Source organism: Tachypleus tridentatus, chromosome 1 (assembly GCF_004210375.1).
Source record: "Tachypleus tridentatus isolate NWPU-2018 chromosome 1, ASM421037v1, whole genome shotgun sequence".
Taxonomy (NCBI): domain Eukaryota; kingdom Metazoa; phylum Arthropoda; class Merostomata; order Xiphosura; family Limulidae; genus Tachypleus; species Tachypleus tridentatus.
Window position 1 is genome coordinate 39,297,709 of NC_134825.1, and position 288,358 is coordinate 39,586,066.

Sequence of the window (288,358 nt, forward strand, 5' to 3'; positions counted from 1 at the left end):
AGCGGGATGTCTACAGATTTGCACTGCTAAAAACCTGGTTTAGATACCCGTGGTGTGCAGAGCATAGATAGTCCATTGTGTAGTTCCCCCCAGTGGCACAGCGGTATGTCTGCAGACTTACAACGCTAAAATCCAGGTTTCGACACCCGTGGTGGGCAGAGCACAGATAGCCCATTGTGTAGCTTTTTACCTAATTCAAAACAACAACAACAACCATTGTGCAGCTTTGTGCTTAACTTCAAACAAACAACCAACCAATGACAAATCACTACACTACTTCTAATGCGCCCTTCTCCGTGATCCACCGGTGGGACAGTACTAAATGTACGGACTTACAACGCTAAAATTAAGAGTTCCTTTTTTCTCGGTTGACAGAGCAGACAGCTCAATATGGTTTTGCTCTAAAAGAAAAAAAACTTTTACTTGTAATTACTGTGGTGATCAGTTAGTTGGCCCCTCCAGTAGCACAGTGGCATGTCTGCAGACTTATACTGCTAAATACCGGGTTTCAACACCCCTGTGAGGCAGAGCACAGACGGCACTTTGTGTAACTTTGTGCTTTATTACGAACATCAATTACGATTAATTCGATTATTCGATTAACGAGCTTGATTGGTTCCTTAAAAAAGCTCGTTTAGTAAAAAAATTCGTTAAATCAATATAGGATTTCCATTATAACTTGTCTACTCTTTAGTCTCCAAAATCCCCGTAGGTGTAACTAAAAATACAAAAAAAATGCAGATATTGTAAACTAATTTGATAAATACAATATGCGAGTAATATTGAGACAAAATTATAAATACAAACATCTAACAATAAAGGCAAGGCGTATTCATACTCCTTACACTTAGTCTATTGACTTAACAAGCATCGTATCCTTTTAAGACGGTCATCGGTTAGCCAATCAATACGATTTAAAGCCAGTTTTATGTATTATATGTGTTGTGTGTGTGTTTAACTTATAGCAAACCTATATCGGGCTATTTGCTGAGCCCATCTAGAGGAATCGAGCCCCTGATCTTAGCGTTGTAAATTCGTAGACGTACCGTTGTATTAGCGGGAAGCGTATATGTGGTGTTACTTTTCTCTTTATCGGTAATGCATGGAAATACAGTATACACCAGGGCCACAGAAAAGGGTTTATGGAAAAATATTCTCAGGCCACTGTGACAGGCTAAGAGGAAAGTGATGAAATTTCCATATGGTCGAGTAAGCGAGTATGAAAATTTTCACGATACAAATAAATTTAAGTGAAAATGTGACATTGTACGGCGCTTATTAAAAGGAATTTTTGTCCTTAAATGAATTGAAAAATCTCGCGGAGAATAAAACTTTAAACGCATTTTTGTTATTGGAAGCGCTTGTTAAACGAGAGACCAGTGTATCTGTCTCTGTTTTTCCGAGTTTTGAAATATTGTTATTGGTGGAACGTTTTTTTAAATACAAACATGGAAACCAGTCAACATATGTTCATATTAGAAATTCAGCACAAACAAATTTATATTTAGTAATCATGGTGTTACTGCACAATAATGGAACTGGTTTTCCAATATTCGTTGAAGAGTTGCAACAGGTATGTTGTTACGTGATATTAGATGTAACACATAAAAAAAGATTTAATTGTATTCTTAAGACGGCTGGTATGGATATTAAAACTTTAATTAAAATAAAGTACAGAACAACGTTTCGACTTTCTTAGGTTATCTTCAGGTTTATCTTTTGTTATGCACTTTATTTTAATTAAAGTTTTAATATACATAGCACTCGTTTAGAGAATACATTTTTACTTCAAGTGGGTTTCTCGTCATCACAAAATGGTTTATTTACACTTTACAACTTGTTAAAAGTATTTGATATACATATAGCAAGTTTTCGGTTTTATTCTTAAGATCGTCAATAGGCTAACTGTTTATTATTAGTAGTATTAATGTTGAAAGAACTTTCATATAAGTCATTTATTCTTATGTAACAGACAACGTATTTCATAAATCCGCGAATACTAACTCGATCGTACAGTTTATCTTGAGTATTATAATCTTAAAATGACGTATTACTCAAGTGTTTGCCATCAACTTTCAGAACAGCCTAAATTTGATCTGAGAAAAATTCCTTATACGTAAGCTAATACAGATATTAAGTGTCAGAAATATTTTCGAAATGTTCGTGCATTCCAACTGCTTCACATCCACCACTGACTTAAAAATTCTCGATATGCACGCATAGACTTAGACCTACTTCCTGTCAAAGTGGCCTCGTCTGAACTTTTTCCGGGTTATAGGCTAAGATGGCTTCCAGGAGGAAAGTTCAAGAAGACAAAAATGTTCAAACGCTTAGAGAATTAGCAAAATTACCAGCAAATAGAGAATGTTTTGATTGTCATCAACGAGGACCTACATATGTAAATGTAACAATAGGGTCTTTTGTTTGTACATCATGCAGCGGAATATTGTGAGTAGCCTTCCAAAACTTAAAAGGCATTGTATCTTTTAAAAAGTTAATACGTCATTCCCTCATCGTCAATAACATCAACACTGGATCTTAAAATCGTACTAGAATAAATATTTTGTTAGTAACAACCAATTTCAGATAGAAAACTTGTTTAATTTTGTTTTCGTCGGTAATAGTAATATTTTAAATGACATTATAGAATAAAACTATGATATTTACCAAGAAACTAGCGATTGTATTGAAATTTGAATCGGGATATTTTATATGCCTTTTACTAACCATAGTCGACAACATTTTCGTCTACTTGGTATGTATTAGTGCTGTTTGTTAATATAGTATGATTATGATGTTATGGAAATAAGAACCTGGAGCTATGTGAAATAATGCAAGTTACTAATATCTAAATTATAATGCACATATGTAATAATTACTTAGTATTTATACAGACAATTTTATAATAAATTTACTAACAAAAATTATATATTTTATAAAGAAATACTTTTTGATTATATAGCTAGTTATTTAGTAAAGGTAAATGTCAAATTTGGTTTCTGTATGATAACCAAGTTGATGTATTATCTATTACCTCATTATTGAGCTTAAAATAAATTATGTTAAGAAATGTCCATTTATCTTGCAGTTAATGTACAAATGACAGTAGTGAAAGTATATTTAAGGCAAGATAAGGTAGGGTGATAAGTCTATTACTTTCCATAAAGTCTTCCTCCTCTTCCAAAGAAAAATTAACAAATCTTTTAAACCATCTTAAATATAGCTCTTTGCATCCATTTACCTTTCCCATTAAATATTAAAATACTCCCAAATAATACAAACTATGCCATTAGATTAAGTATTATGTAAGTAGGTTGAAAAATTTAATGGGTTGTAACTGTTTGTTAAAAGAAAAAGAAACCATGTTTCAGCTTCTGTACCAAGGCCTCTTCATTTTCTTTTAACAGACAGTTGCAATTTAATACAATTCTGAAATCAACTATATTTACTCTGTCTAAAGTTTCACTGAAATAACTATTTTATAAGTTTATAAACAAATTATCTAAAAATTTTGTCAAATGAGAAGTCTGCATATAAATCTTAAGCCTAATATTCAGATTTGTACTTCAACCCATTTTATAGTGACCTCTTTAGTGATCTGTCAATTTTAAACAAGTAAATTAACTCTCCTCTTGTTTTTATGTATTTAGAAAAGGTAAATGCAAGCTTCTTAGCCTCTCCTCTTAATTTAAGTTTAAACAAGGACTCAATTACAAAAGTATGTCCCTACATTTTGAACATTTTATTTGTTCTTTATGGGACAGTACTTTTTATGTTTACTGTTTCATCAGAGAGGTAAAGAGAAAATATTAATTTCTTGTTTCATGATGATATAGTTATGAAAGATCTTTAAAAAGTTTAATTTCAGATTTATTTTCTGAATACAACAATATGAAAAGTTTTAGTTTTAATAAAATGTACAATTTTATTCTTTGGTTAGTTGTTTGGTAAATTTTAGTTATTAAAGGTTGTTGGGTTTTTACTGTTGTCTAGACGAGGATTAAACCCACCACATCGAGTAAAATCTATCACAATGACCACATTTACATCAGAAGAAATTGATTTCATCAAACAAAGAGGAAATGAGGTAATTTTCAGCATATAGTTATTAAGAGAGCCTAAACTTTTCCATAAATTTTTTTTGTGCAAGCAACAGCTAAAGAGTTTTTAACTTTTGTTTTTAATAAAAATATTCCATTTTTGTGTTTTCTATAAGTTATTACGAGCCTTTCAGTTAAATAAAAAAAGAGCTTCTGTTACCAGTGTTGGAGCTATGTGGACAATTCCAAATGATAGATGTTTGTAATATGTCTTTTTGGTCTCATTTTACAAATTATAGATAGTGTACTAATAATATTTTTCCTTTCCAGCTTACTAGTGTCAGCAAACATGTTATTAGCCAACTTTATATATTTAGATTTTATTAGAACTTAAAGCAAATGTTGAAATCTTGTTTTTTTACACTACATCACTTAGAAAGTAATTGTGCTGGTTATAACTTGTTGATGCTGTTATTTCAGACATGCAAAAGTTTTGTAAATTTGTTAATGTTACAAAAAAGTCTTGCTGGAGTGTTAAAGAATGAAGTTGGGGAATTTGGTGGGTTCTTTATTTTTTGTAATTGAACACAAAAAAAATAAGTAAAAATAAGCTGAAAATTCTCAAGATAGCTGGTATGGGTATTAACACTTTTACCAAAATAAAGCAGAAAACAACATTAACCTGAAGATAACCTAACAAGGTTGAAATGTTGTTCTCTGTTTTATTTTGGTAAAAGTGTAAATACCCATACCAGCCATCCCGAGATACATTTTTACTTCAAGTGGGTTTCTCATCGTCATGAATGATCTATGCCTGCTTCTCCATTATTTGATTCATTATAAACCATACCTGTCATTTCCCAATTTAAGAATTCTTGGAATAACCAAAGTTAGTATAAAATATATTTATTTATTTTACGACTAAACAGACTCACTACATGCATAAAATTTTGTGTAAAAGGTTGTATAAAATTTTGATAATGAGATTTTAATTTTTTTTTCGTGGATTCTATATGTATAGTACTGCAAATATGTGTGGCTTGGAACTCATGATCACAGAACAAATATGGAATCTGATGTTAGGGATGAACAGTGTAGTAGAGACTTGATGATTCAAAAATATGAACGAAAAAGATGGTATGTTGATCCTGAAACAGCAATGAAAAAGATGCAGCAGGATCAAGAACATCAGTCACATTCTTTACAGATGCAACAACAGAGACCACAACAGTCTTCTCAACAATCATTTGTGGTTTTAGAGAATAACACTTCTGAAACAAAATCTCTGTCCACAATAACAGGAGAATCTTCTACTTCTCTAGTTCTCCAAAATAACAAGGTAACTACATCTTTTATGGAAGCTTTTGTTTTTGAAAGCAGACCTTTGAACAACATAATGATTCTTTCTGTTTGAAGTATTCATATAGTTTTCCAATTACTAAAATATCTAAATTTTATTTTGTATGTAAACTGAGGTTATTAACTTATTTTACTGACAAATCTACTTTGATTACAAATTATATTCAGCTACTGTATGATGTAACATACTAACTGCAAATAATCATTTCATCCTTAAAGGTTATCCTGGCATCCACCTACACTTAAGAAATGTAAAAATTTAAACTAGCCCTTTATTTTTTTATGAAAAAATTGATTCCCTCTTAAATATCTAAAATGCTGTCCTCCATTATTATGAGTAGCAACCAATTCCATGTGTTAATCATTCTGATAGAATAAAAAACTTAAGTGGATCATAAAGTGTCATTTTCCAATTCTTATCACAGCTTACCAGTGACTCAGTGGTAAGTTTGAATACTTCTAATGCTAAAAACTGGATTTTGGTATTGTGGTGGACACAGATAGTTCATTGTGTAGCTTTGCACTTACCAACAAACAAACATACAATCTTAGGAATAATCTTATAAATTTACAAAGATTACTAGTTTACCTTCTTTGTCAAGAGAAAATAAATTAGGGGTTTTTAATTTATCTGTATTGGATAATCCTACCATCCTTGAAATTATCCTAGTATCATTCCTCTCAACTTTTCCCAATAAATAAGTATCTTTTTTATAAGGAAACCAAAAACTTACTTAGTTTTTTTAAGAAAAACATAGCTGGGATTTCTAGAGATATAATTATTTGTTTTGGCTTGTAATTAGTATGTCTGTAAATTTACCTTAAAAATGTATTAACTAAGACAAATAGAATTATTATAAAAATATGTAGCTGTTCAATGTGTGCATATTCAGTGTACTATTTTATGTTAAAAATTGTTTGTGTTCATCATTATGTATTTATTCCAATAAAATGTATTTAACAATACAGGTAATGGGTATTTATCATTTTAGCAACAGAACAATTCCTCCTGGCACTCCATTGAAAATACCACCTCATCACAAAATCAAGAGAAAACTTCAGTAGATTTTTTTAATGATTTTGGAAATGATCCATTTGGAGGACGAAGAACAACTTCACCAAGTGGTACTTATAACATAGAACTTTGCTTTTAGAATTATGAAAAACCCATTCATAAACACTGTATGATATGTTTTTAGTCTCTGTTATTTTTAGATGTACATTGATAAAATGATAAAAAAATAATTCTTAAGTGCTTGTTGATTTTAAAAGTGAAATATTTGAACCTATTTTTTACTAAATTATTTTCTGAGTTGCAATTGGGGATCGTATTGTTTGAGTATGTATATATGTGAAATTATTGTTTCAAGAAGTGATCATATGTGATATTTTTATTTTTACTAAGTCATGCACAAAAACTTTTTACACACAAATCTAGTTTGTTAATAAATATTCTGTTGTTTCAAAATTCACTCTAGCAGCATGTATTTTGTGGTTTGAAATTGTTTCATTTTTTTGTGAATAATGCCAGTACTTGTAATGTATCTTTGTAAATACACTAACAGCAGCAACCTTATTTACAGTTTAAAAATAGAGCTTCTAATAATCTGACAGAAAGCAATAGATTTTTAGAATAACTTTTATTATCATTATTTGAAAATAATTATTTTTTAAATATTCTAAATGTATATAACAAAATACTGAGATATTTTTATCACAATCTAGTGCCTAGTAAAATTCCAGAAGCACCCAAATCCAAAACTGGTAGGTCAGTCTGTAAACTTTGCTAATCCCTGAAATTTCATGTTTGAATTTCAAAAACAAAAATGTTTTGGCAATTCAAAAGCCCAAAATGTCAAAGTGTGCATGATTTTAATATCAAAGGGTGATTTTGGTCTTTTCATATAATATTGCTATTATTTCATGTTAGTATTTCTCTGACTTTTCAATTATTGAGTTGCTGTTTCTGATTTTAAAATTTGTTTTTGATATGTTAGTATGTTGTAAATTCTTTGGCTAATTTATCAAAAATCTGCCTCAATTAGTCAAACCCATATCTAGGATTAACATTTAAATCTTCAAGCATATATTATTATTGCAGTGGGCTACATTATTGTATCATCTTTAATGTTAATAACCTCAAAACTTCTACTTGAGCATTACTACTGTTTGAAAAGTTATATTTGTAAGGATGATTTTTTTTTTCTGGAGCTTCAGTATAGTAACTTGGGTCAACTTCTCAGAAGACTCTCATGCAAAGCAGTGTATCTAGAAATAGGAAAGCAAAGCAAACTATTTTTCTGTGTGTGAGCTCCACCATTTCAGAGATGCCAACCATTACAATTTGAGCATAATCATTATGATTTTGTTGTATACATTACGACTATATGCTCATACAGACAAATATTATGACTTGTTGCAACTCCCAAATTATAATATATTATACAGGCCCATACAATAAAGTGATAAATTGTTCCCCCAAGGTTTGATAGGGGTGAAAAGAAAATTTCTAGTGAGATACAAATAAATGTTGATAATAAATAAAAGACTTAGTCCAAATGGCTACTTGTGATAATCATGTTTGTGCTTAAAATAATAAAAAATATTTGTGTCTCCAATATCTACCAATAGTTTGAGTGTGGTACTTCTCCATACTGGCTACGTGGGGGAATCTACAGTTACGTCATCAGTGCTTGTCAGCCAATCAACGCTCACATAGATGGGTATTTCTAGTTTTCTAAGCGGCATAGAAACACCAATGTGATCATTCACAAGTTGGAAAAAAAAGAGGCCTCATTCACCAGATTGTCTTGTTTCTGGCAAATTTAAAAGGACTAAAACTGTGAATAAAAAATTTAGGAAAGATTATAGTGCAAAATATCCGGTCATTGCATCAAAAGTCAGTGACAGTCATGTGTTTTGTGCAGTTTGTCACATCGATTCTTCTGTGGTTCGTGGTGGGATAAACAGTTGTTCCAGACATACAAAATTGGCATCTCACCAAAAAAAGGCTGAGGTGAAGACAAAAACGATGCAGATAACAACATTTATGAGTAAGAATTCAGAACATGAAAAATAATTTTTTAAAATTTATTTATTAAATTCACAAAACACAGTCAAAAATGAGCAATCAGTAGCAGTAATAAATAATAATAGTTATAATAATAACATAATAATAAACAGCTTAGAGACATTGGTCAGGCCGAGTAGCCGCAAATGATAAAGGGCTCTGTCTACAATCATTATGCTCAGTCCTTTGAAATAGTTGGCATCTCTTCCATTTGTTTTCCTCAACCAATTTTTCTGTTAATTTTTCAGTGCAATGAAGTATACTGTGTGACAGTTGACACAATCCTCAAATCCAATCATTAACTTGTTTTTCATGCATTCAAGCAAAATGTACCAAATTTCAAAGGTTAGTTGTAATACCACAATCACATCTTGAGTATGCAAGGCAGGTCAAGTAGAGTGTGACTTTGCAATTGCAAGGAACCATAAATAGGTCTAGGAAAATAATCTTGTAGTGATTCAGACGTGAGTTGGTCAATTTAGAAAGTCGTAAATCATCCAGAGAGTCAAAAAAATAGTAATTAACATTTTGAAAATTTTCACCAAAATTTCGGTTGAGACCATGACGTAAAAATGGCACAACAGTTTTCTTGTTTGACAGGTAAGTCAATCACAGTGGCTGATAGCTAAATGCATTAATTTCACAGACAATGGTAGTGTTGGTTAGTTTGAATACTAGAACTTAAACTCCTTGCATACTATGCAGACAATAATTACTTCTTACATGCATTCAGATTTGAAATTAGTTAAGTCTGTATGAAAATAAGGATAGTGAAGACAACCATTAGAATTTCTTTCAAAGTTGCACATATTTCAGAAGAAAGGTGTAAAATGCATCATATTCAAAGGTTATTTTGAAGTTTAAGGTAGCAAAATGATCAACATGTTACTAGAGCAGTAAATGTGGATGCAATCATGATAGCATATCATTTGCAGAAAAAGCAAGTCATCTTAGAGGTCAAAGAAAATTTTCCATTGGTGATAATAAAAAATCCTAGATGTTTGCACTTTTGGCTGAGTTCAGGCTTATTCTATAAATAACTAGCTTTCTCTAAGTAAGCAATATTGCAATAGCTATTCTCTCAAAGCAAACTTCTCAACATAAGTTTTTGTAACTTCTTTGTATGAGAGGATTGAATACTGATACCCTACAAATCTTATACAATGGAGAATTTGTTATGAAGCAGTGTATCAGGAGAAATTTATTGCAAGGAGACAAAACATAACCAATTTTCCTTGAACAGAAACTGTCAGGTTTGTTGTACACAAAAAAATTAAGTTTTTTAATGAAGTTTTTAAATTAAAGATTTCTCTGACTTATGAACACTTCACTAAGTTAGAGTGAAAAGTAATTTTCATGCTGAGAATAAAAATTCTCTGTTTCTTACAATTTTCTTATTTTGTTTACATAATCTCTGAATTATTTCAATTCTGTTTTCATTCCCAGCTTATACTTGACCTCCTATTTTCTCTGCTGTAGTACTAACAGCAGTGAAATTATCTGTAGAGAAAGTTGAAAATATAAAATAAAAAAGTACTTTTTCTTTTCTTGAATTGCTGTAAATTGTAACAGCCTCTGAGTTCTGGTTTCATTTAATTTTGTTCTTTTATTGCTTTTTGAAACATGTCTAATTGGCATGAAAAGGAATAACTCACCAGGCAAGAGCTTAAAATAAACAGACTAACAAATTAGATTCACTTATACAACAATATTCTATGGATATTACTTGAGGAGAACTTTTTTTACGTAATTCTTTTTTTATTATTTAATCACCTTATCTTAATGAGTTTCTAATTTTTATATTTTACTTTTGTTTGGAAAGTACAATAATGAATAAAAATTACAAAAACAAAAATTGAGAACTTGTTTTAATCTGCTATCTGGTGTGTAGTGTAATAAACATTTCTTTCTTGTTATGTTTGTTGTCCAAAAGCAATTCGTGAAGTTTTTAAATATGCATTTTAGAGTACAAAAAAGTATATTAGATATCAGAATAGAATGTTCCAAAACTACTATAATTTGTCTGGCTTTCTAACTAATAAGTAGACAAAATTGCTGGCTTTTACTGCTGATACAAAGCAGATAGTTGTCTGATTTATGTAGTTTATAATATTTCTGTCCATTACAAACACCTCTAACAGCAATGTCAAAATTATAGGCTTTCATCATTGATGGAGGACATAAGTATTTTGGTCTGACTCCTGACTACCCTGTGTAACACCCAGGGCCCTGATGTGTTCTCGGTGTCACTTTCCTGGGGACACTTTGTCTGCTTATCTGTGTTTCATTCCTTCAGTTTTTGACAAATCTCAAACTTTCTTCGTACCCTTTGGGTATTCTGGCGAGTAACATGATGGGTTGGTGCTCAAATATGACACCTCTAGTGGGGGACTTTCTTAGGAATTCCTTATACTATTCTATTTATCTGTAACCAACTTCAAAGACACCCTTAAAAAGTGACTTATAAGGTTGTCATCTTAAGCTCTTTGTTGTCACTACCTGGGGCCCAAACATCTCAGGCTCAAAAAAAAAAAAAAATGCACAGCTGACTTCATAGTTTAGGGTTCATATTCAGCTAAAATTGAGAATTGCTTTTAATGTGAAAAACAAACAAACTAGGCTTAGATCTTTGTATTTACATTTTAAATGGGGTATTGGCTGAAAGAGAAACTTGGTAAACTATTGTATTGAATTTAAGAACAATTGCAAAAGTGAGTTTCTTATATTTCTCTTTTTAATAACTTTTCATTTTTAATTAGTCGTGTAAAAAGCCAGTACAGTAACAATAACATTAACATTGTATAATGACAATGTGTGTATGTATTTCATTTACAATTTTTATTACATTATTTGATTTACTTGTAATTAGAAGTTTTGAATAATTGTAACTTTTGTCTTGGTAGGAGAGGGCTCAAGAATAATTTTTAATTACTGGCTCATCTATTATTTGTAACACTATAATGTACAATTTTTGATTTAATTAAAATTCATTTTTCTTTAGAGAATGCTTCTGCAAATGGAAACTTTGCTAATTTTGAGAGTGCTTTCACTGAAAATCAAGGTAATTGTTCTTTTTCAATTCATATATACAGTTTACCATAAATTGTTTTTCAAATGCTTGAATTGGTTAATATTTTAGGCTAATCAATGTACATATTAAAGTGATTTTATTTTCTCATCTATTTTTTATAACTAATTTTCATGCACTGTACTACCAAATTGGAAATGTTCAAGATTAATGTAATATCAGTTTTCACTCTGTTGGTAAAATACTGTAAACATATTAGAGTTAAATATTTGTAGTGAAATGAAGCCACCATTTTTTCATGTTAGAATACTTTATTTGTTATAGGCTGTTAGTGTAATTGATATCATTTGACTGGATAAACAGTAGCTATGAAATGTAACTACTTTGTTTATTTTTGGTTATGCTAACTAGAAACTTAAAAATGTGATAAAATTTTATTTGTTAAAAATTCTATATTGATACTTACTGTATAACTTCACCAGGAGCCCACAGATTTGGATTTTAAAATTGTAAGTTCATATTGCAATTAAGTGAAGAATTGCTACTACTATAAAATTTAAATAATAAAGCCACCTTTCAGTGAAACAAATAAAAAAATTGTTTAGGTTTTTGTTTTGATTTATTGACAGAAATTACGTTAGGTAAATGCCCTTTAGTAATGTGTGAAGAATGTTCCAAATGTATTATAGTTGAATAATAGTGAGAAAATGTAATACATTTTTGTGCTCATAATGTTTTAGATGTATGTCATGCATATCTTATTTTCTGAAGTGGTTCAGTGGCATTCACCTTCATTATGTGTGTTTAATAAGATATGAAATGTTATAGAAACTGATATACATGTAAGTTTTGAGTCTTTTTCACTTATCCTTTTTTTAAATCTAAACTATTCAATAACATGACCAGTTGGGCAATATATCTGAATGACTTAAACCAAAAAATGCTCATTTATCTGTACTAAACAAATAGTTACATAATGCATGCTATACTTTTCTAGTTGTGACCTATTTGCATGAGTAATTAATTTTTGAGATGGATATTACTGTATGAATTACTATTCAGTATTGCCTGTATAATTTTAAACAATTCTAATTTGTTTAAAAATAGTTAATGTTTTCAAAATTTGTGCACAAGCTATGTAGATTTGAGCTTTTCTTTATAGAATATTTATAAAAATACAGTTATTTACACTGATCTACACATTGAAAACAGTGATAAAAATGAAACCTCAACTATTATCATTTTATATGAACAGAGCTTTAAGGAGTTGTTTCTTTTTGAAAGCATAATCATATAATAGCTATAATTTTTACAAATTGTTCTTGCTCTACAGATATCTATATATTTGTAATCACTGATTATGAAACAAACTTACCATAAATAAACTTGGTACATAAATTACTACAAAACATTTAGCATTACTAACTTAAACGTTAGGAATAAATAAAAAATTGAGCTTTGTCAGTGATTTAAAATAGTTCTATTGACTCATCTGAATGATATTTTAAAAAATTTTGATAAAGTAAAATTTTAATGTTATTGTAGTTGTAGAAATAATAGTTGTATATTTTAACTTAATTTTTAATGCATATAAGGTACTTCTTACAATGCACTGTGTTTAATGATATTATTTACTGTTGCAGTACAGTCATTTTTATGTAAGTTACATATAAGTAAACACCATGCATTTTTTTAATCAAGAAATACCCATATCATAACTATGTTATAGATATCAGAACTTGTCCTATCATTTGTTGGCCAGTTGCCAAATAACCAGAGTTTTGTGTCTTATTTTTCAGCTGAATTTAGCTGACTGAGATGTGTAAGCACTTACCTTCCTAGGAAGTTTGTGTGGTTTTTATAAATGTATGTGCCAGATTAATTTATTTGAAAAACAAAGTTTCTTTTTTTTCTTCATTAAATATCTGCATAAAGTTTATACATGGATGACAAAAAAAATCAAAGATTCACATATTTGATTTCTAATTCAAGTTCTTTTTTATGCTCCTTTAGTTTTGTATGTATTTAGCATATAACTTGATTGTCATATTGTCTATTACAAAAGCACTCTAGTGGCTCAGTGGTAAGTCTTTAGGCTTATAATGCTTAAAATTGGGTTTCAAAACCTGTGGAGGGTAGAGCACAGAGAACCCATTATGTGACTTTTTTCTTAACAATAAAACAAGTTATAAGAGATGAAAAGTACATGCAGATACAAATAATTATACTTCTGAAACTTGACTGTAAAAATAAAGATTTACTTAAGAGAATGTTAAAATGTTTTAGAATGACACTTCTTGCTTAATTACAGATTAATTAGAATCAACTATCTTGAGACATAGATCCATTAGATAGTAAGAACATATTTTTATGATTAACTCTTTGTATTTGACTTTTTAAATAATTACTTCTTGATGCATGCTTATATCTATAATTCCCAGAATTCAGTTGGAATATTAATTTTATTTATTCTTACTGGATCCCAGTGGCTTAGGGGTAAGTATGAGGTTTTATAATGCAAAAATTGGTTTGCAAAACTTGTGGTGAGCATACTACACTCATTATTGTTTTAATAACAGATATGTTTTTATTAGTCTTTAAGTTAATATTTCTTATGTTTACAAAATTTTTGAATAGAAAATATATTGTTGACTTGCATAGGATAGGGTTCACATGAAAATTTATATCAATACTTTTATGAATTATGAAGAATTCTGAAACATCTCTTTAACAGTGGACATTTGGTTGTGAATATGTTTGTCTACACATGAAATGTGTGTTGTAACTTCTGTATAATCTCTTGCAAATCAGTTATTCCTAAAACTAACAAATGGAAACCTTTTCTCCATTTTTAGTTGACATCAATGTTACTTTTCTTTTGGGTGCATGATTTTGTGAAAATCTGCTAATGTTTGGAATGTTTCATAAAATTATACAAAGGTATAATGGTGGGAATAGCTGATATATTTGTATATTTTTTCAAAAAATATTTTCAATTAGTATTTGTGCTTACTTAGATATATTTTGTTGTATTCAAAAAATTGCATTTCAACTAGTTCTAAAGCATTAATAATATATGCATTGTATTGCTGCTGAGAGCATCAAAGTATTTTTTTTCATTTTTAGAGAAAAATATGCATATATATGTATGTATAGTGCTTGATTCCCACTCTTGCCTGATTACATGTCTGGGTGTAGTCTCTTTTTTGTTTGCTTTCCTCTGCAGTGTTGAATTCTTTTTCAATTTCTTTTTGGCTGCTTTTCCCTCAACTTACTATATAAATGCCTTTCCACCCTCCACCTTCTATGTCTCCTCAGCTTTGGTTTATATTGGCCATACCTCTAGCACATTCTTCTCTAGAGCTGTGTAAAGTCTGGACATCTCCACCGGGTTGGACTTCATTTGATGAAGATGTGGACCAGGAATATCCGTCCTTCAGCTGGCCAGTAGCTCAATCTGCTTCCCCTGCCTTTTCCCAAAGGAATCTTTCTTCACTGACTCAAAGCAGCAATACATTCCTATCCAATCCAATCTGTTCCCAAATTTCCTCCCCAAATCCTTTTTCCATTTCACCTAAACCATCTGAAAACAGTCCTCTGGGCTCCTGTTTTCCAGCAGTTAGTGTTGGCCAAGGCTCTACAACGTTATCACCACCAGCTATTCAAGGGTCTGGAAAGTTTGCAGTCCAAGGTTTTACGTCTCCCACAAGCTCAACACCAGGTGGCTCATTTGTCAGTCAGAATTCAACTATCTCTCAAAGTCCATCCCAGCAGATGTATCCACCTTCTGCTGACAGGTATGCTGCACTTGCTGACCTAGATAGTCTCTTCCATTATACTACCCAGCCAACTACAACAGCTGCACCCATCTGGTCAAGCACTGGAATTGGGATTTCCACTGTTTTTGATTCACCGACTGTTCCTAACTCAGCTTATGGTACAGGTACAAACATTTTGTCATTTTGTGAAGTGAAAGTTAAAAAGATATTAATATAAGAAAATTTATATGTACTCTTTATGTGTGTGTGTGTGTGTATATATATATTTTTAAACATGAAATTTATAAAATATAAAATTTAAGTACAACAAAGGAGCTGTTGGAACTTACAGGCTGTCCCATCAACTAACCTTTGAGAAACAAAAAGAAAACTCTGAGTTAGTCATTACCAATCAAATATTTATCAAGATTTCTCTTGAACTCTTCCAAAGTTACTGCATCTACCATATCTGAAAACAATCCATTTCAAATGCCAGCTACCCTGTCAGAAATACAAAACTGTCTTAACTGTAAGTGACTTCTGCCCTTCCAAAAGTGATATTTGTATCCCCTAGTTCTAAATTTCTTACCATAAAGCACAAAAAAAATGTGATACATTGACACTATTAGTTACTTTAATAATCTTAAAACACTTTAATCAAATCCCATCCAACTCTTCTTTTGTCAAGATAACAGATTCAGAGATTTTAAATAGTCCTTGTATAACAACCTTTCAATCCAAGATGTCATCCCTATTATTGTTACTCTGAACTCATTCCAACAATTCAGTGGCTTTCTTAAGGAAAGGAACCCAAGACTGAACACAAAAATACTTTACATGTGGGCTAACAAATGCCTGTACAATGAAATTATAGCCTGTTTAGACTTTCAAACAACATTTCTTTAGATAAGATCCTTTTTTTTTCGTCTACCACTAGCAATGAAACACTGCTAGCAGTTAAAGTGACTGATACATCAAAACACTAAGACCCTTTCATAACACTTTAAAAGTTATTCCAATCAAAACTGTATTTGTAATTCAAATTACAACAACCGACGTGTACTACGCTTCATTTAAAATAGCTAAAAGCCATCTGCTTTTTATTCTAACACATCAAATAATTATTTTGTAAAGCAACACCCAAGACTTTGATCCCATGTTCAAAAGTCAGTCAGCCAATTAGATGTAACCCATATTGGAGAGTTAATGTATAACATGATTCTGAATTTAGTTGGTTTATCTTCATGAAGTGTGACAATCATTTAATAAGTAAACATTCCAAGTATATTATACATAAAAAAATAAGAATTTTCAGTAAAGTATTTCTTCTGCATATTTATCTCTGAATTTCCATTAACCAGTAGGAGTTAGAATCTGTTTAATAATTAGTGTGCAAGATATGTTAAAAATAATTTTTTATCTTAGTTTTCAAGCTTAATTTGCATAATCTGTGTAACTTTCTAAATGAATATATTTTTTTTCAGTAACAATTTATATTTTATCTGCTATATTCTTTATCCTAACACTATTTGACCTAGAGTTTAAGAGAAAATTACAATTATTTATCTAGACAGTTTTAAGCTCCTAATAACTTGTTTTTATTTAATTTTAGTGTTTTACTACTAGTTGAATCATGTCTAACTAATGCGAGTAGCAATAAAATTAACCAATGGGAGTGTGAAGAGTTTAGAATGAGCAAAATTTTAGGTTACATTATGTGAATTCTAAGTATTTTCCTCTTATGTTACTGAGGGCAAAATAACTTATCTTTTTAACATATTATTTACCTTATTTAATACATTTTTAATTTGTACAGTTTATTTACTTTTGTTAAAAACGTATCGATGAACTAAAAATACATAAAGAAATAAGAAAGTTTGAATTTCAAGATTGAGGCCTTTTGCTTTCAGAAGCTGGTATTCATTACAGTATTTGTTGTCCAAAAAATAATTTTTGGAGCATTAAAACACAATAATGCAAACATTAAAAAAAAGTTCTAAAACTACTGTAAATTATTTGGCTTTCTATGTGACCTATAAAAAACATTCAAGGTTTTTCTTATCAAAGAGCTGATTTCTGTTTTTCCTTCATAATATTTGATTGTGAAATTGTGCCTTTTACCAAAATAAGTTAACATAATTATGTTATCATGTAGTTTACAAAAAATGGCCTTTGTGAACATGTATTATTGGCAAGCAGGCCTGAGTAAGTAAGTGATTTCAGAAATTTGAGTTGGGTGTGGCTTCTTTGGTGGGTATAAATAATTTATTGATGTTGGAGATTTTTACTTTAAATTCTATCTTGCCATATCTGTAGTTTGGTTTCTGGCTGCACCACATTGTTTTAATCTTATTCAGACTTAAGTTAGAATTTTTATGCTTAATATATTTGTCAGCTTACTGTGTTCTGTTGTGTAACTTGCACAAAATTCAAAACAAATCAAAGTTCATATGAGTTTTGCTATAACACAAGAATTAGACGTCATAAGTCCTAATGACATTTTGTGTGTTCATTCCAGTTTTGCAGGCTTTTTTTTCTTTGGAAAGTTTTTTTCTACTATTTTCCAAATTGAGAAAAATAGTTTCTCCTGCTTGCTGTATTTATGAACTTATGGAAAATTTATGTTCCTGCTTTTATAAAGACAAATATATACTTAATTTTGTATGATTTTTTTTTTAGTATAGTCCTTGAAAATTATCAGATGTGAAATCTACATTTTACTTAAAACTGAATATAGGTTGTAACTTACATGAAGGAAAACATATATCAAACCATCTCATGTATGTTCCATTTGTTGCCCTAAGAGTGATTTGAAGTAAATATGCATCATGTAATCTGGTGCACATATAGCTACATATGTAATCATAGTGGTAGAAATGAAGTATAACATGGTGCATTATCTTTTTAAGATAAAAGCTTCATGAGATTATTTTAAAAAATCACAAACATTCTTAGAAAGATTTAATTCCAGAGTTAGTTAAAATATATTATTTAGTTAAAACTATATGGTACATTTTTTACAGTAACAATTGTGCTTTTAAACTTTTTTCAGCTGCATCTAATCCCTTCAGCACTAACACTGCTCCAACTTGGACCCAACCAGCAACTGTGAGCACTCAGCAGCAAAACTACTTTTTAGGTGCCAATCCATTTCAGGTTGCACCACAGCCTGCTGGATTTGGTGTCCAACCCCCAGCACAGAACATCTCTGGATTTGGTCAGTTTGGAACTCAAGGATCTGTTGCTACCAGCGAAATTGGTTTTGGTGCTTTTGGAGGAGGGGTAACATCCAGTGCAAGCTTTGGGTCTTATACACCTGCTAGTCTTGGGGTAGGGAACCTACCAAATGGTATGCCAACGAACCAGTTTGGGGTACAAAATGGTGGCTTTGGTTTGGCTTCATCAACAGCTGGATGGCCTGTTACTAACATGGTTCCTGCAGGAGGTCATTCGGTTGGTACAACTTGGAACTTTGGAAATGGTCAACAAGCACAGGTGAATGTTTTTCCTGGTAATAAGCTTGGCACCTGGCCACAACAACAGCCTTTTCAGCCATCGGCCAATCCATTCTCAGTAAGTTTCTTAAGCATTGCTAATCTGTAATTATTACAGCAACTGCTAAGTGTGTTATCTGGATTTCTTACATACTCATTAGACTCATAAATATAAATATTGTTTCTTGCATTAAGTATGAAATGTTCATTATAGTTAATATTTTCTCCCCAAATCTTTTGACAACTGGCTTATATGCGAGTGCTTTTATGTTTTAGATCAGGGGTTCCCAACCTTTTGGCACTCACAATATGAAAATGTAATTGATGAAATAAAATTAATGTTATCCCAAGCTACTTCTAACAAGGCTACGCAACCCCCTTGGGGTCGCGACCCACCTGTTGGGAACCCCTGTTTTAGATTTTGTTTTGCTATGCTCATGACTTATATTCAGAAAATGGTTGTTTCTGTGATAGAGAAAGTTGTTACCTTTAAGAGCACTAGTTGTATGGTATTGAATGTATTTCTAGAAACTACATACACAAATATTACCAAGAAGACTACCTTTACTTAGGGTTGTTACATTTTGACCTTTTGTATTGTAAGAATGGACTGAAACATGTTCATTACATCTAGGACATACTGCATATTTAGTAGAAATGATATGTTCTTCAGCTGTTTATTATGGCTTTTGTTTCTTGAGATCTGATCAGTTATATTTAAGTCTGTCAGCTATTGAATAATATAAAGCAATGAAAGTGGTTGTAACATGAAGAACAAAGTATGTGTAACAAAGCCATAAGTGTAAATCAAAGAAAATGTAAACACTAACTAGTGAATTCTAGGTGGAATTAGCACCAGAAGCAAACATTGTGATAACGTATATCCAGCAAAGCTAAAATCCAATTCAGAAATCAAAATAAATGGTAGTGTGTCACATGGCCAAAACAACCTGTGTGACACACTGTGTGGTATTATTAACAGCAGTGGTAGTTTAGCAATATTTCATTTTCTGTGATTCAAACTGTTGCAATCCAAACTATCACCTAATTTCAGTGAATGTACTCCACTGAACCCTTACTTCATACAGAAATTTCAAGACAATCCATTTAAGAAATACACAAGATATAAAATCTGTAATTTTGTTTGAAATTTTACTTTTTTGTTTTTTCTTTGCACTGAAAGTATGAACAGTATATCTGATAGAAAAACATAATATTTTAGGATTTTTATTAAATTTGGTACACTGAAAAATCTGTACAACCTACAATTATGTGTCAAATTTCATCTAAATGTTAGCCACATGTACAAAGTTATTCAACAAAATCTAATTTTTTTACCAAAAGTTTTGCATATGCTTTCAGAAAAGGTTACAGGAGCTATTAGTCTAAAAGATTTTATTATAGCTTCACCTTAGAGTATAACTGGACCATTTTCAGTTTTGTTGTCCTTTTAATTAAAGATGGTTGATTTAGAGCAGCAAAACTATAGGCTGAAAGCATGTGCAGATCCCTAAATATTGGTTAGGCCAAGAAAACTAGATTAGTAGTTTCTAGCTCAGGTGTTTAAAATGATATTTATACATTATTTATTGCCAATTTTTAAGGATAAATTTGCTAAATTTTAAGAAATTATCTTAATTAAAGAACATTTAGCATCACATCATATTAGCTTAAGCAGTTAACTTAAATAATGATCAATACAGCTGTATAAGTTCATGTGGGTGATAACAAGAAACTGTTAATCTAGTTTCCATAATGATATTACAAAGGAAGTTGTTACCACTGTTAAAGTTAGAGAGATAAAACTACCACCATAGACTTTAAAGAATGGTTGATTCCATAAAATTTAGGTCTATTCTGAAAATATGGTTGCAGTTGTAAAGTTAGTGTTGGTTATTGCTAAGTGTTACTTTTTTACTTGCTGTGATTTGTTGGTATGTATTGACAAAAGGTTGTGATATTTAATCGAGACCACCTTAGGTTGAGAAAAAAATTAGAGTGCAAAAGAGGATTGAGTGTTTGTTAGTTAGCTGGGCTGTATTTTTTATTCAATTTTAGGGATGATTGTGGATAAAACAAAATATGTATTCAAGCTAAGTAATGAATGATATTTGCTGCAGAGTTCTCGTCAATACTATAAATGTAGCTACCAGCTTGGCTTCAATTTTGATTTCATTCCTTTAAGTTGCACACTCGGAACTTTTTTGACCACACCTTTTTGCATCTAAAGTGTTTTTTTATTAAATATGATATACATGTATAATCAACTGTTCAAATACTTTCCTACCCAACATGAAGTTTAGATTATACAATGACCATAGATACTTACTGCTATCACATATTAAAAATTAGTTTTATGACATTATAAAGACCCATTTTATAATACTGTACTTAAAAAGTTATTTCAAAAAGTGTGTGGGTAATTTCAATTTTTCGAATAATTTTAAAGATAGTTTTAAACTTGCTTATAATACTTGTTGATGGTATATCATATTAAATATTGATAACCTTTTCATTTTAGTGCCAAAAAAGGAAAATGAAGAATTTATTCTTATTTACTTGAAGAAAAAAAATCTGATATAGAACAAAATGCACATTTTATTGTTGATTATTTTTGCTTGAGTTATTTAAAATATTTTAATGTAAATGGAGAACTGCGTGAATGTCAAGCTGTGTTTATGTCTCGTGTGTCATATTACAAATTAAAATAGCCAGAAACTAAGGTAAATGATAATTTATAGTTAGTAGTAAAATAAATGTCATTATGTATCTGATTTATGATACTAGCAAGAACATTTGATATACACAGTTTTTGCTATTAATACTTGTATATTTTAATATACAAAAAATTAACACAATTTACAGTAACGGTTATTACAAATAATGATCTGCGTAAAAACGTTTTCAACTTCCAATGTGAATCTTTTGAAGTTGAACAGATTGTAATGTTTGAAATCTATAAATGTTCCTGTTCAGATATCTGAAGTTCTTGATTAATAAGCATTAATCACAGTTTTAGCTTTGGTGGTTTATGGCAAACCAATAATATATACTGTCTTTTGGCCTCTCACATTGGTTATATTTACAGGTGTAAGGAGAGCTTCTAGAAACTTCAGCTTATACAACAGTGTAGACGATGCACTAGTATTTACACACACACACACATTGTTGATTCTTACGCTTGAGAATCTTCTCCAGTTTTAGTGTTCCTCAGTGTGGATTCATGTAGGTGGTGAGTAAACCTCCCAGGGAAGGTTCTGTTCTTTCAGTTTACCTCCTCTGAGATCTAAACGTCAACCCATATGTTTTCTGTGTGTAATGACTCCTGAAGGGGAGGAGAGGATCCTGGTGGTTGAGAGGCCCAACCCTAACACATCACTTTGGCCTTGAATTCCTGTAGATGAGCAGCCTTGGGGTGATCGCCCCTAGCGTCATTAGTCTGGTCTACTTGGGCTAGGGTCAACCAAATACCAGTGTTGGATGTTCTCAGCAGATGTTGTGGACATTGTATCTGATGCTGATGTTTGGGTATAGTGCTCACAAAACCCTGACATTGCTGCAGTGTCTTCATTTGGCATTGTAGTGCATCCCCTCATAGGGCTTTATGGTGGGTGGGGTTAGTGGGCACTGAAATATTTTTTTTTATTATGGATTCTCCAAATAAAAACTTAAATAAAGTAGTGAAAAACAATCCAAATGTAAATGACCATGTCTTGAAGATTCTCAGCAACAATCTTCAACATCTGTAACACCTGTACCTCATTTTCTTATACTACCTTGTCTTTCAGACAAATTTTTAGAGCAAATGTCTCCCTTTTTCATTCAGAAGGGACTTGCTGGTTCTCCAAAGTTAAAGAAGCTTTGCTTTGGTGACATATTGGTGGAAATATCCACATCTCAACTCAGTTGAACTCCTCTTGCATTCAAAGGCAATTGGGGATTTACCTTTTAAGGTCTTGCTTGGTTCCTTGAATCAAACAACCTCCTCTCACCCACCCAGTGTGGGTTCCAATGACAGTGCTCCATCATGGGCCACCTGATTCAACTTGAAACATCAATCAGAGAAGCCTTTCTTAAATGACAACATCTTGTATCAGTATTCTTTGAGAAGGCTTATGATACAACATGGAGATATGGCATTTTGCGAGACCACCATGTATATATGAGTTACATGGCCATTTGCCCATTTTTATTAAGAATTTTTAATGGACAGGTAATTCCAAGTTTGTGTGGGTTTGATGCTTTCCCGTTCTTTTCTACTGAAACTTAGAGTCCCTCAAGGCTGTGTTTTGAGTGTTGCACTTTTCAGTATAAAGATTAATGCCATAACTGAACAACTTCCTCTAACTGTTGCAAATAGGCTCTGTGTAGATGATTTTCACATTTCATGTCAGTCTTTGAACATGAGATATATTGAACAGCAGCTACAGACTGTCCTCAATCATTTACTGAACTGGACCACAGCAAATGATTTTAACTTCTCTCTCTCTAAAACTGTTTGCATGCACTTCTACTGCCAATGGGGTATTCACCCTGGTCTTGAACTATGTATCAGTGAAGTTGTGCTACCTGTGGTCCCTGAGACAAAGGCATTGGGGCTTATCTTTGACCATAAGCTGACCTTTATACCACGCATCAAGGAGCTACAAGTCAAATGTACAAGAGCACTGAACATCCTCCATGTCTTCTCTTCCACCACTTGGGGAGCAGATTGATGTTCTATGCTAAAGATATATCATGCTCTTATTCAACCAAAACTGGACCATGGATCACTGGTCTACAGCTCCACCAGGACCTTGCCCTTAAAGATACTGGACCTCATTCGTCATCAGAAACTTTGGCTCTGCACCAGAGCTTTCCGTACTGTCCCAGTTCAGAGCTTATACATAGAGTCCCATGAGCCTCCTTTGCACCTCTGCCATTTGCAACTGTCTTTATTGTATGCTTTAAAACTTTATTCCTTACCAAAGCATCCCACCTGGAGTTGTGTTTTCCTTCCTTGGTGGGCCATGCTTTTTCAGAACAGATGATCTACCGTTGCTGCTTTTAGCCTTCGTATCCAGGAGCAGTTGGGTGAATTGGGTCTGTCCTTGGATAACATTGCTGTATCCAAATGTGACCTGTCTTTAAGTCATCTGAGAAAAGCAGACACTTCTGACTAGAAATACTGTCTGTTATTTGCTGAACACCTTTCAAACCATCCTTCCATTCCTATTTATGCAGATGGTTCAAAATCAAGTGACTCTGAGAGCTCTGCCATGGTTTGTTGTGATTTGGTGGTTGCACACATAATCCTCTCTACAGCTTCCGTGTTCACTGCTGAACTGTATGCCATTTCTCTTGTCCTGGATAATATAGAAGCTAAGCAGTACTCAAATTTCACTATTTATACTGACTGGCTTAGTTCTGTACTGGCCTGGAATTGTTTCATGTTAGTTTTCACCTGTTCTTGCCAATATTCAAAACCAACTGGCCCATTTCTCTTTAACATCTACTTCTATCCAGTTTTTCTGAATACCAGGCCATGTTGGTATTTGCAGCAACGGGTTTTCTGACACTGCAGCTAAATCTTTCTGCTCTGGCACTATCACTGCTGTGCCTGTTCTGTACATGGAATTTGGTCCTTTATTCAAGGCTCAGCTCTGTGCTAGTTAGCAGATGACTTGAAGTGAGCAACATGAAAACAAGCTTTTCCAAATAAAACCTTGTATTGGACTTTGGCTGTCTTGCTTCTGTAAGGATTGGAAAGAGAAAGTTATTCTAACTAGACTATGTATTTGTCACAGTTTAACTCATTGTTTTATTTTATCTGGGTCTGATGTACCAGTGTGTTGTCTGTGTAACACTCAGGTCACAATAAGCCACATTTTACTGTCTTGCTGTCATTATGACTCTCAACGACGGCACCATTTTAAATGTTTTGTCCAAAGGTTTATCCATAACATAAGACAGTCTTATTGGTGATAGTAACACTGTCCACTTTGGAAATGTTTTTGGTTTTTTAAAGTACATTAATCTTGTTAATGCTATTTAATTTTTTTAATTTATACCTCAGACCTTTTTTAATGTGATTCCCTTTTAAAAAATCAAACTACATCTAGTTTGATTTGACATTAGAAAATGGCTGTAATGTCAAATAACTGGAAACCAGGACTGGAAATATCAACTTAGGTGACTAATGGTGGTTTTTGAACTTGCATGTTAGTCTTCCTAGTAGGTTATTATAATTAATATTATGCTACAGAAAGTCCTTTACAACTTGTATTACTGTAGTTTTTCTTTTACTGCTGTAGACTAGATGTAAAAATTGGATTTAATGCTATTTATGTTTTTAATCAAAAATTAAACTTTGCCTTGTTTTACCTTAATTTCCTTTCATAAATTTTTTACTTTATTTTTAACTTTTTACTGGATGTTTGGTGCACATAGCATAGTTGCTTTGCACCATGAAACACCAAACCAACCAACCAATTTTAGTGAATAGGCAAAACTTTTGAAATACAGACTTCACAGTATAACTTATGTGCATTTGTAAATATAAATTTAACTTAAACATTAATATTAAGATAGATATATAATAGTAACTCTGTCACAGTTGTTGTAGATGTAAAATGTTGTACAATGTGTGTATGTGTGTAATACAGATGTGAAATGCATGTAAAATGTGGGTGTGTTGTTACAGATGTGTAAAATTGGGTATGTGTTGTTATAAAGTGTTATGTGTGTGTTTTAAAATGTTGTGTTATTTGTTATTGATGTAAAATACATGTAAAAGTTTCCTTCTAGCTCTGTGTGTAAAAGCTTTATAATATTCATACTGCTACAGTTGCATCTTTCTATTTAAATTTAGTTTTCTTATATAGTTTGTTTCTAAACATTTGTTTGTCATCATATTGTGATTTATACTAACTGAGAATATTTTATTACTTATTACAGAAATGTTTGTTATGTATTCTTGGTCTAATTTATTCAGTTCTGAGTAAAATTATGACATACACTTAAGAAAGAAAATTTCTAGAAAGACTGACAAAAGGTTTAGGCAGACAAACCAAAAATAGTTTTTTTGTTGTTTTACGGGTTATTGAATCATAAATAATAAGATAACATTGAGCATTGAGATAGAAATATTAGATAAGAGTCATTCTGCTTCTACAGAAATAAAGTACACATTCCTAATGTGTTTTGGATCCTTTTTTTAACATTTCATTTTATATTAAGTTATAAATATATCCTATTGTTTTTAACAAAACTATTATGTCAAAAAATTAATTTGTTCTACCAAAAAAAAAAGTTGATTTAAAGCTGTATGTATTTTAGGTGGCTAGTGGACCAAGTCAACCTGTGAAGCCTAATCCAGGAAACCCATTTCTCTGACATTCTGTATCAAAGAAAACTCTTCTGTCAGAGCTATTCTTTGTGAAGTTTGATAAGGTTGGCTTTCTGTGCAGATGTAACCTCATTTAAATCCAGTCAGTCAGATACAACCATCATATATTAATGAAACTTTTACCATGAGAATGGGAAATGGTCATAATCAATTATAGATATCATAGCTTCATTGCTTAGGTGAAGAAGTTTAACAGTCATACCTGATTAGGCTAACTTGTCATTTTGTGACAGTCATACTTAACAGTGTGTTGCATGTGATTCTTGCCAGAAAGATATCAGAAAAGTGAATAAAACCCTTGTTAAGTAAAAGTTGTTGGTTTAGAAACAGAGATTTAAATATTATTTATGATGTAAAGAATCAGTTACTGTGCAGGGTAATAACCTGTTAAATGCCATATAGCACTCTAGTCTTCAGGTCTTAAACCTCTTTTGATAAAATTGCCTTAGCATTATGTAAATTATATTTGCTCTTCAGTTAGTTTTAAAGAACTGGTGATTCTGTTTATCACTTAAATTAAAATCCAAAATATTTGCTTTAGTTTTGTTTTTTTCTGGCAAATTTGAGAAAGCTTTTTTCTTTTCTTTTACATTTTTAAGCCACAAGATATGAATACAGAGTACAAAAAAGGTCAGTTCAGGCATGTTATTACAAAAGTATCTGAACATGATAATTATAGTTTTAAGTAATTTTGCTCAAAAAAGATAAACTTGTAAGTTTCTTTCTTCTTAATTTAAAAAAGCTATATAATTATAGCATGAAACGTATTCTTTGTCTGGAACATTTCTACGTGTACTTTCCATATTGATGGTGTTGTTTATGGTAGGTTCTGGCAAATAAAAGATGGACAAATACCATAACCTGAAGATACATTCAAACATTAGTTTGTCATGCTTAAAATATTTGCAGTGTATTAAGTGTTATTTATCCTAGGATTTATTAAATGGAAGTAGAACTTTAAAAAAAATTAAAAAGTATATCTAGGAGAAAATGTATGAGAAAATATTAATAATACAAAAAATCATTATTATTTTAATTAATAAAACATGCAGAAATTTGAAAAAAAGTAACTTACTGTTTATACTGCTAATTTGGTGATAAAGTGATTTTGCTGTTGTAACTACATGTTCAAGTGTAAAAGGAAATAATGAGGCATTTTAGTGAGATAGTTGTGTACTGTTAAGAGTTAATAATGAAAGTGTATAGTATTTTTCTTAAAAGTTCTCATGTCTTCAGAGAAGTTTTGTTTTGTGTACTCTAGGAAAATTTTATGTGAAATAAACCAGAAATTAGATTTGTTGAATACCAAACTTGAACCCAGTAATAATTTTAAAAGCTTAATTTTGTCACATGCCAACAAATTCGGCATTAATTATTCCTCATTCAAGTACTGAAATGTAAAAATTAAGGAGTAACTAAATTTGAATAAAAATTGTAAATCTGCTATCATCTTTTCCCTTCACACAAGTTAGGTTTCTTTGTTGTTTGCATTAAAGATAATTGTCTCAATGGTGTAGAAATCCTGAGGGATGTACAAAACCTCAGTAAGGGACAAACTTATGTATGTATACTTGTATATGCTATTATATCCTTAAAAGTGATCCGTGCATTAAGCTAATACTAAATTAAAATTAATCGTAATAGAAGAAAAATATACTAATAGTTTTTTTTTTTACTTTCAGTCATGTAAAGCAAACATATGTTTACTCTTCTTCAAATTCTGGGAACTTCTACTACTTTTAGAGATGACTCTTTTTACTGTGATTAAAACATTGAAGTAATTTAGTTTTGTATCAGTGAAATTTATGTTCTAAAGCTAAATTAATGTGAGAAAGTAAAGCATTTAAGTGTATATTTATATAAATATAAATTGTCAGGTATTCACTGTCTTTGATGAATATCATCATTTGTCGAATCAGCTCCACCATCTGTAATGGTGTGAAAATCTATCGTAAACCAAAACTTGTAGTTTAGTTGCATTTATGAAAGTAAATATTGTATCATTTGGAAAACCTTGCACTTCTTTGGCTTAGGTTTGGTAAATTGAACAAACATTTGAATCATGTGAAGGTTTGGGACAACAGTGAAATAAAATGTTTTAACATTTCATATTTTTTCTGTGCTTCTTGAAGTTGAAATATGTATTATAGGTTTAGTTATGGTAGGGTTGTAATTTTGGCATAATCAATAATTAAATAAAGTTTTTGCAGTTATCTTAGGTTATTTTAAAAATCACACTTCATGTTTTTGTGTTTTTAAATAATGCAGTTTGTTAGATAAAACATTAATATGTTATTATCTTTTCTAGAAAGTTATTTAATGTTTGTATAATCTAAAAAAAATTAATGCAGTCTTTCCTTCATACTTCAGTTTAACTGACTGTTAAATAGTTTAAATATGTAGTTGATTCAAGTTATAAACAGGATGAAAAAAAATCAACTTCAGAAGATGTACTATTAAACGTATTAATAAAAATATAACCTGTGTTATTTTGTTTTTAATTTTGAATGCTTGAAGTAGGTTTTACTTTTACATTATTGCAGTATTTCTTTAGTAGGTTAGTATTCAAAATACATTATACTTAATTTGATCTCATGAAGTGCATTTAGATGTATCAAGTGACAAGCACTTATAAATAATTTAAGAATGCAGCTTTGGATATGTTTAAATTTTCTTTTCTCATTTTAGTTCCATTAATTAAAAACAAAATTATCTGAAGTCATCAAGAAAACTAGAACTAGCTTAAGAATCCTTTTTTGTGTTTGTATTGAAGTACTTGTGAAGTTATTAAACAATAAAAATATGAGTTTTCTGTTGAAAAAACTGATATGATTTTTTTATAACATGAGTCACCAGTGTTGGTATAAAGTTTCTTCAAGAAATTGCAAGTGAAATGTATTTTCTCCATGTACTGAGTGAGATAAATATGGTTGCACGTGTTACTATTGCAGTTTGATAAGTATATATATATGTATATATATACATACATACAGCTCCAGAAGTTCAACAAAACTTCAAGCCTGAATAGCCACCTACATTTATGTTGCATGAAAGAATGTGACCTTTTAGAACACACATACAAGTTATTAGTAAGTGACACACACATTACGAATGATAACAAGACAAGCATATAATACTGATAATTTTTCTATTCGTATTACGTTACCAGCAAAAACCCTTAGATATCATGAGATCATGGAAGATATTTTGTATTTGTAATTAAGTGTTTCCATAGATTTAGTGTGTATGTGTGTCGTCATTTAATTTTTCAAATTTTTGTTTTAAACTATGTTTAATTGGGAAATAGTACTTTAAACTGAAAAATGCAATTTTTGGAAAAACCTTTCAACAGAGAAACTGTTTAACAAAGTAAATATATCTACAAATGGAAGAGTTAATTGTACTAACAGAGTGATTGAATCACAAAAATTAACATTTCATTCATATTACTGGGGTTTTAGTTCGGTATTGTGCACATTTCATGCATTTGATCTTAGCTCTGCACAAGGTATTTTTTTGTCATTTGTTGAATGTTATTAATACACTACTATGTATGTTTTCAGGGCAGAAGTACATACAAATATGCTCTATGGCAAGTATACAATGCCTTGCAAAGTGTTCACACCTATCAATAATGTTGCATTTTGATAAAATGTAAATAAATTTTTAATAGACTACTCTCTGTTCAAAACTCTCATCAAACGTAACACTGTTATGGGTAAAGGAGATTGAATGCCAGCAAAACCTGGAAAGAAAATATATAAATTGAAATTTGCATAAATATGCAACCTATTAAGTTAGTACTTGGTGGAAACACCTTCAGCAGTAATAACTGCTATGAATTTGTTTGGATAGATCTCTGTCAGCTTTTCACTGTGGGATAGTGTAACCTTTTGCTCACTCTTCCTGTCAAAAAAAGTGCTCCAATTCTAACTTGTTTGTTGGGAATTGTTGATGGACTTTATTTTAATCTTTTAAGTTTTGCCATAAATTTTCCATTACATTCAAGTCAGGATTTTGACAGGGCTACTCCAAGACATTCACTTTCTTCTTTTGAAACCTCTCCAGTGTGGCTTTGGGTCATTGTTCTGCTGAAATATGACTTAAACAGGTTTTCCTCTAGGATTTACTTGTACTTTGCACCATTCATCATCCTCACAATCTTGACAAGCTTCCCAGTCCCTGCTGATATGATGGATCCTCATAACTTGATGCTGGCACCATCATGCTTGACAGTTGGGATGGTATTGATCAGGTGATATGGTGTTTTGGACTTGCACCAAATGCAACTCTTTGAATTTAGACCAAGAAGCCCAATTTTTGTTTCATCTGACCACAAAACCTTTTGCTACATGCTTTGTCACAAACTCCATATAAGATTTATGATTTCTTTTTCAGTAATGGCTTCTTTCTTACCACTTGCCCATACAGGCCGTCTTTGTGTAGGGACTAGAATATTGTTGATGTATGAACGAACATTAACTCCCATTGCAAGTCTTCCAAAATCACTGTTGGCTCTGCACTAGCATCTCTAACCAGTTTCCTGCTTGCTGGCTACTTAGTGTTGAAGGGCAGCCTGATCTGGTTAGTGACTGGGGTGATATGAAATACATTCTGCTTCATAATGATGAACTTTGTCATACTGAAAGGAATGATCAACAACTTTTAAATTTTCTTGAAACCTTCTCCTGATCTGTGTTTTTCATCCATTTTATCCTTAACTTGTATCTAAAACTCTGGTCTTCATGGTTGATTTGTCATATCACTATGTGAGTTGTGGCCTGAACAAATTTACTCTAAAGTCAAGTTAAACAACTTTGATTGCACACAGATGGAGACCATTACACAAACTTTGGTACCTTTCAAACTAAACTTTTGTGCCTGAACTGGAAGAGGTTTGCCACAGCAAAAGAGTTGAATACTTTTACAATTGAGGATATTCTAATTTTCTTTGAAATCTAACATACATAAATAATATCAGCATTTTCTTTAGCTTTCACAACTTGAAGTAGGCTGTGTAAATTCTTGGTATAAATTCCCATTTGCAAGTTTCATAATTGCAAACTCAGACAGCAATGAAATGTAGAAACTTTATAGGAGGTTGAATATCTTTGCAAGGCACTCTTTGTATACATGTTGTATTGTTATATTCATTAATACAGTTTGTATACCTTACAACAGAAACTTTCTGTTTGGATAATAAATAATTTATCAGTAGTAACATTTTGGAAGGGACTTATCATGGCCTCTTGGTATTTATGTATACATTAGTATTCTAAATGGGAAATTAATCATGGCACACAGAGAAGAACTATTCAATTATAGCAAAGTATCACTGAAATTTATTTGTTTGAAAATAAATTTGTTTGTTGGTAAATGTTACAAGTCAATTGAACTAAAGATATTGAACACTAAACATTTTATTTTCAGTAAAGTTAATCACCTGAAAACTGCTGATTTAAAAAAAAATATTTTTTAAATATCTACAGTAAGTCTTTTGTTGATGAAAATCATTTGATCTATTTGGCATGCTTATCTAGTTGTGCAAAAGATCAGTTTCTGTGGACATTTAGGTATTTTTAGAGTCTACAGTGAGAAAAATGTAATGCCACAAAATTTATTTGACTCGTTTATTATAATTAAATATAACTGATTTTGGCTAGATAGTCATTATAAAATATGTTACATTTTAGTGATATGGTAGTATTGAAAAGTTTAAACCTGGTAAAATAGTTGAATTTTAAAATAAACTATGTTTGTATACTTGAATTTCTTATGCTCTCAAATAAGCTAGAAGTATATTATTATCTCTATATGATAGCTGCTTAGTAGGTACTTGTGGCCAAAAATTTATTTTATTTTTGTGTGTAAAGACAAAAAAAAAAAGAACTTGAGTAAACTCTAAACTTTCTTCATACATTTGAAGTTTTATTTGTGAAGAAAAATAATTTTCTAGGCACATTTAACTTTGAAACAAATGTCATATGTCTGACAGTGAAAAATTACTATACTCTGGGTTACCTGTCCTGGACAGAAAATGACAGGATACTTGTTCATATTTTCACTTTCATAACTACTAGTTTAGTTTTTTTTACATGACAAGAAAATATTAACAGTAAGTGCACTATAACATGAAGGAATTAGTTTCAGTAATCATAGGTATATATATATGTATTCAGATTGCCTTAGAGGCCAGTAGTACAAATTAATGTTACAGTAAATTTTGTACTGAAAAGTTGATAAATCCCCATCTCACATTAGTTAAATTTAATTTGTTGTTTGTTTTTTTCTCTAGTAAGGCATGGAAGATCTTTAAAAAAAAATGGTATCTATTTCAGTTTGGTTTTATGTGTACATAATTTATTTGCTTGCATAAGTTTTGTGCCAAATAGCAGAGTTTTTATACCCTTTTTCATATTATTTGATGGTTGTAGAGCCTCGCTAATAAATGAAAAGCATGATAATGTTACTCTATTACTTTTCAGCTTAATGTTTAGAACTTGTATTGGATATAAATGCTTATTAATCCCAATTAGCACAATTAGAAATTGGTATATCATAAACTAATGAGTGTTTGTAGTTGATGTTTGTTGGGATTTTTTGCAAGTCAACCTAGCTAGTAAACTATGACCTTGTGATTTTTTAATCAAGGCAAGCTACCAACATAGATCATACATAAAAATTAAACCAGTAAGGCATATATCTATACTAATATTCTATTCTGAAGCTAATATTAAATAAGTTTTGAAGTCTTAGAAATCTCAAAATTAAACATATAGCTAATGGTTAACCTTGACTCAAGATTAGGTTGTTTCATTTTGATGATAGGCTTGCTCCAACTTCACAGAAGGTGAGAGATCTTCCACAGCATATTGGCATCCAAGATGTAGATATAACTAGTAGGGTTTAAAAGGGGAAATCCTTCTAATTCATAAGATGAAGGTTATCATCAACTGTTTTGAATTAACTGAATATCTCTGATGAAGAAAGTATCTGCATGTCTTTAATGAGCAAAGAAGAAAGTTGATCGATCAATGCTAATGAGAAATAACACACAAAAACATTCATGCAGCCTCTTAATTGTAAATGATTTTGCTCTCATTTCTTGTGTTCTTAATATCCATGTACTATATAACATATTTCAGATAATATCTTTATTGGTTTTCAAGAATAAATATGATCAGTTGTTACTTGCTATAAATTATTTTAGAGATGATTTACATTGAAAAATGAAATTGTAAGTAGATTTCTTTGAGCCACCATTGACATTAACCTTGTGTAACAATGATGTAATCACATAAAATATTTTTTCCTTAGGTATCACCAAAATATGAGTAATTTTTCTCTTTGAGAACTTTTATTGGGTTATATTTTGTAGACTATCTTAAGCATTCCTAGTATTTGTTGTTTTTGTTAATGTATGAAACACAAAACTATATATATATGTATAAATATCTATTGCTTCTGTCCAATAATATTTGAATATGATGTGTTGTTTCCCAGGATAATTCTAATGTTGATGTAAAAACTTGAAATGATGTGATTTTGCAATGAGACAGTGCTTCGTGTAAAAACTTTTGATGCCAAATAAAGTTATTGTACCAAAATTATAGTTTGGTTTTGTCTTCTAAATATTTGGCAATTACCTGATTACCACAATTTTGATTGCACAGGAATTAGACAGAAAAACCAACCAAATTGGAAATGCCTGAAAGTTTCAAAAGGCACCCAAAATAGAAGCATGCATGTTGAACATGCAAATCTTGTGGAATCCCATTACTAGATAACCAGAACACACATATATATAGTTGATATAAATCCTTTTTATTATTCAGTCCCAGACAACTTTTTTCTTCCAGGAGATATGTTAGAGATTTTGAAAAAGGGAAGATGGTAGCTCTAAAAGAAAAGTAACCACTGTTTCCATAAGTATGGACCCTATTGTTTTAACTCCTAGAGTAATAAATTCCCTAACATTTCAAATGATTTAATTTTACATTTGAACTGTAGGCCTTTCTTCACTGCATACTTTTTCATGTTGTCAATGAATGTGTAACTCAAAATTTTTGAATATCCTTTATGCAAGGTGGAGCATGCATCACTTACCAATAATTTTCTACTTTCATGTCTTCCAGATGGTTATTTGGACATGCATAATGAGCTCTAATTTTAGGTTTGTTTGATTTTTGAGGTCATGGCATTAACTTCGCTACATTAATTCTGATGCAAGTTTTTCCAAAAATATTGTGGTTTCTTATTTTGAATCATTAGTTTTATACCCTGCATTCTGATTTATCTTGTTTTGAAGATTTAATCTTGTGCACAGTTATTTGCTATTAGATATTCTCATCTCTCTGATTCTTTTATTCAGGATCAAACATCTACTTTGCAGTTTTCATTAACTGTGAATCTTGCAGATATTTGTCTAAAACCACGTGGTTCTTTTGCCTCCTTAACACTTAAACCCACTGTGTTGCAAGATATTCATCCTCATTGTTTGAGCTGACCTTAAATTAATTCTGTAATGCTCATCATCCTGTTCCACTTTCATTGATAACTTCTCAGTCAACACACTCTACAAATATTTAAAATTTATTGAGTGTTTTAATATCAAAATAGGTGAGTGGGATGTTTTCATCTAGCTCAATGACTTTTGTCAGAGGGGATGACTCCCCCAACCAGAATTTAGGGGGAAATTAACCCAGATAATTTTTTCATTTGTGAGACCATTGGTTTTGATCCTTGGGTTTTACAGATTCTTTATTTTTAATTCTCTATCCAGTTTCTTCCTCTTTCTTCATTTTCAACTCTCATACTTTTTCCTCCTATTCTTTTTTATCCAATTGATATTAAGATCATGAAGTTTTTACAGAAAAGGGCTTTTAAAACATAACTTCATGTTCCTCCAGGAATTTGGTCATCTTTCCATAGTCCTAAATAACTAAGGAGATTGAAGACAGGTAATAAATCTTTCTCTTTCTGTTGCTCATTTAAAACTGGAAACTATGAAATTCTTAAGAAAAGTCCTTCATGGTGTTTTGGAGGATGAATTTGGGTATAAAACACAAATATTTCTATGTTCCGATTTATCTAACCTCGCAACATTTTCTCTGCTTTTCCCATTGGGGATTGCTTTATTAGTTCATGGCTCTCTTTCACTTCAACATTATGTCTTCACATGCGTAGTGAAAGCGTTTTTGTTGATAACCTAAACGTTTTCATTATCTATTTCCATAATTATATGGACAGTTGGCTTATTCTTGCTCAGTCATCACTTCATGAGTTATTACAAACAACTGATTAACATTCCCTCTGGAACGAATGATCCACCAGTCTAAATCTCAGCTTGTACTTACTCGATATCAGGTGTATATAATTTTGAAGAATTTTTTCAAGTAGCTCTTCACCCATAGTTCACAGTTCTACTTTGGTGGCATGTGACAACAATCATGGTGGAACTCAATTTCACAATGTTTTTGCTGTGGTCTTTATACTTCTTTGGTTATATTTATATACATGTTTTTGAGCTTGTAAAGTACCAGATGTTACAAACACTTGTGAATGCCGTTTCGAAAAAACAACAGCTTGTTCCAGCTAAATATACATTCAGTATTTAAGAGGTTGTGCCATTGGCTAAGACATTCTGTGATCAATACATTCACTATACAGTCGGTCATTTTCCACTTAAATGGACCCCTGTTCCAGATTTTGCTTCTTTAGCTGTGGGTGCTTTAAGACAGTCTTGGGGAAACATTTCTTTAGGCCTACCATCCTCTTTATTTTCTTCTTTGATTATTAATCAAAATCAGTTTGTCAAATTTTCAAGTTTCCCTTATTTTTCAATATTGGCATTCAAAACCGTGATTTTCACTACCATATATGCTCTAATTTGTTACTTATTTCACATAATCTATACAAGCCTTATATATCCATCTCTCACAATGGCTTGTCACCTACAGTCTCACGAGAGATGTTATGCCGTCCTGTATTAGAAAAACCAGTTTCTCTTGTGTATATTCATCTTGGATGTATACTAATGTTTTTGAATATCTTCAGAAGTTAGTAACTTCAAAATTGTTTTTATTGTCTTTTTCCAACTCCCCAACGGATTACCTCATTTTTCACATACTTGTTTCACGGTGTTGGAATGTAAGCTTATTCTATTTCAGACTAAAGTGCTACTCTCTCTGTGGTTTTTAGATTTAACAAAGATGTCTCCCTATCTTGATCCATTCTTTGAGGGTCATTTTCAAGCTTGTCTATTTTGTCCAACATAACCTAGATGATATCCTCAGGGAAACTCAAGTCTTGTCTTTTTTCTTCTCATTTTGAAGTCACGTAGTGACTTGTTTACTCAGCTGTCTTTCCCTGAAGACATTTTATTATGTTACATCACATATATTGGAGATATTTAGACAGTTATGCCATTCATACTTATACGTGTTTCTTCTAGTAATGATCTGTTTATATTCTGATAGAGCCTTCTTACCGAAAATTTGAGCTACAAGAGAGTGTAACTACTTTCTTTCTTTCAATTGTTTTACCTCTCTTGACTGACCCAGATAGTTGTTCAAAAGAATATGTTCTTTCGGAGCTGTTTAATGATCCATTACATACACAGAATCTCTTGGAGGGACTAACAATGGATGTTTATACCTTATGACAAATATTATTATTTTTACATTGACAAATTAGCTAATTCATCTTGTCTATTGATATATAACTAAATACTTTAAGAGTGGATATTTGGTTGCATCAATTATTTTTTTCCGTTTCTTAACTTCTATGGCTTCTTGGTCTCAATATCTTTTAGACGACATCTTAAAGGCTGGCAAGTGAACTAACCCACATACTGTTCTACAATTTTATCTTCATCACTTTGTTTCAAGATATTTTGTAGCTTCTGCTCTATTACGTACTTATTTAATACTTGGGACTGAATGTGTATAGTACCTAAATATTGTGAAATATTTTTAAAATATAAGCTTTTTTCTTTGGTGATTTTAAATTTATATGAATTCATCTATCAAGAACTGTTGCTTGTTCATAAACTTTTGCATTTGTCCTAAACACAATGACACTTGCTGGTGCTGTATAAGAGGGCATTGCCCTGAGGACGTTACAAAAAGTGACATCTGATGGCTGATGATGCCTCAATAAGTACCTTTCTTACTTTTTCATTGATATTTTTGTGTGTTATTAGATATCTGAGACAGGATGGGTTTTTTTCTTGATAGAAGTTTCAGCTCCAACTAGGTTAAAGATAATCTGAATGTTTTATTACTGTTTTCCATTTTCCCATTGCACTATTCTTGGGACAGCTTGGTGTTTATTCGGTTTTCATTAAGCGCCCACAATTGGCTAGTTTCATGACTCACTGGTCTTCATAGATATAGATGAAGAACGGATACAACCACTGAAAAATATCCACTCATAATATTTAACCAGGCTGCTCCCCCAAGAACCACCATAGGAGCGAGACCCACCTACTTTTGGCTTCGCAACTACAAGAAAACGACCAAATTAATTAACACTTATTTTTTGCATAAACTATAGGGTTTCAAGATATAAGGGTTACCCTGCTGAGAATAATGCATTATAGATGAGTGTACTCATTGCCCACTCATCTCCTTTGAAGTCAATTCTTCAAGACACTCTAATTTTAGATCCTAATTTAACTCTGTTCAACTACATCTTTATTGTAGTTTAAATTATTATATTTCTACTCCTGTAACTCATAGGTTTATAACTATTTTTGGATCGTTTTCACACTTACTTATCCCCAAGGTTTTCAATGTGGGTATTGTAGACTATAGTATTTCAGCGTTAATACTGCGTGATTTGAATTATACATGTTTAGAACTAAAAGGAATTTCAAAATAGTATTTATCTGTGAAATACATATCTGTCCACCTTCCCAAGATATGTTTTTCATCACGAATACAAATTTAAAAACATCTGAATTAACAAGTATCACATGATATCTCCTGATACATTTGCCATCATTCACGTGCAAGGCGGGAGAGTGGAAATTAATAGACATTATGTATGCTTTGCATTGTCTAAAATGAAAGGACAACCACAATACTGAGCCATACGTTTCTCAACAGCATGAAAATAAGTTCAACAAGAGAAATCCAAGAAATGGTGACGAGTGATCCACGCTTTCCTATCAGAGTATGTGGTAGATAGCCCGAGTTACTTTGCTAGAAAACAAAATTTAACTAAAGCATTTAGATAATTCACAAGAAACTCGACTTCTGATTAAAGTTAACAAATAAGGTGAACCATAAATGATAAGATGGTACGAAGAAACTTTGTTATATAAGAAATTATATACTTGAAAGAAATACAAGACAAGGATAGAGAATACATTAATATGAAAATAAAATTATTATTATTTCTTAACTTCAACAAATTTTAGGGAGATTTAAGATGCTAAATTTTCATAATTCCTAATATTTTGCTTTGGTTTGGCATCTGAATAAAGGAGCCTTTCATTAATCACTGTGCAACTAAATATATTTTAATGTGGTAAACAGTTTATTTTGCTACATCTTTTATAGTTTTGTTTTTTCTCTGATGCTTATTATTACTGATCACAATAAAGTAGAGACTGCGTGGTTTGTTTTGACTTTTTACTTCATTTTACTGCATATTAATTTTAATAATTAACAATGTGTTTATCCAATGATGCACCGTTGTTGCTGTTTGTTATTAAGCACAAAGTTATACAAAGAGGTCTACCCGCCACAAGTAGCAAACCTCAGTTTCCAGTGGAGTGGTATAAGTCAGTAGATATAACACTGTGCTACTATAGAGTAGGACGCATCGTTCCATAACTGATTTGTATACATTCCGTGCATCGATTATTAATTACATGTTAAACTTGATGAATTCACGCTTTAAACAGTTTGACTCGCAAATACATTGTAATAATAAATCCAATTCCAACTAGTTATATAACAATAACCCTTTAATGTTTATACTCTAAGAGTTCTCTTTGTTCGACCTTCTTACGTCATCTTCAAGTTAACTTTTTTTGTTGTTGTTAACCTGAAGATGACCTAAAAAGATCGAAATGTTGTTCTCTACTTTATTTTAATAAAAATTTTAATACCCATACCAGCCTTTTGAGATACATTTTTATTTCAAGTGGGTTTCTCGTTATCATGAATCCGACCTCTGATTAAAATTATCAAACAAGGTGAACCAAAAATAGCTACATGATATCCAAGGTTTTATTACATAATATTTAATAAGAAATTAAATAGTTGAGATAAATACAAATCGAGGATACAGAATAGATTAATTCAGACACGGTTCAGGTAGTAGTTTGACCTGGAGTTTAAAAAAAAAAATCCCGTTTCACTTCAACTCTAACTATCAACCATTTTGGCTGCTATTCCGAAATATCCAAACGGTTATTTCATTCTCTTAAGTTTTGAACAAAATAAAATACCGGTTAATACTTGCTCCGTTTTTCTGGTGCTGTATTGGTGTCTATATGTCTTTTCTTGGATAACACAACACAACGCATGAAATACCGTAAATTCAATATAACTTACCAATTCGTGAGAACACGGTAAGACGTTATTCGCTGCATATATAAATGTATTTACTTTCTGTGTACAGAGAAAAATATGCTTATTTTACGTTCTTAAACAAGCGTTATAGTAGTATACTTCGCTTTCCTTTTACCCTAGTTCTGTTTTTTATTAAAATAATAAAACTTCCAAAATTTTGACTGAAAATATTGTGAAGAAAATAAATTCTTTCAAAGAAATTAAGTGTAAATAATCTTTATCATCCCTGTAAAGGCACTCAAATGTGTTGTGTTCATAAAGCATACTTTCCTGTAGATGTATTTGGATATAACAAAGAAAATGAAATATATAACTTATTTATCGACGTCGATAAACATTTTGATTAGCTAAATTTTGAGAAAAAAAGATAAACATAAGAATAAGGTCACAGCACTTCCACCAATCTTACCAAGATGTTTCATGGATTGTTTAGTGACTTACGGTTTATAAATCATCTTACCCACTTCTCGTCGTTTTTTGTGAGCTATATGCTTATCAATATCTACCTTTGAAATTGCGTACCTAATATTGCCACCAGAATATTTGTATTATTATCTGCAATAACGTTATTCTAAGTCTGAGGAGTTAAAAAGAGTACCGGTATTACAGCACCATATGTACAGTGACCTGTTCTTGTTTATTTATTTGTTATTTAATACTAAGTAACATATATTTCAATCTATGTCGTATAGAGGGACTTGAGTAACTGTCTACTATCGAAACACTTCCTCTAGGCTTAGGTTTAGGACCTATGAGCAACGTCACCTTCTGCCTGGAGGACGCAGGGTAAATTTCTGACTTATTTTTGGAAGAAATAGCGTCTTTGACGCCAGTAAATACGGTCCGATTCAGATTCTTAAATCAAAATCGTACATCTCAAGTCAATAATCACTATTTGCTCGCGTTACAGTTTATATGCAAAAGATGCAAATAAAAAATAAATACAGACAGTTGTTGCATTAGCTCTAAGTTTACACTATCAAGACTGTTCGATCCACTTCACCATTAACTTCCAGCCATCAATTAACAGAAGAAAAACATAGATCAAGTTACAATAAACAGAGTATCAACGTTCATAACGCACGAACAAATCACGTGCATACCTCGCAGTTAATGTTTTCATTTAAGATTTTTTTACATATATAATCCAAAAAGTTTTCCATTTTTATACTTTAGTTACTTTTGTTTATATATATATGCCAGATAGAGGGGCAACAGTCTTAACAATAACATTAAGCAGGCATCGAAGTTTTCCCTAATAGTCTATAGTAGATTATACATACGAAACAGTTGTAAAGTGGTTAGAATGGCCAGTACGAAGAATTTTGAAAAGGTGGTGCGACTTTCTCGGTGAAAAAAACAAAACAAAATTGTATACCCTGAAGATGGAGCTCTATAATTTCTATATAAAAATAAAAAGTTGAGCATTAAAGTAATTAAAAATTTATACATACATACAGAAAAAATGTTGCTCAAAGAAATAAGAATGTATTGGTACTCAAAATAGGTCACCAGAATAATTTTTAAGTGGCGTGACGCAAATCGAAAACTAGTTCGGGAAAAAAAGACTATCTATCAAAATATATCTGTTGGTGTAAATTAAAAATAATTAACATATGTAACTAAATGCTACCCAAAGATATTTTCCAGGGCGAGTTTTTTCGAGATGTAACAGGACAAATCCGATGATTATTTTGTCCAAGGTACACTGAACAAATATTTTCCAAACGTATTATCATAATCGCCACAGTCGTCCATAGCGAAATTCATTTATAAGAAGTCAGTGTTAAATTTCACAGTACATTTTAGACTCTGACGGTCGCAGGTTCGAATCTCCGTTACATCAAACATGCTCGCTCTTTCAGCCATGGGGGCGTTATAATGTGATGGTGAATCCCACTTTTAGTTGGTAAAAAAGCAGTTCAAGAGTTGGAGGTGGTTGATGATAACTAGCTGCCTTACACCGCTCAATTAGGGACGGCTAGCGCAGATAGCCCTCAAGTAGCTTTGCGCGAAATTCAAACCAAACTAACATTTTAGACATACACACTCTACAAACCAATCACGCCAACGGAATTTCGCGAGTATTATGCGAATAAATAATCTGTTAATCAATAGTTTAACGGAAGAGTAGCATAAACTTTGAGCAGAAAAAAAAATCCTCCATAACGTACATACCAATACGTTGAAGATCTACTTCCAAAATCGTATAGACAACAAACAAATCGTATGGTATAATTTGTTGAATAGCACTCCTTAACTCGGTGGATGGTGGGTTACAGCTCTAGTTGAATAACCACAATTTTCTATTTCCGTAATTTATGCATTTTGCCTGTGTATTTGAAATACAGCCAGTCTGAAGCTATGAGAACGTACATTATTCATGAACAAGATACAGCCATTCTGAAGCTATGAGAACGTACATTATACATGAACAAGATACAGCCAGTCTGAAGCTATGAGAACATACATTATACAAGAATGCTGAATCAATATCAAATAACTTGAAATAAAAAAGTTAACTAGAGCTTCAAGTTAGCTTCCGATTTTTTCTTATAAATTTTCGTTGATAAAACTTAATTGAAATTACGTGACTTGTGTTGAAATAGTTTTGTTTAATAAACCTATATATTAACAATTTATTATTAAGCTCATCATTTTTGTTTGTTTGTTTGTTTGGGAATTTCGGATTCTTCAACAGCAATTTTAAGTGATTAGATTGTTAGCCCACTGCACCCAGCCGTCCCTAATTTAGTAGTGTAAGACAAGAGGGAAGGCAGTTAGTCATCACCACCCACCGCCAACTCTTGGACTACTCTTTTACCAACGAATAGTGGGATTGACCGTCACATTATAACGCCCCCACGGCTGGGAGGGCGAGCACGTTTGGCGCGACGCGGGCGCGAACCCGCGACCCTCGGATTACGAGTCGCACGCCTTAACGCGTTTGGCCATGCCGGGCCTATTAAGCTTATAATGTATATAAATGATTTTTTCCCTTTGTAATATCGTTCTGGCCGACTGCTTGAAACATTTAGAGAATCGTTCATATGCGTCAAGTCGTAGTCATTAGTTAGAAGAAATGATTTCACTCAAATAAAACGTATATTCAGGTATATAACTGTACTGCGTGATGAATTTACTGTTATATAGTTATTTTAATAACGATATTTGTTTAAATTAAATGTATATTCAGAAATGCATGTAACTTGTGTTGTTAAATGAGTATTACAAAATATCCACCTATTCAGTGAAAATGTAGAAGATTCTTGAGTGTAAGAATCAACAATATATGTTGTGCGAAAGCAGCAGCGTATCACTAGTATTTTTGTGCAAGCTGAAATTTCTAGAAATACATTTATAAAAGGTAACCAATGCAATGCGCCAAGAGACAGTATATATTACTAGTTTGCTACAGTTGATATACTATAAACATCGGAATCTACAAATGATTAACGCTTATTGATCGGAAACTTCAGATATTTAACCAGGAATGTTTATAGATCTCGAACATTACAAACAGTTCAACTTCAGCTCATTAACATCGGACGTTAGTAATTTTACGAAGACGTTATATAAGTTCAGCTCTGTAAAAACTTAGATATGATCAGCAAAGAGCTAGCTAGCTCCATGTTAAGTAAATTACACCGATATCAACTCAAAATTCATTCACTCATCGTGAACCCTCGATAGGATGTCAAGGAAGTTTCGTATCAGACAGAAGACCTAATATTGTTTTTAAGTTTGTAAAACTTTTGTATGTAAGTCATTATTTTTAATAATCGTTGTTATAAATTGTATTATTCTTTGTATATCAAAATACTTTTGTATTGAGAAAGAAAACTGTGTGTATCAATCTTGTTGGCAAACGTCATAAATTTCATACATATTAACATTTAATTAACTTCTAAATTTAAATTATTATTTAGCTCAGTTTTAGGCTATTTGAACTCTTAATACATAAGAACTGTTAACATATTTTCAATATTTAATAAGTTATAAAATTTGGTACTATGATAAATAATTATATAAATAACTATAAATTTTATAATTTTGCTTGTTTTCAACACGATGTTAAGTATTATGTTTTTCAATATATCAATTAAAAAAAAACTATAAATTAATAAATCCTCTTATATATCTCTCTAAATGCATCATACACATCTAGGGCTTTCTTCTGAAGTGATTGGTTGATGCCAGGCAGTGCACATAAAGACCTTGGTACACAAACTTGAATACCATTATGAATCGAAAAGTTGTGATGTTGTTGCATAGAGGTGTGGCTTTGCTGTGAGAACTGGTATTTTATGAGCTATAAAATAACACAAACCTGTGAACCGAAACTTCGTAAAAGTTGTTTTAGTCTTAATAACGCATTTTTCATAACTCAGTTTCGCAGGTTTTGAAAGTAATATTCTTTTTTTTCTGTCACAAAAGGATTTTTTTAAAAAACCCAATAAAACACTCTTACTTAGATCAACATATTATTACATTTACTACAACGAAGGAAAATTAACAACAACAACAAAAAACTGAAGAAAAGCGAAGAACACTGATGCCAAACGAGTAGGCATTCTCATTCATCCTTATTTTGTGTGTGTGAAACCTATATATTTTACGTTCAGATTATAATGCATAACACATATTACAACTGAACTCTCTTTAAATTTAACGAACACGTCATTAATATTTTTCTAATATTGGCTCTTGTTACTTCCTAAAAAAATTCAGTAACATCTTTAAAGGCAATTCATGTTATTTTTTATATTTCCTCATTGTTCTTGCGAGATCAATTTTCTAATATAAGGCCTAACAAAAATTTACCAATTTACTATAAATTGGTTTTATAGCCCTCAAGAAAACTATCTTATCTTTTAGAAATAATGGCAAATTTACTTTACCCTTCTACTATTAAGTGGAATCAAGATCACCACCACTATGTAACCAACGTTACGATTTCTTATGGATAACTGGGTCACCAAGGAAATGAAAAACAAACAAAACATTCAAAAGTGGAAGCCTGTTGATGAAAAAAGATTTACTACTTTCTCATTAAATCCAGTTTTTTAAAAAAATTATATTGATACGTTTTCTTAAAATAAAGCTGGAAAGTTCTGGATGGCCCTCTTTCTTTATATCAGAGATAAAAGAGAATTAAATTATGTTTGCTGGAAATGAAGGAATACAACTGACTGCATGAAACAGCCTTTAATTAATCTAAGGTCATTTGCAAAACTCTCAACTGATTAGGGATGTTTCGGTATATTCGAAGACAAATCACAACTAACCTATGTAACATCTGTCAAAAAGTATAATTTTAATGAATGGTAATACTAAGGTAATAACAAATATTGCTTTAATTAATGATGAAGTAACTGCTTTTCATTGGAAACAAAAATATAAGGCCCGGTATGGCCAGGTGAGTTAAGGCACTCGACTCGTAATCCAAGGGTCGTGGGTTCGAATCCTCGTCACACCAAACATGCTCGCCCTTTCAACCGTGAGGGAGTTATAATGTGACATTCAATTCCACTCTTCGCTGGTAAAAGAGTAGCCCAAGAGTTGGCTATGGGTAGTGATGACTAGCTGCCTTCCCTCTAATCTTATATTGCTAAATTAGGGACGGCTAGCGCAGATAGCCCTCGTGTAGCTTTGCGCGAAATTAAAAAACAAACAAAAATATAAATATTTACCTTAAAATTTTTAAAAAACAACAACATTTTTCTTGCAAATTGGACAACTTTTGATGCTCATCTGAAATTATATCATATATTTGAGAAGATAGGTTCATTTGCATTGTTTAAATTTTAGACAAATCTAATTAACCACCTGTAGGAGATTATCTGAGCGAATTTACAGACAAACTTAATGGTCATCATAGCACATCTTGGGTCGGCGGTGGTGCCCAAAACTATAGGTATCTACACAATGATAAGAAGTCCTGTTGTAAATTAGTGATCATACTGAATTTTATCAAAAGTGAGAAATTAAACTTCTCAATAATGAAAGCGATAAATAACAGACATTTAACCTTTTCCAGCGTTAAACAGCACGTGACAAATTCTAAGAAGAAATGTTAAAATTTAAAAACTGACGATAGGTTTCTCTCCTAAAGATAAAGCTACAGTGTACACACCAAATTAATCTAAAACTGACGTTTGACTGAATGTAATCTTATTTATCATGGTTGCGGCCATGATAGAACTAGAAGAATTTTTTTCTGAAGGATAGGCCATATGTAATTAGAGAACTAGCATTAAAATGTTTAATTACTGGATATATAGGTATATTTGTATTTAAAACAATCATGGTCGGGGTAAAAATATCTTTTAGCTGTAGATTGTCTGTAAGAATGGGTGTCACAGTATATTTAGCACATCCCATGGAAAACTGGAAATATCGACTATTCTCACCTGTAGAGTGTGGTTAGATTGTTGAGGAGGACTTTACATCAGTATATAAAAAAGGGAAAGGAAAAGCCATAAATTACGATGTCTGCTGAAAATTCCTTTTATAATCAGTTATTGTATTGATGTCCCAGGGTTAACAAACTTCCAGACTCTACTCAACTATTTGGAGTTCACATTAACGATCATTACCATTGAATGGTGAGCAATTTGATGTTATATCTAAATGGATGTGTAAATTCAGTTTACATACGTTATATTACAGTCTTTTCATTTATTTATTATGACTCTTAGGGTTAAACAACATTAAGCTTTGCTCCGTACATTACCTAGACCTACATAAATAAATTAAGAGAATAATTGCCGGATATAAGAACGAATATATCGTGAGTATTTGTGAATTCACTTTAAATGTTTTTAAAGAATAACGTTTTAATGACAAACATACAAGAGTAGAAGCTCAGATGATACAAATCATTATTGAGAGAGTTCACCTTGAAGAAGGGCTCACTTAACGAGAAAAGAAACTTACTAACATAGGAAGAATATCTGTTGTTACACATTGCACTAATACTTTCGTTGCTTAATAAATCTGGAGGGTGGGCTATAGGTAAAGCTGTTATAATTTTTGTTTAAATATGGAACACAAAACAAATGATTCTTGTTCCTGAAGAACTGACAAATTGAGTTTATTTCCTCAATGTTTATCAAAGACCAATACATAAAATGTTAAACCATAGATAATGATATTAATTTGCCATACAAAACTATATGCTATCCATATACAATAAAACAAAGACAGTAACCCATCTGTAACAACAGACCTTCCATATACAGGCCATAGAATCCGTTAAAATTAAAATGGAATCAACAAATCATGAAAATGTAGAGATCATGAAGGGCGTTCCTCAGAAAAAAAAAATTGATATATTAAACGTGAGCATCTCACGTGGAATTATCAAGGAGAACTTGTGAAAAATTCTTTCCGAACAGTAAGATAATTAACGACTTACAAAGAAAATGAAAATATTTTGACCCTATATATTGCTATTGTTGTTTTAAATTAAGCACGAAGTTACACAACAAACTATCTATGCTCTGCACACTATGGGTATCGAAACCCGGTGTTTAGCAGACATACTGCTGTGCCACTGGAAAAAGTGTGTGTGTTTTCTTTTAGCAAAGTCACGTCCACTGGAAAGCACCGGTCCAGGATGGCCAGGTGGTTAAGGCACTCGATTCGTATTCCGAGGGTTGCGGGCTCGAATCCCCGTTACACCAAACATGGTCGCCCTATCAGCAGTGATGGTCACTATTCGTTGGTAAAGAAGTAGCTCAAGAAGTGGTGGTGGGTGGTGATGACTAGCTGCCTTCCCTCTAGTCTTACACTGCAAATTAGGGTCGGCTAACAGAAATAGTCCTCGTGTAGCAAACAAACAAACAAGCCATTAGAAGGCAACCCTGTAGAACAGAAAGAATTTCGAGAACAGTTGTCAGATGTAAATATTTAAGAAGTTGTGGAAAACATAGCCAGATGGATTCATATGAAGCGTGATTGGTGTTAAAAGATTCAGACAATGAAGCAGTATTGTATTATTTATTAATTTGTCTCTTTAATGTCGTCATGGCCGTTTGTCAGGCTTTAGAAAAACGCTACGCTCTTTGCCTTTCTTTCTTCTGGAGATCCACTCTTTAACTTGGTTAAACAGAGAGGGAAATATTGAAATACGTTTTGGTAGCGCTTTACCCAACACTAAATGTTTTTACCTATACAGAATTGCAATCAGTTTTACAAACTGATCAAATTAAAAACACCATCACTGATATCTAAGAAGCAACGTTCACTACAGATTTATTCGGCACTAACATAAGATTTGTGTGTGTGTTTTCATATAGCAAAGCTACATCGGGCTATCTGCTGAGTTAACCGAGCACAAGATTTGTTATGTGAAAGAAGTTTGGGGGAATATTTGCTAGTGATCAACTACCTGACCATGCAGAAAAAAAAATAAGTTTAGACATCATGAATCTGAATCAGAGTTAAGCCTGGTAGCCATTTGATCTATACTTACGTTGGCCGTGATGAGAAATGAAAATAATTCCATCAAGATAAGAAAATTCATCAATAACTTTCGAACATGGACTTATAACAAAATGGATCCCACAAAGATTAATGTCTGTTAATGATTTTGTTGCAAGTTGTTTATACTTGTTTGTTTTTGAATTTCGCACAAAGCTACTCGAGGGCTATCTGTGCTAGCTGTCCCTACTTTAGCAGTGTAAGACTAGAGAGAAGACAGCTAGTCACCACCATCCACCGCCAACTGTTGGGCTACTCTTTTACCAACGAATAGTGGGACTGACCGTCTCATTATAACGCCCCCACGGCTGAAAAGGCGAAAATGTTTCGTGCAACCGGAATTCGAACGCGAGACCCTCAGATTAAGAGCCGAGTGTCTTAACCCACATGGCCATGCCGGGCCGAAATGTTTATGTAAATACACCCCCAATAGATATGACTTTTTTATACAAATCACATTGGAAAGCCTTTGAGAAAACAGTGTTAAAATGAAATAATTTGTCAAGAACTATTACTGTTACGCTAAACCAATAAAAAATACATATAATATTACCTGTAACTAAATATAGGTGCTTATGACAATGTTGAGATACATTAATCTACATCACCCTCTAATGATTCGCTCACAAATTATCTACGTACTCAACATACCAATGCGCCATCTGGTGCCTCCTCGTAGCCCTAGCAAAGCGCCCTCTAGTGCTATGACGTCATACCCCTCGATGTTTATTACATAAATTATGCAATCTTCAGGTACCTGCATCATTTATGTTACTCAATAGTTATGTAACTTCTAGCTGTTGGCATATTTATGATAGTTACGTAACTTTCAGGCAACAGCATTTGATCTCCTCTTACCTTTGCAACTCTCCCCCCCCCATTACACACATACTGACGCAGCATTCTTTTTACGCTATGGTCTACTCATCTATAGTTGCAACTATAAGGAAAAAGCTGCGATAAAAAATAGTTGGCGATTTATAAGTCTCCAGAGGAGTTCTTTATAACTTCTTATTATTAACTCCTAAGATCTGCCAATCCCAATATCATAAACGTCAATGTACATTAGAAGAAGAGATGGGTTATTGTTAAACGCAAAGCTATACAGTGGACTATCAGTGTTCTGCCAACCACGGGCATTAAAATCCGGTACGCTTCGAGGCTTATAACTAAAACTCAAACCTTGATACCCGTAATAGTTATAGCAAACACACAAGCTTGGTTTCGTTTGTTTTGAATTTCGCGCAAAGCTACTCGAGGGCTATCTGCGTTATTCGTCCATAACTAGGCAGTGTAAGACTAGAGGGAAGGCAGCTAGTCATCACTACCCACCGCCAACGCTTGAGCCATTCTTTTACTAACGAATAATGAGAATGACCGTCGCATTATAACGCTCTCACTGCTGATAGGGCGAGCATGTTTGGTGTGGCGAAGATTCGAACCCACGATTCTCGGATTACGAGTCAAGTGCCTTAACAACATGACTACGTACAGGCTTGGACTTAAACCACGCAAAGTATTCCACTAAAAAGTTTTGAGACGGTTCTCAAATTCCGGTATTATTTTACAGTTGTCACTTTTTTGTACCTCATTTGCTACATTGTTAGCATTATTCGACTAGGCCAGAACTTGTGTTCTGGATTTTTTAAGGAAAGAAGTGAGTAATGTTACACACCATAGAGAAGATTGCACTCCGTGACTTGATCAACATCAGAAGAGGGTGCTCCGGCATATTAAACAGTGAAAAAAGTGTGGTAAGTATAAACACAATGGACCATCATATAAAGATAATCCAAGATCAGATCAGTCCTCGACTACAGGGCTAGAAAGAAATTGTAGTTCAAGTTCATGAGTTGGTTATAGATATGTTTGCAATGGAGACATCCAAGTTTACCCACTCCAAAGAAGTTTAAGTCCCAGCCCTCTGCTAGGAAGGTCATGGCATCAATTGTTTGGGATGCCAAGGGCGTTTTACTCGTTGATTATTGGGAAAGATGTCTTGCTGTTACAGGAGATTACTGTGCATCCTTAGTCAACAAATGAAAGGAAAGAGAACTGATATATATATATATAAGTGCGTTCCTCATCAGGAAAATGCCCAGCTGACAAATCGCGTATTGCTTTTAACGCAATACATGACGTTGACTTCAAACTGATAAATTACTTCCCTTTCTCTCTGTATTTAGCTCCAAGTGATTCTCTTCCCTAATGTTAATTTTTTCTGAAAGGTCGAATATTTCAGAGTTATGATTTCGTGCATACCATCCAGTCACTGACTGAAGACCAGAAAGACGAGTTCTTTCAGGAGAGAATAAAGGCCCTAGAGCAATGTTGGTGTAAGTACACAAACTCAAAAGAAGATTGTGTTGGAAAATAGTTGAACCAGTGCCTGTTTTCTTAATAGGTCAGGCTATGAGTTTATGGGACACTCCTCCTATATTCTGGTCCTTTTGTGTGTGTGTATATATACACATATATTAAATAGATGTTTTATGACAAAACATCAAATTCCTATTTCGATCAGTTATTCTAATACAAGTATTTTAACAAACACAACCTCAGCAAACTTATACTGCAACTGCCAGCCTAATTACGAATAATATTTGTTGAATTTCCTGTAAATCTCCACGAAGATTGTTTGCGCCGACTTAAGACTTAATATAATCCAACAATGGGATTGATCATATATTATAACGCTTTTACAACTGAAAGGGCGAACATGTTCTTTGGTGGGATTCGAACTCTCAGATTACTAGTGCCCTAAGCACGAGATGACCTACGAATACCGAAAATAACACTAACTATTTGTTTTAACTATTTGTTTGTAGAGGGCAGCAGTTTACACAAATGACATTTTGAAGGTTCTCCGCTTTCTTGTGCTCCAGAAAGAAAGATATTCAAGTTGCTTAATAATACATTTAAATATTCATAATTAAAATGATGACACATAAAACTTGGAAATTAAATCTACTTTCCTTATTTTGCTTTTAAAGCCATAAACAAATTGCTTTGAAAAAAATGAATGTAGTATAACTTATGCAATTTTAAGCCATAATTATATTGCGATGTCAACTAAGTTGAAAACCAAAACCATTTCACCTAGTTCTATGGAATCCTTAGCTTCAAAAAATCAAAATCAAAAAAATAAAGTAGGAATTTATAAATACAATTTCTTTAAGCATTTAAGTTAATGAATCATAAACTGGATACGAAATACAAATACACTAGAGACTGTCAACATTTCTATATTGAAACTATTAATATATAAATCGATATAATGAAGTATAAACATGTCAATGGAAATACTATTGCATTACGTTAAACAGATCAATTTCATGACGCCTATTATGTGTGGGAAGGAAGTATTTGGAAATACAACAGCTTTTTAAGTACTACCGGACAGGGTAGTACAGATAATATTTGGTGGGGTCGCTACAGTCGTTTTCTTAATACACTTCCCGCAGCAAAGCACACACCTGAGTAGTTACGGTAGAGGTAAACTAGGAGTACGGACGAAAGTGTATTACTGCTACTAGCGATAAACTAACAAAATCGTACCTTTAATTTTCACGATTCATGGTAAATACCTAATTCGAAATTGTACTCTCGACCCTGGGTATCTTATATACTAATCCAGGAAGGCAGTTAAAACACAAAGATGTCCCAATCAAGGGATGTCATCGAGCAAAAAGGACCCAATCAAACCGTCTGCTACGATAGCGAAACGAATTTAGATGACCTCTTCAAGGCTGCAATGCTACCGAAAGACAGCCAAGTACAGTTAAGTGGACCTCCTATGAGACTTCGAAACCTTCCGCGATCGTTTTTTCAGCCGCCTGATGGGGGATCAAAATCAGCTTCACATAGTCGAGAATCAAGTTTTGAAGGAACATTTTCACCTCCCCCATTTTCTTCTGGTGGATCAAATTCGACAGTAACTTCGCCACAACAACATATAAATGTAGGTGGTTTAACAGTCAGCCATCGACACACACATTCATCGCCAGCTTCACTTCAACAGAGCTACAATCAAACCACTTCCCAGCATCAACATCCGAGACAACAGAGTGCTGATAGTATAGACAGTATTCCTCTTCCACCAGGGTGGGAGATGGCAAAAACACAGTCTGGAGAGAGATATTTTATAAAGTAAGTTCTACAACTGGAGCTTCAATCAGTTGATCGTTTTAGCCATTTAACATGATCTTTACCATCTGATGGTTCTGTAACTTAGTTCAATATTTGGTTTGAAAAAACAATAGAAATGATATAAATTAACAAAAAGTTCTAAATACAGAAATAAAATTTTAAATTAGTTTCTTCTAATATTTTATACTAAGAAAACAAAATAAAATCAAACATGAAATATGGCTCCAAAAATACAAATAGATTTAGTTTTATGTATGTATGATGTTTATAAAAACTACGTTAAGTGCTTATTTGTACAATTATACAAAATGAAGATTCACTGGAATTATTTTAGGTTTAAATATCTTCTTACTTGTTTATAAAACAAGTTATTGTATTCTTTTAGTTTTGGAAGACAGTTATTATAGTAATTGTTTAAATCTCTTTGTTTTCAAAACTAAAATAGTTGCATAAGTCAGTTTTTGTTTTAATTCATAGAAATCATTTCATGAAAACAAAATGACAGTGAACTTATTGTGAGGAATATTGTTTAGTTTCATAATAATTCACCATAAACAGAGTAATAGGTAGTTATTTCAGTTACGAGCACCACATAAAGAAAGCACTGACTGTAATGGGAAAATATATCTCACTTACATTTTAGATTAAACCAAGTACTGCAGGTAGTTTTGGGACAGTAGTGTTTTGGCTTACTGAAGCACCTGTAACTATTCATCATATTCGATTTTTTAATTAAGCAGCCAGTTCATTCTATTAAATGATACTTCCAATTTATGAAGGACACTATTAACTACTTGAGATATCATAACTACAGAAATTTCTTATTGAAAAATTTGCTTTAACCTGTTGAAATTGTGTAAACACTGTTTATTTTCTAATCAATTTTTTAGGGAAGAGCTTACAAAGACATCAATAAAAATGAACAAGTGGCACGTGTTAGTTAGAATCAGTATTTTCATTTTTACTCGTACAAAATTTGTTTTATATAAATATTCAAGTTGAGAGTGCATATAATAAGGCAGGGTATTTTTTCTCTCAGCATATTATTCAATCATTTTAACTTTGTTAAAATGTTATACTGAAGTCAGCAAAAGAGATATTCATACAGCATTTAAGTTCTAGTTCATTTCATGTACATGATCATTTGACATACATCATTGCCGAGTTTTAAACTAAAGTACTAGTTTTATATTTTTTGGCATAAATAAAACATAATTTAGTAATGAACAAATTCCCATAAGTCAATTTCTGTGTAATACAAATGCATTTTTACATAACTGACACAGCTAGAAAACATGCTGTTGAGTGACATTCTATATAAATAAGAGAAATTGCCTTTTATTAACTTCCTTTGATTTTATAACCCAACTAATCTTTCATCTACCTTTTTCATTTCTGTTCATGAGTTTCATAAAAGTACATTTTTATCAATTAAAATATCATGCAACATCTTTGAGACTTTCTGAAAGTTAAAATAAACTAATAGACTTTTCTAATTACTTACTGCCAAAGGTTTGTCATGTTATTTTACATTTGTGTATCATTTATTTAATTTTATATCAGTTTTTCTACAGTCATGTAAATTAAGTTACCAAAAAACAGGTAAGACCATGCAATTTAACTCTATTATTGTTTAACAGTATCTCTCAGAATTAATAAATTTTCATTGGTCTGCTGAATAAAAGTTGTTTAAATAGCCCTTAATGAACTGTTAGTGGTTCCAAAAACATTTTTATTTTCCAGCCTGTTTCATTTGTGCCATTATTGGGCAAAGAGCAAACAATCCTACAGTTACCTGTTCATGTTGATGTCTGTTTATATTTTGTAACAAAATTCTTGTTAGAGATACTCTGGTACATTTTGATGATAACAAAGTAAAAGAAATCCTTTCATTCCTGCCGATAAATTTTTCATTTTTTTCCACAACATTCTGAACTTGTAACACTTCAGTTTTTCTTTACAATACACCTTAGTATTTGGTTAACAGAATAGTAATTCAGTAGTTAAATTCTGTGATAAATACCAACTTATCCTTAACTGTTATGAACATTTTAACTAGCTCAAAAAGCAATTTTGTGTTGGTGGACAAAATAATTTTCATGGGTTTAAAAATGATAACAAATACTAAAATATATTACATAAATTGAAAATATCAGTGTTAAATGCAGCAAAGTAAATGTAAAGAGAACTATGTTATCTTTTTGTATATGTATGCATAAAAATGCATTTGTAAGCCCTTTATTTTTTCATGTGCAATTTACATCTAAAAGTAAAATAATCTGAACAAATTAGTTTGATAGTGAATTTGTTCTTATAGAAATGTCAATATGCTTATGTAGATACTTTTATGGAATCGAGTAAAATTAAATTTCCAAAAAACAAGTGAGACGGCACAAATTAATCCATAGTTGAATAAATTATTGTTCAACATTTTGAAGGTTAGATAATGTTACTTTTTACATTATTATTACAGTTGCCTAATAAACTACCTAACACTGTTCTTTTGTACAATCGCAGATAGCCTAGCTGCTTTGCGCCATAAAACACCATCTTCTGTACAAGTGTATATGCCACACATTATCATCATCATGACCTAAATAAATTTAGACAACTTCCATAGCATCTTCTAAAACAGAAGTGCTGCTTTTAGCGAATTGTTAGCAGTGTGTTTTGTGGTGTTTTAAATGTAGATAAAAGCGGTAAATGGGTCACTGGCTCTTCCCACGCTCTTAGCTTTGTTTCCCTGTCTATGCTAAGACTGCACACACTTTCACAAACAGCTGTGATTCTTTAACACAAACGAAACAAAGTTGTCAATGTTAAATGCACAGTTGTTTGCATTATTGTTCTTAATGCACAGCATGTTTTATCTACGTAGCCTAATAAACAACGAAACTGAACTTTAATAAAGCAAACGCCATGTGTTTTTCTTGTGATAAGAGATATGCCACTTGTTTTCATATTCCAGGTTTTCTTCTTTCTGATAGCGTTTTTTAAGCTACTGGTGTAACTATATTACTATTACTCAAGAACACTTACTATGATGGAGGCCACATGTGTTTGTATTATTATTATATAACAATATATTGGCTATATATGGTGTGTATGACTCAGTAACTTTTATAATGAAGTAATTCTTATTCCGAAAATATTTAATTTGTACGTTATTTAGAACTTTTGTAATGTTTCAAATTACACACAATGGTGTACAGATAGTATAACGAAAGTAATCCTGAGCACTCATCTCACAGGCACGGCATTTTCACTAAGAGGCAAGTTTCCAGCAGGAGCTTATAACCCCTGATTCAGCCTATGTCAAAAGCGAGCAAACAAGTGAAACCAACCAAGTCTCGGCTTACGCCAGTTACTTATTTTTGGCCCGTGGCTGGCAGCCTTCTCGACTCGCATGGGCGCCTGCAGGCGGGGTCTTCAAGATGTTTCGTTTCAACTGAAAATAGCGTAGGTTCCTCGTGTTCTTCCCTCCCTCACACTGTTCTTTAAAAGCTTTGTCAGTAAAGTGCGGGGGGAAGGGTACAAAATAGAGAAAGTCTGGAACTCCAGTTCATGTCTCACCGGCTGAATCATTGAATGTGTATAACATGAAGGAGACTCGTGTCAACAACTTAAGTATGACGTGTCGACTACGAGAAAGTTAGAAAACGTGGCATTTCATGCCAAAAAAGATTGGTAAAAATGTTTCAGAAGTTTTTCATGTCATTTTTTAATAGCTGAGAAATTAGTTTTCATGTAAACATTTCAAATCGTTAAGTCAATTTGTCATATAACAAACTCCATGAAAGGCAAAGTTCGTTTGATGAACTCAAAAGACGGGAGGGATACTGTCAGTAACTGATGTGCGCGCATACTCATAGCAACTGGACACAAAAAAAAGAAAGAAAAAAAAAGCGAACTTCATCGGCTTGTCTGGATAAAATCGTCTTGTTTCGTAATCGCTGTATAGAGTAAGATTTGAGTAAAAATAAATTTATGTTACACTGGTAGTTACGATTCCCTTACATATGCAAGATTTAGAAGATAATTTTTCGGATTAAGTAGTTAAATTACATACCCTATGGTGTGAATTCACGAGCATTATAACACACTCATCCTTCGAGACTTATAAACTGTTAACTACCTTAACTTAATAGAGGGAAGCATCTCTACCTCTCATGGTAGAGCTATTATATTAATATTTTCGTATTTAACCAGATGAAGAGTAGTTGCTTAAAAATTGTGTTAGATAAAAGGATTTTGTTTGCTAGGCGTGTTTTCAAATGAATATATAATTAGGTCTTTACATCCATTGATCTATATATTACTTATTGTGATTAATCCTGGAGGACTTTGCAGTTTGTAACATATTACGATTTCAAACAATATGAACAGAGTTAAATTGTAATTTTGATTTATAAATTACACATCGATAGGTATCATCTATATTTGCCAATAGGATTGATACACAGTTTTCTTTCTTAATGCAAATATTTTAATATTGCAGCTATACTACAACTTACAGTACCTAGAATTACAAATGGTTGTTACAAGTAATAATTTATAAACAGAAGTTTTGTGAACAATACTGCGTCTTCTATATGGTCTGGAACTGAATATTTTATCGACGTTTGACGATGAGCGAATTAATTTCGAGTTGATATCAGTACAGTTCACTTAACGAGTAACTAGATAATTCTATTCTTGGCTGTTCTCATCCTGTTTACAAGGTGATTTTTCACCGCTGAAATTATGTAATGTGTTCGTAAAAAGTATTGATGTCCGATGTGAATTCACTGAAGTTGAATGTTTAGTAACGTTTAAAATCGATAAACATTTCTGGTAATATATCTCTATAGTTTCCCAATTAATAAGCGTTTATCACTGTTATAGCTTCTGAGCTTTATAGTATACTGACTGTAGGAGACCAACAATATTATATATTATTGCCTCTCCCCGTATTGCAATGACTATGTTTTATAATCTTTAGGCGAGGTTCTCTAAACTTTAGTTGGCAGTAATACTAGTAATCACTAATGTTTCCGTAAACACATCGTACTTTGTTGATTTTCACACTTGAGAATCTTCTACAAATTTAGGGAGCAGACAGGACTTTCGCAGTATGCATTCAACAGTAAAATTTACATGCGTTTCTAAAAATATATCTAACGAAAACAAACATGAACATTAAAATAAATATATAATAGTAAATCTGCTAAAAATAATCGTATTCAAACAAGATATTATAGTTTTCTTCCCTCAATTTTTCATCATAATGATTTGTATTTTAAGCTTAAATCGTGACAATCAATTTAACCTGTAGTGGTAAGGGTAGCAGCCAGTGCAAAGTAGTCTTACTGACGACGTCTGTCAGCATTTATCTGTTTATTTATTCCTGTGTGAGAATTTAGATTCACGAGAACTAATGTAATTATATTTGAAACGTAATTTCATTCGCAAGCTTTCTTATGCTGTAACGAAAGTTCAGCTTGTCCATGCGATCTTACAGAAACCTGCTTTTTACATTTCCCAATCACTGTTAGATCATATCCGTCTATATATCCTTATACAGGCGTTATATTCTTATGAAAATATATTTATGTAGTTAGACAGCAAGTAAAGTTTAAATATTTTATGATTTCGTAGTCTGTTTACCTTTCAGTTATGTCGAAATTTCAGTTTCGTATTGAAACAATAATGTCAGGTATGGCCAATGATGAACTGTATCAAATCTATACACAGCTGTGCATTTTACTGAACATTTGGCGCTTGCTCGTGAGAACAAAATTCTAGAGAAAAGCTACAAGTTTCCGCCTCCTTTTCGCTCTTGGTGATCGTATCCGATGACCGTGCACTGAGACTTTTGACTGAGGACGCCCTGCCTTTAGGCTACTTGTTGCTAACGCTTTCATGATGATGAAAACACGCAGGTTCGAGAAGTTTTTATAGAAACGAAATAGAAACTCTATAATCTGAGCGCTTCTGAATGGTGAACCTTCCTTCCTCAGGGGCAAACTGAGCTAACGCTGATATACAGCGTAAGCACTTCATAGATCAGCTCACACATTTGTTTTTGTAAGCAAGATAAGTATTACTATAAACAACTTAAGAGTGAAAGCAAAGAAGTAATAAGTCTACGCCATGTTTATCCTAGAAAGTGCCGACGAGACCCCTCGTCTAATACTTGGGTTCGTCAGGTCGTGTTGAGTTTGACAAACATAACTGTCGTCTGTGCGCTCTATATGCCCCCGACTGCAAGAACTATTATGGTGTGAACTAGATAAATAATTTAAGTGTAATTATCATATGAAGTCATTTAAAAATCTGAATTTGGCTAACAATTAATAAAGCACATTTTTATTGCTTGTGATGCAAATACTTGTGTCCAAGTAAGGTACAATTTTCTTAAAATAGTCAATATTTGAAGACACAGTGTTATTACTCATTTTAGTCTGTGATGGGAAGGACCACCGCCAACTCTTTGGCTACTCTTTTACCAACAAATAGTGGGATTGACTGTCACATTATAACGCCCCCATGGCTGAAAAGGCGAGTATGTTTGGTGCAACGGGGGTGCGAACCCGCGACCCTCAGATTACGAGTCGCACTCCTTAACCCACCTGGCCATACCGGGCCTTGATTTTTGTCAAGAACTAGACTAGATGTATGCTTCTTGATTGGAAGCTATGAATCGAAATTCTTGAATATCCTATAACGAAAGAGTAATGTTATAGCAAAGCCAGATCGGGCTATCTGCTATAAGAAAACACATACACTTGTCTTTTTAAAACAGCAATGAAACTAAGATAAAGGTATTACAAATGGGAGCAAATTACACTTATTTTTTAATATTTGACTGAAAACTACATAATACTTAATATAATGTAAAGATAACGAGTCTGTAGTATTTGTATATCGGTCTTTTCGCATATAGCTGTTTATATGTTTCAAGTCTGTATCAGAATACACAATACGCTTGTGTATCTGCTTAACCCCAAGAATCTGCTCTACTCTAATATCCACTTAAAGAACAAACTGACCAAGTAAATACATCAGTTGGTTATTAGAGATCTGAGAATGAAATGACAGTAAAGTTGGTTTACAAACATTTCACACGAATTTTAGTTCCGGTTACAAGACATTAACTACGCGTGTTGTATGGGCTCGTTTACGCTTGATATACATGCATTACTTATCATTAGATTTCTCTCCCATGGGCCCGGCATGGCCAGGTGGTTAAGGTAATCGACTTGTAACCTGAGGGTCGCGGGTTCGAATCCCCGTCGCACCAAACATGCACACCTTTTCAGCTGTGGTGGCGTTATAATGTGACGTTCAATCCCATTATTCGTTGGTAAAAGAGTAGCCCAAGAGTTGGCAGTGGGTGGTGATGACTAGCTGCCTTCCCTCTAGTCTTACACTGTTAAATTAAGGACAGTTAGCGCAGATAGCCCTCGTGTAGCTTTGCGCGAAATTAAAACACAAAAATTCTCTCCGGCGATTGTATTAGCGGAATAAACAGTTGGTGATAATGTTGATCTTAAATTGTAGTATTAAGTGCTTGAATACTTTGTCAAAACAAAAAAACACATTATTGTTAGGAGATTACGTGTCGGTTACAAATGGTAGTCTTTGTGTATCTCATATTTTGTTACTGAATGGAGATTCCAGTCTATATTGGAGGAAAAGAGGGTAATCATATTGTAACATATTTTAAACCTATTTACGCACTGTATTGCTCGAAGGTTCATAACTTTATTGGTTATAGAAATCCTAGTAAAATAAATGTCACGAGAAAATAATACTGTCAGTATTTAATACCAAAGCTTGAGTTCTGTGTACTTTACATGGAAACAAAAATGGGCAATTTCGTGCAAGATGTTTGAAGAGTTTTCTACAGTGATTTGACTTCAAAATTCGTTATATGTTCGATGAATGATAGTGTTAATACAACGAACTTGAATTGCTAGAATTTTATTATCATTATTGAATGAGAATTTCATTTTGTGCTGAGGCTGTCAGTTTTTAGTTGTTGGTTGGTATGCTTTCACAGTAAGTGCCTATAAGTTATTGACGATGAAGTCGAACACTGAATGGACAGCACACAGTTTACTTGTTTTAAAATATATTCATAACAAGTTAAACGAATGTGCAAAAGTTCTTTACACTATAGCATGCCACAGTTGTATCTGAAACTAAATAATTTTCTTTTCTTGTCAAAAAATCACACAGACTGGTTCAGTTTGTGATGGATTTACTGTTATACATTTATTTTAATGTATACGTTTGTTTCAGTTTAATGCGTGTAACGTATATTGTTAAATGTATATTGCGCAAGTTCTACCTGTTTTCCAAATTTGTAGAAGATTCTCGAGAGTAAGTTTGTTTTCTTATAGCAAAACCACATCAGGCTATTTGCTGAGTCCACTGAGAGGAATTGAACCCCTGATTTTAGCACTGTAAATCCTTAGACTTGCCACTAAGACTTGAAAGTAAGAGTAAACAATGTATTTTACAAAAGCACTAGCGTATCTTCGAATATTATTCAGCGAAGTGAACTTTCTAGAACTTCGCCCAAAAATTATAAATCGACCCTCCAAGAGATAGTAATATAATATTGTTGGTCTGATACAGTCAGTATATTATAAGCCACAGAAGCTATACGTATTATTTGGAAAACTACAAATATTTGACGAGGAAAATGTATAGATTTCTCACATTATAAACCGTTTGACTTCAGTGAATTAACTTCGGACGTTGGTATTTCTACGAGCACGTTAAATATATTCGTCGGTAAAAAATCATCTTGTAAGCGTCGTGAGACCAGTCAAGCCAGCTAGCTTCAGCAGCAAAGTGTATCAATATCAGCTTAGAATTAATTGGCTCGTCATAGACATGGACCGTCGATAAAATATTCTGTTCTAGATCAGATAGAATACTCAATATAGTTTTGTATATAAATAACCATTATTATAAATTGTACTGTTGTTTGTATATTAAAATATATTTGTGTTAGGAAAGAAAATTGTGTGTGTCAATCTTGTTGACAAATATCATAAATTTGATACATATTAACATTACATTAACTTTTAAAATTTCCGTCTGTTTGAAATCATAATATGTTATGATACGTAAATAATAAATCAGAGACTCGTCTGAGATAAATTATAATACCTAACAAGTTTTCGTAGAACTGTGGACAAAAATTCTCTTTCCTCTTTTACCAGAATGTAGCAGTGATACATTCATTTACGTTATCAATATGAAACTCACTTTAAATGTCCCCTGCTGGTTCAGCCATAAGTCTACGAATTTACAAAGTTAAAATTAGGGGTTCGATTTCCCTCGGTGGCTGGCTCGACGCGGCTTTACTATAAGAAAACACTTTAAAAATTACGTGTTACGACTAAACTAACAATTTTTTTGATTTAACGCGTGTGAATCCCAACCGAGGCCTACAGTTCTATGCAAACTTCGAGACACCATGATGCAGCATTATTTAAGGCAACAAAACAAAAACAAAAACGGAAGGTTCGAGTAATGTGACATCAAATTACAACAACTGAACTACCCACACAACATAGATTGTTATCAAGTTACGTAACCAAATTTGTCGGAAGGTTCGAGTAATGTGACATCAAATTACAACAACTGAACTACCCACACAACATAGATTGTTATCAAGTTACGTAACCAAGTTTGTTATAACGATCACCTTTAAAATAATTATTTTAGCACTTTAACACTCTTGTTGTGAAGACTAAACGAACTAAATAACTAGCACTAAACAGTCTTGTATATACAGAGGCTTTAATGTTAAGGCCTCACTGCAGAGTCTAAACAGTACGAAAGAGTATAGGAATAAGATATCAGTTAATTAATATGAACCTTTTGTTCCTCGAGCTTGTGATTGAGCTTTGTTTTCTTGTAGAGGTCAGTAATTTCTTTCAAAATCTCAGTTTAGTCACAGATATTGTCTAATGGTCTGAAACATTGTTCTGAATTAGACAGCTTTATATATACTGATTAATCTCGACCAATTGAAGAGTTACCTAGTTTTATTTTTAAAGTTACGTTTTTTGGAATGATTTAATACATAGCTATCATAAGTTGCATGATTCATAATTGTACCTCTCCCATCCCTTAAAAAGGCGATGTCTCTTTGCAACTTGAAGAAAAAAGTATAAATTGTGGTGACTTGTTAACTATTTTGTTGATTGATATAGACTCGTGTTCAAACTTCTGACGTCTAAAACATAACACATGTGATAAAGTCGTGATAGTCGGGCGCCATCTGAAAACGATGTTAGACGCACTAGTTGCAATCGCTTTTGTGTGTGACGTCATGAAATATTAACGGCCGCCTACCTTGGCAATACTAGGATTACGTTTTATTTGGGTAGTTTTTTTTTTTTTTTACAGTGTAGGTTTTTGGCGTCTTTCTTTGGACTTGTGGTTATTTTAGTTGTAGTATTCCTGCGTTTTGATTCATTTAATGTGGTTGGAAGATAGTTAGAATGCTCGGGTAGTCAATGTATTATCATTTAGAGTGCGCTAAGACACTGTTGGTATTGTCGAAGTTTGTAACGTGAATGCTTGTTTGTTTGTTTTTTAATTTTGCGCAAAACTATACGATAGCTATCTGCGCTAGCCGTCCCTAAATTTGCAGTGTAAGACTAGAGGGTCGAGTCGAATCTGAGTGAGAATTTGGGTATTGATGTTAAATACCCAGGAGGGTCAGGTACATTAGACCTCTTCCTCCAAGACAAGAGGGTTTATTTGTTTTGTTTGTTTTTTGAATTTCGCGCAGAGCTACTCGAGGGCTATCTGCGCTAGCCGTCCCTAATTTTGCAGTAAGACTAGAGAGAAGGCAGCTAGTTATCACCACCCACCGCCAACTCTTGGGCTGCTATTTTACCAACGAATAGTGGGATTGACCGTAACATTATAACGCCTCCCCACGATTGAAATGAGCGAGGATGTTTGGTGTGACGGAGATTCGAACCCGCGACCCTCAAAAGACAAGCCAAATGCCTTAACCCAGCTGGCCATGCCGGGCCGTAACGTGAATGAGTTTTGTTCAAAAGTGGACATATAGTTGGTACATAGCTTAATTGTAATTTCGGGCATATTTTCGTATAAAATCGTGATTATGATACGAATGAAGCAGTTAAAAACGACTGCGTAGCCTGCTGTATATTGTAAACGTTTCAATTAAAGACTTCTCTATTTTTAAAAATTTTATGGCTAAGCGTAAACGTCATGGATTTTCAAATTTACCAGCGATATTCAGCAATTACGAGTATTCAAGGACTCAGAACATATCAAATATATTAGGAAAACTAACTGAAACCGACCAGTACGGTTATAATATATGGATCTATGCATGCACGGGAATTCGCAGAAGGAAACAAATAGATACAGAGCTTTACAATCCAGTTGGCATAGTTGGATACTTCCAAAATCTGTTAATAACTTAATAACCAGCGAGGTGAAAACTAAGTTTAAGGACCGGTTAAAGGAGTGCTTATGTTGACTCTTAGTGATTTGAAAAGCACCCTACAGTTTTCGATATACAATTTGGTAATCATTTCGTAGTTTCCGTACTGGTTCTCTCACAAGAGAAGTGTCAGTACAATTACCATATTGGGGGAGGGCATGGTACTTGTTAACTCATTTCTTAGTTTCCGTACTGGTTCTCTCACAAGAGAAGTGTCAGTACCAGTATCATATTGGGGGAGGGGATGGTACTTGTTAACTCATTTCTTAGTTTCCGACTGGTTCTCTCACAATAGAAGTGTCAGTACCAGTACCATATTGGGGGAGGGGATGGTACTTGTTAACTCATTTCTTAGTTTTCGTACTGGTTCTCTCACAAGAGAAGTGTCAGTACCAGTACCATATTGGGGGAGGGGATGGTACTTGTTAACTCATTTCTTAGTTTTCGTACTGGTTCTCTCACAAGAGAAGTGTCAGTACCAGTACCATATTGGGGGAGGAGATGGTACTTGTTAACTCATTTCTTAGTTTCCGTACTGGTTCTCTCACAAGAGAAGTGTCAGTACCAGTACCATATTGGGGAAGGGGATGGTACTTGTTAACTCATTTCTTAGTTTCCGTACTGGTTCTCTTACAATAGAAGTGTCAGTACCAGTACCATATTGGGGGAGGGAATGGTACTTGTTAACTCATTTCTTAGTTTCCCACTTAATCGTATCCGGTCGTTTCTCAAATAGAAGCCAAATTTCTTCTAGTATTAGAGTTCAGCTAGAGGTGATATTTACAATTTGTTGTCATTTATTTTAATATGTTCTCCTAAATCTAGTTGGTCACACATAATTTGCACTTGGAGGCTCCGATTTGAATTCCTCCACATTGTGCAATCCTGTATATCCTTATGATATAGCGAAATATTTAGCGTCTACGTAACTTTGTGTACCAAGATCTTAGGTGTCTGTCTTTGAAAGCTATTAATTCGTTGAGACATTTGCGTTGTCGATCAAGGCTATTGTTAAGAGATTTTGGATCGATACCTTATTGGATTTATTAACCAAAACGTACTTGTCACTAATAAGGAGTTCAGTGTAAAACACAAACGAAAACTACGTTCAGTGGTACATTTAAATATTTCTTTTCTTTATTTTTTTCGACTTACATGTTCTGTGAGTGTTGAAACTGTTCTGTAATGTTTAATACAGTAAGCGTCATCTTCGTAGCTGTTCTCGCTATAAACCTGTTATTAGCACATACTGGAGTTTTGGACAGACGCACTTTCTTTGTTGTTTGTCTCATAAATGTAACAGCCTTGACATTTACTATGCTGAATACAGCATAGGCTACACGCAAGTGAACGATTATTCTGTTCGTGCCTGTAAACAAATATTATCTTGCACATTTGAGAAAGTTTTATAGATAGTTTGTGCGAATAGAAAATTACCGTAATAATATAGTCATTTTTTTTTCATAAAATGTGTTGTAAACAATTACTATGATATCATGTAAACAATTACTATGATATCATGTAAACAATTACTATGATATCATGTAAACAATTATTATGATATCATGTAAACAATAATTAATTTTGTTTCCTACACATTTGATTTAAATAAGTTCAACGTTATTTCTTGTTTCACAACTTAGTGTTTAGTTATTGAAAACAATAATAATAATTTCAGTTGTATCAGTAAAATGTGTAATGATCCTACATTTCTCTTAATTATAAATCATTCCTTGATGCTAATAGTATAATAATTGTATTTATGCTCTATAAGAAAGAATTAAAAGAAACTAACTCACCAAACTAAATGTTAGTTTATTAAACTGTTGAAATAGTAATTGTATTTATGCTCTATCACAAAGAATTAAAATAAACTAACTCACCGAACTGAATATTAGGTTGCCTCAACCTAAACCGTTGAGTTTACCGTAGTTTGTTGAGAGGTAAGGTCACAGACTTGCAATTCTATAATCTGGAGTTTTTTTTATTATAATTAAACCTTTATGTCATCTTGTGTAAGAGAGTTTAACATTTAAGACATTTAGTAACCTTGTGGATTACAGGATCAAAAATATTTCCATTCCAATATTCATGTTCATACTTTATTAACCCAGTGTTTGTTAACTTGGGTCTTACACTTTCTTTCCGTTCTATTGTCTTTGTTCTTAATGATTTTCACACAGTTGCAAGTTGTTGATGAATAGAATAGTGGAACTCTAGTAGAAAAACGCGCTGTAATTGACCCTGTCCTAGTTGACAGGAGAACCGCCCTATGACCCGCTCTCATTTTATTAGCGACAAAGAATGAACAAAGTTTTATATAACTAACTGACCTATTTCGTGAGTTATTCTGTGTTACCCTGAAAATGTGTACCACCTGTCTTATCTAACGCGGATCTTGTTTAGATGGCAATTATTATATATTAGCGTCGTACGCAATAATGATAAGCCATGATTGATTAAAGTTACACAAATTGTAATTCAGATGATATAAACTGACTAAAACACTTGAACAAGCATTATGGTGCGAGTCAGATTAAGCAAATGAATCCTAACTATCATCTTTACATATAAGTCAATATTTAAAGTGAGAACTTAACATTATTTTATTATAGTACAATATTAAATACTGTCTGCAACCCGATAAACATTTGCGGTAATTTTTACGTCTTTTCATTTGAATCTCTATTATTTTATTATTTTATCGTACGCCATTTAAGCTACGCTTTCTTTCAGGTGTTGTGTGTTGGATTGGTAAATCTTAGTGTATTTGAAAAAAAATTACGCGGTCAAACTCACAGTTTGTGAGTTAAAGTAAACAGTAAAATATAATAATGATATTTATAATAGTGTACATAGAGTGTGAAACAGTTACGAGGGCTCAGTTTTAAGAGTGTAAACAAATAAAGAAAAAAAACCAACGCGTACTAAACAAAGTAGCTAAAAGATGTTTATAGCCATCTTTGAAACGAATTGGAGCTGTATTATTGCAAAGTAAAGTAAATGTAAAGTTGTAATGAAAGCAAACTTAGCTGAGTATGCAAAACGTCTGAGTGAGTGTTCACAAAGTGATAGTTGTACTGTTTTGAACAAACCGCGCATGAATGTGTTGAACCTAAGCAAATCGAGAAAACTTATGTCAATTGTGTTTTTAATATAATGGCCATTTTGTTTTAGGAAATTGCACACAGGTTAAGTGTTGTTTGTGCAAAATATTTTCAAATAAAAACGAGTTAAATTCGAAGTAATTTATGACATGATGTTGACATTTTGTCATCGTGTAGAATACTTGTTGCACTAAAACGTTTGACCAACCAAAAATAGGTCAGGTGATTCTGAATTGAAAAGCTAATATTCACTCCATATTCCTCGAACAAAAACCTTTCTAATGATAACATCGAGTAATATGCGAGAAAAGCTTCGAACAGACAGACGCCAGCGTGTTATTTATATAGCGTTTTAATGTATATCATAAAGATATAACAGTATTACAACTTTGGAGGTTCTTTCCTAAGTTATTCTGAATTTAATCTTACTAGAAATCACTCAGATATTGACAGTCATTACAGCTTTTATTGCAATATAACTGTTTTTCAACATGGAGATTTGGTGATCTACCATAAATATGGAAAGGTAAGGAGAGTGTCAGTTAGCCCAGTTGCTATTAATTAGTACCTTATTATATTTTTTTATTTTATTCTTCTTTACCTTAGAAAGCAGTTACCTTCCCACAACGCTGTGGGACACTGTGGGCTTAAGCACTCACATCTCGCTCTTATAATTTCTGTTTATATTCTTTTGAGTATTTTATTATTTAACTTATTCGTACGAGACTAGCGAACGAAGATTAAGACTGATAGACAGCGTATTCCCACCGCAATGTGGGTCCTACTTTCTCAGTCACCTCCTAAATCTAGGATTCATTTTATATCCCACGTTATAGCTTGTACCCAGGAATCTTTTCTATTAGAGCAGCGTTTTTTTAATTTTTGTTTGGGTTTGTTTATAACAAATATCATTAATCAGAGGTTTGGATTTACTGTTTTTTAACGTAGTTCTTCCTTTCGATTTTGTTTTACTTTACTTGATTGTTAAATATTAATATTCTACATTCTATGTTTTACACACACACACACACACACACACACATATACATACACAACTGCGAGACGAATTAAGCTTTCGTATGCACCTAGTAATAAGTTTCATAAATGGGCAGTTTCGCTCTTTTCGTGACATTTATCACAAACTATCGGCACAAAGCTATCCAAAGGACCAACCGTGCATAGCCAGGCAATTCTTAACTCTGCGCATTTTGGGGAAACGCGAGTGAACCATGAATCTTCGAATCTAAAGTCCGGACATGCTGTACCATGAAGCCATCCCCAAACATTCGAGAACATACAAAATTCGAATTGTACACAAAATATTTGGTGTATCCAAAAGTGTAGGGGGTATTCCGCGTATGATATATATATAGGGAAAATAAATAACGAGATGCCTGTCCTGGCATATCAAGTAAGGTTTAGATTACTTTAATCTACATTATTCTAATACTTACTACAGTTCATCGTGTGAAGCTAGTTGTAGATATGGTACTGGCAGTTCCCTGTTGGAATTGGTTTTAAAGGAGTAACAGAAATTTTCTTATTAGATTTTCTAGCCAATTGATATACATGACAAGTTTGACAGAAGTGAAAAACGTCTTTCCTATTTTTTGACTGAAGGAAATGTCTTATAAGTTTGTTACACATATTATTGATACCTGGGTGACATCCCATTGGAAGTTCATGGGCAACTTTCAACATTTCAGAACGGTATACTTTTGGAACAACAGTTTGATAAGCTAAAGCCCAGTCCTCTGAAGCTGCTACATTTGGTGGTTTCCATTTTTTGTTGAGCATACCATTTTTGAAGAAGTAACCACGTGAAACATTCTCTGTTTCATTCTTTTGGAGTATATATTTAAATATTGAGAAGATCTGCGATTCCCCTTCTTGCTCATAGCAAACCGTACTCCACCAGTTGAACGAAATTCCTCATGTCCATCATTGATACTCATCAAACACTTGTCAGTAGGACAATCATTCATAAGATCCATGTCTGACCCAAAAATTATCTGTGACAAATCTGTAATGTCGTCCTCGGAACACGTGTCTATTATTTCTTTTTGGCTTAATTTCTTAGCCTGAGCTCGAGTCACAGCACACGAGGGAAACACTGCTGGATTCTCTTCAACAACAGCATCATTCTTAGATGAAACACTGATCAGCTCGCTACCCATTTTGGGTTCGGCAACAACTTTTCCCCAGCCAAATAATTTCCAAACAGTAATAATACACCCTTAATTGGCATATGAAGATTTTGAACTCAAAATTTAATACAAATTTGGTTAAGCATTTATTTTTTCCAAAACGGCCCCTCATTGCCAGGTGGTTAGGGAGCTCGATTCACCCATTCAGCCATGGGGACGTTATAATGTTTCGGTGAATCCCACTATTTGTTGATAAAAGAGTAGCCCAACACTTGACGATGGAAGGTGATGACTAGCTGCATTCCCTGTAGTCTTAAACTACTAAATTAGGAACGGCTAGCGCAGATAGCACTCGTGTAGTCAGACAACTTGGTTTCTTGTAGAATTCAACATATTTGCAAGACTACGCGTGTATATTATACATCAGCGAGTTTTCTTTAGTTTTTAGCCCTGAAATTTGATATTTTTCCTCTCTGTTTCTTAATCTATATATATGTATATACACACACTCACATATATAATGATCTCTCACATAATTAGTTCTTTTGAAAAAACATATGTATAATGTGTATAAAATGATGATAGTTAGCACCGGATGTATCGCTACCGTTGCGTTTAATACACAGTAGTACGTGTTGTGTAGACTGGAAGAGTGTTTAGAAATACTATCGAACGGATGCAAAGTTGTGGAGAAGTTTGCAGTACAGAAGTTGGACTTCGTAACTGTTATGCATGACAACCCGAAGCCTACTCGTGTAGGTGGATTTCTTCTTATGCGTCGGCGGCTGAAATTCCTAAACTTTCGGCTATTTAAAGAATCATCTTTTCAGTATGCTACTTGTTTTACTGATATTTAAGTATCAGTTTATAGTTTAAACGCTTATTTTGGTTAGTATTTTTAGATAAAACGTTTGTAAAATTGTGCTAATTTTAGCGTAAAACAACACTTACCATCTCTCGATTCGGTCACAAAATATGCTTTGGCTTTCCTTAATTATACTGGAGAAGACTAAGTCGACGAAGGTATGACAGCCACGATCCAGAGCTGATTCGTCTATGACGTCACTCGTTTTATTTGTTTTTAAGCCGTTAATAGATTAAATCATGTACTTGTATGTATGTTTATAAAGATGCAAATTTTACCAAATACACGTAGATGTGTATAGAAGATACCTGCTGAGATCCTGAAATATAATTTTCTTATACGTCATCACGATGTTCTTCATGCTTTTGTACACGGTTTTGTCCGTAAGAAGGACATTAAGTTCAAGAATATCGTACAGTGAAATTGGAATTTCATTTATAAATGTTTTTATGTAATTTGTACGGAAATTATTGAGTTCTGAAGCTTGATTTATCGTTTGCAAGTCTACCTACAGGTACTTTTAAACCCAGGCCCGGCTTGGCCAGATGGGTTAAGGCGTTCGACTTGTAATCCGAGGATCACAGGTTCGAATCCCTGTCGCACTGAACATACTCACTCTTTCAGCCGTGGGGGCGTTATAATGTGACTGTCAATCCTACTATTCGTTGGTAAAAGAATAGCCCAAGCGTTGGCGATGGGTGGTAATGACTAGCTGTCTTTCCTCTTGTCTTACACTGCAAAATTAGGGGCGTCTAGCGCAGATAGCCTTAGTGTAGCTTTGCGCGAAATTGAAAAACAAACTTTTGAACCTTAATTATAAAACTAAAGTTTCTATAACCTTATTTTGAACAAAACAATGCTGTTATTGTATAATTAGTTTGTTAAAGGTTGCTGAATAATATGACGATTAAAAAAATGATCATCCTGCAATGTAACGGTATTAGGGCGATTGTTTATGTACAGAGGTGAAAAGTGTGCGAAAAATACTGAGTCACAAAAATGTACATGTGGAGATCTTTTATCAGCTGATGGAGGGAAATAAGGTATAGTGTAAGATTCTCCTCCTGAATTTTGGGACTTTATAATCTGACCGTTTAATCTGTGTGTCGCATAAGATTTTATTCAGGTTGGCTATACCCGTAACACAAGTAAACTTTCCAATCCTGTGTCAATCTACAAAATAATAATGATAAATAGAGGGGCATACAGTTAAGCGTACACCTCAGCTACGCAACGCTGATCGTAAGCGACTCCCGGAAAATGGGAAAATCTAACTATATGTCCATCGTTCTCAACAGACATGGATCATTTTTGGAAGGACCATGAGTAATAATATTTTACATAGGTCCACCAAGTTTCATCACAATCCGATCACCTTTTATCAAGTTATAGAGTAAAGCTAGTATAAAAAAATCTATCACCATATTAACAGATAGTTTTTTTTTTAATTTTTGTAACCTTTGACCTTGACTCTCCAAAAACTAATAACTTCTAATTCGTGTCAATGTAGAAATTCATTTAGCTGTTTTCGAGGAACCTTGTTGACGATTTCATACATAGAGGGGCTATAACGTTACATCCGCCATTTTCGATGGCGGAGTAATGAATAAAATAAATTTTAAAAGTACTTTGCATCTGGTATTATTATGGACAATTTTATTTGGGGAGGTTTTCAAGCTTCTTTTTTTTAATATTTCTTTTGTTGTTATTGTTTTTTGGAAACGTATTAAAACCTTTTCGTGGAATATCAGTTCTGAACGAGCCTTTACTGTCGTTGAACTTTGAAAACTGGTAGGTTGTGTTGTTCGTCCTGGAATTAAAAATACTACAGAAGTTATTATTTCATCTCTGGAAGGCAAAGATTATATTTGTATGTCCAGTAATTGTTATTTGTGTGAAGTAAAAATTAAGTAAATTTTGTAAACATTAAGTCTATGTACTGGTATTCGAAGGAAAATGTATAAAACTGTAGCACTTTATAAATAAAAAACAAAGACAAAAAACGATTGTTTATACTTTTAACACTCCTACGAAAGTGGGGCCTAATGGGCCCCAGAGCAACTTGAAAGGTTATTAATATTAGGCTAATAATTTTGTATTTAAATGAAATTGCCATTTAAATCCATTAATGAATGGATTAACGAGATTCCCACTGTCCCTATCTACTATCTAGCGAAACCACAGCCAGGGTAACGGGCTTGGAGAAATCAGGACTAGAAACGTCTTTTCGTAGGAGTGTTAAAGAAGTATCTTGTTTAGTTACATACCTGAGACAAGTCCGAGACTAGATTATCTTTCCCAAGGGTTCAAGGTTAACGACACGGACGGAATGTGAAGACCTTTGCCTGAGGCACGTTTATTTTTGTGGTATGCACTTAGAGTCCATGATTAACCTGTTTGTCGAACTTAGCATCTTCTCCTGTATTGGTCATAAGACCAGCTTTATTTGTCATCTATTCATTGTATTAAAATATTCGCTCGATATTGTTTCAGTTTGTGGTTCCTTCTAAGCAATTATTGTCAGCGAGAGATCCATTTAGTAAAACTGGAGTTTTGATTTTCTTAAATCATGCAGTGTTCCTTGTTTAAACAGAAAATTTTGAAATTTACAAATTTAGTTAATCTCCAAACTTTATAAAGTATCTGATGTTAATTTTGTTTGTTTTGAATTTCGCAAGAAGCTACACAAGGGCTATCTGCGCTAGCCGTTCCTAATTTATTAGCGTAACACTAGAGGAAAGGCAGCTAGTCATCACCACCCACTACCAACCCTTGGGCTACTCTTTTACCAATGAATAACGAGATTGGCCGTTACTTTATAACACTCTCACGGTTGAATTAGTGAGCATGTTTGGTGTGACGGGAATTTGAACCTGCGACCCTCAGATCACGACCCCAGTGACCTTAAACACCTATCGTTGATGATAAGCTCAATCTCAAGAAGGAAAAGGATATATTGTTTGATTTTATTGAAAGAAACCCGTCAGGTTTATTAGAATATCCATTACTCGCAATTTTGAGATTGTAATTTGATTTACTGAAACTTTTTATATTAAAATTACATTAGCTTTCCTTACATAAGTTAGATTACGTAAGCTTTCCCTACTTAAGTTAGATTACATTAGCTTTCCCTACATAAGTTAGATTACATTAGCTTTCCCTACATAAGTTAGATTACATTAGCTTTCCCTACATAAGTTAGATTACCTAAGCTTTCCCTACATAAGTTAGGTTACGTAAGCTTTCCCTACATAAGTTAGATTACATAGCTTTCCCTACATAAGTTAGATTACGTAAGCTTTCCCTACATAAGTTAGATTACGTAAGCTTTCCCTACATAAGTTAGATTACGTAAGCTTTCCCTACATAAGTTAGATTACGTAAGCTTTCCAAATTTTGTATCAATAAATACAGTTTGCTGTTTTATCTTCATTTGCAATATGTAGTAATTAGCTGTCGATGGTTTAGTAAAACGTTTCATTCTTAAATTTTCATTTATATTGTTTAAACAGAGGTGAATACAAATTTTCCAAATTTAAAAGTAATGTTAATTTTGTTTGTTTTGAATTTCGCGCAAAGCTATGAGGGCTATCTGCTGCTAGCCGTCCCTAATTTAGCAGTGTAAGACTAGAGGGAAGGCAGCTAGTTATTACCACCCACCGCCAACTCTTGGGCTACTCTTTTACCAACGAATAGTGGGATTAACCGTATAATTATAACGCACTCACAGCTGAAAGATGAGAATGTTTGGTGTGACGTGGTGGAATAAAAGCTAAGTAAAATGTGAAAGTTGTATTTTACCATCACACATTTAACACTTTTCATATTGTAGTCATATGCTAATACTGACCACTCCCATAAGATTGTTCATATGAACATTCTACTTTAAGAATGAAACTGTAATTATGTTCACATAAAATCACATTTTGTGTGTTTGTAATGGCACGAAGTTTTATGTGACATTCGACAATATCCTTGTTGCCAGTTTAGAAGTTTTACAGAATGTTACAACCTTTTCAAAACTTTCACTTTAGTTTCTTCAGACATTAAGTTCATTATAAACTGTTCAACGTATTGACGTCTGGTTCTGGAAGATACGGTAATGCGAACTTACAACGCTAGAAACCGGGTTTCGATACCCGTGGTGACCACAGCACAGATAGCCCATTGTGTGACTTTGTGCTTAGCTTCAGAAAGAAACCATTTGCTTTACACTACGTGTGTTTAAACTCTTACTATATATAGCAGGATTAGGGGGTGGACAGGGGAACAGGTTTGTTTCTGTAAGATAAAGTATTATTGAACTTTCTAGAATATTATCAAATTTTAGCAGAAGATTTAACTTTTATCACTTCCTGTTACTCGTTCTCTTTGTTTTGTTAAAGTCAGATTAGTTCTGGTACACACATCTCATGGTATGAATGTGAATCTTCTGTCTATCATATGTCTATCACATATAACATTGCTATATTTTGATTAAGAGTAATATTGTTCCAGCTATTTCTTGTACGACTCAAGTAACAGTTTTATTTATTATTTTGTATCCTCGTAAAATAGCGTATGACAGTACTGTTGGCAATATCCTGCTTCATGACTCCAAATACAGTAACATGTGTCTTAGCAGTTTATCTCAGTCGTCAAGTTCCTTTAAATTACGCGCCCCAGTGGCTCAGTGGCAAGTCTGCAGACAAGCGACGCTAAAAAATAATTTCAGTACCCGTGGCGGGCTGACCACATATAGCCCATTGCGTATCTTTAAAATTAACAACAATAACGAAACCGAAAGTTACATGTCGGGCCGTTTAATAAGGTTTCGTTGGTCACAAGACGTTTTAGGGAAGGACTGCGTATAGTTTTGCTTATGCATGGTCATACTGATGTTATGTGTGAATTTGCTTGTTTGTTTTGAATTCCGCGCAAACCTACACGAGGGCTATCTGCTCTAGCCGTCCCTAATTTAGCAGTGTAAGACCAGAGGGAAGGCAGCTAGTTATTACCACCCACCGCCAACTCTTGGGCTACTCTTTTACCAACGAATAGTGGGATTAACCGTATCATTATAACGCACCCACAGCTGAAAGATGAGAATGTTTGGTGTGACGTGGTGGAATAAAAGCTAAGTAAAATGTGAAAGTTGTATTTTACCATCACACATTTAACACTTTTCATATTGTAGTCATATGCTAATACTGACCACTCCCATAAGATTGTTCATATGAACATTCTACTTTAAGAATGAAACTGTAATTATGTTTACATAAAATCACATTTTGTGTGTTTGTAATGGCATTCCGTTTTATGTGACATTCGACAATATCCTTGTTGCTAAAGGGTTTAGAAGTTTTACAGAATGTTACAACCTTTTCGAAACTTTCACTTTAGTTTATTCAGACATTAAGTTCATTATAAACTGTTCAACGTATTGACGTCTGACGAACTTACAACGCTAGAAACCGGGTTTCGATACCCGTGGTGACCACAGCACAGATAGCCCATTGTGTGACTTTGTGCTTAGCTTCAGAAAGAAACCATTTGCTTTACACTACGTGTGTTTAAACTCTTACTATATATATATATATATATATATATATAGGCAGGATTATGGGGGTGGACAGGGGGAACAGGTTTGTTTCTGTAAGATAAAGTATTATTGAACTTTCTAGAATATTATCAAATTTTAGCAGAAGATTTAACTTTATGTATCACTTCCTGTTACTCGTTCTCTTTGTTTTGTTAAAGTCAGATTAGTTCTGGTACACACACATCTCATGGTATGAATGTGAATCTTCTGTCTATCATATGTCTATCACATATAACATTGCTATATTTTAATTAAGATTAATATTGTTCCAGCTATTTCTTGTACGATTCAAGTAACAGTTTTATTTATTATTTTGTATCCTCGTAAAATAGCGTATGACTGTACTGTTGGCAATATCCTGCTTCATAACTCCAAATACAGTAACATGTGTCTTAGCAGTTTATCTCAGTCGTCAAGTTCCTTTAAATTACGCGCCCCCAGTGGCTCAGTGGCAAGTCTGCAGACAAGCGACGCTAAAAATAAGGCTTCAGTACCCGTGGCGGGCTGACCACATATAGCCCATTGCGTATCTTTAAAATTAACAACAATAACGAAACCGAAAGTTACATGTCGGGCCGTTTAATAAGGTTTCGTTGGTCACAAGACGTTTTTAGGGAAGGACTGCGTATAGTTTTGCTTATGCATGGTCATACTGATGTTATGTGTGAAAACAAAGAATAACTAGTAATATGCCGTATCCAGTGCTGACGAAACCTTTCCCTCAATACCAGAGTTCATCATTCCGGTTTGGATACGACAGACACAGTAGCGTAGCGGTCGAACATTCGTCATATGTTATCATCAACAACTGGTATGTTTTTAACTACGTTAAGTAAATGAATTGTAATTATTGCTAGTATTTGTACGTTCCGTAACTAAGGTATTCTCTGTTATTTCTTTAATCTTACCTTCATTAAAAGTGGTATCTTAATCAACCAGACCAAGTATGGTATTCAACCTCCGAGGAGGTGCACATCCAGTATTTCCATAACTTCCACGGAATATGCACTGTTGTATATTTGAAAAGCTGCGAATAAAACTAGTAGACTTTCTCTCAAGGTTGCACGATTTCAGAGGACAGATGTCAGAGGAATTAGATTCAAATTGCAAGGCACCAAAATGCTCGACGTGCTACCAGTGCACCAGTTGTAGATATGATGGGATACTAGCTGCAGAGCAAGCAACTTGTAAAAGAGGCTAAGCAATAATTTACATTGGTGCTAAAGAATTATGTCTGCTTACACACCAGTATGTTTACTGAACCATCGGACATCCACGGTGTTTCATGTTTAGCAATAAAAGTGGTTAACGTGAGATGATAAAAAATCACTTGTACCACTAAATGCATATAAAAGACTCATCAGATCAAGCTCTTCAACTGCTTGTATCTTGCTGTGACTCTTCCGGGCTTCCGGATCTCGTATGGACCCTAACCAAAAGTTACACAACTAATCCGGTTGATTCAGAGGTTGTTTTTTGATATATAAAGTTTTATAATCCTTCTGTACATAGAGAAGCTGCAAACTGATACCAGATTGACCCTTATAGCAATTTTTGGCAAGCGGAGAGATCCATTGGTGTCAAGTTGAAAAGGCCAGACTTTCTTTTTTGTAATGTGCAATCAAGAAGGCTATTATTTACGTTTCTTCTCTGTGTAGAACTTTTAATAGTTCTGTCCATGATCAATTATGCGTAAAAACAATTTAAAAACTTTAAAAACTCTTTATTTCACACGTGTATGCCTATCTCTCTAACTTGCATTAACTGAAAAGGCTGGTGCTTTCTCTCGACAATGCGCGCACTCTCTCAACTAAATAGGTTTGCTTCAGTCACATCTGCCGCTTTGCATACGTGTAGTCGCAAGAATCAGCTATACGATGACTTTACAAAAACGTTTGGTATTGGCAAATTTTCATTTACGTTGTGTTGCAACGAGAAAGAGAATAAACGAATTCGTCATCAAATGGAACAATAATTGTTTGTTTGTTTTGTAATTTCGCACAAAGCTACTCGAGGGCTATCTGTGCTAGCCGTCCCTAATTTAGCAGTGTAAGACTAGAGGGAAGGCAGCTAGTTATCACCACCCACCGCCAACTCTTGGGCTACTCTTTACCAACGAATAGTGGGATTGACCGTAACATTATAACGCCCCACGGCTGGGAGGGCGAGTATGTTTAGCGCGACGCGGGCGCGAACCCGCGACCCTCGGATTACGAGTCGCACGCCTTACGCGCTTGGCCATGCCAGGCCTAGGAACAATAATAAAGCCGGAATATGCTGCAAACGATACTTGACCATGCAGCAGAAATGGGACACTAAAATGTATGGAATTTTATTTAGGAAGCTTAAAATGTCATGCAAAAGGCAGAAGCAATGTACCTGGTTTAACTTTGATTAAAATAGTTTTAGTAATTTTTCATTATTTTTGCACATTGTTATTTTTATTGATTTTAATTAAAATATTTAGTTAGGTAAAATCGTTTTGATTTAAAAACTATCACAATTAATATTGTTGCTTTCATCAAAACAACTCAGGATATTCAAATCCATTTTCCACAGAGCACGCCGGGTACTGTGCTAATTTAATATTATTATATTTTTATTATAGAGAATAGTATAAAAGCCTGTAAGAATGACGGGAACCGTTATTGAACGATCAATGAAAATTATAAAATTTACGTAAAATGAATTCATATCTACAAAATGCATATACGTTTTACTTATTTCATCAGACGCGAAGAAATTCGGCTCGTCATGGTCAGGTCTTAGGGCACTTGACTCTGAGAGTCGCGTATTCGAATCCTTCTCGCATCAAACATGCTCGCCTTTTCAGCCTTGGAGGCGTTATAAAGTGACGGTTAATCCCAGTATTCGTTAGTAAAAGAGTAGCCCAAGAGTTGGCGATGGGTGGTAATGACTAGTTGCCTTCCCTCTAGTTTTACATTGCTATAATAGGGACAGCCTACGCAGAAGGCCTCCATGCAGCTTTGCGCAAAATTCAAAACAAACAATCAAAGTAATTTTTTGATCACTATATTTTTAGTAAAAATGTAGAAAAATGAAATGTTATTGTGAGCAAAAGAACTTGTGCATTGTGAAAAAGCCCCCCGCTAGTACAACGGTAAGTCTATGAATTTAAAACGCTAAAATCAGGAGTTCGATTCTCCTCGGTGGGCTCAGCAGATGGCCCGATGTGGCTTTGCTATAAGAAAACACACAAGCAATGTGGAAGAGACTTAAATAGTACTCTTAAGCCTTTTCACTGTATTCTAGGTCAGGATGTAGAAAACAGTGCCACACATTCTGACATAAATTTTTAACTCTTTCGATTGCACAAAGGCTAAAATATCTTTAGTAGTAATAAACTTTCACTTTACTTTGTTTTAAGACCAAATAGATAATATATGTATTAAAATACGAAAATAACATTTATTAATTAACATTTCTTCAGTTAAAAAGTTTTAAACACTGACTCTGTGATGTTAGTAATAGTATGTCTGTTTGTAGTTTAATTTGAGCATTAGGCCCAACACAGAAACCTAACGAAAACAAAACAAACAAGGCTTAGCTGATACTATTTGGTAAATTTTGTTTTACTTTTGGCTAAAATTCAATCTCATAAAACTTCTGAATTAAATTGTTTTGCTGCTATACGATTGACGTTATCAAAAAATAAAGAATAAAACAAATATTTCTAATAAATCAAAATAAATATGGAGTATTGAACATAAATGCCACAGTTGGCATTGAAACAGTCAGGTGATATTTTTGTCGCTAAGCGACGATGTGAATGTAACGTGGTATATAACCATAGAAATGACCGAAATCTGGCGAACCTCGAGATAAATTATTAGGTTGACGGTTGAAAATACAGTTAATAGAGATGGTATCAAACTGATTAAACAGTACTTTCCTGTCTCTTTATTATCAGTAAGAACGTAATAATACTTTTAAAACTACAGACACCCGCTCCCTCATGTTTACATATCTCCTATTGGTACAGACTAACAAACGGTTTGATTAATAATCCAAAATGTTTGTGTGTTAGCCTTCATTTTCATGACATAAGATGATGTTTCCGTGTGCGATGTGACATACTCTTTAACATATTAGGAGTGACATCAACAAAACTTTCAACATATTTTTGCTTCAAAGCGTAAGTTGTTTTGTATATTTCCTTTGCGACAATCGTTTTGATAAAGGCCCGCAGTGAATTGCCACATTAACGTTGAATAATGAGTGCCTAGACTTTTTGCCCAATTTATATTTTTAACACGCTGTATTCTACTAGGTTCATTTTAGTGTTTTTTTCTTCTTGTAAAGTGGGTAGCTTACCCTGTTTGGAAGCTCATATTAATCATAAAGAATTTTTGTCTCACGTACCAAATGTGCATGATAATATGCCTGTTTTTCGGGCGTGGTAATGCTGGAACGAAGTCGTGTCTCGTTAGTATTACAAAAACAAAGTGAAATATTATCCAGCATGTAACATTCTTAATTTATCTCAGTAAATTGGTATTGGAATTAAAAACAAAAGTTAAAAAATCAAAGTGTAAATTGTATATGTGTAACGGCAACAATATTGTCAGTAAGTACCAGTTAAATAATGTTTTTTTTTTAAATATTTTATTTACAATTCACTGTGGGCGTTATTCTATGTTCACTATGTTTAATCTTATATTTGTCATATTAGTATCTGTTATGTAAAACCGTAAAAGAAAAGGTAGTAACAATTCCCGTATCAATGACTCATGAACCAATTGTTTTAAAATATTTTCCTGATACCGGAAGTGTGTACATGTACATTAAGAAATTAAGACGCTGTGTGTAAGATGAATTATTATTGTAAAAACAGTTCTGAGATATAAATGTTTCTATTGCCATTATTACAGCAATAGATTGAAATGTGTAACAGGAAAATACATCGATACTGTGTTACTGTTGTCCCAACTTATCGTCTCAATTTAAGGTTATATCAGATAGCACGAATCAAACTAATATTCGGTCGATTTGTTTTATTTGTTTGTTTGAATTTCGCGCAAAGCTACACGAGGGTTATCTGCACTAGCTGCCCCTAATTTAGCAGTGTAAGACTAGATGGAAGGCAGCTAGTCATCACCACCCACCTTCCACTCGTGGGCTACTCTTTTACAAACGAATAGTGGGACTGACCATCACATTATAACGCCCTTACGACTGAAAGGGTGAGCATGCTTGTTGTGACGGGGATTCGAATCCGGGACCCTTGGATTTGTGATTTGTGTTAGTGGCTTTTCTAGTTAACAAACTTTGGCATAAAGCCGTTTACATAATTCTATTTCCATGTTTCTGTAATTCGATCGGTTCTTCTGTCTGCTTCAAATATATCAGTCATGGAATAAATTAAGAATATTACAGGCATCAGACTAAACGTACTGTAAAAGTTAATTACTTGTATCAGCCAGATATTTATCTTCATCCCATTTCGGAATATTAATATGATTTACTTAGAGTTTGCTTGACCTTCTACGCACAGAGCATACGTATATAATTTTGTACACTTCAGTTAAAATGGTCTAGAATCGGTGTTGATAAAATGTGTGACCTTGTTCTATTGATCCCCGTTTTCGAGGACATCACAAGTGATACGTATTTGATAAAAAACATTTTTCCATTATCACATTAATCTTCCTTAGAGAAACAGTATGGTCCCCAGTGGCTCACTTACAACGCTAAAAAACTGTTTCGATACACGTGGCACAGCGCAGGTAGTCAGTCCATTGTGCCTTTTTGTGTTTAGTTACAATTAAATAGACAAACAAAATGTCATTGTTGATGGCATGATTTGTATAAGTGTACGGAAAATAACTCCCAACCTCTGTAGGCATTTTCTTTCTAAACCTGTCAGCAAAAACTATGAAAATCAAGTGTTCCAAATAACAGAAAATGTACTCTGCGAAAACATAAATAAATAAAAAATGTTAAGACGGTTGTGTGTTTGTAATTACTACATAAGTAAACCAACGAATATGAATCTTAGTGTGAACAGGGTATTTATTTATAAATCGATTGTAATTTGACAGCTCTTAATATTTGATGTTTCCAAGAAAATGCTCTATTGTATGTAGTAGTAACTGGATTAGTCCTACAAATCTAGTCAGAAACTATAAAAAATTTATGAAATATTGTATTGGCATGTATATGAAAAGACTGTTCTTAGTGTTTCTTTTGTTATTTCTGGTGTTTTAATATTTTAAAACGTTCACAGTACAGTGATTCAGAAATATAATAAAAGTCATAGTTGAATATTTCATTGTCCCTTTTGTAACCATTTTCTACTTCGTATACATTCCCAACAAATTCACTCGAAAAATTGAAAGCAAGAAAACTAGAAACTATCTATACCTTGCATACATATCCTAAACAATACTTACATAATGGATTTATTATATAATGGTTTATTCAGGTATCACACGCTCTTCGGATTTCAAGAGAAAAGCTGCACACTGCAATGATGTCATTATGACGTAAACTTCCGTTACTTTTGAGAAACGTGCGTTGATATCACCTTTGTGTTCGCTTCAAGATATAACGTTAATCGGCACTTTTTTTGTATATTATTTAATCTATGAAAAAAGGGTTATTTCCAGTCAAACATGTGCCATAATCAATTTCATTTTCGCTTGAATTATCAACGCGGACTTGCATTTTTTAATATTTTGCTTGAAAAATTTCGCTCATCAAATAAAACATTTTCATTCACGGAAAATTTACTGTCAAGTATTAGGTTAAAAGGATAAAATAACTATTATGTGTGAAGGTTAACGCTTATCGACAAAACGATTTTTTTTTAACAATGATATTTTGGGAAGTGTAAAATGTGTGTGAAGTTCATATAACTGTAATTCAGTGGTAAATTGGATCCTGTCTTCTTTCACTCAAACACTGGTGTGATATCAGTTAAAATTGTTTATTCAGTCGTTAAATCGCAACATTCTATGACTGATATATGTTCACGAGTGTCATCTTATTTTTATTAAGAGGCTTATTGTTTAAAATCCAGTAAACATTTTTTCTGCAAGAAAAGAAATTTTTAAACTAGTGAGATTAATTACTTTTTTCAAAAAAATTAGATGCACGTTAAGTTCTCTGGATGCACAAACTGTTCCTCAATGGCACAGCGGTATGTCTGCGGACCCGCACCGCTAAAAACCGGGTTTCGATACCTGTGGTGGGCAGAGCACAGATAATCTATTGTGTAGATTTGTGCTTAATTCCAAACAACCACAATCACTCAGTCATTAACTGTAAAATGATTTATTCTATCATATATTTCCCTCCTATATATGTATGTACCCAACTTACCATGAATGTATATGTATCTCTCTTTGTGTGTGTGTGTGTGTGTGTGTGTAAATGTATACACGTGTTCTCAATCTTGGGATGATTATCGGGTTCGGGAGTTACTTGTCACTTTTCGGTATTCTGCCAAGCCAGCTCATTAGGAAGATTTATTAAAATAACAGAGGTAAATACAATTTATAATAATATATATGGAAATGTATTAGAAATAAAATAATGTATTTGATATTCCAAAACAACAACAGAACTTAGAGATATATCAAAATAAAAACATTTATTAATTTTTTGAAACGCACCAGGCCTCCTCCCGTTAAATATTATATATATATATATATAACGGAAGAAAGGCAAATTGAAGTTGGTGTCACGTGACTTTATCACACACGCGACATGTTGTCCAACCTCCATTGGGTAAAATTGAAATAAGGTCGAGCGTCTGCGAAGTTTGATTTTAATTAATTTTACATTTCGAAAATAACTTTACTAACATATTAGAAGAAGGTTCTATATTACGTAATACAGTAACCTATATACGTGTATGTGAATTTTACATCTTTGTTAGATGTATGTCGCCGTATAGAGCAGTTGACACGTTACAAATTAGCTGTATGTTTTCCTTCTAATTTTGCATACTACTGGTTTCTTTCATTTCTTTCTTTTAATTAGGACACGAAGAAAAGTGACTTCAAAGATTATATCCAGTAATTGAATATGTAGCCTAGTTTTTATAGAGTTAAGGAAGTGTTTGTGGAGCTACTCTGAATTGCTCGTGATCAACCTTTGGTCTAACCTCTCCAGTTTGCTCTGTACTTTTTACCTTTTTGCGTAATAGTTTAATTAATTGTGAAATAACCATTTTGCCAGTTTGGGATATAAATATATTCATAATCTTAATAAAACTCGTAGGTTCAGGAAGTATTGATAGTAATTAATAAATACCTTGTAACCCGAGCGCTTACAAAAGGTTAACAATTTTTCTTCGGGAGCAAATTTGGTAATCTAAATACATGGTACCCATATATGTATACTTGTTGCTAGTGGCTTGTTATAACTTTTTCTATTTATTGCAATGAAACATTGTTCTTTGAACTATCGTTTATGACACTGTTTTAGTTTGATAATTCCTTCAATCCAACGTACGTGTAAATATATGTATATATGTATATTTCTTATTTTTTTCTCTACTCGGAATTATTGGTTTTATAAGGTTAAAAAACTTTATAAGAAATAAAATATGTTTTAACTTAAAGTTCTCATTTCGTATTAAAATCGATACAAAACAAATTATTGTAAATGATGTTTCGAAAATGAAGGTTTTAATAAAAATGGTCAAATGCTACATTTTCATAACATTTTAAGGTGCATATATTACCACACCTTAGATTTACGAGTGCTAAGAAAGTGTCGCATTAAATGGCAATAGTTGAGTCTTTGGTTAATCACCGTATCTCTATTAAGCTACACAGCATTAAAAAAGAAGGAAAAAACCGGCGGGTTATACACATCCGGTGAAACTTGTTATCCTTGTTATAATTAGCAAGGACTAGTCTGTACAATCCATGCGTATCAAACTATTGTTATCACTTTTAAAAACAGATCTTCAGCAGTGTTTTGTGTTTGTGTCCATCAGTAAATGTTCACGATTTTGATGGATTAAATTACAAAATATGTTTACCTGGAACCTAATTACGTCGTGAAGCATCGTTTAAAACGTGAGAACATGAGATTACTTCAGTAATTAAGAACACAGGAAATTTCCAATTTTATCCCAGACGCACAAACCGGTTAAATAATAACTAGATTTGTAAACTGATATCTGTGATAACATGCACGTTCTCGCTGTTGAAAGAGCTTACGTTTGTGACCTTCCTGCAGTATAAAAAAGTTTCTGTTGATTCTTACAGTTTAACTGCTGCGTTATATTGATACTTGTGTCGTCATGTTGAATTTCTCACAAAACAAACGTTTCCAACTGAATAATATAGAGAAAGTGTTTGATGTTGTATAATGTAGTTAGTGTATTTTACGCTGACTTTCTTGTGATATGAATACGATAGACGCGTTGAATTGATAATGTGTACAATGTAGCTTTTCCACTATTGTAAACACACGCCTTGTTAATATATAATAAGTATATGCGATTTAAAAAAAAAAAAAATTCAACAATATAAACGTAAGCGTGTTGTGTTGAACAAGTAATAATGTGACATGTCGATTCCAGCTCAGTGCGAATATTTTTATCGTGCTAAAACTCTCGATTACGCATCATAAACTCCCAAAAATTTGTGACGTGTTAAATATATTATTTTGGTAGTGTAAACTCTTACGATATGAATACATTTGTATACTGTTTAAAAAGTTGTTTGGAATAACAGATCCACTCGATACTACTTGCACTGTTGACTTCTCACGAAATAAAACAGCGGTAAGTTTACAGATTTACAACGCCAAAATCAGGGGTTCTATTCCTCTCGGTGGGCTCAACAGATAGCCCGATATGGCTTTGCTAAGATATAACACACAAGCACACACGAAATAAAAATAGAACAATGAAATTGTGCAATGATTATTTTTATTAGAATAAACTTCAGATAACCCTAAATATGCCCTATATAGGTGTAGAATTAATGTACCCTACCATAATATTATGCAACGAAAAAAGTTTATATCTGAGTTTAACAGGCATGTGTCATATAGTTGAATGTTTTCCTATATAAAAGAGAGTATATAACCAAGGGTATAAGATTTATTTATTTGGTATATTGGAGGTAAGGTAGCTAGTTAACAGCCCTTGCAAACAACTCTTGAACTGTTTTTGTGTGAACGTCGTAAAACGAGATCTGAACCTCATTCTCGACCTCAAATCATATACAAGTACGCTCGACATTTGACTAAGCCTAGCTAGACGTAGAAATTTTCTTTAATGAACAGATATACCTTCATTATACCTAAATCACATCTAAATTGATGAATAATATCTAAATAGAAAAATAGGAAAAAAAGAGATATAACTTAACATACTACTATGAGTAGTATATAATTAGCATGACAACAATTTCCCTGCTCTCAGTTTTATTTTATTTATATACATTCGACCGTGAGTGTGAGCAAAACAAAAGCTGTGATAACGAAGATCTCTGTGCTGGTTCTTGAATTTTCCATAATGCTTTTTTAGACACTTAGTTTTTTTAGGAAGTAGGAGAAGAGAGCTTAGATGATTCGTTTAAATTGTCATTTAATTAAATAATAAATCATGTGTTTCGGATCAACTTCGCTTAGTTTATCATACAAAAATGAAAGTATTCTTGTTATCCAAGTCATTTTATCCAACTTCAAGACGCGTAAAGTAGAATACTAGGGTTTATTATGCAGTTTTAATAATTTATGCATCGTAAACATAACATTCTAACGGAAGCAGGCCCAGTATGGCCAGGTAGTTGAGGGTGCTTAACTTGCAATCTGAGGGTCGCGATTACTTACCCTCATCCTACCAGACATACTCGCTCTTTTAGCCGTGGGGTTGTTATAAACTTACGTTTAATCCTACTGTTCGTTGGTAAAAGAGTAGACCATGAGTCGGTCGGTGGTGGTAATGGCTATCTTCCCTCCTTGTAGTATTTCACCGCTAAATTAGGGATGGCTAGTGCAGATAGCTCTCGTGTAGTTTTGAGCGAAATTGCAGACAAAACTAACAGTGACGTCGATTTCATATCGCCAGACAATCGGAGCAAAGAATTTTAACCATATACTTTGCTCGTTGGATAAGCAATTTATATTATTCCATATCATTCATGTTTTTTTTTGCTAAAGCACACCTTGGGTAGATATTTAATGAGGCATACAAGTTTCTGTTGGTTCTGAAACATAAAAACGTGTACCTTTTAAACGTCAAACTAAAAATGTAAATTCAAATATATTGTTTTAACGTTGTTCTTTTGTCAACGCATTCTTTAAAATTATTTGAAGACTACTTTACCTAACAAGAAAAATTTAGTTTAATTCTTAGTTTCTTTAATTTTCTACACTTGTAACTAGTAGGCCTAAGTTAATTGCATTCAAAGGAAGTATCTTGCTAATGGTACCATGATTAACGTTAGAAGTAAATTTACTTGTACAGTTTCAAGGGTGATAGACAGAAAAACTGAATATAACCGATAACCTGAACTGTTCAACCACTACAGTGCTCTAAATTGACTAATTCATTTCTCGCTGTTTCTTGTATTTATAACGTAGCGTTATTTTAAGACACTTTAAAATCTCCCAATCACTATATCTCCGAACGTCCTAGGTCTAATGGTAATATAACGTCAGATGTCCTTTAGCTGACATCTGAATTAAAACATTAAAAACACTTACAACAACATACGTCAATTTAATTAATAAACTCCCAGTTACACACAATAAAAATAAATATAACTTAACGCTGCAATGTTGTTATATTGCTTTTATTCCCAGGCAACGCCGGATTAAGGTATGGGCGTGATGGCCTGAAACCCAGGCCTCACACTAATTAGGGAGCCTCAAGCAGTCATTATAAATGTATTGCACGTAGAGATTCTGTCTCGAGGGGGCCTGTATAAGTTGAAGATCCTACGGCCAATAAAACCCTTAATCCGATCTTGTACCCAGGGTCTCAGTATGTCCAGGTGGTTAGGGTGTTCGACTCGTTACCTGAGGGTCTCGAGTTCGAATTTTCGTCGCACCAAACATGTTCGCCCTTTCAGCCACGTGGGCGTGATTATGCCACGTTTAATCCCACTATTCTTTGTGAAAGTTGGCGGTGGGTGGTGCTTTGCGCAAAATTCAAAACAAACAAACAAATAAATTCTCGGTTGGAGCCAGTAGTTACATGTGATAGGGACCTTGAAGAGGAATGTGTTCCAGGAAATGAGTTTACTTTAAATTTTACTGGGCATTTATTCAATGGATGTAGTTAGATAGAGGGCTGAACCCTACTAGTGTTTTAAATAATCTTGAAAATAACAATATATGTTACAAATTCTTAATTCAAATAACTCAGACACATACTTTTTTAAGAATTAGATTTATAAAAGTTGATTGATATCTACATTGTACAATATTTTAAGTACAGATATATAAAGTATTTACATAGTTAAACGCCAATGATTTTGTTAACAGAAATTTCTTTTAAATACAAGGTTACAAGCTATTTGATAGGTGTAAGAGTATACCTTTTAAATAGGTATACAAAATGTGTGTTACATCCAGTTGAAGTTGAGTATATCACAGATATAAGGAGATTCAACCCATTTGGGTGTTTATTAATTGATATAAAAGGAAAAGGCTTTAAGTGGGAAATTTTACATACCACCAAATGATACTGATGGAATTACTGAGACACTTTATAGTGAGATTAGGATTTCAACTGTTAATAAGGTCATAATTATGATGATTTTAATTTCAGGCATATAGAGTGGGAAATGTTAAAGTCAAATTATTTTTGGACAAATTTCTGGACACTGTTAAACATGATTTTTTTTCAAAAATTAGTCAAGGAATCTTACATAAATAATGCTACTTAGATTTATTGTGAACTTCAAATGTAGAAATGATGGAGAGGATAGAAATTGGAGAGCATCTGGGTGCAAATGATCATTGCTGTATTAAGTTTAATGTTTTGCTGCATGTGAAGATAAGAAATAGTGATACTTTGGTTATAAATTTCATAAAAACAAATTTTGAAAGGATGTGACACAAATTATTTGTTTTGAACTAAGCAGATGAATTATTTGGAGACACTGATCAGATGTGGAAAATTTTAAAAGATAAATTTTTAAATATTAGAGGTAAATATATTCCTTATAGAGAGAAAGGGGTAACTGTAAATAATAAAACAGGTAGGCTCAAAAAGAGTACGAGAGATAAAAGTAAAGAAAAGTATCATAAATTTAAGAAATATGAATTGACTGGTATGACAGGAGATTTAGAAGGTTATAGAAAGTCAAGAAAGCTGGACTTCAAAATGGATGTATAAGAAAGGGATGGCTGAAAATATAAAAATTAACAGTTAGAATTTCTTTAAATACATTAAGGATAAACAACATGTTTAGATGGGGTAGTACCTTAGAGGAATAATAAAGGAAAGCTTGTATCTGATGATTTTGAGATGGCTGGGTTATTAAATTTTGTTTTTTTGTCTGTTTTTACTAATGAAGGTTTAACCAATATTTCACATTTTTAACACATGACAGATGGAAATGAGATTGAACAAAATGACTGTATTAATTCTTAGCTGGTTAAGGAAAAACTAGGATGTTTAAAAAATGATGATGCTTCTGAGCCAGGTAATTTTTTTCTAATGGTTTTGAAATAAGTTTAAAGATTGAATATGTGAACGACTTGGTACTAGTTTTTGCAGGTCCTGGAGTAGCGGACAGGTACCAGAAGATTGGGAGTTGGCTAATGTTACTTCTCTTTTCAAGGGAAGTGATAACAATTGTCCCAGTAATTATAGGCCTTTTAGTCTTTTATCAACTGTGGGAAAAGCTTTGGAAAGTCTGATAAAAGATGCTATTCAAATTCATTTAGCAAAGTTTAGAATTTTATTGGATAGGTAATATATTTTACTATGGAAAAAAATCTTGCTTTACAAATCTTTTGGCACACTTTGAAAATGTTACTGCTTATGATTTGGTGCATGTGGATTTTCAGACAGCATTTTGAAAGATGCCACATAAGAGGCTTGTAAATGAAAACATAGTTGTGGGGGATAACTTAGCAAAATGGATAGAAAACTGGCTGGATGGAAGCTGTTACAAATGGAGTTCACTCAAGTTGGATTAATGTCACAAGAAGGGGTGCCTTAGGTTTCATTCTTAAGACCTTTGCTCTTTTTGATTTTGATTTACTTCAGTGGTATACATGAAAAAATGATCAATAAATTACTTACATTTGAAAATAGTATTAAGGTCTTGGGTGTTACCAGCTGTGAAGAGGATCCTGCTATTTATATCATTTAGTGAGATTGTGAAGGGATTTGATAGTTTCGATGCTTCATCTTTTTTTATACTTAATGCTGAGAATAGTAGGACTGGATGACACAAATAAAGTTTGGCAGGGTAGGAGTCATCTTCAGCTAAGACAGTTTTATTTTTCTGACAGGATAGTTGGCCTTTGGAATTGATTGTTTTCAGATGTTGTGGAAGCAGTAAATTTAAGTGAGTTTAAGAGAAAGCTTGATAAGTATGTGAATGATAAGGGATAGCTTTAAGTTTTTTAAAATTTATTTATTAATAATTTTATTTTGGTTTAGAAGATGGGACAGACAGGTGGACTAATAGGTCCCATATTTCCCCAAAATGCTATGTTATACTAATTTATCTACTTCTATAATTTCATAATATTCAATTTAGTGTTTCTTCGAGAAGCTGTTTAGACACATATTGTGTGTGTGTTTCTTTAATGGTTGTTTTATTATTTCCAGGTCAGAATATAGCTTATTAATAATTTTTGAATAATAGATGTGAAAAAAATGTTAAACTTAAGATTATTTCAGTTTATAAATTTCACTATGGATAAAATCTAATAAAGAAGAACAGGTTTTTTTCTTCCTGAATTTATGTTACATCAGCTTGTTTATGCATATACATTAATTCTGTAGTTAGTGTAGGTCATACAATTAAAAATATTTTTATGTATTAAGTGTTGAATAATAAGTATTTATTTGGATGCTAAAACTGAACTGCTGTCACAATTTCCAAGAATTATTGATTACTGGCTGATATACCAGATCAATGCATCGGGAAAATGTAGAGGACCAGATTTGAATGCTAACTTTTATATAATGTTTGGGGGAGGGAGTCCTAAAGGTACATTTTATGTTTGGTAACAATTAGTCCATCAGCTCTCCAGTTACAAGTGGAAATGACGTACAGGGAAGACATAGAAGCACTGGGAGCAATATGGAGGTTATGGAAGTCAATTAGGAATAGTGTAAATATTTTTTCATCTCATTGTTTCTTACTATAATATCCTTCTCATCTGTAGTGTTTTATGTAATCAGTAGGAGTTTGTTGGTTTATGTTAATTTTTTCTATTATTGGGATTTATCATAAAAAAAGTGAAGCCATGTGACAAATCATCAACACAAATAGTTCCAGCTGGTTGTGAAATATGAAGATAAATTACACACCAATTTTATATACATACAAAGAAAACTTTAAGAAACTTCTATGTTATTAGAAAAAAGTAGAAATCATTGTGCATGTATACCCACTATTTCACAAATGTGGTGTCCCCCGCTAGTACAGCTGTAAGTCTACGGACTTACAACACTAAAATCAGGGGTTTGATTCCCCTTGGTGGGCTTAGCAGATAGCCTCATGTGGCTTTGCTATAAGAACACACACACAAATGTGGAAGTACATTTTTCAGAATGGACATAATGGCAAAATAGAGAGTAAATATAAATATAAGCATAACCATTTTAAAATCATTGTATCATTTTTTCACCATGATTCTCTTAAAGAGCATTCCCCACTGGTACAGCACTAAGTATACAGATTAACAATGCTCCAGGGCTTTTCTAGCCTTTCGATTCCCCCTTGTTGGATTCAGCAGATTGCTCGATGTGGTTTTGCAATAAGAAAAACAAACACACACACTGTTAAAGATCACATAGAGACAGCAGAAATCTTAATTATCCAAATTATTTGTAGTTTGCAGTGTTTTGTCTGTCTTGCTTTTACAAACGAAATATAAGCTTCATATGAAATGGATAATACTTTTACATCTATGTAATTTAATATGATGTCATTTTCCATAGAATATTACATTTTTCATGCCTAATTAAGCAGATGATTTATCACAAGTACATTTCTAATTCATTTGATAATATAAGAGTTGCGTAAGATAATAGAATTACATTTGTAATGCTTCATGGCTACATGGGTAGAAAATACTTGTTTCTATACTTCTAATGACAATCAACATTCAGTTATACTTTTGCATTTACAATGTAGTATCACTTATTTTCTGAGAAATTCAAGTTAGGTTTAAGTAACTGTTCTTCTTCAGCTTTTCCCTTTAGCAGGAGTTGCCATACTTTATGTGTGTTTTTCCTCCTATGATCCATCATTGCTTTTCATTGCCATGTTTTCTGCAGTTCCTTTCTTTTTCATATCTTATTTAATCCCATCTTTTCAATGCTTTACTGGCCTTTCTTGTTTTCTCTTGAAGGCAGCTCTAATCCTCTCCTTATTGCTTGTTCTTTTCTTTATGTGACTGAACCACCTAAATCTCGATTTTCTAGCCTTTTCCTCAATTCTGCAGAACTTTGTCATTTCCTTAAGTTTGTAATTAATTCTTTTCTCATTTGGTGACACTCTCAACAGCCAGCTCAGAGTTCTTCTTTCCATTCTTATCAACAAACCTTTTTCATTCTTTTTCAAAGTCTGTGTACTGGCTTTGTAGAGGAGCAGTGGTCTAATCATGATCTCCCACAAGGTTTCCTTTCAACAATCATTATTCAAGATGTTAACAACAGAAATGACCCTTGGTGTAGCCAAATATTTATTATAAACTTGTCTATTTCTCTGTATATTGTCTTCACAAATGTTTTCACTCTGTCACAAGTGGCTCTCAACAGTCTTATTAACTTTTTGGGCACTCTTTTCTTTCAGAGACACTAGTATACCAATTTTCATGGCACTCTGTCATGTGCTTCCTACAAACTTACTAAAGCATAATTTCATTCTTTTAGGTACTTTTCTTGCAACTGTCACAGTATAAAGATTATGTTTACTGTTCTTTTCTCAGCCTGAAACCCATACTGTATTTCTCAGTATCTATGACTTTCTTTGTTCTGATTTTTAGTCCCTTTCCTTTCACTAGATGCTACATCAGTTTTGTTCCTTTGTAGTTTTCACGCTTAAGAGCATCTCCTTTCTGCTTGTAGATGACTATCATTAGGCTCTCTCTTCCCTTCTGATTTTTTTTGACAGGGTCCATACATACCCAGATTCATTATCTCCTAGTACCTTTACCATCTCAATGACAATCTATGATGGACCTTCAACTTTATCTGTCTTCATTTTCTGATTGCTTCTTTGACTTTCACGCTACTGATGTCCAGTACTGGGCCTCTGGTGGTGGTGTATCCTCCAATTATTCTCCCTCATTTTTGGTGCTAAATAGTTCTTCTTATTACAGTTTACATCTCAGTTTTATTGCCTTTTCATTCATCAAGAGCTTCCACTTTTGTCCTTAATTACTTTAGTCATTATAATGCCTCCCTCCAATTTCCATGTGCTTGGCTATCCTATAAATACCATTTTCTCTCCTTCTAGCTTCTGCATGTTGTCATACCAATTTTTAACTGCCTCATTACTTGCAATTACAACTACTCTCTTCCCCCTCCCTTTTTTCTCTTTTTTTGTTACTTCATTTTTGAATAGCTATTCTTCATTATCTGCCATTATTTGAAGGCTTCTTTCTTTTCCTTGATGGTTAGCTGTATTTTTTCAGTTCACCATCATGCTTACTTCTTTTTGGGTCCATATCCTTTTGTTTTATGTAAATGTTTTATGCCTCTTAGGTTTAATTAACATAATATAAAAAATATTAAATTGTTTCTTTTTGTGTCATCTCTTGTACTTAAATATTATGTATTTTGTAAGAATAATATAAATAAATTTGTTATTGTTTTAGCCACGAAACAAAACCACAACATGGGAGGATCCCCGTAAAATCTTAGCGTTGGAGCTTTGACTACATCGAGAAGTTCTAACCTTTTAGTGTCAACTTCTACTTCTGGTTCAAACTTACCACCAATAAACCTAGGCCCACTTCCTGAAGGCTGGGAACAGGCATGTACACCAGAAGGTGAAGTGTATTTTATTAACCATAATGACTGCACCACATCTTGGCTGGATCCACGATTAAGTAAGTAATTTGTTTTTCTTTGCTACTTACTAGCTACTTCATTTCTGTTTCTTTCTGAGGCCTTTTACTTATGATTATTTATTCCATTTACATTTTTACATTATTCATTTGATTCTTTATCTTGTAATGTATCTATATATTAATTTATTGTTTCATTTTTATTTTACTCAACCATTTCTTGATAAATATTCTATCCACTTTTCTTTTTTGTTAATATTCAGAATTCACTCATTTTTATTTTATGTTTATTTCTTCTTTCCTTCTTAGAATCCTCACTTTCTTTTTTTTTATGTTATAATATCATCCTTTATTCAGCTATTAAATTTTTCAAAAATATGTTGATATCCTTTTCTTATTTTATATAATTATTAATATTAATACATTTATTCAGTTAACTGTGTTAGTTATTTTGAAATATCATTGAGAATAATCTGTGTACCTAGCTCTTTCTGATATTTTTGACATGTCGTTCATGTTACTTCTGCTTGCATAGGTTTTACTTTCCTTCTCCACTATTATAGTATTGATTTTTTCATTGTTAGTATTTGGTTTGTTATGTATAGCTTTGTTTTAATTTTGTCTAATAACATCCTTATTTATTACTTCTTATAATTATTTTTTTTTACTTTATTTATTAGTGGCTTACTTGTTTCTTCTTTTGTAAATGAATATTCAGGTTGATAAAAAACACTCTGTAACAGTCTTTGTCAGACATATAATGTTATTATTTAAACTAAACAACAAAAAATTTGTGATTCTTAGTATGAAAAACACTAAGTGCAGCTGTTAAACAGCAAAGTAACCAAATTATTATTTTTTGCTCTAAAAGTGAATTATTTGTTTTTCTGCAATAGAATAAGTTTATGGTACTATTTTGTTACTCTTATCTCAACATTGAAAAAACATTTTTAACCTGAGTCATTTCACTGGTAAACTTCAAACATTGCAAATTGGCTTTTGATCAATACTTTATTACTTTTCTAGCCTTTTTAATTAATGGTCTAACCTTTTTAGTTAATGGTAAGAAATATAATCTTTTGGATGTTGTCACACTTGTAATGTGACCTCATTTTTCTATATTAGGATATACATTTCAGTTTCCTTTGATGCTTTGATTAAACCTTCTATGAGTTCAATACATGAAAATGTTTATCTTCAAGTTAATCAACTACTGAATTCTTCCATTTGAAGAACTTGTAGAAGTTTTTGTGTTAAGAAAACTTCAAGTCTTGAACACATTTTACCATGTTAGCACTATGTAAAAGTTTAATTACCATGTTAACTAAATTTGTAATTTTATTATGTTAAAAATTTGTAAAAGTTTGATATGTTAATAAACCTTTTAAACTTTGAAGAAGCTTACCATTTGAACAACTTTTTTAAATGTTGAAAAAATTTACTTTATTATGTTAACAGCTTGGTGAAATTTACCATATTAACAACCATTGAAACTACTACAAACTCAGTTTGGTAGAAAACTTACAAATAAAGTAATATAAAGTAGTAATACCAGTTGTTATCTTGTAAGTACACTACAGTAACTTCAATTTAATTTTCTTTTTTACCACTCTTTCCCAGCAGATTATAAAAAAACAGATTGAGTTATCATATAAGTAAAATGAATTTCATTTTAATTGTTTTTACTGGAAATAAGATATTGAAATAGCAAATTCTCAATTTTTTTTTATAAAGTTATCGTCTATGGGTACTACTAGAAACAATAAATCTGATTTGAAAGGATCATCTGGACTGTAAAAGATACATAACGGTATGTTTAACAAGCCATTAATGAATAGTCCTGTCAGAAATCTTTATAACTCTTTCATCACTTACATCAGTCAGATATTTTATAATTATGTTTATTTATCAGCTCTACAGCTAGGAAGATTGCCATTAATGCAGAGTCCTCATCATGGTCTTCAACAACCAACTATGCCATCTTCACAACAATTAGGCCAGCAGCAACAACAGGTGAGATAACCAACCGTTTGTGGGTAAGAGAAAAAATGCTCTATTGCACCACAACAGAATTTTAAGAACCTTCTTCATGGGAATACTTGTCTAAGTTATAAATGTTTCAAAATTTGTATTTCCACATTTCTTTGAACTAACTCTCTTCCCCTTTTTTTTTTCTGTTTCTTTGAAAAAAAGTTTCATTGAAAACTGTTTCAAGAAGATACTTATGTTTATTAATTCATTAATTATTATAGACCAACTGAGCCACTGCCACTTTGAGTTAACAAGTAAAATAGAGGAGGAATCATTGTGTTTGCAAGCAAAGAACTGTATTAGAAGACATGCCTATTGATTTGTAGCTTTTATTATGCATACTAAGTAGCTGGGGTTCTGGTACCCTGGATGGAAGTTACGTAAATTCAAGATTAATGAAAGGTTATCTTAGGATATGAAAAGTTATATCCTTTATATACAATTGAAAAAAACAAACAAACCCAAAATGCCTATAAAAACAGCAAAACACAAAATGTTACACCATAAGTTAACATGTATCTTCTCATGAACTCAACAAACCTTCATGCCAAATTTGGTGAAGATTCATCAATGTGGTGAAGTAGAGATAAAAAAACAAACAAACCCCAAAATTAATCATGAAAACCTCACGTGCAAAATTGAAAATTTGTATGTATTTCCTCATGGATCTAATGAACCTACATACTAATTTTGAAGATCCATCCACACCTGAAAAGTACCTACATTGACATACAGCAGACATTACTATTATATTTTTATAGATGGCGCCAGTGCATGAGATTCGTGTGTGACATTTTGACATGACATAATATCTGCACCCTGAGATTGGAGAAAAATAAAGTTCTCTGTTACAGGAAATAGAGGTGAAATAAGAAAATTGTGATTTCTATTGCAAATCTACATGCAAACAGGATAAAAAATCCTATTTTCCAAATAGGTGCAGGCCAATTCAACAGGAACTCAGTCTCATGTTCAGAACAATGCAGTATCTGCTTCAATATCAGCTGCAGTGACCACTGTGACAGGATCAGTGAACAGTCAGCTGAATCTTCAACAGCAACAGCAAAAACAAAGACTTCACAGACTCCAGCTGGAACGAGAACGTCTCCGGCTTAGGCAGCAAGAAATACTCAGACAGGTAAACATGGTTTTTAGTGTTATCAAAAGTAACACAATGGCCATTTATCCCTGCATAATACCCTTGAACTTGCATTCAGTTTATGGTCCAGTTGTATAATGAAATATAAAATCCTAAAGCGTGAATTATGTAGAAATACATCTTTCAGAGAATAAGTTGGTAAGTTGATGCAGTCTTAAATATTACATAACCATGAAATTAACAACTATGGTTACTATGAGAAAACATCTGTGCCAGCTGATGTCATACAGTAGTAGTACTTGACTCTTGTTTTTAGGAAAAGTGTTTAAACAAATGGACTGATTATTTATTACAAAGTTTGTCATTTAATTTTTATGCAGCTAGTAGACTTATAAATTGTGAACATATAATTTCTTGATATTAAGTGAGTAAAGAGAAGGCAAAGGACAGTAATGATAAATAATTGGAATTTACATCATAATGCTGATAAATTGTAATTTGTTCTGTTTATTTGATGCTAACTTGTGTTACTATTTGGTGGTGCTAAGTGCTTTTAACCATTGTTATAATATTTTACTATGAGTAACAAACTATTAATAAGTTACCATCTTGAAGAGTGGCAGAGAATTACAATGCAGACACCTGTGACCTTTTATTCACAAGAGTGGCCTTGTTCAGTTTTTCATTTCTTATGCATATGCAAACTGTACCTTGTAATTCAAAGTGTTCAATTTCCTTATGAAAATGTACATATATATAAAAAAAATATCCCCCTAGTTTTTCATGTAGCTTTTTGAAAGACGTAAGTGAAGTTTACCTCAGAGATGTAGCCAGAAAAATGGTGGTTGGGGTCAAACATCCATCTCAATACTGTAAAATAGTGAATAGTCCATTATCTTCTGATGTTTTTTTAAAGTAAACATTTTCATTTAACTTACATACATTTTTTTTTGGGTAGAAGAAAAGAGTCATGTTGTTTAGAAAAAAGACCCTCTCGACAACACTAACTTTGTAATAGTTTACATTTGGCAGATTAAACAATGACATTGAGAATTACTGTTTGTTGCTGTACTGTATTTAGATTTATACAACATTGAAATTTGGTGCAAACTTAGTATTGTGTTTACATACACACATAAATGTTTGATTGGTATTGCTTGAAATTGTATAATCAAGTTTGTTTTAGTTTTATGTATTCATTTTTCAACATAAAATATACTTCTGAAGTAACACTTCATTAACCTGAATTTACTTTTTAGAATAAAAGTATTCATTATTTTGAAAGATATCACGTACACAAAAACTGACAAAGAGAAATTGCTTTGATTTGTTACTGAACTGATAAGAGTCGGCTCTAAACGAAGTGAGAGATGTGTACATCAGTGGGATAAAGCAGTCCAGTGTTTGAACAACTACTTCTAATCAGCAGTATGAACAAGGTCATTTACTTCTTATCTATTATATAATGATAGATTATGCTACATAATACACATTAATATTTTGTTTCTTTTTTTTTCTCTTAATTTTTTCTACATGCATGTTTTTTACCTTTTTTGCTTAAGATTATTAGGATGTGTAATTTCCTGATGGTGAAAAAAATTATTTGGCTTTCATTAAGTTTAACATAATAACATTAACTTTGTAGACGTTATATCTTCTGTCTACCACACCTCATTTCACATCATCCACAAACGTTTTTTGACCATTTTTTTTTGTTACTTCACATCATGCATATTATTAATTAGATCTGAAGCTTGTATATTAAAAAAAATGTGTAAATGTTAGCTGCTTAGGACTGTTTTTTAAGATAGAATGATTATCATTTGACAGTTGTAGACAAACATCTGTAGTTTATGTTTTAGACAGTAGTGATGATTCTACAACAGTTACAAATGTAATGATTCACAGAGACATCTATAGCATTTTTGGTTATTTTGTGTGGTTGCTCTTATGAATTTCTAATTATTTTATATTTTTAATACTTTTGAAGCTTGGAATTAAAATATATGCTGTTAACTCATTACTTGCAGTTGATGACATATGATGCAAGAATTGTGCATAACATTTTGGATGGCCTGCTGCCAAAAATTAGTGAATCTTTATGCATGGGGTGGTTGGCAGATTTACACAAGCCACAAATGAATGGTTAAAATAAATTCACTCAATATCTAAGTAAAACGTTTCAATTTCAATATTTATAAATACAGTTATGTATACAAGTGTATGAACTGTAGCAATAAAATACAAGTGAACTTTGTGTTGCATATCAAAGTGAAGCACACCTAAATTTTTTAAACTGTATGTGTAAATATTTGTATGTATTCTAAGATAGATAGAATTAATTTTACTTGGCCTTTAGATTTTATTTGGTAAGTTATACTTGTTAATTAGCATTCTTGAAGGCATTTAAAACTTCATCCTTAAAAAAAAATGTGAGAAAAGTACACTGACAGAATTGTAGCTACATATTTAGTTTGTTTTGATTACTACCAACAAATCTTTTGGTTACACAAGCTCATCACTGTGCCATGGGAAAAGTATAGTAATAGAATTTTAGTCTTATATTTAATTAATTTTGAACCACTGCTAACAAGTTCCTCGCTAACACAAGCTTATCATAGTGCCATGGGTAAAGTGTAGTTGTAGAATTTCAGCTTCACATTTAATTTGTTTGGAACCTCTGCCAACAAGTCCCTTGGTAATATGAGAGTTTATCTTGGTGTTTTAGTAAAAGTGCATTAATTCTATTTCTGTCATAACATTTCAGTAAAGATATCTGGAGTATTTTATATTATAATTTTAAGTAACATTTTTTGTTATCTGTCAGTGATGAAATGTTAAAGACATTGGTAGCCTTACTGGATAATTACACTTCTTGGCTTGGAATGTTTAACGATTGTTTTGCTTTGACATTATACACTTTAGATAGGGTCAACCACTTTAATTTTAAATAAAAAATAATGACAATTGAAAACCATCAAAATTCTAATCAAGGAATATTTTCTGTATTCATTTGAAAGGCATTTGTGTTCATATGTCACACACTTACAGTCATGTGTAAGTCTGTACAGGATAAGATCAATTTGTAAAACTAATTTGGTTTATCTTTATTTATGCAGTGTTTACAAGTAACTTACAGCATACAGAAATTTGTATTACTTCTGTGTTTAGCTCCATAAGTACTTTTAAGATGAAGTATTAATAACATGTCTGAATACACTATCATTGTAACTTCACAAATGTTATCTTCGTTCTTAAGAAATTATGAAGATATCTGTAGAAGTACAAGGAAAATAAAATGAATTAATCTGAAATAAAGATAACTGATGAAACTTGTGAGAAAATCAAAATAACATATTTTAATAAGCACAGTAATATTTGTATTATCACACCTAGAAAATAACTGACAATCTAGTTTAAATTATTTTTTATTAATGTATATTTTTCTTTTACAAATCTGACAATATATTTATTATTACACTATTTTTCATTATTGAAATGGCATGAAACCAGAGAATACATTTATTACTGCTTGCTGTTCCATCAGCTAACAGTTTAGGCTGTTTTAATGACATAATATTTGTATTCATTTTTATCATGCAAACAGTGTATTAAGTATGTTATTCAAGTAGTTACTTATCTTTATCATCATATTTTAACTATTATCCTGCCTAATCATTACGGTATAGACCTATTTATTTTTGTTGGTTTTATTACTCACCACCCATTATTAATGGCTGCTGTTTCACAGTTTCATCTCTGTTGTGACAGTTTGATATTGTAAATGATATGTCTTAGTTTTTTATTGCAATAATTCTAGTCCAATAAGATTCACCCATATGTACTTTTTTTTTTTTACTGATATCCTGCTTGACCACTTTTGTCTTGCTAGTCAGTGTTAACTTACTTCATGTTCTTCTTTACCACTGTGCTGTGATGTTTTTAATCTTTATTCTAATAAACTCTGTTCATTCAATTCCTTTATCTATTTATGGTTTTTAATTGAAATCTATCCAGAAGTCTATATTTTTGATTGATTTATAATTGGCAGACACCTCTCTACCTCTTACATCTAGCTGAAAAGTTGTGGTTATAGTTGAGTTTTTATTTGAAACTAACATTTTTATAATTTTTAAATGAAATTCAAATAGGTATTTACCTTTACCATTTCCTGTCTCCCTTTAATTGTTACAATATTTCTCAATTTCTTTTTCCACAACAAAGGTAATTAGGTGAGCTATCAGCTCTGATGTGCAGAGTTTACGATTTTGAAAATTACTGAACTAGGACTATCCTGGTAGAGGGCACATGATTAATCATGTTGAATTGTTTAATGAAAGAAATTTAACAGGTCATGCAAGATTGGTCATTAATTGGGATAGGTATTAAACAGATGAATGAAAAACAAATAAATCTGTATTTTGAAATTAGCTAGGGGAATATTTGAAAAAATGTTAATATAAGTATTTATCTAAATTGCATTTGCAAATAAAATTAATTTTTTTTAGTTGTGCTTTCTATAAAAGTTGTTTATAATCCTACCTTTAAATTTTGTATATTTTAATAAAGTTTGAAATGGAAAAAAAATATTAAAATTTTGCCAGTTTTATTTAATTCAAATTTAACTCTTAAACAATAAATTTTAGTATGTATTAAAAAGAAAGCCACTGTTAGAGAGAGAGGATTATTTTACTGTGCTATTTTTTATTCCCCTAAGGAAACTTATTTTATAAGTGAAAAATTAGATTCTTTTTATAATGAGTATCTGTGTTCTTCCAAACTAAATACTGTCTCTTGTGCTTTGCAGCCGACCTCCCTTGGAAATTCCATGCTTAATGTGAGTTCCAGGATTTTGTGCTACAATATAAAACTAATTTAATATTAATAAAGCTTAATGTTAATCTTTTACTAACATATTTGTTTATCTCTCTTTCTCAACTGTATGTCTGTTGTATGTTGGTATTGCAAATTTTTATGATGGTATTTAATAAATGATGTATTCTGTGGAAGATGGAACAGCAAGGTTAAACTGCACATTACAGAATACTAATAAGAAGGTTATAAATAAACTGAAAAAAAATTATTCGAAGTATGCCTGTTACGTATGTACTGTGAATAAACCCTCCCAACATCAACTACAAGTAAAGAAACTGTTGTAAAATGGTCATTATTTTTATTTCTAATTTACAAATTTTGCCCCATGAGTTAGTAGTTGTAAGGCATTGTAAAATAGATATTTTATATTTAAGCTGAGATTTCAAGAGACTTAGTTGATTGTTTACATTTTGAAAAAAATTAACATATTGAATCTAAACTTTCTGAGCTTGCAATTATAAAAAAATCACAAAAACCAGTTTTTTGAAATGTGTGGGAAATCAGCTTCAACCATTTTTGCAGAATTTTTCTACATTTATATTGATGATTTGGTATAACATACTTCTTCACTTCTGAAAGCTTTGCTACCTTTAACCATGTTTGCTAATGGTAAGTTATTACTTCCTAGAAGATAAAACAGAAAACCATAATTATTTACTTGCAGATGTGTCTATTAAATTGTTCCTATTTTTCAATTGCATCACACTTAAACTATACAGTTCTAAAATTTGTGAACAATGCTGTCCAGATTTTTGTAATGAAAGATGTGTTGTTAAGACATTTATTATAAAAACTATATTTTTAAATTTTGTACATAAGTTTAATTTAGAGAGGTACTTATTCACTAATATTTAAGAAAGTATCATTAGTATACCTATTATCTAAAGTCAAGTTGTATTGTACTCCATTAAGCTTTAAGTAGCATTAAAAATCAATGTTATGGAAGCTTGGCACTAAAGTCAATTCCTCTACATGGTTTAGCCTATGTGATCATTGGGTTAGTCAATAGTATTAAAGTAAGTGCTGTTATGTATAGAACAAATATGCTAAATTTGGTTAAAGTGGAAAAATATCACTTTTATTTTGAAATAAGCTACACTTGTTTTCATATATTCTTTCAGGAGGACCTATATACAGAAACTGGTCATAAATTATTTTTAAGAAACAAGTAACCATCTAGCTTAAATTTCAGAGTAATCTCAATTAAATTGTTATGTTAACCTGAAACTGTCATAAACTTATTAGTTGTAGTTGTTGATTATAGCAAATGTATATACTGTTATTTTTTGAGCTTTTGATCACTTTCCAACTATCTATCAAGTAAAGTTCCCATAGCAATTTAGAAATGGAATAGCTGTACATTTTCTACTTCAAAACTCAATAGAACACAACAGTAACCTATATAAAGCCTTTTCTCTTAAACTGTTCATACTTTGGGCCACCGACTAGTGATATGTGACATACTGAATACTTATTAATTGCATGATTAGTAATGAATCCAGTCAAATAAATGTGTTTGTGCTACATTTAATCAGGTTTTTGTATAATAAATTGATACTTTCTATGAGATAGAAAAGGAAATGTAATTCATTATTTGTAGATTTGTGTTAACAGTTTTAACTAAGAGTTATAAGGCCATAATTTTTTGGCACATGTATATATTCACTTTTTTATTCCACATAACAGTTTTCTGACAAATATGAAACCAAATTTAGAGCATGATAAGTATTTTGGTGTTGGAGTATGGTTAGAGTAAAATGATTTAATACTTGGTGAATAGAAATAAAAAACTTATCTCCTTGTAGATCTGATCAAGTTTAAAAAATAACTGAAAATCTACAGGTAAGTATGTAACAGCTGCATTACTGGTTAATCTGATTAAGTATACAGCACAGCTGGCAACAGCAAAATAATTTATATTCAGTGTACTTGTATTTTGTATGACAAAGGAATTTCAGTTCACAATAATCTGTTTTTCTTTTTATTGTGTTGATTGTTATTCATCATATTACTTAAATGTTTTGACATTTACCAGTAGATTTGTTTATTATTACCTTCACTGCTTAATAATTATGTGTTTTAAACATAATGCTTTATTACTTACCATTAAATTACAAGTGTTTCAGATAGCATATTATTAAAACCAAGTTAAAGTAACCAAGTTTTGAAACTAATGTATTATTTTTGTAACTTTAAGAACTGGTCAGTCGGTGATTTATTTTCAATAAACAAATATATTTTGTATGAAATATCAGTATGTTGCATAGTAATATGCTGGTATGATCATATAAAATCATTAATAGTGAGTTACTGGTAAGTTTGATAAATGGAAGGCTAGGATACACAGAGAGAATTAATAGTGAGTGTTACAGTTCAATTTAGAGAGATAATAGGTCTGTAAAAATAAAACGTTTGGATGAGACATTAAGACAGGAATAGATGGAACAATAGATGGAAGAAATGTAGAGATGGAATAGAAAGAATATTGGAAATATTGTAATAGTTAGAAGTGAGTCAAATGTAATGACAACAACTTTAATTATTTATGTTAATCAACTAATTAGGTGACTGAGAAATGTTTTGCTTCTTAAACAGCTAACAGTAGTAATATATATGTATATATAGTTTTTAACATTTCTTTGTGTTTTGGAGTAAAATTGTTTCATATCCAAAGAAACCCTTTTATTAAGTTGAATACAACATTAAATATACTCTGTTTTATTGTAATACTTCAGTGACATGGTTGAATTTATTTTGTTTGTTAAGAAGTAGAAACTTGCAACAATATGCAATGTGTGTACTTAACTTTCTTGAATTTATGTGCGAAACAGAAAAATTGGTGAATTACTTGGTTATGTTATTTAAATAGAAACTTGTAAACTGTAAATGAGTGTAATAGCAGTTGTGGTTGCTGACATTTTTTGTGGGAAGTTCTTCACTGATAGCATTCGTTTCTTACTTTCTAATCATAACAAATAGGAGTTTTGTTATCACATAAAGTAAGTATAGATTACACTTTAACAAGTACCCTCTACACAAATAAGTCAATTATCAAAATTGTGAAACATTTATACATCATACCTTATCTGGTTTAACCTAATCAACCACCCACTTAGTATTTTACTATTACATGCTAAACAATTATCTTTTCACAAAGGAATTCAAATGTCTTAATATTTTTCTGTAATTCATTGATTTAGTAGGTGGTATTGAAGCTAATTGTTCAGTAGGTTGTGGTTTATAAAAAAAACAACTTACTATGCAAAACTTAATGTGGATAAGTTACTTCAGATATATTTAACACACTTTTGCAGTTTTATTGGTTAATGTTGGTGCATCATGATAATTAGTATAAAGTTGTCAAAACATATTTGATTTTGTTTTGTAAATGAAGCATTGTTAATACCTAGTAATTTATATTTTAGTTAAACGTTTTGTAGCCAGATCTACTCAAGGGTCAAGGCTTAGTTATTAGTGTGCCAAACTTTGTATCTGGGTATGTATGTCCAGGTTCCACTGCTGAAATAAAAAAAAAAAAACGAAAATAGTATTCTTCACTTTGGAATCATGGGTATGGGTGATTAATAAAGCCCAAGAGTTGGCACTGGGTGTTGTTGACTAGCTGCCTGTACTCTAGTTCATTAGTTAAAAATACATACAAAAATTTATTCAGATTTATACCAGGTGTTTCAGATAAATATATATTTTCTGAATAAAGGATTTTAGAGACTTGCTGTTTCTTTTGTAGTTTTAATCTATCCAAGCCTTGACCTGTATATGGCTTAGCTCAGTATTCTGGTGTTGTGGTATAGATCTGTGTGAATATATTGTTGTGATACAGATTTATGCAGTTTTTGACACAATGAGAAAGACAAGAGCTTTTGATGATGCATAGATGTATCCAGGCTTTGTTAGTAAAGAGCATGGTGTTATATTGTATTATATATATTTTCATATCTTGACCATGTGCTACAACTGATGTATTGTTCTGTTGATAAAATGGTCACTCTTGGTATCATATTACCTCTTCACTAAGTTTCTCTTTGAGGTTATTGTGTTTGGCACTTAATAATGGATTTTATATATATTTTTCTATCACAGGAAATGATGTTAAGAAGGACTCTGGGGGAAGAAAATTCTGTTATTCCAAAATCTCCACCAGGAAACACTGTGGATATGATTCCTGTTTGTACATCTGGCATAGATCCATTTCTGGGAAATTCTAATCAACATGCCCGTCAGGGAAGTGAGGACAGTGGGCTTGGTCTTGGTACCAATTACAGTGTACCTCACACTCCTGAAAACTTCCTAGGAAGCTTAGAGGATGTAATGGATGGTGGAGGTGAGCATTTACTTATAGGTTCAAATGACATTTAGAAGGTTATATCCCTCTGAATAACCAGGTAGTGTTCACAGTCACTTTTAGTTTTAAAATACTGTAAAATTTGGTTTCTCCAACAGGTACTTAGCCAAAGAAAACTGGGTGATAAAATCTTAAAATATCAAAGAAATTGTTATATATTGGAAAGAAAGTTTCTGAACAATATTTTGGTTGCATGATAAAAGTCATATGATTTAATGATGACCATATGTTCGTTTTTTGTTGTTGTTTTTTCCCTAGAGTATCTTTAATAATTTCTTTATATTTTAAGTAGTTTATTTCAGGAAAGGAAAAAAAAAAGACAAGGAAAACACACAAGTTGTTTGATATACATAAATGAATAAAAATGTTCTTAATTGCAGAAATAAATAAATAAAATATTCATTAATTTGAGGTTGTAAGTTAGTAAAACAAAAGTTAATTCTTTACAGACATTGGGCAACAGGCAGGAGGTGACATCAACATGGAAGTGCTACAGAATACAAACCTAAACCTAGGAAATGACACTATGGATTCTGATGATTTAGTACCCAGCATACAGGTAAGTTTAGTGGCTAATCATGTAAAGAATTTAAGATATGATAATCAAAGTAAAAGCTTTCCAGACCATATTGAAAATTATCTTATTGTACTTGCTTATAGCTGGCTTGATGTTAGGTTTTCTTCTTGTTGAAGTAGTTATTTATGATTTATTGACAGTTATACATTTTACTTTGAGGTGTATGTATTGGAAAAAACACACACTTTGTTTTCACACTGTTTGACAATCTCTTAATAAAAAGTAGTACTTTAGCATAATGTTCCTGACTTGTGAGCTTCTCTTTATTGTCCTTAACAGCTGTTTGAATGTCACCTAGCAGTTGATTAAGAAGCAATTTAAACTGCTGTTGGGAAAATTTCAATATCAGGATTTTTGAGTTTATTGTAAATGCTAATTATCATACTGAGTATAGTCACAGAAAAGTCTTCATCAAAGAAACTACATAATATTGCCACATATCCAGTTACTGAATCCAAGTATGAGTAAATGTAATTGTGGTAACTATTTATAAAAGAAAGAAGAATGGAGATATATATTAAATGGGAAAATAAATTTGTATGTTGAAGCTAAATCAGAACCATTTGGTTTTTGAGAAATCTTGTATTTTATTTAGAAAATATAATATGTGACAAGGATCAAAGAATGTGAAACATGAAAACTGTGTGTGTGTGAATATAATATACACATTTCTTTATGTATGCCAAGTTTATTAAATTCTATAATAACTTAAAAGTATGGTATTTTCAAAACTTAGTGTTATATATATGTATTAGTTAAGTATTCTAACTTTTCCCAATTTGTACAGCATAGAAATGTGCCATTACCAAAACTTAATGTTTTGAGGTATGCATATGTTCTAACTAAGTGGTCTAAATTTAATTAATTTTTGTAATATAGAAAATACTTCAGTATCAAGTCTGTTTGTAGTCAGAGGTTGAAACGAGGGTGAGTCAAGGGAAGGTTCAGACCACCTAGTTAAGAAAATTTCTAAGAATCCTCTAGCTACATGAAACAAGGGGAACTGAAACAATATTATAAGATAGCTAGAGATGCATTACCATTATATGCAAAAACTAGCATGCATCTGGCAAAATTAAAATTACAACTATATTTTCCTAGTTAGTTGGATTTGTGAGTGACGATCATGGTAAATATTTTACCTTCTTACATAAAGTTGCTTAAGATTATAGAATTCTAGTTGATGTCACAACTGGTTGTAACTTTTCTCTAATATGTAGCATATACTTAAATGTTGTGCAGAATAGTTCATGTTTTAGAGCTTTAGAAGAGAAATGACTTAGTCGGCACCTCTCCCCCCAACTTCCTATTTTCACCTCAAATGCTATCCATTTCAATCTTTATATTTTGGCTAAAGGTTAAACACTATTAACAGCAAGGTTGCCAGAATCATTTCCTAACACAGAGTGGATTTTTATTGTTTGCTTGTCACTCATAATTAAGAATAATTATTATTAACTGTAATTTTTATTGAAGATTTTTAGCCATTTAAATATGGCATAATCAAAACTTACTGTTTTTAGTTACAAGATAGTTGTAAGTATGTCGTTTCATTGGTTCTCTTCTACTTAGGAAGAAATCACAGAAGAACTGCTCTCTGATATGGAGTCTCTTCTAACCTCTAACAAAGACAATGTACTGACATGGCTGTAATTTTAAACAGCTTTAAAAGTGAAGTAACCAGGTCAGGAGTTTGGTGACTTCTTGCTAATGTTATCATAATGTAAGAACCAAGGAAAGAGAGTACTTCTTAAAAGGTGCCTTCAAAACTTGTGTCATTTTAATGTAGTCATAACTTCAGATATATTTAGCCACTGAATGTAAAACCACATGACATTCTAAGTATTATGGCTACAGAGTGCAAGCTTTCTGTTCACCATTGTATCATTTGTCCACAGGGGATAACATACTACATTGTTGTTGTTCTTTTTCTTGTAAAGTACATTTCTTTTTGAAACTTATATCATGAGTGAGCAAAGGAGTAAATTATATGCCAAGACTTTTAACCACAGGAAGACTTTTTGTTGTTGTTAAAAGACACATGTACTGCTATTTGAGTAATACTGGTCATTGTTCAGTATATTGAAACTAATATGGTCTAAAGTCTTAGCATGTCATTTAATTAAAACGATTGTAGTAGCAAAGTAACAAACTCGAAACCAAATATTAGATATGATGTAATATGTATATTCAAATCATTCTTAAACTATGTGCTAAAGAAAGTTTGATATGTGTGTATCAAAGCAATAAATTTAATCTTTATTGAAATAATATTGATAAATGTATTCTAATCTAAGTTTTGTCAGATATGTATTAACAGTACAAATGTGGATCTTAGTAAAGACTAATTACTACTTTACTACTATAGGATTGAATGTTACTGTCAAATGTATATGAATTTTGGAATGTACTGTTTAGTATATAATTTCATGAAATATGAAAATTATCCCTCCTGAATTGTTAAATATTTTGGAAGTTTAGTATTTTGCATCATAGTATGAAAAAGTATATGTTTGCACCAGAAAGTTAATGTTGTATTATAGTTTTAACTGAAGGGAATTTTACGAATATAAAATATTTTTTTATTAAAAACAATGGCTACACTAACAATGAAGATATTTTGTCACATTGTTTACATCTAATGTGCCTTGAGTTATTAAATCATCTTTGGCTTCCATAAATAAGTCTCATTCAACATTGCATACAACTGCAATATAGTAAACTCTGTAATATATGCCAGTTTTAAATTTTCTTTATGGTCATGAACACTTAAACCTCTAAATATTACATGTTCTCATAAACTGCCATACAATCAAATAATTTGATGTCAAAAGGCCACTGTTTGAGGGTAGTACATGAATCTTGTTTATGATTTCTTGTATTATGTAATTAGTATTTTCTTTTTCATATTTCACTCAATTTCTTCTGAACATCTTTAAAACAAATTTTTCCTGAGTGAATTGATAAAGACTCAATCAGAGTTAGGAAACTTGTTCTTGTTGTTATGTTTGAAAACTTGGAGAATTTGTAGTTAAGTTACAAATGTGATATTTTGCACACACATACACAAATGTATAGATGATGTTAAGGTATTCATGTTTCCCAACAAGTTTCAGAAGCTGTAAGATACTTCTAGTCTTGGTACACTATCTAATTTAAGTTTGGTAGGATGTATGCTTCAATTTTTTTATTCAGAGAAACTACAACATGAAACTTATAATTGATAAACTGTTAACCAGTCTTCACTAATTACATAGGAAGCATTGAACTAAATACATGCATTTTTCATATAGTTTACTGGTTTTTTAAGTTACACAAAAAGCAATATCAGATTCTAATTTATTTTCCTATAGCTAGTGTGCTTTGCAGAATATTTTTACAACAGATGCATATTATCCTGTTATTTATTTTTCACATGGTAACAAAATTCATATATTCTGGTATGTTATTCTAAACTGGTATACCAACTTAAAATTCAGAAACTAAATTCTATGTTTTAAATCATTTTATGTTGCAAGGAGAACTCAAAAGTATATCTTAATACATAGATAATAAAGTGTGTAATATGGACAATATAGCACATCCTTCAAGTGGAAATTCAGACAATGTGTTTCTCTTATTACTAAAATTAATTTTTCATGGTTATACCAAAGACTTTGATTATTTGCTATTGTTGTCCAATTTCTTCTTCCATTTCTAAGCTATTAGTACCCACATCACATCTTTTTGTTTGTAGTGTCTTCATGTCAGTAACAGTGTTCTCTTGCAGTACTTCCAATTATTGAATCCATCATTATTTCATACTATTCTTGCAGTTTACTTTGCCTTTTTTGTGCTTTATTTGTAATTTTGCTTACATTATATTTTTTGTAAGTCTTTCTTTCTGTTTATACCCTTTTGGGTATATAATTTCTTGACTCTAATGAATTTTGAGGTTTATACTTCAAAAAAGTATGACCTTACTATTTAAAATTTGCAATTATTATTGAGGACTTTATAAACTTTTTATCTTCTTCCTGCAGTTCAGGTTAAATCTGATTTTTTTTTTTACCTCAGAGCTGGCTTCTCAGCAATCACAGATTGAAGAAAATGACTGGAGATTTTCTGTTGCTTATCTTATTGCAGTTTCTTTTCAAAATCCTTCTTTGGACATTTTTCATGAATGAGGTTCTACTACTGTTGAAAATTGTATAGCTTCCCTATGTTGTGGCATTCTGTCTTGTTACTTGTGTGTTCCTTTTACTTAATCTTTTCCCCATGTTGAAGATACTGACAACTTTTTTTCCATTATCAACGTATTTTTGCCATAATTTAGGGTAATTTCAGTTTTATTTCTCTGTTACTGATTCTACAGTTTCACATATATAATTTTATGTTTACCTCTGAGATTTATTCAGCTGTTGTATGAAGTTCTGTAATGACAATATGGTTTGTCTCAAGTAGATTCCTTCTCTTCTGTCACAAATTATGGCCCTTTTCACTGCATTTGAAACCATGTGCCAAAAATTATGGTTTTGGTATAATATATGATATTCTTTAGTGGATGAAAAGTTAGATTTGGTTCGTTACTAAGAGTTTACAAATCTATTCTCATTCTTGTAAGATGGTTTTATATAATCCTGGATTTCACTTTCCATTTTTGGTCTTACCAATTCTATTTTTCTTTTAATCATTATAAGACTTTTCTCACTTGGTCAAGCAAAATAGCAGGGTTTTAGTATTTCTTTTTTTTTGTTTTGTGTGTGTGTATTTTCCTGTTCAAGACATCCTGTCATACAGGTTACAGACTTATCCCTTCTCATCTATTTTGACCCAGCCATGACACCAGAAATATCAGATTGTTTTTCTCCATTTACTTCCAAATATAAAGTAGTAAATATTAATACTTGTCATTATCAAAATATGGTAATTCATACATATTAAATTAATATATTTGTGTTATAGATTTCTTTCTCGGGTAATTACTAATTTGTAAAGAGTTGTACCCATCCCACACACAAACACTTTTACTCTTTTTGTCTCATCAGATCTTCCCTTCCACTTAAGTTTGAAATTTGTCTTTATTTTTTAAGAAACGATTTGTTTGTTTCAGATCATATATATCTAGGTAATGCACTTGTTACATATGCTGCTCCACCTGTATGTGTATATACATTTTATATTTTAAATAGTTGTGAGTTACAAATTGGCCTACAAGTGATATGGATCTCTCTTGGCACTACAGCAGGCCAGTAATAAACTGGTTAGGTTAACAATTACTAATTTATAAATCACATGTTCTTTAAATAAAATAATTATATTTGAAATAGTTTACAGAAAGTTGGATTCAGCACAAACTTTTCACATATGCAGGTTCTGCTTGACCTCATATTTTAAAAAATTCTATTGTAAACTCTTAATTCATTGACTTCTCTTGAATCAGATTCTTTTTAAGCACCCTGAATTGAAGTGACCTTAAACTTAGATATTTTCCTTCAAAGAACTTATTCCTTGACCATATATAAGTAATAAAATATTACATGCCTGGTTAACAATAGCAACATTAGATGTTATAGTTGATAAAAAATCCTATGATTTATAATGTATTTTAAAATCTGAAATATTTTAATTTTCTGTATCAAGAGAAATAATCAGATGTTTTCTACAACATGGAAAGTTTTAGTATGTGAAGTTAATTAATAACACTAAGATTGAAATATGCCATTTAATACTATTTCCACTATGGTACCCTTTTTTTTTCTAAAACAAACTTATCTATTAATTATGGTACACCACTTACTGACAAAACTTGGGGTGAAGTGTTATAATTTTCAGACAAATTCCAAATATCATATTAGCTCCACTTTCATGTTGGATAATATAATTCTTGTAATAGTGTTAGAACATGCAATTAATTAGTAAGTGTGAAGTAGTTGAGTGTAGTGCTTATTTTTATAACTAGCTTGTTTTAGCAAGTTTATTAAACATTTATGACATGTTTTACTATTACTTGCAAAATATAGCATTTTTTACAACACAGAGGAACTAACCTTGTCTTGTTAAGCAGCACTGCTTTTGACTTATATTATTCATACTGGTATCATACAAAGATTTGTGGAAAGTGTACCAGTTGATATGATTGTATATTATGAGTTTTGTGATAAAGGTAGGCATAGAAATATTTACAGAATGCCTTATGTAAAAATAACAGAAGAAAAAAAAAAGATATAAGAGCAGTGTGACAAGATATGTATATATATATATGAGTTTAGTCTTTTGTGTTTTTGTTACTGATTTTAACTGCTCAGGAATTATTGTGTTGTGGAGTTGCTTGTAGTTGTCATTATTAAGGCTTGTTTCCATGTGAAAGAAAGAAAGAATTTTTTAAAGAATTATGTTGTATGCATTGTTACTTTTGTAGTAAACGTTATCCAATTTAAATTTATTTAGAAAGTGAATTTTATTTTTTATAAATTACATTTGTGATTACATATAGTTTTCAATCAATCTAAGTAAAATAATGATATTGACTGTTACAGCTGTGTATGTTAATAACACAAGGGGGGAAAATCAAAATCTATTTATACATGTTTGCTTATGCAATTCTTTTTCAAACATTTTTATACTTAAAAGTAATTGCAGCTGTAGTTTTATTTTTTTAGAGTAATTTATTAATTAAATAATCCCATTATTATAATACACACACACACACAGGAGTTAGTGTTTATAGTCATTATTTAATAGTTTTTTCACACAGACATGCACATTATAGTAGAAATTAAAGTACTGATATTACATAATTTTGTTTTCTGAACCCAGGGCAGCAAAAGCATTATTTCTGTAATTTTTACCAGTGTTTAACTACAACCTATTAATTTAATCAGTCAAAAGAAGACGAGCTAAAACTCATTTTATTATACTGGATTTTCAAGTCCGATGTCCCACTATTAGGAGAAATCTTATTGCCCTTATGTTTTATGGCTTGTTACATGTTTTAGTCTATCTGTTAAATACTGCTTTATTAATGGAAGAGCAGATTTTTATTATAGCCACTTATATTGTTTTTTTTAACTTTGACCAAATTATAATGGGAGTTAAAATAGGAATTATAATTATAAATGTGTTACTAGGTAAACCCTAGTTCATAGTTTGGTATGTTATCAGATTAGTGTAAGATAATTAATGCTGAGCAATTATCAGTTTATCATATTGATTCAGTATTTGTAATTAGTCCCAATTATGAATTATTCTAGTTAGATCATTAAAAAAAAAGACAAAAATAATGGAAAAGAAAAACAGATAATTTGGAGTCTACCAATTGTTTCTACCAATGTGACAATTCTTGTTGTTATGAAACTGGTAGATATGCATTCTAGAAGATGCATTTGGAAATAAGAGCATGTCTCTGTGTTTCTGTCACTTACAGGCTCCAGGGTAGTCTGAGATGCAAACTCTTACCATTCAGTCAGAAAAAATATCATTTAATATTTTTTTAATTTTCAGTACATAGTTGAACAGTCAAAAGGTATTATGTTTATTTTCTTTTTATGATATTTTTTTGCTATAAGCCCTGTATATTTGGGATAAGGTAGGTAATGATGAGATCAATGACTCTGAATTCTTCTCTTTGAGTGACACCCTCAACAGCACTCAGTTCTTTAACACTTATCAAAATGTACATATTAAATAATAATATAAATTTGTTGTTGGTGATTATTTTCATAATTGAAAACTAATAGGAATTTCATTTATTTGCTGAGCACTAATAACTGTACCGAGAGAACTGAAAGTTACATTATTAAAACAACCCTTTGGTTTCCATTGTTTATGCTTTGTTGAATAGAAGTGGTTATGTTTGTTTGTGTAAAGTAAAGCTACAGAATCTACTTGAGAAATGAAAATGAATAACTTATCACTAATCATTACAGAAAACTACAATCCATTTCCCTACGTACCATCAAAGAATATCAGTTCTACATTGGGTAGATAAAGCTTGTTTATATATAATATGGAGTATATGTCTACTTCAGTGACATAAAGATTATGGTTGAAACAGATTACCATTTCAGGTACCTCAGAAAAAAAAGGTGTTTAATAGACAGACATGAATTTGTTTGTTGGTGTGCCAAATGAAGAGAGAAGTGATAGAACAATTAGCAATTTCTGTAGACTTCCATTAACCTGGTTACCTTCATGTACACTTTATTGTGATAATAGTAAACCTTTTGGGGTGTAGATTTGGGTTTTGGGTAGCTTATTTTTGTGCAATTTTTTTATGGTGAAGGTATTTGCATGTTAATTGTTCTTGTCCTGTGAATGAAAGCTGGTGTACCTTTTTTTAGCATTTTTGATCAATATTTTGGTAGTTATATCTCAAATGTATATAATATCACTCACAGGCCATAAAAAATACAAGAAAATTAAGAAGTGCCTTTTACTGTTGCATATTCTGTATGTAAATAAACAGATTATAATAACTGTGTTTAACAGTTCTTATTTTGTTTTCATAGTAAGAATGTCAGATGGTGTCCAAAAACAATCTATGTATTTTACTAGCATTAGACTGATATATATATATATATATTAGTGAAATTAAATAATTATATTTAACTGAAGTTAAATGAATAAATAAAATCATGAGGAAGGACTGCATTAAAAACAGCAAATTCCAACTTTTAATTAATTATATTATAACTATAAAATTTTCAAGCCATAAACCAAAACGTATTAACATGAAATTTTTAAAAAAACCTTTAAAAAAATATACTGCACATTTAAAAAAAAAAGGATCTTAGGGTAAAAGCTACAATGTGGGATTACAAAATGTATCCTAGGTTTTGGAGGTGACTGTGGATGTAGAACCCACATTGCAGTGGGGATACACCATCTATCAGTCTTAACCTCCAATTCGCTAGTCTTGCATAAGAAAGCCCTCCAAGGGGGGCATGTATATGAAGTTTGTTGTGATTATATAATTTTAACAAACAGGATTTGTAAGCACTACATGCATATTGAATAAAGAAAAATCTGTTAGTGTTAAGCTGAAACTAAAGATCGATTTTAAAATCCAACATGCAAAACATTTGAATCAATAACATCACAGTATGAGGTTTTGTTTTTAAATTTCGCACAAAGCTACTCGAGAGCTATCTATGCTAGCCGTCCCTAATTTAGAGGTATAAGACTAGAGGGAAGGCAGCTAGTCATCACCACCCACCGCCAACTCTTGGGCTACTCTTTTACCAATGAATAGTGGGATTGACCGTCACATAATAACGCCCCCACGGCTGAAAAAGCGAACATGTTTGGCGCGATGGGGATTATGAGTCGCACGCCTTAACACGCTTGGCCATGCCAGGCCCTGTATGAGGTTTAACACCTCACAAGTCAGGAATGATGAAAAGTTTAGCAAAAACAATTTTACTATTCCAATGATAGGTAGCAATTTTAGTGAATACTTGATAGTCATTCACGCTCATCTGTAGCCTAGCACGGACAGGTGGTACGGGGCGCTAGACTCGTAATCTGAAGGCCATGGACTCGAATGCCCATCACACCAAACATGCTCGCCCCTTCAGCCGTAGGGGCATTATAATGTGACATCAATTCCACTACCCGTTGGTAAAAGAGACCCAAGAGTTGGCGGTGGGTGGTGATGACTAGCTGCTTTCCTTCTAGTTAAGTTAGGAACGGCTAGCGCAGATAGCCCTCATGTAGCTAGGCGTAAAATTCTAAAACAAACACAAATCAAGTGCTCAGTGGCTCAGCGATTTTACAACTCTAAAAATCAGATTTGAATACCTTTGATTGGCACAGATAGCCCACTGTGTAGCTTTGTGCTTATCTAAAAACAAACAAAATAAATAGTTTCTTAAGTTGTTAGATAGTTTGGAAAGTGATATAGAACGTTCATTGATAACGTCTTACTACAGAAGATAATTTAATTCTTAATGAAATAAAATATAAATACGAGAATTTAGTTCAAAAGTTTAGTCATAATGGCAAACATTACTTTACTTATTATTTAAGGCTTAATACCTGCGTGGTAGAAGTAATTCCTCCCTGGTGGGTGATAGAAGTAGGACTCAATAGGAATCCCACTGATAGTTAGAGAGACTGCATGTAACGTTAGTTACCAAGTTTATGCTGTCTAGTACTTTTTTTTTTTAATAATTGAGAAGTTCATTCACAATAATCTGGATGTTGTGGGTTGGTATCAGTGACCACAAAATCTCATTGTAATTGAAGAAAGAATGCCCATTTAAAGATTATTAAATGTAATACAGTGGAGATCATTTATAATTCCTCTCGGTGGCTCAGTGGTAAGTCTTAAAAGGTTACAAAGCTAAAAGTAAAATTTCGATACCTACATTGGGTAAAATACAGATTGTTTATTGTGTATCATTGTGCTTGATAAGAAACAGGTATTTTTAGATAAAAGCATTCCAAGTACAACAGAAGTCAAATTTGTATGTTGACATTGTACATTTGACAAGGAGATAATTAAATGAAACTTTCTGAACTTCTCAAGAGAAGAGGAGCTCTTAGGCTTCACCCTGAAAAATAATTACAAAACATTCACAACAAGTACTTTAGAAGAAGCCAGTTATTTCCACTGTTTCACCAATAGTCCCCCAGTGGCTCAGCGGTATGTCTGCGGACTTACAACGTTAAAAACCTGGTTTCGATACCCGTGGTGGGCAGAGCACAGATAGCCCATTGTGCAGCTTTGTGCTTAATTCAAAACAAACAACACAAGAAAATTAGAAATTAGGAGAGTGAGATGTGGGTGTTGAAGCCCACAATGTCCCACATCTACATCACCCTTCACTGCCTGCAGACAGTTGTGGGAAGGTGACTGCTCTCCCAAGCTAGAATAAGAAAAAGATAAACATAAAAAGATGTAAAATAATAAAAGTTAAAAAACGAAAATAAGGTACTACCATTTGGGGGTAAGTAAGATAAAACTTACCTCTTGGGAGTCAGCATTCCTGCCCCCATATGGTAGATGTACTCATTAACACGACATCAGCAAAGTGATAGTCTACTGTGACTGCCATGCTTTTATATGCAGCTTAAGTTTACATCCACATAAAGTACAGCCAAGTTCTTAGATGACCTTATTTTTAACTAAAACTGTTTGGTAATTTTTAATAGAATTTCTCTGATTTTACTTTCTTTGTATTTATTTCTTGCTATTTCATAAATCTAGAACAAGATTTAAACAAGATCTCAGAGAGAAAAACAATTATAATCACTGTTTATTTTTAGATCTACTACAGATCCAGGGGTACTGAATATTAAACATTTGAAACCAAATGCTTTTATTACTGACGAGATGCAAGAATAATTAGGCAGATGAGGTATACACACAGATCAAATTAAATAAAACCCTGACATTAGAGCTAGATGATTAGTGTAATTTTATAATCAGTTAATCACTGGGCTCATAAAAGGTACATGAGTCGAATATGTGGAATAATTGAAAATTATTGTAATTTGAAACACAAATTTCAATTAGTTAATTATTTTCATTAGTTGTGACAATGTTTAAGTTGAACCAGCTTGAATTAATCAAAATAGTTCAAAACAGCAATATTTTAATCACTTGTATAATTGGAATAATCAAAAACAATAATGATTGGAAACACTAGTTTTGAATATTTTATGTAGCACTACTCAATGTAATTGATGCTCATAGATAATCAGTTATAACAATTAGTGAAGTTAGTTACCAAGCTTTACTAAAAATATGGGTAAGAAGCAACTTGACAGATCAAATTACATAAGCCTGTGACTAAACTTATGAGAGAGAAACAGTGACTGTTTAGGTATGTATTCTGATTCAATGTGTAAATATGCACAAAATAAGTATAATTTGGCTTTACTAATGTTAAGACAATACTTTAAATTGTATTGGGTAAGAACAATTCAGGTTTTTTTTAAATCATCTGTCAGTTGCTAAAATTAGAGAATGCCAGCTAGGTTTTTCTTTTTCAAACTAATATACTAATTGTACCTACTCAATAAATTTATACAACAATGAGTGGTTCAGTCACAAAATATTTTTCTTGAGAATCAAGTGTCTGATTTACAGCACTTCTATTTTATTTTTAAAATGTGTATACATTGTTTATTCACAGGTATTTTTACTACTCGAGCACAAACATCTCACAAACTTACTGACTAATGTAATGTGAAGGTCTGTCTTAAAATTATCTATTCTAAATTTAATATATTTACATGAATGAACAAGAATTATCAACAACCCTTTAAACATTTGTCATTGGGACAAAACCCCACATGAACTTATTAAGACAAAGCAATGATAGATAAAGATGGATGCAGGAGTATCAAGAGCTATCTTTTAACTGGCAGCTGTGATTGAAAACTAAACATTAATTATGTAATGTATGTAAACAAATTACACGCATAGTATCTCACAAAACAAGTAGAAATGAATCAATACACACACTACAAATAGGCATGTTACAAAATGTGTGGGAATTATCATGAGTGTTAAGTTACTTCAATAACTCCACAGTTATTTACTACAAACAATATTTCCAAAATCTTGCTAGTTCCTATCAATAAATTATAAGAGAAAAATTTATTTTTCTGTAAGAAATACTTCATTCTGCAGCAAATGGTACTGTATACAAAACAAGCTGAACAATAATTACACAATTTGAGCTTTGAAAGATGAAGCAAGATCAAAAACTGTACATGCCTACATAAGTACAAAAGAGATTATAGTTTTTTAAGTACTTCAGTGTTTTTTAAAGGCACACGGACAACATGAGGGTCTATGGTTCAAGTAAAATGCCATCTAATGAGGGGTATAAAAAATTTTCATTAGATGTTAACTATAATTTATTTTAAAAATAAAATTTTGCTCTTAGAGGGAAAAAAAGTAGGGGGTGTAAATGACACTAGTGATTTTAACCCAAGGATTTCATAGATTACAGTGTGCCTTTAAAATGACATGGGAGCAAAGATGAATAATTTATTGATCATTTGAAGTATTACAGGAAATGCTACCTTACACTTCACACACATTTTTGAGATCATTAACTAACACTTCATCAAGTATGAATTGCAAGGGCTGAGAATCACTAATGAAAGTACCTGGCTCCTGAGAAAGAAAGGATCATCCTTCAAGATAACTTGAGCCATTTAGTTTACTTTTAAGTTGTTTTATTTGGTTTTTGTTGATCCATGTTATTATCTCACTCAACATTAATGAAATTCTTATAATACTGAATTGACTATGCCCAGTTTGGAAACATTCAGATTCTCAAAAATTAAAAACCAACAATACATTTTGTGAAAACGGTAGCAAAAAACAAAACATAGTTGAAACACAATTCCAAAAGCATGTGTTAATCATTCTCCTTTAACTCTGAATTTATCCAGAGTGATGTTAATAAATGGATAGAAGTTTTAAAGCTTCATTGAGTGCATGGATAAAGGATTGCAACAGTTGATTTCAGCAATTGTACTAAAGTCTTAAATGTCTTTGCCACAAGAGGACGGAAAACCAAACATCTACTGAAGATGAAATCATTGTCCTGAAAGCCATTTATCACAAAATTCAAGGCAACATTTTATAGAAGTAGGTATAAGTATGGGGACCTTCAGTTTCTTTCACTTAGTTTTAAATTAAACTTCAGTTGATACATTATTAGAACAGGCATGAATGTTAAATGATTTTCTCTTGGATCACAACACACTAATTTCATACTGAATTACATTATAACTATAAGTTGATGCAGGTGACATTTCCCCCCCAAGAAACTTATCATTAGCCAACTCTAACAAGTAAATTAACAGCATATCGATCCCTGAGTTCAAATTTAAAATTACCTATATCCCTCTCTACCATTACTGATACTTAAAGATGTGTGGTTATTCGTTAAAAATAACCTAAATTATACAGCATGATAGTAGAAAATAACAAAGATTATAACATAAATGAAAAATATTCTTCAGACATTTAATCATTTTTCAAATATTAAAAAATAGTAAAAAAATAGTTTAGTATGTTATGGTCTGAAAATATAACAAAAAATGCTACTGCAGTTTGATAAAAAAAAAATCTGAAAGTACAGAAATATTTAAAAATGCTGAAACAACAAAGGAAAAGGTCTAACAATTCCAGACGTCTTGAAGATTGACCAAAATACTGATAAGATTTATGCTTTCCCTTACAGAGTTTTTAATATTTTGTGTACTTATTTGTTGCAGTACAAGTTCAGTTTCACTTATCAATATGTTGAATAGTAAGATGTAGCTGCAGCTCCAACAAGTTGGTCTATTTAATGACTAGTCATTAGGAGAAAAAAAAACAACAGACTAAAAACTAATGTCTGTTTTTGTCTTAACAAATTTTATATTTTTGTATAAGCAATAAGAAGACAAACAACAAATCGTTAACACATACACATATTGCACATTACAAAAATGATAAAAGATCTACACAGGGGTTTAAAACAAATAATAAATAAAATCTAAGTTTTCACACCATGTAACTAGGTTGATATCTCAAGAAAATGAGGATATCATTAGATAATTAAATTTAATATCCTGACCAGCTTTACAGTGGAAATATTTTTGTAAGAAATTACAACTGCACTGTTGTAACTCATAGAATTGGGCCATGTTCAGATAATGTATACCTCATGATGTATGGTTAAATAATATTACTCTGCCTTATGATGGCCAATTCTGTGAGGTCAGGTGGAAACTGACTACATTAACAAATCCTTTAAAATGAAATTAAAGTATAACCATGTTCATCAGTTAACTGCTACATATTCTTGAAATACTTGATCTAATGAAAGTAATTTCATTCTCAGTTACACATTCCATCAAAATCAAGTTTAGCTGGATTTAACATTCCACTATTATTTACTCAAAATATTTTACTTGTATGTGATGTACTCACATTAAAATTTTCTTTAAAATAAATACATTTAATAGACAACTGTTAATTGCATTATGAATACCCAACTCAGTCTGTGTCCTTTATTTTCAGTTATAAACTTCTTTAATTTATACTTAATAATTTTTAAATACTTTTAAGAAACAGTCGACCACTTGAATGTTCACTCAGTCAGTATACAATGTCTTTACTTTCAAACATCTTTGAAACAACAAATAATATATATTAATAACCAGGTTTAACAACAACACTGAACATTTGATCATTGTACTGTACTTTCCTTGTCCATAACAAAAAAAAAATTATATACATGTATATTTAACAATCAACTGATGCCACTTGTTCTAAATATTAGGTCCGTTTACAATAATTTGATTCATTACTAGATACTAACTTCTTCAAAAACGAACTATTAAGTTTAACTATTTTATGTTTGATCTGTCATTCATACATTTCATCAGTTTGTTAAAAGCCAGGGATATTTTCAAATTACTTGTACATATCTTAATTTCTTTTATACACTATTGTGGTCTATGTGTATATACTGTATATGCATATACACAGATACCCAGGGTTTTATGTGGCAGATGCACCATCCATACTGGTAACACTTGTTCTACTAACTGCATGGTTGAGACTTCCACTACCTGAATCTTACAAGAAAAACAAGATAAATATACAAGTATTTATAGTTTAAACAACTTGTGAGTTTTGAGTTAAGTCTACACAAAAACAAATTCACGTTGCCAGGATTATATGTCACTACTAAATAGGCACAGATAACTTAGTTGCTTTGTACCATAAGACACCATACCAAACCAACCAATCACTACTAAATTAAGTTTAATACTGACATACTGTTTCAGGGAGTTTGATTTCTTACATGAATAATTCAAACCTGAAGTACTATGATATGCATATGTACAGGTTATTTTAATTTCCACAAAACTATGACAGTTTAATAATATTTTCAAAAATATTTTAATCAAAAGTTTGGAAATTTTATATATATGAATATTTCAAATCATACCATTTCTAAAGAGCATAAACTCATTTATATATTATAATAATAACTTAAATATATCATTTTTTTCCAATAAGTATAATCTATCTTCTTGGTTGTGTTTACAGCAACATAACAGAAATATGTTATAAAGTTGTGAAAATACAAAATGTACTCCTACAGTCCTGAGTCATTATAAATATGCAGGTATCAGAATTATATTTTTGAACTGTCTGGCATTTCATAGGTAGTGTGATGTCACCAAAAATGTATCACATTTAAGACAAGTGGATACAGCTGTTTCTGATGCAAAATTCCTGTATTCAAACCATAATAATATTTTAAAATTAAGATTTTAAAAATTATGAAAAGGGGATACCCTTTAAACATTAGAAAATAAAGGGTTATCAATTAACTTGGGACAACTTGACTATTCCATGCAACAACACATAACACAATCTCCAGCAGGATATGAATTCCCCAAAATAAAGTGTTCATTCATATCTCCCATTCAACCACCACATACTTCAAGTAACTGGATAATGAAAAAGTTACTTATTCTATACAAAGACATATCAATTAAGCTACCAGATATATTACCTGTGAATTTATGTGCAAATGAGCTGATGATACAAGTACAGGTAAATGGTCATCTCTGTACACTAGATGCAATGTAGAAATAAATCAGTAAGAAGTGGTGTGCTTTGGACATGACAGTTTTCTGGCAAATTATTTTGCAATGGGAACTACACTTCACAGTTATAGTATAGATGCACGGCCATCAGATAGTGCATGACTGAATGCGGCAAGATGGACTGAAATAACATAGTGAGGCTCCAAACTAGTATTAATTAATGAACTCAAATTATGTATTTATGCATTTGATTTAAAGAATTTTTACATTGTAAGGTTCTACACTTGGTTGAACAATAATCACAAATACATCATAAAATAATGTTGTTAAACATGTCTCCCCCTAGTAGCTCAGTGGTATGTGTGCAAACTTACAACACCGAAAACTGGATTTTGATACTTGTGGTGGGCTCAGTACAGATAGTCCATAGTGTAACTTTGTGCTTAAGAAAAAACAAAGATTCTGAAATGAATAATTTAAATGCTAGTTATATGTGTGTGCTTTCCTTTCTTTCCATTTCAGAAGATTGTCAAATTAAAATGAGCACTTATTTTGTTTTTCTTAATATCACCTAAAATATCACAAAAAATTGACCTATTTTAAAGTGTCATGAAAACAGACTTTTTCATCAATGCATACCTTACACAAATATTGGGAATGACTAAATTACTATACAAACTGCCTTAATTGGTAACTGTAAATTTATTTTAAATGCTTAATTATGTATTAAATATCTTGTTAAAAATATATTTGCTGTTTAATGACAAGTCAAATACTAAATAAGCATTGGTAATATTAAAAGAGAACTAAACAGGTTTACACTTTGATAAGAATTGTTTTTTAATGAAAAATTATAAAAGTGCCACCAATGTAATGCATATAATAAAGCTTATTCTTTTCTTATTACTCCTTTAATTATAGGTTTCTAGAATTCCTCATGTAAATCTATTTTTATTTATCATACCTTGACTGCTAACTGAAGGTGTAGAGTGTGAACAAGGTTTTTCACTGAGCAGACCTAGGTAAGAAGCAGGCACCCAACCATGAGCTCCTGTTTCTGCATCTCTCACATACCACCAACCAGCACATCCTACTCGCTCTACCATCACAATCTGTCCTTCGGTAAGAGAAGTTTCACTGACATCCACTGCTTCATAGTCTCCCAAGACTTGGTAAGAAGTACCAATCTATTTTATTAATGTAAGTGATTTACTGGTCTCATATAACTAATTGTGAAGTATTGTTTAGTATAAGCATATCCAAAAAGTATGAGAATGTAAACTTTAAAAATAGTATGTAGACTTTTAAGTAAATAATTTTTATTTTCAATGTCACATTGCATGTTTGTATTGCTTGGATTAAAATTATATCTTTAAGGAATAATGCAGAACATTAGGTCAACAATTCCAAATTGTACTTGAAGTAGTTAAATACATCTACTGTTAAAAGTATAGAAAATAAAGATTTTAAAAATGTGTTTTCTTACTAGTAAAGAAGGATAAGAAAACAAGTGCAATACATGTAGATTACTAAAACATACTATACAAATATTATAATTGCAAGCATTCATAACATACAAAATGAATAGGTCTTTATTTAATTAATCACAAACAAATTTTAATATAGACCATTTGTATTTAAACATTCTGTGTGGAGAGACTGTCATTCTGTACATAACTAGTGCATATGTTTAATTGTTGGTTATTTTTCATAACATTTGATGTTCTAAACATACACACTGATAAAAATACTTAGCTTTTTATATTTTAATAATGAAATTGGTATTTGATGTAAGTGTTACAGCATTCTGCAAATTTTTATGAGAGCTTTGTCTTGAATATATTTCCAAGAAAAGCCAGTTCTTCATCGTTAGAATTCACCTTGTTGACAGTCTGTTATGGTTGCATTTTCAATTGTCATAGTAGTGAGGGAAGCTACTACTGACTACTATGTTTCTTGTTTTTTATATTTTGATAATAAAATAAATAACTTTATTTGTTTTCATAGTGAAACACTGTGTCCACTCTCTATTTCTTGTCCCCCAAAGGATCAGCAAAGAGTTTATAGGCTTACAATTCTAAAATTTGGGGTTCAACTCCCTGTGGTGGACAGACTGAAGATGGCTTACTGAGTAGCTTGGTGCTAAAATAGGCACATCAACATCAACTCTGTTTCTTTATGGTCAATTCTGACTTCTTCATGCTCTTTGCATCTTTCCTAAAAACCTCCTGTTTTAGGTACATAAGTGCTAAACTCTCAGTTCAACATTAAAATTTTCCTATGCTGAAAATATATTTCTGGCAGGCACTTACTTCCATTCAAATACACAACTATTCTCATTTAGTGCCACCCTCTATCTGCAAAATATTTTTGCACATCACAAGCCTATGCATCCTCCCAGTTCAGATAGTTTAACTGATTCACGCATGCAAATTATCAACAGATGTGCCTCACACACACACAACTCACGTAACTACCTCCTATGTCATTCTACCTAACTATTACTTTAAGTTTAGGCAGAAAACTAAGCAATGGTAGACTGTGGGGAAGGAAGGGTAGAAATTGTGAGCAGACATAAATATTTGTCAGAAATATATTTTCAGTGTAGGGATATTATAACAATAAGATACCTTACGTTAACTCACATACAGAGCTAACATGTCATATGGAGTAGATGGAGGAAGCAGTGCAAGAGAAGCATCCTCTGTAAGTGTTTAAAGCATATCCCCCTTTCCAAGAGAGAATCCTCAAAGAAGAGGATGATACATGGAAGACTACACCACTTCTGGGAGAAAACAGAACCTTCCTGAAGTGTGATCTATGTCCAACCACCAATGCAGATTGTTGACAAGAGAAGAAAGAAGAGTAACAGGAAAATCTAAGGGATCCCTCACAAGGTTCCAAAGATTGTGAAGAGTCCATTAAAAGGACTTCATATGAGCATGATCCAAGGGGATAAGTGCCATTGTAAAGAACCTTGTCCTCAAAAGGAATAGAATGTCACTAGCAGTTAGAAAGGAAGCATTAAGGATACTGATGACTGCCAGCTCCATCAGATACAGTCGAAGATGAGAAGACTGGTCCTGACTGAGATGAATGTTGAACAAAATATCCTAATAGATAAGTTACTGGGTAGGAACAAGGAAGGAAATATTTCTCCAATTTAATCAACCAACTGACTCAAACCATTTTCAAAAAAAGAAGCAGATAAGCGTGTTAGGTAAACTACAGTTTGGAAGGTACTTGTCGGCATGGGAATATAGAGACAAGCATATGTGACACCCAGAGAAAAAAACCTACCTGAGCACTAGAAAAGACTCCACGGTAAAATGAAGTAGCTCCAAAAAGCAATTGAGGTGTGACAGATCTATTATAGGTCACTTGTTTCTGGTTTTCTTAGGGACCACTAACAGCCTGGAATAAAACCTTGGAGAAGGGTAAACTACAGGTTGGATCACTTGTTGAAAGAAAAATCTTGTCCTGCCATTTACAGGTGCTGAAATTTGGGAGGATCCTGATGCAATGAAACAGGCATATGAGACAACAAAGGAAAGGAGTGGAAATGGATAACAAGACCCTCTAATAAAACCTGAAAGACCTATACATCCCTGACAAACACTCTCCCTAATTGAACAAACTGGGATAAATTGTCGGCAACAAGACACTTCCCATCGAAGAAACAAGAAGATTCTCTTGTGGAAGGATCAAGTAAATGTTGGAAACAGATATAGAGGATTAGCAAAGCTCTGTGTGTGATAAATAATCAACCACAAAGAAAGAGTCAATTACTCTCTCACATATTTTATCCAAAATTCAAAGTCACTGGAAGATCTCCAAAGACCAGCCAATGGAGAAAAGAGGTGAAATGTAAGTTCTAAAGATAAGGAGATGGTAAACAAACATGGGATAAGACTACATTCTGTTCCCCAAAAGATCCCAACAATAGAGTAACCATGTATATAAAGAAAAAGCTGAAGTCAACAAAAGTGCCAACAAGAAAGTATTTAGGACAAACATATCCTCCAAAGAAACCCTCAGCATCATAGTGGATTGCCTCAGAGAGAAAGTGAATGGGTAAAATGAATTCTAAGTGTTGAAAATCCAGGAATGAAAAATCAGCCTGATGGTAGGCCAAAGCAAAATGGTTCAGAGTATGCAGTGAGTGAGGCATGCTCATGTCATTAGTAAAATGAGATTCAAAATGCTCAGCATGAACCCCAATATCAGGAGAGGGTGGAAATACAAAATACTGAGAAGAGGGAATATTATGTAACAAGAAAGGTACAGTATTTCAGAAAATTGAGAAAAGGGATAAAACAGAACACACCATGAAATCATGTATACAAAAATTTTATCAGGCCTAACAGAACCCATAAGAGTAACTGTGGAAGACACGGGAAAGTTCATGTGAAGGAAGAAGGCCATCAAACTATTTTAATTTTGAACAGGTCTGGCCTATTCAGAAGAATGCTGGGCAACATCAGGAGAAGAAAGTTGGTTCGAACTACTGAAAATTCCAAAGTCAAATTATCTCTATCTGAAGTAAACATGCTAGTAGAAGGTAAAATCTCTGAGGTGATAACATTTATCTAAGAATTCATAATGTAAACGAAACACAACTGTGTTGGTAAATAAAGACAAGTGTAAAAAATTAATTAATTTTTGCAACTGGGTTTAAAAAGTGATATGATACCATTAAGAAATATTAAAATGGAAGTTAGAGCTTGTAAGTCAGAAATTTGAAAGAGCACAAAAGCAAATGAAAATATCTTAACACAAGCACTGCCAAATGAAAATTAGTGGTTAGGTAGAACAGCACAGAGGGAGTCACATAAGTCGTGTGATTGAGGCATGTCTGTTGGTGGAGATAAGTTGCATAATAATTTGCATGCATGAAACCATTAAACCTGGTGAAGTGACAGGGTACATAAGAATAAAAGGCTTGTAAGATGCAAAAGGTTTTTGCTAATAGAAGGCAGCACTATACAAGAATTGCTATGTAAGTGAGTGGAGGTAGGTAACTTGTAGGAATTTTAATTAAGAATTGAAAAGAAAAGTACAAAAGTTTATCACTTATATGTAACTACAATAAACAGAGTAAACCATATGCTACTTTAATGGCATTACAGCACAGTACAAATATTAATACAGCAAGCTCTTGAATATTACCTTTTCAAATAATTTGTATTAAAATGAGTTATTTTTTAATGAAATGCCATACAGGGAGTGAAGCAAGGTTACATAAATATTAATGCAGCAAACACAGAATATTAAATAAGATGCTTTATAAATACTTTAAAAATGGTTAAAAATTAAGCACAAAGCTACACAAGGGGCTATCTGTGCTATGCTTACCATGGGTATTAAAACATGGTTTCTAGTTTTGTAAGTCTGCAGACAAACCCCTGTCCAACTGGGTAGCTTAACTACTCTGAATATTATTGTGGTACACATTAATTATGTACTTATATCTGTTTTGTGGTTCACATACAGATATATAACAATGTTCAGAAGAATTCCTTAGCACTGTAAGAATTACCTATATATTTTTCATCTTGAAGTATACAAGTTGAAATTGATTTAGAATTTTAGGTGTTTCTAGGGCTCTTATTACTAGATTTTGTTGTGTATCCGTTAGTTTTAAGTACTCTTCAAAAATTAATAATTATTAAAACAAAATTAAAATTGCTCAACAGTTTTGAATGAGACAAAGTTTGAAACTTAAAATACTTTTTAACTTGCACTCAAGTGAAATTTGAAGAAATTCTGAGCATTTTAATTTACAGAAACCTATTTATAGAAATTGGTTTTAGTGATAAAAGTAGAATACCTAAAATATTACTTATTACCTATTCATGTATGTTACAAATTGCTTCACCAAGGTAAACAATAAGTATATAAGCTTGTAAGTTACAACCTTAGGTGCTTAAAATGTTTTTAAATAAAGTATGTAATAAATATATATTTAATGATTATAGAGGAAGGTATTAGTTTTACAGTATTGTTATTAAAAAATGTCATTCAAAATTTTCTTGTGTTAAAACAAATAACAGTGATTGTTACTTATAGTTCAACTATAAAATAAATGAAATAAATAATATAATTAATTAATTATTCCAACAATGCTAAAGTGCTAGTATAAAAACAAAAATATAGTTCTACTACATATATATATATGTGATAATAAGGTTGGTTTTGATACAATTCACTATGGATTTTACAAAAAATGGTTAATAATAGGTGTGATTTTGTTATTAGAGGAAATGCTCTTGTGTAAACCATAGTTTTGTGTCAACAACTTGTTTACACATCCAGTACAAATAATCCATATTGAATTTTTCAACCTTTTACACTGTGTTAGTGTTAATATGTGTGAATGATCCTGAAAAATTACATTGTTATTCAAATAATGTTAATGCTCATATTTATGTTACATGAAAAAAAACAAAAAACCATTAGGTGTAAGACCTAATTTCAATGACAATAACAATAAAATTTATTCTATTCTTTTGGATTAGCTAACAGTCATGAACTTATATTGAGAATGCCAATTTCTTAGTCAGCCAGTAAATGTGATTGACTCAACCTGTTGGAAACAAGTTAAAAATAAATATTTAACAAAAAAATTTGTCTTCATATTTGAAAAATGAAATCTAGTTTTACCTCAGTTCGGCAAGCAAATACATCACTGTCTTCATCTTCATCTTCAGTCTGTGAAAAGTCATCAGTTGACCATCCATCATCATGGCTTTCTGAGTGAGACATTCCATTTGTTCTATGCCCATGATAGCATATAGTTGGAAGTGTGGCTCTTCTCTCTAACTCAGGAGGATGATGAACATTTGGATGGTTATTTTCAGTGATCATTGGGCAATTATCCCAGCTAAGGCTGCCAACAGTATTTTTAGACCTAAAAATAATAATAGATTAAATCATTAAGCCATACTTAACAGTACAATACAAATTTTATAATGTTAAAAAATCACGAGCTTTTAAAGTTCATTTAAATTAATTTAAAAAATGCAAAAAATTTCATTGATATTAATTTATATATAATTATTCAAGTATGAAATAAGAACTTCAGATAATCAGAACTTTACCAATATATAAAATCTCAAAGTTTAGTTCCTGACAATCTTTGGAAATCATTATAGACTATTACGTGTTAGCTACAAAGTGATATTTGAGGCCAGTGTTCTAAGTATCCCAAAGCATGCCACAAAACCATCTTGTGCTGAGTGGTGTTTTCACTGTTTCTATTATCTGAAATTACTTAAGTAATCACTCCACTTTCTTCACAATTACACGATATCTATAAGATTCTCTTCCATAAGATTTTCTATTATGAAATGTGCTCACAAAAATAATTTTCATCATAATAATCTTTGACTGAATGGTTTGGTTTGTTTTGAATTTTGCTCAATGTTACATGAGGGCTATCTGAGCAAGACTAGAGGGAAGGCAGCAAGTTATCATCACTCACCGCCAACTCTTGGGCTACTCTTTTACCAATGAATAGTGGTTTTGACCATCACATTATAATGCCCCCATGGCTGAAAGAGTGAACATGTTTGGTGTGGCGGGGATTCAAACCTGTGACCCTTGGATTACAAGTCGAGCACTTTAACCACCTGGTTATACCGGGGCTTCAACCAAATGAGGAGTAAAAAAGTAGAGTTAACCAAGAGGAATTTAAATATTTCTGAAATATACTTTGACAGATAAATAATTAAGGATAAAAGAATATTAAAAGGATCTCACAATGTTGGTAACAGATTTTAATTTGCAGTCAGTGCTATAAAGATAAACTAAGAAAGAAAACTTAATTTTATTACTGTCAACAGTATAACAAACAACCACAGTGCACAGCTAACAAAAATAAAAGGCGTAGAAAAATTACCTATGAAAAGCACCTGGAACTGTTTTTCTTGCTTTAGTAAATAATCTTGGAACTTTGTCTGTATTTTTTTTACTTTCACCTACAGTAAAAGAAAAGAAACTTTTATAAAACATGTCCAAAAATTTCTATAAGTTATTTAGATTTAATTACATTACATCACATTTTAAACTTCAACCACTGTAAAATATTAAATTTAGAAAGCCCACATTCCTTTTGCATTGTATAAAATTCCAGTTTTAGGAAAAAGATGTTTTTGATATTAAGACTAGGTGGTTTAATTATATATAACTACACAATGTTTAATGAATGTGAATATTACTTGTAACATTACAGATAATATGCATTTGGTGTTTTTGAAGTATGCATATTTCTGCTTTTGAATACATTACAAGTTAACATTTTCTTAGACTGAAAACATCTAGGAGTGTCTGTATCTGCCATGTGTGAGGACTTGTGTAGGCTGATCCCATGCCAATCCAACACTAAACTACTCAAGAGCAGAAGTATGGGTAAACTCCATGTGATAGATTTATCCAGTTCATGATAGGAGAAAAGTCCTCATCATTTACACAAAATTGGTGGCATTAAAAAAAGAAGATGATTGGAATCAGACTGGAAATATGGATAAACAACAGATGAAAGGGAAGTAGGTGTGAACATGCTGTTTCTTTCACATGCTACTGACATTTGGAGGAAAATTTTATGATTGAGGTAAAGAACATATGAACAATAATAAAGAATGCAGGAAACACTGACAGCTGAGACATCTAATCTATGATGTCCACATATAAAAAAGTAAAAAATTTTGAGGAAGAGATGGTACAAAATGAGAAATAAAGAAGGCTATATGCACAGAGAGTCAGAATCATCTTGCAAAGAACTGTCTGTACAAAACCCACATATGAAGACATAGTGTAGATACAGCAGGATGAACAAGGAATGAATGAGGTTGCCAAGAAAGGGATTTGGAAAGAGGAAGCAACACAGAAGGAGATCTTTAAAGAGGGTTCAAGAGTGGAAACTATGGCTGTGCTGGCCAGAACAGAGTGCTGAGAAGGACTTGAAGTTATCTGAATAAGAGAGAAGATAGCAAGGAAAACTGGCATATAGATAGTAATTAAATAAATTCTGACTGAATGCATCCACAGCTATATCTAAAGGATGTGGAAAAAGAAAAGGTATTATGTGGGCAGCAGAGGTATCCAGAAGAGGTGTATTCAGCTGGAAGCATAACTACTGGAAAAGTCAGAGAAGCAGAAGACCAATCTATCGGAAGAATCTTATCAGGATGAGAAAGCACCCATGGTGCAAAAAACAAAAAGCCAAACTTGTTGAGACTACGCCAAGAAAACTAGATCTAGTGTTTGAAAACAAAGCAAATGAGACCAGATACCTTTTTGATAGTTGATATAAAGAGACAATGATTGAATTGTCAGAATGATTCATAATCAGGTCTCCAATACTACAGGCAGGAGATTATCTAATGGCTGATGAACAACCAGGAGCTCCAAAAGGTTGATGCCTTGGGTTGACTCACCTGCAGACCAATGACTGGCTATCTATTGAGACTCCAAATAAAATAAAAATCCCATCGTGAGAGAAATGCATCTGTAAAGAGATGAAGATCAAGATGAAAAAAAGTAATACCAGCCAATCTCTACCAAGATATTATGCCATTATGTAGATTGGAAGAAAAAAATAGAGAAGTTCAAAAGATCCTGATCAAGGTTCCATTGATCATGCAACACCCACTGAAAACAACACATGTGCATGACTCCAAGGGATGACAGAAAATATAGAAGCCCAATTCCTCAAATGAGAGAGAGAACTAAGCATACAGGAGCAGAAGGAGAAGTCTTGGCTTTGGATACCAAGTGTTCCATGCCCCTCAAATGCAGAAGCTGAGCCCTACTGAGGTAGAAGTTGAAAAACACCCCAAAATCAATAAAACACTGAGTGGCAGTAAGATTTGACTTCTCCAGTTTGATGAGCCACTTCCTGAAGGAGGATATGGTTATTGTTATGAGAGGCTTGCTGAGAAGGGATCAAAAGGAACTAGTTGTCAATGTAATGGTCAAACTGCAGTCCCATATCATAAATATGATGGGCAATGACCCTGATTATCTGACAGAAAACTTAGAGATCCAATACTAAATCGAATAGCAGATGGTGAAATTGAAATATCTGATTCCCATGAACAAATTGAAGGTAATTTCTGGATGCAGTAAAAATAGGGAAATGAAGATGTCAACCTTCATCATCCAAAAACCTGGAGTAAATGGCCATCTGAACTTGAGAAACGACTTCATGGTGAAAAGTGGAAGGTCAATGAAATAATTGATGTTTGAGAAAACAATAATAGAATGCTAATTCCTTGCTTTCTTGGAGACAACAAACAGCTGGGAGTAAAATCCTGGAGAAGGGACAAATGGTTGTTCGATAGCCTGTATGAGATCCAAAACCATCTTGAAAAGATGCTGTATATAAAATGAATTTTGGAGAGGAGGGAAAGAAATGGAACTGGAGTTAGTGAAGGGAGAAGGAAAAAAAGAAGAAAAAGTCCTTCTGCTAGCATTTGAAGAACTTAAGAATATGCAGCAAAATAATACCAAAGATAAGCAAACCTGGCCAACTATGTCCCCATGGGGCTAGAAAGCCAAGGGACAGTATATAACAATATTAACATTGGAGAAGGTGACAATGAGAGATCTGCAACTCGAAGCTGAAACAAGGGAAGTTGATACATGGAAAAAATAGGATTATGGAGGGTGAGAAACAGGAATAGGAAGAAAAGCAGATTGGGAAAGATAAGAAACAAGAAGAAAGAGAGGAATGTTTGGGTGTCAACTTCAGACAAATATCTAAATGTATCATGGTCATCTTGAGAAAATTAAAACAGACTGGCACAAAAAAAATGAAGCCAGTCAGAGTTTACATAGACACAAAGACGTTTGTCACATAACTGACAAAAGGGCATCACTACCAAGAAGATCACAACAACAAAACAAGCAGGTATGAAGAAACAAAATTGAATAAGATAAATGTAGAAAAATGAGAGGAATCCATATCCTCTGAGACATCCTCAGGGGAATGGTGGATAAATGAAAAATAATGTAGGATACTCATTAGGGTAAAACAAATATGAGAGAAATGGGCAGGGGTAAGACAATGGGTAACTGAAGGATAAGAACCCCATGCCTGAATAAGTAATTCTAAGGACTAAGAATCAAGAAATGGAAACTCTGACCTATCGTAAGCCAGTCAATGCAAGTCTGCAAAACATAAGAGTGTAGGCATGCTTTCACCTACATGTTTTCTGGAAAGGAATTGCTCAGAATGGAAATGAATATCTGGGTAAACCTGAAAGATCATGTCCAGAGAGGATGAAGGAAATACAGCAGGGTAAATTCAGAAGGAGTTGCAAAAGCAGGAGATGGAAAAAGCTGCCCAACTCTTCATCCCCAGAAACAGTTTCCACAGAAAATGGATGATCTTACAGTGGCTCAAGAGATGCCACTTATGACACAACAAGGCCGAGACCTTTTTGTTGAAAGTGTGAAATCACAGTAGTGTTAACTGTTGTAGAATCCATACCAGAAGTTCTTGTTGTTACATGAAACTGTGAATTCATAGTGTTGAGAATGAAAGAAAAACTTCTGATACAGAAAAGTTGACAACAAATTTAAAGTTAGCAAAAAAGTTAAAGTTAACATACAGACACCACATATTGACCAAAACGTTTGTACAGCTGCCCATATGAATGGCAGAACAAGAAGTAATGATAGTGCTCTACAGTACAGAGGGAGTCAGCTGTGCTAAAGGAGTGTATTGCATGCTACAGTGCAGCTATAACACACATATACACAAAATAGTGGGTGGGAACATCAAAGTTATTTACAAAAAAAAATGCAAATGTAGAGGGCAGCACAAATCAAGAAAAGCTATTACATGAGTAGAGGTCAAGTTTGGTTTGGCTTGTTTTTAATTTTGCACAAAGCTACTCAAGAGCTATCTGTGCTAGCCATCCATAATTTAGCAGTGTAAGACTAGAGGGAAGGCAGCTAGTCATCATCACCCATTGCCAACTCTTGAGCTACTCTTCTATCAACAAATAGTGGGATTGACCGTCACATTATAATGCCCCCATGGCTGAAAGGGCAAGCATGTTTGGTGTGATGGGGATTCAAACTTCCGACCATCAGATTACGAGTCGACTGCCTTAACCACCTGGCCATGCCAGACCAGAAGTAAGGTACTGCACTGGAAGTTGTCTGTTAATTAAATTGTTCAAGATACAAATAAATTTTGATGGTTCTAAGTGTACATTCCAAAAAAAATAATTGAAAATGGCATTTGAGTTAGTGCATTATATACCAACGTTTTAAGTTTTAGTTAATTTAAACAACAACCTTTTAGATCTTCAAATTGTTGCAACAATACTTTCTTGATGGCCTTCACCCAAGTGTTTTTAACTTCCACAGTTGGAGCCTAGAAACATTTAAGCAATATTATTTAAAAAAAGGGAATACTCATGAGCAATGAAATAATCAATCAATATATAAAGTATAATGTTTTAAAAATTTCAAAATACAAAATTGCTGTTACATTAACAAAAAAAAAGTTGGCTAGAACAAATCATATTTAACTTACATAGTAAAGTACCTTCAATTAATGTTCCAGTCAAGCAGATACTTTTCATCCTTGTTTGTTAACACAAGTATATTTCACTTTGTATAATCTTAAATATCTGTATATTGAAAGCTCTGAATTCACCATAAAATGTTAAAATAATTGATAGTTTCCTATCAATTTTATGAAAAACTAATAAACATGCCATTCAAATCTTAACTACACTGCATAAGAAAAGACAAAACACAGCTACAAGTGATTCACTTACTTTTATTTTTGTAGAAGTCAATAAAAAAAGCAGAAATCAAGTTATTCTGGTATTATTTAAAAAGATATATTTGTCCAGACTTACACTAGTTTCTCTAACCCACATATTCATAACAACAAAATAAATAATAAAATTATAACTAAGACAAACATTAACGTCCTGCTAGTCTATGTATTTCCACTAACCTGAATAATAAAAACTTGTGTTCTTCCATGTAACCAGACCTCAAACTTCCTGCTGTCTCCTCGGGAACCCTTGAGTGTTTCTGTTAAACCAATCTGAGAGGTCTGCACATAATGAAGAGAACATCCAAAGAAGGTAAAGTATCATACTTTAATTACTGCATCACTTGTTTCTGATGTTTTTAATTACAAGGTTTGGCAAATCTTTAAATAAAATCACCAAAAAAAAACATTCAGATATAAATTAGGCTCACCTAAGCTAAGTGTATAGAATAATTTTGAGGAGCAGTAAATATTTTCATCATTCTAAAAGTTATTCATACACTCATTGCACTTGCTTTTATTCATGGGGTACATGAAAAACAACTCTAGTTACTGAATACCTTCTTTATTAAATAAACAATAATCAGGTACAGATCTTGCCAATAACTCTATTGTAAATTCAAGGGTAGAAATATACATATATATATGTATATTACTATGAAGTGGCCTAAATGGATGTATAATGCCTGTAAACTATTCCTGAGAAGAAGTAATAAATTCAAAATCAGACCACAAACAGTAGAATAAGCAAAGATGGAGATATGTACTCTTTACAAATGAATCCCTATTTGAATTGTTTGGCCACAATCAATGACAGTTTGTTTGATGGTAATGAGAAGAAAAATGTCATAGCCAATGTATAACATCTATAGTAAGGTGTAGTGTACGATTAGTACAAGTATGTGGCAATGTTCACCAATTTTACATTGATAAACTGTATGGCAGAAAATAATGTTTAATGTTAGGTATAAAGCAAAAAACACATACAAAATCCTAGTGCTATATATATATATATATATATATATATATACTTTCGTACTTTTGCATTTTCTGTGATAATGTTTTTAAATATTACACAATTCAGAATCAAGATGTAATTATTCATTGTTTATGAGTCCACATGTATCATTTATGGGTTTCCATGATTACTTTCACAATTGTATTTTGTATCAAACTAATGTGACATGACACTTATGAAACTCGTGTAATGAATCTCGTATGAAACTTATTCTTCAATATTTGTGGCTGAAAATTCAAACGTGGTAACAATTACTAAGCTATATATATATACATATATTTAAAAATCACAGATAAAATATCTCAACAGATACAACAAACAAACCTAAGTTTAAGAAACAGAGTTATACCTTTAAGGCATTTTTGAATGCATATGTTGGGTTTTCATCAGGTCCACATTTCTTGGTAAGAAGAATAAGCTGTTCATACAAAAAGATGAAACGTTGTTGGGATTTAAAACGAAGATCTCTAATCCTGTCCTTCTTTCCTTCTATCCAAACATTGAAAGGTCCTTGTAATAATAATTTTCCATAATCAGCAAGGCTTCCCTGTAACATGCATGAATGTGCTTCCAATAACTTTGATAAGTGTCTCTAAAATATTGTATAATATAAACTGTAAATACTCACAATGTTTTTGCTAACAAAATTCATATTGAGATTGACACCATAATATATTTTAGGTTTAACAGTGGCATAGAAAGGGAAGAGGGATCTTCCCTCTGACCTAGTAAAAATTCATTAAAATTAAGAAAAATTATAATCAGGAAAAGGAAAGAACAAACAGTTTAATCTGGAATCCAAGAGCTTTTAGAGCCCCAAGACATGCACTAAACCTTGAGCATAATAGGTGTGTACCTATGACACAATTTGGTCAAATAAACCTTGAGCCCCTCATTCTTAATTTACCTCCTACATCTTTACCTAGAAATAAATGACAAATAAGTAGCTGAGGTCCTACAACTTAGATGTATAAGAAAAAAAGTAAATTTCCTGAGAATCAAACTTACTGGTCTTGAGAACTAAAACTATATTAGAAATAGATGACTGTTTTAATTTAAGTTATGGATGAGTTTTAAACTTAAGTTTGTTTTAGAAGTGATAGTTTATTGCAGGTATGTTTACATAACTGTGTGAATCATAAGCCAAATAGTTCAACTGTCATAAATTGACAGTTGTACTGTGGCATCACATTACTAGAAAATTCTAAGTTTTTCTCAAGCGTTATTATATCATAATATCTTGTAGTTTCTGGAAAGTTCTAGGCTTCATTTGGGCTATTTATAAATATGTATCCAAAACATAGTTCATGTTCAGTTAGTGAGAGATATAGTCAAATAGACATGTGTTTGTGAGTTTAGCCATAAACAGCATATACATGTGATTTCAAAGTGAAAGTATCACAGATTGTACTGTAATAACAGAGTACAGAAGAATAATTTGTCTTGTCAAATTGTGTTCTAAGAAACTGAACCAGGAAATGTGGACTTTGACAATAAAAGAAAAAATACTTAACTCTTTCACAATGGGTGCCTCTTTAAAACACTTTTTTATACAAGTCAGTGTTACATTCAAAATTTAATTAAACACCTTTACTATCAGTGTATACAAATGACATTATAATGTATTTTATCATTTAATTTCTTATATTTAACTCTTAAGTCCTTTATTTCAAAATAAACTTTTCAAACACACTTAAAACTGTAAAAGTATTGTCACATTACCAACTAATATTGAGAATTCTTTAATTTGATACTCTCTATTTTCATTAATACAATGGCAATTGAGTAGTTGTGCATCCGGACAATTAGAAGCTTCCATAACTTTTTGACTTATATATGTCAAAATTGTCTGAATGAATGCAGTTAAAATAAGTAATGATTTTTTCAACCCTTGAAAGGTGCCACACTTCAGTAGCTTTGTTGGAGCTTTATAGTTTATATGTAAATGTTACATACACATTTGTATCGTCATTAGAAAGAGCTCATTTTACACTATAATCTAACAATGGTTATTTTGAAATTAGGACACAGTTGTCATCATGAAGCACATGTAACAGACTGTAGTACTGTTGGCTGCTCGACTGACCATAGCACTTAGGGTTGTTTCTTACCTAAATATATTATATTTAGAAATACAGGTTTAATTGTATTTATGTTTTACCTTTATATTTTAGTTAACAATGTATTAGTTAGGTTTTAAAATAATTAAAAGGTTTAAACATTTTTTAAAATATACATTATATTTGCATCAGTTCTCAAGACTTATGATATTACAAACTCCATTAAAATTTTACAAAAAGGTTGTGCATGTCTCCCAGAGACACTGTAATAAGCTTTAAGTGTTGAGATGAATAATATCTCATAAATGACACAAAATAACATAAAAAATTAAAAATTAACTGTGTGAAAATGAAAAGATCTGAAATTACTAATTTTTAACAAGAGGAAAATCTTTAAAAATATTCTACAAAAAATTAAAAGGCATGCATATTTTTTCTAATTTCTAATTTAAAGACCTTCATTGCATTGTAAGTTGATGATAATAGGTAGAATTAATAATACTGTAGAGAAAATAAAAAATAAATATTTACATTAAAAAACTTTTGATATTCACTTACAAAGCTCTAGAGATTATGCAAACAAAATATGAAAAGTGTAAGATGAAGAAAAGTATTTTTGTATTTGAAACAAAAATCACCTTGCACTCAATTTGTAAGAGTGCAAGTAACTACAACAGATAAACAAGATATTTTTATTAAAAACAATTAACTATAATAATGCCATTATTTGTGTACAATATACCTATTATCTTCAACAAAAGCTTACCAATTTTTGAAAGGATACATTCAGAAACCTCAGATTTACTGTATGTATTGTTGTACAAGATAAATTTGAGACTCAATTTCTGCAATTTACACAAACACTAAGTGAAATTGTTAGAGCACTAGATACAAGTGTACTAACCAACAGTGTAATGAAAATCTATATGTAGGTCTGACTTGTTTTAATATATTGTTTTCAAACAAGTGACCTGTGTGCCATATGTTTATTGTTTAAATTTATGGCCAACACATCACAAACACCTATTGTAAAGAATACAACCCTGTGAACAAGATCTGACAAATTACAACAGTCTTAACTATATTTATAAACCTATGCATGAACACATGTAGTAATTTATAGTTACAAATAAAATATATATACTATTAAACAGATATACAGCTGTTGATACACATACATAACACAACTGTAAGACAGACTTAGAAGTATTGTTAGACAAAATTTTAGGTGTTAGTATAAATCCATACAAATATTACTGTACAAAGTTACAGGTGTTGGTACTCAGTGGTAGTAAACAGATTTACAGTTCATGGCAGACAGACAGCTGAATTCATCCTCATGTGGTGAGGAAAGAAAAAATGGAAGTGTAGTAACAACTAGTAAGATGAAGAAAAGAGAAGCAAGCAAAAGAAGACAAAGAATAAAGGTGTTTAGTAGATTCAGAAAATGGTTAAAAGCTGTGGATAACAACAAACAATAGTTGAAGAACACTAGGGACATAAATGAAAAGTCACAATTGTCAAAACTTGTATGCAGGCATGTCACTAGAGAAAAAGTACACAGATAGTTCTAGTTAATCTATGAAATACCGGTAGAACAACCTTGGAACTACATTAAACAAATTTACAAATATTGGTACATGGACTTACATGAAATCCAGTAATGGCCACCTGATGCATACTATCATTTACATACTTGAGGACACTTAACATTGCATCAAGAGCTTCCTGGAGTTCTCCTTGTGCTGCTTTTTCATCGGTGTACTTCAGCAAATCCTGTATAAAACATTTAGCATTAAACATATACATGAAGAAAAGGCAGCTGAAAAATTTAGATTTAATAACTTAACCATCATATACATATCATTCACTGTGTGTGTGAGCAAAAATATACAGCTTATGCAAAAGCATAGTTTGAAGTTATGAAAAGCTAGTCATGGAAGTACTGACTGACAACTTATTTTAGTAATTTTATACTAGATTTTTGCAATACATTAATACTGCAGTGTAGCTTTTGTTTTAAATCTACCTAAAGAGGTTCTTTATGGTTACATTTCAGATATGATCAAAATGAAACATCAATATTTGCAATGTGCTTAAAGTGTGTTATTCACAATATTAATATTACCCAACGGTACAAAAAGTTCAAGACTATAGAGCATTTATTTAACATAATGTTCATGAGGAAGAGTTGTCTACTTAGGAACTGATTTGTATTAGCTCAGTTGTCAAGATCACTGGCCTAATAACACTACTGTAAGCCAAGGTCAAAGCAATGATTAGGGCAGGTAATTTAGAATTTTGATATGTTATAACAGTTCTAACAATTTTGTATGCTTTGAAAACAACTTTGTTGTTGTAAAATAGATTAATCAATATGCCAGTTTGTATCTTTTACTGATAAGCAGAGTTAATCTGAAGATGACCTAAGAAGGTCAAAACATTGTTCTCTGCTTATTAATAAAAGTGTTAATACACATACCAGCCGTTCTGAGATACATTTTTATTTCAAGTGGGTTTCTCCTCATCAAGAATATGCCAAATTTCTTTTATTGTATCACATCTATATTATCAAACTCTCCATTAAGATGTTCTACTCAGATGAAAGTACCAAATATTATATTTAATTCCAGATTGTGGGCCACCAGGAAGAAAATTTCTTACTCACTAGACATATAACAGTTTAATCAACAATCTCAACAAAAACTGTCACTGGATTTTTAGGTAAGCATGTTTGTGTATACTGCAATGCCCAAGGTGGTGATGTAGAATACCTTGAGATGAAAGTGATGTGAGATGACATCACAATAAACCCAAAAAGAGTTTCAACTACATCATTCTTTTCTGGCTTGATATGAATTTCCATATTTCCCCACTCTTGTTGCTATAGCTCTTTGCTTGATATTAAAGCTCCCTGAATTAGTTGAGGTACACCAATATCATGCTTTGCAGATTATTTGTTACATCCTATTAAACCCAGTAAATAATGGATATAAATAGTGCTTCAACTAACACTTGATGTATCATAACCTAGTGTCCTGATGAGCTGTTGTAATGAAACAAAAGTTTTACTGGTTGTGGTTGATATATTATTAGTACTTATTGTTCATCTTGAAAATTCTTATTTGACCATAAATTATAGATTGGTTTGAATAAAATCATTAACTTCCTTAATTTATTTTATATCACAACTTGACTGTTAAACTTCATTATTTTAATCTACACAAGAAAATATTGCAGAGAATAACCAGGAAACTACTGTACCAATGAAAAAACTTTTTAAAAAACTGCTTTAAAATTAATTATGTAGTTATAACTTATGAAATCACTATTAAGGTAATTATAATGTTGTTAACTACTAAATTGATTAATTATGTGTATTTAGTGAACTTAAATATTTCTATCACTTTGATAAGCATCTGTTTTATATATATATATATATATATATTAATACACCTGCCTTGCAGTTGTAAAAGGAAAATACCTTAATAAGTGAGAAGTATTTGTAACTATAAAGAATATTTCCTCTACATTAGTGAAAAAACTCATCACCCTTATTATTTAATAATCATAACTAATGCCTGTGTAGAAGATGATGAGTAATTATTCCTAATATGCATTTCTCTATTAAGATAAGAAATATACAGTGCACTTCAAATTAGTATCAAATGCCTCTATTAATCTGATAAATAACTGTTGTTATAAATATACATGTTATTCTTCACCTTAGTTTTAACATTTCATAAATAGTAAGATCATCCCTCAGCCTGATAAGTTTGTTTGTTTGTTTTGAATTTTGTGCAAAGTTACTCAAGGGCTATTCGCGTTAGCCGTCCATAATTTAGCAGTGTAAGACTAGAGGGAAGGAAGCCAGTCATCACCACTCACTGCCAACTCTTAGGCTACTTTTGCCAATGAATAGTGGGATTGACCATCACATTATAATGCCCCCACAGCTGAAAGGCGAGCATGTTTGGTGTGACAGGGATTCTAACTCGCAACCCTCAGGCTATGAGTTGAACACCTTCACCCACCATGCCCGCCCAGTCTGATAAGAAAGTTTGTGTAAATAAATGGAAACCTCATTCAACTTGGTAATGAAGTTTTTATAATCAAATGAAAAACCTCTCTCAACTTGATATGAAGTTTTTATAATCAAAAGAAAATTTCTCTGAACTTGATAATGAAGTTTTTTATAATAAAATGAAACTTCTTTCAATGTGGTAATAAAGGTTTAATAAACAAATAAAAATTTCTTTTAAGTTGATAATGAAGTTTTTATAATTGGACAATTTTTTCTTTACTTGATAAGCATGATATTTAAACCTGAACTTTCTCAGTCTGATAAATGTCTCACAAACATAAACAAACCTACGAATACAAATATGGAAAGCCACATTTTTATAAATATATAGAAAACAGGTCCTAACCTAGATATGCAATTTTGTTAATTATAATAGAAAACATTCTAAAAGATTACATAATTTTTCTGTTTTGTGGTATGACTATTTTAATAAATATACTAACAAAAAGCTTACTTCTCAAATAAAATTATAAGAACATATGTTACATAAAACAAGTAACCGTGTTACCAATTACCCACAAAACATCCCTTACCTTAATAAGTAATTGGTATTTAGTTATTCTCTGAACAGGTTTTAATAAATATGCCCCCAGAGGGAGTTTATGTTCCAGTTTTTTCTGACATTCCTGCCAAATATAGGATATAAAAATCAACTTAAAAATCTAACTCACTATAAATAAGTATAATACACAGGATTTTTTAGAAAAAAAAACTTTGAAATTTAAACAAATCACTTTTAAATCAATATTTTATATGTGATATTTCAGAAAGAACTAGAAGCACCATCAGTAGTTCAAGTCTTGTTTTAACATCAAGAAATTAATGAAACTTTACACACAAAAATTTTAGTGAAACAATTTCTAATCATTTTTATTTAAAAAGATACAGTATTTTATTACCACCATATTTAGAATACTTTACAATATATTACTGTTAAAAAAAAAGGAACCAATTTATAAGACTGCCTATATTTCTAGTATATAGGAACGGAAGTTTCTTAACACACAACATGTACACTGATATAAATCATATTGAATGTTTCTGTAGAAGCACTACAATACAGACAATTGGATTGTTCCATCTAATTTGGATTGTAACCTATAAAAACATAATTGTATAAATTAGATTAGATGTTTTTGTAGAAGTAATGTTAAAAGCATTATGTTACAGGTAACTTTATTATTCCATTGCATCCTCTAAAAATACACTGGTATAAGTCAGATTAGATGTTTCCTCCGAAATAATGTTGAAAGCACTGAGATAACACTGACAACTGTGTTATTCTGTCAAACTGTCACTGAACCCTCAAAAATATAATGGCAGAATTCAGAACAAATGATCTCCCAGTAATGCTGAATGAAGGCATCATTACATCAAAATCTCCCTGCACCCTTTATGAACCTTTTATGACTTTACTACCATGTAGCTTTTTATTGATCATACAAACTATTCTATCTGAAAGAAAGTACAAAAATATAATAGTGTTAATACATTACTTCCAGACATTAGTGGTGATTGTTCAAAGCATGTTTCTCCAGCATAGATAATTGTAATGAATCTTGTTTTTTTTTCAATAACTCTGCAATTTATTTAAATGGTGATACTTACTGACAGCTACCAGGGAAAGTCTAAGAACATCTGCTAAGATGCTTTATCAGAAATAAATACTATTTTTAATTCCAGAAAAACTATCAAAAATGTAAAACTTTTGCTTTTAATCTAAATTTCAATACACTGTAGTAGAGCTTTCAAGTTTGTAAGTTGATTGTGAAAAGTTCTTTACAAACCATTTGATCTTACCTTAAAAAACAAATTATCATCCCCACACTGTCTCCTTAAAGCTTCAGATTTGGGCTTGTTCATACAGTATGTACTGTAAAGCTTGTGTAAAAAGTCTCTCTGTAAAGATAAATATAATTGCATCACAAAATTTAGCTGTTAGAAAACTATTCTGAAGGTATTTGTGTCATTTGCAAACAAAATATGTGAATTTTTACTTGAAGCAAAATTTTTAAACAGTAAATTATTAATTACTAACATAAAATGGATTAAAATTCTGAATTTTGATTCTGAATTAAAATTTTGTAAAAAAATTCAAATGTAAAAAAAGAATGAATGCCTTAGCCTTAATAATAGTAAGTACAAATCAATTAATTAAGTATTCTAGGTAAATTTGTTTCGTAGCAGTCTCTTTAATTGTCCTGTTTATAATTTACAGAATTAAACAATAAGCTTTATCTCTTAAATGATGCATTTTTGTTCTTTTATTGACAGATATATATATATATATATTCATAATATGATATCATCAAAGTATGAATAACATACACCATCTTTTTTTTTAAAACAGAAATACTTTATACCTTCATAAAACTTTTCTCATGCCTTAGAGTAAAATTTTAAATTCCCAATTATAAAACTATTCAAAAGAAAATAAACTACAAACCCTTTGAACAAAACAACGACCAACCAATTCAGGAGTGCTACTGCAGTTCTGAAGGTCCATCAAGAAGATGCTGAAACAGTCAAAGCATCATAAAACTTTAATATTTGACATTTTCTAATTACTAATACTAATATTACTATCTTTGTGAAATGTATAAATGGAGCTAAAAATAGTGCTCAGTATATATGCTAAATCTGTGTAGTTTTTAACCCTTTTGGTACTGTATCCGTACTAGAATAGCCATCATAATACAACTTTACCCTCAACAGCACAGCCTGCCTACTCCAACCTACATTTGAATAGGACAATGCACCATAGAGATATATATAGATACCATATACCACCAGCAGCTGTAATTACCACCAAGAAAAATATTCCACTTTATTATTTACCCACACACCATGATGGCAGAAGGATCTGATAGTCATGCTCCCAAGCAATTATACTCAGCTACCTCCCAGTAGATAAGCAATAGTCGTTGTAGCACCAATGATGGTGATGATTTATCTGATATGTACATACTAGCACCATAAATAGAAAGTGATTTTGAGTATGATATTGAAGAAACACCCACACAATCTTCAACCACAAGTGGCAAGAGTGAAAGCAATGTCATTCAACATCAGTCCCCACCTTCTGTTTATGCATCCCTTATGGTGCCTGTTACAGACCCATACCACCATCATGCTTTGTTTGGTAAAATGATGGAAAATTAATACGCAAAGTGTCTTGTTTTGATAATTCAGATATTGAAATAAGAGAGGAGTGTGATATTACTGGTGAAACTTGAGAATATGAGTACTTCCAGTTGTTCTCTGATAATACATTGAGGGACCACATTTTAAGTGAAACAAATAAATACCATGATTACTGCACTTGTGATTCTGAATGTAGGATAAAATGAAGAAACATGTGCATTAATTAAATGTATATTTTTCTTGCATTAGCATTCTTGATGCCACATGTGAAGAAGCATTTAATCAAAGATTATTAGTCAACAAACCCTTTAATCAGTAATGTTGTATTTGGTAAATACATGGGAAGAAATCATTTTCTGTTATTTCTAAGATACTTACATTTTATAAACAATGACGATATTGATGTAAAAGGCAAATAAAACATGTGTACACTCATCTTAAGAACAGATTTTCTGAGAGCTCAACCCTTTTAAAAGGTTGGTCATTGATGGACTTCAGGTGCTTTTAAAGAGATGCCTGGACTTCAAACAATAAATCTCATCAAAAAGACACAGATTTGGAATAAAGATCTTTGTATTGTGTGATTGTGAGAATGGAATTGTATAAGATATGACTGTACATACTGGGAAGGATAAAGACAATGAATACAGATACTTCCTCATAGATTCTTGTGCAATGGTTAAAAAAATGATTGATGAGTATTTATGAAAGGGACATGTTTTGTATACAGACAACTAGTGTATAAGTCTCGAATTATGTAAATACATGTTGGAAAATGACACGCACATAGTTTAAAAGGAAACACAAGCCAACTTTTCCTGCAAAGCAAGGTGAATGTCATATAGCACATATATATGGCATGATAAACATGATGTTTAAATGCCTTCAACTAGACACATGATTAATAATGGATAGAAGGACAGGCAGTAATAGATTATATTCAGAACATATTTGGTGGACAAAGCAAACATGCAAATATGATCAGTTGAATGTGTGAGGAAGTCACTAAAATGGTATAAGAACTATCTTTCCATATGACTGATACTGCCATAAAGAACTCTTATATTTCTTTGGTGAAAACTGGTAATAAAACCACAACTCAAAACTGGAAAAGTGTGGTGTCATGACAACAAGTACAACAGATCTTCCTGACAAATTCACAGTCATACATCTTCCTGAAATCTTACCACCATCAGAAAAGAAACAAAAGCACCAAGAAAGCTTATCATGTGTGCAAACACACCTAAAGAAGGAATTTGAAGAGAAAATAGATTGTGATGTGGCATTGAAAACTTTATCAGAGATCATCACACTTTGAATAAGTACCGACACATTCTGCAGTGATGAAAATAATATGCAAATATAAATTTGTTTTTGAAAATTATTCAGTGTAATACTAGCTGCTTACTATTGTGCATAGGGAAACATTCTACATTATTTTTCTGTATTATTCACTGCATATTATATGACAAATAATCTCCACCAATATTAGGGTTGTGGAAGATTGGGGGAGATGAAGAGAGCATGTACCAATGCATGCATGTAGAGGGAGAGGAAGCGAGAAGAAATGCAAATGCTTGTGACAGAACAAGCAAGTGGACACTTGCCATTATCCCAAGCTGCATACTTCAACTTTAAATGATTCCACATCACCAGGAAAGGCTAGTTTGTATTTTTTTTTGTCTGGGAGGGGGGTTCCTTCTTTTTACAGCATTTCTTATTACATGATATTATTACTATACATTTTAATGTTTCTTTAATGTTTTTCTCAATCTGTGAAGCCTTATCTGATTATCCTGGTCCAGTACTCAAGGGATTAAAAGATATATATATATATATATATAGTATCAACCATACAAAAGTTAAAACCTATTGTTTTTGCACAATCTTTTAAAACAGGATTTTTTTGCAAAACTATATTATAATAATTACATCATTTCAAATGCTAGAAATTAATAATTTCTTAAAGCTGTCAATACGTAAGAAATTAATAACTATTTCTTACATGTAGTTATTTTATAGTTGGTGAGAAATTTGATAACATTTGCATAATTGTCTTAAATTTTTAATTTTAAAATTATAAGCTTGCTAACAGTTTTTCACACTTAGTACTTTGTAAGTATAACTGCTTGTTAAATTTGGTTACGAATATTTTTTATTTACATTTATTTTATATGGATTCTTATAATATATAAACTGTAAAATAATCAAAATTAAAATCTCCTCTTTGAATATGTACTTTCAAATTACGAAAGGAGTAATCTGGTTAACAACAAGATAAACATTATAACAGTGATTAGTATAAAGTATTCACCTAATCTATACATATACAAAGACAAAATATGTGTTTGTTTGCACCCCTCTGTGTCTATTGGGCCAATCTAAACCAAAACCTGACATAAACACTATCAACTGTACAGTATGTCCTAAAAGGATCAAAACTGAACTTAACTTTATTCCTACCCTGTAAAGCCAGTTGGTTAATTACTACTACTTTATTGAGTCATTCTCTGATAATCTTGGCAGGTCGATGTTTCACACAATGGTGAACATTCTAAATGTATCAAAGTATGAAAGTTTTTTCATGGTCAATGAGATATAGGATGTTCAAGGGTGGAATGACCTCAGAATCTTCATTTGTTGACAGACAGAAAGCAAACTACAAATGTTGTTTATGAAAAAGCTTTACTATAATTTTAAAATTTTGAGATAGAGTTTATTTTCAAGTTATTACTTATATGATTGTTGTTAAACATATGCTGTTTTAATTAAGTTTAAACATTCTCCATCAGTTGACATATATTTCAGCTTGTAGACAATAATAGAAACCTTGATAAAAAACTTATAAAATTTGTTCCTACTTGTTATGAAAATTATAGATTTCCATCATATTCCCAAACAGTACATCAGATTTTCCAAAAAGAGATCCTGGTATGCAGTCTTTCATTGCTGGGTTATCCATTTCTTTTTTGTATCCCTGTAGGTCAAAATAAAATATAACCTGACAGTGTATTTAAAATAAAATTGGCTAAGTTCTATATTTCAAAGAATCATTCATGAATAATGTTGATGAAGTTTGAGGACCAACTAGTTATAGCACCTTCTCAGTTAGCCTAAGTTAACATTTTTCCTACCTGAAAATATATTTTCAATAGATACCTCTCTCCAAACAATAGCTAGTCCTCTTGTGTGTACTTTGAGGAGACAACACTAGCCAAATTGCAGTGGAGGTAATGGGATACAAAGGTGTTGAGCATAATCTACATTCCTGCTTGTAGGATCTCATCTATGGGTTGTTGAGAACTGCAAAACCAGCGAGTAAGTCAAGTGATGGATTTGATGAGATAGGAAGGAATATACAGTTCAGATGAGTTGGCAAATTCATCTAATATGCATAAAAGACAAGACAAAAGGGAACTATGCATGCCAAGTAACACATAACTGCTCAAACTGGACACAAAAGATGATCTGGATTAGTATAATCATACACTGAAAATAACAGAAATCAGAGAGAAGGAAAAATCTCCCTTCCAAGTTGGCCAAATCTTAGGTAACAGGACCAAGGAAGATTTGTGAAACAAAGTACAAGAGACATCTAATTTATAAAGATCATATCTGTGACAACCACAAGCAAGAAAGAGATGGAAATAAACTTTAAAAGAGATATGGTATAATGAGAAAGTGGCCAATGATTAAAACATGACCAGGAGTGAACATGTAGAAACATTAATATTCCAGTCTGGTAACAAAATAGGAAGAGGAAGATAATAAATGAGGCAGGATCATAAAAAAGTGGAAAGAACAGGGGAGGAAAAAATGGAACCACAGCAAAAAAGTTAAAAGGTAGTCATAAAGGCTCCCTGTTAGCCTGTTGTGGTTGAAATTGATAATCCTTGGTATAAAAAATCTGGTAAAGAAGGTTGAAAGGTGTACAGCAGCAGGATGGCCTGGTGGGAAAAAGTGGTAGAAGGACCAGTACAAGAAATTCAGTTTTACTGGTAGAGAATAAAAGGGCAACATGAATGGGATAACAAAAGGGCTTCAAGGTCATAAAACCCTGAACACTGAACAAGCAACTAGTGAAAGAGAGATGTATAAGGTTGTAGCAAATGTGACAGGAATGAGACAGAGGAAGAGGTGCCCTGGATGCTAGTTGATGAAGAAAAAGAAACCATGGCTAAGCCAGCTGAAAGGAGACTACCAACAGGACTTGACCAGAAGTATCACAAATTAAATCCAAGACAAGAAGATGAAGAGAATGCACACAAACAGAAACAGATGAGACTAGTCCTGGCTGAGGGTATCCACAGTTAGAAAAGCTGGATGAGGTACCAGGGATCAGAAGAGAGGAAATTTGGTACTGAAAGGAATGGCAAAGACATCAATCATTGAAGTGCCCTACTGGGAACAGATCCAAGGAAAGACCTGAGAATGAAGTGAATACTCTGCAGAAAGAAAGTTGTTCAATCATGAAAGATAATCTGCTACCAAGTTCAAAATCCCTGGGACATGACAAATAATTAGACGAATCCAAAGTGAGTGAGTCCAAAATAGATATTTCAACATGCAAAAGCAAAGGTCCCTAAGCTGAGTCCGACCCTGGTGATTGATATAGCAAACATCCATAAAACTGTCAGAACAGATTATAACCAAGTGATTTATAAGTCAAGGTTGAAAATAACAACATGCTCAATGGGTGAATAAATCTTCCAAAATATTGATGTGAAAAGTATAATCTGCATGAGAAACTGTTCACAGAATGTCCCAACCTATAAGAGTTGCACAGATGAAGAAATGAAAATTTGGATGTGATAATGACAGTAGAACGTCAACCACAGTGTTGACATCATTCAGCCACAAGAACAGATTGGCCTAAAGAGACATGAAAGACTACAAATGTGACCCCAGCAAATGACTAAGCACAAAGAGAAATAATCATCAGTGAAATTGGGAAGAGGGGGATGATAAGAAGAGGTAGAAGAATAAGAAATGGGAATAAAGAGAAGTAAAAAGTTAATGGGGTCAAGATATGTAAATTAATCCATGAAGATGAGAGAGATAATAAACCAAAGAGGAAAGGGAAGACTGGCATCAGGTAGCCTTGTCCCATGTCTCCGAGATATTAGGAACACCCCAGAAAACTTTAGAAAGTAAGAAAGGTAGATGATGTCAAGAAGGTGAAAATAGGGAAGATGAAAGCAGAGAGAGGAGTATCACATCTCAGGAGGTCCCAACAATGGCAAAACCAAGTAAAATTATCAGTATCCCAGTGTATGACTTCTGAGAAGAGATGAAAAGAGGTTAGACAATGAAGGAGATGAGTAAGAAAAACAGCAAAAATAAGAAAATTCTAAATTAGAAGAGTCCTTGGACATGTGAATGAGACTACAGAGATTGGAATTCTAAAAACAGAAAAGGGGAATGGTCATAAATCATGGCAAATGGAAAAGAACTTTTTAAGTTGAGGAAGGCAAGGGAATTAAGAGTTTAGATGAAGTTGAGCAAGAAACATACATCTGAAAGAGGAGGACAAAAAAAATCAAATAATCCTCAACATGTGAATCATACTATAAAATGGAAAGAAAAGAAAAGGAGATGAAAGAGAAAATGAAGAACAAATCCTGAGAAACCAAACACACAAGAAGATTTGGAGATAAAAAACTTTATCCTTTACATGTAAAGAGAAGTCTAGTGCAAATCTAGAAGGTATTAAGAGCTGTTCAAAACTGTCCTCCACATGTTCAGGTTCAAAAAGAAGATAATGCACTTCTAATGTATGAACAAGAAGACAAGGCAAGGAAGACATTAACAAATCCACAATACTTAAAACAATGGTAATAACATCCTCCACAATCAACAAGCCTTCAGTGGCCATGAAAAATGTAGGGCAATACTAGTAACATTGCTGAAGTCTCTTGAGCAACAAATAGTCATCATCACTTGAGACTTAATTGTTGTGAAAATACTTCTCCAGATAAATCTTTTTATTGCAGCAATTATAATATGATGTAATTTGAAAATTAATTTGAAATTAAATATAATGAAATGAACAAAAGGTAACACTAGAATACAGAAAGCATAAATCTAATTAAACTGAACAAAGTTTAACTTTTGATAAATTCAAAATAATGCTAAGGAAAACAACAAAATGAATTTCAAGCACAATTGCTTATGGGGATCTACTGTGCATCAAGAATATGTTGTCCTCCTATTAATGGAGAATTATTATTGCATGATGATTACATAATTTACTAGCATAATTAAGGTTCAAACACATGTTCTTAGGTGGGCGATATGTTACTACCATGCACAAGATCTCAAATGCAGATGAAAGACGAATAGCTACTGTGTGCTGAAAAATAAGTGGGTCACTTCAGAAAAATGGGTTTACTTTTTTGTCTGTTAGATGCTGTTTTACTCAACCATTGTATCAGAGTTGTATGGGGATTGTTTTGTTTTAAAATATGGTTAACTATTTCCCTTTTACATGCAGCTTAATATTTCAGTAATAGCCAGAAAAGTTTTAAGATAAGAGTTTGCCGTAAGTTTTAACTATAGTTTTCACAGAATATTACTATAAACTTAAGTTCCATTAATTAATAGGAAATTTTTCTTCATATTACTCAGTCATAATTCTGAAAAATGGAGCGTTATTTTTAGATACATCTCTTTTAGTAACATATTCTGTAGCATTACAATGCATTAATCTTTCATCTATAAACAAGATTTTTCTCAAATCAGTAAATGTACCAGTAATGAGAACACATAAATGCTAAATAGTAAAATTAAATATCAGTTGTGTTCTGATACTTTATATATTTTACTTTTGTACTTCATTATACACACAAACATAATACCAAAAATTTATATTCCAATAATATTTCAAACATTTAACAGTTACATTCTATTAATTTATGTATATTAGACAGGTGCTTTCCATATACTAAAAATTTATATTCCAATAATATTTCAAATATTTAACAGTGACATTCCATTAATTTATAAATATTAAACAGATGCTTTGCATATATCAAACATTTACATTCCAATAATATTTCAAATATTTAATAGTGACATTTCATTAATTTATAAATATTAAGCAGATGTTTTACACATATCAAACATTTATATTCCAATTATATTTTTCAAATATTTAACAGTGACATTCCAGTAATTTATGTTTATTAAATAGATGCTTTCCAAAACAATGTTACACAAATTTAAGTTACATTCTGTATGTTCCCATAATTTCTTAAACATCAGCCATAAATTACAAAAGATTTTACAATGTTAAAAAGACACACACCTCAATAATACTGTTGAGTTCTGAGACATATGTTTTTTCTGTTTCAATCAATTCTGTCATGACATGGCTGAAACACATACACAGCATTTTTCTTACACAATACAAATACATTATAAATATTTAAAATCTGTTTTTGGCACAATATACTAACCTCCTAAACATATATTTAAGTTTCTTTACAAACTCTATTTATATTTATTTATTAATGTCCTTCATAATATTTTTAAACTATTTAACAATGACACTGATCCTAACCACAAATTACAGATTTTTTTTCAAGCTTTTTAAATATTTTCTTCAAAATTTATTTCTACTTTCATCAATTTCGAAACACCAATTCCTTTTGATACTTGACAAATGAAAAGACATAGATGGCCTGATGGTATTTTTCTGTTTATGAGGTTTTATACATAACAGTACCTTTAATTCTCTAAATTATTTTTACTACTAACTTGCCCCCCCTGTGGCTCAGCAGTATGTCTGCGAACTTACAACACTAAAATCCAGGTTTTGATACCCGTGGTGGGCAGAGCATAGATAGCCCATTGTGTAGCTTTGTGCTTAATTCAAAACAACAATAATACTACTAACTTTACAATAAAACAGAAAACTTCATATCATTTCAAACTTTGTAACATACGATTAACACTACCCTCTTTTGTGGTTCTTCATATCCTGTTGACTATATGAACTAGGAGAATGAGGTTCTAGTGAACAATTCTCCTGCAATGAGGGTAAAATGCTGCTAAATTCTCCTAGCCGTACTTCAATATGCATCTAAAAGAAAAATCAAGAACAAATATTATGCTATAAATCTAAAACATCTTAGGCCTCATGAACTTATAGCACTTACAGTGCATGAGAGTAACTGGAAATATGTGATAAAAAATACATAAGAAACATTATTAAATATGATTAATAGGACTAATCTTACAAAAGGGAAACTTTTATTCTTAATAATAGTTATGATTTTTATTATTTCAGTTTCCCATCATAATTTCTATTTGAAATTGTAATGACACTTCTAATTTTGAGATTTAGCAGTAAATAAAGAATTGTTCTCAAATTTCTGAAAAACAATTCTCCATAACAATTTGAAATAAATATAAAAATAATTCTTTCTTTTAGTGGCAGAATATTTAAAACAAAAATTAAGTTTGTAATACTGTTTTTGCCATTTTATACTTTTGATGCCAAAGATTTTTAAATTGTTAACCAGAGGATGATTGTACACAGCTTGTACACATAAAACCTACTGTATACACCATGCAATGAGGGAACTGTATTTATGCTGAATAATAAACTGTTTGAAATTCATTACTAATCTAATTAAAAAGGTAAATTGAAGAAATGTCTTAAAATTTAATCTCGTAAAGTTTTTTAAATTGTTTACAGCTTCACCAACAAGAGTCTACAAATAGAGAGAGAAAAACAAAAGCACAAAACTTATATATACAAACATCTTTCAAAACACAGTTATGAGAGAGTGACCAGTTTACAAAAAAGTACAAGTTTTATGATACATGGAATGAAGCCAGTAATTGTAACTTTTGTACCGTAATACTGTTTGAGTAATGTGTTTTAATACTCAAGAGAAAAAAATGGGTTCTTGCAACGAGGGAAACTTAGCATTGTAAGTTATAGATATATGGGTGAAAGTTCTCTTTTGAGAGATGTAAACCCATAAAAATGAACATTCCTAGAAATGACTAAAAGCTTGATTTAAAGTCAATGCAAAATGTTTTTATTTTGCATTGTACTGCCAACACTGTTGTAATTCTGACAGAAAGAAATATCAAGTAGAAAAAATATTTTTTTGAAAAATTAAGTTTCATAATGGGGAAAAAATATAAAATAATTCTACTTCAGAATTAAGTTACAAATATCACTGTTATATAATGAACAGTAAACTTGTTGAAAAACATTGATACAAAAGTAAAAATACATTTGAAGAGAGTGTAAACTAAACATTTCAACACAAGTATTGCTAAACAATAATTGATAGGTACAATAACATATAAGGAATCACAAATCTTTTATATTATTTTTACTCTATAAGTACAGAAATATTTACAACAGCTATAACAATTTAAAAACAATTCATATTTTTTTAACATTCATTAATTTCAAAATCTAAATAAAATAATCATTTTGTAATAATTATAATAACACTGAAAATATAATTCCCCAAGTTATAAAATGGATTTATAATCACACAAAGAAATCAATTTTTTCATTTGCTCATTATGAATGTATTCTTTAGTAAAATAGGAAATTACACTAATTTATATTGAAATTGGATTTGCTACTTTAACAAAAATAAATAAAAAGGAATACAATTCAATGGTATACTGAGCAAGCTACCTTAGATCCTGTCTTTCCTCTTCTGAAAGAACGTAGTTCATTGTCTGGAGATTTACTACCACGCTGGAAAATATTAGAACCACCACCAATGGAGGGCAAGGAAAGAGGCACTGCTGGTTCAGGTATTACAGCCTGGACTGGGCGAGAAGAACGGGAAACAAATTTTTGAAGGTTATTTTTCTGCGTTTCACACATCACCTGAACATCTTCAATCCTCTGAATAACCTAAAAGAAATTGTGCTTCTTGATGTAATTATTGTTTAAATACCAACTTTTATATAAATATGTATGAAGTATGAACATTTATATATTTTAAACAAGATGTAGTATTTTTGATATATATACATATTTATTGCTAAGAAGTTGTGAAAAAAAACAATACATAAACATATATTAGGTAACAAAATGCATCGTTACCAGCAGAAATATGCAGTTTACAGCTGTACAATGTGATCTTTTTTACAGATTTATTAATTAACATAAGCAATAAAGTTTTTGTTATATCATGAGGAACAATGTTTTAGAGTTACATCAAAGAAAACAGTTGTACCATAATATAATTTACTATCTGTACTTATCTATTTTGGAATTGACTTACATTTGCATACAATTTAATAAGGTAACTTCAGTTTGAATATGTTTAACAGTAATAATAAATATGAAGTACAGTACTTGTTTTAATGTTTTATAAGCATATAGCTAATAATATTTAACATTAAGTAAGCACGTTTTATTTATTTTGTGCTCTGAGAAGTTAAGAAAAATATACACTGGGTATTTTTTTTTAAATAATGGTAGTTAGCTTACAGATTGATGACCAAAAGTAAATGTTTTTTTTCTATGTCCTTATTGACAATTTTAAGATTTTACATTTATGTTAATATTCATACCTGATGTACCAAAGATTTAATCTCTGGTGTAATCATATCCTTAAATATATTATGGAATTCCCTCGGACTGCTTAACTGAAGCTCTTGGGATCTTTTCAGAAATGAGTCTAATTCTTCAAGAGCTACTAGAGCAAACTCAGGAGATGAACATTTTTCAATCTCTAGATTGGCTAAGAGATCTACCCCTTCAGTGCACCATTTGTTAGCCTAGTCGTGAAAACAAAATTTAATAAAAATATAAAAATAACATTGTAAATGCATTGTAAAGATTTTAAATGAGATAAAACAATACACAAATCTAAAAGCTGTGAACAAAATTTCATAATATGTAAGGTGGGGGAGAGACTAAAGTGTTATTTTAGTAACAGACAAATATGAACTTTGTGATGGGCACAAATTTGGCTTTTTAATGAAGCAGTATGGTAATGAAAAACTTCAACAAGAACATTAGCCTGTATCTCATTAAAATTCAGATCCAATATTCATTCATGGATACTGTAAATAAGAAAGTTATCAATGTAGACAAGTTTATTGTTTCCTGAATTCACAACATCATCATTACAATCAAAAGTGCTGTATTAATGGGTAATTCTGGTTTCAACAAATATTTTTGGCAATGATGAGTTACATTTCTTTGATTGTACCCAGTCTGTACCACAGCAATAAAGTTTGCTCCACATGAGAACCATCAATAATATATAGTTGTCTCCTGTGTTATTTCATATTGTAGTTCATGGTGTGGTAGCAACAATCAAAACAACACTTTTTTAATCTGTATTTTATCTGCCCTTGAAGTTTTACCTATAATATTCCAAATTTATATCGTTTTAGAGATTATTGCTATTGATATATAAGCAATTACTACTATTTTGGTTGTTAAATTAAATTTCCAGATTTCCATTAAAAAATGTTGTCTATAAAATACGATGGTTCAAACACAAGTACAGCACAGTTAGCTTGTTCTTAAATATATGGATCTGGAAATCAAGTTAATGTGTTTACATATTTAATGTGTTTGCACTTCATTTATAAGAAATTGTACAAGTGTATACTGAAACTACCAAGTGCTACCTATTTTCTATTTAACATTACGTAAATTATTGTTTTATCTTAATTAACATTTAATCTTAACAAAGAAAAGAGGCTAAATCTTAAAACTTCTGTGAAACAATTATGTCAAAATATGCATTTAATAAACATTAAGAAAAAAGTACCTTTATATTTTAAAGGTAGTTGTTACAAGAACAATAAAGTTTGTAATTTACTGAAAACATTTGTGAAACACACTTTTTCTATTCGTTCTTGCAAATCCCTGTGTTTGTGAAGAAGCTGGTATCTTTGATCAAGTTTCTGTTTGAAGTCACTGAACATTCGCTCCAGTTCCAGACATTTGGGTGATACACAGTCAATGGCATAATGTTTGGACATGATTAGGCTCTTACCCATTTCCTGAATCTCTTTCATTCTGTCAAAATCATTCTGAAATTATAAGATTTTGAAAAATGAAAATATATATATATATAAACAAAACTCTAGCACTAATATTATTGTGGTTAAAAAATAATTTTACTGTTATGACATGCAATTGTCATTATTATTTCAATATTAAAATTATATTATTAGTTATGTTTTAGATGTTTAATATAAAACTACAAATAATTTAAAATGACATAATGCCTTTCAATGGCAATAGCTAAAGGATAAAAAATATCTTACTGAACCTGAAAAATGTTATTTTTTGTAATTAAAATTTAAAATATAAACTTAAAACTTTTTTATCATAAATAATCAAATAGGTCATTATAAAAGTTTGCATTATTTTCATTACAAATACTTTTTAGGGTTACAAAATAATATGGTATGTTTACATAAACAATATATCATATCTTACCATTATGGGTATCATCAACTATGATATAGATGTATAAGGAACTGTCTAGTACGAACAACAAATGTTTTTTGACATAGTGAAACGGTAAATATTATTTCTCTTTAATTCTATAAACTGTTAAATGCATTCTTGATATGCAATACTAATTACAATGACTTAATTGTGTACTACTCTTACCTTTGTCTGTAGCCTAAACTTCTCTAGTTGTTCAATCAGAAAGTCAATCTGTGAGACAGAATCTCCCGACTCTGGCAAGCTTGTTAATTCTTGAAGACTGGTTGTGACATTTACTTGAAGCTACATCCTCAGATAAGACATTTTTATTACACATTAACATTACTACCTGTATCCATAGTTTCACCACAAAGAGGTTTGTACAGAAATGCTAATAAGGTTTTCATTCCATAAAACTGTTGACACGTTTAACAGTATTCCTCTAGCCTTCCCTAAAAATTTTATTTTACAAAATATAAAACTTAATTATTAAAAAATATTAAAACTAAAAATATGTTGACTAGTTTACTTCAAAGACAACATGATAAAGAATATTTAAATTGAATTAAGAATACATATTCTGAGGTGCAAATCACTCTGACAGCTCATAACATATGAGTAAGAGAATTTAAAAAGGGAAGAAAGTATTGCACCCATAACATAATAAAGGATCTATTTTTCATTAGTTTTCTATCTACCTTGTCGAAATCTTTCAGTTTAACTTTAAAGAAATATAAGATGTTAGGAAAACAATCAGATTCAAAAAATCAGTTTATATAAAGATATAAAACACTATAACCTGAGAATTTTTGGAAGGTTCACCTTATGAAAGACCTAAGGTTATAGAAACTCATTGCTTTACTATCTAAGTTACGTGATTCTTCACTCTATATAGTCTCATAATCAAAATCACATGTTTTTTGTTCTTTTGAGTCCTGAGGCTACTTACAACCACAAGACACCTTTAATTCTAGTACATCAGTTATCCATGGGCAGATTTTTTTTAACTGAAGATGGCTTTCTCCTCTACAGGTAAGCCATCCCTAATTTAGCAGTGGAAAAAACAGCTAGTCAACATTACTCACCACAATTTCTTGGGCTACTCTTTTATCAATGAATAGTGGGAGTGACTGACACATTACAACAACCTCAACACTGAAAGAATGAGCATGTTTAGCACCAGGGATTCAGACTTGCAGCTTAAAGATTGTGAGTCAAGTACCCTAACCACCAGGCTATGCACTTTATTATTACAATAATTATTTTTTCAAGACTGTAATCCCACCCCTCTGTACCCTTACTACATACTTTGGAGTCACATAATGGTAATTTTTCACCTGCACATAACATTTAAGTGACTTAAACATACGTTAGAAGAAATAGGTAATTATGCTTTAATTTAATTGTACAGGTGATTTTAGTACTTAATTGACTTTAGATTTGAATCTGGAAATTTTTAAATCAATATTTTCCATATAGTAATATAAAAAAGTTACTCCATTTAAATTACTACACTGAGTCAAGTACAATTTTAACTACAAAAAACATAAGATGAAGACAAGAAAATGCCAAATGAGGTTTTGATTATAATTTAAAGACAGGTTCCTGAAATAAACAAAAATCTTTAATATCAGACACAAAGAAACTAAAACTGGTCATCCTACACCACTTAAAGAAAATGTATTGACTAAAATTGTTGGATTTATTTTCATACATGCAAATAAAACTATATTGTAACTAAAAGTATTTTAACAGTAATTTTTTTTTCAGTTCTTTATGTTTAGGTTTATTTCACACACACTACCAAAATGGATAGTGGTGCCTTTACAGGACTAATGCTGTAGCTTAAAACTTTCTTTTTTTACAAAGAATTTCTTTGTTTTCTTAAGAAATCAGTCATCATTTACTAACTTAACAATGGGTCACTCTAAGATTATAACTTTAAACCTTCACCTCTTTAAATTCATGTTCAAACTTCCGAAGTTCCAGAAATTGGCTCAATTTATTTTCATGTTCACTCCAAAAATTATCAAAACCTTTTTCTGTTTCATCCAGCTGGACTAGTAGCCTGGAAAAAAGTTAAACATCTCTTTCAACAATGAAACAATTTCTGATGCTCATACTAAGCATCTGATTAAAGTTTAAAAAAAAATGGAATGCAGTGAGTGGTAGCAAAGCACAGATTGAATTTAGAAATATTTTTTGCTTAGGACATTGTGCTTCAACAGTTGTGGCAATATACAATTTAATGAACTGTCCACTAATCATTTAAACTCCATATCAAATAACAATCTGGATATTAACTGTATTATAATATAATCTTCTACAGTCCAAAAGTGAAAGCCTAGTCATCAATTATGTTTCTGGAGCTAAGCTGTAATTTATTATAAATTCAACTCCATGTTAGTGTACTTTAACATTAAAGTTTACAACATATATTGCAGATTTTATTTACTAAGATATCAGATTTTAGATGTGTTTTTTACAGTTACGACAGAAAGTGTTCGTACCCCTGCATCGTGAGTAGTTTTTAATCATAACTTAAAAAGTATCACGATTAGGATAATGAAAGGATAGTGTATTATACATATTATACTAACACACATGTACATAAATTTTTATGTAAACTGAAGGACAAATAAACTGTTTATAAACAAACAACCAAAAATAGGAGGAGCAGAAAGTGTTTGTACATTTCAGAACCTGTGAAAAAACTGATATTCCCATAAAAATTTTTAGTTTGGCAAATAAACTACATTATACCATTCCAGAACTAGAGACTGGATTCATAAATATTGGAATTTAGCCAGCAAAAAATGTACTTCTGGCAATTTAGCCCCATCTCCGTCATTATCTGCTTGGTCATCATGGCAAACAGGAAACAACTGTCCAGTGATTTAAAAAAACAAATTATTGTAAAATACAAGTCTCGTGTGTCTCTTTCCGGTATTGCTACACAACTTAATGTGCTGAAATCTACTGTTCAAAGCATAATTGCCAAGTTTAAGCTTACAGGATCAACTGCTAACCTCCTTCGTTCCAGATGCCACACCAAAATTCCAGAGAGAACCAAGAGGAAGGTTCTCAGAGAAGTTAGTAGGAACCCTCATTTAACACGTAATGACATATAGAAACTGGTAAGAGAAACTGGGGGTGAAGTAAGCACCTCTACAGTTACGAACATGTTACGCTCTTCTGGGTTCAAAGCATGCCGTCCTCGTAGAACTCCATATTTAAAGCCTGTTCATTTAGAAACACGATTGAAGTATGCAAGAAAGCGTGTAGATAAACCCTTTACCTATTGGAAGAGTATTCTTTGGTCATACGAGACTAAAATCGAGCTCTTCGGCCACAATGATGTTTGCTATATTTTCTGTAAGAAGGTTGAACGAAATTTTCCAAAGAACACTGTCCCTACAGTTAAACATGGAGGTAAGTTGATCATGCTATGGGGTTCTTTCAGCTCTTCTGGTGTAGGCAGCCTTCACCGTGTCAACGGAATCATGAAAAAAGAAGAGTACGTTGATATATCAGGCACTTATATCAAGAATGTTGCTCAGAACTTGCAGCTTGGGTTTTGTTGGATCTTCTAGCACAATAATGACCTAAGCACACATCGAAATATGTGCAATCCTGGTTGCAGAGGAACCATATAGGCATTCTGAAGTGGCCATTGTAGTCATCCAATCTCAACCCAATTGAAAATGTTTTGCATGAGCTGAAGACCAGGGTTCATCAGCATCATCCAAAAAACTTGCAAGAGTTGGGGGCCTTCTGTAAAGAAGAATGGAAGAAAATACTAGTTGAATACTGTCAAACGATCATGGAGGGCCATGAGGAGATATTGCGCCAAGTAATTCACCTGAAAGACTACACAACTGACCATTAAAGTAGATGCACGAACACTTTCTGCCCCTCCTATGTTTGGTTATTTGTTTATAAACAATTCGTCTTTCAATTTACATAAAAATTTATGTAGACGTGTATTAGCATAATATTTATAATAAACCATACTTTCATTATCTTAATCATGATACTTTTTAAGTTATGAGCAAAAAACCACTCACGAGGTAGGGGTATAAACACTTTCTGCAGTAACTGTATGCTATATAATAAATATGGTGTGATATCTAAACTGTATCATATTATGAATTCAACTCCTTCTCACAGCAGTTATGCATACTTTAACATTAAAGTATGTATTTCTGTTTCTAAAATCAGTGAAAAAATCCAGTACTGTTATGTAATTGTAGAAATGATTTTAATGTTGAAGAAAAAATTGTTATTTAATCATCTATGAAAATATAAATAAAAAAATCAGAAATAGACACAACTGTCTGATTTATTCACATTTTCTTTCTTGTGAATAATCACTAAATTAAGTCTTGCCTAGCTAGTTTAGTAAAGCTTAACTATAATTAAGTTTTGGAAAAAACAAACAAACGACACTATTATTCAGATAAATTAAACAAGAAAAAAAAGAAATGCCTAAAAATTAACAAAGCATGATAATAAAATACAAGTATTTAATTTTCCATAGAGGTCAATATCTAAGATACAAAGTATACTGAAAAATCAGAAATATTTTCAGTTAGACAAAACTAAATATACCTTTCTACTGCTGTAACATTTATGAGTTTATCAGGACACATTTCTAAAGATGCAGTTTCACTTGATGGCCGTCTAATACAATTCAACAATGTTTCTCCGTGTCTGGCTGCACTGCGTAACTCATCTTTTAGTTCCTTATATTCTGTTTCTTGGTTCTTCAATAAACTTAAAGTTGAACTAACATCATTAGGCAGCTCAGTTTCTTGTAACTTTTGTGTCATATCTCTGAGAGCTGAAGATATTTCTTGCAAGTTAGCTGAGAATTTTTCCACCACCTAAAAGAAGATTTCTTCTATGTAATTATTAAATAATACTTGTACACTGTATACAATTATCAGAGCAGGAATATTACTCATAAAGACAGTTCATACCTCATTACCAACACCGGTTCCTTGTTCTAATAAGTCCTGTAGATAAGGAGCTGGGAGATTGGTTTGCAACAATATGGCATCATGACCCAAAATGTCCCAGGAACAAAGAACCCACTATTGCAGGGTCAGACCCAAACACAACAGGCAGACTAACATGGAAGTGAGAAGAGAAAGGACATCCCAAGAAATCTCCCTAAGTGTTTCTGTGAAGAGCCTTGAACAGGAGATGGATCAAGGAAAGGTACCACAACTGAGTCATCATGGTAAGACAAGATAGGAATACTGGGTATCTGTTAGACAAATGAAAGATGTAGGACCTGATCCCCCCAAACAGGCAGAATCAAACCCAACAATTGTTGGTCCAAATAAGGGCAATCTGCACTATGATAAGAGAGAATGGATCAAACCGAAACCCGTGGAGTACAAGGCATATTAATGTTGTCACTTAACTAGTTGTGAAATGCTCAGCATGAACCAGAGTATCAGGGGATGTAGAAAAACTAAATAAGGTTGGGGGTAAGGATCATTTAAAAGAAAAATACTTGAGTCATAGAAAACAGGAGCAATAAACAAAACATTATATACTTTACACATAAAATCCAAAAAAGTCAATAATGGCCAAATAGAATCCTCAGGCAGGGTGTGTGATGGTATGGCAAACTCCAGGAGAGGGAGACACAAATGACTGAATCCTTATTAGCATGGCCAGGAACAAAAGGCTCAGGACAAAGAGAAGTAATGGGAGGAGACAATCTACTTGCATATAAATGCCAATAAGGCTTCTGATGGGTCACCTGCACTTGTTGCCTAAAGTATGGCATCAGACAAATGAGAAGGACTCAAAGTGGTAATGCTAACTTTGGAATTCATACTTGACATTGAACAAAACTTGGGTCAAAAATGCTTTCAAAATGAAAGTGAAAATTTCCTGAAAATAAATGAAGTAATGTATTAATTAAACCCTGTAGCAGATCTAGAACAAATGAAAGATGTCTGAGCTCAAGCACTGCCATAAGAGAAGTGATGGTTAGGTAGTGGAGCATACAGGAAGTCACATGTGTCATGTAATGGTGGCACTCTCCTGGTGATAGAGAGATGATACATGCTGATTTTTATAAGAGACATGACAGAATCTTTAATCCCTATATGAAGGTGGGTAAAGCTTGTGGCATGCATTGTAAAAAAGTTTGCATATAGAGTGCAACACCAAATGGGAAAAGATAACCTTGTGAGCTGATGGAAGTATCATATTGGACAATACAAGTTTTTTTGATTACATACCTACAAACTGCAACAGATATGCCAAATAAGTTTGTACCAGCCTGACCCTGTCTTTGTTTGTGTCTACTGTATGAAATGAGATAAGCTCATTTCAAAGGGTAACACAAATACTTTTTCAAGTTAGCATGAGATGGGAGGTTCTCAATTTATTTTGAATTATTTTTGATGTAGGTAACTGCACTACACTCTCATTCTCAAAGTATGATAGCTCCATAATACTCTTTTTTTTTTTCCTTGCCTTATCTCTTCATCCATTCTACAAGAGAGAAACTCTCTCTACCTCATCAGCCAGTAGAAGATATACACTGAAAGTATAGAAGTTGGCCAGCATGATAAAAAGTTTTCATCAATTGTATGAAAATAAATTTTGTTCATTCATACACTCATCTGTTTTCCTTTGTTGTTCACAAATTTGCATACAATTTAACCACCCAACAGATATAGTGTAAATGAATATCACATTGATCACAAAATTATTTGTGATGCAATCCAATACCAGAAAATATTCAGAAAGACATAACTATTTTTAACAAAAAAGTTAAAATAAAAAACTTCCTAAATATTGTTTATAATAATTTTTGAATACTGATATACCATGATGAAGTTTTGCTAGAGTCTAATAGACTACCATCTTTATAATAAATACAAACAGAGAATAACCATTATTACCACATTATAAATTGATATTGTTTTTGATTAGGCAGAAAATTAAATATGGCAATTTTGCTTAAAGAATCTGATTGCATTAGACTACTTTTGTAGGTTATCTAAAAATATCATTCCCATTTGACAAGCTTTTCCATAAAAAAACAACAACAAAAAACAAAGAAATTAACACCTGCTAGATTTTCTGCACTATAATGTACTGCACATGCAACAATATCTCCATGAGTTTGTTGTACAAGTATTATGAACTTTGTTTTTATTTTCAAAATGAGCACAAGAGTGTAGAATAAATGATGAATTTCTTGTGCTATAATTATTAGTTTTTATTTAAATGCAAAACCAATTATTTGCTACATAATAAAACTAATATATTTACACACCATCCTTTGCTCTATCCACTCATCATGATTGTAGGAAATAGTTCCACCTAGATCTTCTGTCAACTGACTTGGATCAAGATGTTCATGCAGTTCATCCACTGTACTACACACTATAAGCTGAAAAATACATTAAAATCAAGAGTCAGATACTAATTTATCTAATACACCTTTAATGAAGTTAAAGAAAATCCCATTCAAAATGTCTCTGCTTCCAAAAATGTATATATATGTGAATGTATTCAAAAATATAAAATAAAATTAAAGCAAATATTTTTAATTACAGATATATCACACATTGGAATTATTAAATTAGCAAAAAAGTCATATAAATATAAACTGCTCATACTGTTTAAGAAATAATATACAAAAAGTTGTTATACATCATAGTTAGGGACCAAAAATTTTACCCCATAAGAATGAAAGGAAATGGGGGTGAGGGGGGTATAGGGGCTGTAAGAACATAAACATTCCCTATGCAACACAGAGTAATTTCTCCTATAAAAAAATGAAATATAGCATTAAATAGGGCCCATAACTTAAAACATTGTGTTTTACACTTGCTAACCAAAATACATAATGTACATGCACAGTGCATGTACAATACTACATAAAACATATTGTACAATATTTATAACTAATTCTGAGTTCACGGACCTTTAAATAGCATTTATATTTATTAAACACTTCCTTGAAAAACATTTTTATAAGTATTTTCAAGCAGCCATATACACTTTTAAACAGTTTCCTTTTTTCAACAGAAAACATATTTGTGATATTTTTCAAGCAATGACTCAAAGAGAAAACAATTTTTAGCACAAAAAAATCATAGAATATTAAATACCATTTTGAAAATATTTTACCACAACCTTTAATTTTTATTTTTTATCTTGGGAAGTGCACGTGTTGTGCTTGATTGAAGAAGGTGTTGGTAGACGATTAGGTGGAAGAAGAGAATGAAGATGCAGCTGTCAGGTCATCAACATCTGCCATCTTTATCTCCATAGAAAACATAGCCTCAGGATTTTCTTTCACATGAGTGCTAGAAGGGCCTGTTTTGGTTCCTTGGGTGTTTTTTTTAGATAAAAAGTCCAGGATTGTTTGCTCTCCTGTTTCTATGTTATTAGTCTATGTGTTTTGGTGCATTATTTAATTAAATAAATATTAATTAGTTCATTACTAGCATTAGTATAACAAATGTAGGGTTAAGTGTCATTCAAAATAAAAAATTATGATTTTTTTTCATGTGAAAGAATTATAATGTTAACTGAAAGACTGTCAAATTCATAAAGATATATTCACACTATTGAAAGTTAGAAGCAATTAAATGAGTACAAAGAGATCAGAAAGTCAGTGAAATTGACAAAGCCTGTGTTGAGAGAGGTAGGCTGAACTGAGCCAACAGCTATGAATGACATACAAGTGGGGAAATTTATGGTGTTCCTCAAAAAGTCAGTGAATTAGGTACGAAATAACACATAGTGAGAGCCACTTCAAGCCATTTGTATTTTTAAAAATAATCTTTAGAAGAACAAACTTGTAATACATTTCTCATAAAATTTTAAAGTATCAGGCTTGAAATATTTTTTCTTTCTTTTTACAGGTTAAATGAATAAAGTAAAGAAAAACAATTAATACACATTTTAATTCCTTGTGGTCTTACACTACTGTAGCTGAAAGGTAACTAATTTGTTGTGTTAGAAATGCTACAAAAGAAACAAGAAAAATGTCTTGACAAGTTCTTCACATAGTTATAGACAGAGCAAATGTGCAGTGTAAAACATCCAGTTGAATCATCATGTTTAAATAAAAGTAGGCACATTATAAATATAATATAATCATATTCTCAAACTAAACCAGCACTCATGATACACATTCTTTTTACACTGCCATTCCTACCAATGCATTCCATGTTATTAAAATGTAAGCCCATAGTCCTTAGACTTGCTTCAAGTATGGTAAATTATGATCATTAAATCAATTTCAAACAAGTATATTTTTGTCACACAACCAACCTATATTAACTCACAAATGTGTCAGGATAAAAATATATATTTCTACCTTGAATTTGAATTCTTCTTTGAAAAGTTTGTGACTGACTTCTGAAATTGCTTTTTGAAAAAACCCCACAGGCCGAAGTACAAAAACAATCTGAATCAGTCCAGGAAAAAAGCCCTATAAAAATAATAATAATTCTGTAAATGAAAACAAAACATGTCATCATAATACAACTTAACTAAAAGGATAAAACACTATTCATAACTGAGCAATTTGATATTCTGTAATATTATTTCATTAATTTTTTTTAATAAGATAAAATTGTTTAACCCTTTTGGTGCGTTTGGCGACTGCAGTCGACTTGAAGGCTCAGCGTGGCAGGCGACCTTTCTTTATTCCTGTTATTCTTATGTATTGAATTTAACATATATAGTGTTGGGTACAATCATTGAACATTCCAGGGACTTTTCTTGAGTTATTGCCGAGATATCATGCTTTTAGTACTGATACCGTAATTAGTTGAAGTATCAAACATATATATTCAGTGCCATGCCAAACATTCAAAGTTGTTATTCAGTGCCGAAAGGGTTAAATAATAAAAAATCTGGAGTCAAATGAAAACAACATTTACATTTATACACATTGTTAAATTCCAGTGAGAATTATGCTGTGTTAGAGTTAAATTTCTGCCCTGTTGCTAAAATTATCAATGATCCAGGTGACCTCTATTCAAAATGAAAGTTTTGAAGTTTCAACAAATACAACATGAAACATACCATTTGATTCAGTTTCAAATAAACTCAGTTAAAGCTGTATAATATCTCATCTAGTCAGATCAAAATATATATTTTCAAATAATATATCATACATAATGAATTGCAAGAGATAATTTATTGCATATATGTATTTAAAATATGGTTCCCATCTACCTTTTTTTGTTGTTGTTGTTGCCTCAATAGGCTTCTAAAGTCAGAAATAATAATATAATTAGCAACACTTAAGTAATCAGAAAATTAATAAATTTCTTCAAACCTTTGTCTTTAGTAAACAAGCATGTTTTTTTTCAAGTTAACTTAAGTACACATGTTCACAAGCTTAGTTAAACACCCCATTTTTAGCAGATTTGGCATTTTAATATTGGAATACAGTTATGACTCAACTGATGTTAAGTTAGCACTTTAAAAAAGTTATTAGAGGTGTTAACTGATCAGATACTCTGACACAACAAATAATGCTAAAAATGCATATCTATATTTTGAAATCAGCAGAATGTTCTTTCAAACAAAACATCTGAAATATAAGCTCACAGAAATCCTGAGCAATATTGTCTTCACAGCACTCCATTTATCATTTCTTCTGTCTACAATTAGTGCAAAGCCCAGGTCTGCATCTTGCATCCTGCCAATTATTAAAATTTTACTATAATAGGAGATCTAGAAAAACTTTCTTCAATATTTCAGAAACAAAAATGGCAATAAAAATTTGCACTTGTTTTAAGGCTAATAAACAAAATACTACAGAACCTTTAAAGTGAATAAAACTGTATTCTTAGTGATACGTATCTATATAAAAAAAAACTTAACTATTTGCAACTTGTACCAAAACTATGTTAAACCCAGGATCTGTCAAAGTAAAATTACATATATTTTAAATCATCTTTATAAGTCTTACTTGTTTTTACTATTTTTTATATGCTATAGTTGATTTATATAGATGTATTTGAATTCAAAATATTTTATGACTTTTGAGATCTTCATATAACTTTTTAAAATATACTTTTCCATATTCATATATGTTGATGTTATTTTTTTCCCTATATCAACATTTAGTTTGCAGTTTTGTGACTACAATTCAAAAATTAAATTAATTCTTGAGTGCTAATACAATACCAACTTTATAAAACATATTTATTAGTAGTACATTAAGTTACTTTATTTTAGTTTAAAGTTATGAAAAAAAGTTGAAACTACTTACGATGGAATGGCAGTTAAATACAGCATCAACTTTCTATAATCTTCATCATATAGATTGTAGAACAAACCTAAGTCAGGGAAAGTTATTATTGGCCAACCTTCTGGTGTCCTTCCACCTAGTGAGGGTAATGATAAGTACAGATAAAATCTATGAATTAAATTTTAGAGCCACATAAAGGTTTTAAAACATGAATTTAAAAGAAAATTAACTAACAATAATGAAAACTAATGTACAGTGTACTAATGTAGAATGGGAATCAAAAGGAAACACAAGTACTTCCATAAGCACTTTTAGGCTTATGTAACTTTAAAAAACATGATTGTCTACATCAACCAGTATCCTAAACTATTGAACACATACAGTTAAATAATACATTTCTAGTTTACAGATTCCAGTAATGAAAATTTCAAAGACATGACACTTCCAGAAAATATATATAACTTAATTAAGCTGTTAAACAACTTTCAGATAATGGTGCATATAGCCTTGCATATATGTTTGTTTTCATTAAAAACCTGTGCATCTGCAAAAAGAAATTGTGAACAGGCAAATGAAGTATCTTTCACACCTCCTGCAAATCATCAATTATTAAAACTTAAACAAGTCTATATATATATATTTCATGAATAATTAAATTGAAATTATGAGTGTTAAATACCCTGAATAATTTGAAATAATAGCCAACAAGTATAACAAAATCTAATAAATGGCTGGATGAATAAATACATTCATTTGTACAAATAATAATGCATGAGCACCTTGAATTTTAAAAAAGTCTTACTGCTAGATAAACAACATTATATACACCAAAAAATGAATGGAAAAACGCTAGATTAGGCATGTAGTATATTCAGGTGAGCTGAACATAGCTTTGAGGTTTCCCGGAAAGGCATACTTTATGGCAGATTCAAACAAAATATTGTACTACAGAACAGGTCTGAATGTTTACTAAATGAGCTGAATATACAGTGAACATAACCTTTATTAGTATTTAAAGAAAACAGTGTATGTACTTATTTACAATGACCGTTGCTTCTTCATAGAGACAAGATCAGATCAAGTTTGGATGAAACTAGAAATCAAATGAAATGAGAGGTTTCTCTTAAAAATTACACCTTGTATTTCTCTAGAGCAACTATGTTAACATGTGACTTGTTATTCTCACACCATACTGGTGTGGCTGTAATCTCTTGATATTACCTACACAATCAGTGAAGGACATTCGTCTCAACATCCTTATACAAGGTCATATGTAGCAATATTCTCCATGGGTGGTAACAAGATATATATATATATAACTTTGAAATCACATAGGAACAATGGCAACCTGAAACAAGATCAACTTAACAGTTTTCTTGTCCATGTGTGACGTTTCACATAATAGAGAAGAGATAAATATTGATATTACAGTATGTATTTCCATATCACAAGTGAATAGTTTTTTTATTAAATTACTTAATAAAAAATAAATAGCATTAATACAAGATAAATGTTTAAGCTACTAATGAGTATATCTATTATTTGATCAAACACATACAAATTTTTTACTTTGTATTATATAAACTATTTTACTAGCAATTTGGTATAATGAGCAACAAAGTAAAAGGTATGAAGACAAATCAATAAATATAAGATTCACAGTGATAAAACTGCTGTGTTTAATTATATCATTTAACTATTTTATGTGACTTTAAAAACAAACTTCCATCTGTATGTTTCAGAAAGCATTAACAGAAGTATTCAGAATGAATGAAGTTTCTATGTAACAAGAAATATGTCAAGCAAATATTTATTGTTATATAATATTTCATAATTGAAATGGAAATATATTTTTCTATTTCATTTAATCTATACAGGTTTGAAACGTTAAATAAGAGAATACAAACAATGAGTGCCTTTGTGATATTAGTAGAATCGAACTTAGTCATTATGGATGCTATTTGAAAATACAAAACTTCTTAACATTTTCACAAACAACATTTTGTTTTACATAAGGTGAAAAACCTTATGTAGTGGTAAGTCAATGTTTTACATTAGATTTAAAGCAAAATGTGTTTCAAAATGAAAAGTTCAATAAATTCATTTTTTTCCACAGGTTTCAAAATCCAGGATTCAGAAAAGTGTTTTAATAAATACCTAGTACTATGACCTTCCATTTCCCTACAGATTCAAAAGTATGTGACAAAATATAGATTTATAATGGCATATAATAATTTAATTGTTTATTTACAAATAAACAAAAAGTTCACCATATTAATTGGATGCCTAATTAGACTATTTTATTTTATCAAAGTTAGAAGTTTTTAACAACCTTGAAATCCATACATAATACTGCTTAAATACTTAAATTTTCATGTATATATGAGAGAAAGTTAAAAAGATATTGGTAATCCAAAATTTAATGTCTAATTATTCTGGAATGTGAAGATTGATATCATTATTATTTTCATGGCTGAAAACACCTTCCACTGTGCATGAACTATCAACTAAGTGGTCGTGAAACATGTATTTGCACATTATTGTAATATAATTGTGTAAAGAGCTGTCAGCTGAGGTGTGATTAAAACAAAAATTTAGATACACTGTAATTTGCAACATCTATGAGCCTTTCTTTTAGGTTTTGATAGGTGACATAACACAACACTTCCTGTATATTTTCTCCATATATGTCTTGTTATTTCTCCCTGAAATATTAATTAGTCATTTTTATGTTCTATTCTTTATTTTTTTTTGTATCATTGCACAAATAAACTGTAATATTTTAGTCACAACAAGGCAAGGCCACTGTCATCAAATAAAATCAGTTACCATTGTCAACTAACTTTTAAGCAAATCATGAATCTGAAATCCAAAACTGGGTTTATATCATCATGAACACAAAGACAGCCTAGTAGTGATGTTGCATGCTTATAAAATCAAAGTGTGACTGTCACTGCTGTGTGTTATGATCATTGTAATATTATTTTGTTTTCTTTAATTTATGATGTATTTTGTGTTTGAAACTTAATTTTGTCATGAGTGTAGAGTGATGTACAGGAACTGATAGTTAAGGGGTGGTAGCAAACTGACGATGAGAAGAAAGTTATAAAATGGACCAGAGGAGCAGAAAAAGAGGCAGACTAAAGCAAATCTATGGATAAGACAAGGTTCATGTCTATGTTGATGTATTTGTGTGTATTTAGTTCAGAACATAAGTATATATGTTGATAATGAAACAAGTTTTGTGTATGCTGTTCATCCATCATTACTATTACTATCAACGAGTCACAAACACCAACTGTAGAAGAATCCAAAAAAACAAAATCTGACAATTTTGGCATCAGCAACAGGATTATACAAAAGAAGGCATATTTGTACACAACTGTAGTAATACTGCATACAGTGTGGGGGTTACAATAACACTATTGAACCATGTCAACTTTTGATAAACTGATAGAAATTGGAGAATGTCTTTGGTTAAAAGACAACAAACTACGAGAGTTTGTCAAACAACAGGAGATGGAGAGAAGAATTGCAACAGAAAAGACAAAGTGAGAAAGAAGAAAAATTAAATGAAAGAGAAGAAAAAGAGAGAAAGAAAATATGGGATATAGAAAGAATAAAAATACAAATTGAGAAAAAAGCAAAAAGAAGAGAGGAGAGACTAGAAACAGAGAGAATAAGAGCACAAACTGATATTGCAAAACTTCCCCAACCAAAAGAATAAGAACCCAACAACGACAAGCTAACCAAATTTGATGAAAATCAAGATGACACAGATGGCTTACTGAAGAGAGATATGAAAGGTTTGTCCAACCAGTGTGTGCATACAGTAGTTGATTATGCAATATATTATTCAAAAGAAATAGCACTGGCAAAAATAGAGTCATAAAAAGTAGTACAAACCCTTCTGTAGATATTTTGCAGAGTAGACTTTCCAAGAGAAATCCTGAGTGACACAAGAACAGAGAAACCCACTTTATATCAGAACTGATGCAGGAAGCATGAAGACTCATCAGTATTCAGCAACTCTTTACCACCCCGTACAATCCTAAATGTAATGAACTTTGTAAAAGAGTCAATGGAGTTTTAAAGAGTATGCTAAGAAAGATGTGCCAAGAGAAGCCATTTAACTGGGACAGGTAACTGTAGGCAGTATTATTCACTGAGAAGTTCCACAAGTAAGCAAAAAATTTTCACCCTTTCAATTACTGTATGGAAGAACAGTATGAAGTCTGATGCAAATATTGAAAGAACTATGGACTGGAGAAGAAAAGTAAGAAATAAGGAACATGTATCAGTATGTGTTAGATCTCAGAAACCAACTGGAGGATACCTGTCAACTTGCTCAACAGAGTTTGTATGCAGCTCAAGGCCATCAGAAATACTTCTATGACAAAGCCAAGGATCAACATTTTAAGACTGGACAAAAGATCTTAGATCCACTGCCCACAGGTCATAACAAACTCACTCTACAATGGAAAGGATCTTCTGAAAAAAAAGAAGTACTCAACAGAATGAAATAAAAGGTGAATATGAATGGAATGACCAGGATCTACAATGCCAATTTGTTCAAGAAGTATTTTGGAAAAGAAGAAGACCTAACAGGTGTAGCAGTTATAGAAGCAGAACCAGAAGAGAGTGACCTTTTCTTAGAAGATGAGAACCTACTAGACCTAAGACCATTAGGTGTAGATGGTATGTATAAAGATGTCAACATCAGCAAATAATTGACTAGCAAACAAAAAAAAGTGTTACAGGGCCTACTTCGCTAATAAACAGATATCTTCACAGAGAAACCTGGAAAGACAGACACTGTGCAACAGTAGATCCAGATCACAATCAATTATCCAGTCAGAGGGAAGCCCTACTAGATGTTTTATGCAAAGAGAGACCTGATAAAGCAGGAAATGGATGCAATGTTGGAAACTGGAATCATCAAGTCATTGAATTCAGCCTACTGTTCACTAGTTGTGATCAGGAATAAAAAGGACCAGGGAAACCGTTTCTGAATTGACTTTCAAAAATTGAATCTCATGACAGAGTTCAACTAGGAACTATGGGCAATCCAAAGGCCACCATGGCTGAACTAGATGAAGCCAGGTTCTTTTTAAAAAGGTTATTGGTAAATCCCAATACAGACAGAATCTAAAGAGAAGACAGCATTTATGACACCAGATGGATGTTACAAATTTAAACAAATGCCATTTGTATTAGTGAACTCAGCAACAACATTCAACTGCACGATGAGAGGGATGCTGTGCAACACAACCAACATCATGCATTATGTGGGTGATGTTTTGACATACACTGCAAGATGAGAAGACCAACTGAAGAGACTTAAACATTGGATATGCTGTGCTAGAATTTGGACATATAGTTAAGAACCAATGGAGAGCCATGGAAAAGAAAAAGATAATTTACACAGAAGATACATCAGCTCAATGATTTTGCAGCAAGTCAAATCCTTTTTTGAGTTAGCAGGACACCACAGGAAATTGATTCCAAATTATGCTGAAATTACTGCATCATTGACTGACCTGACCAAAAAAAGACTTACCCAACAAAATGAAGTAGGAAAAAAACCACACCAGACGGTATTCTGGAAATTAATAAAAATATATATTAGGAAGCTTATCAATTCTTAGAATGACAGACTTTGACAAATCAAGTTGATGCTTCAGATATTGGAACCGAGGTAGTACTTTTAAAAAACATGAAAAGGAAATGTTTCTGGTAACACTGATAAGTAAAATGCAGCCAAATAGATAAATGAATTACTCTGAAAGTCAATGAGAGTGTCTGCTCTTCATTTTGCAATTTAGAAGTTCCAGAACTATCTATATGGGAAGGAGTTCATCATCCAAGCAGATCACCAACCACTTGCAAACATTCAGAAGTGCAAGACTGACAGTGTGAGGATCATGAGGTGGGCATTGTACCTTTAGAACTACAGGATCCACATAGAAGTTATCAAGAGGACTGCAAATGTTGAAATAGACTGTATGAGAAGAATATGCATGTGAAAGAAGTCTTTGTATATCATGGAAAAGAAAACATTGTAAATGTTTATCCTGAAGAGGGATTGATGTCATAATATAAAAGATTGCCATTGATTTGTTGTGTGTTATAATCTTTGTAATATTTCATTTTTCTTTAGTTTAACATATATTTTGCATTTTTGACTCAGTGATGTCAAGTGTGTAGAGTGGCATGTGTGAACTGATAGTCAAGAGTTAGTGGCAAACCAACAATGAGATGAAAAATGTAAAGTGGGTCAGAAGAGCAAAGCTACAGACAAGGCAGTCCTTATGTTTATGCTCATGTATTTAGTTAAGAATATATATGCTGATATTGAAACAAGTGTAGTGTGTGCTGGTTATTCATTGTCACTTTTACAGTCAATCAGTCACAGACACCTCCTGTAGAAGAATCCACACACACAAAAAAACAAACAAACAAACCTAACAGTGGCTATCCTCAACTAATCCTTTAAACCTGAAATGACTGATTGTTTTCATACTGTTTACTGATGGGGTATGCATATTGAATCACACTGAGAATTTAATGTGTTTACAACATTTAGTATAAAGAAATGATAAAAATAATTGTGTGAAATCACTCATTTTCCACATAATGTACATAGAGGACTCCAGCAATAATTAGTGAGATTAAGTGTCACTTTTGTGATGTATATGTTATTATGGATCTTGCAGCCAACAAAATCACACATCCATAAATAATTTGGGCATAGTTTTAAAAATGTGTTTGAAAAATTGGTTATTAAGTATTTCTTAATCTGGATTATTTGGAGACACTGACAAATGTTAGTCAAACAAAAAATTAGGACACCAAAAAGGATGTATGAAAAAAGTCACATAAAAATGTAAAAATTAACAGAAAGGATTTCTTAAAATACATTAAGGATAAACAAAACATTAAAATGGAGTAGAACCTTTGCAAGATGATAAAGAAGACTTATATTTGATGATTATGAGATGGTTGAGTTATAAAATTCTGCCTCATATTTAATATTCCTCATATTAAATAGCTGATGGATGGAAACAAGATGATGACATTAATTCTAAGTTTGTTGAGGAAGAATTGGGAAGTTAAGGTTTCTGGAGCAAATAAAATTTTCCCAAGGATTTATACAGAGATTAAAGACTGAGTATGTGAATTTTTCTGTAAGTCTTTGAACTGCAAGTAGTTACCAGAGGACTGGGAGTTGGCTAATGTTTCTCCTCTTTTTAAGAGAGGTGATAACAATTATTACCATTATATCAGTTGTTGGAAAAGTTTTAAGTTTGACAAAAGAAGGTTTACAAAGTACTTCAAAAAAATTATTATTTTAATGAATAGGTAAGTTGGTTGTACTAAGAAAAACATCTTGTCGTACAAATCTTTTAACATTCTTTGAAAAGGTTATTGCTTATGTAGATGAGTGTAAGGGTCTAGGTTTGGTATACATGGGTTTTCATACAGCATTCGACAAGGTGTCAAATAAAAGGCTTGTAAAAAAATATCTATAAATGTAAAGGATAGAAAATGGTTGGATAAAAAAACCAAATAGTTCTAACAGTTGAAGTTCAGTCAAACTGGATTAATGTCACATCTGTGGTACCTCAGGGCTCAGTCTTATAACCTTTTCTCTCTTTAACTTACATCAGTGGCACAATTGAAGAAATAGTCTGTAAATTACTTAAATTTGCTGATTACATCAAGGCCTTGGGTGTTGCTAGCTGTGGAGGATACTACTGCTTTACAAAAGACATTAGATCATTTAATGAGATGAATAAATAAATGGCAGATGGATTTTCATTATAATAACTGCATGATAAAGCATGTAAGCTATCACAATTTGAATTATAAGTATAACAGTGTTATGAAAGAAAGGGATCAGGGTGTATTGGTTGATCAGTCTCTGAAGCTATCCAACCAATGTGCTGTTGCTAGTGGTAGGAATTTAGAATGTATTTACAGTAATACTTAATACAAGTCTAAAAAGGTTATAAGTTTGTTGTATGGTTAACACATATTTAAAGTATTATGAACAGTACTTGGATCCTTACCTTAGGAAAGACATTGAGTTGTTCAAAGGATTCAGAGGAGGGTTACTAAAATGATGCCTGGGAAGGAGAGGTTAAGATATCTGAAATTGTTTCCTCTTAAAGTAAGAAGATTTATAGAGGGTCTGATTGAGGTGTTTAAGATTGCTACGGAAACTGATAATATAACTGCATCATCTTTTTTCACACTTAGTGGTGAAAATGGTAGGGTTAGTGGCAGGGTAGGGATTATCTTCAGCCAAGACAATTTTATTTATCTAACAGGGTGGTTGGCTTTTACGGAGGCTATATCTAGGTGAGTTTAAAAGAAAGCTTGATAATTGTGAATAACAAGAGCTGGCTTTGAGGTCCTTTATTTTAGTTTTATTTAATAGTTTTAGTTTAGAGAATGGGGTAGCTAGAAGTACCAAACATCACGTTATATGTTATGTTATTTCCAGAGCATCATTAGTATCTGAAGTTATTTGATAGGTTACAACACTCCTCTCAAGAACATCTCATTGGACTGAAGTCCAGTAGTAAACATGCAGTCCATTTCATATGTGTAATCTGTGGGCTAGATTACAATAACAAGGTGAAAACAGATATTATCATTCACTACTTTTGTTTACGTCTAACTGAACTAGCATAGAGAAGCACAAACAGTTGTATAATATAAAGTGTGTGGTGTGCAACATAATGGTACAACCAGCATTGAAATTTGTGAGATGTGGATCACCAAGACAGACCAATATTAATACTAATTCACCACTTTTGAATGTGTTTTCTGTGTAAAAACACTCCATTTGTACACAGCAATGTATCAAAAGACTAATGATACATCATATGTCCATACATTTTTGATGCTCACCAATTATTTTACCACCTTTTCAAAACCAATAAATTGGAAGTGTGCATTACACATTATATGTCTGTTTTTATTGTCAAGTAACCATACAAATATTATGATCCTTCACAGCCAAAAGGTGCACAAACAATACAACTATGACGGTCACAGATGTAAAATAAATCAACTAAACAGTGAGATCAAAAACAATTCATCATTTTTTTTAAAGACCAGAAAATGACAAACCAGATCAAGTGCTGAATCCCAAAAAAGCAGCACATTAGTAAAGTTAAAACAGAGTGAAAAATCTGGACTCACTGTTTTCAAATATACAGTTAGCACAAGGAAAAGGAATGAACTGATGGCCCTCTTCTTTAGTGTACCTTGTACAGGGAATAGATAGAAGATAAATCTGATATGTTTACCAGATGTGTTGTTGATAGTTGCACAATCAGTAATAAATTACAAAATCATTACAGTATTTCAGTTTGTTTTTAAGGTTTAACACTGTTGTTATTGGTTGTTATAGTTAACCTATTTTATCTTCACATACCACTTGTTTGTTGTTGTTTGCACTGTTTGTTTGTTTGTGTTTTTCAAAATAGGAAGAAGGGTATTCAGTGTTTTTAAACTTTTACCAAAGATGAATGTTTGGTATTTTTAATATTCTATCTTAGTCCAGTATTTCATATTAGAAAATTATTACTACCTATTTTAATATATGATGTGAAATATAATAATCCTTATGAATTAATTCTACCATCAATGCTCAACATATGAATCCCTTATTCATATTTTCTTTACATTTGCTACATAAATCATGCAGAATGGTTTAAATTTTTCAAACTGTTAGTATGAACTATGAACATACACAGGTTCACATTGATCTTCCAGTTAAAAACTTGAATCAGGTCATGTACTATTTCAGTATACTAACAAGCAACCTTTGCTGTAAGTGAAACCTTATATAAAGTTACGAGAATTATACTTTAATAGCATACACCTTCAGATAAATGGTGTCACAAGATTCTGAAGATTTAAGATTGGCTGCAAATTTGAGGTTGCCAAATTATCATGAATTCTCAAATGCTCTTCATATCTATTTTTACTAATTAGCAAAACATTCTCATTACTGAATGCAATGTACACTTTGTTTAAACATATCACACAATGCTTTTTGATTTCTCAAATTTCCCAGTAATATACTTGCTTTATACAAGTCAACATCTACCTAGTGGTAAAGACCACATATCCATCAGTACAAGAGAGACAAATGAATTTATGTATGACAAGTTATTTCTTTATTCTTACAAGAGACTTAAATATACACTAAATCTCATCGTAGTAATAAACTCTACTTAAACATAAAACTAACTTCCTTCTTATAGATATTATGACTAATGCCCTAAATATATTAATACTATTATTATAGGTTTCTTTGGTACATCAGACCTCAGAACGTTAAAGCATTTAGCCTTTCACTGATATTGCTATCACTGAAGTCACTACAACACTTATTTTGTTTGAAAAGTTGTTTAATGTAATATATATAATCACACAACTGAGAATAAATGCTTATTAGACTACCTGCATCAATGACCATTCCTATTACATATATTCAAAGAGATAAACCCCTGAACTCATTGTTATCTTGATTACCTCTTTAAATTATTATGACCTAATCTGGAAGGTAGGACACAGAAACATGTGTGCAACATACTTCTACTTTATCAAGCAAATTAGAATAACTGTTTACAGTGCTGTAAGAACAATCAGTAAGTATTTTAATCAAATTCAATTTAATTATATATCAATGTATCCAAGAATGGAAAACTCAATTTCCATTCATATTCCATTTGTTATTTAATAACATGGCTATAAGATTAAAAATGGTCAATGTGTCATCAATATATAACCTCCATACAAAATTATTTGGATTCAATAGAGTACACTCCAAGTATCATTCAGCAAAAAAACATCAAAAACAAAATAACCAAAACAGGTGTAAGCTCAGATCTTTGTTAATTTCATGAGCTTGTTCATAACTTGCTTCATTGTATACAAACTATTGCAATAGTTTGCCAAATTAAGGATTAACACAACTTAAGAGTTTGTATGAATTAATTTTGAAACTGCAAATTAAAATTTAGTTCTTCCTAAGTTGCAAGCTATTAAACTTAAACTATTTATAATTCTAACATAAACACATACTTATGTTCAATATTTAAATTATATAATGTATTAATGCAACTACATCTCACCTTTTTTGCTTGTGAAAAGTTATAAAACATTTGATTGTAATCAAATACAGCTTTTGTTTTGCTAATAAATTATGCAATGTTATAACATCTTTACATGCAACTTCTTTTACTACTGAGAAATTATTTAACCTGAAAACAGAATCAAATGCAGTGTTTGTTGTTAGTAACAATTTAGGCAATTTTACAACATAATTTTGTACAACAACTTTTGATAAAAATGACAGGCTATGTGATGTAATAATACAATAATAAACTGCATTTGTTTATATTGGCTAATTACATGCAACAATGATATACATATAATGTACTTTTGTTGACAGAAAGTCAGTTATTGTTTAAAAAGAATAATATACAGCCTTTGTTACCAGTGAGATTTTAAAGAGACATTCTCATCATGCAAGTTTTGTTTTTAATGACAACCTTTTTTTTTTGATGTTCTAGTAATTAGATAGAATTATTTCTGGCAAATAGCTATAAATACAATACAGCAGGTTACAGAAATGTTATTTAGAGGATAACTTCAAATACATAGAGCAAACAACTGAAACAAACACAAATATACAAATAAATAAAATCTTTATTCTCAAACATTTTAAACCTTAAATGATTCTATGTTTTTTCTCACTAAACTGACTAATGAAGCATGGAAGCAAGTAAAAATAAAAATGTCTACCCAGAACAGAGATCGAAATCAGAAGAATTATTAATCCACATTTTTAAATCAGACCACAGTCCCAGTGTGGTATTTTACAATCTTAAGGTTATTTATATTAATGGTCATTCCCATTTTACATATATTCATAAAATGACAAACTCTTCAACTCCTTATTAACTTGTACAATTATCTTGGTCACCCTTTGAAGTTATTATGACATCACTCAGAAGGCATGACACTGAAACAGAGTGAAGCAAGTACAACCCCTACAGAACAATTGGATTTACAAAAATATTATTAACTTCATGCAAAACATCCACAGAAAAATAAAAAATTAAATAAATATGCCCAAATAAGATATATAATTTACGAGTTATGAATGAATGTAATAGGCAGTTGTTTCGATTACGAAAATGTTAAGTTTCCATATGAAATGCATTGCAAGTAATTCATTAAGTCACGTATTAATGCAATACCTCTTTTTTTTATATATGAGTTGCAAAAAGATTTTACTATATCAATCTGAATGGTTAGTATACTTTATTAAGGTCTGTGATTCATGACTATAACTTTGATGATAGCATTACGTCCTTATTACTGATTTCTATCAAATCTTTCATACTTTTTCTTACTTTGAAACATGTATTTAAATCTTCATCAACCCCATCTAAGATATATATCACTATGTGCATGGAGTTACTGTTACATTAAAAAACTTATGAAACACTCTCTAATGGTATGGCTATTTTTATAAATAGGCTAAATTTCATTGGAGGTTGGTTTGGAAAGAACATAATCAGTGCCGTTTTTGCATATAAATTTGGAAAGAACATAGATATACTGCAGTATTTTTTGTTATGTATAGTAACTACTTGTATACAACGTCAACAAATGTAGTTAACATTTTAATACTTAATGCCTTTGTTGTACAACACGTGTTTTTAACAAAAAAGACCTACCAGTAATAATAGCATATTTCGTGTAGAGCAATTCTTCTACCTCTTTTACAGTTAAGTTACTTCCATTCTCTTCCATAGTTTCATCTGAAAGTAAATAAATTCCATATTTTATTAACAGTTAAGTTATATGCCCTTTATATTAAGTATCTTAAACATGACAGTGTGAGAATCTAATAATATTAATGCTATAGATTTTATTATTTTCATAACATCATTACACAATGTGATAAAAATACACACTCGTCTCTCTCTCTTAGACTTTTACTCTCTTATACAATACTGGAGTTTAAAGAAAGACAACAAAATATCTGAAACTGTCTTACAACAATGTTCCTGGTACATGTATGGAATGTACTGGAGTTTACATAAGTACTAAGTCAAAATGAACTAGAAATTCTATTAGCTGACTGATAAACTATAAACCTTATTTTTAACACGTATGTAATATAGAGAATATAATACTTATATTTCACATGGAGCACATTGGTAACTCAATATTACACAATATTTAACTGAGTTCAAAATAAAATAATATTTTCACAGCATTTCTACTGTTGAATAAACAATAAAAAAATATTAATACATTTAAAATGCAAGAACATCATAATTGTGCATGTACGCAGCAGCAGTTCAAGGAGATTCAGCCCAAACCCCGATTTTTGTAATGTAAAATAATTATGTTTATATAGTTATAGTGCAGCTGCTTATGGTATTTAACATTTTCTATAGTCTGAATTGTCTGATGAAGTATTATCATTTTCTGGCTTGAAATAGTCATATAACTCCTTGGCATTAGCATGCCTAGTATGCTAATTGTTTCTATATATATATATATATGTTGGCTTTTAATTTCCACATACATACTCAGGGAGAGGAGTCAGTAGAACCCCCTGTTTACATAATGTAAAATAATTATGTTTACATTGTTATATTGCAGCTGCTTATGGTATTTAATGTTCTCCACATAGTTTACACAGTTTGTGGATATTAAGTAAACAGTTATACAGTTTTTCAAGCTAGTGCATGGTTCTTAAACATTCCAGGCTTGCATAAAACTTTTTCCTTAAATTTTTAAAATTACAGCCACATTTATATTTTTAATATCTACCAATTAATACGAAAGATATGCTTGTGTTTTTCAGACATGATTGAAGAATGTGTGGTAGCATTTCTGTCAATTTTAAGGTAAGAAAATACCAGTGAGTCTATAAAAGTAAAGGATTAATCTATAAGGTAGTACAGTGGTATGTACATACATGTATGTGGAAAGTTCAGATAGGTCTTATTACAAATTTTATGATATTTTATACTGATTGTGTCATGTACAACTGTCATTAACTCCACTTACCACCAGTGGTACCCAAACCACAGTTTGAGAATTTCTGATTTAAGCTGTTTTTCATACAAAATTGCTTCCAGACTTAATCTCATGGCATCATTTTTATTTTTTTTTACAAATTTTCCAGCGTGTTATTTGCTGAGCCCACTGTGGGAAATCGAGCCCCTGATTTCAGCGTTGCAAATCCGTACCAGCGGGGGGGCAAATTTTCTAGAGAACAGTCCTTTAGGCTTAGCATGGTTCGGTGGTTAGAGCGCTCAAATCGTAATCTGAAGGTGGCGGATTCGGATCCCTGTCGCACCAATCATGCTCGCCCTTTTACCCATGGGGGCTTTATAATGTAATGATCAATCCAACTATCTGTTGTTAAAAGAATACCCCAAGAGTTGACAGATGGTGGTTATGACTAGCTGCCTTCTCTCTCGCCTCACACTGCTAAATTAAGAACGGCTAGTGCTGATAGCTCTCGTGTAGCTTTGTGCGAAATTCAAGAAAATAAACAGGCATGTCCCTAGACCCCAATGGCATTAACATGGTTTACATATTGATTGTGCTTCACTAAGTAGGTGTTGGTTTTGATCTGACAAATAGAATTTTCCTTTCGAAACATTCTGTGTACCGGCCTATTCATGACATAATAACACGTCAACATCTGAAATCTCTCAAGCTGAAATTTTAATCTATGTTATATACATAATGCAAACGCAGCTGTTGCTATTTTCTAAATCGAATGCACTCTGACAATCAGTTATTAACGAACTACCACTTGACGAAACTGAATACACAGATTCCCACTTACAAACAACAAGTCACAGGATCTCGAGCGAAAATTATAGTATACACGTACATTAAGTTATTCTGGTTAACACTGGCAGGAAGTTTAAACCCAATACACATTTATACATAATCGAAAATGCTGTTTACGTATGTGTTATTGTGATGAATAAAAGTTGTATCCGCAAAAGTATTCTGTTTTAGAACAAAGCCACACTAGGCTACCTGCTGTGTCCACAGCGAGGAATCAAACTCCGTATTTTAGCATTGTAAGTCTGTAAACTTGTTCATGTAATGCATTTTAATTTCAATATTTTGGAAACATTACCGAACGTCAAGTTGTACAACTCTTAAGCACATATTCACAACTGAATACGTATGATGATAAAACGTGTGTGTGAAATGCATACGAGTATCCCGAAAAATTCAGTATTGTATGTTTACATTTTAAAGATAATTTTATTGTACAAAAACGTTTGTTTGTATTTGAGTTTTGCGCAAAGCTACACGAGGGCTATCTGCACGTGCCGTCCTAATTTATCAGTGTAAGATAAGAAGGGAGGCACTAGTCATCACCGCCCACTGCCAACTCTTGGATTACTCTTTTACCAACGAATAGTGAGAATGACAGTCACAGAGGGAGCATATTTGATGTAACGCGGATTCGAACCCGCGACCCTCGGATTAGAAGTAGAGCGCCTTAACCACCTGGCAATCTAGAGCCTGTAGAAAAACGTACTCACTAAACTTGTACACTACAGTTTAACTTGTATATATCGCGTATTTCTATTAACGGATTAAAATGATTACATTTCATCAAATAATTCACAGATTATTGTAAATTTGAAATGTATACTACTCTTTGGGATAAGAGAACATGAAACACGCACAATTAGTAACTTGTGCATAGCCTCTGGCAAATAGAAAACAATCAAACAAAAATACGTAAAATAATTATCAATCATGTTGGAACTTTTCGTACAACTAACTAAAAAACAACTCTCTCTAATATTCTGAGCCTCAACGTAACTGTGAATTATTTATGTAAAGTTTAATGTGATGTAACTCAAGCTATCGTAAGAAAATAATATCTGCTATTTATTTTAAGAAACATTAAATCTATAACAGAAAAATATATATGTATATTTTAATATTTCGCTATTTGGCGTCTTTTCTCAAGTTTTACAAAAATAAGCTGTTTTATTTGAAATAACACTTAGCTCCGATTGCATAAAAACAAACATATATTCAACCCGATAACTTATTAGATAACAAAAGACCAAGTAAATGAATAACATGTCACTTTAACAAGGTCTTATTGTTATTTTCCTCTGATTAAGTAAAAACAAATTAATTAACTGTTTACACAGCCACACACATAACAACATAACATAGTTTCTACCTCTACTTACACTTCACAATATTTTCATTTCTCCTTTAGAACCAAAGTCAAATCAATTTCAGTCTGTTTTAAAACCTTTCACGTTGATTTTTGCTTTTACATTTGTACCTCAATCTCAAAATATTAACATGCAATTGTTAAAATACCAGAATTGTTCATCAAAATAACACGTTTAAATCCGTTTTCAAAATATACTACGCACACACTGTGAATAGTCTCTTTCTAACATCTCTTTGCTACTATTGGATTTTAGACTTTTGGTGGAAAGGTTTGTTTGTATGTTTTGAATTTCGGGCAAAGCTGCACTAGCCGTCCCTAATTTAGCAGTGTAAGACCAGAGGGAAGGCAGCTAGTCATCACTACCCACTGTCAGTCAACCCTTGGCTTACTCCTTCAGGAACAAATAGTAAGATTGACCGTTACATTATAACGCTGTTACGGCTGAAAGTGCGAGCATGTTTGGTGTGAGAGATATTCAAACCCGCGGCCCTCAGATCATGAGTTCAGCGTCCTAATCACCTAGCCATCATAATGTGATGATAAACCTTATCTTGTAGAGGGAAAAGGAGATACTGTTTAATTTTAGTGAAAGCAACCCGTTAGGTTAATTAGAATATCCATTACTTTCAATTTTGAAGCCATAATTTGATTTACTAAAACTTTTTATATTAAAATTGCATAGACTTTTCTTTCATAAGTTAGATCACATTGGTTTCCTTACATAAGTTTCTCAATTTATAAAAATTATTCTTCGCGTTGTTTTGTTTTTTGAATTAAACACAAAGCTACACAATGGGCTATCTGTGCTCTGCCCACCACGGGTATCGAAACCCAGTTTTTCACGTAGTAAGTCCCCAGACATACCGCTGAGCCACTGGGGGGCATTATTCTTCGTAAATTCCTCCGGTAACCACTGTCTTAGTGTAAAAATGTACTGAAGAAAAACAATATACATGTGTATATTATTTTGCCACGGCATAACGACTCATACAATGGCTTTAAGTTTTCCTTTTTCAAGAACAAACTTTTAGCTCGTGCCTCCGTCATCTTTTGATCAATTTGAGATCTAATTACAGTTTCGGACTCAGGGGGTCAAATCCTTCGGGTTAATGTATCTGATCATGTCCAAGGTCTCACAAATTCATGTATTTTAATTTCAATTTGAGGGAAGGTTGATAGAGGTCCTGATGAGTAATAAAATTAAATGGAGTATGTACACAACTCACGCTTCTCACTGTTGGCGCACAAAAATAAATCTAATTAGGAGGAGTAAAGGGTCTCAGGTTAATTTCCTCTAACTCGACCTAAAAGAATTTCAAGTGCCGCGACTATTAAAGATTCCCTCTTATTTTCTGTTACCTTCGTCAAAAAAAGGCTTGACCACTCACTTTCACTACTCTTAAATCAGTTCCTGATGTTTTTCACCCTATCAATAACTTTACGCTGAGCCGAAATAAAGAAGCAATGATTGTTGTTTCCCAGTAAGCATAAAGCTACGAAACGATTTAACAATGCTTTGCTCACAACGGCTATCGGAACCCGGTTTCTAGCAGTCGAAGTCCACAGACATACATACCACTATGCCACTGGGAGTCAAGAATCGATGACTAAATTGTATTTTAAACAACGGGCTTATTTCAATTCACGTACGTTTTACGTATTTTCTCACCGCTATTATAGTGCACATTTCTCACGGTATTTTGGAGGACTGAGAGCAGTATGCTACATAGTGCACATTTCTTACGGTATTTTGGAGGACTGAGAGCAGTATGCTGCATAGTGCACATTTCTTACGGTATTTTGGAGGACTGAGAGCAGTATACTACATAGTGCACATTTCTTACGGTATTTTGGAGGACTGAGAGCAGTATGCTAACTATTAATTCATTAACACTTCTTTCTCAATTAGGTTTATTCTTTCTGAAAGATTTATTGAGGAAGCAATGCAAATTAAAACTAATAAGCAAGTTTTAAGACTAGTTTGTTTTGAATTTCGTGCAAAGTTACACAAGGGCTATATGTGCTAGCCTTCCTCAACTTAGCAGTGTAAGACTAGATAGAAAGCAGCTAGTCATCACTATCCACTGCTAACTCCTAGGCTACTCTTTTACCAACAAATTGTGGGATGAACCGTCACTTTATAATCCCCTCCCAGCTGAAAGGGGGAGCACGTTTGGTATGACAGGAATTTGAACCCACGACTCTCAGATTACGAGTGGAATGTCTTAACCAACTGGCTATGTCTGCTCTTGTTTTTAAGAGATTTTATCTCACTATAGACACTTTTACAAACAGTTCTACGAAAATAACTGAATGGTTAATTGATATTAAAAACATCAGTATTAGTCTTCTAAACAGCAACAACACAGCAGACTATTTAACATTCAGAAAAATAAAACAAATTTACATATCTAAATATATCTTGATTATTGCCTTTTGATTCGGTGTATTTTTGTGTTTTTCTTATAGCAAAGCTACACCGGGCTATCTGTTGTTTTCACCGAGGGGAATCGAACACCTGATTTTAGCGTTGCAAATCCAGAGACTTACTGCTGGTCCCAGTAGGGAACCTTTTGATTTGGTTTGGATATACTGACTGAAACCATTATGACACAGGAGACCTAATATCGCTGGTACTTATTCAAGCAGTTTGATATTAGGGTACGAGTAATTTATTAAAGTAAAACATAATCTATTAATCTACAAAAAATATATAATATACCTTACTAATAATGATTAATGTTGAAAACATTTTGTGAAGTTTTATGATAAAGAAGCTAATACATACGCAAGGCTAATGTCAGAAAATTCAATATATTAGCATACGGCTCTTGCACCAAAGGTTAGTATTAACCTGCTAGAAGAAACAGATAACCAAAATCTCTGTTTTAACTTAAGGCCTAAAGATTAAAAACATCATACTCAAATGAAAGTGATAATTTTATCATATATATATGGTAAGAATAACAAATCTAAATGTTTCATAATATTTCGATTCCACTGGTAAACATAGTTTAGTGTAATTAAAGCAACAGGAAGCTGTGTGTCATTATAATGTACAAAATAAGTTGCCTATGGCTGTCTCTTCTACTAACCTACGAGAGGGCACTTCTAAATGTAATTGACGTGTGTCGTAACACGTACAGAAATGATATTCTAATTTTCCTAAGTCGTACAAATAAATGGAACGATACCCAGAAAAAAAAAAAAGGATAAATAATTGTTAAATGGCTTTATCTTCGTTTGTCATAAGTTTTTTTTTAAATTATACATCTAAAAAAATCCCTCCAGATATAAAATATCAACTTGTTGATATTAAGATAATAATAACCACATAGTTTATTTTCGCAAGCTAAATCGCTATATATTGTATGTTCAAGTTGACTTTCGTTTAAACACTTGATTCCACAAATATTCTGACTAACAAATAACATTCGTCAGGGATTTATCCAACTTTAAAATGCTTAACTTTAAATTAACTTTAATTATTTTCTTTCGAGGAGCCTGTCTTATGGTCAAGTAAGTTGTCTGGCGACAAACAAGTAAATACCTAGACAGTTGTAAGTAGCTTATTGAAATAGAGTAAATCTGAATATCCTTTCACTTGTAATAAGGCACAAAGTATAATGATGTACAGTCAAATTTGTCCATCAAACCAGGCCTGGCTTGGGCAGGTGGGTTAAGGAGATCGACTCGTAATTAGAGGGTCGCGGGTTCGAATCCCCGTCACACCAAACATGCTCTCCCTTTTAGCCGTAGGGGCGTTATAATGTGACAGACAATCCCACTCTTCGTTAGTAAAAGAGTAGCCCAACAGTTGGCGGTGGGTGGTGATGACTAGCTGCCATCCCTCTAGTCTTACACTGCTAAATTAGGGACGGCTAGCACAGATAGCCCTCGTGTAGCTGTGCGAGAAATTCAAAAACAAAACAAAAACCATCACATCCATAGTAACAATTTAATTACGCACGAAATACTTAAATCAACACGTGCAACACACAGACTACTCAATAGACTGGCACCAATGAAAATCAACGAAAAATATGAATTACTTAAAGCAGATTAGAAATTTTCATTACTTATTAAGCAAAATTTCATGAAGTAATTATTTCACATTACAAAAGGTAATACTTGTGATAAAAGAATTTACAATTATTTGAAGTTTGTACTATAATAATTTCGAAACACTTTTATAATATTCAAGCCTAAATAAGTCTACCTTTTTAAGTAAGACGTATAATGCACATACGCAGCAAATTTGTGATAAAGTAAAAATTACGTCGATAAAAAACAAGAGCTGAAACCTTTGTACGCATATACGTATATAACAGTATATTTCTGTACATAATATTATTATTTGTAATTAAGCACAGCTACACAATGGGCTATTTGTGCCCTACCCGCTACGGGTATCGAAACTTGGAATCTAGCGCAGACATACCGCTATACCACTGAGGGTCTTCCGTACATAAGGAATCATAAAACACTAAGGTCAAAACTAGGATATTTTTAAACGCAGAATCAGATTTAAAATGCAATTCGAACTCTTAGAACTATAACCCTTTACATAAGAAAATATATATTATATCAACCTAATATATACTTAGAAATTTTGTGTGAATAAATGGAAATACATAGGCTACATAAATAAACTCCAGTTGAAGAACACAGAGAAATAAAGCTTAGAATTCCACTGTTTAACGTCAACTTTACGATTCAGTGTTCTTATTACGTCCAGGTACAACTATCAGACAATAGGTTGGCAAAAGTCGTATGTGGTAAACCATAATTTACATAGATGACCTTCGGCTACGTAAATGTTATGCATGTACAATACTTACATTGTTTTTCCAGTTACAGTATACGCTTGAAATTCACTTAACTTTGCACCATTAATGATGTTACTAATACACATTACGTTAAAATAAATCTTCATCCAACACATTTATATTCGAAACACCGCTAAAACACATCAAGCCACGTAAAGACAGAGGGCACTGTAATCTAGACTAACCCAGTGAGCTGTATATAATACGAGTCAATGCGGATCGCGTGGCAAACTACGTATGCAAACAGAAAAACACGTTTTCCTTTTTCGCAAGCTAGAACAGGTACATAAGGGATCTAAATATCTAAACTATGAAATAAATCCAACAAATAATGAAACTTAGTAGTATTTGCTGATTTGAAAACTAACCTGCATGAGTGCGATTTGGGGCAAAAATGTGGGTGAGGGTAAAAAAAGTCTAACACTAGTAATTATGAATTTGATGTTTGTATTGTCCCTCCTCCAATAATCCCGCTTATACATACACTTATTATAGTATAAAACTGTTACTTTATTTTTCTGTTTTACTCGTGATCGATGTCTCTTTCACTCCAGTTGTTCGGTGTAGGCTTATAACACTAAAAATCTTAATTCGATACCTGTGGCATCTACAGCACAGACAGCTCAAAGCGCAGCTTTGCGCTTAAAAACAACCAAATCAACCCATGTCTCTTCAATCACCTACTTCGAACACAGCTCCAAGCTAAGCTATACCAGGTAATGGAAGGATCCACTTACATACTAGACTGGCTGGATTGAAGACCACGACCAACTGGAGTGAGATACTACATCCAGTAATTTATTTCTTACAGTATTACATTTTTATCGAAACCTAAAACGTTTACACTAGAGCAAAATACAAAATATGCCATATTTTTTTCGACTACGTACATTGGTATAAAAGCAGGCGTATTTCTAACATACACTGATCTCTGATGTCATTATTAAACACTATGTACACAAAACAAGTGAACTAGCCTTAAATGGAACATTTTCTGTAAAATAACAATCCCAGTCACAACAAACATGTTCGCCTTTTTAGCCGTAGGAGTGTTATAATGTGACGGGCAATCGTATTATTCATTAGTAAAAGAGTAGCCCAAGAGCTAACGGTGGGTGGCGATGAGTAGCTGCCTTCTCTCTAGTCTTCTGCTAAATTAGGGGCAGCTAGTGCAGATAGCCCTCGTGTAGTTTTGTGCGAAATTCAAAACAAACAAACAAAACCTTCATGTGCTGAAGTCCATCGATCAATAAAGTTGAAATTGGTTGACACTGTGACGTAAAGTATTTATAATCGTTACCGTCACTAAATAATATACTCCGACAACCTAAATTATTTTCAAACCTGCATAATTTTATATGTGTATATCAGTATACAAGTAATATTTGTTTTGAATTTCGCGCAAAGCTACATGATGGCTATCTGCGCACAAGCAATCGACTACACTTCTATTAAAACTTATTTATTAATATTATATTGATTGAGAATTGAGAAAAATTGAGAAAAATAAAATTCGTGCAAACAGTTTTAGACATATTTTGTGTACTAAATTATCTTTTTTTCTTATAAACCGTTTAATTAAAACACTGGACCATGAATTTCCCGTTTTCAAACCGGTTTATTTAGTATCCTGGAAATGACATTTTGATTATTAGAACAACAAATATTCAACTTTTCACGTTATTGTTACATTACAACAATCTGTTATCTACAAACTGGTAAAAAAACAAAAAGTAACTAGAGCATCAACCAACATTTTAAATTTCAAAGTAAAAACATTAATTCTACCTGTATCAAACTATATACGAACAATACAGTACTAATCGCGGCCCAGCATGGCCAGGTGGTTTTAAGGTTGTCAACTCGTAATCCGAGGGCTGCGGGTTCAAATCCCCGTCGCACCAAACATGCTCCCCCTTTCACTCGTGGGACGTTATAAAGTCAATTCCACTATTTGTTGTTAAAAGCGTAACCCAAGACTTGGCGGTGGGTGGTGATAACTAGCTGCCTTCCCTCTAGCCTTACACTGGTAAGTTATGGACGGCTAGGGCAGATAGCTGTTGTGTAGCTAAACAAATAGTACTAAATGAACGCAACTAACGTGTTTACAAGCCTCCCGTGGCTCAGCGGGAATCCTGAAAGCTGATAACACTAAAGATCTAGTTTCTATATTCTCGGTGGGCACAGCGCAGATTGCGATAGCCAAAAACATAGCTTTGCGCTTAACAACAAACAAAACTACACAGTGGACAAGTATCGAATCCAGTTTTTTAGCGTTTTAAGCCTTCAGACTTATCGCTAAGCTATTGAAGAGGGGGACCCATTATGTTTCTTTGTGTTAAACAACGAACACGAAAACATGTTTACGTCATCTTTCATTACATTAACAGACAGACAGAATGTCATGTATAAAGTTATACGAACTGGGAAATTTTTGAACTTTTTCAACGATATCAACCGTGAAGACAGAGACCCGAGTGGATTATTTTCATTTATTATTATTACTTGACACAAAATATGGATCAAAACAGAAAATCTAACAATTTATATCAACCGTGAAGACAGACACCCGAGTGCATTATTTTCATTTATTATTATTACTTGACACAAAATATGGATTAAAACAGAAAATCTAACAATTTATATCAACCGTGAAGACAAACACCCGAGTGCATTATTTTCATTTATTATTATTACTTGACACAAAATATGGATTAAAACAGAAAATCTAACAATTTATGTCAACCGCGAAGACAGAGATCCGAGTGGATTATTTTCATTTATTATTATTACTTGACACAAAATATGGATTAAAACAGAAAATCTAACAATTTATATCAACCGTGAAGACAGACACCCGAGTGGATTATTTTCATTTATTATTATTATTACTTGACACAAAATATGGATTAAAACAGAAAATGTAACAATTTTGTGCTAAGATGTCGTAACAAATGTAGTAAACGATTCTTATAGGTGGTGTGGGTTTGTGGATTTTGAGCAAGACTACACGAGGGCTACCTGCGCTAGACGTTCCTAATTTACCAGAGTAAGTCTAGAGGGAAGGCAGGTAGTCATCACCACCCACCACCAACTATTAGGGTACTCTTTTACCACTGAATAGTAGGATTGACCGTAACATTAAACGCCCCACGGTGGAAGAGCGATCATGTTTGGCGTGACGGGGAATCGAACCCGCGACCCTCGGATTACGAGTCGAGAGCTCATAGTATCGACACTCAAGCAAAATTTATAGTTTTCCAAAAACTATTTTTTTAGCTAGTAAATAAACCTGGGTAGTATTACACAAGGTGACTTTCATTAGCCTTCTTAGGAAATTTATGCAACCGTGTGAACGTGAAAAAGGGGTTAAGGGGTAAGAAGATGACATATAGAACCTTTGACACACTTGCTGCACCATGGGCATTAGCTCGGCAGATCTGAGTATAAGAAATGGAGTACAGAGGTTCTTCACGTATACACTGTATATATGAAATCATACCGATGTGATAACTATGCAATATGAAAAAACTTTCTGTCAATTTTAGGCAGAATCTTCTCCTAAACGAGTAGACTGATCCAGACCAAACTTCGAATGATAACTTTGAATTCCAAAAGCAAACCAAATCATACTAAACTTTCTGGGCCTGGCATGGCCTAGCGCGTTAAGGCGTGCGCTTCGTAATCTGAGGGTCGCGGGTTCGCGCCCGAATCGCGCCAAACATGCTCGCCCTCCCAGCCGTGGGGGCGTTATAATGTGACGGTCAATCCCACTTTTCGTTGGTAAAAGAGTAGCCCAAGAGTTGGCGGTGGGTGGTGATGACTAGCTGCCTTCCCTCTAGCCTTACACTGCTAAATTAGGGACGGCTAGCACAGATAGCCCTCGAGTAGCTTTGTGCGAAATTCCAAAGAAAAAAAAAACAAACTAAACTTTCTTCTGCATTAAAAAATAACAATATTTTGTATCATAATAACCCCTACGTTTTACTGCACTAACTGGTGTTTAAACAAACTTCGAACGTTGCGAATGAAATTTGCACTATTTTAGCTTCTTTATAATAATAAACAAAATATAAAGTAATAAAATATCTGGCTACAATGCGGATAATAAAAATATTAATACTGTTTTACTTCCCGCTCTTTTTCCGATTCATCTTATTTAACTTCTGATTTATACTAGGGTTAGAACAAGCGATTAAATCTAAATTAGAGAAGTATTTCATTATTAAAATACGTTTAGAATATTTTTTACTTCTTGATGTGGAATACAGTTTTCCACAGAAGCAAAATTCAAGCTTATTATTACGTCTAATGCATTAAATGTACCAAATTCAGAAAGTAGAAATATCGATCACATCTACACTGTGAAATGGATTACTTTGAACAAAGAAGTGACGCAACTACTTTCCCATTTCTGCCGAGTTTTTCGATTCGACTGCTACTTCCTCAATTCCTATCCACTTCCCTCACCTTACAACAGTTTTCTTGGAGAATAAATGCTGTTAATAACTCTCACAGAGATTTTGTTTACATTTTGCCAATTTGTCCGTGTTTTCAAGAGAGAAACGACTGAAGAGTGCATTCTCCTTAAACTAACATGAAAAACTTTCAGGTAAATTATTTAAAGTGCACTAAAAGAACTTGAAAAAGAAAGCTAATTAAGGAGTGAGAGTTCACTTTTATTTGTAGAATTTCCCTAGATATGTCGGACTTTCACCAAGGGAAAAGCTGCGTACGTAATTTGTCGATCAAACAAATTGGTCAAGCAACACATCTACTTAATTATTATTGTTTAACATGTGACAAGTTTTCAACATTTTTAATATAAATGTTTTATGATTATGTTTAGTAATTACGTGTTATAAGTTCTACCTAAACATTATCCTTAAAATGAGTTTGAAGTGTTGTGAATACGAGTGATGGCTCTCGTTCTCGTTTGGCTCAACAATAACCTACAGGGTTCTTGTGCGCCGCCAGGTGTGGCGCAAATTGCATTCTATCACCTTGTGAGTTGCTAGTACTTTATATTGGTAACTTCCTCGGCGCTCGTGCATGTTCTTCGCTATCTTTATTCCACGATTTGTGCTTTATCTTGTAATATCCTTGTTTGTAGTACTGTTAATAACAGAGAAGTACAAAAAGCCTTTTATTTTCTTAACAAAACGATCATTACGCAATAAATTACAGCGTCTAGCTCTAGATACGAGGTTATAATTTCGAAATTAAGTCTAGTCTCATTTAACATATATGTATATCGAAAAGTACACTCTAAGATGACGTACCCTGGGTTCTTTCCTAGGAAAACTGCAACCAATACAAGTCTTATGAATACAGTTGATAAATATCTAAAGTTTGCAATAACAAATGTTTAAAAATCATATTTCTTGATTTGTGCATCACACACACACACACACACACACACACACACACACATATATATATGTAGGTAAACTGAAACAATTTACTGTCTTCCTGAGATATGGTTATTACTACGTTGTACAACAATGTTAAATATATTTATTTCGGATAGTCGTTTGCCAACAATGGGTAACTACCGTATAACTAAGTTATGTTACGATGATTCAATGGAACAGCTAATCACAGACTAATTGTGATCATTGTTAACAAAGTTTACGTATTTCAATTTTATCAAACTCGATATTATATTATTTGTTCCACAACAGTAAGCCCTTTAGAATGTTAGGTCTGTATATCATATCTAACATTCATACTCGTATTAATTTCTGTACGTTTTCCCCCGATGAGGAATGTCTGGGAAGAAAGATCCTAAAGAAGAATAGTTCATGAAGTAAATAACACAAAATATTAGATTGTCACCTATAAACTGTACAATTTTCATCTACATCATCCGAATATACTGCAACAACAGCAGGTTGTTAAATTGGTCATCTGTTCTGGTACTGCAGAAAAATGTTTGTTTCTTTTGTTTTGTTAAATTTGCGCAAAGCTACACGAGGGCTATTTGCGCTAGTCGTCCCTAACTTGGCAGTGTAAGACTAGATGTAAAGCAGCTAGTCATCACCATTCACTGCCAACTCTTGGGCTACTATTTTATCAATAAATGGTGGAATTGACTATCACATTATAATGCCCCCACAATTGAAATAGTGAGCATGTTTGGTGTGACGGGGATTCGAACCCGCGACCCTCAGATTACGAGTCGATTGCCTTATCCACCTGGCCATACCGGGCCGAAACATAATGGCAACAGTAATAATTTTCTCACCCATTCTTTGCGCTCAAATCCATAAAAGACATAAGAAGAATGTGTTTTTTTGTAATCATTACATACATCTTATTGGTCAATACTAAAGATAAAAGACTACCGCTGTACAATACAAGGTACATGTTTACAAATGTCTACCATGAAACATATGTTGAAGAAACGAGTGGACAATAAACATTTGAAACGACGATTACAACAAGCTACTTGAAGACTGTAAGGTTTTTTCATCTGTGGCTAATCATGCATGTTTAAAAGACATTTGAACTTAGTTTTCATCATTTTTCTTATTCCGAGTTGATGAAGATAAAGCACCCCATGACACGCCTATTAAAAAAGGAACATTGTTACTGAGAATGCAAAATGTGTTATTTATTTGCGTTTATTATAATAGGTTACGGAGTTTGCTGAAATTTTATTAGATTATATACGTGTCCCGGCATGACAAGATGGTTAGAGCCCTTGACTCGTAATCTGAGGGTCGCGGGTTCGAATCTCCGTTACACTAAACATGTTTGCCCTTTCAGTCGTGGGGGTGTTATAACGTATGGTCAATTCCAATGTTCGTTAGTAAAAGAATAGCCCAAGAATTGGCGTTGGTGGTGATGATTAGCTGTCTTCCACATAGTCTTACACCGCTAAATTAGGGACGGCTAGCACAGATAGCCCTCTTGTAGCTTTGTGCGAAACTCAAAAGGCAAACATGAAGACTATACACACGTGATCTCGTGGCGTCAAAGATGATCTAATTATACACGGAATAATACACTAATAATAAACTGATTAAAATTACAATTCCCTAACTTTATCCAGTTCATATCGTAACAGACGCTGTTCATGCAATTCGATATCACTGTGTCTGTTACCTGACGATACTTCGTATTGTACGAAAGGCCTTGTTTTTACTGGACATATCAAGGATATTACAGTGTGGTCCACACGTTGTTGTACATTCTACTTAACCTTCATAAGTTCTTAAGTAAAAACAGATTATATATCACATTAGAATATTTTTATTATATTCAGTATAGTGCCACACTCTGTTTACAAATGAATCAATTTCGACCCTAAAACCATTCAACGATACCAATCTGAAACAACCAGAGGATCTATAGAAAACAATGGCAGATTGAAATACGGCGGAAATTTAGTCAGGACCAGCAAGTTTCGTGCGCAGGAAGATATAGTCACGCACAAACTTTAAAAAAATAATTGGCAAGATAAATAATAAAAGAAAACTTAAACAAATGGCTGGAGAAACTGTAGACATTATTTTCTCAAACTACAAACCCCTATTTTGCTCCTATGCTGCTACATAGAGATGTATTTGGGGAGTAAAAATGCTGACGAAATATTGGACATTTGTTGATATTAGCTTCTTAACTGATGTTTTTAGTAAAATTCTAATTGACTGTTCAATCTGTCCACATCTCTAATATATAAACATTTACTGAACATGAATAACGACGCCCCACCAGTATGTTATTCAAGGAAACTTGACGAATATAAATTATTAACAGGTACAAACCTGACAAGTACATTAGCAGAATGAAAGACAATACAAATTGTAAAAAAACAACAACAAAAAATAGCAGTGTAAAACTAGAGGAAAGGCATTTTGTCATCACCACCCACCGCCAACTCTTGGGCTACTCTTTTACCAACAAATAATGGGTTGACCATCATATTATATTGCCCCCGCAGCTTGTTTGGTGTGACAGGGATTCAAACACGCAACCCTCATATTACGAGTCGAGCGCCCTAATCACCTGGACATGTTGGGATATGTATAACAAAAGCATCAAAATGAGATTAGTTTCAACAGACCAACCTAGTAATTCTTAAGGGACGGTGTAAATTGTTATTTTTAATGTTTTCTTTATTCTTTAATATCTTATGTATTATTATGTTCATGTATTATTATTGCTTTTGTTTGTATGTGTTAATCTGTACAAAGTAATTCTCCTTTACATAGAACTATTACAGGCTGTTAAAATTATGGAAAAATCAATACTTGAAATAGAAAATTCTCTGTCCAAAAAGCATTCTAAAGTATCAAAAATTTGACAGCACACCAAATACATTTTCAGGACATTCCAAAAACTATTGAAAAATACTAATTTTGATTTTTGAATCTTATAATAATGAGCATACTAGTAAGAAAATGAAATGAATAAGAGAACAACAAAAAAGGAAAATACAAAAAATATTTCATTAAGTTGTTGTTAATTTGGATCTAATGTTCGTCTTTAAGTTTGTTTGGTGGCACGATATTTTGGTCCCTGGCATATTGGGTCGATAATGTTCCTCATATTGTAAGGGTGTGTGTTTTTCTTATAGCAAAGCCACATCGGGCTATTTGCTGAGACCACTGAGGTGAATCGAACCCCTGATTTTAGCTTTGTAATTCCGTAGACTTACCACTGTACCAGCGAGGAACATGTATTGTGAGGGATACCAGATTTATATAATAGGTAGAATCATGAACACATCATAATTTTAATACATTTTGTTACAAATCAGCCTAGCAATTTTGAAGCAAAGTACAACGGTTTCTCCTGCAAGTCAAAACAGGTATTTTTAATAAAGGTTTTCACGTACCCAACTACTTCTTGTCACAGAAACACATTATCTTCCCTAAAAATAATGTTTTTCCTCACTAGTGCGAAGCCCTACTTCATACCGTATTCCCGTACAACCCGAGCCCTCAAACTGATATGATCTGTTTGTTTTGAATTTTCGTGCAAAGCTACTCAAGAACTAGCTACCTTCGTATAACCATACATAATTCTGAAGACGTCTGTTTTTAAGCGCAAAGCTGCACCATGCGTTATTTGTAGGTATAAGCCTTCAGACTTGCCGCTAAGCCTTTTGAGAGGGACCAAAGTAATAGCATACAGAGAAAGCAGCAGGTGAAAAGAATCAACCGCCACCTCTTAGGCTATTTAGGTCTAATCGAATACTCTCGCAGTACGCCCACGATCTCAAATGAGTAGCGCTTGTCTGCGACAACAGGAAGTGATACAAAAGTCATTAACTTCATAGTCCGGGCATGCTAACCAATAGACAACGCCTAAAATAAGCTATAAAACTACAATATTAGACAATGTGAAGTTTCTGTGATGCTTTAAAGTCTAATAATCAAAACTTACTATGGTATATGATTAATTTATAACAAATGAAACAAGTTGACTTTGTACCCAAAAGATGCCTCTAATGACTCGGTGGTAATTTATATATGTACGATGTTAAAATCCGGGGTTTAACTCCCCCCAAAGAACAGAGCGCAGACAATCTGCTGTGTGGTTTTGTGTTGAAACAAGCAATTAACTAAGAACGAACAAAACCTTTACATATAGCAACATATTATAACCATAACTTCCACAACTTATGCGAAATTTAAGTATTTCGTATCAAAACATTTAAAACAATCTTTAGTAAAGGGATATAATAATAATAATAATAATAAACTATCGCTAAATATACATGTAACACATCAAACCTTTTATTTGTTTGGAAAACATAATATTATTTAATTGGATTCGTCATAAGATACATAAACTGATTTGATGTAGGTTATACATATATTGATACAAATTTATTCTTTTATTTGTTCCCAGTTGGTCATAATACGGTTATTATCTAATGTGTGGTAATATGTAATCGATGGTTTACAGAGGAAACAAAACAAATGTTTACAATAATTATTTAATTACACTATGTAACAACACTTTTACTTTTTCTTGTTCCTGGATAGAAAGTGTTATTTCCCAATTGCTTATGTCTAAAGTAAATTTTTCTCTTTAGAGTTTGCTTTTGTGACCAAGGAGCATACAAAGAAAACATGATGAGAGACTATATTTGGGGGCTGATACGTGAAAGTAATTTACATTACAATCGCAAATCTCATTTTTGTATAACATAGTATAAATACATGTAAATATTGATTCATATGTTGTTCTATTCAGACCTTATGTAAATGAGAATGTGCAAATTTGCCCATTTTTACATAGGAAATAGGTTAATTTCTAAATTTCATTATCCAGGTCACAAAAGCAAAGTTTGAAGGGATTAATGGCCATTTTCTGTACTTTTATAACATAAGCAATTAAGAAATAACATGTACTATCCAGGAACAAAATTTGTGTTACATAGTATTATCCATAACGACTTGCTTTAATTTCACCTTTTCCAATGTATCAAAAACAGGTGATTTATTTTGAAATTTAAGAGGTCAAGATTCATGAGCAAATGTAATATTAACATGTCTCTGCCACACATATCCCAACATTGTGAATTCTAACACGAGAACAAATCGCGAAAAACATAGTATAGTTTTTACAGAGTATGGACTTTAGTAATGTACCTATTTTTTGAATAAATTTGGTGTTTGCTGGAATGTTGTGTTTTATTATAAGTTTTTTTTCTATACGTTGGTTATTTTTTTCATTGATGTCGATAACATATGGTATACAGCAGTGTAAGGTTTTGTAGTTTGTTGTATCTTGGAATTTATTGTTGTTTATTTGTTGTTGGTTTAGGTGTGTGCGTATAATTTTTCCACGGTTTTTGAGAAAATTTATTAACGTTTATGAAGTGTTGTTTTATTTTGTTGATTTCATCGTTAATATTATCGGGTGAACATAGTTTTGTAACTGTGTTTATTTGTTCTTGATGACGAGAAACCCATGTGAAATAAAAACGAATCTCAGAACAGCTGGTATGGGTATTAACACTTTCATTGATAAGGAGAGAACAAAGTTTTGACCTTCCTAGGTCATCTTCAAGTTAAGATCGAAACGTTGTTCTCTCCTTATCAATAAAAGTGTTAATACCCATACCAGCCGTTCAGAGATACATTTATGTGTTTATTCGGTTTCTTAATACTTTGGGTTTTTGTTTTGTTTCATGTGCTGAGTACCAGGAAATGTACAATCCAGTAATGGTGATTTTTCTGTGGACTTTTTTTTAATGAATTGTGTATTGGTTCTAGTGATCTTGAGGTTTAGATATGCTATTTAGTTAGTTTTCCCTCTTCAAAGATGAACTTAATGTTGGGGTGTGTGTGTATAGAGATAACGTGGTTCAAAAAGAAAACAACTGTGTTCTGTAGATGTGAATCCAGTAATTGTATCATCAACATACCTGTACCAGTATAGTGGTGGGTGTAAGGTTGAATTGATCGCTTGAGATTCAATCTGTGTCATAAAAATGTTGGCTAAAACCGGTGACACGGGATTCCCAATAGTTAGGCCATTTATTTGTAGGTAGTTTTGGTTATTGAACATAAAGTTAGTTTTGGTGGTAGTGAATTCTATGAGGGTTGCTAGGGATGTGTATCAATGGGCTTGAGTCTTGGATATAAAGTTCTGAAGCTATCTTGTAGGCTTCAGTGGTTGGGACTTCTACGAAGAGGGAAATTACATCAAAACTGGCCATTAAGGCTTTATGGTTTAGGTGATCAAGAATATATTTAAATGAAAAGTCTATAAAAAAGGAGCCGGCTGGTGTTACATATTGAGAAGATGCCCACGCTATATATTTACCGAGGTTGTAGTTAAATGATTCATAGGTCAACATTATGGGTCGTAATGGAAATTAAATTGATGGTTTTGTGTGACAATTCTTTGATTCTGTTGATTTGATTGATGTTGTGTTGTATGAGTCCGTAAATGTCTGGTTGAATACAGCAGGCCAGTTGATAGTCTAGATTCATTTTTTGTTTCTACAAGTCATTTAGTTCTCACATTTCGAGTTTAACATAACTTTTAGTAGTTTTTGTGTGTACATTATGGCTAATGTTTGTAAACTAGTTAAAACTCTTCGATAGTTTTATCTTCACAAAATTATGGATTAGTTTTTCCTTTCTGCTTTGTTGGATGAAATAAATGTCATTTCTTCTATTGATGATATTTGATTTAAGTTTCTTAGTTTAGTTAGGATTGCACAAGCGTATACGGTTAACATTGGCGTAATGTAAGTTCAAGCATAATTGAGTTTAAACATATAACACAGTATACAAAGAAACTCAAAAAGACTTACTCTTCTCGTATAATCGCCGTGGTGAAGTAATTCTTGATCACGAGGAACACACTTGAAATAAAAACGTGTCTCAGGACGGCTGGTCAATACTTTTATTGATAGGCAGAGAATTATTTGTTCTTAAGCACAAAGTTACATGATTGGTGGGCTATATGTAGCATGCTCATCACGGGTATCAAAACCAGATTTTAGCGTTATAAATCTCCAAAATTACCGCTGATAGAGTCAATGGTAGACAGTTTGGAGGAAAGTTGGCTAGTAAACACCAATTTTCACCAGACCGAATAATGAAAGTTGACAGACACTCTTATAATATAACTACAGACCCAAAGTGCGAAATGCAATTCCTTTTTTACTGCAATTGAGCACAAATGACGAAACATCAGCCACATAGTCTGATGCATTAATCACTCGGCTATATTTATTTACATAATTTCGTTGGAGATTGTAAAGGATACACTTACAGGGTTTGATCAAATATTTAAAAATGGCCAGAAAATTTCATTTGAATACAATTCCAAAACGTCATTTTCATTAATTATGTGCATGTTTCAAATGTTCTAAATATGCTATCTGCTCAAGAAAGCCAATAACCCATTTCTTCTTCAGGTTTGATCCTCAGCAGAAGAAATGTTTCAGTTACAGTAAGTTTCTACATAACTATGTGGTAGAGAATTTTTTTTTTATTTGAATACCGTAGAAGAACAATTAACCAGTGCTGATCAAGTATTGGGATTCTGAAAAACACACACCTAAAAAAGAAATAAAACAACAAACTAACGTGAGTCCATATGGGCCTGTCATATCTATGGTAGAAGAAAGGTTTTGGACACAATGTCAGACAACTTGTCTAAGCATAATAGACAACTTGAACAACGAGGTGAAAGTCAATTAAATCACAGAACGACCATTACGAATCTCTATTTCACTGTCCACAGGTTCAATATAAACATGAAGATAGCAACTAGGATAACAGTCAGTAGCCAAACGGCCTTGAAGACACATTACATGTTTGTTCTATGGCTGAGAAGATCTACTTTAGCCTTTCAACTGACTGCACGCCTGGGCTCAATTTTCGTAGAGACTACCAAAACTGACAACAATGCTAATGGACACCAGTCACTAAATCACGATTTCCTGTCTTTACCAACGACTTAACTGGTTTTTGTCTGTTAAAGCTAAGATAAACTTTATCCTCAATTTACAATAATTGAATTTGAGCATTTTGGTAGAAGCTGAGTTTTGACATAGATGTGCAATAAGATAAATGGGTGTACAGATCATAATGTGCTTCCAAAGAGTGTATTTAATATTCAACGACGTACTGACACGACAACAGGTTACTGATGAAAAGAAGTAAAAACTGAATCCACTGATGTAATGTTGACAATATTATTCACAATTTCTGGTTGAAGCCCTTCTTCAGGAAGCATATATTTATCATACACTGATGTAGTCTTTAACACAGTGAATACTCCCTTTATAAATGTAATCAGACTACATTCTTTTCTCATGCGCTAAGAAAGTGATGAATTATCCGTGTCACAAAATCACTGAGGTTACATAATGATCAGCAAGAAGTCCTCTCCTAAATAATATGGAACTCCTCTAGGACCTCTTTGATGTCATAAGCGATAACGCTTTAAGCAACCACACAACATCAAACAGGCTTGATGATGCAACAAAAGATAAATGGGATACATCAATCTCGTCCCTGAAATCAAATCCCACAAATTTAGTGATTGTATCAACTGAAAGAATCTCGGGAAGAGGTAGTAGTTACTGAACGTATCTTTAGGACAAACTGATTTGGTCGATATCCTAACTCTCATCCATTTGAATATGAGTGTACGCAATCTCCGTAAGTTTCAGTGACAATACCCTTGGATAGGAAAAATAGACATGTAACTGCTTAGGGTGGCGAACTAGATGTTCTTTATTATTAAGCATAACGTAAAACAAATGGCTGCCTGTACTCCCCCCCCTATAGGTATCGAAATCCGGTTTCTAGTCGTATAAGTCCGCAGACATACCGCTGTGCGGAAAAATAGAACTGCAAAATAAAAATTATTTTTATTTACTAATTTATTTAGAGAAGAGTAACATAGCGCTAAGTTTCCATCCTTATATAGCAGAAAATTTTATTTTGGTCAGTAAGCTTGTGATAAATAAACAAAAACATCCAAAAATGTGTTGCAAGAATAATAAAAAAATAAAGTTCTAGAAAGTAGGCCACCGTGACAAATAACAAATACATGCTTTTTATCAGGATTGAAAGAATAAATATATTATTATAAAATAATCTTTTAGCTTTTTAATGTTTACAAAAAACACAACACAGCAATTCAACCAGACCCATAAATCTCTAGCCGTAATATTTGTCTTCAAGCAAACCTAGCAATGAAGTTACAGCAGCAGAAGAAACCTGTTGGTCATGAATGTTGCAAGAATATTTATTTTTTTCATTTGTTTCATGTAATGATGTTGATCTAGCTTTTGTCTAGCGCTTTCAAGTGTCCCATAGTCAACAACTTTGGATTGGGATCAACAAAGGTGTCGTACGTCATCTCAAGTGACTCAGGACCCAACATGCTAAATGGTGAATGACCTAAAGAAAGGCCCGGCATGGCCTAGCGCGTAAGGCGTGCGACTCGCAATCCGAGGGTCGCGGGTTCGCGCCTGCGTCGCGCTAAACATGCTCGCCCTCCCAGCCGTGGGGGTGTATAATGTGACGGTCAATCCCACTATTCGTTGGTAAAGAGTAGCCCAAGAGTTGGCGGTGGGTGGTGATGACTAGCTGCCTTCCCTCTAGTCTTACACTGCTAAATTAGGGACGGCTAGCACAGATAGCCCTCGAGTAGCTTTGTGAGAAATTTCCAAACAAATCCAAATCCAAAAACCTAAAGAAAAGTAATGCAGTATAATACCATATATTATATAACATCACAACTGTACATGATGTGAAACAATAGAATGTGCTTATTAGATATTGGTCAGAAACACAAAAAGCTTGTTACCAGGAAATACCATGTAGTCATCCATTTAGGTCGTGTCATATAAAAGAAAGTTTCATAGAAAATTATGCATTTCGTAAAGAACGAAATAAACAAATCTCAAAGGCTTTTGTACGTGTATTAAAAGATTCCCTATATGACAATAAAACAGTTTGGAAGTGTAATCAATGATGTCTTCAACTAAAATGGACATGAAGGGTTTCTCCTTTTCGTGACTCGCAATTTTCATGACGTAAATAATGCATTCAGAACTTTTCTAGACATGTAAAGAATACGATGCGAAAACCTTGCCGATACTATTCACAGATTTGTGAAAAATATGTCTTATTCATATATGTACCTATCTATTAAAGTTTTGACATCACTTTTATACTGTGCTCTTGAAATTAAACATAAGGTTTGCCATTTCAAAAATATTCTAAATAAAATATTCAAGTATCCTCAATTACAAGTGTCTTTATACAGGCAAGTTTTATCCTTTTGTTGTATTTTCTAGTAATATTTCCCTTTTCTGCTTTATTTTTTAGATAATTTCCCTATATTTAACCCTTCTTTTGACAAGAATCTGATGGAATTTTATAGAATTTTAATTTTTCTTTATACGAAAAATCTAAAACTATAAAGTCACACGAAAATTCTCTGTATTATTTTAGGTAATTCTTGCACTTTATGGTTTCTAGTTAAAGTACTCAGGCCTTGTACAAGGTTATAATAAATTTCAATATCTCATATACAATGTAATTTTGTACACGTTTTTTTAGTGTTTTCTTTCATTAAAATGTCTGGTGAGCTGTTTATGCACTTGTATTTATTATCTTTATAAAGTGTTTGTCTGCAGAGTTACTGCTGTATGCTGTACAACGGGGGGGGGGGTAGTTGCGCCTAGAACCGTTCACGCAGTACCTTTTGTACACGTTTTGTCCAGAACGTTAGGGAAAAATGTCTATGTAACGGCGACCTTTTAATCTTAACTTTGACCCACGACCTTCAAAACTGTTAATTATAACCTTATATGCAGTACTGCTTTATAAGTTTGGTCAAAATCCATCTATTTAATCTTAAGATATCATACCACAAGAATGGAACGAACCAACAGATGGATATGATCAAACCAATATAGTCCACTCTACAATCCTTCTTAATAAGGGCATAAAAAAAGCGCAGTTCTCTAACTCCCTGTTACACTGTCTCAAAAATTGAAGAATCCACAACTGCTTAAGGCAAATAATCTTATAAAAAAGAAAAACAAAAATCTCAAATATGTATGCGAATTTTATTTGTGTTATTTATCACAGACAAAGATACAAAGGAGTTATTCGAAGTGGGCCTTGTACCGCTGAAGATATTTGATAACGGAAAGATATCCGAAATATGTTATTACACATGGCAACTTGTCAATTATGGTTCAGTACTCATCATACACAATGCAATGTTCTTCTTCTATACAAGATTTCCGGTACAAAACTGTACAACGAACTGCTGCTCTTCTCAATCTGAAAACGGCCCAGTGGAATGTCTGCAGACTTACAACATTAGAAATCTGGTTTCGATACCCGTGGAATACCCAGCACAGATAGCCCATTGTGTAGCTTTGTGCGTAACTTGAAAAAAAAAAAGACACAAACAGAGACACTAAAAAAATGTAATGGAATATGTGTTCAAGAACACATTTATAATAACCGTTTTCCGACACCAGTGTTGCATTGTGAATTCTGTCGATATGGCCAGTTACCATTTCTACTAGATAAAACAGCTTTTTCAAATTCCATCTGATTAAACTTATCGGAGATAAAACGCAACACAAAGAAAACTGGTTGGACTGGCAACAATTTTGATAGAAGTAACACAAACATTGAATAAAGCAGTTGAAAATTTGCTTGGATTACACTAAAATAAGTGAGCTCTCGTAGTTGTAAAAGTTTGTTTTTTTCCGTTGTTTTTATTTTAAATTATAATGGTATAACTAATGTTAACTGTGAATACAACATTACACAATTTTTAATCAATAAATCAATGAATATGTTTCATTTGCTTTGTAGTCCTGCGGTTTCACTGCAGGAGTCACCCACTGAAACAGCTGTAAGTCTACAGGTTTACAACGATAAAATTAGGGGTTCGATTACTCTCGTTGGGCACAACAGATAGCCCGATGCGGCTTTGCTATAAGAAAAATACACACACCCACCCACTCGCTGCAGGTCTGAGTATAGAACTGTAAGGCAGGTTGTAGTAGACAATATAGTAAAAACTGATCGTTACTTGTATAAAATGTATTCAAGTTTCAGTATTTAATTGAAGAATTTTGTTTGTTTTTGTTTGTTTGTTTTTTAATTTCGCGCAAAGCTACAAAAGGGCTATCTGCACTAACCGTTCTTAATTTAGCAGTGTAAGACTAGAAGGAAGGCAGCTAGTTATAACCACCCACCGCCAACTCTTGGGTTACTCTTTTACTAAAAATAGTGGGATCGACTGTGACATTATAACGCCCTTACCGATGAAAGAGCGAGCATGTTTCGTGCGACGGGGATTCGCACCCGCGACCCTCAGATTAGGAGTTCAACGCCTTAACCCACCTGGTCATGACGTATGATACGACTGTACCAATTGCATGCGGGTGATGACAAGAAACTGTTAATCTTTGGTTTGGTTTTGAATTATGCTCAAAACTACTCGAAGGCTATCTGCGCTAGCCGTTTTGTCCTTGAGAAAGGCCGCAATACCTCAACTGCTTATGTCTGTCCAGCTGTAATGGGTACCAGCGTAAAGTTGAGAACTGACCTGCGATGGACTGTCATCCTACCTGGGGAGAATTTATCCCTTATCCTGTATGTTGATGCCACAATAAACAGAAATTAAACACCAGCGTTGTGTAACTGTTGAAACACAAGAATTATCTTATTTACTGCTGTGTTTTTCTTCGTTTAATGTTTTCAATGTTTTTGTTCAAGTGTCAAATCATTTATCATAATCCTGTTATGTAGATATGGTTCATGAAATACATTATTTATTATTACACAAAAAATGCATCTATTGAAGCGTAGCCCGCAGCATGCCTCATTTAATTATGGCTTTGCATGTCTGCAACGAAAAAGACCTCAGGCTCTCTAAGATACAGACTATTTGACCACGTTCCCAGTACATATATTTGATGTTTGATAATATCTGTTCACCTTGTTAATTAAAAGAAAAATTTATATGTATGACATCTCGTTTAAAATTCAATTACTTTGTGTCTTGTCTCGCTCACCGCCCGTCTAACTCAAAGGGATTCCCATCTTATTTTCTCCTGTCTCAGTTTTCTTTAATAAGCCCACTTTGTATACAAAACAACGTGCTCATTCGAAACGTAATTAATTAAAAATCAATATGCGCCTTAAACCCTGGCGTTAACAAATAAATCAATAGAGCTTTTCATCTTTCTGTTTACACACACACACATATAAAATTGTAAGTTCCATATTTTCGTTGTCATTTTTACAGTTACATTCCACTTTAACAAAGGCATGGTAACTTCGACTTAACTTCTTGTCTATTATTATATAAATGCTATGCAGAAATGTGTCGTAAATCAAGAACTAAAGCTCTCATAAATAAGACAGTACAAAAGTTTAGTCTCATAATTTTAAACTGTTTTTGCAGCAGTGAATTAACACACTTTCGCAAGACAACTCTTTGGAAGAATACTAACTTTCGAAAGGTATGGAGAATCTTTATTTAAAAACACGATCAGAAACTTTTCAAATATTTCATGGATTTTTCTTCTTTTTCTGAAGTCTAAAATTTTCCTCACATTTGACTTTGTAACTGCAGACTATAGCAACATCTATAGGTCACAAACACATGACTGTGCTTGTAACAAACCACATTTGAACCTCTAGTTTTTTAAACTATATTCCGGGAAATGCCAGTTATACTATAAGGATTATCGATTGACGGGTATGGTGAAACAGGTTTGACAAATTGCACATGCACAAACCGGTCTCTGCTCAAGCGCAGTTCAGTTCATTAGAGAACTTTGTACGGTTTATGTATATATATCTAAAGTTATATTACACTCTATACATTGGGTGACAATCTGTCATTTGATTAACTGGGTTGACAAGGGCTACTAGAAACGAAAGTGGTTTTCAGCTAACCAACACATGCTATAATAAACAACAGTTTAGTTTAAGAAGCTTACATCCTAACGCTTTCTTAAAGAGAAAATTATGGTATGCAAATAATTAAGACTTGCTAGTCGAAATAAAGAAAACAAATGTCTACAAAAACGTTGTCTAGCTTTATCATTTTTTAAGTCAAAATAAAAGTAGAATAAAAAACACATTACGTTACTTTTTCCTTAAACGACTGAATTTCTGACAGTTGCTCACATTCAAACCTGATGCTTTTCCATAAATATATATCTACAAAAGACATAGCTCAATGTTATATTAAGCTCTATTTCAAAATACATACTGTCAAGTATTATCTACATTTTAGCCGATTGTTCTGCCAATTTGATAATAAGAAAAATTCATTGCAAAAAAAAAATGCAGTATTTAAAAGGTAGAGCGAGTGCCATTCTTGAAAGAAATACTAATAAACCATTTACTTATGAGAGCTGGGAGTAGCCTACCGATTAGCGTGCAGAGCTGTATACTGGAAAGCCCTAGGTTCAAGCCTCATGCCGAACACCTTCACACTTTCAACTGCTGCCAAGTGGAAGGGCAGTCGGTCATCAATACTTACCTGTTGTTGCCAGGCTAATCTAGGCTAAATAAGCACAATCAACTGTCACAGTTATACATTAGGGTTTCTGATCTGGCCTTTTAACTCGTATGTTTTACAAAAGCTACTGTTAAAGTTGGAAGTACTAAATAATTTCCTATTATGCTATTGCCTATTCTAAACAGTAGTGCATAATATTTATGTGCTTATATAAGCGTGTATGTTTGCATGGCGTTTTTGGTTACTTTCAAGTACACATAAAACCAATACTTAAGTATCAAGTCTGCAAACCAAGTAATGTTGGAATAATGAGTCTCTACGGCTTCAACGTGTGGTTGACTCTTCCTTTTAGCAATTGCCGATATAAAAGAAGCCAGACAAGTTAATTCAATGAAGACAACGTTTCCTGGGCAGAACGAGTTCTTACCAAGAATTAACTCTGCTTAGAACTAAACTTAGTTCAATATCCTCCAAGACTTCCTGGAATGAATGCCTCGTCACCAACACCATGGTGTCAGTCTAATTATCAAAAAACGGAAATTAAGATTTCCAGTGTCTCTATTTTTGCATGTATCCAGCGAGCCCAAATGTTGTTAAAAAGTAACATAATACTTATGTATGTAAAACCACAGGAACACCAATAAACCAAAAAACACTGTCTATTAGCAGGACCTAAAGTATTTAAGAGTGGGGTAGATTCGGGACACATGAAACATCTACACTGAAAACTGAACATTGCATATGGTACTCAATGTGACAATTTCTAAGTTTTCCCCAGTCGTTGCTGTTAAAGGTTACCATATAAACAATTATCGGGATAATTCATTATTGGTTGATTTACTTCCATGTGACATTACGTCATATAAACGTTTAATCAGTTAACTACCAGATATTTTAATCAGAATGTACCAGTTGTTAAGTATTGATTTTATTACTTGCATAAAGAGGCCTGGCATGGCCAGGTGGGTTAAGGTGTTCGACTCGTAATCTGAGGGTCGCGAGTTCGAATGCTGGTCGCACCAAACACGTTCGCCCTTTCAGCCGTGGGGGCGTTATAATGTGACGGTCAATCCCACTATTCGTTGGTAAAAGAGTAGCCCAAGAGTTGGCGGTGGGTGATGATGACCAGCTGCCTTCCCTCTAATCTTACACTGCTAAATTATGGACGGCTAGTGCAGATAGCCCTCGTGTAGCTTTGTGTTTGTGTTTGGTGCAACGGGGATGCGAACCCGCGACCCTCAGATTACGAGTCACACGCCTTAACTCACCTGGCCATGCCGGGCCTGCATCGGTTTATCAGAAAACTTCTAAATTCACTGAACGTGTTCTTTTGTTATTCCTCTTGTTAGTGCAAGTTGATCTATAACTACTATACTGAAAAAGTGAAGAATCTGATAGGTGTTTAAGAGTACTTCTACTTTTGCAAAAAATCGAATAATTTCTGTATAAAACATAGGTTAAAAATTATGGTCCATTTTGTGCTCCGTACCAGGGACTTTATCCTAATAAATAATACAAACTGCGGATTACCAGTAATACATTAGGCCTTTGATCGTTTGGAACTTCGAATTTGGTTTTGGCAAACATAAAGAATTAAATGGAAGAACACGTAGGTATTTAATAATGGTAGATATAAGCAGTGAGTATACCTCCTTTTACTACTCTGATTAATACACCATCCTCAGTGTCACGCCTACTAACTGATAAACTAGGGCAAAAATGTTAGGCAGTGAGCCAGATTTAGTCAGTTACATTAATTAATTTATCAGTTGCTACATATGTAATATTTATATTAAGACTCGTATTGTATAATCCTTATTTATTTTCGTCTGAATATTTTGTCCCTTATAACTCTGAGCCAACTGATATGTTTGTAAATGTTTTCGGATATATTTGAGAATTTCATATGAACATAAAACTGTTGTAGTTGTAAATCTGTTTTTATCTTTGGCAGTCAATAAACTACATTACGATCTTTTCAAACATAAATCATCTCTTGACCAACTTATACAAGCTGCTAAGCTTTATCCATCGAATACTTTAAAAGATCGGTTGGGCAAGAAAATACACATTTTACGTTTTCGTTAACGGTTACAATACACAGAAGTTCAAACACTGCTATAGTGTACAGTTGAGTTAAATATCATAGTGACTATTCTATACGTATTTCAGGCTACATCATATAATTTTCCGCATTTCATAACGGAACATTATCCATACTTTCCACCTGCTTTGGAGCTACAACCGATATATCATTTTTATTGAAAGAACTAGTCAATCTCAATACTGGACCTGATGGTTCAGTAAACACAGAACAAACTACTGGAATAATAAAATGATGGCAAAGAACTAGCGTTTCAGTTATTCGAAGTCGTTAGGAAGTGTATAATTTAATCCTTTTTTCATCATAGGACTCTGAAGAAGCTCCTGTATTCCTTCGCTTTGAGGAAGATAACATCACTGATGTTCATCAGAGCACCAAAATAATGGAATGAGAGTGGTATGACCAGTGATCTTCTGAAGGCCTTTGCATGCTACATGTAATTGTTTTTGTTGTTTTTTTTCATTTCCAATTTAATTTATCCAGTTCCATTAGTAAAGACCATTAGTCTGTGAAAAAAGCTTTCCTGAGCATTGAGTGCTCCGATGTCCAAATAAAAACACACTAAACAGTAAAAAAGTTGCTACCAATTTCACCCTATATTCGTCTTTAGCCTCTTGTTATTTTAAGATTTTCTCCCGTGCAGTTCCTTTTAAATTTAATGTAAAACTTATAATTTAATATGGTATTTTATCTGCAAAATAGATTTTGAAATTTCCCATCTTTTATATTCAATCGCAGTTTTGCTAAACTACGTTTTTATCTGTGTTTTGTGTTAATGCATCACTTACATCAAACAGAAAACACCCACCAAAGAGTTGTATCAATAAAGTAATTCCTGAAACAGTTAAAAAGATGGACGAACAAAAATTGTCAACTGCAAATGAAACATAGTTTTTTGATCATTTAACATGTAAGCTCAAAATTTCCTTTCTTCTATTACGCTACTTCATGAACTGAAACAAAACAGTAAAAACATAATTGCTGTATATCATTTAAGCAGAACTCCTTTAGTCTGGTTCTAAATATACACCAGCCATACTGCGCAACAGTAATGGTGTATTTATTACACCAAATTAATACTTTTACTGTCAATATAAAATTGTCATGATGGCTGGAGACGTAAAATTAATTTTGTAATTAATTTCGATATTTCTCAAAAATTACACATTGTAATTAAGTGGAAGACCACTTTAGCCGGATAGGCACTAAAATAAATGTACAACAGTAAATCTGTTACAACAGGCATACTGCAGTGCCACTAGGGGACTGGTTTAATATAAATCAAAATCGAAAAATATGTCATTGGTACACTTTCAAGTAAAAATAATCTTTTGACAAAGAAACTTGGCTCCAAGATAGTATGAAAATTTGAGTTATTAAACACTGTTCATTCTGGAATACAACTTACATTTCTGAAATTTCTTTTGCCAGCTTGGAAAAAAAATCTATGGATATGAAATTACTTGACATTTCTAAAAGGACTACTTAAAAAAATAAAGAATGTCATAATAGTCCTTTACACAAACCAAACAAATAAATTTATTCCGTAACAAAAATATCATTGTTATTTATGCGGTTGATGACATTCTATTTTAAAGAATACTTTATTGGCAATAAATATATATATATATATAAATACATATTGTTCTTTTGACGTTTCTCCGCGATTCGTTTTTGTTTAACCAACCCATAAGAATTCGTATGTGAAAACTCACGTTGAATGTTTCTGACAGAAAGTAATCAACAAGCTTCACTTCGTACAGTTTACTGTCGCGCAGACTAAGTCCTGAGAAGTAGAAATTGTTTACAGTCACTGTAATAATGTGTTCATCTGCAGAGACGCGAGCAGTATTCGAACTGCTCGTCGCCCCGTGTACATGATTTTAACACACTAATAAAACGTATGCTCTAATGAATACGGCAACCGGATTAACCCATTAATAATTTCAAATAAGGCATTTTTAGCAACTCGGAGTGCCATTCACCAATAAATAAATTGCTGTATTCTATGATATTGTGCGTTGAACGGTTTTGTTTCAATTAAATACAAGCTACAAAGAATAAAGCACTGAAAAGAACCTGGGTAAAGCCCACTCTGGTTATGTTGAACCCTTCCAAGATTCCTGGTAAGGGTGCTATAAATGTTATGTAATTATCAATTTATGCACAGTGTAAGGAACTGAGCGCTTTAGAATTTTAGCTAAAAACAAAGTTTAAAGTTCCACGATAATTAATAACACTCTAACATAAATAATTTACTTTCCCATCAAATACTATTTCTTCTAGACATTTAAAAACTGAGATTGTATGGCTTTATTACGCCAAATTAAAATTTAAATAATATTATTACTCATTAAATGTGATCAGACGTACATAAAAAGAACCGCAGATTTCTTGCAATATTTCTGTTAACCATCGAGTACAGCTCGAAATCAAGTGTTTCAAAACAAATTCCAGGTTCTTAAATAGAAAACAGACGTTTTCAAGCATATCTTATTTTATCAACGATTTAAAAAAGTTGAGAAACGACAAATGTGCCAATGTTATCTATACAGCCTCTAAACTCGTACAAAGTTCGCATGAATATATCCTCGTCAAGGTCAAATGTAAGAAACAAGTCATATGAGTGAGCAACATAAGAGAAACAGCTGTTAGAATTTCACTGTTTTTGTTTTAGACGCACGTTATCAAATTGAAAAAGTGCGTAGAGATAAGTTGCCTACAATACTTTTTATCTCCGAGGCTATGGTTCCTTGTTTTCAACTATCGTGGTACACTGAACGACGTATATCCAAGCAGCCATTAAACCAGACATCCTGAACTTGACGATTTCTGCTGCTATAGCGGAAAGGTTTCCAGAAATCAGCAGAAATCCAGAATTAGTCAAAACCATATTGCTTTTGTTATGATTTACATCAAAACTACACATTCTTCAGAATAAACAATCCGAATACGTTAAGATAAATTCCGTTTTTTTTACAACCTGCACTTCTATGAGGCAATGACGAATTATGATGGTTTATTCTAAGTTTCAGATAAATAATTACCAAACTTTCTAATTCGTACAGAAAACAATTTTTTTTTTTTTCAAAATGGAGGGCTTTCAAAAACAACAAACACGATGAACTGTAATACTGGTGTTTAACTGACTTGATAAGTTGGTTCTTGCATGGAAAGTGGATGTATACTCTAAATAACTGAAGAGAGACATTCTGTAATCATGTTGCAACTGGTGATTGTGATAGGAAAGATGAAATGTCGTTTGTGTAAATCACTTTCGTTGCTAAAATAGTTGGGACGGACCTTATTGATATAATTCGCGAGGTATTAGTTCCTCACATTTGTGGGGTTATTAATTTGTTTATAACAGCCACTTCTTCACAGTAGATCATCATATGATGAATTCTCATTCAATGTGCGATTTAGAAACAGCTAGAAAAACTGAGTATTCATTGATACCATGAAATATTTTATTGGTAAATTGGACTTAGTCATGAACCATAAAATTGGTTCATAATAGGGATCGCAAATAACTAAACGAAACTCCAACAAAACGTTCGGATAAAAACACCTTAAATAATAAAGTTTCACTTCAAACAACACTTTAAACCCTTTAATACTGACTAAAAACACGCATCTTAGACTGACAAAGAAAAGAAAATCCACTCAAAATGGCCCGTTTGTAATTTTTCTTCTTAATTACTAATATTCACTTGCTAGTCCACAACAAAAACGACTTGGTATATTGCACTCAAACGTTTCGTACAATATTAAATAAGGTACTGTGAAGGTCGTAGGGGTATTCAAAATTCAATTTATTTTTTATATGTCACATAAGTTAAAAAAACATAATTATAGTGTAAACGATATTAACATTACTACTTGAAGCTAGTTTTCTTATAAGTATCTGGTGTTCCTTTGAAAACTTAAACACAGAGTGAAACAGGAATTATCAGTCAATAAGAGATAAACATTATAAGTCGGTAATATGTAGATACTCAATGCTTTGTTTACTATACAGTCGGAATCTTTAGGGAGCCAACCCCTATGTTATGCAAAAAGTGAAGGGGTAAAAAAATCAATACCAATAATACTAAATTGTATTACACATATGTAGAATAGTTCCTTTAAAAATACACGACGGTTTATATAAAGCAATGTTTTAGACGCATATGTTTTATTTGAAAAGGCTGCTTTTATACACGCTTAGTGGAATTATGTCTCAGTCTAGGCATATATTTGTCTATTGCTGTGCATTATTTATAGAAAGTTCACTTACAAAGAAACCATAAATGTCACTATATTCTCAAACGAATCTCCATCACAATTTCCAAAATGTAGCATAACATTTTACATCTCGAATTAATGCAATCAAATAGTCAATAGTCACAGCAAATCATCATGAACCTCAGCTAGCTAATAACTATGTTTATTATCATTATTACAATGTATAAAGTTAACTACCATACCAAGTTATCCTTTTCCATAGTTGAGCATAAAAAAAAAGACAGAAAATGAAGTAGATAAAAATTGGGGATTTATAGAGCCTTAAACAGGAATCTTAAAAAAAAACTGAAACAAGGCTGGAAATACTGTAGACATTGTTTGCACAAACTACAAACCCTTATTTTGACTCCACCAAATATTATTCTACGTAATAGTATAGAGAAAAAATAGGGGTTTGTAGCTTGAGTAAATTGTTTGTTTGTTTTTTAAATTTCGCGCAAAGATACTCGAGGGCTATCTGCGGTAGCCGTCCCTAATTTTGCAGTGTAAGACTAGATTTGTTTATTTGCTTTTGTATTTCGCACAAAGCTACTTGAGGGCTATCTGTGCTAGCCGTCCCTAATTTAGCAATGTAAGACTAGAGGGAAGGCAACTAGTCATCACCACCCACCGCTAACTCTTGGGTCACTCTTTTACCAACGAATAGTGGGATTGACCGACATATTATAACGCCACCATGGCTGAAAGGGCAAGCATGTTTGGTGCGACCGGGATTCGAACCCGCGACCATTCAGATTACGAGTCGAACGCCTTAGCCCACCTGGCCGCTTGAGTAAACAACGTATACAGTATCTTCAGACTCGTTTCCTTAGTTTTGTTACGATCCCTATTTGTAGGTTTTTAATTTCTTAATTTTTTATTTATCTTGTATCATCATAAATGGAAAATGAACATCCAGTACAGTATGTGTTACGAATGTTTTTCAATACGTTCACAAGAAACACGAGATTCCAAACGGTAATACTTACTATAAACAAATATTAAGTAATTTGTTTTTCATAACAATACTAGTTAATGTATTTTATCTCTTTTTATCTGCATGTAAGACAATTGTATTTATATATATTCGCTACTTTATGTTGTGGAAAATGAACAGCATAGCAATATAAAAACATTATGATCGAAATACAGTTTACAAGATCAACTACTTGAAAAATTACATAAACGCTAAAATTAGGGGAATTGATTGACTGATTAACCCACTATCCTCTCCATCAGTAGAGCTCTTGGTTATTATGTCGAAAGCATGTGAGGAAGTTCTGTTGATACAAATATATATATACACTTTAAGCAACAAATACAAGTCAATCATACTATACACATAGTCCCTAACTTATCCAATACCTCAGATTGCATATACAAATGTGATAAACATAAAAGTCACCCAACATCCTTTATTCAAATTAAGCAGAATAATTAAAGTTTAATATCGCTATAATTTACAAAACATCAATATTCAGGAGTCATAAGTTATTTACACACTGCACGAACTACTTATATACAAATTAAAACACAATTACTTACTGGTTATCGATCTGCTGAAATGTCTGTTATCATATTCTTGCAATTTTGTTAAAGGTAAGCAAATATTTCACGTGGTCTCGTTTTTCGTCCTTCAGAGCGTGATACTAATATTGGCAAACATCAACAGTAACTCCCTGGTATAGTGGCACTAGGCTAAAGATAACTAAAAATGTTTCTCCTCGTCAACGCCACGTTTACTGTTCCTCACAACGAAGACCACTTTAACTGTATCTTTAATTAGCCACCAAAAACAGAAAACAGGAATGACCAGACATGGGTATGTGTCTCCTTTAACACAACGAATAGGTAGGAAAATAAATAACATCTAGTTTAACTTCTACACTGAGTTTTAAAAATAGTCGATGCAAGTTTTAAAACATCTGTGTTTATAACTAGAAATAATATTACATACAACTGAAATTTTCAGTTTTCTTTCTTAAAAAGTTCTAAATTGGAAAAAAATTATTAAACTTTCATACACAAGTTCAAATAAAGTACATGATGGAAAGTTCCAAGTGATTTAACTTCATTTCTGTGGTAAAATATAATGGCTAAAAGAGCTATCAAAGTCAACGTAACAATTTCGTCTGGCCTACTGTGGCCAGTTGTAACCAGCTTAACTCGTAATCTGAGGATCGCAGGTTCGATTCTCCGTTACATCAAGCATGCTAATCCTTTCAGCCGTGAGGTTTTAATAATGTTACGGTCAATCACATTATTCGTTGGTAAAAGAGTAGCTCAACGGTTGGCGGTGACTAGCTGCTTTCCCTCTAGGCTTACACTGATAAATTAGGGAAGGCTGGTGCAGATAGTTCTCGTGTAGCTTTGCGCGAAATTTAAAAACAAACGCACAAAAGAGACGTGGAAACATGAAAATGATCTGAGTCTGTTATTCTGTAGGTCAGTTAAAAATTAAATAAATAAATTGAATTTTCTAATAACTCTATATCACAAAATAAAATTTCTAGCCATCACCGCAATAACTAAAGATAAAATGAAAGCACCGTCTTCCATGGTCGGGTAATATAATATCCTATTTATTTATTTTGTGTGTATACTCTAGTGTCAAGTATCGCTGTGCGTCAAGATGTCTTTTTACTTGGTAATAAAAAGGACCACAAAACATATAAACATCATTTATCGAAACTTAAAATAATCACGATTGTACACAGTGTTGCGTTTAATTCTTACTGTGATGAAGGCAAAAAATAAAAAGAACAAGCGATCAGAAATTTTTTTCGGGTTTTTTTATCTGCTAGATAACTACGTGATTATTTTAAGGTAAATGTTTACTATGTAACTTCACCCTTACTCACGCACTGACTGATGCTTTTTCCAATATTGAAACCATAATATTATTGTTGTTGTTTATTATTAAGCACAAATCTAAACAAAGGACTATCTGTGTTTTGCCAACCACGGGTATCGAAATCCGGTTTCTAGCAGTATAAGAACACAGACATGCCACTGGGGACATATCAATGTTACCAACTAGATACAAATTAATAACAACAACAGCAAAAACAAAATCATATAATAATCATTCAAAGATTACAACTAATTTATACAAATTTCTCAGTTTAATATAGTCTAACCTAAAATATAAAAGATATTTAACATGCTTGAAGGTTTCCATGTTAAAGGTATTTTCTGAAAACAAAATTAGTAACTTCTTTACCGTCAATAGCTATATGTACTGACTGACTTTAACTTCTTACTAATTCTGACAATCTCTGACGTCGATATAGTTTCATAACTTTAATCTTTTTTTCTCGAATTTTCTTTAACGTTCCCAATCGGCTAGTGATATCTGATACCCCAGAAAACCTACGGTTATAAAGTTTTATAAACCACGTTAACACAAGTATATAAAGGAATATTATAGCACAAAACATATATTAAAATCTATATAGTCTAGATAAATGCATGTAAACATTTAGTTAACACAATGTTTGGCGCTAACAACATTTTACTCAAAAATCAAGTAATTTTTATGTCTTCCCGTAAAATGAACGATGACAATGACGAAGAATGATCATGTCTACATATAAAATACGCGAAATAATAAATACATCTTTCAAGTGAAGTGTCATCAAGCAACGACTAAAAAAAGTAATGCAGAAGAAAATAAATTCGTTGAAGATGTTTTATTGGAAGAATATTACTAAAACTTAAATAGTTACTGGGTTTTCAAAGAAAGGAGGACATTTTTGCAGGGTTCTACTTTTTGATATACCTCAATTCAACAGAATAATATCAATTCACCATCTTAATAAACAGTGAGATATTGATCTATAGTGAAACCTCAATATGCACACACACGCATATATCACCTATACTGGAACCTTAATACACACTCATATGTACATATATATTATCTGTACTGGAATCTTATTACACACTCATATGTACATATATATTATCTATACTGGAATCTTATTACACACTCATATATGTGGTCTATACTGGAATCTTAATACACACTCTATAAAATCTATACTGAAATCTCAATACAGGCTTGTATATGTGTACACATGTACACCATTATCTACCATATTTTAAAATCCCCCCATTCTATTAAATTAAACTAATTACGTCATTTTGTGCAATAATAAAATAGCGTGGTTTCTAGACACTAAAAATTAATATTACAAATTACTTTTTTTTTTTAAATTCCCCCCATGTCTTATTAATGACGTCGTAAATAAAAACATAGTGTTAATATTACGTATGAAATGAAAAGTAATATAAACATACAAAAGTATCAAACTTTTTCAAACTTCACACATCGAATCTGTCAGTCATAGGATGGACAGCACATTGGCTTTTCGACGATCTGCAATAATTGTGCTATCACGGAAGAACAGAAGTCTGTTTTGCTGTGGAGCAGACTAAAATAACAACAAAAAACACTAGGTTCTGTTGTAAATTCATAATTCTAAAGTATCACTGCTACATTTTTGCTTTTTTAAGTTCAAGAAAATTTAGTTAACGTTTGAGACTCATGTGCTTTGATTTGTTCCAATTCACATCCTCCACCCCTTCCCAAGTCCTGTTGTGTAGTTCACCACCCACCCTAGTTCCGTTTTCTTTATTTAGTGGCATATATATATTTAGGTAGTCGTTTTAGGATTAGTTACACCGCTTACATACGCACGAGATCACTGTAAGTCTGGAACTGAAAGTTTCAGAGAATATGTCTTGCCTAGAGGACAGCTTTTAATAATGTTGTTTTTTTTTCTCCCTATGACTAGCTACACAAAGTGAATGGTTGTCTTATATGAAGGAATTGAGAACCTATAACTGCTTCTTATTTAAAATTTAAATGTTATTTAAATTTCTTTTACACAAAAGTATAACACAACTATTGCGTTTTGTGTGTTATTTGGCAAGTTATCTGCATACGTCAGCCTTTTTTTTCAGAATGGCACGATTTAACTTTTGTCAACATTACAGAAGTATGGTCTGTTGCTGTGTCTTCCTACTGTTGCGCACAGCATGGTACGAAGAAGTGAAAACGGCAAATTTTATGACATTTTAACACTTTTTAAACATTCTTTTGTTGCGGCTAATAAAGTGCAAATATATATATTTGTGGAAAATATATGCATATTGTTGTAAGATGAACAGCAATATTTCTACACATGTAAAAAGAAAAGAAAAAGTTATACACAATTTCTTTAATATCGGTTACTTAGAATAATATTTCACAATCTATGTTGCAATAACAAGTAGCTTCGTGGCTTTTGAAACAATCTAGGTATGGGACATAAAACACTAAAATGTACTTTACTATTACACAGAGTATTATATACTCGTACGTGTGTTCCAGCTTTCTTTCAGCGAAATATAAAATCGTTTTTTTTCCCACTCAAAATATTTATTTCCACAAGTTTACTTGTTACCATCTTTTCTGTTTTAACATAAACATAATCAATGTTTAAGAACAATATTTATTTTTCAATAATCATACGTTAATGGTATCTCTGAAAAACTACCACGTCCTGGATTCAACCAGGTTATGACTGGATCGTCATCTATCCTCCATTACACAACTAGTGTATTATCCAGTAGATGTGAAGTAAATTGTCACAATAAAGAGGCTGTGCAAGAAGTGCAAAACCACTTATTGTAGGCCTAGTTTATTCTGACAGTTTTATGAGAAAATTTATCCAACTCTGGTGGAGCGAGGCAAAACAGAGTATAAAAACTGGAGCACAGGCATTCTTCAAGCATGCGCTGTACAAATTAAACCACACCGGTGAGGAAACTATGTAATATCAAGGAAAACGTTTTGTCAGTTTGTCTGTGGACGCATCTCCTTGTAAAAAAGTTCACCGATCCAGACCAAACTTGGAACGCTAACTCTGTAATCCAAAGGCAGACTAAATCATAGCAAACTTTCCCATATTATAAAAAAAATTATAGAGACAACCAATATACAGTTACCGCAGTAACATTTTTAAATATTTTAGTTTAAACAAAATTCACATCGTAAAAAATTCTAAAAGTCAAATATTGTAAACAACGTTTTCAACATTTTGGCTTCATTCTCATAATAACCAAAATATACAATAATAAAATATCTAGCTACAATACGGAATTCTTCACTTCTTCATCTGGAGCAGTCCATATTTTTGACTAGAGAGGGTCAAGTTTAGTGTTGACCTTTTCCTCCCTCTGAGGAATTAATGTTATTTTCTTTGCAGTCTTACTGAATCCAAAGTAATAAATTCTGTTACGTGGTTGCATTACTCACAGTATGTTCAGGTTCATTCATTGTAAGTAGTTCATTATTAATATACCATTTGTTTATGCCATGTACAATTCATGGGGTAATGTTCTATATTTTCACTAACTTCAATTACACATGATCTAACTACTAGTCCGTGTTCAGTATACAGTTCCACTTAGCAGTTATATACACACACACATAATCCAATTTTTACATACAAAATCCTGTTACAATAGAGCTACGTTTGTGCTTAGGATTCAGTTAGCCTAGCATTGTTTACCTTCAAGTATCACATTTATGATATTCAGAGGGGAGAATTACTTAGGGCCTGGTTCAACACGTTTTATGCAACTCTCCAGTTTGCTCATCAGTTCATTTTTATTGATATTTTTATTATAATATTGAAGCGAATTATCTATGACTGTCTGAGAAAGCTGGCATGTTTAAACAGTTGCGTAAAAATAGTGAGTTTGTTGATTGTGAGGTTCTACATGCTTTCATTAAAATATAATTTTGTATTTGCTGTTATTTCTTGATGTGTGGTTCAAACACATTGATCCATGCTATACAGGCATATTCTACATCTTACCTTATGCATGTTTGGTAAATATTTAATGTTTTCTAATGAAGCTCCTTGGTTGTTACCAGTTCGGTTACTTAGTAACTCACCATTTCCAAAATTCTGAATTATACGTTATTAATGTGTGGTATCCAGTTTAATTCCGAGTCAAATCCAACCCGTGAGACTTTCAGTGATGTTGCTACCTCTAAGACATCCCAGTCTAGATATAACTGATATTTTCATTGTTCTATATCATTTTTGTACATAATATGACTTGTGTTTTGTGCGCATTAATTTTAATTGTTCACTTATTGCAATATAATTCTATTTTGTTTAGTAATGGTTGTATATTGTATGTCGATGTTGTCGTGTTTGAGGCATTCTTCCTGATTGTAACTTCGTCTGCGAATTGTGACAAAACTTGTATCTGGGTCTTTGTGTAACTTACATACATAACTATTCCTCCTTGAGGGAAACCCACCTCCGGATTGCACTTCCTCAACATTCACTTTGATACTCCTGTCTTCCAGAAATCGAGCAAATAATTTCTATGGTGAGTCGCAATTTAGGCAGTTGGTATCCGAGTTCATCGTGCCATACTTTATCTAATGTTCTTTCAACATCTAGGACGCATGTGAGTATGCAGTATTTATTATTATTACTAAAGCTGTGTATTATTTCTTTAATTAATCTTATAGGATGATCTGTTGCCTTTTCCGAAGCCTTTCTGTATTTCCGGTATTGATTTCGTTTCAAGGTAATTTATGAGTGTATTATTTGTAATTTTTCTAGTAAATTTCCTATATTACTTGTTGGATTAATAGATCTGCAGAATTCGGGGTTATTTCGCTGGTTTTCCTTCCTTCTAGAACATAAAAACATCAACCTGTTTTCAAACGGTTGATTTGTATCCTGTTTTTAAGATAACCTGTGTAATGAAGCGAGATGTTCTACTAATGTCAGTGGATTTTCTTGAGTAATAATATGCTTTTAATTTTGTCTTGTTTTGGTGCTTTGTTTTTCAAATGTTTTATGTTTTCATGTACTTCTTTTACTGCAATTGCTTTGATAAATTGTTTGATTGTGTAATCATTTTTGTTACTATGCTTAACTGTATCGCAGGTGGTGGTAGTTGCTTTGTTTGACCTTGTAGCTTCCTTTTTATATGGGACCAGAAATCTTTGGGATCTATCTTAGAGACTATTTGTGAACAGAAGGTGCCCTGTTTTTGTGATTTTAATATCTTATGTCGTTTCTATTTTGTTTCTGAGCGTATTTATTTGTGTTTTTGCTTGTGGGTTACCGGTTTGGTGAGATGAGGATCTGAATCCGTAATCTTCTGATTACAAGTCTAGTGCCGTAACCACTTAACCATACTGCATATCAAAAATGATATTTGAGTCTCACTCTTATAACGCATTCATGGTCATAAAACGCGGTTTTGTGGCGCAAATCACTAACACCAGATCCTAAATTTCACAGCCCAACATGCTAAGTAGACCATGTCCGCCTCTACTGGATGTTATGAGATTTTTATACAATTCATATTTGGACGAAAATACGTAGATAGATGTGATGAGGTATAACTTAAAATAATTAATACTTGTTGTGATTTTCTTAAATAGAAATAATTGAAATAAAGTTTTCGATAAACTAGACAAATAGAAAAATAAGTTAAGGTGTTCATATGGTTTATATAGTTACTTCATCAAATAGCACATGACTCTCTGACTCTCTTACTTTTATACAACTTGCCAAACACAAAAGATCTAGTACCGCAACATATCACACACAACTGGCAATTATATTGTATTAAACACCGAAACATTTTCATGAAGTTTATATAAACAATCAAGGGCCACATCCACAAATAAAGAGTAACATGATCACTGACAGTCGATATTGTGGTTAAACACAAAGAAACAGTAACCAGACAACAAACAGTATCTTTCACTAGTATTTTCCATCGACCAACAAAGTATTGACAAACACAAATTCCTGGGTGTGCATGAAAGACAGGAGTAGCTTTTAAAATATTTTCAGAAAAACAACAGCGCAACTATTTTTCGAAAATTTTGGTCGAATATTATCCCCTGGGTCAAGTTTGAACTCCCAGAGATGTTGGAGGTAGCTTTTTAAAAGGAACCTCATTTGTCTGAATACAACTATCTCCAATTCTTTGGGGGGGGGGGGGGCTAGAACTCGACCTACGCAAATTCGCAAATAGTTTGTAGGTACACGATAAAAGCCTTTCGTTTGTCTGAATATATATTAAAAGCTACATCCAGACACATCCGCCTTTTACCGATTGCTCAGATTTATTTATCTGTGAAACGCTGCTTTAAAACAGTATATCGTTGTCCGACATTTTTTTAAAATACGTGGTAGTCTATAATGGTGTTAGAATGACAGCTTCACTGATAATTCTTCCAGCTGCCTTTTATTTGCTTCTCTCATTTTATTTTAGAGCAAAACCCGTTTTAGACAGCTTGGGTGTTAGGATCCTGCGGTATCTTCTCACAATATTCGTCTTTACTATACGTACATATATAGTCTTACTCAATTAAGTTCCACAGGAGGTTCACAGGAAATAGGATTGAAACGAAACTTAATACTACTGACAAGAAGTCAAGCACAACTTTTAGTTATGTATGTATGTATATTATATAAACATATGTTGTGTGTTTGTGTGCCTGTTTATCAATATCGAATTTCCTTAAAACGTAAAAAGGTATGATAAGATTAAACAGTATGTTTACCCTAAAATAATTTCCTCACAAAAAATAAAATAGGCTGATGGGTTTTCTTGGCTGTTTATATAAGAAATGTAATTACACGAAGTTTAGTATTCGATATAAAACAATAATACTTCACAAAACGTGTAATTGTTAACGATAGTATTTACTGCCCTCAAAAGATTTCTTTCTGTCGTGTAGACTTCTTAATTTGATCGCTGTTTCGCCTTTAATTGTAAGATTTGATAAATAAAGTTTCTCCTTTAAAAATCTTAAAACACACAGTTGCTAGGCGACTAGTTCTGCGGCGTTTTAGTAATCAGGTTTCCAATTAAATTTCTAATTATTCCGACTCCTCTTGTTCTTGAAGTCCAAGTTATTGTACAGTTTCACGTTATTATCAGTAGAGAAACTAAAAATAGCATGAAATGTGATGGATGAACAGCAACAACTTTCTGTCTCACTTTTTACAGCATCACGAAGATACTAAGTTCTCATTTCTGACGTATAGTTGTGCAGACAGAGCAAGATTTCATTCAATTTTAGCTCATACGTTTAAGAATATAAATCTACTTTAAACTGGTTACCTTATTTCAATCTAATCCGAAGATAAACTTTAGATGCATTACCACTAACATTTGCAATTAAACTGTATAGTTTATTTAGATCAAGTTGCCAGTATATTCGATTACCCGAACTGTTTATTACAATAAACTTTCACTAGTGAAAATCAGATATATTCGGAAATACAAAAGCCGAGTTTCAATTGAGTTTCGTGTTTTTGTTGTAGTTTCGCGGTCTTAAGCAGCATTTACCAAAACAAACGTGACACAAAACCTAACTTATACTAGTTTGTTTTTTAAAATTATCGTTGAATAGTGTATTAAGTAATTTCAAGGATTCGTTATTACTGTGCTGTGATTTGTCTCTTTTAAAGAGAAGCTTTCAGATATTGCTTTAAATGTAAATATATACACACACACACACACACACACACATATATATATATATATCATCGTTTCTCAATGTAGATGAAAAATTAGTTAATTTTGGCTAGCTGGTGCGTTTTAAAATCACCAGTTTATCCAACACATTAAGTAAAATCAATGCCGTTTCTTTGCCAGTTTTTTAACATTCTTTCACGAAAGCTGGAGACAATAAAAAGTATAGGCAAATCTGACATGATTCATTCAAAGGATCTTTTCGAAAGTTCAGTAAAAGTTGTTTAATGTTATGTGATTTTTTTTTGTCACATCACATATTCAGGTCTCGAAGAATGCAAAAATTATTATCATTAAGACAGGGTTTATATACAAATATTCACAAATGTATAACACGTACACAATCATGAACTGTTAAATATAAATGAAAACTTATTTCATTAGTTTGTATGTTTATGAAGCAAGTTGATAACTAGCTGCCTTCCTACTAATCTTAAACCGCTAAATTAGGGACCGCTAGCGCAATAGCCCTCGTGTAGCTTTGTGCGAAATTCAAAAACAAACAAACACTAGGTTCGCACAGATCAGCTGATTACGACGCCATTTCCCGATTGCAGATATCTTCATTTGTGTATTAGCTACGCGGTTTTAAATGAAGTGCGATTTTTTCGTTTGGCGGATTTCAGAATGAATGACCTGAAGAAGCAACGGCTTGCTGTGAAATTTTGTGTTAAACTTGGAAAATCTGCGACTGAAACTTTTGCTATGCTTAACACGGTTTACGGTGATGTTGCTATGAAGCGTACGGCATGTTTCAAGTGGCAAGAACGTTTTAAGGATGGTCGACAGTCCATTGAAGATGATGAGCGTCCTGGACGTCCTTCCACGTCAACTGACGATCCACACGTCGACAAAATCAACACCCTGGTGCGGGCAAATTGACGTCTGACTGTCAGGGAGCTTGCTGAAGAATGTGGGATATCAGTTGGATCTTGTTACGAGATTTTGACCGAAAAATTGAAGATGCACCGCGTTGCTGCGAAATTCAGCCCTCAGAACTCGTGAGTTTTTGGCCAAACACTCGATCACTGTTCTTCCCCACCCCTCTACTCACCTGACCTTGCTCCTTGCGATTTTTTCTTGTTCCCCAAACTCAAAAGACCCTTGAAAGGAAGAAGATTTGAGACGATTCCCGAGATTAAGGCAAATGCGACGAAGGAGCTGGAGGACATTACAAAAGAAGCGTACCAGGACTGTTTCAACAAGTGGAAACACCGTTGGGATAAGTGTGTGCGTTGGGGAGGAGAGTACTTTGAAGGGGTCCCAGACCTGTAACTTCTAAATAAAGTACATTTTCTTTTTATGACGCCAGTCCGCGTATTTTTTGAACAGACCTCGTATGGTTATTCAGATTCCTCATTTAATGAAAAATTAAAGTACTACAACTCGACATTAAATACAGCATAAAAGAGAAATAGTATTTAGAAAAGACAACAAAATGTTAAGACTTATCCGTATAAAGACAGTTTTGTAATCGATGATACTTGGATACCGTATTCAGTGCCTTTTTGAAATGGCGAACCTTATTTTTTATTTCAAGAGCACAGTAGAAAAGTGATGTCAAAACTTTAATAGACAGGAACATCTTTGGATACGACATATTTTTTCAAAAGTTTGTAAATAATATTGGCAAGGTTTATCGCATCGTTTCCTTTACATGTCTAGAAAAACTCTAAATGTATTATTTATTGAATACATCATTGACCACACTCCAAACCGTTTTATTGTCATTTGGGCAATCTTTAAATACACTTACAAAAAGCCTTTGAGAGATGGTTATTTCGTCCTTTAGGAAATGCATAATTTTCTGTGAAACTTTTTTATATGACATGACCTAAATGGATGACCACATGGTATTTCCTGATAATGAGTTTTTATGTTTCTGACAAATATCTAATAAGCACATTCTGCTGTTTCACATAATGTACAGTTGTGGTGTTATACAGTATAGGGTATTATACTGTATTACTTTTCTTTAGGTCATTCACACTTTTAGCATATTGGGTCCCGAGTCACTTGAGATGACATACAATAATCCCATTCCAAAGTTGTTGACAATGGGACACTTTAAAGCGCTAGACAAAAGCTAGATCAGCGTCATCACATGAAGCAAATGAAAAAATAAATTATTGCAACATTCATAACCCACAGATTTCTTCAGCTTCTGTAACTTCATTGCTAGGTTTGCTTCGAGACAAATACTTTGGCCAGAGTTATGGGTCTGGGATGTAAAGGCCGAGGAAACAGTTTAGGTGTTGCATTCTGGCTGTGGCATTATTCTTTGCCATTGTTTACACTGCTGTTCTAACTGACATTTTATTTCTTTATTTTAGAGAGGAAAGCCACATTGTACTGTCTACAGCATTCACCTCAGGGAATAGAGCCACGAATGTTAGCGTTGTAAGTTTGTAGACTTACCGGTGTTCTACTGAGGGAATTATTTGCTATGCATCCATCAATTTAATTTTTGATTCAGAAAGGAAATACCCACGAGTGTCAAAAAAAAATGATACACATTTATGTATATTTAATATTATCAGTTTTCCTGCTTTAAGAGAAATTACCTGCTACGTTTTTGACGGGCCTCAAACCAACTACCTATTCAATTACTACGTGTGCGCTCGCACGTGTGTAAATTTTAACAGTGCATGCATATGATAAATAAATGAGTTCATTTAATCTAATCATTTCCATATTAACTTTCATTACCTGACACAGCAAGCTTTGATTGGACTGTCCTTCACATGCATTTAAAACATACGAATAGATATATATCTAAAAACGTAAAAACTTAGTCCAAACAGTGTTAAACTCACTTATACGGTTGTTCTTAAATCCAATAATCTGCAATATGCTCTTTTCACTAACAATACCGTACTAAAAACAGGAACCGTATTTTACGCCTTGTATGACCCACGACTGGTTACGACAAGAGGTTACCTTAGGGTCTACTCAAAACGGTATCTCATGCATATCGTAATCTCATTAATTACCAGTTACAAGTATTTTAATAGCATAAAACATTCAATTTAACTAATATTGTCGACATACTGTGAAGAGTATGATGTATTTGACTGTATTTACTTAGTAGGTTGAAAAAAATGTCAAGGCTGCATCAAGGTATTGGTTGCAGAATCAAAATATATTTTCTGAGAATTGTCTTTCCAAAACTATGGCACATCTTCCACGATGCAGCGTCTTACAAGATGAAAAATACAGTAATCTGTTTGAGAATCCATAGTTCGGATTCCTTACTCACGAAAAACTAAAATTACATTGTGGTATTCAAGATTACAACTCTCACATTATCTCTCTGTGAATTCTCTATTGGCTTTCAGTACTTATAGAATACAGACATTTTTTTACTGAATCAAGTTCACTTAATGGCAAAACAAGGCACAAGTTCAAGTCTGTTATTCATGTCCATTTTAATCCACGTGACTCTATCCACCTGCTAAGCTTGCAAGAAGTAAATACATAAAGTTTGTGATTCTGATACAGAAATAAGTTATGTGAATAATTAGTGGAAAAATAACAGCATAAAACAATAACAACTGTAAAAACATGTGCTATTCGAGCGAAGAAAATATACGGTTTTCATTACATTAACACTTACACCGATAACTACATTGTACTGAAAAATAAAAACCTGAATTAATAAGTAACACTACTTAAATTGGAAAGTTTAAGAGTAAATATATGCAAATAAAGTAAGCAGCGGAACAAATAATTAGAAAATTCTATCACTGCATCCAAATACTATTCCAATTAATACCAATATATTAATTTTAAACTGCCTTACCAGTATCACTAATAAGAACGTCGTCACACGAGGAAGAATCAAAACAACTGCTTGAAGCTTGGGATGAGGGAGCCATGCTTCTTGTTAGGTTTCCGTATGTACTGTCACCCAGTGACGTAACCTGACTCGAGCTCTCTGGCGGACAAGAGCTGCACGACTCTGCATTTAATTTGTTAGTGAAGACAGATCCGTTCTTTTTAAAACTCTCCACGAAAGATTCAATTTGACTCTCTATTTGGCTGTGAGAGGCCGGGAGAGGAGTGTTTATTCGGGGGACTGACGCCCTAAAATCAAGGGACATGATTGATGAATAGAGCTCTTTATAAATCTACACTGTCACAGAAAACTTCATTTAGTCCTTAATATCCGTCTGGCGGTAGCCATTACTAGTAAACTTTGAGCTTTATCTGACAATTTAATCAGAGCTCCTAAGCTGCGTCATGGTGGAACCTATAAACATATAAATGAAAAGAAAAAAAAATAATTTATTATAACATAGATTTACATTTCTACAAAAACGTATCGAAATAAAATAGTTTATTTTAAAGTAATCGCAGGTAACTTTATTTAAAAGAAGTTTCAGTTTATTAATAACACTGAATAAGCTCGCCCCCCAGTGGCACAATGGTGTGTTTGCGGACTTACACTACTTAAAACCAGGTTTTGATACCTGTGTTGGGCAAAGCACAGGTAGCCCTTTGTGTAGCTTTGTGCACAATAAAAAACAAAAATAAGCTGCGTTAACAACTGACTAACGTGAAAGCGGTAGAATAATTAACTAACCACATTATTCAAAATAAATTGATAGAAATGTTATTGGTTTATCGTAATATTCATTATGTTTTCTACTACATTAAAGTATCAACCCTAAACAAATCATAATTTTGTTTGAACAAACGCAAAAACACACATTTGTTTAGACTTTCTCTAAAAGATAAGGCCCGGCATGACCAGGTGGGTTAAGGCGGGCGACTCGTAATCTGAGGGTCGCGGGTTCGAATCCCCGTCGCACCAAACATGCCAGTCGTTCCAACCATGGGGGAATTATAATGTGGCGGTCAATCTCACTATTCGTTAGTAAAAGAGTAGTCCAACAGTTGGCGGTGGGTGGTGATGACTAGCTGCCTTCCCTCTTGTCTTACACCGCTAAATTAGGGAAGGTTAGCGCAGATAGCCCTCGAGAAGCTTTGCGCGAAATTCAAAAACAAACAAAATCATTCCTCGCCAGAAAAGCTTCTCCTATGTTTTGTTGAAGGAGTTTTTTGGCTGTACTGATACTCTTAAAAAGTACACACATTTCTACTTACAGATAGAAAAGAAAGCACCTTACCCAGCAGAAAGATTGGGAATTATGTGAGGACTGAGCCGGCGAGTCTGGGATTTTGAAAAGGGAAAGGCGTAACCTAGTGCGGTCGTGGATCAAAAGATTACAGAAATAAATATATGAAAGTTTTTATTTGTGCAGAAAAACTTACAATTCTTGCTTTTCAGCAACGTTTTTATTGAAGTTTCGTCAAAATGACTTCTTATGCAAAGTCAAAAATAATTGAACCTATGTTGATTTATGCCTCGGGGTGGTTCAGCGCCAAGATTTGGAGTTTATAACGCACAACTAGCCCGTGGTAAGGTTTTTGCACTAAACAAACACAAAAAATATTAATTCATTTTGAACATTAAATTCTGTGCAAACTATCTCTTCTGAAAACTAGATTTTTTATACAAAAATAATTCCAACTAATGAATGATACTTTGCATAATATTAACAAATACCGTTTTCTTGACAGTGAATTGGTATATCATGGCCAGGTCGTCAAGACACTCAACTCGTAATCTAAAAGTTACGGGTTCGAATCCTCGTCACACCAAACATGTTTCAACTCTAGCGTCCAAATTTTCGAATAATTTTACAGGTTCAACAAGTTACAACCGCATTTGAGCTCCAACTCTAATCTGAAAGCTGTAAAATGATAAACTTTGTTGATTCTAAGCTAAAATTACAAATGTATTGAACAGTAAAGAGCCACGTTATAATGGAATATATATAGTGTTTCTATTTTCATATAACAGCTAAAAGAACTGGTGCATTTCAGATTACCATTTTTGATAGCTTTATAAAGAAACATATTTTGGAAATGTATATTTATCAGGTTAGGTTAGATCTAAATTTCACGTTAAGAAAATCAAAATTTTATGTTACAAAATATTTATTGTGAAATCATATGAGTGAGATGTTTGATGTCTTTCTTAAAATGAGTTGTCAGAGAACGGAATTTATAGAAATGAATCTGATAAATTAAGGGCAATTTCCAACAAACTTTTTATAGTATTCTTTATTTTTCTATTGTTTTACATACGCCAATGATTGTATTTTGTTGATGTAATTTGTCCAACTGAAATATCTTCACTCAGTGCTAATGATATTTCTTTATTTTCTGTTTACTTATTTTATTGACAGACAGATGAGAAAATAACAAGACTGATACAAGCAACTAAATTTAGTGAATGTGTTTGGTTTGTAGTTCAGCACCAAGTTACACAAAGTGCTATTTGTACTATGCCCACCATGAGTTTTCGGCATTATAAGTCTTCAGTTTGTCGCTGAGTTACAGATGTTAGGAGGAGAGAGGAATATTTACAAGAAAGGTAAATTAGGAAAGAAAGAAAAACAATTTTTTTTAAACATGTGAGAGAAAGAAGTGGACAGAAAAACAGAAAAGTCTCGGGTGCTACTACTCTCTGCCCTCTTGTAGGTTTGAGACCTATAAAGTTAAATTCGTGGTTTGATCTCTGGGGTGGTCATAGCACAGATAACACATTATGCACCCAAGACTGAAAGGGCGAGCATGTTCGACTTGCAGATTGAGGATCAAAAGCCTTAATTATCGTGTCATTCTGGGCCTTCCTACAGCTAACAACATATTCGTATTTGGCTTATCTAATTTAAATTATAACGACTATACGTGACAATAATTACTTGAACGAGTTAATATTAAACATAATTATGTAAACTGTTTGACAAAGGCAATACATCTAAATATGGTAACGTTCCCAAACTTTACAAACACATTTCAAATAAACTGACAAATTACAGAAAAGCTCTGTCTGTTAAATTTCGCTCAGAGCTACTTGGGCCTTCTGGCCTTTCCAGCTTGTCTTATGTTATGAAATCTACAGTATATATCACTGTAGAGCATATCTATTATAAAACTTCATTTTCCTCGTACTCTCCCATTACTGTGGCAAAGTTGAGTTTCTAAATTTATGTAGTGATTAGAGTATTGAGTCACAATCTGTGGGTCATGAGTTTAAATCCACTTTCATCAATAAGAGCGTTATAATACGACATTCGAACCTTTGGTTAAGTGTAGCCCAAGAGTTGATGTTGGACAGTGGTGACTAGCTGCCTTCCCTCTAATATATCGCTTCTAAATTAGGGATGAATAGCGCAGGTTGCCCTCAACTAAGAACCAAATGTGTTATGCTTTTGTTAATAAGCTGTTTCTACACATCAAGTAAAAAATTCTTCTCGCCAAATTGACATGACCTTGGAATTTCAGCTTTAAATCTTATATAAAAATAAGACGAAACCCTCAGTACCCGCGACACTTGAAATATTTTAGGCAGGATTACAGTTTAATTAATCTATGAGACCTGTTGTCCTTTTAATTAGCTTTATTTTTATGAGCCAACAATAACAAGCATGTGGTGCGCGTATACAGATTTAGTTTTATTACTCATCACGACCTCTACCAGCCTTCCCTCAAACTGAAATAAAAGTAGTCTGTGAAAACGCGGGCGTGATTAAATATATTAATTGAAAAGGTTTGACCTTCTAAGTCCAAAACTGTAATTAGATTTTAAATCGGCCGACAGGTGACGGAGCTATGAACTAAAAGTTTGTAGCTGAAAAAAAGAAACAACAAAAAAATTCAGTTATTCTATAAACCACTATGCCAAGGCTAAAAATAATTAAATAGTTGAAATTCTCTTCGGTTATGAGGGGAAATGAATGTTTTATGTTCCCAAAACAGATAGCACGCAAAAAAAAAAAAAATGTGGATGCTACGCCAACTTAACATTTATGTATAAAGAAATTTAAGTTTTGTTAAAGCTTTTACTAAATCAAATGTTACATTTCAACTTCTGTTTTTGAAATACCTTTCGTTTCTAAACAAGGTAGGCCTGGCATGGCCAAGCGCGTAAGGCGTGCGACTCGTAATCCGAGGGTCGCGGGTTCGCGCCCGCGTCGCGCTAAACATGCTCGCCCTCCCAGCCGTGGGGGTGTATAACGTGACGGTCAATCCCACTATTCGTTGGTAAAAGAGTAGCCCAAGAGTTGGCAGTGGGTGGTGATGACTAGCTGCCTTCCCTCTAGTCTTACATTGCTAAATTAGGGACGGCTAGCACAGATAGCCCTCGAGTAGCTTTGTGCGAAATTCCAAAACAAACAAATCTAAACAAGGTATCGTGAGAAGAAAACAACAAAAAGTAGTAATTATAATTTTTTTAAGAGAGCGCAAATCCTTAACCATGTCATTCTTTCATCTATTTTATAAACAATGTTTTTTCGGAGATAATATTTGGTCTTGATAACTGAGTCATTTTCACCTCAGTCAGGAGTCGGATAATCGATCTCCAGGAGATAATTTCTTGGGATATGTCTTATTTGTTTTTTTATGTATACAATGCACGGTCTGGCGCATAACTTTTCATACATTTGTTATCAGAATGATTTTAACCTACAATAGAAGCTGCATTTGAAAACGATAATTTGGTAATCATAAACACACTGATAGACTGATAAAAACAAAAAGTGGTAAATATTATTAGGGTTAGAAGCTTTTATAGTGAAATTCAACAAGGGTCCTGCATTAATACAGACCTGGAAAGCCTTCTACTAACGATGAAGAAAGAATACCATTTAAAATTATATACAGATAGGTATTCAAATAAAAACAAAACACCACTTACGAAATTATGAGTTATATGCTACTTAGTAATTTATCTCTTTCTAGCCAATATCTTTTTAAACAGACGTGAATGATTACTGGTTAAACTAAAGAGTCCATAATTCACGACATGAGTTTGAGGAGCACTTTCCGCATTCTCAGAGGAGAGTGCATTATAAAAGTAACAGTCTATCCTGTTATAATTCTCAGAGATTTGGACAAGATCTCTGTTGCAGTGGGTACTGCTGGATAGCTGCCTTCCCGCTGATCAGTAGTTCAAAATTAGGGATGGCAATGCCCGAATCCTACGGATTTTTCACCCGAGTATTTAGCCCATGTGTGTAAAGGTGTCGCCGAGGCTGAACATTCTAGCCTGCCTTCTTACATCAATTAAACACAGATAAGTGTCGTATATCTTTTATAATTGCATATTTATGTTTCTACGTTCCTTGTATCCTTCTTGCGATACTTCTGGTTATATAACTGTTAACCTACCTACTTATCTTTTTTATTTAATTCGTATTTTTGGCATATAACCAGAAAGCTATCATCGCATTCAAGACTTGAAAACAATATTCCTACATGTTCTTATTCCAAAAGACTAATCATTAAAACTTTGAAATTTGTACGTTACTACAGTAGCGTGCATAATTTACGAAATATGTTACTGTCATACTGTGACCAAGAAGACTATCCGCTAATACACATTTCAAATTAAAATGCTTATGCCTCACGTAACCAGTTAATTCTCTATTTCGTTTCAAGGAATTAACTAATTTTTCTGTTTCTGTATGTTACTGAAACGTTGACGATAATCTTACAGGCAGAGGGAAATTTGTTTGATTTTTTTAATTAATATGATTTACAAAATCAGTTAATATAAATAAACAACACAAGGTAAGTAAAATACATATATAGATCACAATGGATGCTGAAGAAGAAAACTGTTCAATATTCCTAACAAACTATGTTTTTCACACATTATATATCTGTTTGGTTGCAGTGTAGCGTAAAGCTACACATGAACTATTTGTGACCTGTCCACATCGGGTATCGAAATCTGGTTTATAGCGTTGTAAGTCCGCAGACTGCCCCTGGAGGGGGCTGTTATAAATTCCACATAAGTAACAATTTTAATATTTCATATAAAAATAAAAACAAAATCTTGGTACTAAACCTAATCATAAATTAACAACAGTGGTCTAGATTGTTTTCTACACACACATAAATTTTCTTTAACTACACCCTTCCCTACGGATCAGCGGTAATTCTGTGGGCTTGTAACGCTGAAGTCGGGTTTTGATGCCCATGATGGGCATAATACAGATAGCCCATTGTTCAACTTTATACCTAACTACAAACAAATATATACTTTATTTAAGCTTTAAAAACTCACTACTACATCAAATACATAACTCTTGAGTTTTAAGAAGAATGAGATGATTTGCTTTTAATTTATCAATCGGGAAATGCGGACTTGAGTGTATAAGAAAGCAAATGATATATATATATATAGTAACTACTGGAAAAGTTATGTTTAAAACAGTGAGACAAGTAGAGTAAAAAAAATTTCCATTTAAACTTGGGATCAAAAGGTGAAGAGCGCCAACTGTGCGAAGAACTATAAACAACTTCTAGAGATCAATTTTTTTTCCTAAATGATTTTCTTCACGTCCAATAAAGAAATGAATTGAAAGAATGCATAAAGTCGTAATTGTTCGTTTCACAAGGCTCGTGATTGGTGGCACCTTAACCCACGTGGCCATCCCTGGCCATAACAGAATTTATTTCCATTCACATGAGAATGTTGGCCTCGCATGGCCTAGCGCGTAAAGCGTGCAACTCGTAATCCGAGGGTCGCGGGTTCGCGCCCGCATCGCGCCAAACATGCTCGCCCTCCCAGCCGTGGGGGCGTTATAATGTGACGGTCAATCCCACTATTCGTTGGTAAAAGAGTAGCCCAAGAGTTGGCGGTGGGTGGTGATGACTAGCTGCCTTCCCTCTAGTCTTACACTGCTAAATTAGGGACGGCTAGCACAGATAGCCCTCGAGTAGCTTTGAGCGAAATTCCAAAACAAACAAACACATGAGAATGTTATATGGTCTTCTTCAATCAGAAGATATTTATTTCCCACAAAATTACGTTTGCGGTGACAATCAGTACCCAAAGTATAGTTAAACTGTATCTTTTCTTTAAAATACATTTATTTTACTTTTAACATCCATTACAAGTTCAGGATTATTTTAAAAAATATAGTTTTTATATTCCACAATAAAAGTACTATATATAGATCAATCAATGACTAAGCATATATTTAATATTTAAAACTTTTAAAATTAATATGAGAGCTCACAGTGATACAATATATTAAACAAAATTAATGTTAGATTAAAACACATTCATCGAATCTCGTTAACAAAAGTAGACACAAGTTTTAAAATAAAATGTGAGGTAAAAAATTCTTTCTCGTAAGTCCTCCAATAGGTTAGCGGTAGCTTTATGGATTTACAAGGTTAAAACCAGAGGTTTAATTCCAGCGGTTGACAGTATGTAAACCATTAATTTGCACTAAAATGATATAAAAGTAAAACAAATCTTTCTCATAAGATTCCAGAAATTAACATTCTTATAGTTTTTATCTCTATGAATTTTTATTTGTTTTTTTTTCATTAAAATTTACGTTTCATTTAGGTCAATTATGGTCTCCCCTGTATGATTCAGATGTCAAAGTAACGCTATAGAGGGCGGGCAATTCTACTTAACTGAGGATAAACGGAGGAGAACGCTAGGCCTAAAATTAAAAAGACTGTACCCAAATAGTGTCATCGTTTTCTTCCCAGTTTTCACAGTTGTCAACATTAGAAAATGATGTAAATCTCTAGAGAAGAGATATGAATTTAGCTATATTCTACCTGCATCCTCTTGTTATTCTCACGTTGCTCCTTCAAAAATAAAGAAACACTTGACTCCTTCTTTTGCAGGACACTCCTTCTTCTAAGCCTTCCCTGCATAATCAATACGTTTCACATCCTACGTTACTACTGTTGTGAAGATGAGCATGCGTGTTGACTTAATATGGTAAACGACAAATCGTTGTACTGTTTCATGAATAGTGGTTCGGTGCTGATTTTATTTAAAACGCTTGCAATTTTAAATATCTTGCCTCCTTGTATTTATTGTTAATTACATTACGAAAATTAAATCTTAAACAGCATGCTATAAAACGCTGCAAAAATCGCTCATGAAGAAGTAAGGCAATCAGAAAATGCATTTTTTATTAATTAAAATTTACGATCACACCTTGTAGATTATTTCAATGAAAAGAAATAAAAAAATATAGCATTGCTAGAATAAACATAACGATATTAAAATGTAAGCCTATGTGTTAACACGAAACAATTATTAAGTTCACAAATAAAATATTAAACATAGTTCATATGTTAAGACGTAGTGGGTGTAATCTAGTTTATAAATAGTTGGTGGTGTTTTCTAAGTGCAAAGTTATACAATGAGATATCTGTGTAAGTATAAAACTTGTTTTTGGTTTTTTTGTTGTTTTTTGCGTGGAGAGTCTGGAAACTTACAGTTTTCCCACCAGGGAACTTTTTCAAACACCCGTGACAATGATATACTTTATTTCACAATGTAAATGTAAATAACCTTAAAAATCTATCTATTAGTAGTAATTAAATGGCTAAATAACGTTAGTAAAAGCTTATAATGATAAACTTTTAAAAAGAATTCTAGAAACAATACACTAGTCGTTATGCTCGTTTTTAAACAGTGCTGGTAGCAATGCAGTTGGTTAAAAAATTTGGTAATGGTATATTTTTGACTTAAAACATTGGTAATAATATGTTCAGTTATGCAGAACTGTTAGACAAAATTTTGTCCGTTTTCGTCTTTTTTTAAATCAACAACGGAGAATCAGGCATGACATTGTAATTTTGTAGTATTTTCAGGAAAACTGGTTTCTCCCAAAATTAAATAAGATAGGTTTTGGTTTGGTTTCTTTTGAATTTCGAGCAAAGCTACACGAGGGCTACACGTTTGTTAGTAATGTTATTCTAAAGATGGTGTACAGACTTGTATTCAGTTGATTCTGTACAGTACACTGCTACTGTAAGCTGATGCACGTAGGACTAATGTGTACTTCCGGAGCTTCGCCTCATGATTATCTTAGAAATACAAAAATGTATCTCAGTTATATAATACAGAATTTAGTTTATCATGAAAACGTATAATATTAAAAAGTGGAAATAATAAAAATATAGTTTAATGCGTATGAATGGTTTAGTTTGTTTTGAATTTCGCGCAAAGCTACTCGAGGGCTATTTGTGCTAGCCGTCCCTAATTTAGCAGTGGGAAGGCAGTTAGTCATCACCACCAACCGCTAACTCTTGGGCTACTCTTTTACCAACGAATAGTGGGATTAACCGTCACATTATAACGCCCCCACGGCTGGGAGGGCGAGCATGTTTCGTGTGACAGGATTCGAACCCGCGACCCCCGGATTACGAGTCGAGTAATAATACAGGTCCGGCAACTATATAAGGATATAATTCTGTTAGAAATGATGTTCGATATGAAATAAGGGTTAGTTCCGTACCACAGTCCACTGTTTTATTTGCTTCGTTCTTCCAAACAGCACTGATGAGCCGTAAGTTCTGTGAAATAAATGTTACAGCGGGAGTAATGCATGAACAAATAGATTAGGTCTTTACGTCATATTTCCTTCACTGAAATTTGCTTTAGCATAAAGAAAAGAAATTAACAAAAAATCAATAACCAGTTAATCTACTGAATAAGAATGAATAATTAATTGTAACAATATGTCACATATTATCCAAATAGCTAAAATATTTAATTTATTATTAATAATAAAGGACTAAATTTAAACCAAATAAATAAGTGAGTTTTTAAACTCAAGATATCACCTGACCTACCATTCGAGATAAAAATTGTTTACTTTCATATACAATGTGAAACTGTACAACTATACCCTCCACAGGCAGAACAGGTGTTATCTCAAGAGAATTACACGGAACAAAGTAGCTAAAGAAAGCAGCTTAACGAACTTTGTGAGCTTATGTTACACAAAAACTGCACATGTAAAAAAAATTAAAATAAAGTACACTCGATTACATTTGCTCGGGATTCAACAAACAAATAATTCACTTTTTGGTAAAAAACGAAGTCTGATAATGAATAACAGAGCTGCGGCAATAATTGTAAACATCTTAATGAATGTTTCGGAATTATAGTAAATTCATCTTCAGCTTATCTGTGATAATGACGAAGGAAACAGTTTTTGGTTAATTATGTAATAGTGCAATATATAGTTTGTAACTGTTGTGTAACTTTGTGCTTAATTCAAACAAACAGTTTTTATTGAGCTGGGATTTTCTCTTAAAATCCATAAATTAGTAATAAACATTTTTCTAAGGAAATTACGTTTGAGTCCATTTGCGCTGAAAACCAGCATATGTTTCAAGGAGCACATTTTTAAAAGGCTAAATGTCTTGCCTATGTATGTGGCTTTACAGATACCACGTGTAAGTTATATACGATCCTTGAACGTAAAAATGAAGGTAAAATCTCTTTAGTTCTGAAAAGTCACTGATAGGAAATGACGACTTGAAGACAGTAAAGAGTTTAATCTGGCTGTAGAAGAACCTGAGCAGCTTTTTGAGTTGGGATTTAGCAATAAAACTTTGCAAGTTAGGACAAAATATACCCATTTTTTCGTAAAGTGTTTTGGAAAAAAATGTTATTTCGTTATACATGGAGAGGTAATCCGAGCAGACCAAGTAGGTCCTGTGAAGAGGGGTTAAGTCTAAGTTTAGTTCAAACGATTTGATAGTTTTGTTTGTTTTTTGCCCAAGCTAGTAAAAGTTTTCTTTCTGTTTTCTAACATGGACGTCAAGAAAATAAAATTTGTATTGCTTTCCAATTTCACGGGTAAATTTTGTATAAGGGTGTTGAGAGTTTAAATGGTTAAAGAATTATTGCTGATAAATCAATAATCAAAAATAACCATTAACCAATCATTTTAATCCTTCAGTCAATCGACTTTTGAGATGAAGTACAAACTGTGTTAAGTCTAAGTTAGACCTATGTTAAACAATGGAGGTTCACTTAGATGTGTAGTTTGCAACATTAATACGCGTTTTCTACATTTTTTTAAAATGTTGTTACACTTCAGGCATGTTATCAATCAACAATAGTTTTGAATCATAATGACCAAGCAGTAGTGAAACGTTTCTCAGTCTTCTTAAATACTTACATGCAACATCGATAACATAGCCGTCTAACAAAAATCACAGTAGATGACTTTAAATGAACAATGCCACTATTGGTTTGTTTTTGATCTGTTCAGAATTTTCCACAAAACTACACGAGGGCGATCTGTTCTCCTCTTACTAATGAAATACAAACTTCAGTTACAAGCTGATTTACCAAAAGAAACAATACACAGTAACAATAAAATCTGAACAATCAAATTCAGCTATAATAGAATAAATACATTAGAAAACCATTTAACAATAAACAAATAAAACATTAGAGATACCAACATTCGCGGACGAATGCAATATTTTTCCACCACGCAATCCCAACATATTCAATTTTGACACCATAAAAACAGTGAAAAACAGAAAACTGGCACACTAACTACATCACTGTTTGGGACCCTGTTGAACAACTGAGCATAATACAAAAATTCCAAAACTGTCTATATCTCTGTTTGACACATTTAAAGGGTATTTTTGTACTAAATACCTCGTACATTGCTGGAATTACAGCTAAGTAACTGAACAAAATTCCTCAAAATATGGGTTTATTTAACCTTTTGATCTCCCTGAAATGATCAAACGTGGGCACATCTCAAATTTTTGTACATGTGTGTATGGGACCTGTAAAATGTATCTTTGTACCAAATCCTATGTAAATTGGCCAAAATACAGCGGAGTAATTGTGAAAAACTCTAAAATTATGTTTTTGTGGCATCCTGAGCCTTTATAATTACTACAAATGGCAGTCCACCACTTTGTTTTGTCAATGTAAGACCTGTAAAAAAGCATTTTTGTACTAAATCCCTCATGAATTGGTCAAAATGTGGCCGAGTAATTGGCCCAAATCATACTTTGTTTTACTCCAGCTTATCAGAATGTGATTCAGATTGACTTAGTTATGTCACAGGCATACCTGTGACAGGTTTTTTGTAAGAAAACTTCATTAACACGTCTGAATTTTATCTCTACATTAGAACTTGAACTGTATAGTATAATTATATGCTTCGTAGATTCGGAATTATACACAACATTGATCAATCTCGCACATGTTAAGTTGATGGGCTACCACTTGCAAATTGAATTAAAAATAGGTGAAAAACTGAATAACGTAATTCAAAGTTAAATTACATAAGGTTACAATAGATAAAAGTATACTAAAAATGTGAAAGTTACTCTGGAATGAATGAATGTCGTCGGTGTTTGGGTAATAAAAGTTCATACCCTGGAGGGTCAGGTTCTCTATGACCTTTTCCTCCTCCCCGTACTTATATTCTTGGCTGATTGATATTATAACTGTGAATTGAATATTATTTGGTCCTTTTCAGGGCAATGTCCATGTATTTTGGCTCGTATACAGTTATTATTTTATCCTATTAGCAGAATGTCAAGTTTGCTGGTGGCATTTTTAAATACATAAATAAATAAACTATATATTTTTTATTATTATTATTTAAAGTTTATATTTTTTATTATTATTTAAAGTTTTTATATATTTTTTATTATTATTTAAAGTTTATATATATATATTTTTTTCGTTTTATTTATTTTTATATTTGAAATATAAGTTAACTGGGGAGGGATATTTAGGACTAGCTTCATCATGTATGAGGTACCTGTCTAGTTCGCATAGTAATTCGTTTTTCATCCAATTTTTATTAAAGTACATTATTGTAATATGTAGGAGTCTATCTGGTATGGTTGGTATGTTCGAGTATTTGTGAATGAATTGAGATGATATTATTCTTGGAAGGATGGTCCGTAATCTATGGAATTTCCCAAGAATTATCCTATCCAAGTTACTCTGGGATCTCACTAAACATACAAAGTTGTACTTGCCGCTTAGAAAAAGCTAAAGTTAATAATTCACTTGAGCGTCCTAGTGTGACTAAAAGGGGAACTATGAAAAACGGCATAAGTCAAAATTTTATTTTATATCTACAGGGGTTGAAAACAGAGGCGGAACTTTTGTTTATAAACGTGTGAGAACATTCTGTGAATCTAGGACATAAAAGAGAGTATTCTTTCAAAAATCCTTAAATATAAAGCACACTAATCTGTGTCTCTGTCTGTTTGTCCGTTATCTAACCATTTCTTGGTTGTTGTTGGGACAACCTAAAACAAACTTTATGTTAAGGGGTATGTTATCCAATCTTCACTATTGATATTATTGAGTACTTATTATCTATAACTTAAGTTGATATTATATATATTCATATTTTTAAATTATTTTAATTAAAGTTTTAATTTTCATACCAGCCGTCTTTAGAATATATTCATAGATGGCGTTACGTTTTCATACCAAACATTAAAAAAATATTTTTATAAGACAATATACACACTGTGAGAGAGGGCACACAAATGTCTTAAACATCTCCCTATGCAGAAATGGAATTTAAGAAGAAAGGTCACCACTAGTACAATAGTACATTAACTCAGATGAAATTTAGACTACAACAGCCCCTTTAATACTGATATTAAGAGCTGTTTCTTGAATTATACCCACTTCCTACTTTGACTCCCGATCTTACAATTTAATACATATATATTGAGTTCTTAAAACATATATAAAACTTTTCATGAAAAATTAATGAATACTGTAATAATATGTTATGTTATAAATAAATTGTGTGAAAGTCAGGGTTTCAGGGTTATTTATTATAGCATCCACCACTGGATTTTTATAAGGTCATAACCTGGAGACAGGGCAAATACCTAAGCTTGTTAAAATGTGAAGGAATAAAATTATGAAAGTACAAAAGATAAGTTTAGGAGCTCCTTGTAGAAAACATATTGTTCAATTTGTTTTACAAAGAAAACATTTGCATATATGTGACTGTTATGGATACAAGTAAAGAAACTTACTATTCTTTCCTTATCTTTGCAACGTCATACACATGGAATTATTTATACATAATCTTAACAAACTAGAACAAATACGTAAAGCACAATAATAGGATGAGTCAATACGTATATGCAACTAGAAACTCACATGAGTTAAGAACTTAAGGTATTGTTGAAACTGTTTAGTCCTAAGACTAAATAGTTACTAAGTTCTTACGCTCACAGGTATTGTAAATCTTCATGACACTAATATAATAGTTATTAAAGTAACATCGAATGTTTGTTTCAAACTTTGGTGACTTAGAAACGTGTTTACTTAGCTATGGTGTGAAAGAACATGAAGTACAATAATATCTTTTATCTCTCTTTAAATTGCATTTATTTATCTCATTTTGCTTTTCGTTTCTGTACAAAAAGTTGAGGTTTCGGTGACAATATGATCTTTGAATGTTTTAGTTGCACGTGCAATTATGCTTGTTTAATAAACTACTAGATATAATTAAACATCCATTTTTTTCTTAAATCTTGAGGAGATATAACGTTAAAACTTTGGTTAATACTTATAAATTACAGAGTATGAGAGCGAAAGTGCATAAATAAATTGTTACATTATATGTATTAAGGCAATTTTGCTAGGACATCAAAATAGTGATAATTTGACCAATGGTTACCTATCTTAGAAATTAAATGTGTATTTTTGGTTTTCAGAAGTTACCAACAATGTCAAAGCAGTAAAGTATTAAAAATGCAAGATAATTATGGTTAGAACAAAAACTTTCTTTCTATATCAATTTTTATTTTACAGTGTGTCTATTGGCTCTCACAAATACAATATTATTTAAACCAGATAGCAATATTTCAATTTTAAACGTGGTCTGTAAACCTATTTTAAAGAAATGTCTAGCTAGAACTGCATTTCTCTTATTATTGTTATTAAAAGTATTTCATTTACTTTTACACGACTATATATAATGTAAGAATCCCTACTTTTGAGATGATTTAGAAGGACATATTAAGGGCCTTACTTTGGCACCCGAGTTTGGTATTTATGCTGTCATGTTTACTGTAGAAGTAGCCGCAGAATCAGACAAATGTGAGAAACATTGGCATTGAGAAAAAGACAGAGAATGTGCAGGCAAGGACGCTAGTGGCGAGAAGAGAGAATTTTCAGCTGGACATCAACATCTCTCGAGCGCATAGATATTTGAAGCAGAAATCAAAGAGTTTGGAAGGTCAGAAAAAGATGACCTTTAAAAAATACCTCACGTCAGCCAAACCCAAGGTTCATTATGTATCAACGGTTTACAAACAGGCGTCTCCATATTCAAGATAAATGGTTCAATCATTTTTTGTAATCTCGCTATATATTTTGTTTCGAAGGGACGTTATGCTTTTATTATACAAAAACTTTTGGTGGAAAAAATAATCACTATCTAAAAATGCAAACCCTGCATTCGTATCTTCAGAAATTAAAAATTGGAAAATCGTTAGTAGAGAGGTTTGGAAAGCATACTGATTGTCAAGCATATAATAAGCGCTGAAAGCTCGTGTTCAGGGGGTAATATCAGAAGATACCCTGTTCTCTAGTGCTTTGCCGATATAGCAACAAAAAGCAAATTCTTTGCTATTAAGAAATTGTAAGCACAATGCATGGAGTGTTCGACCCAGCAAGAGTTAGCTCTTAGAGGTCAAAGGTAATAAACGCTCAGTAACATCAATAAGGGTAGTGGAGGAGGTTGTGAACATATCCGTTTTTCTGAACTATCATTCCACAAAGCTTGGTTGAGTTTGGCGTATAGATTAAGATGTTGTTTGATAACGCACAAGCATAGACATTTTTGGGCTTTATGCATTGGTAGAAAAATGTCTTAATTGCGAGGCAAGAACAAAAACTAGGCTAGATGATACTGTTGTCTTAAAAATAAACAAAAATAAGAATACAATTTTTTAAATACGTTTAATTTAGATCATGCAGTGAGTTTATGATCAGTTTAAAAAGTTATCTTTAATTCAATATTTTCTGCCAGTAGTAGATGGCTACAGTAGTTTTTCTGTGATGTAACCTCTTTGGACCTATTGACCTTGTGGAGGATCCAAGATCAGGAATGGTTTTATATAGTTTTATTACGTAACCTCCGAGCAGTAGTCTCAACGTTTTCTAGATACATCTGCAGACACCTTTTGGTCAAAAGTCCAAAATAGACATGTAGACCATTAAAATGGTTGCAACGGCTCCTTTATAATAATTTCTTACTCGAAAACATTTTAGAAGCAAGGTGATAAGATTGCACTTTGGTTAAAGACAAATTTTCAGTACTAACAATCTCATATTTAACATTTTGTCAAAAGTCCAGAATGGATATGTAAACTATTTAAATGATTGTAACTGCTCTTTTTCAACCATTACTTACTCAAAAACACTTAATAAGCAGAGTGAACAAATGCACTTTTATTTAAAACGTATTTTCTGTGCTAACAACCTCATTCTGCTAACAAGAAATGTATCCCAGTCTTTACTTCTGATTGTTAGAATACTATAACATGTACGTTATCTCTTCCTCAGTGCTTTTCTTCAGTTGCAAGTTAAGTACTAGCTAGGTGTGTCTTACTAAGTTTCAATACGGGAATGTTACTTTCATCTTTGACAATACACTCACAGTCTGTATTTTCCTGCGTCTTAACTGAACCTTGTATTGGAACATTTTTTTAAACATTCAGCAAACAGTGTACTTGTAAGATATTTCTACCTCTACGACATCATGACCAAATAAAACTCTAGGTACATCAAGTTTACATTTGACATAATGTCAAAGCCATTGTCTATGAACTTCATATACCTAATAATTTTACACACTCAATAATATTTTAATTTGATAAAATTGTAATATTTTGCAATACTCTTACAAAAGAACACTAGCTAAAAGTGTTTTCTCAAAATTATAACATGAGTCTGTCGTATACCTTTAATGAAAATGCACTATCTGGTGAATATTTCAATTGAATAAAACATAATCACTAAATAAAATAACCCAAAGTTAAGTTAAGATAATATCATTTTAAACAAATAAAATGCCCCAGATCTGTGAAATTCAAGTCCTTACTTGGGTTTCACTTACGAACTAATTTTACTCAGAAATGGCTCTAACTATAAAGGAATCAACACTTTATTAACCATGATTCACACTTAAAATGAAACCAATACTAAAACTCGTTTGCATACAGCAGATATAAACTGTGAAACACTGGAGAGCTTTATGGCACTGAATCTACACAAAATACGTGTAAATAGATTAACTTAACCTTGTTCAAGGAATCCTTAACGTTGTACAGTAGCTTTAGAAGGTTTCCTTCAATAAAATTACAGAAGGACTACAAATCTTCACGAGCATTGAACTCTGTTGTAAGACCCTTAAGAGCTTTTACTGCCTTAAACAAAAGAAAATATCACCAGAACACTGAGATACTATCCACACTTAATATGTATTCTTGCAAGTCTATAGACTATCCTAATATGCCGACAAACTCACGAGTTTTTACTTTGTTAAACAGTGATTAGTTCTTGTTATATCAGCTAGTCAATTGGCAGTAAAGGTCAAATGTTTGCATTCAACAACATTATCTGATAAAATTAACACAGATCATTAATTAAAAATAATATTGTTTGTTCTGTACGAAAACCAGACAAGTAGACTTTTAATTCTTATTCAGCGTACTTTATCCCTTATGAAAATTGAAAGTTAATTACTTGGTCGAGTATTGTTTCGTGGAATTGTGAAAAATAAGATGATTTCGAAAATTTCATCACTTGATTAAAAGGGGTGGAAAACATGATACATCCCCATACTACGTTATGAAAACAAAAGGACAGCGTGAGTACTTGCTTTCTGAATGTTGGGTGGTCATGTTTCACTGAACTCAATAATTCATTAACTGGCTTTATTCCCTCAAGATATCTTCTTGTCAACCAACTCATCTGAGTACTTTTGTATTTCTCTTTAAATTTAGTATTTATTTCGTAATAGGAAGTCTCAAAAATAACATCCTGGTCATGGGACCAAACACCTGTCCTTTCTGTCTACTCTGTGGTATTTTGAGATAAAACTGATTTCTGCTAAGAATAAATAAGATATGTCAGTATTTAATGGGAAGCTTTGCAAGGTATGTTGCGAAGCAGTTCTGTATTGCACTAAAACTAATTGAGCTTGTGTTAAGAAATAAAATATGCCCGACACAATTGTGTAAGATACAATGAAATAATCTCCATTTAAACACAAAACAACAATGTGTGTATTTTATCATTGGATGGTAGATGATTGCATTTATTAGAACATAGATTGAACAGACTTGCGTTTCTTCTTCAAAGTTTATTTCACACTGACTAATTTGTTCAAAATCATGTTTCAAACTTAATAAATTTCACGTTACTCGGTAGCTTCAGGCTTACCCATAAGAATAATGATACCCACGTGACTGGTATGGTCATTAGAAAATAAATTATGTTGTAACCTAAAGGTATCACTTGATATATCATTAGAGAAGCTGCTGTGTACTTCCATCTACGAAGTGTTACTGTACAATTATATCACCCGTAAGCGGATCAGGTGTTGTCTTAAGGAATGACAGCAAACGAAGGAGTATAGAACAAAAGAAACATAATGACCCTATCGATCATACGTTGTGTGAGAACTACACATATGAATTGTTTTTCGAAAAATTCCCATGGTTATTCTATAACTTTCGATTCTCAGCTAGAAATAACATGGTCCAGTTCATTTTTAATTGAAAGAATTGTTTCTGATACAAAAATAATAAAAAATTATCATCAGTCAATCATTTTGCTCTTTTAATAGATCAACATTTGAGATGAGATAATAAACAGGTACAATGGTCTTTACAGACAGAAAATCCTGTACTATCATGCTCTGGTGGTACAATTCCACGTCTTGGGGAAGGAAAAAGGTACCAGGAACATATAAGGTGGGAAAAAACGGTAGGGTAAGCTCCTCTGATAAAACCCTAAGAGCCCATGGAACTGTAGTGAAAGATTACCAAAGGATAATAATATAATACAGTAAAGCTCCCACTGAACCAGAACCTGTTAACACCGTGTTACGTCTGTTCGTTTGAGATCTTTATTGAACTGCAATTGACTGACTATTTCATCAGAGCAGGCAACAATCTCTTCCACTAGAAGCCAGGTGATACAATAACAATAATGCAGCCTTACTTATCTTTCAGTCAGAGATAATCAATAGTGACATAGGTAATGCGCATGCTCTGTGAAAGAATATCATTTTGGTTTGCATATAATATTTTATATTTACAAAGATTTACTTTCTCATTAGAAGCTGCAAAACTATAAATACACCATTTTTTTGTTCTTTAATCGTGTTTGCTGTTTAACAAAGAATGTTTCACATTAGATGTATTTTTTTTACTGAACTCACTGAAAGTTGGAGAAATAAGATACATTTATGTGAAATACCTACTGGTCAAGTTATTTACTCTGAGTTTCACACCCGATTGTTTTCAGAGAAATAAATACACTTGAGAACATCAGAGATATATGATTGTGTGTAATTTTTCCTTAATTTTAAAATATTATTAATTATAGTTAATTGTTTACAATGGTTTTATCAAGTACTATTAAAACAAAGAATTAGAAGTTAAGTTTATTTTTATATTTTATTTGTAACATAAAATATTTATAACTGAGTTCATGTTAATAATTAATGTTGTAGGTTATGTTTCTAATTATTTTGCATTGCTATTTGGCCAAAGAGGTTTAACCTCACGTCGCGAGCGTATGGATTAACCTTTTTAATCATGTTTCTAAATTTTTAGAACAGTTTAAACAGAATAAAAAAATAAAGTCAGACTAGAGCAGATGTGTTATTGAGACAGTGAGTTATTAAATTAAAAAGTATTAGTGCACTATTAGTTTGTTACTCTCAGCCAGTCCAGTCATGTAAATGTTGAGTTGATATTTGTGTACAAGAGATATGGAATTACTAAATAAGTGTAAACTTTATATGTTGCTTGTTTGTGGTGATAAGCTTATCGTAAAGTCATTGACATTGGAAGACTAGGGAAGCAATCTGCTATAGTTATCATAAAATTGAACGGACTTTGCATTCAATAATCCAAAGTAACTCGTCAAATACTAAAAACGATCACAATACATAGTTATGTACAATTCTTACAGTATGAATATCCTTTAACATTCAATTCTCGACTCATTGGCATTTACTGTAAATGCCTTGTATCAAAAACACTATAACATTTGTTCTGCAGATCATATATTTGGCGTTTGAATCAACATGGCACAAGCTCGAATTAAAAACACAACACAATAATTTAGGAATATTGAAACAGAATGCACGTGGGTTTGTTGATACGTAATATTGTCCATGAACTTTACATAATGTACATTCAAATAAATATATGTGGTATTCTTAGGTTAAACTGATTTCTTCAAAAATTATTAAATAGGTCTGTTTTATAATGCAAAAATTGTAAGGATGGATTACGAAATATGCCTGAGATGAAATAAAATAACTGAGTTCAAGCAAATATATAAACAGACTGGGAACATTTTTAATACAAAATTAGTGCAGTTATTTATCAAATAAATGGACAAACACAATGTGGGGGATTATGTGATGTCATGAATGTGAAATGATGAACAGATGTTTTCTCTCAGGATGTTTGTCCATCAGCTAACTCATTTGATGTCCTTTAAACTGTGCGAATCTATTGTTTCTTAATTATACATATGCATGCCAATTTCGGATTTAGCCATAGACGCCACTAATACCAACTTGTATTCAACATAGAAAAGTCTGTAATCTCAAGATATTATCTACTTATCCAATAAAATATTCTATTGTTGTTGACCTTGAACAATTTGTAGTATTACAGCAACATCCTGCAGGTATCACAGATATAATATTTAAAGAATAACAAAGAAACAAATGCTATTAAAGAAAAGTCAAGGTTTGCTAGACCTTAAGCTGCGCATAAACTACATAGATTTAGAATAAAAAAAGTCTAAAATTTATATCTGATTTCTCACTTCTAGATGTTCATCGAAGTGACTAGATTTTTGTGACGTTATCTAGAATATTCTCGATATTTTAGCACTTGAAATTCACGTGATGGATCCTGCAGTTGACACCTAAATCAAAGCATTGAGAATAAAGCGCAGAACAATGTAGGTGCTCAAGTTTTCTGTGTGCGTCACATGTTCTTTAGGACCATACAGCTAAAAGAGTCGTGAGCCCACAAAAACATGATGCATAAATAGTTGTGAAAAATATGTTTAAAAGTTAATTTTCCCTTTCGTAGTTCTTGACTAAGCTTAGTGATTGTTTATATCCTTATTATCAGAGTTGGAAGCAGCAGATTGTATAAGTAACTAGTGACTGTAATAACATGAGATTTTTCAATAATTAGATATTATAATGCATTAGATTCTTAAAGGTAGTAATAATGCTTGGTAGGTTTAGGCAAAAGGAAAAATATCTGAACAATGTGTCAAATATGATTTTTTAAAAATAGCTGACAAAAACAATTTCAAAAAATATCTCACATAGAAATCTTAAGGATACTAAAATCTAGTTTGTTTGTTTTTAAATATCATTGAGTTAACTGCGTAAATGTGCACTGTACAATCATATTAATTGTTTTGTTCTTGGGTTTCAGCCAGTTCTGGAAAAAGTCAGTCATTAATGGATATATATATACTCTTGCCAATTGTCTATGTGTCTCAAGAAACTCTTACATTGATGGAATAATTCACACTTTTTAGGATTAAGATTAAATACCTCTTTTCTGAACAATTCCAGAACATTTCTTAGCCCATTATAAACAGTATCAAAGATTTTCCTATGTGTGATCATGTCATCCACCTTTCTGACTTCTTAGATTCAACAAGTTCTCTATTCAATAAGCCAAAATATCCCACATTTACAGAGATAAGTTTTAACGAGACTTTTATGTCGAATGATTTTTGAAAATTCAAATACACTAAATCCATTTTCATATCCTCATCCACGAAAATTGTAGCTCGTTCAAGAAATATAAAAAAATTAGTAAGAAAAGATTTTCTTTTAGTGAAACCGTGCTGACTGTCACAAAAAAATTAAATTTCGTTAAATAACTTTCCAAAACATATTTTATCAAGCTTTCAAAAAATCTTTTCCACCATTTATATAGGGCTGAAAGGCCTATAATTACTGGGACATTTTCTATCACTTCCCTTTGAAGTAAAGTTAGTCAATTTCTTATTTTTCTGGTTCATAATAGCAGAAAGTTGTTCAAATATAAAATCCTTATCCTGTTTCGAAAAATTTAAGTAAATATTATCTGTCCCAAGAGTTTTATCATCTCTTATTTTTTCCGATTTTTTAAAAATATGATCAGAATTAATGTGACCAACTTGTTCAATCTTGGTTCAATTTAACAATTGTTCAGGATAAGGAATTATGTGTAACTCTTCATTCATAAAAATTGAAGCCAAAGTAGAATTTAATAATCCATCTAGCTTATAATTGTCATATATTATCAGGGTTTGCCATGGCCAGGTGGGTTAAGGCGTTCAACTCGTAATCTGATGATCGCGGGTTCGAATCCCGTCGTACCCAAACATAACCTTTCAGCTACGAGGACGTTATAATGCAATGGTCAATCCCACTATTCGTTGGTAAAAAGTAGCCCAACAACTGCCGGTGAGTAGCGATGACTAGCTACCTTCTTACACTGCTAAATTAAGGACAGCTAGCGCACATAGCCATCGAGTAGCCTCGCGCGAAATTCCAAAACAAATCATATATCCATCCAGTGTCTTCCCCCGACGGCTCTAATCCAATCGTTTTTCTTGCATTTAATAAAATTCTTACTATTAATTTTTATATTTTCGGTCAACATTTTTAATATTATATTTGTTTGCTTTCATTATTTCCCTTGTTCTTCTTAGATCCTCTAAATATCCCACCATTGCAATATCAGTTTAAACTTCTTATATTTATACATTTTTTTATAGTTTTATCTTTTATATTCTTTGTGAGCGAATGTTTTTAACTTGCAACCACACTTTTTTTTTATAATTGGTAAACCTACCTTGAATATTTAAGAATATATTTTAAGTTGTTTTCTGAATTTAATTAATATCTCCAACTAGCTTATGTACCCAATCCACAGTAGATAAGACCTATTTCATCTCGTCAGAATTTGATTTTTTGAAAGTTGGAACCAAAATCCCATTAATCTTTACCTCCAAATGTCAACAACGACAATTTAATTCCTAAATCGTCGCTCTGTGAGCTACTGATGCTCCTCTGGTTTCGTCATTTATGTCACAAACCTTGAATCTTCAGCTTAACAGTCCAAGTATTCTAACCACTGGGCCACGCCCGATTCTATATGTAGAGAAACTTACTGAAGAAAGCAGAAGCTCTACTAAATACATTTATAAAAAGATTTTAATAAACAGGAACTCTATCGTTATTGAGTTATATTCAAATAGAAAATGTTCATTATTGTCTAACTGTTAAAAACAAAAGCACATGCGGAGACTGAAAACTATTTGTATATTTTCATTAGCTAGTTTAATGTTGTAACTTAAATAATGTAGAACTTATTCAACTGTAATAGAATGAAACTTTATAATAACTTATTCTATGGGATTAAAATAAAAAGAAGACAGATGAAAAGTTACGTCTGATATTTCATATCAGACTAGACATTGATCATCATAGAGAGAACTGTACGTGCATAGACACTTAAAATAAAGTGTAAACTTTAGAAAGAGAAAATTAATGTTCAAAATTAAAATAAGGAGAAAAAAATCAGAAAATTAACTCTGATTACCAATTCACATATAAAGAGTGCATACTGTCTGCAATTTAAATATCAATCAAAGAAAACACCTTTTGAAAACAACAACAATTTAAATCCTACTGTAGAAGAGGTGTATTCACTATATATTGAATTAATACTTCCACGTAATCTGTATTTTTGTTATGTTTTTTATCAGTTATCTTTTAAAATGAAATGGTCAGACATTTATTTATCTCAAATCAATATAGTTGTACACGTGTATCATGTTTTGCTATCTATTGGTACATAAATAAGACAATGCTATTCAATCGACAAAAAAATTGTTTATTTCATAATTTTCGTGTATGGCTATGCAAAGGCTATTTTCACATATTCGTCCACACTTTTCAACTTACAGACTGGACGGAAGGTAGCTTTTAATCTTTCCAGCGAATTTTTGGGCAATGGGACACGAACCATGAATATTTGATTCCACATTCTGGGCAGTGTAGCTAATAGAACGTGTTAGCCCTATAAAAATACGTATTAATTTTTCACGTAAAGAAAAACTATCAAAAACAGTGATATTGAGACAAAAATGAATTAAAAATATATAAAGTTTTATCATAATTGCTACTCAAATTTTTCAAACGCACACATGCGTAAACTAACAACAATAACAAAATGGATATGCATAGTCAACATGATAAACGTGGCAAGAATATTTATATTGATAAATAGACATAATTGTTAGCTATAAGTTAACCTGATGGATTGTTATAAATCAATGGTGAATTTTGTCAAGGCCCATAAAACAGAGGCTGTGTTCGTTCTCAACTTCCTTGTGTTACTATTATCCTAGTCAGTGGTTTTCGTGTATTTTTTGTTTCAATCATAATACACTAGTGACCTTCTATTCTCTACAGCCAGCTTTCTGGAGACAGACCTTTCACTCAGATATTAATTGTTAATGCGTTTTGCATTACAAAGTTTTCTGATTCTTCTAAGTAAGGGTGTATAGCTTGATAAAGTCCTTGAGATTACTTAGAAAGTAAGGGTGTATGGCTTGATAAAGTCCTTGAGATTACTTAGACAGTAAGGGTTTATAACTTGATAAAGTCCTTGAGATTACTTAGAAAGTAAGGGTTTATAGCTTGATAAAGTCCTTGAGATTACTTAGAAAGTAAGGGTTTATAGCTTGATAAAGTCCTTGAGATTACTTAGAAAGTAAGGGTTTATAGCTTGATAAAGTCCTTGAGATTACTTAGAAAGTAAGGGTTTGTAGCTTGATAAAGTCCTTGAGATTACTTTGATATTAATCACTATACTTTTTCTTACTGGTCCATTCACTGTTTCAATAGTTTTTCATGTTGTATGCTAACAAGTTAACTATGGTAGGACCTAAACATCTAAGATCAGTAGTTATATAGCTGCTAGTGGACATTGTCTTCTATATAACTTTAATCTTATTTACTTCCTTGCATGCGTGGAAATGTACTTCAGGCTTTGCATAAGATAATCATTTCATATATACTTAGAACCATTGATACAAACTCAAGTTCGGTGGTAGACAAAACATTACATCCACAGAAAGTGTGGCTTTTCTTCCTCACAAAATATTTGGGGACAACCAGTAGATTTTACCTATGTTTCATGGTGCGCCTCTTATATCAGGTACAAGAGATGCACATCCTAGTCGAGCCTGTCTGACAAAGTTTGTCAGTTTGAATGGCTTAATTTCCTAGTCTGTTAGACTTGGTATGATATACAAAAACGTTTGGGTCTTCAAAATCGCCAACATCTGGTATAATGTAGCAAACAGCTAATAGTTGGAGTTCATTTCCTGGTCAGAGTGAATTTCTTGGGGTTCATTGAATCATTTTATGAACTATTTGTTGAAAACACATGTTTTCATTTCAGCTGCAATGTAACAGTAACACAGTGATATGTCTGTGGACTTAAAATACTAGAAACCGGGTTTCGATACCTATGGTGGGCAGAACACAGATAGTCCATTGTCTATCTTTGTGCTTAACTCAAACAAAAAAAGCCACGTATTATTTTTGCTAAAGTAATAAAGTAATCAGTAATATTCAATATACGTCAAATATTACATTTTGTTTCTAGTACAATTAAAACTACGTTCAGGATTACCTTTATGGTGGTGAGTTAACTTACATTTTTTATTACCATCAGGACATGTGTATTACTGTAGAAACAATTTACATGCTCACAGTAGTCCAAGACATCCTTTGGTTTTCGGGTATCATGGATAATTCACAGGGTTTCACAGCATATAGATTTGAAGACTATACTCTATTTTTAATTACTGTCTTATCACTGCACTATGAGTCTATTCCAAAACTAGCTATTCAACTGACTATATTCAGGTCAAATGTTACATTGCCATTTTCATTATTGTTTTGACCAGAATTTTCCTTCATCTTGCTCTGTAGTATATATACACCAACTGTAGATCTTTATTTCTTTTTCCTCTCAGTTCTTTCTAGTGCATTACTTATTAATTGTTCGGCATTTTTGTGGGATGAACTGATTTTATTTGTTACCTCTGCAACAGTTTGCTGCTTTATTGAGCTAAATTAGAACCTACAAGAAATGGACACGCTTTCACTGGTTGTGGGAATAATCTTTCATTGTTTCAATGATATTTATTAAGCTAATATTCAGCGATACAAATGCATCACAGAACGGTAATCTAGTGTTTAATTATATAATTATAATTTGCTAGTACCTTTCTGGTGATGCAATAATCATGTTCCATTCTATTCAGCATTCAGTTGGTATATGCAATCATGCTTTTGACTTTGTTCTGTAGTTGTTAAAACTCTGCACTCAGAACCAGGTAAATATTATCAGTGTGAAGATACATTGGAAGTCCTGTTATAGATTTAGATTAAAAGTGTGTATATGAGAGCACATTTTAGCAACAGGAAAGTCTGTTTACAGTTATCGATGATCTTGAAGTGCATATTTGTCTTCTTTAGCTCTGATAATGGTATGATGATATTGGAAAAGTTAGCTATAAATAAGTTAGGGTAAAAGGCTAAGCTAAAAAAGACTGAGATTGCCTTTTAAGCTCAAGATTAGTTCCATGCTTTATCTTGGAAAGGCCTACTGATACTCTATTTCACTCTTCAATGTTCCCATTTTATTTTTACTTCTAACAACAAATATTTTCTAGTTTTAATCTCGTACCAGTACTCCTCACATGTTTGAAGACATGAAACAACTTTTAAGTAAGGGCCTGAAAAGTCTTGTAGAATACTAAAATGTTGTCGACATATTAATAATGCCTTCACTGTATAATGCTAGATCCAACAGACACGGAAAAAATAGTTAACACATTTCACAATCTAATAAAAGCTTCGTCTGAAACTCACCTGTATAAATCTTCTCAAATGTTGAAACTGGTCTCTGACTAATTTTTATCATTTGAAGTAAGAGTAGCTAAATTTTAAAATCCAGCGAGCTGAACAATTGCGCTCTTTCAAATTCACCTACTAATGTAAGGGAATGTTAATCTACTCATGTTACTACAATGAACTTCTAAAGCCGATGTATTTTTACTCTTCTTTTTTGTGGCTTTGCTAAAAGAAAAAACACACTCCTTTTTTATCTATTAGTACTAGCAACAATCACAAACCTTTTGAAGATCATAAGATGCTTTATCTCAGTATAAAGCCAGTTTTGTTTCCCTTCCATCAACCACCAAGACTGTTAAGTGGGATATGCATTTCTAATGTTTTTAAAGGCTTTACTTCAGCCACCCGTTAGGCCCCAGGGAGACAAATCTTATATTGGACAACAGTTTCTCCAGATTCTAAGTTTGTCCACAGTCCAGAGATGTCTGACTGTCATTCAGTAACAGAAGTAAAGTAAATAGTTAATTCTACTGACATCGGACATTCGCTATAGTTATTAGTTTTTGCAGTCACCAATGACACAATCTTTTTAGAATATTTCAACTGTACTTCTTAGTATATACGAACATGACTTCCCAGTAGTTACACGGCTTGCAGATTTAGCTTCTACTGTTGCTCTTACTACAGCTCAATATATTGTGTTTGTGGTATTAAACTACCACATAGTTCATACTTCCTCAGTACATAGTTCACGCTAGAAATCTGGAACACATTAAATCTACTCAAGGTCATATACTAACTTCAGCCTTATATTATTTTTATAGCGCGATCTGATTATGGAAGCTATCTACGATTTCATGGGGTAGTATGTTATATTTGTCCTTAAGTATAGCTACTTCCAGATTCTTGTGATGAGTTTCTCTTCGTCAGATATAGAGAGAAGGTAGACTGAATGCAGTTTTAGTGTTTCCAGACAATTATGTTTTGTATATGAAGAATTAAAACATACTGTAAAGATCTGTTTATCTTCAGTATCTAGTGAATGTTTATGGAGTTGATATTCATTATTAATAAATGTTATTTGAGTATTTTTCGTATTGAATGGCCCGCCATGGACAGATGGTTAAGGCACTTGAATTTGTAATCTAAAGGTCGCGGGTTCGAATCCACGCATTCAAACTGTCTCTTAAAAGAGCGTTATAACGTTTTCCAAAACCAACGCACAGCAATAGTAAAGTATACTATCTGAAGATTCAGAATGCACAAACCATTATCGAAGAACGTTGTCTCTAATCTTGATGCTATTATAAGAGATTTCCTTCGTAAAGCGTCTCGGTTGGGAACTTTATCATTATTTTATAGAAATTCACTATTCATTATTTGTTTGGGTCCTCTTTAAATACGTTCACATTTTTTATCGTCAGTTAGTTTTTCTGTCCATAATGCTGAGCTATCATATATAATCTGAACTAGGCCTCAATTATGGCTTTTAATTATATCGTTTCTGTGATTTTTCTGCTATTAATATTTTTTCGTCTTAGTTTTTAACCAAATTAGTTTTTGAACTTCAAGTTTATATTTTTATAAATAATCAACTTAAATTTCTTGAATTTAAACCAAATATAATTTATTGTCAGCTTGGGATTTAAGTTGATATTTTCTTCCTACAGAAACTTTAATCGTTATATCATGTTGAACCAGTTCATGCTACATGTTTTAAAATGTTTTAAGTAGTTTTATCTTTGGCCATAGTTCCATTTCAACCTTATGTACAATTTTTTTTTCTGTTGTGCCTCTAACGTCTCAGTTTTGAAGCGTTCATTTAACACTTTCTCTGCTGAACTTCGAATACGTTCATTGTGAACAACAGCAACCAGTGAGTATCCATTCTAAAAAATCTTCTCGGAATAGTACCATTTCTTTTGAAGAAAAAAGCATTTGTTGGTGTAAACAAAAGGTTGGCGGAAGAAATAAACCACGCCAAACTCATGATATATTTGTGAAATATGAAGATTGAAATACCACACAGAAAAGAGGCTCAGTTTGGTTTGAATTTCTCGCAAAGCTGCACTAGAATTGTTTGTTTGCTTTGAATTTCATGCAAAGCTACTTGATGGATATCTGCGCTATTCATCTCTAATTTAGCAATGTAAGAGTACAGAAAAGGCAGCTAGTCATTACAAATCAACGGAAACTCTTAGGCTACTCTTTTACCAATGAATAGTGGGATTAACTGTAATATAATAACGATCCTACGGCTGAAAGGGCAAGCATGTTTGGTGTGATGAGGATTCATATTCGCAACCCTCAGATTACGAAGCAAGTGCCTTAACCATCTGGCCATGCAAGGCCTTCTAAAATGAGGAGAGAGTATAATTCTTTGTTAACGTGTGAAGTATTAGATACAAGAGTATAAAGTTTAGAATCTGTACACTAATTTAGCTTTGTAACTTCTAGTTCATGTTATTTAAATACATCCTGCAACGATATTTATAATGATGAGTGCAAATATCTTAAAAATACAAAAAAAAATCTTAATGTATCTTAGAAAGGCTGGTTCTTAACCTGAAGATGACCTAGAAAGGTGTAAACGTTGTTCCCTCCCTACTAATACTGTTAATACCCATACCAGCCGTTGTGAGATCCATTTTTATTTCAAGTGGGTTTCTCTTAATCAAGGAAATAAATCTTAAAAGTGCGCAGTGATATAATGTAAAAGCAAGAAAGTAAGTCAGTCCTTTTCGAGGATGATAGGACATACTTCCTGACTGTGATTAAAGTCTGTCGAAGTTTAACCCCAGCGACCCTCTGATACACATTATGCAAGTGTGTATGCTGTAGGAATTAGGATAAAGTGTTTTTCTCAAGGACGCAACAACATGAGGTTGGCAAATCTCAAACACGTAAACTTTCGACTACGAGTCCGAAGTACTAACCAATATACTAACACCATTACCCCACACGGTAGTAATAGTATATGTTCTTTGAATAAGAAAACTAAACGGAAATAATAGAAGGGCTATGATTTTATCGCATTCTTAGAAACGTGTTTGTAAATGGAGTTATTTTAAATCTTATTAAGAAAAATATTATTGTGATATAAAAACACTCTTGCAAATTTAAGTATTGTAACTTTACTTTCTGTATGTTTAGTGTTAGTACTGAATGTTTTCCGAAAGTGCAAAAAAACCCAACAAAACATAAATTGGTGTGGCAAATGACAGAATACGACTTTTGTTTTACAATATATGTGATCCCCCGCTGGTATAGCGGTAAGTCTACAGATTTACAAAGCTAAAATCAGGGTTTCGATTTCTTTCGGTTGACACGGCAGATAGCTCGATACTGCTTTGCTGAAAGAAAACAACAATATATATATTTTTAATGAGCAGAGGTCCTGAATTTTAGGAATATACTAGAATCAACTACAATTGCATGAAGCTAGTAATTACTAAATCTCTTAACATAGTTTTACACAAATCGTGTAAGAAAGAAAGCTTAGAGAAAAATTAAATAATCGAAGTATAGGAATGAAGACATAATTTACAAACGCACATGGTGTTTAAAGGACAATTAAGAACAAGCTTTTTCTTTTTTAAAGACGTTATTAAATATTTATAAAATCCGTATTGTAACTACCTTACACCCTTGTTGACAAAACTGTTAATAATTTTAATATCATTTAATATAACTTGTCTATCAAAGGCTTCTTTCACACCTGCTAGCCATAAAATTATTTTGTAAGAAATTTATATACGTTAGGTTGTGTGTTAGTGATCTGTGTGAAAGAACTTCCCTTTCTAAAATGGAAATTGCTGCCTTTCGTGAATCATTGGTAAGATAATTTTTAAATGATTTGGTTTGTTTTGAGTTTCGAGCGAAACTACACAAGGGCTATCTGCGCTAGCCGTCCCTAATTTAGCAGTGTAAGACTAGAGGGAAGGCAGCTAGTCATCACCACCCACTGCCAATTCTTGGGCTACTCTTTTACCAACGAATAGTGAGATTTACCGTCACATTATAACACCCCCACTGCTTAAAAGACGAGCATGTTTGGTGCGATGGGGATTCGAACCCGCAACCCCCAGATTACAGGTCGAATGTTTTAACCACTTGGATATGCCGAGTCGTTAGTACGAGTTGAAATGCTAATGTAAGTTGCAATTGAGATAACAGGCAAATCCATATATTTCAAGAAGTTTTCAGTGAATTCTAAGTGATTCTCACTATTTTCCATGACTGAAGGATCAGAAGGACGAATACACTGAAAACAAAGGTTCAAAAATTGACAATGGCAAAAATTGAATTTTATGGCAAATGAGTGTCGAAACACATCAGGTTAATTTGACGCTGCACGTTAGTTCAGTTATTATATCAACATTTGCGTGAAGTGGTTTAGTTTATTGTGTAAATAATAACATGACAGTGTACATCAGACATGTCTGGTTTATTATGTACTGTCACGTAGACTGGCGTTTTACGTCTCTCAGTAAATCTTGACCTAGTGCTTGGTTATTTTATTAACCAACAACTGGCTGAGCAACTAACATGATGATTAAGGTACCGAAAGATTTTTATGCTTTAAGTTGTAACCTAAAATTTATATTTCTATTAACTCGCTTTATTATTCTATTTCGTTCACATGCATGCCACGGTTTTTTAAAAAAGGCAAATAACTGTTTTTCATTACACTGTGTTAGAATCATGGATCGTTCTCGTTGGACCAAAACGAGTTGTATAGATATGATTCGGAATACTTCTCGTTAGACCAAAACGAGTTGTATAGATATGATTCGAAATACTTCTCGTTGGACCAAAACGAGTTGTATAGATATGATTCGGAATACTTCTCGTTAGACCAAAACGAGTTGTATAGATATGATTCGAAATACTTCTCGTTGGACCAAAACGAGTTGTATAGGTATGATTCGGAATACTTCTCGTGATTCTTCTTCACAGTACTTTGGAGAATTTCAAATTCAGCTCTCTTACATTTTTTGCCAAAATTGTCCAAACAGCTTATTTATTGTAAAACTCAAAGCTGCACAACGGTTTATATACGCTACGTTCTCAAGCTTGCCGCTGAACCCCCAGGAGTAAATCTCAAACAATGTTTAGAAACATAATGCTGGAAATCTGTATAGTTGAAAGAGTAGTGATGTGCGTGTGCACGTGGGAAGCTCATTAAACTTCATTAAGTTATATATATGCAGAAATGGCATTAGGAGCAAGGAGTTTAGCTGACTTTACTATATTTTTAAGGTAGGGATGGATGTAAATATTAACATGCCTTACAAAAAGGAGAGTTATTTGAGGACTAGATCTGTCAGTCCTCAGAGCGAGTCTTATCTCAGACAAAAATGTTTATGTATTAATGTTTCGTATGTAAATATCGTACTTTGTTTATAGACATTTAGAGTATCGATACTTACACATTGTTGAGTTTTAATATTTGTTCCCGTTATCCACGTTTTGAAAGCGTCGCTAAATCTGGTGCATCTTACTCGATAATTCGCTAGTTTATAATTTTTCCTCAGATCATTCGTCTCGAAGTGTTTTTTGTACTAAAGATATTCGGTGGATGTTATTTGTGAAAGAGATTTAACTCACTTAGGTTTAACATCGTAGTCAATGAGATTCGCCGCACGGTCATCAGATTCGTTAAGAACTATATATAATTAACCTCAGTGTTGGCAAGTCACTTAACCGTTTTAATTGCTTTAGATACACATTACTACTTTTACATTAAAAAAAATTGTGAATTAAAATGCAATATTCCACAAATAAAAACATGTTTTGTACTCGAAACTAGAGTTCAACCCTAATTATTGTGAAAATACGTACGTGATCTGGGCATAGGAGTTATAAATAATATATAATTATAACTAAATCTATAAAGATGCATAATATTCTGATCTTATGATCTTACATAAGTACCTAAAAATATTTTGTACTTAATCTATTTCTTAGTTCTTTATTCACGATATTTTAAACCCAGAGACGGGCCCAGCATGGCCAAGCGTGTTAAGGCGTTTGACTCCTAATCCGAGGGTCGCGGGTTTGAATCCCCGTCGTACCAAACATGCTCGCCTTTTCAGCCGTGGGGGTGTTAAATATGACGGTCAATCCCACTATTCGTTGGTAAAATAGTAGCCAAAGAGTTGGCGGTGGGTGGTGATGACTAGCTGCTTTCCCTCTGGTCTTACACTGCTAAATTAGGGGCGGCTAGCGCAGATAGCCCTCGAGTAGCTTTGCACGAAATTCAAAACAAAATAAAACAAACAATTCAGAGACAAAGGAAGAAGTTGAAGAGGTTATTGAAACTAAATTTATTAATGAAGAACAAGCGAAGTAAAATACATCTACATTTATAAAATGAGTTGTAACACATAAGAAGGGAAGTTGGAAGTGTTTTTATAGAAAAAAGAACAAAGAATTTTAAGAACTGTTATTTAAAAGAAGAAAAACATTCATATTATTGTTAAACAAAAAGTAAAAAAGGCTCATCATTTACATTTTCTGACCGCAAAAAAATAAATAATTGAGAAGTGCAATGAATGTGCAGTGTGAAAAAAGTATCACGAATAAGTTAGTATAAAAGAGATTAAAACCAAAAAGAAATTGGTTGAAAATTCGAAAATTGAATTAATAAGAAAAAAAAGACAAAGTAATTAACTTAAGTTGGATCATTTACATGATTTATTTTGGAAAAAGAAACATTTAGAAAATTCTAAAACTGGATATATATTAACTGCCAAAGAAACTCAAACCAATAATAATAATAATAAAAGAACCTGTTTGTATGGATCTAACCGCCATAGTTTTAAGTGGAAAGTACCAAGAGACCTGAAACTTTGTACGCATTCTAAGAGGATTCTGAGAGTGTAAAGAGATGATTTTTTTTTTTATAGATTTGCTTTCAAACATTTAAGCCAATTTGTCGGCCCTATAGCCATTAAGTCCCATATTTCTGCTTCATGGTCTATAGAAAAGTATGTATATTTTTTCTAATTCTCTCTTACTGAATAAAGGCCCGGCATGGCCAGGTGAGTTAAGGCGTTCAACTCGTAATCTGAAGGTCGCGGGTTCAAATCCCCGTCGCACCAAACATGCTCGCCCTTTCAGCTGTAAGGACGTTATTAAGAAACGGTCAATCCCATTATTCGTTCGTAAATGAGTAACTTAAGAGTTGGCGATGCGTGGTGATGACTAACTGCCTTCCCTCTAGTTTTACACTGCTAAATCAGGAACGGCTAGCGCAGATAGCCCTCGTGTAGCTTTGCGCGAAATCCAAAAACGAACAGTCTCTTACTAAATAAACAGTATGTAGAGGCTTTGGTTAGGTTTGTTTTGAATTTTTGCACAAACCTACTCGAGGGATATCTGCGCTAGTTGTCCCTAATTTAGCAGAGTAAGACTAGAGGAAAGGCAGCTAGTCATCACCACCCACCGCGAACTCTTTGGCTACTATTTTACCAAAAATAGTGTGATTGACTGTAACATTATAACGCCCCCACGGCTGAAAGGGCGAGCATGTTTGGTGCAACGGGGATTCGAACCCGCCACCCTTTGGTGTCAGTTGAAAGCCAGTGCGACCTTTAGTTTAGGAAGACTTACGTGACACATACACTAAATCTTATTATCGAAATAGTGTATGAATGAGGTAGATAAATATATAACATAAATATACGTATCTCTTAAAATTTTAAATTTTAAAGGAACAAAATAAATATACAGTAAAAATATAGTAAAATATACCATAGAACTTGCAGAAAAATACTCTCTTATACTTAACAGAATACTATTCGTACATGAAAGTAACGTAGACAATAACATTGATAGTTTAAGATATACACTTCTGAAGAAGTCGCATTGAAGAGCGTAGAAACATGTGGAATAACTTGAGACTGCAGATCAGGCTGAAGTAAAATGATTTTTTTGTGTGCAAATAAACAAGAGCCGTGTTTTTAACAAAATACTATTGGTACATGAAAGTGACGTAGACAATGACATTGATAGTTTAAGTAACTTCAGCGAAACTAAACTTACTAACGTCTTTATCCCACTACACATACAAATAGTTTTGATAACTTGTTTCGTGCTAAATTTGCATGTTGTAATGCTCCTGTTCCAGAAAACAAAGTAACTAAATTTTTTTTTTAATTAATTGTGTTCTTAGACTAGTTGTTATGAGTTTCCCTCGGGAACTTCAAATCTGTTGACACAGCAAGAGAAGTAATTACAGTGGTGTTACATGAAATTAAATGCCAGTTTTCGTAAGATTCATTGGCAGCATCATTATTCACCTAAACATATTACCAAGTTGTCTGCTAGTTGACCTAAAACGCATTACGTTGGTTACTTTTAGTACCTCTTTATAGTGTGATAAACCATTTCATAACACAATGATTGATGCTTTCTTAAGATTTAAAGCTTGAAAGTTGCTGGCAGGTATTGAAGGGCTGATGCTAACGTTTTCTCACAAGCATCTAAAAATTCAACGTCGGGGTGAGTTAAAACAACTTCACATCAAACAAAAAAGTACATGTAAACTTCATATAATAAATATTAATAAAGATATCTTGTGGTAACATAGAAAAATGTGTCACTATAGAGCCGATTAAATTTTGGCAGTCAAATAACATATTGAACGAACTGTTCTGTATCTGATACAATAGCAACCATAAAACCTTAGAGAAAAAGGAACGTGTAAATGTGTCTGTAAACACCTAATAAACATGTCTAAATAAGCCCTTTAGAGGTATTATACATTATAGAAAGAAATACGGGATCTGTTGAAAGATACACATCAACTACATGTGGTAGGTTATGAAGAAAAATTACTGGTATGATTCATGTGTTTATAACCACCACCACATGAGAGAGATTTAGTAGCATCGGTGTGATTATCGTCATCACCATATGGGTGAGGTTTAGTAGGTTCAATGTGATTATCGTCATCACCACATGGGTGAGGTTTATTAGGTTCAATGTGATTATCATCATCACCACACGAGTGAAGTTTAATAGGTTCAATGTGATTATCGTCATCACCACATGAGAGAGGTTTAGTAGGTTCAATGTGATTATCGTCATCACCACATGAGAGAGGTTTAGTAGGTTCAATGTGATTATCATCATTACCACATGAGAGAGGTTTAGTTGGTTCAATGTGATTATCGTCATCACCACATGAGAGAGGTTTAGTAGGTTCAATGTGATTATCATCATCTTCTTCTTCTTTTTCTTCATGTGTCAAATCTGCGGCAGACATCGACGACCATGGCATGCCAGACTTCTCTAATCAGTGATGACGAGAAACCCACTTGTTGAGAAGGCTGTTTGAGAATGCAAAACTGGTCATCGCTGTGAACCTGACGATGACCGAAGAAGGTCGAAACGTTGTTCGCTCTTCTATGTAAAGTGTTTTCTCAGCCCAAACGAGCCGTTTTTGCATATAAAATTCCAGACTTCTCTGTTGTCAATCCTCATTATTAACTCGATGTTGCTCATTGAGTTCTTGGTGACATAGTAATTGAGGCTGTCGATATATTTAGTTCTTTGACACCCTCTGCTTTTCCTCCCTTCTATTTTTCCATATAGCATCTGTTTCTTTATCCCATTCTTCCTACAGATGTGTCCTAGAAATTCCATTTGTCTCTTTCTTATAGTTTTCATGAGTGACCTTTTGTATCCTGCCAGTTCCATGACTTCCACATTCGTTTTTCTTTCAGTCCATGATATTTTTAGCATCCTTCTGAGGAACCACATTTCAGCAGCTTCTAATCTCTTCTCTGTATCTTTGTTCAGTGTCCAGCTCTCACAGCCATATAAGAGAACAGACCATACATATGATTTCAAGGTGTTAATTTTAGTGACATTTGTTATGTTCCTGTTTGTGAATATGGACTTCATTTTATTGAAAGTATCCTTGGACATTGCAATTCTTTTCTTTATTTCTGTGTCACTCTTTGCATTTGATGTTATAGTATATCCAAGATATTTGAAGCTTTCGACTTGTTTTATTCTCACGTCCTTGCCGGTTATGCTGCATGTGGGTGTAATTGATTGTTTTGAGATAACCATGCACTCTGTTTTCTTAGCATTTAACTGCAAGCCTTTTTCTTCACTCTCGTCTACTGTTGTTGTGAGGAGAATCTTTATATTTCGTTCGGAGTCCGCAATGAGGACTGTGTAATCAGCGTAGCGCAAGTTGTTGATATTGCATCCGCCTACTTTGACTCCTTAATGTTCATTGATGTTTCGTAGGATTATTTCGCTGTATAAGTTAAAAAGATCTTGTGAAAATACACATCCCTGCCTCACCTCTCTCTCAATTGGTCTATATTCACTCAATTCATTTTCAATTTTGATAGCTGCCATTTGCTGCCAGTAAAGGTTTCTAAGGATTCTTAGATCTTTAGCATCGATGTTCAGGTCTGACAACATGTCGAATAAGTCACCATGTCTCACTTTGTCAAAGGCTTTAGAATAATCGATAAAACATAGATATAAATCCTTTTGTACTTCCAGTGATCTTTCCATGAGCATGTTTAGAGCGAAAATTGCATTTCTAGTGCCTTTATCGGCTATAAATCCAAACTGAGTATCAGAAATCTCTGGTCTCATCTTATTCCTCATTCTAGACATGAGCACTCTTAAAAGAATCTTGGTAAGATCTCATTAGACTAATTATCCTGTGCTCTTCACAGTCAGTTGTTCCGGGCTTTTTTGGCAATGCAATAAAGACTGATTTTTTAAAGTCTTCCGGTATTGCACCCGTGTCATAAATAGTGTTCAGTAGTTTTGTCACTTCCTGAATTCCAACTTCTTTTAGGGCTAATAAAAGTTCAATGGGTATGTCGTCTGGACCAGCTGCTTTGCCTTTATGTATCTTCTTAATTGCATGTTCCACTTCATCAGGCATAATTGGAAGGCCTTCTGTATCTATTTCTATGTGTGGGATTGGGCTTCTGTTGTCGTTGTATAGTTCCCCAATGTATTATGACCATCTGTTAAGTATATCTTTTTCATCCATCAAGATTTCTCCATTCTTAGATTTTAAGCATCCTGTTTTTGCTGATGGAGTCTTTCCTGTCACTTCACTAATTTTATTATGCATATATTTGCTGTCTTTTACCTTGTTATTTTCAATCTCTGTACACTGGGTGTTAATCCATTCTTCCTTGGCAACATTGCACTTTTTCTTCACAAGTCTATTTATTTTTTGGTATTTTTCCTTATTAGGTTTGGTTTTTCTTCTCTCCTCCATCAGATTAAGGATTTCTGGAGTAATCCATTTTTTGTTTACTCTTTTTCTGGTAGTAGGAATATGTTCTTTAGCAGCTTCGTGGATGCTTTCCTTCATTTTTTGCCATTTTTCTTCAGCAGTATTCAAACTGTCAAGGATATCAAATTTATCTTCACACATACGATGTATTTATTCTTCAGCTCTTCGTCTTCTTCTAGAAGGTTCAGTTGTAGTCTTGGTTCTTTTTTGGATTTCTTTAACTTTTTCAGTTTGACTATCATGGTTGCTACGACTGGGATGTGATCACTGCTGCAGTCTGCATTTGGCATAGATTTGCATGATGTTGTGGAGTTACGGTATCGTTTTTGCATCAAGATAAAGTCAATTTGGTTTCTCACTCTGTTTACAGGGCTTTTCCATGTCCAACATCTTCTTGGATGATTCTTGAACCAAGTATTCATTACAGCGATATCATGCTCTTTGCACCAATCAACAAGTCTCTCTCCTCTTTCATTTAGCTCTCCGATTCCAAATAATCCCACTGTTTTGTCTATTTTGTTCTTTCCAATCTTTGCATTGAAGTCTCTCATAATGATCTTAATATCTTGTGATTTTAGCTGTTTCATTGCCTTTTCAATGTCTTCATAAAATCTTTCAATTTCTGTCATGACCTTGTCTGCAGTTGGAGCGTAAGTTTGAATAATGCCGATGTCAAATGGTTTTCCACTAAGTTTTAGAACCATGACTCTGTCGTTGACACACCAGAAACCTTTCAGGGCCTTTGCACATTCCACATCCAATATTATGCTAACCCCTCTTTAATGGTCATCACCTCCTGAGTATAGAATCGTGAACTCATCTGATGTTATACTGCCTGCTCCTTTCCATCTCACCTCCGAAAGTCCGAGTATAATCGTCTTCATTCTTCTCATTTCTCCTTTAATGTTCTCTAATTTACCTTTTTGCAGCATTGTTCGAACATTCCAAGTTCCAATTCTTAGTTTTTTTTCTGTTGCTGACAGTCGCTTGATGACGGTCTGGTGTCACCTGTTGCACATAACTTTCCCTACCGAGCGAGGAGTTTCCCGAAGTTCTGGAAACCCCATTCACGCTGTTATCTGACACATTTTTAGTTTGACTTGCCATAGGTTTTTCTTTGCAAAAGTAGGTTGCAATTACTTGCTATAGGAGCAGTGTCCATACAGGACCGTTCTGCCCAACCATTGTTCCTTAGATTGGAGTCATCTGCCTGGCCAGATTGAGTGTTGCGCCATTAATGACACTATGTTCAGTTGCCTCACACTCATCCACCACCTGCCTTCCATGACTTCATCGTAACCCTGACACGGGGGGCTAAATGGGTACTCGGTCTTGCTCAAGGACCTCCCATGGGCTAGCGGAGGGAAGGAGCACCTTACTGTTCCTTTGTCAGAGCGTGCTCTGACCCACTACCCAATTATATTCATCACCGCATGAGAAAGGTTTAGTAGGTTCAATGTGATTATCGTCATCACCATATGGGTGAGATTTAGTAGGTTCAATGTGATTATCATCATCACCGCATGAAAGAAGGTTAGTAGGTTCAGTGTGATTATCGGCATCACCAAATGAGGTTCAGTGTGATTATCATTGTCGTTAACTCAGGGAAGAGGCCTAGAGATTTGTATTGTCGGGTCGAAGTACTTTTATTTTAACAAAGAGGTATCTTTTTCCAAACCAGCCAGTTAAATTCCCTTACTACATGTTATGTGACATTCCTGAAGTACAGTGTCAGATATGTCGGCATTGATCTTTATTCTGCTATGTTTTATGCTTACCTACGTGGAAGAAATCACAAGCAGTTCCCATTCAAATGTTAGAAGACAGCCCCCCTTGATAGTACAGCGGTATGTCTTCGGATTTACAACGCTAAAATCAGCGGTTCGATTCCCCGCGGTGGGCTCATCTTGTATCACCTTGTATTGAATTCGACATAAACTCATTAACTTTCATTTTAAATTACGACCTTTATCTTTGACATTCTCTTTCATATTTCTCTTGCTAAAAATATTCAATATGCCATTGTTACACGTTTTTCTACATTTTTAACTGAAATGAAGTAAGGCATCTAAAGGCCATAGATCCGAATAAATTTCCAAAAAGTCCATGTTTTCATTAAGTTTTCATGGCACAAACATTTATTGGACTGTACAGGTGAATAGTCCGTGCTTGCTTGGTCTTTATAGTAACTTTACACATCACATCATGATTTCTTTTTGAAATAGAGTATAAGAACTATTTGGTCAAACATGTTCGTGTGTCAATGTTTTTCACGCTGACAACAACAATGGTAAATGCCATTAACTCTGTTCCAGCATGTATCAATTGTCCTGTCCACAAAACATGAGCTAGGCATGTGTTTCTATGAACTGTTTAAAGTATACGGAACTCGCATACCCTCAAATTCGTATAAAACAAAAGTGTTTAAAATATTTTTGTTAAATAAGTCTGACATGACTAAGAGTAAACTTTATGATGTTGGCGATAGATTAACGGTCTTAGACTCGGTTTTATCTTATTCCTATTGTCCTTACAGTGTTGGAATAATTTTAATGAAAACTGGCCTACTTTCTCTTTCAGATGATGACCTAACATGAAAGGAACAAAGAGAGTCTGTGCAGGAAGCAGAAAAAGGGTCATCGCGGTCAATACTTTGAAGCTGATAGAATAGTTGTGCAAGAGTAACAGTGACACCTTTGGTCAAAAAACAAGACATGGGAGTAATTATAAAGCAGTAAATGTCATGAAAGTAGAGATATGGTGGCTAATCTTGAGAGAGACCATGGAAAATAATACTATTATTTAGGTGCTCTTCAGAGAGAATGACTTAATCAGATGAAAGTAAACCTTGAAGTTGTGAGTATTCACTCAAGTCACAAGGCTCTTGTGGAACATTATATTGCTTATGTAGCTGACGAGCATGGTATGTTTATTCTTCAAGGTTGTCACCTCAAATCTGTCATTAAGTGTTGGCATCCAGTTTAGAATCTACTTTCGGACAGGTAACCAAAACAGAATGAGCCAAACAGAGATATACTTTATGGTTAGGGAATTTCTAAACTCAAATAACTATCATATGAGTGAGCCTGAAGTTGTATGATACCCTCAAAAGTAATAGTGATTTTTAGAGCACAAGACTTGAATAATCTTGTTCATAAGACGAATCAGAATAGTTTTGAATCAAACAAAATGGGTTATAAATATCATAGGAATAATGATCGCTTTTGAGAGCGCTAAGATCCCCTGAAAGATCCATTAAAAAGTTTCACAAAGATGGGGCAAAGATGTGCACCCATTTTAATTATATATTTCTTTCTCAAAGCCGGTAAGTTATCTGTGGGTAGTTTTTACTATTTGTAGACATCGAGGACACTGCTGAAAAAGTTATTCTAAACGTCACGATTGAATTTGAATAGTTTACCAGGGAAAGTCGTACATGAACCAAAGCATCAACAAGTCTTGTGTGACTAAAAGTAAAGACAATTTATATATCGCCAAAACTATCAGGAAAACCTAAATATTTGTTTGGTTATTTAATACATCTAATCAAGTTGGGTTACCACTGTCAACTCTCTTTTTACACTAATCGATAACACTATGCAACACAAGTTTTGTTTCTGGATAGCATGTGTTATTTCTTAAGTGCTTATGTTGTAAAAGTACAGAAAATAGTCATTATTCCTTTCAAACTTTGCTTTTGTGACCTGACTAATAAAATTTAGAAATTAAACTATTTTCTATGTAAAAACGGGTATATTTACACATTTTCATTTACATAAGGTCTGAATAAAACAACATATGAATCAAGATTTACATGTATTTATACTAAAGCTATAGAAAAATGAACAAAAATGTTTAAAAGTGAGTAGTTTTTTTTTAAATTTACGACTGTAATGTAAATTACTTTCACGTATCAGTCCCCAGATATAGTCTCCCATTATGTTTTCGTTATACGATTCTTGGTAGCGGCGTTCAAAGTCCAGTATATCTTGGTAGAAGCGCTTGCCTTTATCCTCTGAGAATGCTCCCATGTTCTCCTTGAACTTATTAAGATGAGCGTCAAGGATATGGACTTTCAGGAACATCCTGCAGCCCATTTTGACGTAGTTCTTCACTGGAGCCTCAACCAGTTCCACATAATTTTTGGCCTTGTGATTGTCCAAGAAGCTCTGAACCACTGCGACAAAGCTGCCCCAAGCTTTTTCTTCCTTCCTACTGAGCTTCTTGGGGAATTATGTGCACTCCAGGATCTTCTTTGTGGTCAAACGAAGACACCAGCTTTGACCTTTGCCTCAGAGCTGTGACAAATTGTTTCATAAGACCCAATTTTATGTGCAGTTGTGGGTACAACACCTTCTGGAGGTCCACTAGTGGTTCACACTTGACATTGTGCCTCCCCACAGAAAACTCGGTCCGTTGTGGCCAATGTTTCCTGTTGCAGTGCGCTGCGGTGTCCCTTCTGTCCCAAAGGCAAAGATAACAGGGAAACTTGGTAAAGCCTCCATGGAGACCCATCAGGAATATTAACATTTTGAAGTCTCCGATAACCTCTCAGCCATACCCATCATACTTCAAGGCTTCTAGCAAGGCCTTGACGCTGTTGTATTCCTCTTTGAGGTGTACAGAAAGATTTTTAAATTTTAAAAGGTCTAAAATTTGTATGATATGAAATGTTATTGTCCATGCAAGTAAAAATTATCTTGTAGAGTTTTTTTTGCAGTGCTCGCAGGTAAAATGAGATGCTCCGGGTTTGTCTTGATACCCGAAAGGCATGCCAAAATATGCCTTGTAGGCTTCACGCATTTTAGCAGATGCTGTCACAAAGAATCTTTGCGCTCTTGTCTTCATAAATTGGACACATATATAGCAAAGTGCGTCTGAAGAATGCTTGCAGCTGCTTGATGTCATCTCTGATAAAATCAGATAGGTCTATGTGTTCACTTAGGCAGCTAGAACTAAACTGAAGTGGTAAGCCCCTATATATATATATTTACAAGGGAAATTCTAAAAGGTTCCTCAAAATTCTCGTAAGCTTTACAACATTCTAGAAAGTTCTTGAAAATTCTTGTAAGTTCGAGAAAATTTTCTATCAGCTACTCAGCACTGAATCTACCTGGAATGTTCTGGAAAATTGGTAAATTTGAAAATTTCACTACCCAAGTCAGAAAAGCAAAGTTTGAAGAGAAAAATAGGTCTTTTCCATTTACTTTAGGCATAACCAATTGGGAAATAACACTTTCTGCTCAGAAAGAAGAAAAAGTAAAAATTTTGTTACATGGAGTAATTTGTCGTAAGATGAACATCAAATATAAGAACCGTGGAAACTCTATCAGAATTAAAAATAAAAAAAACCTAAAAATCTGTTTATGTATCAGATTAAGCGACTTTTCAAGACTTGTTCTTCTGCCAAAAGATAACAATTTATGTGTGTAATCTTGAAAAAAGAGATTGGTAACTTATGATCTTAATTCATCATATGGAATCTATTGTATGGGAAGAGTAGCCTGAGAGTTGACAGAGGGTAGTGTTAACTATCTAGCTTTTCTATAGTCTATTACGTCAAGATTAGGAATAGATAGTCCCAGAGTAACTTTGATGAAATTTAACAAACACTAACATCTTCCACTCGTTAACATGAAAGCACTCGCGCTACATTTATTATTTGGGTGCAAGGGAAGATGACGAGATATTCTAGAAAAAAAATTGTATAAAATAATTGCCTGTGAAGAGAAAAAACTAACCAAATAGCATTTATTAACCTCAAGATCAAAAGAACTGATACACAATTCAATATAGAAATCCACAGAAAAATCACCCATACTGGATTATACATTCTCCGGGACTCAGTACATGAAATAAAACAAAAACTCAACATATTAAGAAACCAGATAAACACATCATAAAACTATTCTCGCCCGATAAAATTAACGATGAAATCAACATAATAAAACAACACTTCATCAACATCAACAAATTTTCAACAAAAACCGTGGAAAACATTATACGCACACATCTAGACCAACAACAAACAAACAAAAATAAATCTCAAGATACAACAAACTCCAGAATCTTACACTGCTGCATACCATATGTTCTCGACATCAGCGAAAAAATAACCAACATTTGGGAAAAACATATAACAAAACACAACATTCCAGAAAACGCCAAATTTATTAAAAAAAACAACAACAGGTACAGTACTAAAGTCCATACTATGTAAAAACTACACTGACAAACACAACACCAAGATAATTTATAAAATACAATGCAACAGCTGCCACGTGCTTCCCAGTAGTACAGTGGTATATCTGCAAATACGTGGTTGAGTCTAACAACGCAAAATGTATATTTTTACTTTATGTTCATTGGCCTCAAGATTTTGGCCAGCAGTGCATATATACGTATCAGTGGTTGTCTAACAACGCTTTAATCTTTTGTTCTAATTTACGTGATACTAGGTTGAGTTTTAGGTCTAATATTATTCTTCCTCCCAGTGGCATAGCGGCGTGTCTGTGGGCTTACAACGCTGAAAACCAGGTTTTGATACCGGTGGTGGATAGAGCACAAATAGTCCATTGTGCATCTGTGTGCTTATATATAAAAAACAAAGTATCATTCGTTGTTCTAATGCATGAGAAGGCGATTCTTCAAGTTGTAACCAATTTAGGATGAATAAAAAATAATAGAAAAAAGTATTGTGGTATTTATATGAAAGGTTTGTGTTACTCACTCTTTCATATATACTGTTTAACCATTTATTCACTCATTATACACTTTAAAAATGTGTACAAATCTCCAGTGAAGCTCACTCTAGTAGCACAGTATTCGGATTGGCCACGTTAAAATTAGGGGTTCGATTCCCCTTTGTAGACACAGCAGATAGCCCGATGTTGCTTTGCTATTAGGAAAAATACAGAAACACAGTTTTCGAGGCTAAATTTTAAACAAATATTTTCAAAATTCTGCTTTTTCTTATTTTCTAATATAATTAAGAAGAAGAAAATGCAACTTCATAAATGATATTTTATTCATTAAAAATAACAATTGATTATTGACAATTATTGTGGTTCTGTATTTGCGATTTATGTCACTTGTCAATTTATTCTATAAAAACAAACAAACATTATATTCTTGTATATGGTTTACTGCAGACAAAGCTTTTGTTTGTTTTGGAATTTCGCACAAAGCTACTCGAGGGCTATCTGTGCTAGCCGTCCCTAATTTAGCAGTGTAAGACTAGAGGGAAGGCAGCTAGTCATCACCACCCACCGCCAACTCTTGGGCTACTCTTTTACCAACGAATAGTGGGATTGACCGTCACATTATACACCCCTACGGCTGGGAGGGCGAGCATGTTTAGCGCGACGCGGGCGCGAACCCGCGACCCTCGGATTACGAGCCGCACGCCTTACGCGCTTGGCCATGCCAGGCCCCGCAGACAAAGCAACGAAACTATTTTCAAAATTTCCTCACTGGTTTTAACATTTTATAAACTGCACCTGGCCTTGTAGTACAACGGTATAAACAAAGCACCGCTACAGCTAGGGTAAAAAAACCCAACAAAAAACAACATTTTATTCAAATGTAACAACGAAAACCCCAAATTAAACTTTAAAACAAGTATAATACAAATTTTATTACTTACAAAAATAGTAACCCCGTGCCTGGCCAGGACTAGTTTACCAAGTTAGTAAACAATGTGACATAAATCTCACTGTGATTAATTTTAATAGATAACAAAAGAATTAGTTGAAGAACTAGAAGAAGAACAAATAAACTAATTCACTAGATAACAATACGATATTTCAAAACTGAAATGATTCTCGATATAAAAAACAATATCCAGCAATAATTAACAATATTTCTTTCTACCTACATGTCGTAAGCTAACTTGTTTTAAAGATCAAGGAAGGCTTTTTATTATTGTTTAGATTACGAGGTTACATCTCATGTTACTAGCTATTTGCACAAATCTTCATAATCTTTTATAACATTAATATTCGTACATCACCGCTAGGTTGGTTGGTTTTTGAATTTTGCGCAAAGCTACACGAGGGCTATCTGCGCTCGCCGTTCCTAATTTAGCAGTGTAAGGCTAAAGGAAAGGCAACTAGTCATCACCGCTTACCGCCAACTCTTAGGCTACTCTTTTACCAACGAATAGTGGGATTGACCATCACATTATATCGTCCACACGGCTTAAAGGGCGAGCACGTTTGGGGTGACAGAGATTCGAACTCTCAACCCTTGGATTATGAGCCAAGTGCCTTAACTACCTGGCAATGCCCGGCCACATCATTGCTAGGAGAAAAGCTGTGTCAATTTCATAATACATGTATACTTAAAATCAACATGTCCTAAATAAAAGTTAAGTTAGCGTTTTTAAACTAAAAATTTGTAGTTGAACTTAGCTATACAAGGATAATAAATGAGCGATAAACAAAACCATAACAAAATAACAGTAGTATTTGCTATCTTACAATGGTTAGCATTATAGGTTATGCATCGGAGGGTCAAAGGTTCGAGCCTGCGATATGTTGCTGAATACAATTATTATTCTCCAGTATGGACGTATTACAAAAGTGGCAATAAATTCCGTTAATTGGTATTGGCGGCGTGCGATGATTGCTTATCCTATTTCTGATCGGAAATGTTTAATTAAGAATGGTGATGCCTCAAACGTGTTTTTTCTGGTCTGAATGCTTAGCTCATGTGTTGTTGTTAACATTTTAAACATTTAAGCCTTGTGAAATATCAAAAGAAATAAAAGTGCAAACATAAATTTGAATATTAGAGAAAAAGGAGTTTTGTAAAATCTATATTTATTTGCATCAACTTTTATTCCGAGGATAAAGAATGTAGATTCAATAACAACTTAAAGAGAATATAGTTATTAATGAAACTTTGCAGAATGAACGGCAACTGCCTGTTTTGGAGACACAAATGTAGAGGACGACGAAAGGCAGAAGTCTTTCAAAACGTCATCCTCTACATTTGTGTCTCCACAACAGGCAGTTGCCGTTCATTCTGCAAAGTTTCATCATGAATATTCTGCCTAAACAATCTATCAAAAAATAAAGTTATTGTTTTTGCGTTTCCTATCGTTATCACTTAAGTACGACAATGCAACAACAAACATTCTGTTGCAAGCATGTGTAAAAACAAATACTTTTTTTGCTTTCCAAATTACATAAATGACATATTATTTTTATTAAAATAACTTCCCCTTATGTGAATTTTATTTTAACATGATAACATAACATAATGTTTTTGGACAACATGGGACCTATTAGTTTATTTTGGCTCTTCCGTCCTTTTAACTAAACTAAGCTTTCAAAGATTTTTTAAATTATTAAATTATTAATAAAGTTTTAGATATTTTAATAGTTAACGTGCTGTTCTGAGGTTCTGCGGTTCGTGTTTCACTGCCGCCAAAATTCACAATAAAATAAAAATCGTGCTATAACATTGGGGTATGGGTGCGCTACAGGTTTGACAATCAAATCTCACTGTTTGGTTACATAAAAGCTGATGTTCCCCGCTGAGACAGCGGTAAGTCTATGAATTTACAACGCTAAAATTAGAGGTTTTATTTCCTTAGATGGACACAGCAGATAGCTTAATGTGGTTTTGCTATGAGAAAAAACACACACACACACATAAACGACGCACGAGTGTTGGTAGTTGACGAATTTACTAACCATCTAACCTCTAGTTTATCACTTTAACATTGGCGATGGCTATGTCGAATAGTTTTCGAGTAGCTTTGGAAAAAATTAACAAACAAATAATCAATCCAAAATAACCATTAAGCTTTTAGTTAAATCATTTTAGTTTGGAAAAGTTTATAAAAATAAATATGTTATCGAATGATTAAAAATAATTAAAGGAATACCCATAAAGGTAAAACACAATTAAATTTATAAATTAATATCTTATCTCTTCAACTGTATCAAAGAAAAACGTAATACAGATTTTAAGGAATGAAAAGATTTGGTTTGTTTTACATTTCGCGCAAAGCTAGACAATGGCTATCTGCTCTGCCCGTCCATAATTTAGCAATGTAAGACAAGAGGGAAGGCAGCTAGTCATTACCACCCACCGCCAACTCTTTGGCTACTCTTTTACTGACGAATAGTGGGATTGACCGTCGCATTATAACTCCCCACGGCTGAAAGGCCGAGCATGTTTGGTGTGACGGGGATTCGAATCCGTGACCCTCGGATTACGAGTCGAGTATCTGAACCAGTGCCGGGCCAGGAATAAAAAGGAAAACAATTGTATGTACATATGATATACGTTTGAGTTGTTTCTTTCGTGTTAAACATAAATCATAAAAATGGTATATTTTTACTGGACCCATCAGAGTGGTCAAACCTAGAATTTGAGTTCTATAAAGTCTTGAGTTTAGTGTTAATCGATCTTGGGTATACAGGTTTGAAAACCCCTTTAAAATTCATTTGTAATTATTGCAAAAATAACGTAATTAAAAATAGCTTATATATTCATTACAGTTTTACTTGGTATTATTTTAATCTTAATATAGTATACAAATATCAATATACCAGTAACTTATTTCTTATTTCATTAATGTGAAAAATAAAAATAAAAGGTTTAAGCATGTGGCCAGGTGGTTAAAGCGCTCGACTCGTAATCTGAGGCTCGCGGGTTCGAATTCACGTCATATCAAACATATTCGCCCTTTAAACCTTAGGGGCGTTATAATATTACAGTAAATTCCATTATTCGTTGGTAAAGATTTGGCGGTGGGTGGTGATGAGTAGTTGCTTTCCCTTTACTCTCACATTGCTAAATTAGGGACAGCTAGCGCAGATAGCCCTCGTGTAGCTTTGCGCGAAATTCAAAACAAACCAAACTAATCCTCTATTTAAATAACGCGTCATATCCTCGAAAAAGTTAAGAGAAAATGAATAGTTAAGCGCATATTTTCCTTAAATGAATCGCTGCTGATTCTTTTGCTTTTATTGTGTAAAATTAAGATACTTTTCGAGTAATCGTTTTGAAATACGAACTTATTCTTTTTTAAACATTATTTCTAGACTATCGTGAAGGTGCGCATACAGTACTCTGTTGTTTGTTCTGAATGGCGAAATAATATTGAACCAAAAACTTGTGTTGCACGATGTGTGGTAGAGAGGGCGCTAAGTCATACCATTGAAAGCCAGCAAGAGGTAGGTTGGGAATAGGTAGTGTAGCCTATAGGCATGGCGGCTGGGTGTTGTGGGGCTAAGAAGCAGAAGTTGAGTTATCATACTTGTTGCAATGGAAATCATTTCAGCGCAAACCCATATCAACCATCTCTTTATCGGAATGGAATGGTTATTAGCATGGATATGTGTTTTTTCTGTTTTGATGTTTTATATTGCCATTTGAACCAGTTCGAAGCTCCAAACCCTCCCAATTTCCCCAACGACAGCTAGTAAGACTTTTATTAATTTTTAAATTCAGTTAACTTTAACCTCTGAGAATATTTTGTATAATTACATTTTATATATATAATGTTAGTTTTTAGATAATGCATATATTCAATGAACTTGAATGCTATTTGCACGTTTTGACTGACGCTGTATAGTCGTGAAAAGACGTAAAAGGGGATACCTTCAACACAAGCATTTAGTTTTACCAAACAAAGACATAGCCATTTTGTTTGCGATACTCTCGTGATCAGTGATCATATTCAGTTATTGGGAAATATGTTTTTTCTTTTGGTTATTTTTAGAAGTAAGTGTCACATTAAATTGCAGTAGTGTATGGGTATAATTTTTATGGCACTTGGTATTTTTTATGATCTACTAAGATTTATTTCCATCGTATGTTACATAGTTGTAGTATAAAAATATATTAGGTGTTTATTGGAGTAAATATTGTTATTGGTTAGAATTTATTCTCAGTAATATTATCAAGTATACCTTAGTATTTATGAATGTTACTTTCAATTTATTTTCAGTTATGTGTTCTTTAATATTTGGAAACTGTTTACTTTGATTTTTACTTCGTGAAAGTACACAAACGTAATTATTGTGAGGAAATGGGAATTGATGAATAAATTCTGTTTTGTAATGATTTTTTTTTTCCATTTCATTAAAATGACAGTTTTATTATTAATATTGGTGTATTAATTTAACACTTCAAGGAAAAAGGGAATTAAAATTTTATAATATGCAAAAATAGTTGATAACTGTTTAGTGGATTTCATTAAAAAATATATTTATAGGAGTATTATACCTGACCTTATAATTTACTTATGCATGTAAATGTAAATCAGAATATTATTTTACAAAGTTATTATTTTTAAATAATTAAGGACACTTTTACCACTCAAATTAAAATTCTCTTTTCCATCATGTGTCACTTTGTGGATTTATTGATAGCTGTAGAAGACAAGCAGTAGGACATATTTGCATTGCAAGAAATTTTCAAAGATTTAGCACAGAATTTCTTTCAGAGAAAATGACATGTTCTTAAATATTATTCTGCAGCTCTGTTGAAGCAGAAAGTGTGTAAAGGGGTCACTAAAACAGGGGCCTACTTAAATGTAGAACAAGTTTACACAGTACATGTGCATGGTTTATTTTACACCATTCCTTCATCTTTTTGACTAGCTATGCACTGTTTTATAGGCATGCCTGCCAAGTGTATGCTGTATACAGTGAAAATTTATTCGAGTATATATTTATATATCCTAGTAGCTGTATACAACAATCTGCCTATTTATTATTCTGTTATGGTAATACAGCAAATTAAAATGTCTTGACATTATATTTGTTTCTGAAATAAATAATCTGTGCAATCCTTAATAGGACTAGATAGTAATTTATTGGTATTTATAAATATCAGTTATTAGTAAATTGACTGGTGCATAATTAATTATTAATAAACTGACTGTTGTTTCAATTTTTTTAATTTGTATTTTAAAACATTTTTATACTAACATTTATATATTTCTAAATTAACATGTAATTTTATCTCAGAATTCTGTTATAGTTTTATAAGTGGTATATAAACCACAGTTTATTTGGGATATTTTATTTGTAGGTTTACTCAAGGCTATTTATCAGAAGAGTTGTTAAGTTTTCTTTATAATTGCACAAAATGCTTATGAATGATAAAGATGTATCATTAAACTGTTGTTGGTAAAGATTATTTAAAGAACTGTTAAAATGAGAACTCAGAAAAAACATTGTAGGCCATTTGCTATCTGGAAAACCATCTAAATCACTAATTGTAGGTAATTGTAGTCTGTCTTGCACCTATTAGGTAAATGTTTAAGAACTTATTCTGAAAGCATGGCCACATTCTGAATATTTTAGATTTCAACTTATAAAACATATTTATTACCTCAGTTAAAAGAGACCAATAATTTTTTGTTCTTTTATTTAAGACGTCCAATAAACAAATTCTAGAACCGTGTTTCCTATTTTCAGTACATGTAAATATTTACTGAAAGTTTCAAACTTTTATCACTAATTTTACCCAATTTTTTCTCATTCACAATGACCCAACAAAGCAAATTTTGCATCCATACAATAACAATTTATAATTATCTAAATACAAACACATATTTAATGCATTTGTTTACTGACTATTTAAATCAAGAAATGTGATTCTCAGTCCACTTTTGATATTATAATCACCTTTTACTCTAAATAAAACAAATCTATTTGCCTTTACCAGCATTTTAGTTTCATTAGACAGTATAGGAGAAAAATCTTTAACTAGGTATTCACATTATTAAACTGAGTAACAAATATTAGAGTAAAACAAACATGAGATGTCTCAAGCAAAAAATAATTCAAAATTATAACTATCTGCTTTCTACCAGATAGTTGTCATTTTTTTATTCAGAATTTTTATTTTTCTCATCACTGTCATGAGAAAATTGTATAACAAAAGTCAACCTAAATGGCCAGCAAATGTTCAAAATCCATCTTTGAGGCAACAGATTGTAAAAACCCTTCTTTAACTACATTGACAGTCTGTTAGTCCAAGGATCCATAACTTCAAAGACTACATAGTTTGAAAATGTAATTTTTTGTATGTATTTGGTCAGAAGCTTTACTCTTAACATCTCTTTATCTCTAGCTTAACTTTTATTTCAGTTATGACAAAATGTAGTGAATTATTCCCTCACACACACACAAACTTATAAACACATTTTCTTTAAGTATTGTGTTTGAATGATCCCACATTTTTATTGGATAATGTTTTATTATAGCTATATATGTGAATAGGGGTTGAGAAAAGTTACAAGATTATTGATTTGACTTCTCTATTAGTAGATATTGGAATGTATTAACAGCAGTGTAGTAAGGCATTTTAAAAGTTATTTAATTACTATTTTAAACATTTTTTGCTATAATTCTTTCTGATTCAGTACTTACCTCATTTCACAAGATTAACTATTCTCATTCATTAATTACCCTGTATATGCAAACCTTTTTCTTCTGCTCCCCTGTGTTTGAATTGCTAGATTCCAATGTTTTTTTCATGCAAATCATCACGCAACACTAATTAACCAATAGGAGCATGGCATGTTCACAATGCATGTGGCTCCCTTTTTACTCCACTACTGAACCTACACTTCTCATTTAACAGTGCTCAGTTCACATATTTGTCTTTTGTTACAGTGCAGACGTTAAGTGGTTTGTCTTTGTTTAACTTGCACTTTTTTGTTTAATTTCCAGCATTGTGCACTTTCATTTTGAAAATATTTATTTATCTGTGGTCTGACACCAAATCTTTTGTTTTGTTGAAGGATTTCAAGCATGCATTTTGATGTTCATGTTACTACTTCCAGTTCGTCTAGCTCATCTGTAATTTTACTTCAGGTCACATGTATAGGCAACCAATCAGGGGATTTTTTGGTATTTACTTGTAGTGAGTTTGAAATTATGTGGACAACTTTTATTTTCTTTCTGCTGCCGTTCTTTCTCCTGTGTTTTTCTTTCCTGACCATGCTGGCAAGTATTTTGATTGTTTGCCCCACCCCAAGTTTCCTGGATTTTTCCATACCCTGCCTGAGGACTCTGTTCAGCCTTTGTCACTTTTTCAGATTGTATTTCTCAGGTATGTGATGTTTTGTCTATTGCTTCTAAATATTATTAAACATTTCATTCACTTTCACTTCATGTATCTTGCTTCCTTTGTGTGTGATACCATTCATATCATTATTATTGGATTTGGTTTTGCCTCTTGAGATTCAGGTCCTTACTTTTATGCTGTCCCTGTAAATGTGGTTTTTTTGTTGTCATGTCTCTATGTTATGATGAACACATTCTTTTAGCTTCTTATCTTTGGGGGTCTCACAATGCTTTCACTTCTGGTGGTCCATTTATCCCTCTCAGAGCTTACTGTGGCACTGATTCCTGTCTTTTTAACCTCCCCTTCTTTGTCCTTGCTTGTTTCTTTTTCCTGTGGTGTTGCAGTTTATTTTTCCAAACAACACATAGTACCCCTTCAGTGGTTTGGGTGATTACCCAGTAGGTTCAGGTCTGATGGCCTCATTTTTGGTCTGACTTCAGCACTTTGTTTGTATTGTTTGATGCAAACCTCCACTTTCTTTCTTCTTGCCCTGGGGTTGCACTTTCTTTTTTACATAAATGACTGGCTTCTTCTTGCTCAGCCTCTTGTTGGTACAGCAACAAGTCTATGGATTTACAATGTTAAAATCAGGGTTTCGATTCCCCTCAGAGGACTTGGCAGATAGCTCTATGTGGCTTTGCTATAAGAACATGCACACACTCTTCCTGCTCATTCTGAACAGGAGTAGGCATTATCATAATTGTCAGTTCATTTTCAAAGCTATGCAGGTGAGTCTTGGTTGATCAACTTGGCAAAGCTCTTCTTTTGTCCTGCTTGGTTTCTTATACACTTTGGAGTTTTCTTTGACACTCAACCATATCCTTTTTGGCTTTATCCTATGGCACAGGCTGTTTAGATTCCCTGTTTGTCCCTTCATTTTCTACTCACGAAGTTCTATCACTCTTGAGGATATGGTCTTTGCTGACTCCACATACCCCAGGGTCAGTCTCATTTCAGGTCCATTACACTGATCCTCCATGACAAATGGCTTCTTGTTTTGGCTTCTTTGATTTCTCCTGTCACCCTTCCTTTCTACCTTAAGGTTGATCTCTGTTACTGGTTTGTCATGGTTCATCCTTTGGCAAGTGTACTGCTTCCTCCCCTACAGCTATATTTACTTTTGTTCACAGATACAGTTCTTCAAGGTTGGGATATGTGGGTCAACCATCATGTTTCTAAGGGTTGTTGGTCCATGGTGGAATGTCCTCAAACCCAACTCCATGTTGTTTGTTGGACTTTGGATAATTTCTTCCTTTCTCCTGGGATCGGTTGATCGTTATCCTCTCCAACAATTCCTCAGGGAATGCTTATGTTTCTCCACAGAGTGCACCCAATCAAGATCCCTTTCTTTTAATCGTCTTGGATCTTCTTGTTAGTTCCACGATCATCATTTTTGTTTGGTAGTGTGTTTAGGTATTTGGTGTTTTCACCCATGTGGCAGATTGTCTTTCCTGTTTAGACCATGCTTACCTGACATGGTTCTTTCATCCCCTTGTTTTCTGTGGCTTTGGGATTGGCAGTGTATCCCTCTTACCAATTTACTACCTCCCTCATTCAACAGATACCTCTGTTTTAGTCTTCTTTTCCCCATGTTTGGGTTTTGGCTATGACTGTCTTCATCCACATTTGATCAAACCAGTTCCCTTCATAAATCCTCCTGTATCATTATTTCTTTGGATAGTTTCCTTCATCCATACCACTCTGTGCATGGTTCTTCAGATTACTCCTTACTGGCTCACTTAACTATAGATTCTTTGCTTGCTCCAGTTAATATTGTCACCCCCCCCCCTTCACTGATTTTATTTGTCAACCACAGTCACTGGTTCTGTCTCCCACACTTCATTTTGTTACATTTTACAATTTCAAATAGCTGAAAGTACATTAAATTTTAGTTTTAATTTAGAAATTAATTAAATGTTCAGATGTATCAAATTTATGAATATACAAATAGTAATAAATTTTATAATTACAGTTCTTACAAATAATAAATTATATAGAAAAGTTTTACACACAAATAATAGTCTTCTATCCAATCTGAAACTTCCTTGATAACTTATTAAGGTTTCGTGATGAACAAATTAATTCTGAGTTGATAGAGGTACAATTCACTTAAAGGGGAGACAGCTAGCTCTTCACTGATCATGTGGGTTTTTCACAGCTGAAATAAAATAATGTTATAGTAATACTAAAGCCCAAAGTTAATCTGCTGAAGTTAAATAGTTTGTAATGTTTGAAATCTATAAATATTCCTGGTCAAATATCTATAGTTACCCAATTAATAAGTGTTTATCAGAGCCGTAGCCTCCAAGGTTTATAGTACACCAACTGTAGCAAACAAATAATATAAACTGTTTCTTTACTTTGTATTTGTTACCATTTATAAGCTTGAATAGAGATTTTCTAGGAACTTCAAGTAAGGCAACAATTCTGGTATTTACATGTATACCTTGTTGATCCTTAAGCTTGAGAATTTTCTACAAATTTAGTGAATAGGTAGGAATTTCACAATACACATTTAACAGCATCAGTTACATGCATTTCTAAATATATATTTAACTAAAACAAACATGAATATTAAATATATAATAGTAAATCTGTCTCAAAGTCCTGTGGCTTTTGTCTTAACCCTTTCAGGGAGGTCTGGTTTTCCTGTTGGGTGTTGTTTCCTTTAGCTCATTCTCTTTGTTCTTCATTAGAATGTGGTCCTTCCTTTATCTGTCCTTACCCATTGTTCTCTCTTTTCC

General features: G+C 32.7%; 4 protein-coding genes and 1 long non-coding RNA gene across 40 annotated transcripts in view; 3 read left to right on the top strand and 2 right to left on the bottom strand.

Moving 5' to 3' along the window:
* The first annotated feature begins 1,982 nt into the window (after positions 1-1,982).
* LOC143246501 (arf-GAP domain and FG repeat-containing protein 1-like) lies at positions 1,983-33,743 on the top strand. 7 transcript variants are annotated; one of them, XM_076493330.1, is made up of 9 exons: positions 1,983-2,448; positions 3,994-4,087; positions 5,062-5,379; positions 6,392-6,524; positions 7,125-7,163; positions 11,471-11,530; positions 14,859-15,440; positions 18,308-18,828; positions 26,067-33,743. In XM_076493330.1, the coding sequence occupies exons 1-9, from the start codon at positions 2,285-2,287 to the stop codon at positions 26,121-26,123; spliced, it is 1,968 nt and encodes a 655-aa protein (XP_076349445.1). In that variant the 5' UTR covers positions 1,983-2,284; the 3' UTR covers positions 26,124-33,743. The 7 variants fall into 7 exon arrangements, with proteins under 7 accessions (XP_076349445.1, XP_076349448.1, XP_076349462.1 ...); XM_076493347.1 differs by having other exon boundaries at positions 1,987-2,448; positions 15,114-15,440; XM_076493357.1 differs by having other exon boundaries at positions 1,987-2,448; positions 15,117-15,440.
* A 17,928-nt stretch (positions 33,744-51,671) lies between these two features.
* Positions 51,672-115,156, top strand: LOC143246524 (transcriptional coactivator YAP1-like). Its single transcript, XM_076493388.1, is given in 10 exon segments — positions 51,672-52,358; positions 93,559-93,566; positions 93,569-93,595; positions 93,598-93,792; positions 95,663-95,763; positions 96,719-96,919; positions 101,688-101,717; positions 105,857-106,097; positions 106,568-106,677; positions 108,268-115,156. Coding segments are annotated over 10 exon segments (1,485 nt in total). The 5' UTR covers positions 51,672-51,867; the 3' UTR covers positions 108,349-115,156.
* A 3,583-nt stretch (positions 115,157-118,739) lies between these two features.
* LOC143246533 (guanine nucleotide exchange factor DBS-like) lies at positions 118,740-239,944 on the bottom strand. 25 transcript variants are annotated; one of them, XM_076493410.1, is made up of 29 exons: positions 239,799-239,913; positions 233,707-233,893; positions 231,937-232,386; positions 182,836-182,919; positions 170,087-170,201; positions 169,420-169,510; positions 168,176-168,289; positions 166,118-166,234; positions 163,420-163,694; positions 160,762-160,876; positions 158,992-159,111; positions 158,211-158,402; positions 156,924-157,130; positions 156,034-156,258; positions 154,322-154,446; positions 153,670-153,736; positions 149,225-149,340; positions 145,666-145,735; positions 145,020-145,118; positions 143,753-143,845; positions 140,786-140,911; positions 137,425-137,667; positions 136,238-136,339; positions 135,565-135,643; positions 131,156-131,234; positions 129,919-130,165; positions 124,220-124,442; positions 123,222-123,283; positions 118,740-122,271 (listed from the first exon to the last, which is right to left on the bottom strand). In XM_076493410.1, exons 3-29 carry the CDS (start codon positions 232,235-232,237, stop codon positions 122,140-122,142), a joined length of 3,819 nt encoding a protein of 1,272 aa, XP_076349525.1. In that variant the 5' UTR covers positions 232,238-232,386; positions 233,707-233,893; positions 239,799-239,913; the 3' UTR covers positions 118,740-122,139. The 25 variants fall into 25 exon arrangements, 24 of the variants coding, with proteins under 24 accessions (XP_076349525.1, XP_076349615.1, XP_076349553.1 ...); XM_076493500.1 differs by lacking the exon at positions 233,707-233,893 and having other exon boundaries at positions 137,425-137,493; positions 239,799-239,944; XM_076493438.1 differs by lacking the exon at positions 233,707-233,893 and having other exon boundaries at positions 137,425-137,622; positions 239,799-239,944.
* A 16,227-nt stretch (positions 239,945-256,171) lies between these two features.
* Positions 256,172-259,947, bottom strand: LOC143247058 (uncharacterized). The gene is made up of 2 exons (XR_013026349.1): positions 259,504-259,947; positions 256,172-256,370 (listed from the first exon to the last, which is right to left on the bottom strand). It is a non-coding gene; the product is annotated as an uncharacterized LOC143247058 (long non-coding RNA).
* A 21,746-nt stretch (positions 259,948-281,693) lies between these two features.
* Positions 281,694-288,358, top strand: part of LOC143246603 (uncharacterized protein CG5902-like) — a 95,199-nt gene continuing 88,534 nt past the window's right edge. For 2 of the 6 annotated variants that reach the window (XM_076493627.1, XM_076493635.1), the window contains exon 1: positions 281,723-281,952. In XM_076493627.1, the coding sequence (XP_076349742.1) occupies positions 281,738-281,952 (215 nt within the window). In that variant the 5' untranslated portion in view covers positions 281,723-281,737. Of the gene's footprint in view, positions 281,953-288,358 lie in introns of all 6 variants that reach the window. The other 4 variants (XM_076493621.1, XM_076493651.1, XM_076493644.1 and 1 more) reach the window with 4 other exon arrangements.

Coding starts and splice junctions, on each gene's coding strand:
- LOC143246501 (XM_076493330.1), top strand. CDS start 2,285: ATGGCTTCCAGGAGGAAAGTTCAAGAAGACAAAAATGTTCAAACGCTT. Junction 4,088..5,061: donor TCAAACAAAGAGGAAATGAG/GTAATTTTCAGC, acceptor CTATATGTATAG/TACTGCAAATATGTGTGGCT. Junction 18,829..26,066: donor CATCGGCCAATCCATTCTCA/GTAAGTTTCTTA, acceptor TATGTATTTTAG/GTGGCTAGTGGACCAAGTCA.
- LOC143246533 (XM_076493400.1), bottom strand. CDS start 232,237: ATGTCCCTTGATTTTAGGGCGTCAGTCCCCCGAATAAACACTCCTCTC. Junction 153,737..154,321: donor ATGAAGAACCACAAAAGAGG/GTAGTGTTAATC, acceptor TATGTGTTTCAG/CCATGTCATGACAGAATTGA. Junction 143,846..145,019: donor ATGATAATTTGTTTTTTAAG/GTAAGATCAAAT, acceptor TATATTTGGCAG/GAATGTCAGAAAAAACTGGA.